Genomic DNA, 288358 nt, shown 5'->3' with positions numbered 1-288358 from the left:
TGTGTAGTGCAGATAATAAATTTATAGGAGTTCCACATCAGCCTTTATTTTAAAAGAAGTTTTTTCTATAAAACTTCTATAGATCCTATAGATTTTGTGTTCTGAACCATTCAAGAATTAAACAGGGTTCAAATTTTATTTAAGATACTGATATTTTAACAAAATAACATCAGATTATTTAAAGTAACATTGTACTGGGGTGTCCGGATGGCTCAGTCAGTGGAGCACTTGCCTCTTGATCTTGGGATTGGTTGGTTCAAACTCCACATTGGGCATAGAGCTTGCCTGATTAAAAAAAAAAAAAATTAACACTGTATTGTTTTGATAAATAAAATGTGGTATACTTAATGCATTCCAAGGGCAATGAAAATGAACTATTATTACATGTATCAATGTGGATAAATCTGAAAATCATAGCTCTAAGTAAGAAGGAGCACTTGTGGAATATATACCAGATATTAGAGAGAGAGAGAGTTTAGGATATACAATAACTGATATATTAGTTAGGGATATATCAAGATTGGAAAACATAGAAATGGTAGGCATAAAATCAGAAGAATGGTTATCCTTGGGAGGAAGAGAGTATAATTCAGAAAAGAGTCCAAGACTTATGTATAATAATTATTTATTTCCTAATCTAGTGGTGGGTACATGGTTGCTCATTTTTATAATTAGGTGCTATATTCTTTTGTATTCATCAAAGACCTTATAATAATTTTGTTGTGGTAAAATACATATAAAACAAAATTTAGCATTTTAATCATTTTTAAAGTGTACAATTCAGTGGCTTTAAGCACATTTGCATTGTTGCACAACTACCCACCACTATCTATTCCAGAACTTTTTTTAGTAGTTTATGTTTTAAAACATCTTTAGGTCCACAGCAAAATTGAGTGGACAATATGGAAAGATCTCTGTAGTTCTTTCCCCTACACATATGTACCTCTCCCCATTATCAATAACCCCCACCCAAACAGTACATTTGTTTTCATTGATGAACCTACATTGGGTCCTTATTTTACATTAGGGTTCACTCTTGGTGTTATACGTTCTGTGGGTTTGGACAAATGTGTAATCACATGTGTCCACCATGATAGTATTACAGAGACTAGATTCACTGCCCTAAAAATTCTCCTGCACTCTGTTTGTAACAGTGTATTTTTTTTTTTTTTTTATGATAGGAACACAGTGAGAGAGAGAGAGGCAGAGACACAGGCAGAGGGAGAAGCAGGCTCCATGCACCGGGAGCCTGATGTGGGATTCGATCCCGGATCTCCAGGATCGCGCCCTGGGCCAAAGGCAGGCGCCAAACCATTGCGCCACCCAGGGATCCAGTAACAGTGTATTTTAAACAAAATTTTATCAAATCAAACCCAACAGTATGTAAAATGGATAATACCTCATGACCATGTGGGGTTTATCCTAGGAATGCAAAGCTGATTTGACATTTGAAAATCAAACAAACTGCACAAGAATAACTGTATGATCACCCCCAATAAATGCAGAAAGAGATTTGACAAAATCCAACATCCATTCCTGATCAAGACTCTCAGAAAACTAGGAATAGAAGGGAAATTCCTCAAACTGATAAAGGCACCTTTGAAAAACCTATAACTAGTATCATACTTAATGGTGAAAGACTGAAAGCCTCAAGGACAGACAAGGAACTGTCACCTCTTCTATTCAACATTCTGCTGGAGATTCCAACCTGTGCAATCAAACAAGAAAGAAAAATAACAGACACCCATGTTGGAAAGGAATAAACGAAACTGTCTTTATTCCACAGAGTATATACTCATATATGAAGAAAATCTAATGGAACCTACAAACAGCTAGGAAAAGTGAATTCAGCAAAGTGGCTGCTTTCAAGAATTAATATACAAAAATCTATTGTATTTCTATATATTATCAACAAACAATCAAAAATTAAAATTAGGCAATATTATTTATAATAACATAAAAATATGAAATACTTAGAAATAAATTTGGCAATAGATTTGAAAGATGTGCGTACTGAGAATACACAACATTGCTTAGAGAAATTGAAGAGAATATATATTTTTTAAGATTTTATTTATTTATTCATGAGAGACACAGAGAGAGAGAGGGGCAGAGACACAGGCAGAGGAAGAAGCAGGCTCCACACAGGGAGCCCAATATGGGACTCGATCCCGGGACCACAGGATCACGCCCTGAGTCAAGGGCAGACGCTCAATTGCTGAGCCACCCAGGCAGCCCAAATTGAAGAGAATCTAAGTAAATAAAGAGATAAATCACACTCATAGGTCAGAAGACTCAATATTGGTGTAATAATAAATAGATCAATAGAACAGAACAGAGAGTCCAGAGTCCAGACACATACATACATGAACAATTGATATTTTACTACAGTGCAAAGGCAATTCAGTGGAGAAAATATAGTTTTTTCAACAAATTGAAAATTCATATGCAAAATAATGAACTCCATCCATACTTATATACAAAAAAATTAACTCAAAATGGACCTCAGACTTAAATGTAAAACATAAAATTATAAAACTTCTAGGAAAAATCATAAAATCTTTGTGACCTTGAATTAGTCAAAGATTTCTTAAGTAAAATATGAAGAACTCTCTCAAAAATGGGCAAAAGTATTAAATAGCAATCTCTCTCTTAAAAAAAATAGGCAAAAGTATTAGTCACCTCACCAAAGAAAATATATGGATGGCAAATAATCACATGAAAAAATACTCCTCATTAGCGATTAGAGAAATGAAAACTAAAACCAGAATGAAAAAAAAAAATGCTCAACAAAATATTAGTCAACTGAATCCAACAATACATTAAAATAATCATCACAATCAAGTGAGATTTATTCTAGGGATACAAGGGTAGTTCAATATTCACAAATCAATCAGTATGATATATCAACAGGAGAAAGGATAAAAACCATATGATCTTTCAATAGATACAGGAAAAGCATTCAAAAAGTATAACATCCATTCATGAGAAAAACCCTCAACAAAATAAGTTTAGAGGAAACCTACTTCAACATAATGAAGATCATATATGAACATCATACTCAGTGGTGTAAGACTGAAAAATTTCAACCCTAAGATCAGGAACAAAATGAGGATGTCCACTCTCACCATTTTTATTCAACATAGTACTGGAAGTCCCAGCCCCAGCAATCAGACAACAAAAATAAATATGCATCCAAATTGGTAAGGAAGAAGTAAAACTTTCAGTATTTGCAGATGATGTAATACTACATAAAGAAAACCCAAAGACTCCACCAAAAAACTACTAGAATTGATAAATGAATTCAGTAAGTTTGCAAGATACAAGATCAGTATAAAGAAATCCATTGCATTTCTATGCACTAATGAAGTAACAGAAAGAGAAATTAAGAAAACAATCCACTTAAAATTGCACCAAAAAATAATAAGATACCTAGGAATAAATCTAACCAAAGAAGAAAGGATCTATATTCTGAGAACTGTAAACACTGATTAAATAATTTGAAGATGACACAAAGAAATGGAAACACATTCCATGCTTATAAGTTGGAAGAACAAATATTAAAATGTACTACCCAAAGCAATCTACACATTTAATGCAATACCTATCAAAATACCAACAGTATTTTTCACAGATCTAGAACAAACAATCCTAAAATTTGTATGAATGGAACCACAACAGATCCCAAATAGTCAAAGCAATCTTGAAAAAGAAGAACAAAACTGGAGGTAACACAATCCCAGATTTCAAGATATACTGCAAAGCTGTAATAATCAAAACAGTATGGTGCTGACACAAAAATCAACACATTGATCAATGGAGCAGATAGAAAGCTCAAATAAACCCACAATTATATGGTCAATTAATCTTCAACAAAGGAGGTAAGAACATCCAACGGGAAAAAGACAGTCTCTTCAACAAATGATGTTGGGAAAACTGGACAGCTATATGCAGAAGAATGAAACTGGACCAGTTTGTTACAGCATACATGAAAATAAACTCAAAATGGATTAAGGACCTATATGTGAGACTTGAAACCATAAAAATCCTGAAAAAAAGAACACAGGCAGTAATTTATCTGACATTGGCCTTAGCAAGATTTTTCTAGGTATGTGTCTTGAGGCAAGGGAAACAAAAGCAAAAATAAACCATTGGGGCTACATCAAAATAAGCAGCTTCTGTGCATCAAAGGAAACAATCAACAAAATGAAAAGACCTACCGAATGGAAGAAGACATTTACAAATGAAAAATCTGATAAAGAGTATCCAAAATACACAAAGAAATTTTACAACTTGGGGCACCTCAGTGGCTCAGTCAATCGAACATCTGACTCTTGCTTTTAACTCAGGTTGTGATCTCAGGGTCATAGGATCAAGCCCTGTGATGGGCTCCAGACTCAGCATGGAATCTGCTTAAGATTCTCTCTCTCTCTCCTCCTGCCCCTGCTTGTGCTCACTCTCTCAATAAAGGAAAGAAAAAAGGAAAGAAGGAAAGAAAGAGAGATAGGAAGAAAGAAAGACTTAAACAGTTCGATACCAAGAAAAACAAATAACCCAATTAAAAAATGGCAGAAGACATGAACAGATATTTCTCCAAAGAAGACTTCCAGATGGCCAACAGACACATGAAAAGATGCTCAGTGTCACTCATCATCAGGGAAATGCAAATTAGAACCACAATGAGCTATCACCTCACACCTGTCAGAATGGCTAAAATTAAAAACACAAGAGACAACAAATACTGGTGAGGATGTGGAGGAAAAGGAGCCCTCACGCACTGTTGGTGGGATTGCAAACTATTGCAGCCGCTACTCTGGAAAACAGTATGGAGTTTCCTCAAAAAATTAAAAATAGAATTACCATATGATCCAATAATTCCACTACTGTGTATTTATCCAAAGAATACCAAAACACTATTTCAAAAAGATGCATGCACCCCTATGTTTGTTGAGGCATTATTGTTGAGGTAAATATGGATGCAACCCAAGCGCCCATTAGTACATGAATAAATAGAAATGAAGTGATATATATGTATATACACACACACGCACACACAATAGAATATTACCCAGCCATAAAAAGATGAAATATTGCTGCTTGCAACAACATGGGTAGATCTAGAGGGTATAATGCTAAGTAAAATAAGTCAGAGAAAGACAAATACCATATGATTTCACTCATATGTGGAATTTAAGAAACAAAACAAAGGAAAAAAGAGACAAACCAAAAAACAGACTCTTAACTATAGAGAACAAATTGATGGTTACCAAAGGGGAGGTGAATGGGGGATGGGTGTAATACATGAAGGGAATTAAGGGTACACTTATTGTGATGACCACTGAGAAATGTATAGAATTCCTGAATCCATATATTGCACATCTGAAACTATATAACACTGTATGTTAACCCTACTGGAATTTAAAAAAAAAAACAATTTAAGTATGCAGTTACTTTAAAAAAAAAAAAAACACCAAAACAGAATGAGAATGTCTAAAATTGAAAAGACTGACAATACCAAATGTTGGTGAGGATGAGGAGCAACTTGAACTCTCAGATTGTAGTGGGAATAGAAGATGGTCCAAATAGAAGAATATTTAGAAAATATTTTGCCAGTCTCTAAAATTTAAACACCCACCTACCATATGAATCAGCTATGACATTCGTAAGTACCCCCAAGGAAAAGAAAATGTCTATACAATGATTTGTACGTGAATGTCTAGTGCAGCTTTACTTGTAATAGTCAAAAACAGGACACAACGCAAACGTCCATCGACACTTGGATGTGAATGGATACACAAAATGCGGTATATCCATATAATGGAATGGCAATAAAAAGGGATAAGCTATTGATACATGCAACAACATGAATGTATCTCAAAATAACTGTGCTAGGGATGAATGAAGCCGGAAAAACAGTATATTACTATGTTGTTCCATTCAAGTAAAACTGTAGAAAATGCAAACTAAACTATAGTGATGGTTGATAAATTGTTATACTGAGCACAGGGTAGGGAGAACTTACAAAGGTAGGGGCACAAGAAAATTCAGGGAGAGTTGTAACTGTGTTCACTATCTTCATAGTAATTGTGATAATTTCACTAGATGGTGTTTATACATATATGTATAAATCATATATATCTCACACACATCAAAAGTTATAAAAATGCAATTTACATGCAATTTATTGTATGTCAGTTATACACCAATGAAACCGCCAAAATTTGTGTAGTTTCTATGACTTTGTGCCCTTAATCATTCCAGTTAACCAAAGTCTCTAATTATGTTTAAAATGCTCACATTTTCATCCCAATGACACTAACCATAATTGGAAAATTGAAAATTCATTAACTGCATTGTGAATTATTTTTAAGTACAGAGCACAAAATGAGCAATCATTTATTAAAATGATGTCCTTAAAAACAGCTCTGAAATTATATATAGCCAGATGATAAAAATATAATAGGAATCACATTATGTGAAATGCAAACTGGAATATAAAATAAAAAATATGTACCTGTCCAAGCAAAAATGTACATTGAGGCTCTGCATAAAATCCCGAAGAGTCTTTTTTCTTGGTGTGGTTCTAACCCTACGATGAAAAATATCTTTTCCTAAAGTGTATAATTACCCTCTATCACTCTTAAATCTCCTCTGGTGTCTAAGCTCGCTTAATAACGGTGAACAGATGAGCAGAAATTAAAAATAAAGGCCTTCTACCAATTTAGCACCCCGCACATAATGTACCTATAATGATAGTTTGATTGCCAGTGCCCATTATTTTGTTGCTGCCTCTTTTATTTTTTTCCCTATTACTGCACCAGAGCCCTGAGTCTCAAAAAGAATGCAGCATCCAGTTGTATAAAACCAGAGCGATTTACATGAACACTGGCTTTCTCCTGTATTAGAAAGATGCATAGAACAAAACAGAAAACATAATGTAATGCCACGTGGACCATTTAATGTTCATTGCACCGTTCACTTAAATATCATATTACATTTTGGTTCATTTATTTTCCAAAAAGAAGAAGTGAAAAGCAGGATTTTTTTTTTTTTGCAGTAGAATGGGGAAGAAAATTGAAGTGTTTATGGATATTAAAATGAATTAGACAAATCTATTGAAATGAGGCGAGCAAATCCCCTACGATAGTTCCTCAGTGCGTATGAAGCAATGAAAAAGAAAAAAGATATTAAAGGAAAAACCAAAAGAGATATAATTCAGCTTTGACCTAGAGTAGAAGAGTCTTGAAATACCTTTAAAATTTGTCTTCTTTTTTGAATCTGAAAAACTCCTGCCTTTAAAGTGTTGTGTTGAATTACACATCCCCAATCACTTAGGACACAGGTTCATATTTATGTTTTTTCCCATGTTCTTATATGATCACAATACCCGCTAGTAAACATTCAGGAGAGCAGCCTCCATGGCCTATAGTTGAGTGATTAGTGAAAGTAGTAAGTTGGTTTTTTTTTTTTTTTATGGCTGAGATGACCTCCCTCACTTTTTAAAACTAAATTGGGCAGTTATTGGGAGGCCTGGGTGGCTCAGTGTTGAGCATCTTCCTTTGGCTCAGCAGTGACCCGGAGGTCCTGGGATCGAGTCTCACGTCAGGCTCCCCGCATGGAGCCTGCTTCTCCCTCTGCCTGTCTCTCTCTCTCTCTGTGTCTCTCACGAATACATAAATAAAATCTGAAAATAAAACAAATTGGTCAGTTATCTAGTAAAAGCTTGACACAGCCTTGAAGAGCCGTGCCTCAGGGCCCCGTCAGGAGGACATGGCTCTCCTGGCTGAGGCACAGGAAGGACTTCAAGGCCTTGGGGGTGTATGTACCGCGTGCCCGGGGCAGACGTGGATGAGGGAGTGAGAACCGTCGTGAGAATTGGGCCCCTTGGAAGCTGGGTGACAAGGTGGGTGTGTGAGGCGACGCTCACCACCGCGCACCAACCTGAAGGGCCTAAGCGGCCCACGGCACTGCTAGGGCCCTGCCAGGCCCGTGAAAGAGCTCCCTCCCCACAGGCTGTGGAAGTGCCCGGGGGTTGGGGACGGTTTTCGGTTACCTTAAAAACATCCCGCGTAGGCCGCTTCTTGTACGTGGACGAGCAGACTGTATGGCTCATTTGTCTCCCTGCGTGCTTGTCCCTGCCCTGCACCTGTACAAGCAAGGCCGGCGCTGGCGCTCCGTGTGAGTATCTGCAATCACTAGAACCTTTTCCTCAGTCACTTCCTTAACTTTATTGCAAGTTTTGCTCCATTTTCCCCTGACACGTTCCGGGGGCTTGGGGAGGAATTTGAGTCCATTCTTCTGGGCTGATCTCTGAGGCCGCTGCTGTGGGGGCCCTTGAGCTACTGCTCAGTGTGCGGGGGGCTCTGAGGGGACGGAGGGCCCTCAGCCCACAGCCCCGTGGCCGGGAGGGAGGCGGCGAGCGCCACTGTACACACTCTCGGTGCCTCTGTGCCCTGGGTCCTGGAGCGAGGCAGCCCTGGACTTCCGCCCCGAACAAGGGCGCATAGACTGGAGCTGGCGGGGGCTTGAGGAGGGCTGTTTCCTTGGGAGGCCCCGCACAGGAGCAGCGTGTGTCTGTGGCGCTGAAGAGACCGTCTCTGGGCTGCCGAGGGCTTCCCTGGGCTCTGTAGGGCGGCTCGGTGTCAGCAAGCTGGAAATCATGCAGAAGAAAAACAGCCGAGAGGAAGGCTCAGGGGAGAGCCTCGCGGGGAGCAGCCCTCTCCTCCCCGGCTGAGTGACAAGCAGTGGGGCATGAGGCCCCGGGCCGGACCCGCTCAGCGCCCGCTCCGAGGAGCCAGGCCTCACCCAAGCAAGCGCCGTGGGCACAGGCCGTGACCCTTCGGAGAAGCCTTCCCCACCCTAACTATGGCCTCGTGTGTCTGTCATAACAAACAGTGAGGAACCCGGCAGGGAAGGGCTGCGCGTCAACCTTCGGAGACCACCCTTCTGAGGACTTCCCCTACGAACAGCTGGTGGGTGGCTGGGAGATGGGACGTCCTGCGGCTGCGTTGTACCTCCCGGGTTTCCTTTCTTGCCTCCTCCTTGGCACTCACAAGCCCAGCAGAGATCAAGAAGCACCCAATAACCTGCTTTCCGGGTGCTGGGTGCCCGGCACAGGCCAGGTTGCTGTCACAGCTATGTCTTCCCGGCCCAGCGGGGAGCCGGCCTACATAGTGGGAAGGATGGTCGAGCTGACCTAATAAATATTTTCCATCCCTAACCTCAGTAATTATTTTCATGTGTCACAGCTCAGCAAGGAATGGCGAAAACTAAAGTTTCCCTGATTAGACGAGACCCGCAGATCACGGAGAGTCGAATCTGAAACCGTTGTGCGCGGCGCTCCAGGAGTCACTCTCCCCGGGATGCCCACGTCGTCGCCCCACCTCAGCTCAGTTACACAAAGTAAGTGACTTTGGTTCTTTCCTGATTACACTGCTATCCTTTGTCATTTCCTACCCCCGCCCCACTCAAAAGTCTACACTGGGGTTTTTCTCTGCTCCCTCCCACATTTGCAAATATACCTTTTTCAATCTGTGAAGTTCAGATAGAATTCTGCTTGCAGCCACAGTGCTGCTCTGTGGGGTGGGATGTGTGGTCAGATGAGTGGTAGGAAAATGCCTTTTGGAAAATTGTTTGATTTGCTACACTCTATTGAGTCCTAGTGGGAAGTCAGCATCCCCTTGCTATTTTGGAAATTTCTCGGAAATTATATGCAAAAAAAAAAAAAATTCAGCAAAACATTTTCCATCCTAATAACTTTTCTAGATTGTCCCAAGGTAAGAAGAGAGGGGCCAGGGGAGGACGTGCTGATGAAATGGGCCTCTCCCCCTCCCCGCGTGGGGCATGGGAAAAGCCATCTCAAAGCAAAGATCCCAATTTAGGGAAGCTTTTGGCCCAGCTGAAGGACATGGTTAGCATAATAAGGCCTCATTTCAACTGTCTGCATTTAATTTCAGTTCAGACCTCCTCATTAGAATTTAGTTGGCAAGGGGATGTTGATAATCCCAGTTTGTTAGGAGGTCAAATGCAAGAGGTGATCAAAAATTCAGTGCTGCATTTGGCAGCTTCAAGAACATAGCCCCACCCCGCGAACAGCTCACTTAAGGTCTTTAGGTTGGTTACCTCAAGTGTAATTACTGCTTTCACCCTTGTCGCTTCTATTAGGATTAAGGATGAATTCTCTTTGAGGGATTATTGCTCAATGAGACCCAACATTGACAAGATCCAGCTACCAGAGAGAAAAAATCTTTTTCCAGAAATCTATTCTAATGTAGTTTTCTGTCAGACTGCTGCCCAGGAATCTGTCTGAGGGGGAAGCGGCCTTCACCTGTGGGAGAACGTTAGAGGCTGCAGTCCGCCTGCTGTCCGGTTGGGGCCGCCAACAAGTTCCGTGATTCAATGTGCTCGTTCTGAGGTCAGTGTGCCCATGATAGAGCCATGAGAAATCTTAGGGACCTCCAGGGACATCCTTCCTGTTTGAGAGGAGAAAAATGAGGCCAAGAGAGAACCAAGGATTTGTTCAAATGTTTTAAGTGAAACTCAGGTGTGCTGATCTTCCTTCTACTGCTCCTTCTCAGGGAACTCGCTCAACCAGCAAAGCATCTCTCCGAACTATGGGCCACATTTTTAGTCTTCGTGCAGGAGACTCTTGTGCTTTATTGTATACATTTTATTGAAATACAACAGAGATGCACACAAAAGGCACAAATCATAAGTTTACAATCAGTGCATTTTCACAAAGGGCTTACACCTGTATGACCAGGTATCCATGTCAAGAAACAAAACGTCTCCACGCTCTCTTCCACAGTTCTGACTTCTAACACCATAAACCCACTTTGCCTTGTTTTGAACTTTGTGAAGGATGGAACATACAGTGTGTACCCTTTGGTATCTGACTTCTTTCATTCAGCATTATGTTCGTGAAACTCCTCTATTGTGTTGTGTGTAGCGATTCCTTCTTGATTTAATTTTTTGGCCTGTCGTATTTCATTGTATGGATATCAAAAGTTACTTATCCATTCCACTGTGGATAGACATCTGAGTTACTTTAAGTTTTTATCTGCTATACCTAAAGGGAACATTTTGTACGTGGTTTTGGTGGACATAGGTATGCCTTCCTATTAGAGATGAATTACCAAGTCAAGGACTATGTGTCATTTACCCTTAGTGGAAACTGATTTTCCAAAGTGACTGCACCAATGTACACCTCTACCGCTGGTATACGAAAGTTCCACTTGTTCCACATCCTGCCAATACTTGCCACTAGTAATGCCTCTCTTAAATGAATTTAGTTACTTTTCTTCCATTTGTAGAAGAGTTGGAGGGAGAGGAAAGAAGAGGACTGGTGTCCCCAGGTTTTATATTTTAGTTAGGTCCGTCCCCTACGGATTTTCCATTTGCCCCAGTATTGCCAGGTAGGTGACTACAAGAGTGTAAGTGAGGTCGGAGAGGGCAGCTCCTGGCAGGCTTCCTGGCCACACACTTGCTAAATAAAATGTTGCAATTGAGGCTGACTATATTGCCTCCTGAAGTCTTTTTTGGCTATTCAAATATGCTCTGTTGAGAAGCAATGGTTATCATCAGTCAACACCATAGGTGACGGTTCTGGGACAACTTGATTGTTAAGAGCCTGACTTTGATTCCCAAGAGAGATGCAAAAAGGGTATCAGGAATAGGGTTGAGGAAGAAGAACACCATCATCTCACCCATGGGCTCAGAGCCAATCTGTATCCTCAACACTGTAAAATTTATTTTTTCCTAGAATATTTACTTGGCCTGTACAAGTACGGTAGAACCAGAGAGAAAGCAAACTGCCAGAGAACTTAACCTTGACATTGATATTTAAAACTCAGAGTAGGTTTCCTTGAAAGCAAACCCTTTAGGTGTTACTAGACCCGGAGTTAAGGTCGTACTCCAAACGGAAGCCAGTTGATCCAGTGTTTATGTGCTATGTGAACAGCACAATCCGGGGAGCAACATGAGCTTACCGAAATCAGTAGCGCTGAGGCTAACACTCTATAAAAATAATCTGATTTATATCTCTATTATCTTGTATAGTTATAAACTCAATTAACTTACATTTGATAATATAAAAGTATTTATTGAGACCTGACCCTGTGTCAATGTCAGTTGCAAAAATAATCTCCTTAAATTCATTACCTCATGGGGTTCTGATAATATCCCTCTGGGAAAATTATGTTGTCCCCATTTTATGCAGCAGGAAACTGAGTTGTGGAGAAATTAAAGACCTTGCCCTGCTATAAGTGGCACAGGGATTCCAGTTAGAGTCTTTCGGATTTCAGGTCTCTGATATTAGCCACTACCCTTCACTGGCCCCGCAGCACATGACAGCAGGGCTACAAGTTGGAAGGACCTCGAAGTTGCCGTATTAGCCCTCTGCTTATCCCCATCTCCTTCTCTCTGTCTCTACGCACCCCTTCCCTAACTCTCTCTCTCTCTCTCTCTCTCTCTCCCTATGTCTCTATGTGTATCTCTATCTCTCTGAGGACCTGGCCACTCACCTAGTTACTTGCCATGGAAGGTGTGCCGAGTACATTTGCTTCTCCTGGTAAATCTCCAGCAGGGAAGGCCTTGCAAACATGCTTCAGTTTGAGCAGACTCTGCCGCGGCACCATCTGCCAGCCCGATAAAGACAATCCTCCTTTAATTAGGAATGTTGAAATGTTGGAAATCCAGGCCAACTTCTAGCATTACAGAGAAAACTTAGGGGATAGAATACTCGGAGGAGAAAACCGAGAGCTGGGCCCAGAATTTCAGGGAAAACACATGGCCTGCCTAAGTTCAGGAGAAACAGGGCCTGTGCTCTGTCTTTAAGCATCCTGCAACCTGCAGGGTGGCCTCTGCGATCACTGCTCCCTGGGGCCAGGTGCACTGGGAAAGGTTTTCGGTTGTGCTCACATGTTTCTAGCTTGTTTTTATTCCTACATATATGTGGGGTTTTCTTTCCTACATGTTGCTTATATTTTTTTGTTGTCATGCTTGTTTTTATTTCTGCATATGTGTGGGGTAATTCCTACACATATGTGAGGTTTTTTTTTTCCTTGGGCTTGGTCAAAACTGAGACCTCTCTTTTTAGAAGTGCAGTTGTTGAGAAGATACTAACCATTTCTTTACCTCTCCCACCAGATTTAAATATTCCAGAAATGCACTTTACCCTGAAGAAGGTCTTACTTCAGACCTGTGATATACTCTTGCTAAAAGGCAGAAATTGAAATTGGCTGTACCTAAGAATGATTGCATACCTGGTACAGATAATGGTTTAATTGGGCGCCTTTTGTGGACTTAAAATGTCTTTTCAGTCATTAAAAGAGAATGTTTACTTGAATGCACTGTGTTCGCTAGAGCCAAATTGAAAATTGTTTTCATTGTGTTGCATAGACTTCAATCTAGTCAAGCCTTGTTGAAGAGAAAATAATTGGGGACATTAAAATGATAGATGTACTTTATTTCAGCTTTTAATATTCCTCAATTGTTAGGGGTTATTTTTAACGTTGTTCCTAAATTTTACCGATCTTTTATTAATTTGGAGAGTAATGTTATCTATTATTATATCTGTCTTATAGAGGAAGTATCTTTTTTAAAGATTTTTATAGCATGATTTGATAGTAAATATTGTTCAGTTCTAAAAAGATGTGTGTCTTGGAATTTTAAAGATAAGGCTATATGCGGTGTTACAATAATCAGAAGGTAAATACATGGCAGGTTTTGCCTTAGGGATATTATGTAATATCTCAGCCCCTAGATGGAATTCTCTAAAAGGAAATCTGACAAGAAGCTTAATATTTCAGTATTGTCACATACGATTATTGCTTAGTATAAGACATAGTCATTCATGTCTCCTTAGCTAAAATCACTGAAGAGCTAGAAGTAAGTTGAACAAACATAATTAATTTCACTTGAACTATAATGTGCAGTGTCACAAACACACTCACAGACACTCTCTCCCGGATGGGCTCAAAAATAGAAGGAACGAGAATATAGTCCTCAACAGATATCATGCAGGTAGTATTAAGTTTAACTAGTCAGTATGTTGAGATAGAATTCTATTGATTTTTTTTTATTTCCCACATGCTGTAGCCACAAGTACAAATGCCAGATCCTAATCCTAAAGGATTCAAATTCATGCTAGAAATAAACCACAGTGAAAGAAAACACCCGTAATGGCATGTCTCCTTAAATTTGAGTCAAGGCTGACATTTTTGTTTCTATGAAAAGTGCTACATTATACATAATGACCAACTAAGACTTTTGACCCTAATTACTTCTTGCTAATAACAGCATACTGTATTCCGTTGTACCTGGTGGAGTCCGTAATTTGCTGAGTTGTCAGTGGCAGGCACTGATGGGAAAACTGAAGTTAGCCAGTTAGTCCCTGTGCTGTACCTCCACGGACCAGTTTGATACCCTTGTTACCAAACTAAATCTGACTTTTAAAAAAATTATTTCATAGCTATGTAAATAAAAACTTTGGCCCGCAAATACATCGTAAACCCTAACGTGTACATCCTTCACAGCAGAGATACTGCGGAAAAACATCCTAGTCCAGTCCACACCATAAGTGTCAAGTTTTTTTTAGATGTGACTCTGTATTACTAGCCCAAGTTATCAGTTGTTAGTGAGGATGAGCTCAGAGTTTTGCACATCCTGTCAAAGATCAATCTTATTGTGACTTGTACCTTTCCCTGCTTCATTCTGTTTATCTCAGTAATCACACACCCTGTCAATTGTACCACATCCATTCCATCTCCAACAGCCTCTATTTGATGACAAACCTTTGCAACAGTATCCAAATATATCTGCATCTCCCCGCCTCCTATGCCTCCTCCAAGCTACAGAGACCATTGTAAACCACAGATCTGATCATGCTAAACTCTTTGGACTGCTGTTGGCCAAGACATAACGTTCACAACCTTACCTTTAATTTTCTAAAAATCAACTATCAGTACCTGATGGAAGAGTCCAGGGCACAGAAAGTACAGTTTCAGCACTGGAATCCTGCAGGCAAAACTTGCTCTCCAGTTGACTAAATGAGAGCCTCAGTGCAAGTGAGAGATGTGACTCTGTGTTTCCTTCATTGAAGGGTTTCCTTGTGCCTTTTGGGGTGGGGGGATGGACCTTTCACCACACTGAATGGGATGACAATGTATATGTATATATACATACATATTTCTTATACAATATGAATTCAAAATTTTAAAAATCTGGTACTCAGCAGGAGAAACAGCTTTCTCTAGGAAGGTGGGAGGAAAGCCTGTCCGGGATGAATTTACTGGGAGATGGCACATGGACACCAAGATGGTACCTTCATAAAAGATTTCAAAGATGATGAAATCTTTGAGATTTTTGCCTTGCCTCTGCCTTTTGACCTTAACACTTGCTTTGCAGCTACGTTGAGCTTCTAGTACAATGCTTTCGAGTTCGCTCCTCTTGGTCTGTCATTCCCTCCTTGCACTCACTGTCTAGCCTTTGTGAACTATTTTTAGTACCCCGCATGGATGCTCTTTTCATATTTCTGTTTGAGTCAATACAAAGCCTGGCATGAAGTAGATGTTTAATAAACATGTGAAAGTGTGGAGAAGACCAATTTTAGCTCTCTTGCTATGTCAATAACTTTTTCTTAGCATTATGATCATTATATGCACGTGCAATTGTAACTAAAAAAAAAAAAACCCACTCATTTGGCACCAAAGCATTACTAATATAATTTAAGGGGGAAATGCCCCTAATTTCTCCAAGAACCATGTGGAGGCCTCATGGGTACAGAGTTCCTGACTGGCCTGAAGGACAACTGTCGTCCCTAAGAAAGAATTCAGTATGGGGGCCGACAGGAATCCTTATACCAGGTACAAATGAGATTTCCCTGACTCTGTTCTTTGTTGTAAAGCTTTCTGCTCCCAGATTAACACAAGCAGAAGCATCTCCATTTCAGAAATACAAGTGCAAACAAACAATCTGTCTGCATAACATTCCTTTAAAGTCAGATGAGTTTATTTAAAGCATGGTAGCCCTGGGAGGGAGTGAAGACTGGCCAACCCTACCACAGAGCCTGCAGAAACCCAGTGGCCTGGCTAACTTTCCACCAAAGTCTGTGTCAAGGTTTGTGGGGGCAGGGTAATGTTTCATACCAAATAACTCAGACAGAGGATTAAACACATTTCTATGCAACTGTGGCAGATTTGGGTTTTATTTTTACCCTACAGTCCTTAAATTACAATACCTCTTTTGATGTGGCATATGCACATTGTGTATTCTTAACTGCTTATTTAGATACATTTGGGACTTTCAGAAGCCTTTTTTTTTTTTCACTGTAGATGCCAATAAATATGTCTTTATGGGGAAGGGGCTAAACTATACTTTTATGTTCCTGGTTTGGGGATCCTAATAAGGTTTTTAAAATTTATAACCTAATAATGAACCATGCCTATGACTACATCATACCAGAAGATTTTTATTTTCCTTAAAAGGAAAGATGTGGGATTTTTTAGTCTAAAAATGACCTGCTATAGTTTCCCATCTAGAAATGCTAACAGCCTTCATTGTCTGGCATTTCCCTATTATCTCTGAAAATTAAAATCATGGGCAAACTTCATGGGATGAGAGTGAGAGAGTCCCAGTTAATATACTTTCCTTTTTCACTAATAGCTAACTTCATCTTAACCCACTATATATATATATCCTTGTCCCTTCTGTCTTTTGACTAGTAGATACCAGAGGCGGGGCAAGATGGCGGAAGAGTAGGGTCCCCAAGTCACCTGTCCCCACCAAATTACCTAGATAACTTTCAAATTATCCTGAAAACCTATGAATTCAGCTTGAGATTGACTAGTACATACCATATTATATTTTGTATTGGACACCTTGGGCATTCATAATGTTTTTGCCATCACAGTTATTCCTGAAAATGCTTTAGAATGAGTGAATAGCCAGAAAGGACAAGGAAACTACCAAGGTGAAGCACAGCTCACAGCATCTTGGAACAGTGCACCTGTCCTGGACAGATGAAGGAAGCACAGAGCTCAGGAGAGCCTGGAACTACTGTACCCGAGCGAGGGGGCCTGAACTCCCTGGCTTCACACCAGGAGCCCTGTGCTCTAAAAGCCTACATCTTAATCATGCTTGCATCCACAGGGTCTGTGATAGAACATAAACAAATGGGTAGGGGGATTGATGCCTATGGTTAGCCAGTGACCAAGGTCCCACCAACTTGTAGTTTAGAATTCTGACCTTTGAGTTCATTGTCTAGTGCTTTTACTTTCTCATTCATTTGGATTCCTACTGTTGTGGAGGCCATTTAAGTTAATCGGTGACACTTTAATGACTTGGCATAATTTTAGCCTCTGGAGTCTTGTGTGCGAGGGCAGAGGAGGGAGATTGGAATTGTGGTTGGACTCTACTGCCAAGCATAGCATTGTGTGTTATCCTGACCTTTTTCTGGAGTTCTTGAGACCCTAACTGAGTAATCCTATTAGTGGTGTATTTTAGGAGAAAATATTGTAGAAGAAAGAACATAATCCTGTTCTTTCTTCATAATCTTGTATGATAAACTTCATATTATAGTAATCTATTGTCAGTCATCATGGAAAGATGATGTATCATGTTGATTTGGAAAACAAATCATTTGAAAGCCTTATTCTTTTCATTTTTTACTATTTGGGATTTTCTAGTTCATGACTTTTAGTCATCCTTTGGATAATGTCAAATTTGAACTTTATTGTTAGAGTTACTGTCTTTGGGGGGGTTCTTTTTAACTGATTTTCTGCTCTCTCTCTCTGATTTTATAGGGATGATAGTAGTAATGGGTGGAGAGATCTTCGTTCGAATCTTATTCGATTCAACTAATTGGTCAGCTCCTGAACAAGAGAGTAACTTTCTGTTGATAACTTCAGGAAAACAATTTGCCTTTTGTTCAAAACCCTTTCACATTTTCTAGACACGTTATGTCTTAATCCTAGAATAAGTAGAAAATTTCAGAAAAATAAAATAGGGGAGTGTATGGATTTATGGAAATAGGAGAGATGCAATTTCCTAATTAAGATTTGAGTGTATTGAATTCCAGAGGAGGAAAGTCTACTTTGAATATTATTGTGTAGACAGAATGATTATATGCAAATTGCCTAGTATATTTCTCTGTTTATATGCATGTATGTGTATGGAATCTGTGGGCTTTTTTGTGTGGGTGGATATGTGGTCACATTATGTGGATGGGCTTGTTTGTTGGGAAGTATGGGGTGTATACAGGAAATTAGGAATTAGAAGCCCTTATGGTTTTACTTTAACAGAGGTAAGGATGGATCGGAGTGGCTTTCATTTTTCATATGAAATCATTTAGGCTGGCATTATTCTCATAATATACATCAAACATAATTCAAACAATTTTAAGAAATGAAATTCTTACAAAGAAGGTAAGCTTACAAAACTACAAAATTAGTAGGCATATTTTTAAAATTGGAACTACCTGACTCAGCATGCAGTCATTTTATTTCTATAAAACTTAACTTCTAGGTCATTGAAGAAACAACTCTTCCACTACACCTTAAGTTCCCAAAAAACAATCTGAATAATTTAGCCCATTTAAGACAAATAGTTATATAGCCATCTGCCTAGATATGCTTTAACCCTAAGCCAATGAGTGTGGTAACAGTGGAGAGCTCCAAAAAGAGTACAGTCTGCACGTAGTGTAGAACTGAAAAAGGACACCAACATCCACAGATGGATTTGCCTACCACATTGAAATCAACATGGCAAAGATGAGAGGAACTGAAAAGTGTTTATTTCCTCAGGAAATCTCATATATTCATTCTGATGGGAACACATCCTTCAACAAACATTTAGTGAGAGCCTACTATGTGCCAGAGCCTGTTCTCAGTGCCAGAGAAGATTCATAAGAGAGTCCCTCCTGGTCTGTAAGGAACACCATGTACATGGTATGCGCTATGACCCACTGGGCAGAAGCAGACTATACCTCCTCAGGGAAGGTGAACCTCACCAGGAAAGGTGACGTTTGGGCTGGGTCCTGAAGGATGAGTAGGAGTTTCCGAGTGGAGTAGGAGGAGGGTGTTCCTGGCAGCAAGATCAATGTGGGAAAGGATTACAAAATACATGGCATATTTGGGGAATGGCAGGAAGTGTAGTGTGGGTGGAGCACAAGGCTAGGTAAGTGGCAAACACTTTCTGGCTCCTACCAAAGAGGTCACAGTCTCAGCTGGCAGACTCTTTTTTTTTTTTTTCTTTTTGGCCCATACAGTGTTTTAAAAATATTTTGAATTAGTTGCCAAGATTTAAAAATTGGAAGATTTCTCATAAAATTCCAGATTTCTGGCTTCTCTTGAAAAAAAAAATCAGAAGATCTGGCAACACTGGGCCTACATTCCCACATGGCAACAAACGACTGGAGCTGGGTAGCAGCTCCTGTGCCCCCTCCCTCTTTGAGAGAGGCGTGTACTTGCCAGTTCACCCCAGTCTCCACCCTGCTGTCTTCTCTCCATGTCATGTGCTGGCCGCCTTTGAACCTGTTGGAAAATGGTGAACAAAACCAGCCATGAGTCTGTGGGTATGGAGCACACAGCAGAAGACTTCCTGGAGAAAAGTGAGAGGAAGGGCCTCGAATGTCTTCCTGAGGAATTAGGGTTTCATTCTTGGGCCCAGAAGGAGACAATAAGTATTCTGAAGGCAGAGATGTGATTAAATCTGTCCTTCGGAACTCTGACAACAGAATGAAAGATGACATAGAAAGGGTCCAGAGCAAGAAAATAAGTAAAAGGCCACATGGTTGTCAAGAGAAGCCCAATCTACAATGATGATTTTATAGACTTAGTGCCATGACCCTAAAAAAAAGCCGTGATCAAATTTTGAACCCATAAAGCATTTTTTTCCAAAGAGAGATCTCATATGACTTCAAATATAGTAAAATATCCATTTAAAAAAAAATACCAGTAAAAAGGAAACTTTATCAGTGGGCCTCCAGACGACACAGTCTCTAGGCAGCCCCACACGTCTGTTCCTATCAATTCATAATTCACAATATACCGCGAGCTAGTCCTGAATGGAAGAATTTATACATTAGACCAAATTGACCCAATTGCAAAGGAAAATTTAAAAACAACAGATGTATTTCTTATCTTTGTTCCAGGTTTTCCTCAACAAGAGAATATATATTCCTTAAATTAGCTACTTATTTAAGAGGCCAGAATTCTGCTCACCTCAGAGACTCTTTAGAACATGACAATGTAATGTAAATGCCAGAAAGACGTGCTCAGGTTCAGTCATATTCTGTGGACCAAGGTTTTGCTTTTTTAGGATTCCATCTATTTGCCTCTACCTGGAGTGTTGTTTTATCATCCTCTTCATTATGTCCTTTTTCTCAGACTTCTCTAGACCAGGGGAGGGGAAGAGAACAGTTAGGAAGGAACAAGGAATATCATGATGCCAATGGATCTCTTACTTTGAAAACTGCGAAGTTTTACACAAATGTACAGTTGTGTAATTAAAAGGAAAAACAGATTGCTGAAGGTCTTCTTATAATAACTAAAAATTCTTCAAATCCCTAATGTTTATACTCCAAGGGATTCATTGTCAAATAAAGCTGCTCACAAATGCCTAAATCCTCCATCCATACTGCCAAGCATCTCTGTCCTTTTCACAGTCTGCAACTTGCTTCTGTCTTTCCTGTCAGGGACTAATACTCAGAAACACACAGGGAGAAGTTCTACGTCTTCCACACAGGTGCGTGGATCCACCTTGGATGCATGAGGTCTCAGAATGCACAGCTGCCCTGAGCTGCAGAGGAAAAATGTCCTGTAAGATGCCTTCTGACATTGTCAACACTCTGGATGTTCTTTTAATAAGATAGTAAGTGCGTAAAGCTTTTTACTGCTGAATCAAAAGTCCTCAACTGACGTAATGAACAACAGGATATGTGGCCAACCAATGATCATATTCTTTTTCCAAACTCTTGTGTGAAAACAATTACATATGATTCTTCAAAGTTTAAACCTAGGTTGTAATAATAGCAAATGCTTACTCTGTGCCAGACATTGGTCTCAGTAATATACCTGTGTCAGTAACTTAAAACTTACAACAACCCTATCAGGTGGGTGTTACTCCTGTTATTCCCATTTAAAAGATGGGAAAACTGAGAAGGAATTTTAAGTTAGTTTTCCAAAATCTCATGGGAAAGCTTAGGTTTAAATTTTTGTAGTTTGCTACTAAGTCTAAACTCAAATACCATACTTCACTTTCACGCTATGTAGGTGTATTGGCTTAAACATTCAAGGATATTGATGATACACAAATGTGAGCCCCCACCCGGCCCCCAAATCTCACAATTTTCCTTAATCCAGAGACAATTTCAAGGCCCCTAACATCTGTCATGTAAAGCTAAGATGCAAGACAGCCAAATTTCTTACAAAGATACAAAATAAAAAATGTTCGTCAAATATATCTGGCATCGCTGCATCTGGTACAATGGGAAATAGCTTTGCAATTAGTTTTACTTAATGTAAAAGATTGTGATCATTAACTTCCCTTTGATTATTCCATGGTCAAAGTTGGTGCTCAATAGGTATTTGCTGGATTTTATTCATAGTCAAGAAATAAAGGAGATTATCTCAAACTAGAGCAAAGTGGAGCGTGGCTTCACAGAAAGATCTGTTATCATGCGGAAAAACCTAGTGGCATTCTCAGCCTAATTATTTGTTTTCATTCATTTTTCCCCCTAAAGCCAGCATGTTATTTTCCTTATCTTTAATGTGGTATCTTGAAATTTCCATATGCACCTTTATAGTTTTATTGAGAATTAAAATACTTTTTAAAAAAACTTGAGGTACTTAAAACATAGCATTGGTAAATCAATTAAAAATAAAATTTAAGAAAAATGACAAGTTGACTTTCAATGAATACCTGCAGTAATAAATATTCATTAGTGAAAAAGAAAAATACTACTTAAAACGAGAGCATGTGATATTTAAGTTTTGTCTCTGATAAATGATAATGCCGCCTAGTATATGCGAAAATAAATACATTTTTTTAAAAGAGAAATCTGGGATGAGATACCATAAATGCTCAGAACATTAATTCTTTTTTTAACTTAAATTCAACTTGCCAACATATAGTATAACACCCAGTGCTCATCACATCACGTGCCTTCCTTAACGCCCATCACCCGGTTATCTCACCCCCCTACCCACCTCCCCTTCAGCAGCCCTCAGTTTGTTTAACTCTGGGAAACAGAATATTAATTTTTGGTGGCATTGAGACAATCAGTGATTCAAATGACTTTGTGGAAGCAGTAAAGTATATTTAAAAAGCAAGGGTTTAGAGCTGCTAGGTTGGTGAACACACAGAAAGTTGATGTATGAAGTTTCCACACTCTTTCCGCATACCATGTTCTATACATCAGTAAGAAGGAAGGAAAGAAAAGAGGAAAAACAAGAAAAGGCAAGGGTTTAGAAATTCAGATCTCTAATCAATTACTCAGTTTTTTTTATATGACAAATGATAATAATGATACCTACCTCATAGAAATGCTTTGGGACTGAAGACACTACAGTGTGCTAAGAAGTCACTGAGTAGAGATGATGACGATGATGATGATGACGATGACGACTATCCTTTTGAACTATCTGAGAAGTGTTTCACTTTGTTTCTAATATGAAATCATTAATTGTGTTAAACTACTCACTAATAATGAGTATTCTGTCTTTGGCTGCCTATTGGGATCATCTAGGAAACTTTAAAACACACTAATACCATGGTCTCTCCCTTTAGAAATTCTGAATTATTTGATCAGGCATTTGAAATTTTTAAAAGTTCCTCAAGTTATTCTAATGTGCAATCAAGATTGAGAATCAGTGCTCTAAAATAATTCAATTAAAAATCAACATAAAGAAATAATTTGTATTTCTACATGCTAACAACAAAATATCTGAAAAAAGAAATAAAACAATGCCACAAATAATAGGATAAAAAACATAAAACAGGAATAAATTTAACTGTTGAGGTGCAAGATCTGTGCACTGAAAACTATAAAACATTGATGAAAGAAATTGAGTAAGACACATATAAATGGAAAGATATCCTGTGTTTATAAATTGAAAGAATTAATATTTTTAAAGTGTTTGTACTACCAAAGCCATCTAGAGATTCAATGTAATCTCCACCAATATTCCAATGGCATTTTTCACAGAAAGAGAGAAAATAATTCTAAAATTTCTATGAGACTGTCAAAGACCCCAAATAGACAAAGCAATCCTGGGAAAGAAGAGCAAAACTGGAGGCATCACACTTGCTGATTTCAAAATGTATTGCAAAGCTACAGTAATCAAAATGTTATGGTATTGGCATAAAAACAGAAGCATAGACCAATGGAACGGACTTAATAGCCCAGGAATAACCATTGCATGTACAATAACTAGTATTCGACAAGGGAGCCAAGATACTCAATAGGAGAAAGGATAATTTCTTCAATAAATGATGCTGGGAAAACTGGATAACCACAAGAAGAAAATGAAATTGAGTTGAGTTGTCTTACACAACTCACAAAAAATAAACTCAAAATAGATTAAAGACTTAAACATTAGATCTGAAACTATAAAACTCCTAGAAGAAAACATAGGGAAAACCTCCATGATATCAGTTTTGGAAGCAATTTCCTACATAAGACACCAAAAGCACAAGCAACAAAAGCAAGGATTTAAAAAGTGGGACTATGTCAAACTAAAAGAATGTGTGCACAGCAAAAGAAATGACCAACAAGATGAAAAGGCAAACTATGGAATGAGAGAATATATTTGTAAGGCATCTATCTATCTCATAAGAGGTTAATATCCAAAATATACAACTCAATGGCAACAAAACAAACAAACCAATTAAAAAATGAGCAGAAGCCCTAAACAGACATTTTCCCAAAGAACATCTGCAAATGGCCAATAGGAACACGAAAAAGTGCTCAACATCACTAATCATGAATGAAATGCAAATCCATACCACAATGAGCTATCACCTCACACCTGTTAGAATGACTATTATCAAAAAGACAAGAGGTAACAAGTGTTGGCAAGGCTGTGGAGAAAAGAGCAACTTTGTGCACCATTGGTGGGAATGGAAATTGGTGCGGCCACTATGGAAAACAGTATGAAAGTTCCTGAATAGATTAAAAAATCACATGATCCAGAAAACCCACTTTTGGTATATATCCAAAAGAAATGAAATCAAGATCTTGAAGAGATTTATATACCTCTGTATTCGTTGCATCGTTATTTACAATAGCCAAGATATAGACCCAACCTACATGTGCATCTATAGGTGAATGGATAAAGATGTGATACACACACATACACACACACACACACACACACACACACAATGGCATATTATTCAGCCATGAGAAAGAAGGAAACTGCTTTTTGTGACAACATGAATGCACCTTAAGGACATTAGACTAAGTGAAATAAGTCAGACAGAGAAAGATAAATACTGTGTGATCTCACATATATGTGGAATTGAAAAAAGCCAAAATCATAGTAACAGAAAGTAGTATGGTGGTTATTTCCAGGGACTAGGGGATGGGGGAAATGAGAGATGTCAAAGGATACAAATTTACATTTATGAGTAAATTCTGGAGATCTGGTGTATAGCATGATGAGTATAGTTTAAAATACAATATTGTATACTTTAAACTTATCAAGAGAGTAAATCTTAAATGTTTCCACTGTACACAAAAAGATAATTATGTGAGATGACGGAAGTGTTAACTAATCCTCTTGTGGTAATCATTTTGCAATATATACATATCAGATCTTCACACTGTGCACCTTAAACTTACACAATGTTGTGTGTCAATTATAGCTCAACAAAATACAATAAAATAACTGAGTGATAGACATTCTTATACAACATCAGATACTGCCATAAACATTCTAGTGACATTGGGGCTTCTGGTTTAAGATAGTATCAACTTAAGCAGCCTCTGGTTCTTGGTCTGCCAACTGTCCTTTTAAAATACCTATTAGGACACCTAAAATTATGAAAACTCACGTTAATTACAAAGGCAAATAAACACAAAAGTCTGTCACACGCCAGGATCTTTATAGAATCTCCACAAATAAGAGTGCTGTGAAGCAAGATTCATAAGCATGATGGTATTCCGACTCTGTACAACTTGAGACAGTGACATCTTTGGTTGATGAGTAGATAGAAAATGCTATTGCTAATCTCTCTTTGGTGATGCAGAAGCTAGTTCAATCAGAAAATGAGGCAGAAACTATATCCTACAACCAAACGTTCTCTTAAAAGACCAAAGCTAAGTTTTACTTCCCCTCCCTCATCAGGAAGGCTCCTTCTACATGTATGCAGACTATTACAGGGATTTGTAGAGAAGGGAAGTGATCAAGTGCATTACTCCCTGAGGAAATGCCTTTGGATAAAGTATCCCAGCAGGGTGAGCAATGGCACATGTTCTAAGACTGTACTGTCCAATATGATGACTTCTAGTCACTAGATTCGAATTAAAATTAGACAAAATTAAAACATCAGTTCCTAGTCATTCTAGCCATATTTCAAACACCCAGTGATAATGCGTGGCTAGTAGCTACTGTGCTCGACAGTGCAGATTATAAACCATTTCCATAATCAGAGGTAGTTCTACATATTATGCTGAGTGAAATAAGTCCATCGGAGAAGGACAAACATTATATGGTCTCATTCATTTGGGGAATATAAAAAATAGTGAAAGGGAATAAAGGGGAAAGGAGAAAAAATGAATGGGAAATATCAGAAAGGGAGACAGAACATGAGAGACTCCTAACTCTGGGAAACGAACAAGGGGTGATGGAAGTGGAGGTGGGTGGGGGGGTGGGGGTGACTGGGTGGCGGGCACTGAGGGGGGCACTTGACGGGATGAGCACTGGGTGTTATGCTATATGTTGGCAAATTGAACTCCAATTGAAAAAATATATGTAAAAAAAAAGTAGTTCTGGACGGTGCTGCTGTAAGATAAAATTCTTTAATAAAATCTGAAATATTTCTGGGAATAGTAATAAATACCTATTTCATAAGATTTGTAGAGCCTACCAAGCAAAGACCACCAGGAGCATATCTGAAACCAATGTTTGTTTAGTTTGGTGCATAAGGAAGAAGGTACACCAGAGGAAGCTTGGCATATTTCGAGAGGGAGTGATTTAAAAGGGTGCTCATCGGGGTGCCTGGGTGGCTCAGATGGTTTAGCATCTGACTTTGGCTCAAGTCACAATCTCAAGGTCCTGGGATTGAGCCCCAAGTGGGGGGAGTCTGCTTCTCCTGCTCCCTCTGCCCCTCTCTCCTGCCTGCATGCCCTCTTTCTCTGCTCCCTCTTTCTCATATAAATAAATAAAATCTTTAAAAAAATAAAAGGATACTTCTAGCAGATGGCAGTTAGCTTAATCAAACAATGGCTTTGACGGGGCTAGTTGCTCAAACAACCCATGGTCTCCAAGTGTGAGTTTGTGCAGTTGGTGCTAGATCACTGTCCATGGTCTTATCTCAGAACATACGGGGCTAAATGAGCTCATGTTACAGAAGTTTGAGCCTAGATATTCTATGATGCTCAAGATGGTTAGGCTTGATGCAGTTTAACTGTTTTGTGTTTTTGAAAGTTGTGCCTTCTGTTTCAGTTCTCAGTAGCTCTTTCCCTCCACTGCAGCCTAATTACCAGGATGGACATTTTTTACTTTCTTGGTGATAGAATATTTTCTTTGGGAAATATGACCAATTTAGTTCTGTACCTTTGTTGAAAGCATAGTACCTAACAAATTCTTAGTTACCAGATGAATAAGTTCTGAGGGTTTTTAAATGTACAGTGTGTTGACTATAGTTAATAATACTGTATTGAAATTTGCTAGGAGGAAGAGAGTAGCTCTTAAGCATTCTCACCAAAAAAAGGTAATTATGTGAAGTGATGGATGTGTTAATTAACTTGACTGTGGTAATCATTTCACGATTTCAAATCATCACATTGTACACTTTAAATATATACAACTTTGTCAATTATATCTCAGTTTTAAAAAAAGAAAATATGACGTTTGAATCTATTTAAGAGGGTTGATTATTTTTAATGGTAGTTGTTTTGATAACTATAGGCATTATACCTTCTGGCTATTTTGGGGAGTGATTATTGATTGAATCCTCTAGTATGGGAATGTTTAGATTCTGGAGATTAGGCATCTGGCAACCATAATGGAGATAAACATGGACACAAGGATTATTTTTAATGATTAAGACACGTCCCAAACGTCCCACAAACTATTTGAATCTTCCTTAAATACCTGTGGGGTTTTTTCTCTTTATTCTGGATATGGGTGTTTAGCTTTGCCAGTCTCTAAAGAACTGGTTCAGTATTTGGAAATTATCAAAGATGAGGGCATTGGCATGAATGAGGGACAAAGATGTCTACTAACAACTTAGAAATGAGAACCAGTAAGAGAGAATGAAAGATAAAGAACAAATGTATAAAAAAGCACAAGACTAGTGGCTTCCGGCATCTGGTTTGCTGGAGAGAGATGTCTTGAATGAAATCTGTCTACTTTATGTGGTCGTCTGCTTGTTCCAATGATCATGGGGTAGTTATCTACTTCCGTAAACTGTCTGGAGAGTCTATAAAAAACTTGAGTTTTATGTTTCCATGGAATATAGTTTTCCAAACATTTGAATGTTGAAGAATGGATGATGTTTTATCTAGAAGACATGGATCATTGGAGTCTTACTGCTATGTTAGATGTTAGTAGTACATGTAAAGGCCTTTTCTGATGAGGTTTAAGTGAAGTCTTTTCTGATGGTGTTTCCAAAATGTCAAATCACTGGGTCTGTTGTCATGTTGAAGTGGATTAGGTGATTGGCAAGGAAGGCTGTTCTTATCTTTTGGTGATAAGAATGAACATATCATGATAATTTATTACATTATGGTACAGTATTTAAATGAAAGATAGAATTCTCCTTTGAAGCATCATACAAAATTGATCTAGAGGGATTGAATCAATGATTGTCCCAGGAAAAAGAACATATTATGAATAGTTAGGGCAGCAATAAATATCTAGGATTTTAATTTATCAAAAAAATATGTACTATGAAAGTCATCAATTGGCATTTCATGTATAAATTTTACAAAATCTTTGTGTAGACTGTTACTATATCTACATGAGTATGTTTTCCTTAACACAATAAACAGAGTACACAATAATCAATATATATTTATAACACATTTATACATAATTAACATAGAAATGCTGTACTTCTCTTTGAATTTGTCAGCTTAAAAACAATGTATCCTAACTAATAAAGAAAAGGTTTCAACTGTTTTTAGTTAATTAAAATTAAAATGGCCAACAAATTGAGTTATGCCTAGTACCCTTTCATTCATAGAGTACAAGAGCAAATCTTCCTGTTACCTATATCCACTTAGAAAACTTAACAGTATTCCAGAGGTAAGAGGTATTAAAAACATTTTTATTATTCTAAATTTATTGTCTAAATTTGAGACACAAAATCAATGAAAAGTGTCATAGGAGACAAGATATGCTTACGGCAAGAAATAGTTACAAGGAATAGGTTTAAAAACAGCAATTAATGGAAGGCATCATTAAGAACTTTAACTTTTTCAAAAGTAAAACCTTTTAAAATTTTTAAAAGTGTGTTAAAACCGAAGAGATTTAACCAAATAATTTTGTTATCTGGGCACAGAATAATTTAGAAACTTAACAGAAAACCCATTCTAGTTCACTGTTTAAAATGTCATTCACGGGGCACCTGCATGGCACAGTTGGTTGAGTGTCTGACTCTTGGTTTCAGCTCAGGTTGTGATCTAGCCCCGAGTCAGGCTCTGCACTCAGCGTGGAGTCTATTTGAGATTTTGTCTCCCTCTCCTTTTGCCCCTCTTACCCCTGCTCTCTCTCTCTAAATAAATGAGAAAATCTTTTTTTAAAAAATGTCATCCATGAACAATTTGCTGATAAATATCTATGTCTTTTTCTCTTTTGAATAAACCATTCAGTTTAAACAACTTGATCAAAATTTTTAACATAGTTTTTTCTAACTCCTTATTTGTAGACATTATAATCCCAAGATAATAAAGTTTACTTTTCAGGAGGGATTTTCTACACTTACAAAATATACCAAAATTTGTCTTTTACTATCGTATTTTTTATTTTGACCAGATTTTTTTTTACTTTAAAATAAAATTATCCTTTTTTTGTATAGTAAACCAAAATATATTCATTGCTGCGCAAAACCATCATCCAACACTACATATTTGTAAAAATATATATTTAAATATTTAAAATATTTTTTTTAAAAAATGAACACATACATTAACATATATTAACATAAACCAAAGGCATTTCTACATCCTTTTAACGTGTTAAAGAACTACTCTAAACTAAATAATGTCATAATGGGGTTCCTGGATGGCTCAGTCAGTTAAGCATCTGACATTTGATTTTGGCTCAGGTCATGATTTCAGGATGAGATTGAGCCCTGCATCAGGCTCTGCACTGGGCATGGAGCCTGCTAGTGATTCTTCCCCTCCTTTTGCCCCTCCCTCTCCCTCTCTAAAAAAAGAATTTTTTAAAATAATAAAAAAATAAATAAAATCATAAATATATTCAAATTATGTGTGCAAGTATCCAAAGATTATTTTTCAGTTAACTCAAAATATTATTTACGATTTTAAACTGGGAGTCCTGACAAATCTTATCGTTTGTACTTTACATAAATGTATCTCTTTTCATAAAGACATTTTGATACAATTTACTCAAACATTCCAGTTTCAATTTTTATAATTTTATACGACTGGCTAACAAATCCAATAAAGGAAATTAGGAAATTCAAATTGGTCTTTTGTATGAAAAATAAAGACTAACATAAACCAGAATGCTATGCTAACTCTGTTTTTAATATGGTGGCAAAATCAGGGGCAGACTTAGAGCAGTTTTAAGCCTGAAATTGTTAAATTAGCCATTTGTCCCAGGAATCGTTTCAATAGGAATGTTACATGAAATTTTAGCAAATACAATTTACAAATGCATGTTTTTGTAAACCTAAATTTTAAACACTATAAATCATATTTAAAAGCTCTTGGCATTTTTCTCCCTCTTATATTGTAACCCACTAACTAAGGCCATGCAGTCTTGGATTTTTTTTTCAATAGCCAACTATGTCAGTGTTGTTTTTAAAAGTCAGTGTTGAAGCAAGAGCTTGTTCCATTAAACTTAATTTCTGATATCTTTTCCTTGTGGTTACATCTCACTATCTGAACTAGATATTCCCTAAGTGACACATAATGACAACATTTTACAATTAATTTATTTCTCAAGTTTCCAAAGAGATGGGGTAGGTGGATATTAAATGAGAAAAAGCTAGCTATAGACCAGCTACAGACAACTATAGAAATTATAATTATAGATTAGGTGAGAGAGAGTCCGAGGGGGTGTTAAAAATCCCCATCACCTAAGTAATGTCCTAACTCCAGACTACAAGCATAGTCAATGTGGTAGGACTTCTCAGTGAAAGTGCAGTGCCTGCATCTCTTATCATTAGAGACAATTCTTCTCATTGGTTTAAGGGGTTCCTTGGAAATTGGGTGCTGAAGTCTTGCTTAGAGCCTCTTCACTGTCCCACAGAGGCTTCTAGTTCTTTTTTTTTATTATTATTTTTAGTAGAGTTCAGGAAGGTCTAGAGTTCAATGTGACCATGATAAGCCTGAACTTTTACACAAACATTTTCTTTAAAATTCTGGTTATTGACAAATCTTTTAAGGAGACAATTTTAGAATCCAAATTGCATTTGGAAGTTTTCCTATGTCAATTAAAACATAAAGACTAAAGGATAGTGAAGATTTTGTTTCCTTTTCTATTTATGTTCAAAGTTCTCCAAAATGGCCACCGTTAATTTCAAATTGTCCTTGGTTAAATCATGCCATTTTGAAAGTTGCACATGAATTAAAAGTATAATTCAAAATGTTTTTAAAAATCAGATGTTTGACCCAGAGACACCATACGTTGAGATTAAAACCACCCCATGGGCACTGCAGGAGTCAGTGAGTGGTGTTGCTACAGTCTCAAGTTTCTGAAATATGAAAAAAGGCCAACCATCACTAATGTGGGACTGACAAACCTGTAGCTCTGGGCAGATAAAGAAGATAATTCTCAGGGAGCACAAAGACAAGACTAAATACTTTAATAAGGTTTTAAAGATGACTCCAGGCAAAGTTTGTTCAAAGGGCACCAACCTGATGAGAACTAAACTCCTCAGTCTTTGGAACAATCTCAAAGACGAATCCACAGGGCCTATGTTTGTGCTAAGTGCTGGGCCTTATTTGGCCCAATCCTAATAAATCAAAGACCTTTCTTTCTGGATAGTTAGAAAAGATCCATTCAGGAAAAAGCAGAGACCAGAGATCAAATTTCTGCTCAGGAATATTGACATTGGAGATTTGCCACCTAGGTTTATACTCTAAATGTCCAATATTTGAATTGCAACGTGACAACAGGGGAGGAATCTATTTGGTCAAAGAGTGAATTATATCCATAAATGGATATAAAAATCAAAGCCTCCACATTTTGCTTTTTGGGCTTCCTGAATAGCAGATACTGTGTCTCCTTGTTTTGAATTTGTCTTTTAGTCTTGGGTGGTGTAAGATTCATTGTGCTTGACATAAGGGAAAAAAGACTTGGAGTGAATCTTAGTACTTCAACCTCAAGATTTGTGGAATAATTATTTTTAGAATCTGAATGATATTGAAATTTACTTTTAGGGGGGTGCCTGGGTGGCATAGTCTGTTAAGCATCCCCTAACTCTTGGTTTTGGCTCTGGTCATGAACTCAGAGTTGTGAGATCCAGCCCCATGTGGGGCTCCAGGCTCAGCGTAGAATCCACTTGAGATTCTCTCCCACTTCTTCTGTCTCTCCTGCTCATACTTCCTCTCTCTCTCTCGCTCTAAAATAAATAAATAAATCTTTTTTTAAAAAAAGAAAAATTTACTCTTGGAAGAGCTGTTTTTGTGTGTAATCTACTTGGACTCTGGGCTGCATGAGCTTTCCTCTCTCTGACTCACACACTGGGGCTGGACACCACTGGCTTCCCAGGGTAGGAATGGGAAGGTTATCTTTTTTTTCTTTTTCTTTTTCTTTTTCTTTTCCTTTTTTTTTTTTTTTTAGATTTTATTTATTTGTTCCTGAGAGACACAGAGAGAAAGGCAGAAACATAGGCAGAGGAAGCAGGCTCCCCATGGGGAGCCTTACTCAGGATTCGATCCCAGGACTCCATAATCACAACCTGAGCCAAAAGCAGACACTCAACCACTGAGCCACCCAGGCATCCCGGAAGTTTCCCTTAAATACTCTCCTAACCTCACACATACTGTGGCCCCAGCCTCTGTCTTTATATATTTTAAGTCTGAGGTGCATTTTGGCCAACTTTAGATTCAAACCAGCACCACCTCTGCACTGCTGTGTGAGGGATTCCAGTCCTCCCTCATTTCCCCTTTACTCCCTGTGACCTTGGAGCTACCAACAGGGAGAGAAAATAACCATCTGCCCTCATTAAGCCCCCACTGAGTAACTGGGTTTCCCAGTTTCCAGCCTAGATAGGCAAATCCTTCACTTGGCTTCTTGGGATATTTAACTGGCAAAAATGAGACCCACTGCCTACATGGCTAGTATTTTTCTGCAAAGGAGGAAACAGAAACAATTGATTAGGAGGTTATTAACCTATTGTCAGAGAGGCTCTTGGGGGGAAAAGAGAGAAATGGAACTGCCAAAAACCAAAGAGCATATCTTGTTCTGAAGCCAGTGGCTCCCACAGTAATCCCCACTGTGGCCCTTGTCCCATGTATAGAAGTGTGGAGACCTATGCTTGGAGGTTAACCTTGGCCGTTCTCCTCTGTGCCATGAAGGAAGAAGCATGGTCTTGTCATGGTAGATGAGGATAGGCCCTCAAGTCAGGGAGCTTGAACTTGGAGCCATCTCCACCTTCTAGGATTTTAGATTAAGTACTTGATCTTTTTTTAAAAAGACTTTATTTATTCATGAGAAACAGAGAGAGAGAGAGGCAGAGACATAGGCAGAGGGAGAAGCAGGCTCCTTGCAGGGAGCCCAATGTGGGACTCAATCCCAGGACCCCAGGATCACGACCTGAGCCAAAAGCAAATGCTCAACCACTAAGCCACCCAGGCATCCCAAGTACTTGATCTTAAAGCCTCCATTCCCCCATCTATAAAATGGGGATAAAAATAGTGTCAAACTCATAGATGTAATCTACGACAGTAATGAAGCAATCCATGTTTCCATCCTTTGCATATAGAAAGTGTTTATCAAAAGTGTTTAGGCTTTCCAGGCCAGATGGTCTCTGTTGCAACTCCCACCTCTGCCCTGGTAGTGTGAAAGCAGCCATCTGTAATACATAAAGGAATGGGTGTGGCTATGTTCTAAGAAAACCTTATTTATGAAAATGCTGTTGGCTGGCTTTGACTGTGGGCTCTCGTATACAGGTCCCTAATCTAGGTCATTCACTACCACATGAGTATTGTAGACTTGCCTGATGTAGAAATATTGAGAGAAGAAAAGGGGTTCCCTAATTTAATGTAGAAATGTAAGTAGGACAGAAATTAGGAATGTGTGGTCATCGGCCTTTAATTCACTAGGACAAAATGAGTGAAAAGAAGGACTAAGGCAACTGTTGACTAAGACAGTCATTCTTTTGTCCCCCTGTTCCTGTGCCCTGCTCCTCATGCAAATTCCATGGGAAGACAACTGGGAAACTCTAGAGGATCTGGCTGGGCCTGCATGAAAGAATGGAGTATTTCACAGCTAATGTCTGTTGTGATATAAAATGTTTTTGGGTCTTCTGGTTATAGGAGAGCATATTAGAAGCTGGATCTGTATAACGTGAAGTTAGGTAGAAAATGGATAATTTGTTTGGTTACCATAATGAACCACATCACATATTATAACTATTCTCTTTTTCCTCCCTTCTTCCTTACTGATGGAGAGCTGATTTTATTGGGGGAAGCAAAGTACCCATACAAATAATAATTTGAATTCCCAGGCTACCCTTACGACTAGAGGGGCCCATGTGAGTTAGTTCTGGCCATTGAAATATAAGCAGGATTCTACTGGCAGAGATTGTAGGAATGCTACGTTTTCCTTGTTAAAAAGGGACAGACTCAGTTGGCATGCACATTGGTGCTAGGTATTTCCTCTCTTCCAGCCAAGAACACATATGATGTCTAGAGATGGAGGGACTATCTCATAATCATGAGAATCCAACACTGTGGGAGATGGAATAGAACATTGAAATGAACCTTAATCTTCGATGACTTTCTTGCATATAGAGCTTTCTTCTGGACTTCTAATTTATTTGAGAAACAGAAAACTTTATTGCTTAAGCCACTGTTGGTGGGTTTCTGTTAAATGTAGCCAAACACAACCCTAATTGGACCAACTGACTTCAAAATTTTCAAAGCCACGAAGATTAGTCCATTGTCAATATTGAAGTACTATCAAGGACAACGTGTAAAATCTTGACTTTGTATAGTATGGACAGTCGAGTTAAAGGCAAGACAGTACTGGATTGATCGATGCTATGGTTCAAGACATGTTCCTCTACATCATCTCATTAGCTGCACTTTCAAGGTTCCTAGTGGCTACTGAGAAAGGCATTTATGATGGTGGATGTGGGTCCATGAAGGAATTTGGTTGGCTAAACACCATCCAGCCTCTACATGTTTAGTATAAACAGTTTCACGAAAATGTGGCCAAAAAGTAGAACATCTCAAGTGTTTGTGACTAGTACATAGCCCCCAAGAGTGTTCCCACATTTTTGCTGTTATCTATGAAGTTCCTTAAGTTAACCATTTTATATAAAAGGCAAACATTGTTTTAAAGTTTTAATTATCTATTCCTGGTCCTCCACCCAGCTTTATAAATAAATTCTATTGAAACCATGTTTATGATGAGTAATTCTTTAAAAATTGTTCTCTTAAAAACCTTTTGCCATTAATATTTCAGTTAATTAAAAATGCATTATGCCTTAATCCTTTGTTAAAGGCACAAAAGAATAAAACAGCATATAATATTGAAGTTGGAAGTTTCTACAGAATTGGGTGGTTGGGCTCACAATTGATGGTTTATTAATGTAAACCTAGTGGGGGGTAAGCCAAAGAACATTTCATGTTCTGATGTTTGCAAAAGAGATCAAATTTACAAGGACATTGTTTTTTTCCTACTGAATTCCTAAACGTTACTATTAAAAGACATAGAATATGTGTAATACAAACATGTGTATCCCAAGGGACAGTTCAAAAAGATTGCTAAACATGGAAAGTTTATGGAAGAATCCAAAGTCAAATTAATATGCCAGAGCATGGATACTAACTTGGATTTTGGAAATGTTTTCCCAGATTAAAAAGGAGTTTTGGTGTGGGGCCCCATATGGAAAACATGCATAATTTATTTAAAAGACCAAAGCAAAAGTGAATTCACAGTTTGAAATCTGGATAATTATGCTATAATTAAAGGACTAGTTTGTTTTTGTTTTAAAATTATTGTCTTCAGAGTTTCCACCCACCCCCGCCCCCCCAGTGCTATTCAGGGATTCAAAAGTTTAGGGAGTACTTTCTTCATAGTCCTGAAAGTTTTTATCTTCTTTTTATGTGCCACATAATACAATGAAATATTTCATATTATCTTCTTACTACAATACAACAATTGGAACCTTTCTATCTTTTCCCTCTACATGACTTTCTACTTTATAGATTATATCTAAATGAGGCCACAATATCAATGATATTGAGTAAACGGGTGTGGTTGGCTACTTATGTAAATGAATCAATTCTATAGGTATTATATAGAATCTTTCATTCAAGAAATATTTCCTGAACCACTTTAAATGTTGGGTCTAGGGACAATGCATTGAGGATCGAATTCCTGACCGCAGGAATTTTATAACCATAGTTATATAAAGATTGCAAAACATTTTATCAATCATTTAACACATGTTAGGAAGCACAGTAGATCTTCAGCAGAGACTAAATCCTCAACCCATCCTCTCCCCATATTTTATTAAATGACAAGCAAACAAAAATGCACTTATATGAAGGAGGAATAGGATTTTTTTCACAATATCTAAAAATTCTGTGTAATAGATTCCAATGAATAAATATATATTTTTAACTTCTTCTACAACCCATAAAGAAATGGAAGTAATTACATATTCAAATTTTAAAACTAGTTTTGAGGATAAAATACCCAAGATGCAAGAAAGTTTAGGACATATACAGTTGTGGTAGCAACTGAATTTTAGTTTCTACACTCCCACACTCCTTTCTCTCTTCTACATATATATGTGTGTATATATATATATATGTACATTGTATAATTACATATGCTCAAATCATACAGTGATTCTTTATCTATGAGACTAGGCACTCTATTAAATGCCCACACAAGTAAATTATACTTAGAAGGAATGGTTTATATATTCTTTGTTTTGACATAAATCCTGGTAGAGTTCATTTTCGGATGATCAAGCCAAGAATATAAAATGTATTATTTTATGCTTACTATTCCTGACATCTATTTGAACTAATGCACTATAGACCAATCTCCCTTTAGTTGTTCAAACTTGAGTACATGAACACAGTACATAAGCAAAAACTGTAATAACTGGGCATGGGAAAATATAGTGGAGAGATGAAACCAAATATAACTTACAAGCAGTGCTAGTCTGACACATATGTGATGGTATCCATAACCATCCTGTTAGATACTAACATACTAATTAGACTTAAATGCATAAGCAGTTCATGTAAAGGATGGTAATTAGTATTATTTTATAAAGTCAAACCCAGCCTTCCTCCCTGAGAATAGGGAGGAAGCAAGGAAACTAAGTGGTGCTGGAGGCTGTCCTGAGGTTCCTTTGAAGACTTCTAGCCAGGCCCCACATAGAGTTCACGTTCTCCCTTCACTTGACTGAGAGCATCCAGGGACACGGTGTTTCCTCCATTGCTCATCTGAAGACTCCATTCTCTCCACCAGGCTAATTACATTGAACCCAAGGTCGGGGGAGATCCCATTCTCTGTATAGATTAAACAGAGAGAGCCTGAGAAACACTCAAAGGACCATGTAGCTATCCTGTATCACCCAGCAGCTCTGCTCTGCTCAGTTCACAGTGGGTAAATTGTTGCTGAAGGTTTGGATGAATGCAGAATTGCCCTCTTTTCATAAAGGAGCAGATCACACTGGACAGCCCAGTGTCATGTTCCAGACAGGAACCTAAGGAGATAAAGGTGGAACAATGAGCCATCCCTCCTCAACCACAAGACAGAGGCCTGATACTGAGACCTCTGTTGCTCCTTTCCCATTCACAATACCCATGCGGAGATTAACAAGGTCATCTCCCAAATTGCTTCATCCTATGGTGTCAAAAAGTCCTCTCACTCAGGGAACAAACCACCTATCTTTAAATCCTAACAAGTGAAGTGGATTGCTGGGTGGTGGGGCTCAGGACTCTTAAATAAGAGCCCTGAATTAGGCTGGGGTTGCAGTAGGGATCAGAACAAAGGCCCTGTCTACGAGAAAAAAACAAGAGTTGGGTGAGGAGCCCATCAAGTTAAGAGGGAGAGGAGGGGTGCCTGGTAGCTCAGTGGTTGAGCATCTGCCTTTGGCTCAGGTCACGATCCCGGAGTCCTGGGATCGAGTCCCATGTCAGGCTCCCTGCAGGGAGTCTGCTTCTCCCTCTGCCTGTCTCTGCTTCTCTCTCTGTGTCTTTCATGAATGAATAAATCTCTCTCTTTTTAAAAAAGAGAGAGAGAGAGGAGAACAAAGGGAAGAGGAAGGAAAATGTAAGAAAGTCAGGAAGGAAGCCAGACAAAGTACAAAAAGGAATGGAGCAAAGAGTGAAAGAATGAATGTGGGGGAGGCATTGAGACAAAGGAAGTGAGATGGGAGCACGGTAAGGGTGAAAATCAGAGAGATACTGAAATATCCCAGTCTTGCATTCTTAGAGTTGCAAGAGGTGTCCTCAGAATATACACTGTAGGTATCTGCTTGAATGAAATTATTATTGCATTTGACTTTATCCCTTTTATATGACTATTGTTTTCTCCCATTATATTACTTTAATAGTATAAAATAATTAAAACTTAAAACATTTTTAAAGCTCATCTTTAACTTCCCTACAAAGTTTTCTGAATGCTATTTCTTTCCTATCAGTTGCAGATTGGATTTTTTTTTTCAAATTCATGAGAGACCCATACAGAGAGAGAGAGGCAGAGAGAGAAGCAGGCTCCATGCAGGGAGCCCGACGTGGGACTCGATCCTGGGTCTCCAGGACCACGCCCTGGGCTGAAGGCAGCGCTAAACCACTGAGCCACCTGGGCTGCCCTGCAGATTGGATTTTAAAAGCCATGTAAACTAGTCATTTAGGTCCTGCCAAAGTTAAACTAAACTAAAAACCCAACCCAAATATTTCACACTTTATGTTGGTAGTTTTTTTTTTTTTAAAGATTTTATTTATTTACTCATGAGAGACCTAGAGAGAGAGGGGCAGAGACACAGGCAGAGGGAAAAGCAGGCTCTATGCAGGGAGCCCAACGTGGGACTCGATCCCGGGTCTCCAGGACCACGCCCTGGGCCGAAGGCAGACACCCAACCGCTGAGCCACCCAGGCATCCCTATGTTGGTAGATCTAATTACATTTCTCAGAAATATGTTTAATAAGTATGTTGATAGAATGAAGTAATTTTTTGCCATTCATCAAGCTTTGCTTAAAAACAACACTGGTGATATTATTCTATAGTATTTATATATAAACGTGGCATCACAAAGCGATTCCAAATTGAAATTAAGAATAAGAAACATTTCATTTTGCACAGCAAAAGAAAACATCGACAGAATGAAAAGGCATCCTACTGAGAGAAAATATTTGTGAATGATATATCTGATAAAAGTTAATATGCAAAACATATAAAGAACATATACAGCTCAACACCAAAAAAATGAATAATCTGATTTAAAAATGGGTAGAGGACCTGAATAGCCATTTTTCCAAATAAGTCATATGGATGGCCAATAGACACATGAAATGATGCTCATGATCAGTAATCATCAGGGAAATGCAAATCAGAACCGCAATGAGATATCACCTTGTACCTGTCAGAATGGCTAAAATTAAAAAGACAAGAAATAGCAAGTGTTGGCAAGGATGTGGAGAAAAGGGAACCCTTGTGCACTGTTGATAGGAATATAAATTGGTGTAGCCATTGTGGAAAATAGTATGGAATTTCCTCAAAAAATCAAAACTAGAACTACCATATAATCCAGTAATTCCACTACTGTGTATTTACCCAAAGAAAATAAAAACACTAATTTGAAAAGAATTGCAGCTTTATAACAGCCATGATAGGGAAGCAACCTTAGTGCCTATGGATAGATGAATGGCTAAAAAAGGTATGAAGTATAGACAGACAGAGAGAGAGAGAGAGATTACTCAACCATAAAATAAAGAATGATATCTTGCCATTTGTGACAATGTGACAATGTAGAGGGATTATACTATGTGAAATAAGTCAGAACAAGACAAGTATAATAATATTTCATTTATATATTGAATTAAAAAAACCAAAACAAATGAACAAACAAAAACAGAGACGGAATCATAAATACAAAGAACAAACAGGTGGTTGCCAGAGAGGAGAGGTTTGGAAGGTTGGGTAAATTAAGGGAAGGGGGGTAGATATACGAACTTCCAGTTATAAAATAAAAAGTCACGGAGATGAAAAGTACATCATAGGGAATTCAAGGAATAATAGTGTAATCATGTTGTATGGTGAAAGATGGTAACTGCACTTACCATGGTGAACATACGTAACATAGAATTGTCTAATCACTATGTTGTACATCTGAAACTGGTTAACATTGTAAGTCAACTATACTTCAATAAAAAGAAAAAAAGGGTATGAGCCCTTTCAGATTGAAATTAGGAAGGATCAAATTGTAAAAGATGAGATGAGTCACTGATAACACAGTCCCAAAACAAATCAGTCAATATTTGATTTAAAAGCATGCAAAGTACAAGCAAGGTGACCACAAAAAGGCAAGATAAAGTATAATTATAACTAAGAAAGATTAAATCAAAATAATTGCATTGCATTCCATCTGAGAATAAGTTAATGTGGCATATTAAAGGGAATTCAGGGAGTCTGAATTAGGCAGTGCACTGAACCCTGTAAATGTCTGTGTCCTAATAAAGGTGAAGTTTCTGCAGAGCTTTCCTGGGAGGTTTCTCTAAACTTCATCAGGCATTTAAAAAATTTTTCATTTGAAGAATATGTTCACAGGTACCATTTCCATTTGGTATTTTAAAGAGATTCAGGCTGGAGATCAGGACGTGGGCTCCAGGCATGTCTCCAGGGACGGAACCTCTATGCATTCTAGACTTCATCTCTCTGTTTGATGAAGATGAACTTCATCTCTCTATTTGATGGAGCTAAAAACACAAAGACAACTTCCAGAGGTGTTGACTCTGCCTCCTTCCTTTTTCTTTTTTGGACTCTTGGAGCTGCCTTCCTTTCTTTACTGCCAACTTTTCTTTTATCCTAGTTATCTGTCTGTTATGAATGCATCTCATTAATTCATAACAAAAGTGGCTGTTGAATATTGGATGAGTACTTGCAGTGTGCCAAGGAGCACTTTATCTGCTCTATTTCATTTAATCTTCCCAATAGACCAATGACATTGTTTCATAGCAATAAATATTCATCTAAATCATTACCTACATTGTATCACAATATTCCATATTCTTAAGTGTCTTAATGTTGTCAGATTAAACTTTTCAGTATTACAGAATTAGGATAGATAATAGCATGTTTGTGTGTTTATTATGTGCTATAATAAACAGTATATATATCATTCATTCATTCATTCATTCAACAAACATTTGTGGTGTGCCTGTTATGTGCCAGGTATTAGAGCTATGAAGGTGAACACTGAAATCCTATTCCTTGGCTTCAAGGAGCTCACAGTGCATTGGAAAATATAAGTAAGTTAACAGGCAATTAAAATACAGAGTGAGTATATAAGGAGTACAAAGGAGGAGAAGTGATCAGGAGAAGCTTTCTGGAGTGGAGTCCTGAAGATAAGAAATATAGGGCCAAGCGTTCCTGGAAAGGAGAAATGGAGGGTTTTACAGAAACCAAAAGACGTGCAGTAGGACTAATACATCTTACAGAGTGCTAGTTGCAACCCATTTAGTCAATGATGAAATCAGTTTTGCTGGTCAAGCCAATATCTCATCTAAAACAGAGGGAGAAGTGCCTGGGTGGCTCAGCTGGTTAAGCATCTGCCTTTGGCTCAGGTCATGATCCCAGGGTCATGGGATCGAGCCCCACTGTCAAGTCCCTCTGCCCCTCCCCCCTGCTTGTGCGTGCGCTCTCTCTCTCTCTCTCTCTCAAATAAATAAAAATAAATAAACAAGCAAACAGAAAGGAAAATACCAGAGTGCACCTCTGTAGAGAGGCTAAATCTTGTTTCAAAAAACTTTTGTTTCATTTTGTGAACCAAGTAAAAAACCATTTGAGAAACACGGAGCTGGAATGCCAAGGGTATGGAGGAAGACGGCCTAGGGAGTGTTAAAGATGAGATCTGAAATGAATTTGTACTATATCTTGAAGACAATAAGAGTCATTGAAGAGTAATTTAGGGAATAATGTGATCAGCTTTGTGTTTTGAAAAGATACCACTAAAGAAAATATTAAAGAAGTGCCAGGATATGGCAGAGGTGGCTATTGTAGTACTGCGTAAGAGAGGAAGATGGTCTGGACTAAGAAAGCAGTGATGGGGATGGAGAGAAGGCCCACTGAAGGCAGGTCCTCGGATAGAGGGGTGCCAACCTGTACTGCTGCGTGGTTCTCTCCCGCGGTGTATGGCGGGGGGGTGTGTAGGGCAGAGAAGGGAGAATGGTTGATCCACACTTGGGGTGTTGACCAATAAGTACAGTAGGATGACACTGAGGCTGGGGACTATTGAGAAAGTAATGGAAGTGTTAGACTGTGTAATCTAATCTGGATTTTAGAAGAAATGAAATCCAGAAATTGATTTAAGTAAAAAAAAAAAAAAAAAACTAATGAAAACAAGGTATCTGCACCAGAATGATTGAAATTAAAAAGACAGGCAAGTCCCAAGCATTGGTGAGGATGTGGAGCGACTGAACCCTCATATACTGTTGGTGGAAGTGAAAATTGGCATAATCACTTTGGAAAATGAGTTGGCAATATCTATAAAAGCTGATCAGATACAAATGTTATGATCCAACTATTCCTCTTCTAGGTACTCTTCTTCTCCAAAGAGAAAAGCATGCACGTGTCCCAAAAGACATGGGCAAGAATGTTCATTACAATATTATCCCTAATAACCAAAAACAGAATAAAGCATTTATCAGTAGTAGAACAAATCAATTGTAGATATATTTATACCATAAAATATTATACTGTCTTTTGCAAAAACATTGGCTAATATTAGAAACGTAATAGAGAATGAAAGCAGACACAAAGAATACATACTGCATGATTCCATTTATAGGAAAGTAAAAAACTGATAAAGCTAATACATGGTGTGAGAAATCAGAATGTCAGTTACCTTTGATGAGGCCAGTAATGGCTTGGTAGGGCTCAAAGGACTTCTGGGAGTTGAAAATACTGAATTTGTTCATCTGGGAGGTGATAACATGAATGTGTTTACTGTGTGAAAAATCATTAGGCTTTATATTTATGATTTTTTTTAGTGTGAAATATGTTGTGCTTCAGGGTTTTTATGCAAAGATTTATTTATTTGGGGGCAGAGGAAGAGGGAGAGAATCCCCAGCGACTCCGCCCCCACACAGTGCTGGATCCCATGACCCTGAGATCACAACCTGACCCAAACCAAGAGTAGTCCACTCAACTGACTGAGCCACCCAGGCACCCTTGTAGTTCGGTTTTTTAAAAAGTAGAAATTCAGCAGAGATTTTAAAATTATTTTCTTATAGTGAATTCTAGCAGAAGTGCAACTGATGGTTCCATAAAGATGCACCTTATCTGCCCAAAGTTGAGTCTCTCCTATATTTCAGTCCATGGCTCAGTAGTCCAGGCAAGACTGCTCTCATATTTTGTTTCATGTTATTTTAATTCTCCTCATTCCTCTTCTTTTTCTCTCCCACATGTCCATCCTAGTGTATTTATTATCTGTCCTTTCAATTCGGTGTCCATTTTCCTACGTAGAAATACATGTATCCTTGAGAAATTTGTGGTGGTGGTGTGTTCGTGTGCTTTTAATATGCATAAATGACACTGTGCTAAAAATCTCATTTTGTTCCCTACATATTAGACTTAAATAATGTGATTTGAGATATATCTATGTATTATGAAAATACAACTAGTTTATTATCACTGCTGCAGGGCATCCCTCTGTATGCACATGTTTACTGACTCGCTGCCCAGGTAATGGACACCTACGTTGCCTCCCACTCCTTGCTGCCACAAACCATACAGGTTTTTTCGCAGATCTGTGGAAGAGCTGATTATACTCATTTTGTAGACTTTACACCTTCATCATCAATTTTTTTTTCAGGAAGTTTCAGCCACATTCCCAAGAGTTTTTATAACTCTTTTTCATTTTTTTCCCAATCTGATAGGTAAAACATTCTCAGCACAGATTTCACTTGCATTTTTAAATAGCTAGTAAGATTAAGCAATTTTTTCATACTTTTTTTATTCATTTGTTTTCTTCTTAGTCAACTGCTTGTCTGTGCCCTTAGTTCACTTTTCTTCTGGGATTTTATTTTTATTCTTTTTTTTTTTTTTAAGATTTATTTATTTGAGAAAGAGAGAGAGCACTCTAGTGGTGGGGTAGGAGAGAGGGAGAAAGAGAACCTCAAGCTAACTCCTCTCTGACTACGGAGCCGGAAACATGGCTTGATCTCATGACCCTGAGATCATGACCTGAGCCAAAATCAAGAATCAGGTGCTCAACTGAGTGAGCCACTCAGGTACCCCAATTATTTTATCCTTAAGAAGCATTCCTGTATTAAAATTCACCTGTGGTCATATTTTGCAGATATTCCCCCTCATTCTATTATTTGTCTTTAATTTTGTTTATTATGGTACTGCTGGTGGCAATAGGGGAGTTGGTTTTGGTTTTTTGTTTGCTGTTTGGTTTGGTTTACTTTTGGCCTTATAGCTATCTTCTTATGGTTTGGCTTTGGAGGTAATGCTTAAGAAGAACAAAAAATCAGAAAAATCCAATTATATGTTAAGAGGTAGGGAAGTGTGGGAAAGGGAGAGTGGGGTTAAGAGGAACGTTAATCATATCAAGGCAACCAGGGAAGAAAGTAACCAACCAAACCAAAGGAAACTGTATTTGTAAGACAAATTTTCATGTTAGAGCATTTCCAAGAAAGACTCTAAAAACATATCGTTTATTTAACTGATCTCTAATTTACAGTTTTCACACTGGAAACATCATGTACTATAACCCCCCTTTTGCCTTTAACCTTCCTATATCAATTATCATTGATATTTCAGTAAATGTGGTCAATTTTTAATACCCAAGGCTTTACCATCTATTGTTTTAAACACACATAATACTTTTATTATATATTTTGCTGATGTTCTATCTTAGATTTGCTCTCTTGATATTTAGGATTTTGCTTGTTTCTTTGTTTGCTTTACTTGATTTGGTGATATTTTATTTTGTAGAGACTGTGAACGTTAATTTCAGTAGCTGAGGGAAAAGACTCCTCCTGTCACTTGTGCTTTTCTTTGGTACAGTAGAAGTAAACAGACAGACAACTACTAAAAACTCACCACTTCATCCTTAACAAAATATTAACAATGTGAATCAGAGCAAAATATAAAAAGGATAATGTATCATAATCAACCAGATTTTATCTCAGGAATGCAAGGCTGGCTTAGCATTCAAAAAATCATTCATTGGGGATCCCTGGGTGGCTCAGCGGTTTAGCACCTGCCTTCGGCCCAGGGCATGATCCTAGAGTCCCGGGATCAAGTCCCCCACTGGGCTCCCTGCATGGAGCCTGCTTTCCCTCTGCCCGTGTCTCTGCCTCTCTCCTCTCTCTCTCTCTCTCTGTCTCCCTCTGTCTCTCATGAATAAATAATAAACCCTTTAAAAAAATCATCCAATAGATTTTACCACATTAACAGAATAAAAGAAAAAAAAACATATTATGATTTCAATAGATTTAGAAAATTCTTGAAACAAAATTCAATGCCTCTTCATAATAAAGGCTCTCAAAAAACTACAGATTGATGAAAATATCCAGGCTCAACTAATATCCTCCTTGTGGCAAAGTACTGTGATGGGGACAGTGAGAAAAACACAAATTTATGATCTCAAAAATTATCATGGAATAGAACACAGAGAGGCACAGAGGAAACTGTTCTTTCATATACTACAATGGCTGATGCATGTCATTACAAATTTGTCCAAACTCAGATAGCATGTCACCACAGTGAACCCTAATGTTAACTATGGACTTTGAGTGATAATGATGTGTCAGTGTAGGTTCATCAATTGCGACAAATTTCCCTCCTGATGAAGATAATGGGGTAGAGTATGCAAATGTGGGGGTAGACAGGGTAGAGGGTATATAGGAAATAACTATCCTTTCTGCTCAGTTTTGTTATGAACCTAAAAAATAAAATCTATTAAAAATAATATTGTATAAATAATATAGAATCATAAGATAAACAATATACTGAGGAAACAGCATGAAAGAAGAATGCCAAACAGAAGTCAAAGCTTAATTTGGTTGTGACTGAGGATGCTTCATTATATTTTAAATGGCTATGAATAAATGGTAAACAGTTCAAAAACTATTAGGGCACACACATTTGTATCGATAAGAACAGACTGGCTGTCCCAACACCACTGATAAATAAGCCGTCTTCCCCCTCACTTATAGCAAATGTCAATTTTATCAGTAACTAAAGCTTTATTTTTTATGTAACCTAAGTAATACTGGACCTTCCATTCTACCTTACAGTTAATTTCAGCACATTATCACCAACAACAAACAAAAACTCAACAAATAATCTCCTCCAAAAGCACTGAAGAGCAGGGTGGATTTGAGGGGATGCTGACCAAGGCATTATACACCTCTGCATAGAGTAAAACTTGCTGAAAATTCTTTTTAACTAACCATTTTGCCCTCTACCAAAGTTTTACTTAAGAATTTCAAACTCCCCACCCCAAGACTACAAGTATAAGTTGATTTTTGACTCTGTCTCATCCTAGTCACCAGAGCACAATTACTTGCTAGTCTTCTTCTAGAAGTGGGTGCTCATGCCCAATGAAGCTTCCCACTGAGAGCAGGCTCCTTCAACAAGTAGCCCGCCCACCTCTTATCTCAATGGTGCAGCCTCCCCAGGAATTCAGGCCTATGAACTTCATATTCTTTACCACCCTCTGCACATCTATGCACCCTTTCTTTTATTACCTTAGTTGTGGATTTTAATCTGATAGGGGTAAGAGCATAGACAATTGAGTCAGACATAGCCAGGTTCAGATACCAGGTCCATTAATCCACTATATGATCATGGGAAAGTTCTTAACCTCTTCCTGTCTCACATTCCCTCCACCTCAAAAAGGCAAAATAGTAGTGTCTACTTCATAGGATTGTTTGAGAGTTAAGTGATGTTCTCTTCGTAGTGTACTTGACACCTCCTAGCGCTAAATATTAACAAGCTGGTTAACTACCAGCTGATAATGGTACAAATAAATTACCGAGCTGGTAATGGTAGGAGTAAGAGGCAGCATTTCAGTATGATTGAGGTAATTTAAATCGTTATCTGAATCTGCTGGAAATGTTTAAGATGAACCAAAATGGGGGTGCCTGCGTGGCTCGGTCGGTTAGCTGTCTGCCTTCAGCTCAAGTCATGATCCCAAGGTTCTGGGATCGAGCTCGGTGTTGGGCTCTCTGCTCAGCAAGGAGAGTCTGCTTCTCCCTCTGCCCCTCCCCCTGCTTGTGCTTTCTCTCTTTCTCTCTCTCTCTCTGTCTCAAATAAATAAAATCTTTTTTAAAAAAGATGAACCAAAATAAATCCATGATGTTGGGTTGACTGTGTCTACCCTCCACTCACCTATATACCACATGATAAAGTCTTAGTTAGGCACTGAAGTCAGGATGGGTTCCAACTACTGTGACTTAGGCCATGGGGCCTGTCACGAGGTGTCAAGCAAGCAGACATGGCAGCCTATCAGCCATGTGGACCAGCTAGCGGTGGTGAGAGCTTCAGACCACCAGGCTGATACCTTCTGAAACGTGTCACACGATGAAGAAAGCAATAGTTGTTCTCTGGTCAGCATAACTGCTAAAGAAATACAGTCACTTCTTCTAGGCACTTTATTTAGCAATGTAAACCATACCTTTTTCCAAAAAGGGATTTGAAATTGCTTTCATGCAAAACCTTAGTGCGAGATGAAAAAAGTAAGTGGAGAAATTGTGGAAAGGGGAAAATTCGAGTAGGACAATAAGCTAAAACTGAGGATAACATTATTACACAAACTACCTATCTAAAAGTTTAGTGTAACTCGTGGAGTAAGGTCAGGAATTCGACTCCACCTCCTAGCATCGAAAGCAAAAAGAAAAAAAAGTGAATCTTTTTCATGAAGGTTGTTCAGGAAAATGATGGTCACTGCTTATGCTGAGCTCTGAGAGGGGTTTCTCCACCGAGTGACCCTACAGGCAATAATACCCCATAACTTAGCTGACAGGGCCCTCAGCAACATGGAAACAGTGAACCATACAAGCCCTCTGTGTCAGCAGCTAAGGGAAGTACTTGATATTTTTATACCCTTTTGATTCTCACGTAGAAAGGGCTGAGAATGTCTCCTCTTTCTTGATTAGCAAATTCTGTTAAAGAAGACAGATGTCATAAAAAAAAAAAAAAAAAAAAAAAAGACAGATGTCATGAATGGCCATAACATGTGGTTCAAGATCCATGAGGCAAATTTCGGTTCCTTTGAATTCCGGTAGTGAAATGTCTGATGTAGTTGGGAGAGCTTGGGTAAGAATTTTGTAGCAGAAAAGGACTTTCAGGTTGAACTCTGTAAAAAAAAAAAAATTATTTGCCGACTTTTTGCTCCTACCCAATACAAACTAGCCTTTTTATAACTCTGCAGGGTACTTAATGAACAATATTTTATTGTAATAGTAATATGAACTACACCGTTGATTTACTACCCACATGACTACTGTTCTCTGGTTTTGTGTGTGTTTTCAAGTACGTAGGTTGAGCAATAAGAATGATGAGGGTAGCTTAGAGGAAAAGACTTAGAAACAAAAGGAAGGAGGTGGCACACGTTTTTATGGTCTCTGATTTGGGTCCCGGTGCTCTTACACACACAAAAGTGGAGCAAATGCATGCTTTATGGAACACAATCAGCCCGGGCAGAGACCGTCCCTGTATTTGGAATTAGTTTTGGAAGCAGAACAGAGGTGTGTTTTTCATTATGCCACATTGGATTTTCGCATTCGAGAGTATAATTACCAAACCCAGCCCTCAAACCACTGCAAAAACATCACATGCTTCTTACACACATTTTTTCCCTTCAAACTAGCACTCAAGCGCCCACCAAGGGCCCTGCCCACAGTAGGGTTAGCTTAAAATTCTTTTCCAACACAGTTGTAACGTGGCTCTCATCCACAAAACAAGTATTATCAGCAGCTAAATCACAGGATTATTCTCACATTACAGATAACTAGGTGCATTTCATGTATAGTAGTTATTATAGGAAGACCCTGGGTCAGACTCCCTGTGTGTAAAACTGCTCTCCAGGAAGGAGTCAGGCTCTCAGCAGCGTGCCGGTGTCTCTTTCAAGCCTATAATGAGCCCATGCTACAAAACTTGAAGTCTAGAAGGCCAATTCAGTTTGGAGTTTAACTTCTATTAAATGTAAAGTTTGGAAATGTTATGAAGGAGAAACAAAGACCAAAAGTGGTAGACATGTGATGCTTCTTCTCTGCCCAAAAGCCCATTTGGGGTCAGTCAATAAGAAATTCTAAGTGCTAGATCTTACATCTCTGCTTCCTCCCTACAGACCCCATGATTCTCCTGCTCATCCCTGCAGGCTGGGGCGGGGGTGGGGCAGTGACTGAGGCTTCCTGGGCAGAAGCAGTTTCTTACTCAATTGTATTTTATCAGCTTAAAAAATTTAATGCACTTCTTAAAGAACATCAGTCAGGAGGAGTAGCCGTGGAGGGAAGGGCATAATTGATCACCTGGGCTAGTATAGAATATACAACACTAATATTACACAAGATGATTTTAGACGACACGTCAACGCATTTATCATTTTAATAGTTATGTGTTTATAATAATAACTCACATTTAAGTAACATTTACTGTGTGCTAGACACTGTTCTCAGTGCCTTATACATATTAACCCATTTGTTGTCCTAGCAACTCCTGGAAGATGGTAGGTCAGGCTATCATCTCCTGTTACAGATGAGAAAACTAAGGCACAGAGAGACCAGGTGATTTGTCCTTGGTTGTTTAGGAAGTTACTGTTACCATTTGGAGGTAACAATCATACAAGCCAGCAATTGCACCGTTAGGCATTTATTCCAGGAAAATTAAACCTATTCACACAGAAACCCACATACAAATATTCCAAAAACTGGAGATAATCCAAATGTTCTTCCACAGGTGAGTGGTGCAACAAATAATGGCAAATATATACCATGAAATACTACTCAACAGTAAAAGGAACAATCTATTGACACATGCAGCAACTTGGATGGATTTTGAGGGAATTACACTTAGTGAAAAAAGCCTATCCCCAAAAGTTCCCTGGTTTTATTTCTATAACATTCTCAAAATGACAAAATTATAGAGAAATAGAACAGATAAATGGGTGCCAAGATTTAGGGGGGTGGCAGAGAAAGGTATCTGTGCCTATAAACAGGTAGCTTGGGAGATCTGTGTGATGGAACTGTTCTGGTTTTTGATGTGATGTCATCACCTGAATCTACACATGTGATTAAACTTACATAGGACTAAATATACACAAAAATGAGTGCATGCAGGGGTGCCTGGGTGTCTCAGTCGATTAGGTGTCCATCTTCAGTTCAGGTCATGATCTCAGGATCCTGGGATAGAGCCCCAAGTCAGGCTCCTTGCTCAGTGAGGAGTCTGCTTCTGCCTCTGCTTCTACCCTTCCCAGCCCCGCACCCCTGCTAGTGCTCTCTCTCTCACTCTGCTCTCTCTTTCTCTCTCTCAAATAAATAAATAGTCTTAAAAAATGATTGCATACAAACTGATAGGTGATGCCAATGTCAGTTTTCTGTTTGTGATGCTATTCTATGGATATGCAAGATGTTATTATTGGGGAAAACTGGGTGAAGGGATATATAAGATTTCTCGTGACTGCATGTATAGCCCTTTAAATTAAAAATACAACAGATAAATTTATTTTAAAAATTGATAGAAGGAATAGAGTATATTCTGAAAAAATCTACAGAAGCAGTACACAAAGAGATACAAAATAAGAGAAAAGAGAACTATATAATCAATATGAGTGGGGAGTGGCTATCATTATGTGGTTTCTTTTTGGGGTGGTGAAAATGTTCTAAACTTAGTTTATGGTGATGGTTGTGCAATTCTGCGAACATGCTAAAAAAAACTATTTCATTTGCACACTTTTTTATTTGCACACTTTAAATGGGTGAATTGTAGGTGTACAATGATTAAGAAAAACAAGAAGGAAGAAAAAAATCAATCCAGGAGTGCTAAAAACACCTAACTAATAGAAGTACAAAGAAGAACATGAAAAACACTGGAGAGGATCTTTTCAAAGAAATATTTCAAGAAAATTTCCTAGAATTGAAAGATATGCACCTATAGATTTAAAAGACCTAGATATGGCATAGAACAGTAAGGACAATACACATACCAGTGAAGAGTCATGTAACATTCTACGATGTCTGGGACGAAGAGAAAATTCTAAAAGCCCTCCCCGCCCCCACCAAAAAAACTCATGTACAAGGATGGAGAATAAAAATGTTACCAGGTTCGTTTAACTTTATTTTTAAATTTACACAGAGCACAGTTGGCTGGTTGGGGTACATAGTTCAGTGAGTGTTGTCAAATGCAGAGTCATCTAACCACCACCACAAATGAGATACAGACCGGTTCTTTCCCTCCCAAATCCCCTGTGCCGCCTCACTGTAGTCACACCCTACTTCACCAATATCCTCTCACAATCGCCGATGGCTCCCGCGTCCCTATGATTTTGCCTCTCCCAGGGTGTTCAGTAGATGAAATAATGCAGGACTTAGCCTCTTGATTCTCAGCCGGGCTGTCGCATGTAGCAAAAGTCCATTCCTTTTGGTGGCTGAGTAGTGTTCTGTTATACAGACGCATCCGTTTGCTTATCCATTCAGCAGGTGAAGGACATATGGGTTCTGTATGAACAAACCTGCTCAACTCATTTACATGTGGGCTCGTGCAAGAATATAAGTTTGCATTTCTCTTGAAATGAGTAAATGCCTACAAGTGGGATTCCTGGGTTCTGTGGTAAATGATGGGTGACTGACAGACCGTTTTCCAAAGTGGTATCGGGTGGTATTTCTCCCAGTAATGTAAGAGAGTTCCAGTTGTTTCACAACAACTCCATCACGTGTTGTTCTCTCTCTGTTTTGTTAATTTCGTCATTCCAGAAGGTACTGGTTTCTTCTGGAGTGGTTTTATTTTGCAATTCCCTAATGACTAATGATGATGAGCATCCTTTCATATGTTTATTTGCCATCTTTATGTCTTCTTTGAGGAAATGTCTCTGAAAGTACTGCTCAGTTTTTTACTGTTTTTTTTTTCTTATGATCGAACATTAAGAGTTCTTTATACATTCTGGGCACAAATTCTCTGTCAGATAAGTGATTTGCAAATATTTCCTTCCAGTCAAGGAGTTGTCTTTTCGTTCTTTTGCATATAGTACAAAGTAAGGATGCAAGTGTTTGTTTTGCTCGCGGAGCTTCAATTGTCTCTGCACAGTGTATTCAAAAGACTTTACCTCTCCATGCCACTGTTTCAGCAACTTTGTTGAAAATCAACTGATCATAAGTGTAAGCTTTTATTTCTAGACTTTTTATTTCATCCCATTGATCTGTAATTTTATCATTATGCACTATCTTGAATATTATGGCCTTACAGTAAGTTTTAAAATTAGGTAGTGTACACCCTGCAACTTCATTCCTTTTCAAAATTGTTTTGGTTACTTCAAGTTTTGCATTTCAAGTAAATTATGGGATCAGCTTCTCAATTCCTAAAAAAAGAAGAAAAAAAAAGACCTCTTGGGATTTTTATAGGGATTATGTTGAATCTACACATCAATTTGGGAAGAGTTGACATCTTAACAGGGAACATCTCTCCAATTATTCAAACCTTGTTTCACATCCCTCAGCAAAGTTTTGTAGTTTTCAGTGTACATATCTTACACCTTGTTAAACTTATTCCTAAGTTTGATGCCTTTGTGAATGAAATGGTTTTCTTATTTTCAATTTATACTGTTTGTTGATAGCATGTAGAAACATTTATACTAATCTTGTCATGACCTTGCTGGTCTTGTTTATTAATTGTAATAGTTTTTGTAGATTCTCCAGAATTTTTCTATACAAAGGATCATATTGTCTGTGAGTGAGAATGATTTTTCTTCTTTCATCTACATACCTTTAATTTCTTTTTTCTATCTTCCTATATTGTCTAGAACCAATATAGGAAGAATATCAAATCGAGGCAGTGCGATTGGAAATCCCTGCCTTATTCTTGACATCAGGACAAAGCTTTTCCCCAGTCAATATAATGTTAACTGTAGGTTTTTTATAGATGCCTTTTATCTGATTGAGGACATTTCCTTCTAGTCTCTGTCTGCTTATAATTAAGAGAGCTCTGTGTATGAGAACTCTTCTCCCTCTCTCTCCTGTATTCAGCCGCTTTTTCCTGCCTGCCGTCCTTTACCCTCAGTGGCTCACCTGAATTCAGCCTGAAGTGCAAAATCCAAAGAAACAGTCATTTTCACTCCCTACACTGTGGGCTACGTGAGCTTCCAAAGCAAGCACAATCTGTTGTTCTGCAGCTTATATTTTAAAAGTAAGAATTAGCTTATATGCTATTAGAGTAATTAGCGTATAACACAGAAGTTGTGTTCACTTAAATGTGACCTTTCCAAACATTTTGACATTTTGTGCCATTGAGTAACAGCAACAGAAAGTAAAGCCCCTCATACAACTGGAGACCACGAAGTCACAGGTGGGAGTACAGTTCCCAAAATGAGCCTCCCTTTGTGTCCATTTGTGTGATTGGCTGCTTCTGCTCATCACTGTGTATTTTGCATTTTTTGCCATAGTTCAGCAATTTCACTCTTCCTTTCAGCTCTGTTCATTTATTTCTTGCTCTGTAACAAGCCACCCCAAAACTTAGTGGTTTAAAACAACATAAATATTTAATTTGCTCATGTGCTGGCAATTTTGGCAAGGCTTGGAAGGGACATCGCTCTGCTTCCCTGCACCTGGGGCCTCATGTAGAACAACCACAGTGTACTGGGTCCTGTAGCTTGGGGCTGGCTGAGTCACTCTGTCTCTCTGTCTCTTTCAATCTATCTCTCTGTGTCTCTGCCCCTGCTTCTATCTCTCCCCTCTCACGTGAATAGCTCAGGCTTTCTCACAGCATGCTGATCCCAAAGGTTGGACTTCTTACACAGCAGCAGACTTCTCTAAATGCCAGCATTCCCAGAGTCTATGGTGGAAGCTTCACACGTTCTAACGATCCGACTCAGAATTCCTAGCACGTTACTTTTGCTACATTCTGTTGGCCAAGGAAGTCACTAGAGCTAGCTCAGATTCAAAAAGAGGGAACTCCACTCTGCTTCTCAATTGAAGGAATAGTGGAAAAAATTGTAGCCATCTTTTATCTATCAGAAGGCCCTTTCAACAAAATAATTTGATTTTTAAGCTTAAATTCCATATTTAGTACAGTACTTTTTATTGGGAATTTATCATATCGTTTTAAATTGTGCTGGTATTTCATCTTAAATCGTGCTACTTGTTGATTTAAGTGGTGCTCTAATTATTAAGTTCCATAGATTTTTAATGGTTTGGGCCATCCCAGCTATATTTTCTCCATAAGCTTTACTGTTTTGAATTGAAGATGTCACAGAACTCAATATTTTCAGGATGACTTCATAGCATATATACCATCACAGCAAGAAATATCTGTAAATGCATATGCTTCACTTAGGAAAGAGTGGAGGCTCCACTAAAATCTCTGTTGTTATGGTCTTAGAGGCTGCATTCTCTATTGTAAGCTTTGGTGTTTAAATTAGCAACAGGGATGGTGGGGCTTGAGTTCTTGTTACTTGGAGGTAGGATCTATCAACACGAATAACACATGCACATAAGGCACACAACTCACAAGTCAAGTCATCTCCTGGCATTCAGTTGTCATTTGAAGGTAAAATTCCTTTACGTTTCCATCCCATCGGTCAAATGGAAGGATCCAGGGGCTCATTGGTTCTCTTCCACTGTTTTCCTTTATGAGCAGGAGCTAACAGAAGTCACTGCTCTGTGTTCAAAGAAACATTTCTAGCAAAGGGGAGACACAGTTTTAAAATGTTACCATTAGGGCAGCCCGGGTGGCTTAGCGGTTTAGCAGCGCCTTTGGCCCAGTGCAGGATCCTGGACACCCGGGATTGAGTCCCACGTTGGGCTCCCTGCATGGGGCCTCCTTCTGCCTGTGTCTCTGCCTCTCTCTCTCTGTCTCTCATGAATAGATAAATGAAATCTTTTTAAAAAATAAAATAAAATAAAATGTTACCATTAAAAAATAAATAAAATAAAATGTCACCATTAAATTTGAAAAAAAAAAAAAAAACAGAGGGTCTTCACTGAATGTTCCAGGCCTCTGTTTAGACCCAGTATTTCTTAAGGAGGCCCAGTCTTTTATTTTACTCCTTGATCCCAACACAGAAGTACATTGTTACATCAAACAATGCTCATTCTTCAAGCAGAAGCTACCACAGAGGCAGTAATAAAATTGATCTTCTGTGATGAAGATGGAGATTGATTTCTCTTTTTTTTTCTTTCAAGATTTTATTTATTTATTTGAGATTGGAGAGAGCGCTCCAGCAGGGGGGAGAGAGAGAAGCAGATGCCCTGCTGAGCAGGAAGCCTCAGGTGGGGCTCCATCCTAGGACCCCAGGATCATGAGCTGAGCCAAAGGCAGACGCTTAACTGACTGAGCCACCCAGGCGTCCTGGAGATTGATTTCTAGGTGAAATCAGAAAAGTGGTTTTCTTAGATTATCGTTGTGTCTGTTTTAATAATTCAGCACATTGCTACACATGTGGCCTGACGGAGAACCGCATGTAAGGTCAGCTGAAGACATGGAAGGCATTTCAGTTGGCCTAAGGCCCAGAGGAAGTGGGGTGTGAGAGACAGAGAGGTGGAGTAGGGGGAGAGAGGCTGTTCTGTCATTCAGAGGCTCTGCTGAATTCTTCCCATGCCTACTTTGTAACCTCATCATCCCTTTGTTAAGTACTTTCCAAAACAGAAGAGCACTATAAAGAAACCAAATACCTTTCTTTTACAACCGAAGCTAAGGTATTGACTTTTCTTCTGGCCGCATTCTCTGAAAATAAACACACCCACATGCACACACACAGAGTTTAGTACTCGGAACTTGAGTGCCATCACTGGAGGGTGGGTCCCAGCACCAGATTTCAGGCTTAGAATTCCAGCTCAGGATAAGATCATTCATAAAAATACTATATAAGACTGATACTATATAAGATTGACTAAATTAGTAGCACCAGTGGGGCGCCTGGGTGGCTTCTTTGGTTACATGTTCCAACTCTTGATCTTGGCTCAGGTCTTGATCTCAGGGTCATGAGTTCAAGCCCTGTGTTGGGTTCCACACTGGGTATGGGGCTTATTTAAAAAAAAAAAAAAAAGTAGCACTGTTAAAATGAAAGTCATGACAACCTCTAGTTGCAGAGCATATTTCAGCAAGTATTTCTTGACAAGCTGCTATATACTCAGCACCATGTGAGGAGGATGTATGAAAGAACTAAGATAATTCACTTCCTAGCCCTTAGTTGCTTGAGCCAAAAACCTAAACTCTGAACACTTTGGCTCCTCTTTTTCCAAGCCCTCAGTAACTGCTGTAGAATCCATTATCCTAAACGTGTCTGTTCCAGACCCTCCCCATCACCTCCGGGGCCCCCCTTTGGTCCTGGCCACTCTCTTCCATGGACTATAGCAGCAGCCCTCTAATTGTCCTCCCTCCTCTACTCATCCCCAACCCATCCTGTCTGTTCCACACAGCAGCCAGGATGACTTTTCTAAAAACTAAATCAGATCAATTTCCCCATCAACACTCAGAATAAAATCCAAAGGCTCCAACTCCTCTCTCATCTTCTGTGCTCTCCTCTCTCCCTCTTGCTCACTCCTGTCCAGCCACGCCAACTTGCTCAATACATTTTGAACACACCTTGTTCATTCCCAGCCAGGGCCTTTGCACTAGCTGTTTCTTGTGCTCATTCTCATCCTCCCCTTGCCCTGACTCCTGACCCCAGGTAGCCACTTGATTTGGTTCTCTGTTCAAATGTCACTTCCTGGGGCACCTGGGTGGCTCAGTGGTTGAGCCTCTGCCCTTGGCTCAGGCTGTGATCCCAGGGTCCCAGGATCGAGTCCCTCAGCAGGCTCCTCGTAGGAAGCCTGCTTCTTCCTCTGCTTGTGTCTTTGCCTCTCTCTATGTGTCTCTCATGAATAAAAAAAAAAAAAAATTCAAATGTCACTTCCTCACAGTGGCCCTCCTTGGCCTCAAATATCTTGCTAAAGTAGCAGAGGCTCCCAACTCTTCACTCTGCCCTTACCCTAATTATTTATTTTAATCTTCATAGCCCTTTTCACTATTCATCTTTGTTTTTGTTTTTCTTCCCCACTAAAATGAAACTCTGAGAGCTTTGTCCGTCTTGTTAACTGTTAGAATCCCGTTCCTAGAACAGTGCCCGTCACACAGTAAATACTTAATAAATATTTGTGGAATGAAGGACTGAAACCTGTCCTGGAAGAGCTCTGATCTATATCGGAAGGCAACCCTGGAGACAGCCGTCGTGCTGTGAGAGACACAAGGCGTGGGGAAGGCACAGCCGATGGAGTCATTGATTCTGCGTAGGGAGGGAAGGAGAGGAGTTTTCGCAGCTGGTCCTTGAAGGATGAGTAGGAGTTTGCCAAATGGAGAAATCCACAGAGGACATTTCAAGCAGAGAAATAGTGTGTGGCTGTGAAAACCCAGGGCCCGGGGGAAGCAGGTCACTGTGCTGTGCCCAGAGAGCAGGAGGCGCACCACAGTACAGAGGGAGACAGAGGGGAAAGGGTGGCAGGACGAGCTGCTCAGCCCAGAGACTGAAATGACTTTCTGGGGATCTTGGAAGAACCATTGAATTTGAAGAAGGTGAACCAATTATCAGGGTTTCAAAAGATTTTACTGGTCACATGCAGTCAACAGTTTGAGGCAAGAAGTTTTCACTGTTCTCCTGGCTAGAAGGTCATCGCAGAAAGAATGGAGAGACTGTGAGGGACAGGAGGTACATTTTGAGAGAGGGTTGGGAGGGCTTGGTGACCTAGGTGTGGGGGACCGTGGAATGGGAGGAACAGGCCAGCATATTTTTAAACTTGGATGGCCTGATGACATTTAACTAGTCAGGAGCGCAGAAGGAACCAAGTCCAGGGAGGAAGGAAGAGGAATTGCTGTCCTCTCTCTGTTTGGTGTCCCTATCCAAGCCCCTGAGTGGCTGTTTCCTACTTTCCAGCCATCAGGTAATGGGGGAGCCCACCTGTCCATGTTCTGCAGTACATAGTACTTGGTGGGGCTCACAACTGCTCCTCCCTTCCGCTCACTGAGTCTCGGCTATTAGGCCACACATATGAGCCTGTCTCTCTCTTCCTCCGGGATGAAATGTCTCCCAGGGGGCTCTTTGTTTGCCTTGAAAATAGATTCCTCAGGACGCTAAACCCCCCTGGACCTACCTTAATCCCATGTATAATATTATTGGATTTTGTTACTATTTGTAATTTTTAAATTATTCAACTCATATGTGAGTACTTTCCCGTTATAAAAAAAATGCAAACAATACAGACATACACAGTGTCTTGAGAGGCTCCTTTTCATACCCCTTCATTGAAAAGTAAAAAAAGTCCACTCCCCCTCCTACAAATAAGAAGTATCTCCTTTAAGTCCTTTGGTGTATGCATTTGCACGTGCACGTGCACATACACACACACACAGAGAAACAATTTGTGGTTTTATGCATTGTCTTTGGACTCAGATTATTATGAAATCTTTTTTTCCCTTAAAAATCTGTCTTCAAAGGTTTTCACATCATTAAAAATAAATCCACTTCTTTCTTTTTGAACTACTGAATAGTCTTCCATGACAAAGATGTATGTTTGTCATTTAATCATTCCCCTTCTGAAGGATACTTGGGTCTCTTCCAAATTCCCAAGACTATAGAAAGTGAATACCTCTGTACGCTCTTTTCTGTATACGTTTGCAAATGTTTCTCTAGGGTAGATCCCTAAAAGTAGAAATGAGGGGGGGCAGTCATAAGGGTATTCCATTTTTGCTATAGACTTCCAGCTTTTCTATTCCATCTTACTCTGTGCATCCAGCTGTTGGTATCGAAACAAAAAAATTTTCCTGAAATTGTAAAGTCAGTTGAATCTGGACAAGATCCTTACTAAGGATCAATCCTTAGTAAGGATCCTTACCATCAATCCAAGGACAAGCCCAGTACTCAGTGCTGGTAATTGTGTTGTGCCCCGGAAGGCTAGGAACAGTTGGCCAACAGGCATGATTCTGAGGGCTCTCTAGCTTTCTTGGGGCCTACTGAAAGGTTTAAGATCTGACAAAAATGCTTGTTTTCATATATGAAAAGAAAACTAGAACATCGAAATTAACACAGATTTATTAAATAATTATAAAGTATGGCATGTGTCAACTTCATTGATATTAGATTCAGTACTCATAAATGTTCTGTTATTGAACAACCCAGAATTCTCCTGAATCCCTGAATCTCTAACTCCTAGGGTCATGGACCAACACCAGCCCTCTTGGTTGTCCTCCTCACGTTCAAGGCAGAGATTCACTCAGAAAATAATTTCAGGGCTTCTCTTTCCCCCTTCCCTCCTGTGGGTTTCTTTCCAAGGGGATGGATTCCTTACTGCTCCTATTCAGGAATGGGACAAGTTGAATTCCGAAAGCCTTTGGGGAGAGAGCTCCTTTCTCCAGGAGGGGGCAGTATTGGGGAAGAAACTGCATTAGTCAGGTGGCAGATGCTGGGGAAAAATTCTCTTTGGTCATCTGGAGGAGAGAAAAGGCAGTGGGAGCCTGGAAGGAACAGCCCTAAAGTCCTCGGTGGGGAAGTGGGGCAGTGGGGCAGGGGCTCTGGGTCACAGGCTGTCATGGGGGTGAGGCATAGGTGATTGATGGGATCTCCCTCTGCCTCACCTTTTTAGTCTGAATACCGAGTTCTTTTCAATCTCTTTATTTTCCTCCAGTGCTTAATTCCTAGTGTGGCAATGACATTACACCCCACTATTTTTCCCTGGAAGGGTATCTTATTTCAGCAGCACTGTGAGTCAAACAGTCCTTTTGGGATAGGCTGAGGCTCTAATCAACAGCAACGTTTCTATGGGATGCATGGGAAAATGTATTCAGGTTGCCAAAAGGGGACTTACACATGAACTTTTGTGCACAATCCTTTCCTGATGGAGCTCTGTTCACATGAACCACAGATGAGATGACAAGACATTTCTGTTTTCCAAAAAAGTTCCATTTTGTGATTCCCTGGAAGATGTCCCAGGCCAAGGAGCTTTTTGGTTCAGGTTCCTCTGTAACAAGCTACAAAGTACTGCGTGGGATGCTTTATGGATTGGCCTGGCTATTTTATACTGTTTTTAAGCTGGTAATTTTGTAGTTTATAAAATGATCTGTAAAGTTTGGCAACTTGCAGGGACTGAAGGCTTGAGATGCTTTTCTAAGAGCACAGACATCTTATCCTGCCACTTGGGTTGTAAACCCCACAGATTCCCCTGCCCAAGGACTGCTGGATCTTCCTTTCCTCTGACTCCTTCTTCCCCACAGCCAGTGTGGGGTTCTGTGTGGGCTCTTTAAAGATGAAGGGGACTAAGCTCTGTTGAAATTGTAGCAATCGTCCAACTACTCCACACCCTCTGCCCCATGACAAGTACCCGATTATAAAAATCTCTTGATAGATTATTCAAGGCCTGGCAACCTTAGTTCCCTCCTTTGTCAGACAACAAAGACTGAATTGTGGTCTTCACCCTGGAGTTCCTACCCACACACGCTCAAGAAAGCTCTAGGTAGGCATGAAGCTCCACCAGTGGAGTTGAGTGTTTAAGAAAGCCTCCCAAATGTTTACTTATCTGAAATAAAGCTGCACAGGAAAATGAAAACATCAAATGTCTTTTGCTTTTGGCTGAAATTGTATAAACTCACCAGTTGAGACATTGGCCATACGGAGATGAGGAAGAGATGGTCCTATTTTCAGAGTTTTCGCTGTCTAGCAGGATCCTTGGTAAGTACTCAACACATGCTTGTTGAATTAAATTGAGAGCCAAGAAACACTGGAGGTGATTACATTCATGAACTCTGCTGTCCTTAAATCATCAGAACCCCCAGTTATCCCTTGTCTTGGCCGCTGCACTGGATAGGCCTGGCACTACTCAAATGAGGCAGGTAGCCACCCACGCCTTTTGTTTTGAGGTAACCTGCGAGGATGCCCCATAACCCCAGCACATCTGCTACTCTCTCTCCACAACTGACCTGAAATTCTCACCTTAGCAACATGCTTTTAGGCTAAGCCACTGTTCTCATTCAAATGCCTAAGTTACTAGGAAGAGAGGAAGGAAACTGCTGGTTCAAGCGTGTGTATAAGGGTGTGTGTGTGTGTGTGTGTGTGTGTGTGTGTGTGAGAGAGAGAGAGAGAAAAAAAATAAAATAAAAAAAAAAAAAAAAAAAAAAAAGAGAGAGAGAGAGAGAGAGAGAGACAGAGACAGAGACAGAGACAGAGAGACATGTGGTGTTTATTAAAGGAAAAGGAAGAGTAGAGAGGCTGGACGCTTCTAATTTCCTCTAATTACCATTGAGCCAGATAGTTTCCATCAGGTTCTTTATTGGTATACTTGTGAGCCTTAGAAACTTGGCTTTGAGGATATAGGAAATGAAATGGCACTGGGTGATACACTTTAGTGCTACGCTCTCTAATCCGATACCACCAGCCACATGTGGCTCTTGAGCCCTTGGAATTTGGCCAGTCCAAATTGAGAAGGGCCATAAATATAAAATACTCCCTGGTATTCAAAGACTTATCATGAAAAAAAGTACATAAGACAGATGTCATTAGGAAATTTTTATATTGATTACATGTGGAAATGAAAACATTTTGGATCTATTGGGATAAATAAAATCTATTATTAAAATTATTATACCTATTTCTCTGTATTTTTTTAAGATGGCTACTGGAAAAAAATTTAATTACATAGATGCCACTGTCTTGCTATCTTGGACAGCACTACTCTAGTGGTTAGGAGGACAGACCCCACCCTGCAGGGTGCTGTATTCCAGTACATGGGCAGAGGGGCCAAAGGAAGGAGACTACAAAGGCAGCAATGTCACCAGAAGAAAAGGGTAACTTCAATGCAGGGGGAGTAGTAAGGACAGTGTATCTGCGTGGCAGCCTGGCTAAGCACCCAGGAACCCCCACCCTCTCTTCCCATCCCAGATACTTTGAGTCAGTTGATTAAATTCCCTCCTGTTGACTCCCATGGTGGAGGAATGGAGTAGGGACCAAGTGCAGATCTCTATGGCTCTGATGAGATTTGGCTTGGGGTTAGCTTCTGGGGTGATCCTTGCACCTTCCGCAACCAGGCTGTACATGCAGAATGTACATGTTAAGTTACTGACCATGTTTGAGACAAGCTCGATGTCCCTCTCAGGCTTGGGAAGTCTAAGAATTCTATCAATTTAGTTGATTTTAAAATTTCAGATAATACATTTTATTTGTAGGAATTTGCTTTATTGTTTTTCTAAACGGACTTTGCAGATCACTGCATAGGCATTGATCTCAAAGCAGGAGTAACTGGATTTTGCATAGTAGTTTACAGTTTTCAATGTCCTTTTCAGCAAATTATCACTTTTTATTGTCACAACATCTTGTGAGGCAGGCGAAGCATGTATAGATTTTCATCCATATGTTACAGCTAAAAAACCAAAAAAAAAAAAAAAAGTTGCCTTGACCAGCATTTGAAAGCTGTTAAATGACAGAATTAGGGATGGATCATGAACAATCTAATTGGCCACCATGGCTCCCAGTCTTTGGTGGCTTCTCCTGGTATACAGAGGGGTCACCCAAGTGGGCCAGAGCATGAGTGGCTCACAGCTTCCTGAATCCAAACAACTCTGCCCCCTTAAAGATCAGGAAAATAATATATGGGCCCAGATGTCAAGATTTGGAAGCCTGCCATTTGGGCATCCAGGGAAGGAGAAAAATTGGAGCGCTGCCTTCCACTCGGCAGGAATGCATCTGAAGTTAGTCCCCCAGCTTAATTTACTCAGGCGACCTCCGTGGTCTGAGAGGCCCAGCCAGTAGCCTCCATGCAGAGACCTTCCGAGCTGCAGACAGCCCCAGGGGAGGGCGCTGAGAGCCCACTGCTTCAGGGTGGTGGACTGGGGCCAGAACACACCCCCTTGTAGAGGTTGGCCAGTGGAAGAGGGGGAACGCCAAGGAAGCAAGAGCTTTCCTAGCAGTAGAGTGATGACCATGATGATGTGAACGAAAGCCAAGATACACGTGGTGGGTATGGCGTCATTTGGAAATGTTAGAAGATCTAGGACAAGGCCTCAGTTTCCACCATGTGTCTGTATTAAGGCTGTTAGTTGTGAGGTGGCAGCCAAATGTGAGGCTGAGAAGGGAGGGAACAAGCGGGCTGGGGGGAAATAGTAGCCATGATCTCTGGGGTCAGTACCACAACGTATTTTGTTGCACTTGACCATGCTTTGGTGATATATTAACAGATGGCCATGATCGTGGACATGGTACATACTGGAAACCTAGTTTCTGTCACTTACCTAGATCCCAGCAAATCATTGCACAGCCAAACTTCGAGCCATAATCATTTAACAGAGTGATGGAATTCAAGGAGGCTCAACCGATAGTCAATGCCTCTGTTTTATAATTAAGGAAAGTGAGATCCAGAGATGGAAAATTCTTTGTCAAATGTCACATAGCTAGTAGTGGCCTCATATAAGAGCTAAAGACATGGTCAGGAATACAGGTGATGGAATGAGGTTTGGCTTCAAATCTGGGCTCTAACAATTTGTTCTGTGACTTCAGGCAAGTTATTTAACTTACCTGATCTCAGTTTCCTTGTTGGATAAAAATGTATGTATCTCAAGGGTATTAAGTCAGATAATAAGTGTGAGCATTCGCATAGTGTCTACTCATTAGAAACATCCTGTGAGCATTCAATAAATGAAAACTGATGTGATTATTAGAATTCAGCTTTTCTGACCTTCCATCCAGAATTCATTCTTTATCCTATGAACCCTCCCCCAGTCCTCCTCAGGCTTTTTGCATTCATGCCTGTGCCATTCCATCTTTTTCCATTCTATTGTGATATCCTCATGGAAGATTGTATGAATGGTCTTAAGGGAGTTATTTGACTTCGCAATTGCCTTACCAATGAGATAGGATAGCTCAAGCTGGGCTCCAGGCTGGCGAATATAACAGAATGACTCCTGAGTAGAGTGGCTTAAGCAAGATAGGAGCTTGTTTTTCTTTTATGTAACAGACCAGAGGTAGGCAATGCAGGACTAGCAGGACAGTCTGCTATCCTCAACGTGCGATCTCATATCTGGCTTCCAAGTGACTTCTCCAGTTTTTATATTTTCTCAGGCAGACAAATGGGACCAGAAGGTACATACCAGATCCTTTCTAAATTAAGACCAAGAGTAGGGATCCCTGGGTGGCTCAGCGGTTTAGCACCTGCCTTTGGTCCAGGGTGTGATCCTGGAGTCCTGGGATCGAGGCCCACGTCGGGCTCCCTGCGTGGAGCCTGCTTCTCCCTCTGCCTGTGTCTCTGCCTCTCTCTCTGTGTCTCTCATGAATAAATAAATAAAATCTTTAAAAAAAAAAAAAGACCCCAAGAATAGCCCCCATCACTTCTCTCCTTTAACTGGTCAAGAGTCAGTCACATGGTCACACCTAGCACCAAGGGGAGCTGGGAAACGTAGGCTTTAGCTGAGCAGGCATGTGACAGAGGAAATTGAACGATATTAGATGAAAACCTGAGGTTTGCCACAAGCTCTTTAGTGTACTATCTAAAGAAGTTAATATAAGCTCTAATATTTCTGAAAATTTATCCATCTCACTTTTTACAGAAGACCCTAGAAAAGTCTCTACTGTCAAAAGAGTTTGGTTCTTGGTTTGTGATTCAAAAATCATTTAGAGGGATGCATGGGTGGCTCATTCGGTTGAGCATCTGCCTTCAGCCCTGATCATGATGCTGAGGTCCTGGGATGGAGTCCTGCATCGGGCTCCCTGCTCTGCAGGGAGGCTGCTTCTCCTTCTCCCGCTGCCTGCCCTTCCCCCTGCTTGTGCCCTTTGTCAAATAAATAAATAAAATATTTTTTAAAAAGTCATTTAGGGATCCCTGGGTGGCGCAGCGGTTTGGCGCCTGCCTTTGGCCCAGGGCGCGATCCTGGAGACCCGGGATCGAATCCCACGTCCGGCTCCGGAGCATGGAGCCTGCTTCTCCCTCTGCCTGTGTCTCTGCCTCTCTCTCTCTCTCTGTGACTATCATAAATAAATAAAAATTAAAAAAAAAGTCATTTAGAGGTAAGGCAGTTGCTGGTGGTTATAGAAAGAGTGATAAAGGATGCCAGATGTAAAGCAGAGCCAGAAAATGAGTGGAAAACCATGGAAGCAACTGAGAAAGTGATTGCTATTGGAGAGAAAGAGAAAACAAACAAGGAAGTGGTGTGCTGCATTATGAAATATAGATGTTTCTTTGACTGTTTGGAGGTTATATCTCCTTCTCCAAAGCAGATGCCCATCTAGCACATGGCTCACCTGGAGCCCTCTACACCTGCTCAATCTGAAGAAGGCCTCAGGAGGTCAGTCCAAGAGTCTGAATTCATAAAATAATTTCTGAAAAGCTGGGAAATAGTTTCCAGTGTCTTCTCAAGAGGATATTAATTTCTAGAATGTTAGCACTCTCTTGGCCTTTGGGACCACCTAACTAGGATCAGACCATTTTGTGAGATGCTAGGTAATCCAGGCTCTGGAAGGAAATGATTGAGATGGGAAAAATCCAGGCAAAGACTCCAGTGATGATGCCCTGTGATCTGGGGCTCCTCTGGAAAGCTTCTCAGATTCAGTCTTTTCTCCCCATTCCTACTACTACTGCTCTGGACTTGGCCCTCAAGATTCTATGACAGGCTTGTTATTCTGCTACCCTTCTAATTTGTCTCCTTGCTATACATCTTTTGTTCCTCAAAGCCATCCTGCATATTGTTGTCATGATAATTCTCCAAAATCCTCTTCATTGTGAGCCTTCTTTTACCTCAGAATTTACCAAGTGAAATTATGATGATCGTTTTCTATTTCTTTTTTTTTTTTCCTTTCTTTTCTGTTGTTGTTGGGTTGAGCTGTAGTTTTTCTTAAATTTACTTTTAAATATGTACACAATAAATATGTATGATTTTTATAATAATGAAAAGATAGAGTCAGTTTCCAATGTCTCAGAAGGTGAAGGGGCAATTGGGAGTGCTGTGGCTCTCATTTCTTCTTCACCAAGTCTCTTTCCTTTGGGGTAATGTATGAGACCTCCAAAAATTGTCCTACTTTAGCTACCAAACATAATTTCCTTTGATTCTCCTATGGAAGCTGTTATAGCTTCCTTATGGTAGCCAGCTTCTGCTACTGTCACACCCCATGCCCCCAGCCCACTTAAGTTTTAGCGATCTTTCCAGATTTAGTTAACATGTCACCTTACTGGACTACTTTAATTCTTAAACTTATCTATCATTTCTGTGACATTTTATTTTGTCCATACCTCACTCCTTATGATTCCCTTTTAGTTGTTGCCAACTCTTTTACCTGAGTGAATCTTGTCTCTTAAATGAATTCCAAGTTCTTGGAGCACAAGGGTACTCTTACAAATTCTTTGCTTTCCTCATACCATCTGGCGTAGTTCTAAACATATAATACATAATCCATTGATATATTTTTGAGAACTTTATTCACATCTTAGCTGAATGATTTAACATGTGTCAGACCATAGTGCTACCCTTCCTACAAAATATTTGAAGAAGGATTTCATAGGGAAGGTAATCATGATACAAAGGAACAGAAATCTAATGAGGGGATCTGGGTATCAGTAACATGCTGACTGTGTGACCTGAGAAAACACTACCTTTGCCCTGATTTGCCAATCACTTTCCATGGGACTCTTGTTGGCTGTTCTGACTACTACCCTGGGGAGACCATCTTATGTCCTTAGTAGATTTTATACCTCATTGTCTATACCAATTTGCTCCCCCCCACCACCACCACTGTGGACAACTCTGTTGCTTTGCCCTAATTCCTTAGCATCAGAGATACCCCTTTCTCTAAGAAGCAGGCCATAAATATGGTCAGTGAAGTAGTCATCACTTCTTCTCTAAGCCTGGGTATCTAAATAGGCTTTGCCTCTGTAGTTGTCACTCTAACATATGAACTTGTGTCACTGTATATTTGGCTATAAAATCTGATTGCTTACCCTTGTCTCCACCATCTATGTGGAGTGTTGGTGGCATCTTCCCTTAATGTTAAGTAGATGATATAACCAGATGGGAAGTCTGAGTAGCTCAGATCTACTAGTCAAACCCCACTCTTAATTAGCAATGTGATCTTGTACCAATAACCTTTGAACTCACTTTTGGAAATGAAATGTGGATGATAATAGTGCATATCTCTGAGTTAAATGAGATAGCCCATGTAAGGTGCCTAGTAACATCCCTGGCTATTATTATAATTGTTTTCATTAATCCTTGAAATAGAAAGATAGCTGAGCAAAAGAATGTATGAACTGGTAGCTTGTCTGTGTATTTGTTGAATTGAAGTGGTTCAGTGATCTGTGTTTGGGGGTTTATGATGTGCACAGAAGCCTGAGCCCTTCAACCAATCCAGTTTGGTGGCTATTAGCCATATTCAACCCTCTTTTCTATTCTCCCTTTCCCAGGGCTGATGCTGTCTACAGAAAACATAAAAACAAACGGCTGTTTGCAAGAAGGGAGGGAAAGAGAAAGTTAACACTTCAGGCTCCATAGGTCAGCTTTAGTTTATAATAACCCAACCCAATCCAAAGAGCCTGAGGGTTTTTGTCTTGGGAGGAGGGTTACCAGAGTGTTGGTGGCATCCTCCCTTAAGCTGCAGTAGAGAATTGATTGGTAAAAAGCAGTCAGTTTATGTTTGGTTTGTGGGAGTGAACACGGTCTGGAAGGTCATTGAAATTTTATTGTATGAATGTTTCAAACTGATGTAAATAACGAGGCTGAGCTCATAAGGGATAAAACATGGGATCAAAAGAGAGAATCAGAACAGCATCTTGGGGGTTTTCCTTCTGACATTCTCTTCCTGGGCCTCATGACTCTACATTTGAATACCTACATCTTAAATCAAAGGCAGTAGTAGGCCAGGTGTAGAAGGAGCCTGCCTAAAAAAGTGAATTTGGCTCAGTGTGTGGACTTCGAGAAACCCTCAAAAAAAAAAAAAAAAAAAAAAGAGAGAGACACAAAGCCACAAGGAGAAAGTGGGTCTTTGACAGTAACTCATACCATCTGCTCTGCTTTTTCTAAAACTGGAGAAGCAGTTGCTTTGAGGCTTGAAGTGTAATTCCCCTGTTTTCGCATTTGGTCTTGCAGGTAAATGAAGAGAATGGGTTGGCATTGCTGTTCCAGAATGCTCTGCTTTTTCACTGCCCCCTTCTAGGGCTGCTCATGCTCTCACTGTAGCTAAGAGAACATAGTCCAGATAGAAATCTGACTGCAAAGAGTACAGCATAGGTACGTGTACGCTGGATGGAGAACACTGCCCAACCTAGCAAGGTAGAACCATTGTCTTTCATAAAATGATTGTAACAAGGAAATGGCAATATTCCCTTGGTCATTGCCAAATAAAACAATATGGGTCCCTGGACAAATTCAGTGCAGAGGGGTGAGAGAGATGTTTCTCAGAGTCAGCCTAAAAGGTTCTCTCCATTTGGTAGGACACCATGTGTCCCTGCAGCAGCAAACAAAGACCAGAGGACATGGTCTCTGAGTCTCTTTTCCTGTACCCTGAGCCAACATAATGTCACACCTCAGGGATAGTATGATGAAAAGTTCCACCTGCCTAAGCATAGCCCTGTATGGAAGACTTGGGAATGACCTCTGGGCAAGATAGTCTTCATAATATCTGCCCCCCTTGCCCAGACCAGGAGCCTCTGCTGTAGGGATGGACAGAGTGCTGATGAAAATGTTCTCGAGAAATGCTTACTAAAATTCAGAAAAAAACTTTCATTGGTTATGAAGTAATATAAGGTTCCCTGTGTTATCTTTTTTTTCTTTTAAGATTTTATTTATTTACTCATGAGAGACACAAAGAGAGGCAGAGACACAGGCAGAGGGAGAAGCAGGCTCCCAGTGAGGAGCCCAACGTGGGACTCGATCCCATGACCCTGGGATCACGACCTGAGCCTAAGGCAGACACTCAACCACTGAGCCACCCAGGTGCCCACCCTGAGTTATTTTGTCTTAAGAAATGGATCTAGGGATCCCTGGGTGGCGCAGCGGTTTGGCGCCTGCCTTTGGCCCAGGGCGCGATCCTGGAGACCCGGGATCGAGTCCCACATCGGGCTCCCGGTGCATGGAGCCTGCTTCTCCCTCTGCCTGTGTCTCTGCCTCTCTCTCTCTCTCTGTGACTATCATAAATAAATTAAAAAAAATTGTTTAAAAAAAAAAAAAGCATCTTTAAAAAAAAAAAAAGAAAAAAAGAAATGGATCTAGGAGAATAATGTGATTCAAGCTTCAACTCCTCGTTCCCATTCAGTGATCTGCAATATGAATTGAGAGAGAGAGCCAATTGGATCAGCAATTCTAACATAATATAGTGAACATTTTTCAAGTTGTTCAGTTGTTGCAGGAACTGTCTTAAGCAACTTACATGTAGTATTTCATTTACTCCTCAGTTTTATGGGATGGCTGTTGCTATTATGCCCATTTGGCAGATAGGGAAAATGAAGTTCAGAGAGGTGAGTTAACCTCCTCCAGGTTTCACTGCTAGTAAGTGACAAAGGCAGAATTGACTTACCATGTAGGCTTAAAGCTCTGAAGCACACTACTTCACCTCCCTTCCCCAATATTTACAGATTTTTAAGAATTTTTTATGGTTATTAAACTTACGACTGCAAGAAGATGAATACTATTGTTTAAATATATTTATGTATTTATTTTTAAAAGCATTTTCTGCACCAGGTCCAAGCACACACTGGCTTAACCTCCTTAAAAGTCGTCATGGTTCTACTTTTCTCTCCATCATACTCCCACACCCAACATCTCCTTGACACCAGCCTTCTCCGAGGATCAGCTTTGGGGGGGGGGGGGATGAGTAGAGTGAAATGAACCAGGTGTGCTTGAAGCACACCCCTCTTCTGGAGTGGTGAGCAAGAGAAACTCGCTCCACCCTATCCTTCCTCCTACTCCCATGGGCACAAACCAAAGTCAACTCACCTTAACCAGCAGGGATTTCCTGGATGGTGGTGCTAAACCCAGAGGATTGAGCTAAAGGAAGAGAAAGCTCTGGAAGGCAAAGATGTTCCATTTTTCTTAAAGCAGGGGGAAGGAACAGGAAAGACAAAGTAGCTAATATGCAGCCGTGTTTAGGATGCATTAGAGTAAATCTTCGCTGTTACTCAATGCAGCTCGCCCCTAGGGAATGCCAGGGGAGAGGAAGTCTGAGGTTTGTTTTTATTCATTTATTTTCAGCTTTGCTGTAGATACTGTTGTGTGTGGTAATTCCTAGGCAGATGTTACAATGTAGAGTTTCTCCAGGCGATTGCATTGGCATTTTTAACAGGACTCAGAGTAAAAGTCTTTCTCCTCAAAAATCTATTCAGTGATTAAGGCTGAAAGAAGCCTGGCTTTGAAATCCTCTCCTAAGAAACCAAAGACACTCAGAGCAGCCTTACTCTCTTTATCGTCCTGGGTTGGCTGTAGGCTCTGTAACCCATCACAGGTGTAGGCCACAGGAAGGCCGCTCCTGGGTGGGAGGTCACTCCAGCCCACAGACCACCGAGACCCCTGGTGAGATCCGCATCGAGTGCCAGTCTTCAGGAACACTGCCAAGCTGTCAGGGCCCTGGAGCAGGATTTATGGGGTTGCCTTTGGAAGCAAATGTGCCTATTCTGTTTCCTGCCTCGCCCCAGCCTCCTTTTTTTCCTCCTGATCCCATTGTTGTGTATAGGCTAGCTGAAAACTTGGTCTTTTTTGACTTCTATAAGGTTGAAATCGGACGGGCAAATACAGTGACAGGATGGGGGAGAAGTAGGTTGATCAACTGCGTGGCCTCCACGTCATTCCTTTAGGAATTTCTGTAAGCAGTGCTTCTCAATTGTCAATTTTATCAACCAAATAAATTTTCGCGTGTGTATGATAGTATAAGTAATGCACATTTCAGCCAACCTATGTTTTTCCTTCTCCCCAATTCCCAGTGGACTTTGAAGAAGGGAAATCAATAAATCAATTGGTACCTTGTCCAATACCCATTTCAATGACATCACAGCGCCATTTGCTAAAGATCAGACATTAGTTACGGAAAGAGACTGAGACATTTCCATTTGATAATGTATGTCTTTGCCCTTTTGAACCAGGTACAAAAAAGGAATAGTGGAGTGTCCTTGTAAATGACAATTTTTGTGTTGACCTTATCAAAAAATAAAGTAGTTGTGGAGAAAATGATAGAATATCATTTATACCTCAGGGTTTATTAGACACACAGTGGAGTGTTTTCTTATAGGTTTATCCTATAATATTTTATTCAAAAAATTTTCCCCCACTGTGGCTAACTCGACTTTTTAGAAATTAGATTAATCTGATTTTAGAAATGTATATATTATTTGTCTTTGGTCCTTAAAAATGGCATCAGAATTCAATACTTTAAAAACCTATAAACAAAAAAAACCCCCTATAAACAAATGCTTATATGCACTAAAATAGCTCTGATTTTTGGAGAAAAACCACACAACTTAGAAGAATGCCTTTAAAAAATAAAGAATGCTTTATAATACCAACGATCCTGGGTTTTTTGTACTGTTTTGTTCATTTATTCATATATTTGCATATATTGCATGTTCTTAAATTGGGATAAAACAATACAACCACTTTTGTTTAGTCTCTCCCCCAAATGCTTCAATGCTATATGCAACTTCACTTCCAAAATTCAGCGTCCCTTGAACCAACTGTAATATTCTTTTCACACAGACCTTGCAGATTTTGCTATTGTTGCAATATTATGAAAGAAGTATGTCTTACTAAGCACTCTAAACTATGTGGAAATATATTCGTAATTACCGGGATAGCGACAACAGTAAAATGCATTTCTGGTGTCCTGCGGTCCAAACAGTCCTGGACTGGGGGTCAAAAGAGGAGAGTTAGAGGCTCAACTCCGCATTCAGGGATTTTCTCACCTGGAGTGTGAATCTGCCTCCCGTCTACTGAGCTCAAGCTCCTCACCAGTAAACCACAACCATTAGACTAAGTGGTCTTTAAGTTTCCTTCCAAGTGTGAAATTCTTTGCTTATGCAATTCTCTCTGAAGAGCTCTTGATGACTTGGCCTTACGAGAGCTCTTCTGCGCTGTGGATTCCTGCGGGAAGGATGGCTTTTTGCAGAAGGGGAGCTTGCAGGTTTTATCTCCGGAGTATCCTCCAGGAATTCTCTGGCCCCTCGAGCTCAGGTGTTCGGCCACACGGGGCACAGTAGAGTGATCTGTGGGTTCACAGTGTGGCTGACTTCTTTCCCCTTCACCCTGAATTTGGGTTGTTCTCTGAACATTGGTCATATCCTAAAATGAAAGCTTCTGAACCGTTCCTAAAGCATAAGGAATCAGAAGGGAGAGAATCCGTGGATGAGGTTACTGCAGGAGGGCCAGCAGGTCTCTTCTGAGCTGCTGCTTGGTCCTGGGGCCAGCTAAATCAGCTGCTCGGGCAACTTGGAGACGCAATGAGAAGGGATTAATTAGATCACTTAGAATTCTTAAAATGAGGCTCAGAATGTGTGGAACCAAGAGCAGTTCTTAGCCACCGAAAGTGCTATTTTTTTCGTCCCGTTGGCTATGTATGAGCTCACCTACAAATTTCCCTACCTATATTTGGACCTCAAGGATGCACTTCGGTCGTGTCTGTCTTCTCTGCGGTGCAGCAGCCGGGGATGGGGGCAGGCTCGGCGCGGGGCTCCCTTCCCCGCTGGCAGCGCTCCCCCACGGGCAGGTGGAGAGGCGGCCGCGCGGGCTGCGAGGCCGAGCCGGGAGGCCGGGACCCGGGCTGGCCCCGCGCCCGGGGAGGCTCCCCCTACCGGGAGTCCGGAGCAGCGCTGGGGCCGGGCCTGGGCCGCTGCGCCGCCGGTTCCTTCGGGGCTTCGCGGGTGGGATCAGCGCGAGGCGGAAGCGCTCGGCCCGGGGAACGAGCATTTTCCTGCAAAAGCAATTAGCTGCGAATAAACATCTGCCACGGCGGCTCCGCCACCCGAGCGCCCGCCGCGCGTCTCTAACGGGCGGGGCGGGGTGGTGGTGGGGGTGGGGGGCAGGATGGTGAGATTCGAGGCCCGGGAAGGAAGGGGTGGGGGACTGTGCAGGGAGGTGCTCCCCGAGTTCAGAGGCGCTTCTTAAGTTACCAACAAAGTCAGGGCCGATCCCGGGAGAGGCAACCGGGCGTCCGGTTACGCGGCGCCCTTTCCCCGCCTGGGACCTGCGCGCTGCAGGTAGTCAGGACCGTGTAGGTGTAGCCCGACTCCAGATGCCCTTGGAGACCCGGACCCCGGGAGCGAGCGCCTCTGCGGGGCGCAGCCACTGTGCCCCCAGCGGCCCCCATACAACCGGTAGTTAAACTGGGGCCTTCGAGTGTCTCAAGTCAAGGTGAGCAGAGGAGTCGTCCAGCCTCCGGCCCGCGTCTCCGGAACTTGGGGCCCGGGGCCTTGGGTCCCAGGAGAGACTCGAAGACAAAGCCGTTTGTGGTGACAGACGCGGGGCGAATTGGGGTCGAAGTGGGAGGATGCTTGCACGTGCACAGGGACGCCCGCTGGTTTCGGGGTGCGCGCCGCCCAGAGCTCGAGCGCGCGGGGTTGGGGCGACGGGGACTCTCCTGGGCCCTAACAGCCACCAGTCCTGCCCAGGTGGGCTCTGTCCCCGGTGCTTGTGGGCGGAGAGTGCGTAGGGAGCTGACCACCCAAGGGCTAAGAGCGGTCCCCCAGGAGGCCAAATCTGCAAAGTCTCGTCCAACCCTCGGGGCGTTTTTACGTAGACTAAGCTTTGGAAGAGAGCAGTCGTACACCCATCTAACAAAGATAATAAGGACATGACGGGGGAAAAAAAGGACTATGCAGTGGTGAAGGTTTGACCCGTCACGGAGCATCCCTGCTTTGCCTTCCGCGCAGGCCAAGGGCGGTCCTGGAGGTAGCACGAGGTGCAGTGGGGGTCACCCCAGCCCCTTGGTCCTCTGAGGTCCTGACCCACCCCTGACCCAGGCGGACACCCACAGGCTTGGTGCAGCCTGAGGCCCCTGGGCCCAGTCTTCGCATCCACAGCCGGACCTAATCTAGGGGCCCCTGTGGGTGTCCTGCTCCGGCCTCATCTCAGACCGGATCCCAAGGGGTCCGGGGAAAGGAGGGAGAGGAGGGCGACGCAGGCTGCTTCCCTTGGGCCTTGGGTGCAGGGGTTGCCACCTGTGCGGGGAGAAGGTGACTTCGGCTGCGACCTCAGCTGCCTCCGCTGTGTGGTGCCCCCGCGGGTCAGGGGCACCCACGGGAGACCGAAACCACCCTTTCGAGCCGTTGGCGCTTCCTTGCCCGCGGGGACTGAGCAGGAGCAGAGGGAGCTGACGTCTGTTCAGCACCCCGTGGGTTCCCAGTCGGGGCGAATTGGGCTGGGGGCGCTGGGAGGGCAAGGGAGGGAGGTGAGGGATGGAGGGATTCGTTTCCGACCTGCTTCTGTCTTCTGTTTTCCATTCCAGAAAATACCAGTGCTTTGGCAGTTGGGCTCTTACAAAGGTGGATTTATAACCAGTCCCCCCTCCTCCCAGATTTTTCTTAAAGGTGTTGCAGTATCCCCCACCCACTCACCTTTCTCTAACCTGCTCCTCCTCCCACTTTCCCCGAAAATGTGAGTGATCATGTGTGAGAAGCAGCTTAGCCCAGTGTCTGCAGCAGAGCCACAAGTTGAGTGAGAGGTGAGGAGGCTTCCCTGGACGTTTTGGTGTTTCTCAAGTTACTGGGGTCCCCGTAGCAAAAGTAGCTGGGCTTGGTGGCCAGCAAGACGGGGAGCCCCGGAGCACCCAGGCTGTGTGCACCGCACCCCCGCCAGGAAGCGCTGGCCTCCCAGTTTGTGGGCTCGAGGCCCTTCGGATGAGCCAGGGGCCAGGATCAGGCTCCTAAAGCAGCAGAAAAAGCAGACACGTAATTTCACTCCTTTATCCTACCTCGCCTCCACCACCACTTTTCTTTTTTCCTTTTGGGAGACGGACTGTGTAATAGGCAGGTAGCCCGGAAGCTGGAGCTGCGCTGTAGGAGTTGGGAGCGATCCCGAGCTGGCACTGCCCTTCTGGATTTGGGAACCGTCTGGGGGAGGAGGAGGGTCAAAGGGGCATCCGCTTCTTTTGAACGAGGGCGCGGTTTACTTCCCGCAGACAGCGGGCGGGGACAGCTCAGAGCGGAGGGCTCCGTGGGATGTCTCTTGGAGCAGGTAATTTCCGCGGCGGGTCGAGAGCTGGTGACTGACACTCTCGGTGACAGCGACCAGGCCGGGCAGCGCCCTTTCCCGATTATCTAGATGATTAACCCCTGGGCCTGGCCACGGTGGGATCTCCACTCTCCCCTCACCTTTTCTCCCACGGGGATTAGGGGGCGCTCCTTTCCAAAGAGGACCCGAGGGCCTTGGCCCTTCCTGGGCTCCGTGTGGCCTTGCATCTGATTAGGGCCGGGGGAAGAGGGGGCGGCCCGCAGATCCGTCCCTCCTGGTCGCCCACCTAGCCGAGCCGGGTTCACCGGGCCGGTCCCCCCGCGGTCCCCCGGGTCCCCTCCCCCCCGCAACCACTTGTCTGAAACTTACCAGATTCCAACCTTAAGGCAGGAAAAAAAGTGTTTCATATACAAACCGATCAGGGTATTTGCAGATAATTGCGAATGTCAAATACTGGGGCGTGATGACAAAGTGCAGAGATTGCCAGGACCCGAGCTCCGCCTGAGGGGCGGGGGCTCCTGGCGGGGCTCCCGGGCCACCTCGCGCCGCGTGGTGGTGGGGGGGGCAGTCAGCCGAGCTGCCTGCAGCCCCTTGGGTGGAGATGCCTGTTTCTTGGACCCCTCTGCTCTGCAGCTGGTTCAGGATTCATCCGCGGCGTGCACGCTGAGCCCCGAGCGGGAAGGCGCGGCCGCCCGGCTCTCCCCACACCCCCACGCGCGCACAAACACCCCAGGCAGGATGCACGCACCATGGGGGTTCCTGGGCCTCAGTTGGACGCCGAGGCCCAAAGCCCTGCCAGGAGGCGTCACCAGAGCTGATGCCAGACTGTCACCCGGGGCTGCCGGACACAGCGGGGGAGGGGCGACTCAGAGGCTACTCTGAGGCCAGTTGCTGCACCCATCTAGAACCGGGAGGAGTCCTTTACAGACGTAAACGCAGACTTTAAAAAAGGCCCCTAAAAGGCCACCCTCGGACCTAATCCTCCTGCCGGGCTTGCGGGAGGCCAAGGAGGGGGTTTTCCCTGGGAGCCCTAGCGCATACAGCCCGGCAAAGTTGACCCCTCGAACCCTGGAACCCTCGGCGACTGCTCCCAGCAGCTCTCAGGACAACGCCTATGAGACGCCCCCTGCCCCCCAGACGTGCTCAGAGTGTTTTAAGCCCCCCCAATCCTATCTATCTACTGGTTACCCTTGTTGGATCCCAAATCTACTGAAAACCGGGGGATCGATTATAGATGGTATGATGAAGTTAGTGGCAGGTCCGCAGCCTTCGGGGGGTCAGAACCGCAGGGGTGGCAGGAACGCGGGGTCCAGCATCGCTGGGGGCTGGACTTAGCCACTGGAGAGCAGCAGAAGAGGCGCACACACCCCATACAGGCTCATGAGTCCTACCACAAGCAACCCAGGGCTCTGGCCCCTGAGTCCTGGGTAGCTGGACAACGTCAGAGGAGGGGAGGAGGCTGAGCGACCTTTGACACTCTGGCCCCCTTTCCGTTTTGAGGGCTGATGATGTGGCGGGATATTCCGGAGAGGGGGATGTTCGGGTGGGGGTAGAAGGAAGGAGAGAGGAGGGAAGGGTGGATCACTGCTCAGGGTAGTGCGGTCAGGCTGCAGAGGGAGGAAAGCTCAGGAGAGCAACTTGGGACGTCTGTCCCAAGTCCCTGTCCCCGATTCTCAGCGCCCCCCTCCAACCCCTTCTATTGTACGCCTGCAGCCCTCATATCTTTGGAAGCCCTTACAGTTTTACACTCCAATTGTCTGAGGTTTCTGATGATGACAAATTAGAAAAAGGCTTCTGCAGCAGCCCAGCACCTAGGTCAGAGAGCTGGGGGGAGGGTAGGATACTGGACAGAGGACAGGGTAAAGGAAAGTCTTGCCTCCCAGGCTTTCTCTGCAGGGTTGGGGCGAGGGCGGGGAGGACTGGGGCCTGGGGCTGGGGAGTGCTTTGGTAGCCTGGAAGTGAGATCCACAGAAGTCCAGCCCCTGGCTCCTCAGTTAAAGGGCATCAGGAGTGCTCTGGGCAGAAGCCTTTCTTGCCCTGACCAGGAAGGCCTTGGTCTTGCCGGAAGACTCAACTGGGGATCATGGGGACAAGCAGGGTGACAGGCTTTGTGGGAGAGACCCATTCAGGTCCAGTGAGGCCGGAGTAGATGACAGCAGTGTCTATCTCCAGCCTGAGCGGCCAACCGGGGCCCCACAAGTGTAAGATGTGATTCTATTTGACTTTCCAAATCAAAATGCATTGATTGGGGCCCGAAGAGTTCACGGCACATAACCGTCTTAATTAAACCTGCTGTAAACAGACAAATCACTTCTCCTCTGGCACATAGGGCCCTGGGACATGGCACAGGGGCTGGCATAAGCTAGGCTTGAGGATGCTCTTTAAAGAAAGGAGTGTAAATGAGGCAAAGAAAAAAAGTGGAGCTTCCACGACTGACTGACCGTAGAAAACAGCTTAACCAAAACCCAAACTCTAAACAACCAGAAGGTATGGGATGGGAGGGAGAACCTTAAAAGCCAGAGGAGAACCTGGTTGATGGAGCAGCTCTGTGGGGACCCGCAGACCAGGGTGGGAGGGAAGGGGAGCCCCCAGGTTGTCTGGGGAGGCTGAGGCTCTGAGTTACCCCCACTCAGCTCTGCCCTTTCCTTCCCAATCCTTCCATCTTTCTCTGCCACTCTTCTCGACTTCTGGCACCCGGAGGACAGCGCCGAGAGACACGTCCTCCCTTAACCTGGGCAGCGAGGGGGACCAGGGCCACCGCGGTGAGTGCCCTTAGCGCGCAGCCAGGATGTGGGACGCTGGGCGCCTGGCGGGGCGACACTGGAGGGCATGGGTGGGCCCCGGGCCAGAGCAGGAGCAGATGGGAAGGGAAGTTGGCTGTCACCCTCTTGGGAAGCGGGGAAATGGGGCGTATACACCGTAGCTCAAGGTTCACTCCCTCTTCAGCCAAGTGCCGACACCTTGGCGTGATCTGCAGAAGCTGGAAGAGGCTCAGGGGTTCTGGTGCCACCGGCCGAGGGTGCGGGGAGAGCTGGGGGCAGTGGCCCCGGGGCAGGGCCCGCAAGACGCCCTACTGGGCCCCGTGCCCAGGGCTGGGTCTGTCTCCCAGTCACTCTGGGCCTCCTGGACTCGGCACAAAGCAACCGTCAAGCTGACTCGGGGTCTCACAGCCTAAAACAAGACGACGAACTAAGGGGGAGTTTGTGGATTTTCTAACTAAAAGTGAAAAGGAGAAGTTCTCCATAATATGTAAACACTGAAGCTCTGAGCGCACAGCACAGGTTTGGGTGTGTTGCTGGGAACTTGGGGAGCTGCCTCCTCCACCCTCCATGGTTTGCAAACTTGGATTCTCATTGCTTTTCATTGACTAGCTTCTGACCCCAACAGTAATCTGATTCAGAAATACTCTTCATTTCGTTAGGCTGACGTTGGCAGGCACTAGTTATGTTGTATCTGGTGGGGAATTTAAGTTCAGTTAAATTTTAGCATAATGCTTTTTGAAAAAGTCTTTTAAAAGATTTTTTTACTTCCATACAGAAAATGAAAACACATATATATATATGTATATATACATATATATGTGATTGGAGAGAAACATGCTTAGATTGCCTTTAGATTTTTGAGATTTTGCATAGGCGCCAACAATTCCGTGGACACAAACGAATGGGCTATTTGCCGTTATTATTCATGAAAGGTCTTTTATATTTTTAAGTTGAGGCATGGTTCCCAGGTGGAAAAATTCTTTATGACTAAGAACATGCTTTCAAAAAGATTAGAACATTCAAGCAAAAATTTAGAGCGCATGATGGTAGAGAAGTCTTTACTGAAAAAAAAACAGATAACACTACCATCCAGGAGTTGAAGTCAAAATGTAGTAAAAGTTAATTAAAATGCAAACTATTAGGGAAGCATTGCAAATGTCTTTGTCACATCCAAAGGGAAAAAATCTTGAGAAACCTCCCTCCCTCGTTTTAGACTTGTGTTGTGAGGCTTGAATTGTTGTCCACATTTTGCTCTTCCGAAATAACAGCAGTTCACCTTTCAAAACTCTTCACCACCTATCGACAATGACCATTGTTCTCCAGCTAAGAAGGACTTTTGAAACCAACAACTTCTCTCACAGACTCACACTTGCACACTCCACACAAACGCACACACAGTTGCCGGTTTTTTTTTTTTTTTTTTAACGTTGCTTCTGAATGAGAGAGAGAGAGAGAGAGACAAGGAGAGACAGACTAGGAAACTCGAGCTTAGGTAACCAACGAACCCAATTACTAGGCTTTATTGATACTAAAAGGAAAAGTTCCCCTCGTAAAATTTCTCTGAGCTTATTAGTTATTTAAATCAGCCTCGGGGCTGGACGAGCGACGCCGCGGGCACCGCTGCCGGCTCCTGGAGGTGAGCACTCGGCGTCCGCGTCCCGACCCGCCGCCCCGCGCGCAGGCCCCGGGCCCGGGCCCGGGGCAGGGGCAGGCGCCGCGCGCCGAGGTGAGCCACTTGGCACGTGCGGGGCCTGGCGCGCTTGGGGACGGCCCGCGCGGCCCGCGGGCACTAGAACTTGGAAGCCCGCAGGTCAGGGCCCAGGCTGGGGGCGGCGAGCAGGCCGGGCGGACAACGGGCGCCACAGGGCTCCGCGCGGCCACGGCCTGCTCCGCCGCCAGGCCCGCGCCCTGCGGGGTGGGACCGGCGGCCGCCCGCGTGAGCGCCCAGGCCGAGCCTCGGTTCCGCGTGGGGCGAGGAGTTCTGTGCTTGGGTGGGCACCAGGCGGATCCACACCTCCCTGGGTCGTTGTCCCTGCCCGCGGCGGACGGTGCCCAGTGTGTGCGTGCGCGCGTGTCAACAGTCGCATTTATCAAAGGGAAGCCCCGGCCGGCCCACGGAGGTCCGAGCCCGAGCCCGAGCCCGACGCGGGGCTCGCGAGGGTGACGCCGCGCCGGGCCAGCTCCAGGTGAGGCCCGGGTGCGGGGGCTTGGCGGCGGGGCCCCAGGCGCGCGGGGCGGGGAGAAGCGACCCCCCGGGGTCCGGCTGTCACGGGCCGGGAAGGTGTCCGGGGGCTTCGTGAGCCGGCCCAGGTCACCCTCGGGGCTCCCAGCGCTCCACAGGGGCCTGCGCCGCCCGGGCCGGGGCACCGCTGCGGGGGCCGCGGGGGCCGCGGGGGCTGCGGGGGCCGCGGGGGCCGCGGGGGCCGGGCCGCCTCGGCGCGGCGGCGGGTGCGCGGACTTCGGCGCGGGCGGCCCTGCCCGCCGCGTGGGCTTCGGCCTGGACCTGCCCGGGGGTCGGGCCGCCGCCGAGGTCCTGCTCGCCCCGCGGGCTTTGGCGTAGGGTGGTCCGGGGTGAGCCGGCCCGCACCTGCCCATCCCCCGCCGCGCCCTGCGCCCGCGACCAGGCGACGCCGAGGGGCCGCTCCGGGGCGCCGCGGGCTTCGGTCGCAGCCCACGCGGTGGCGCTGTCGGGAGCGGACGGCTCGTCTCCGGTCGGGGGACCCGGGCAGTGACCCGCGCTCCAGGCGGCGGGGCCGTAAGGGCGAGTCGAGGGCGCGGGGCTCCTCGCCGCTCCCGGGCCCGGGCCGAGGGTGGGGCGGGCCCGGGCCTCCTTGCTCGCGGCCTCCAAGACGGCAGACGCAGCGGGTCGGGAGCGGACTCCGCGCTCAGAGCCCCGCAGCCCGGGAGGGGGCAGGGAGGCGGCGGCGGCGGCTCCTTGGGCGTTTCGTTTTCTGTCCCCCACGGCCCGGTCACCGGTCGTTCAAAGTCGATTTCTATTCCAAAAAACAAAACAAAACAAAAACAGAAAAGCAACAGAAAGCACACACACTAGTTTGGCAGGGCGGCCCTCCTCTCCCCGCGGTGCAGCGGGAGACCCGGCTCCATTAGCTCCAGACTCTGCAAAGGCGTGGAAGGATCCAGGAGCCGGGGGGCGTTGTCATGCGTGGTCGCGAGTGCTGCCCGGCCCGCAGGCCCTCCGCCTTCCCGGGCTTCCCGGTGCGGGGCCGCGCGCGGGGCCAGCACCTCCACCCGGCCCGCCCGGGGCGCCCCCACCTTCGGGCCGTGTCCCTCGGCTTCCTGCACCCGGGGCAGGCGCCCTCTCCCAGCCCCCGCACCCGGGACCCCGGGGCGCAGGGCTCCGCGCCGCCGCCGGAGGCAGCTCCTGGGCCGACCTCCGCGGGCCCCCTCCCGCCCTCGGGGCGTCGGGCCCGCGACCCCGCGACCTCCGGGGCGCGCAGCTCGCTCCGGCCGGGCCACCGCCTCCCCGGGACGCCTCTCTCCGTCGGGGCCGCGGCAGGATGGGAGCGGGACCTCCGGCCGCCCTGCCCTAGGGGCCCGACGGCCTCCCCGCGCTCCGCCCCCGCCAGGCCCCCGGGGCTGCCGCGCGAGCCCGCCTGCGAGGGCTTTGCCGGGCGCGGGCTGGGACCCGACGGGCTCCGACGCCCACGAGGAAGGCGCGCGGACAGCGCAGTAAGTGTCCCCGGACGCCCCGGAGCAGCCGCCGAGGCGCTGGAGCCCGCCCCGCGGGCCGGCGAGGCGGGCGCGCGCCCCTCGGGGCCCTGGGCACGTGCGGCTGCCGCCCCCGAGCCTGCGGCAAGTTATGCGGCGGTGGACACGCTGCTCGCCTGACTCTCCCCGGACAGTCCGCGGCGGAAATTGGCTTCAGAAGCGGTGCGGGCTTCATTGGAGGGAAAGGATTCCCGCCCGCCCTCCCCTCGCCCCCAGCAGAGCGGGCCCCGGGCGCTGGCGGGGGGGCGGGGGCGCGGGAGGGGGAGAGGCCGGCCTGCGTGGGTCCTAGGAGCCGCCCGAGGCTTCCGACGCCCGCGGTGCCCGCAGAGCAGAGCGCTCCTGCGTGTGCCAGAGCGCGGGGGAAAGGCCGCGCGGCTCCCGTGCTCCCTGAGAGGCAGCGCACCTCCGGGAGGGCCTCTCCGCCCCGGCGGCCGCACCTGGGATCCAGGGAGCCCGGGGATGGATGCTGGAGCCCTAGGGGTCGGGGCGGCCCGGCCCGGGCTCCCAGCCCCCTCCGCCCGGGGCGGTCGGGCCTAGGCCGCCCTGCGCGCTCCTCGCGGAAGGAAGGTTGGCCACGCGTTAGGGGCCAGCACAGCAGAGACCTCGGTGTCCAGGGCGAGAAATCAAGAAATGTTGCCATTAGAAGTGCAGGCCATAAAAGGAGAAGAAAGGCCTGACGAGAGATGGAGAGAAAAGGGGAGAACATGAAAATAAGAAAAAACATGCATATTTAAGCCCAGCGCGTAAAGATCCGTTGATTTTTAAAATAACAAATCTCAGTGTGATTATGAAAGACAGGCGACCTTTGACTAAATGACATATGAAAAAAAAAATTGAGGGTGGGGGAGGAGAGGGAGGAAAAAGTCTTAGTAGATTCCCGACTGAAACGTCAGTGAGAAGCAAGTTGAAGGATTAAAATGTCCCCCAGTGTGAACTTTATGCTTTGAGCACTGGAGCAAACTATCTGTATAAAAAAATGCGTTTGGGATCAAATTATTTTTAAAGAAGAAAAAAACCCAACAACAACAAACGTAATTAAAACCAATTCTTTTCTTGAGTGTGATTTTGTTTTAAAAATGTTTGGAAATGAACCACTTGAGGAATATAAAACGAAACCAAACAGAACTTTTGAATCAGAATTTATTTACGGTTTTAAAAAGTAGAAAATCTCAGCAAAAGATAAAAATGCTATTTGAAATTTCTTATTGTCAAAATTGAGCATGCCGAAAATAATTGCTTACTTCAGTTGAAATAAGGTCAATACAAAAATCATGCAGTAGAAAGCTTATGTAATTTGAAACAGAAAAGGCCTTTATTAGGGACAAAACTCAAGGGGGGTAAAAAAAAAAAAAAAAAAAAAAAAAGAAAGAAAACCCACACCGGGCACGTATCACAAAACTTCCTAGAATTCTCCCTTTTTAAAATCGAAAGAAATTTGTAAAATGTGTAAGTAAACATAAATCTGCAAATATTCAAAACACATTTTTGGTAATAACTCAGAGCTTTCGATGTTTTCCTTTATGCCCAGTTCACCTTTACCTATTTTGAGTTCTTTTGCCCCAAATGATAGTTTTGTTCACTGTCAAAAACGGAAAAGAAGAAACTCTAATAATGAGAAAATCCATTAATCTTCAAAAGGGTGCAGAATCTGAACACAAACTGGCCACAAAGTACATTTAATTGTACTTAAATTGTATACTTTATTTAAATCACCCATCTCAGGGGTTTAATAATTTAGAATCAATAGCTCCCTTCAAAACATAATAAAATATTTACACTTTATAAAATATTAACCCATTAACAATACCGCTGTGTTGTTTATGAGAGTGTGACTGCAGTCCCATAATCATGCTGTTGACACAAGCATGTGAGGTTAGCGAAGTGATCCTTCGCAAAATGTAAATGAAGATCTTCAGACAGTGGTGTTTATAAAATAGCTCATTAATGACTTAAGATTGAATCGCTCCAACCATTCGCATCATCAGATATAATAATAGTGACGAATCAGACAGGAAAGATCCTGGCTAAACCATTTGCATTTTTTTTTTTTTTCCAGAAGTACTGAAGTCCTAATAGCACCATTTCTTCTAAGTTCCTGGACACTGATCCGGAGGAGGATTCTGCAGTTCAACACCAAGGTAAGGAAAGAAACAGCATTATTATCTTTTTTTTTTTTTTTTTTAAGATTAAGATTATTTGTTAAGAATTGCGGCTCTCCCCATCTTGGAAACGGGCTCAAACTTTGACAGTGGTAGTTGCTTTTTTTGCAAAACCCCCTTCCCATTCCGACGTGAAAGTACAGATTAAAAAAAAAAAAAGTTTGTTGATCAAACTTACAGTTTGGTTCTTTGCAGCCAAAAACCTTTTAGCTACCCCCACGAGTTGGTTTACTCGAGCCACTTTGTTCTCACCGCCTTCGAACTGTGCATTTTCTCTAACCCGTCCGTTCAGGTTGGAGGGAGAGATGGGGTTTGGGGGATAAAAGCACAGGGAAGAGAACGTGCAGCCCAGAGCTCGCAGGGTGGCTCCCCGAAGGTTCTCTACCGAGCTGGCTTCCTTTCCCGGCGGGGCTCCGACCGCCTCCCGGGGCGCCTGGGGCTCCCTTGGACCTTGGTGGGCGGCGCCTGGGTGCGGGCTGCTCCGGGAGCGGGGCGCGGAGCCTTAGGCCGGGGCAGGTTTAGTTTCTGGGACCCTTTCCCTTCCAGAGGCTCCTCCGCCTCCCAGGCCTGGGCTCTGGAGGGGGCGGCTGCGCGCGCGCCGCCCACCGGGTAGGTGCGGCGAGGGGGCCGGCGGCCTACCTCCGGGCGCGCTCGGCGGCCGCGGCTCCCCGCTGTCGGTCCACGGCCCAAGCTTTCCAGAATTACTCTAGGAGCGCGTTTCCCCAAACCGAATGGAGTTTGGCCCTCTGGCGCCGCCGTACAGCCAGTACTTCTTAAGGGGGACCGGCGGCGCAGGCGGCGCGATGGTGGGGAGTCCTCCGGGTGCGGGGGTTTAGGGGAGAGACACCCGGTGCGCGGTGGGGACTGGAGGTGCCGCCAGCAGAGGGGCTTCGCCGGCCTCCAGGCGCGCGGGGACGCGGCCTCATTTTCCCGCCACAGGTCAGGACCGCGAGTGTGAGCCGGCGCCCCGGGCGCCTCGCGGGGGCCGCGGCCCCTGCCCACGTGCTTTTCTTTAAGGAGGTCCGGCGCCCTAGCGGGGACCTCAGGGACAAAAGCGCGGCCGCAGCTCGGCCTGCTCGGCTGGTGCCCGCGCCACCTTAAATGAGCACCGCGGCTGGAGTCGGGCTGCGGGCGGCTGCGGCCGCGGGAGTCGGCAAAAGTTTGTGGCTCAGTCGCACCTTCGCGGGACCTGCTGTGGACGCCCCCGCGCGGCCTCCCCCGGGACGGGGGCACCGGGCCGTCCCCGCGCACGCCGCGCGTCCTCGGAGCCCAGCGCCTGAGCCGCCGGGGCGGGGCGGGGGGGCGTCCCGGGAGTCCCAGCCCCGCAGCTGCAGGACGGGCGAGCCCCGCCGCCCTCCCCGCCTCCGCGCCACGGCCTCCGGGCGGAGCCGCTCGGGATGCCCGCGGCGCAGCGAGCGCTCCGGGGCCGCCGCCCGGGGAGGCCCCCCGCCCCCCGCCCCCCCCGCGGCCCGCTCGCCCGTCCGCGCCGCGGCACCCCTGCCCCCCGGGGCGCGCGGGCCATTGTTCCGGACCCGCGGGCGGCGGCCTTCCCTGCGCGGGCTGCGGCGCGGCGGGCCCGGACGGCCGGCTCCGCGCGGAGGGGGAGCTCCCGGGCGCCGGGAAAAGTTGCTCGGAGGGGCGGAGGCGGTGGGTGGTGGGCGGAGGCGGTGGGTGGGGGAGGCGATAGCCCTCCTATCTCCAAAGTCGAAAGTACTCGGCGCAGTTAGCAGAACCGGGAGCCGAGGCAGCCGCGCTCGCCAGCCGCGCGTCGGGCTGCGCCTCCGCGGGGAGCCGGGGGAGCCCGGGGAGACCAGGCAGCCGCGCCCGCCGCGCCGCCGCCGCCGCCGCCGCCGCCCCCGCGCCGGGACCAGTGCGCCTCGGGGCCGGGCGAGGCGGCCGCGCCCCGGACCCGCCGCGAGGAGGAGGAGCGGACCCGAGCCCCGGCGGCGCCCGGGCGCACCCGCACCCACCCGCACCCACCCGCACCCACCCGCCGGCCCGGCCGCCGCCCGCGCGGCACTCGCGCCTCTGCCATCGCTCTCGCCGCCCCACGCGCGCGGTCCTCGCCCCGCGGCTGCGCTGCCGCCGACTCCCCGCTTCCTCCTCCGCCCTCCTCCCTGCTTCCCACCCGCCCCTCGCCAGCCCCTCTGCCTCCTCCGCAGCCCCGCCGCTGTTTGGGTCGCCGGGCTCACAGCGATTGATTGATTGATGTTTAATTTCCTGCCAGGCGGGGCCCCCCTCCCCCCGCAACCTCCCCAGCCCTCCTCCCCGCCCCCCACCCGCCTCCTCCGCTGCGGTGGACCAGTCTGGCTCGGGTTTAGAGCTTCCCCCCCCAACCCCCATCCCGAAATAACCCAGAGACTTCCCCTACCCCCACCCCAAATTATTATTTTGAAGGCGCTAGATCTGGGGACGGAAAGGGGGAGGGGGAGAAATCGGAAACCGAGGACAACCCAAAAGGACTCACTTTGCCTGATGACTCAACGCAACTAATAATCATCTCCCTCTCAGTGCATCTCTCTCCGCGGCTGGTCGGGGAGTCCGGCTCCGGCTGCTGGCGGCGGCGGCCGAGAGGGGAGAGGCTGGAGGTGACGGCTCGGGCGGCCGCCGCGCCTGCTCCCGCGCGCGGTCCCGGGTCCCCGTGCGGCCCCGGCTCTCGGTGACACCGGCCCAGAGGGAGGCTCCGGCCGCGCCTGCCTGCCCGGCAGCAGACCTGCGGAGCGGCAGCCCGGCCCGCCTCCGCCGCCTCCCCGTCCTCAGCCCTTTCTCTCCAGAACGGGGCTCCTTCCCGAAGGTGTGAAAAGGCTTTTTCAGCCTCCTTTTCTCTCTTCCCCTCCTCCGCCGTCTCCTCCCCCGCTCGCTCGGGTGCCCCTTTGGAGGAATCCTCCTTTCCCTCTCCTCCTCCTCCTCCCCCCGCCCCCCTCCCATCATCATCATCATCATCATCATCATCATCATCATCATCACAACCATCTCTGCACTAGAAGACACCCTGACCCAGGACCTTAAACGTTAGGACCTGGGAAAGAGGACAAGGGGAAGGAGGAGAGAAGACTAGGAGAGCGCTGCAAGGCAAAGCTCCAGAAACTTTCCACCCTGGATTCTCTACTTTTGCTCCATGGACAGAGCCTCAGCCAGCCAAGTTACAGACAGACCGTGAGCAGTAAGTACGGGGCGAGGACTCCCACCGCAGGCTCGGGGGGCCGGGGAAGCCCGCGCCGGCCGAGCCCCCTCCGCGGCCCGGGCGGTGCGGGGAGCCTCCGCCCGCCGCCCTCCCGTGGGCGCGCGCGCCCCTCGGCCGACCCCCACCTTGCCTCCGGGACGCGCGGCTTCTCCGGGGCGAGCGCGCCCGCCGGGGTTCCCAGCGCACTTGGCTGCGCGGGTTCCTGCTTCTCGGGGATGTCAGTGACAGTGTGAGCGCCGTGTCATCAGGTGTTTCCTCCGCCGCCGCCGCCGCCGCCCCCCAAAACCCGGGGGGGGGCGGTTTGCCGAGGACCCCTGCGGGTTCCTGGAGCGCGCGTGCCAGCCTTAGGACACCCAGAGGAAAACTTTTTGGAGGAATTTTTAAATTGGGCTTGATGAAGGCTGCTCCTTCACCTAACCATTTAAGTGCTTTTTTTTTTTTTTTTTTGCTTTTGTGTGTGGCACTGAAGAGCTTTTACAAATAAGGATGGGAGGAACAGAAGAACGTTCCAAAATAATAACGACGGTAGCTCCCCCCCGCCCCCCGCGCCCGCCCTGGGGATGCAGGTTATCCTGGAGAGCGCTGCGAGGAGGAGGAGTACCTCCGGGTGCTCATCGATGAGGACCTGGGGCTGCGGTTGTGCGCAGCGAGTCTTGTCTGCAGACCGGCCCTGCAGGGGGGCGGGAGGGGGAGCGGGGGGCTCGGGGGGTCCCCACGCCGGGCCTTTGGCGCCGGCCCCGCCGCTCAGCGCACGTGCATCCTGTGGCCGATCGGGGTTCTCGCGGACTGTGTGCATCACCCCCCAGCCCCTGCTCGGGCCGGGACGCGGCCTTCGGATGAAGTTCACCGCTCCCGTGCGGGGAGGCCGTGTCCCCCGAGCAGCGCCGCCGCCGGCCGCGCCCCCGGGAGCCGGGCGCCTCGCCGGGAGCTGCCCCCTGCAGAGCGGCCGCGCCGCGGGGCTCGGGGCCTCGGGCGGCGGGAGGACGCCCGGGGGGCTGCGCGGTGCCGCGCTCCGCCACTGGCCTGAACGTCTATCACGTGTGTGAGCGGTTTTCCCTCTTTTTTCTCCCTCCCCTCCCCGCCCTCCCTCCCCCTCCCTCCCCTCCCTCCCCCCGCCCCCTCCCTAGGTCCCTGCGCGTTTTATTGCGACCTGCCGGTGGGAACTTTGTCTCCGAGTCGGAGCAGCATGGAGCGGCGGAGCGAGAGCCCGTGTCTGCGGGACAGCCCCGACCGGCGGAGCGGCAGCCCCGACGTCAAGGGGCCTCCCCCGGTGAAGGTGGCCCGGCTGGAGCAGAACGGCAGCCCCATGGGAGCCCGCGGGAGGCCCAACGGCGCCGTGGCCAAGGCCGTGGGAGGTAACAGCCCGCAGCGGGGAGGCGCGCGGCCCGGCCCGGCCCGGCCCGGCCCGGCCCGGCGGGAAGGGCCCGGGTGGCGGGGTCCAGGTGGCCCGGGCGCCGCCGCGGTGTAGGGTTACAGGAAGTCCCCTCCGGGCGGCCAGATAAGGCCCCCGCCGCCTCGCCTCTGCAACCGGGAGCCTCCTCCGGAGTTGCAAACAAGAAAGCGGTTTACCCAGAGGGTGGCATTTTTTGGGCACCTTGCCACTGTGTGCCGAGGTGTTGGCAGGTTTATGTCACAGCCAGCTAACTGTTTCTAGATTTTCCTAGAGAGCTTTTTAGCGATTTAACTCTTTTTGCCTTGCCTCGGAGTTATCAGTTTTGCAGAGATGAAGTTGTAAGGTGCGATCGCTTTGGTGGACTAGTTTCTTTCTTTCTTTTTTTAACGCTCAGGAGCAAAGAGTGCTGGTGTTACTTTGTAGTTAGGACAGTGCTTCGAGAGAATTTAGTAACAAACCGGGAATATCCTGCCACATTTCAAGTGGGAGATAAAGAATCATGAGCCGAATGTGTCAGGCCCGCAGAGGCTTGAAGGTCACCGTTTTCTGTAAAGTTTAAGGTCCTGTGCGTTTGTGACTTGGCGGTGGGTGATGGGGCACGACAGGTAAAAACAGCAGAGTGGTCTTCAGGGCCGCATGCTGTTTACCTCTTCCAGGATGTTGATGTTATTTAAAGAAAAGCTTTGGTAGATTTTTATCACTTAACCACTTTCTTTTAAAGTGGTTAGGGGGAGAGCTTTTACAAAGTAAAGATACATAAGAAGTTAAAACATTATTAAAAGGTTTTGAGGCTTATGCCACTGGCTTAGTCGTTTTCTACATGTAAAATAACACAACTCAACATGGCATGCAGCTTTTTTTTGTGTCTTTGGGATCCATCATTCATTACTTTAAATCTTTTTTGCTTCCAGAGGTTTTTCTCCTCCCCCCACCTCTCCATACTTTCAGCAGTAGCTTATTTGACATAATTCTTTATATTAGCCTGCCTGAAATGGTGCAAAACCGTGGCAAAACTTAATGATAAGCTCCAACCCCATGTTCTCAAGAGCCATAGTATGTATTTCAAAGGAAAGACTTAAGTCTAAATGTCCGTGCCCTTTTAAAGAGTTAAAACAGACATTTTATAAAATAACACGTTTCTATTTTTACTTGGTTTGCTATTATTATTTCTTCATGGTAGACATTCAGGATGGTTTGCCTTAGTTCCTTATATTAATCGTCTCCCCTGGGAAGCACTCATTCTCACAGTGTTTAAAGGTTTAAAAAATTATTTGGCTATACATTGTAGCTTACATATCTTTTATTGTAGGGACTTAAAGATACACCTTAATGAGGCAAAAGAAAACTTGATAGCTTTGCGAGCCACTTTTTAAAAGTGGCGTTTATTTATATGTTAACTTAGACCAGAACAATAACTTCAGACTTCTTACAGTATCTTTTAGTGTATGCATATAAGAAAGGGAAATACAGCAAATACGACAAAACCAAGTGTAAGATGATACAAGTGCTGATGCTATTTGATTGAAAAACTGGGAAATCCTTAGAGGAGATGTGTTCTCAAAGTGGCCTTATGCACATAGAAAAAACTTGGACTTGAAATTCTGGTTTCTTTCTGAAGACCTACTAAAATTCACTAAATTTAAAGAAGTCTCTAAACATTTTAGAACATAATTGTTAACAGTTGTGATTCCTTAAAACAAGTGTGGTTTTTATTTCTACAGCATATTAATTTCGTTGACCGGGGATACCTTTAGTGTAAAACAGTGGTTGCGTTTCTTATTTTCTGAGACTATAATTTACATTTGACCAGTTATCATAAATTTGATGTAAGGAAAAAATGAAGTCTTCAGGAGGAGTAATATGATTTGTTTCAATGAGCTGCTTTAGTCATTTTTTTCTAAGCTTTAATTTAGTAATATCACAGGTCTTACTAGTTGTTTTTCAAACTGAAAATAGATGGCTTTAGTTTGTCTTAATAACTACTACATATAATACTTAACAGTAAAGTGATAAAGAAGAGTTTTAAACCCGCATATGGTGGGTTTGAAAATTTTTTTTTATAGAAAGATTTTGTTCTATACAGCATAACAGATTATTTGGAAAGATTTTAGTTTAGAAAGCTTTAGAATACAACAACTTAGAACATAAAATTTTGACAGTGTGAAGTTTCTCATTGAATGTTAATATTGGTTTTGGGGTGTAAATTTATATACTTTCCTAATGTACACTGAGATGGTAGTAATTTCATTTCTTTGTGACTTTTAATCATGTGCATAGATTGGAGAAAAGCAAAGCCTTTAAAAAAAAATACAGTTTTTAAATTTTAAAAAATGCTTAAAATACATTTCTAGTTAGCAGTTCTTCGTAATTGAAATACTCATTTTGGAACATAGAGTAAATATAGAATAGATTATATTTCTATCACCCTGCCTTCCTTTGTTTAAATTTCCTTTATGAAGCAATATAATAAGTACAGACAACTACAAAATATTTATAGCTCTATCATTTATTGCCATTTTCAGGTATATTACAGTCTTGTCAGTGTTGTAAAGATGGTTATAATAATTTATGTTTTAAAAATAGAGCTCAAAATTTGGGAGGATGTGTTTGTTAATCTTTAGTGTTCACTAATCTTTAGTGATCTTTCTTAAAAGCTTTCCCCCTAAAAATAGGGGAGATCATTAAGTTAATTGGTTGCCCAATAACATGGCAGTTATCTGACTACTTTTGATAAACAGTGAGGTGAATAAATGTTTCTGAATGCATTGGTTGCAATAGTAAATTCTGTTGCCATGATTCCACATTTTCAGAGAGAGAGAGAGAGTTTGGTATGTTTTTTTGATGAGAACGTGTTTGTTTAATAAAAAAAAAGAAGAAATTATATTAGTGTCTAGATTTAACTAGTTGAGGGGGTAGATACACTATCACAGTCTTCAAGGTTGTGTTTTAATAGGGGACTTAAAAGTTAGTGTGTTGTTTACAATGTGGTTAGCTTTAGAAGACTATTAGAAAGTAGATCAGTTTTGCTTTGTCTTTACAACACTTTCTAGGATGTTTTTGTTCTTATCTAAGCACTGTGTTTTAAAGCATGTATATAATAAAATAAGTGCTCCGATGTGTATGACAGTCAGCTTTTATAGAAGGTCCCCAGGAAAAAAAAAAAAAAAAAAGGCTAATATCTCTTTAAAAAACATATGAAGGCTGGGAGAGAGTTTAGAGCAAGCAAGAGCACCGTGGTGTTGACAGCTTTATATCCCTGCTGGGTAACATTCACTTACTAGAATTGGCGTCCCCTCTCAGCTAGTAATTCACTCCATAAGGATTTTGAAAAAGGATGATTAATGGTGGGGAAATTTATATTTGTGAAATTGTTGATTAAAACTTACAGATCTATTTGAAGATTTCAAAAAAGAAAAGATTATTAGGGATGACGAAAATAAGAATCAGATGATCCTTTTTACCACCATTAACATAAGTACCTAAAATGTTCTGCTGTATGTAATGCTTCAGCCACGAAACGTACAGCATAAAATGAAAGTGATGCCAATCAAGTTTGCAGAGGAAGCAAGGCGTTCTTTTCCTCCTGGACTGCTGAAAGGCGCTGGCCAGTTGTGCTTTAATAGCAATAAATTATTGTGCTTCATTCATTGTTAACACAGGCATTTTCATTTTTAAATGTTTGGCTTAAAGAAGAACTTTTAGACAGCTTTATTTAAACTGAATGAACAGCGCTTGAGTATACCAGATGGTGTATTTGCTGATAGGAGGCATTAAACATCAGAAATCTTTTTGATATTTTTTCATTTTCCTATGAGTTTTGATAATTTTTTTTTTTGTGTGTTAAATGTTCTAGATTTTAGGGTAAAATGTTTGAACACTGGGAGTATCTTTCAGGGATATTTGAAAGAAATTTTTTTGAAAGAAATTTGCTTTTTTTTTTCTTTGAAAAGAATTTGTTTTTAAAATAATGGTTTAATTTTGTTGAGGAAATGCCTGTTATCTTATAAACTAGTTGACCCAAAGTAGGCCTATTATTCTTGCTAATAGTCAGCCCTTTGAAGAACATAACTGTCTTGTTACAAGGGGAAAAAAATCATTATGCAATACACACTGATGTATTCAAATAGGGAAGCAAATGTGATCACGATTGTTGGGCAGGGCCTCATTTAGTGCTGAACATTGTCTACAACAACAGTTAGTTTAATTGTCTACATGTGGAACATTTCCCTTTAGATGAAAAGAAATGTAGTTCAGGTCAGGTGCAGTCACCATATTAGCAGTTGTAGGGAGACATTTTACTTTTTGAAAGGAGTGCGGATATGAAAGAGTATAGATATTGACACATTAAAAATGTATAAAATACTTGGAAATTTAGAAACATGTTGTCAACCTGGGTAAAATGACAAAAACTCATTAAATTCATTTTAGCTAAAGGATGAGCACTATTATGCTTGTAGGGAGGCCCCATGTTATTATTTCAAAAGACAAAAGATTGTATTTCCCTCTTACATCTACTTTTTTTTTTTTTTTTTTTTTTAAAGGGTCTAAGATCTTTTTAAATAGAATGAACTTAGGCTTTGGGGTCATCCAACAATCTAGCATGTCCTCTGTAGTTTTGCTGAGGTAGAAAAATAGCCCTTCTCTAAAGTGTTTTTAGTCCTTGGCCTGTTATTAAAATAAAGACATACTTGGTTAAAAAAAAATATATGCAATGGAACATACACATTAAACAGAACATAGGGTATCCGCCCCTCAAAGTCCTGAGCATAATTTGATGTTTCAAGTAATTTTGGAAGCCTTGTGTTCCATCAACAGAAACCCACTGACCATTATATATTCAAGATCATCTGCAATGAAATGTGTGTGTATGTGTGTTGGAACTACATAGATGTCCCCTAAGGCATCTGTTTTTTAACCCCTGTAGAAAATAAGCAATATAATCCATTCCCAGGGGGTTGTGACTAGTAGAATCAGTCTGTACATCTTAGATATCTTGAATATATATTATATTTATGTATATGTAAACAGACTTACCGTCATTTATTAGAGATTTAGGAATACGAATTTGAATTATTTTAATCTGAATTATTTTAAAAATATGGAAATCAGCTTTATTCCAGGCAAGACAGGGTAATTGTTTAGTATATCTGGCAAGGTATATTTGGTAGGCAGTCAGTTTTGGTGGTTCTTCTTTATTTTTCCTTTTTTAAAAAGAGAATTCAGTGTGGGGACTTTATATGCATACATTAAAAAGGCATTAACAGGGCTAGATAAATTCCGAATTGTATTATTTTTTAGGTCTTTTTAGAGTGTTTAGGTTTCTGTTGAGATAAAAGTGACCCAATTTTTCACCATTAAAAAAGTTTCTTATAACTAATAATCTCACATTAGGTGTGTAAAATATGTTCACAATTTGTCTTATTTCAGGAAGCCAAACTTTATCCTACATAGCATGTGAATTAACAAAAAATTCTTTATATATTCTTTTATCTAATAAGTAGGCTTTAAAAAAAAACTTATGTAACTAATGTGTAGTAACAGTACTTTCTGCTATCTTCCTTATATGAATGCTGAGGTACAATGGCATTTTGGAACATATTTAAAGATGGAGCATTTGACAAAAGTTGTATGTGTAACAGTTTGTCAGTGAAAAGTGACAAGTGGGAAATGACAAATGAAATGTTGGCATCATCACTCTTTATTTTGATAAAAATGTCTCAATTTGCAGTGATATAATACTGTTTCATATTATTTCATGAGTTGTGTGAGATGCATAAGGGGAATTTAGATTTTGTGAACGGAAAATTAGCAGCCCAAACTCTCTTTTCAGAAGCTTTGGCAGCACGTCCCCCCCCCCCCCCCAACTCCCCAAGAATAAGAACAGCAGTGAAATATTGGATCTAACCCATACATTTTAACTCATTATTTAGAAAGAAAGAAGAAAGAAAGAAGGAAAGAAAGAAGGAAAGAAAGGAAGAAAGGGTTTCAAGTAGAAGACCTTTATGCTTAGCTCGAAAAATGAAGAGTTTGCCTTTTAGCTTCCATTCTTTTCTTTATAGTGATTTTAAAATGAGTGATTTCCCTCTGCTGACTTTGATTATATGGGGCCTTTCTCACTTCCAATCACCACTGCTCTCTAGCATTAATTTAGGGTGCCAGTAAAGAGAGTTGTGAATTCCTTTTATTTTAAAGTGCAATAGAGGTTTGAAAATGTCTATGTGTTAAAAATGGATTTTTATATACAAAGGATTCATCATCCTACTACTTACGGGTAATGCGATAGATATTTCAAAGTCCAAGTAGACGGCCCTGAGTGGAATTGAGGTATGAGTTAAAACAAAAGCCAGTTGAGTACTTACAGATTTCCAAAAAAGCACAAATGTAGCCTCTATAGTGTCTTCTTTTCCATTTTCTGAAGTCACATTGGTTCCCTTATTGTCAGTGATCAGCCAAACATTTATTTTCTTCTTTTACATGAAACGAGCTCTGCAAGCACCTCATGCTACACAGTGTTTATGTAAAAATGTTCCATGCTGGAGTTTCCAAAAGCACGGAACTCTTTCTATATAATTTTTTTGGTTTCAATTAGCAGAATTGTTTTCGTGTTTAATAGCAAGTGATTTAAAAATTATGGCAAAATCAGTATAATGAAGTGAAAAGACTACACCAGAAATGGTCTTCTACAACTTGTGTCTTTTTCCTCTCATTTGAAAAGTTTTACTTATTACAGATTTTTAAAAAACTAGGTAAAAATGACCTGAAATGGAATAAATGTGCCTTAAGTATGTAATTATGGCAGTAGGGTTTATGGGATGTATTTTCTCCATTTTTCACTGATGTGTGTGTATCTTTAAAACTTAAAAATAAACTTAGTGAATATTATAGTTATTAGTTTGGCAAATGCTTAAAATGAAGAAAAGAGCATTAATAGAAATTTCAGGAATCTAAACCTTGCGCTAAAGTTATCAGCCAATTATGGCAGCCGTAATGTAGATTTGTGGTTATGATACATGAGGACAGTAAGACTCTGGGAAGAAGTAGATTTCCCTTTTAGTTGCTCACAGTCTAAGGCAAATTTGGATCTTCTCTTAACTAGTTGTCTTATCATTGGAATGGAGTTCTGTCTTAGCACAGTGGGTCATGAAATGATAGCATTTAACATGACAACAGAAATTAAAAAGTTCAGAGGAAATAATGCAAGCTACTACTTATAAACAGTGACTATTTGGTGCCCACTGATGGTTGCACAGTTACTGAAATGTGCCCGGCATGCTGCTCAGTGACTTTATTTGTTGAAGTGTTGGACCGATACGGAAAAAAAAAAAAAAAAAAAATTAATAGAGACTCCAGTGAGAGCAAATGTTTTCCAAACCACCAAGATCTGACAGAGATGATTTGCATTTTTTGTAGAAACAATTTTAATTTCATCATGTTAAGCAGAGATATCTTTTTCTTTCTTTAAAACAATTTTTTTTTTTACTTGCTTTTGTATTTGGCTGGAAGGCAAGTGTATCAGTTCTTTTATGACTGAATATGATTGATTTTCCAATTTCCTGATTATTCCCTATATTAAGATTGCATATTTTTTTTATTGCATTTGTTCCAATTCTTTATATGTATAAGGAAAGGCAAAATTGATCGCTTATTAGGAAAAAGCATTCATATCAAAACTCTTTAAATGGCAGTGTTTTCAAAACATTCTATTTTTTTGGTTAACAGAACAAGAACTTTCTTTTATCATAATCCAAAGATGCTAACAGAGCAGCATGATAAATGTCTCTTTAAGTGTCGTAGTAAAAGAAAATGACTTGCCTTCTGAGGCAGTGGAGAGTTTATGTTGTTTTGGACCTATTTCCCAAGCAGTGATCGAAAACAGATTACAATAACAATTATACAGTCAGAAGATGCAATATCCATTTCTGCTTTAATTGAGTGAAAGAATAATAAAAACATCATTAAGAAAAATGAGGTGGACCTGTCACACAGTGTACACATTTTTAGTCTTGAAGAGGATGCAGAATTACTGAAATGCTTTTCACTTACTTTGTTGTGTTTATTAGCTAAAATCTGTCTTGGGGAGAGACCCTTTGGTGTTTGAGCCCCCCTAGAAAGTTCAGAAAGGAGCCCCTGGGAGGTGGTTGCTCAGGAGACAATTGAAGGTGGCCACTGATTTTGTCTTCGTAAGTTTGAGAAAGGAAATCACATTGTCTTAAAGTCTACCTGAGGTATAACTACCTCCTCTTTTTGTTTTTGTTTTTATTTTTGTTTTTGAGCCTGTGTAAATGGAGGACGAAAGTAGTGAGGACTTCCCCTACTCCAAAGCTGCCTCCTAGGAGAGGTTGGGTGTGATCCCTGGGCCTGCGGTTCTCCTTCCTCTGGTCAGAACCAGGCTGAGGTGGGGAGAGAGACTTGAGCGTGAACCCTGAGCGCCCTTATTTCTTCCCAGCCCACGTGGGGTGGTCGGGGACCCTGAGTTTCCACGTATGCGCATCACTGACATCCACTCCAGCCACAGAGACCGTCACTTGAGATGCCTGGGCTCTGGCCTCCGCTGGCAACCACCGGAGCCATTATTAAATCCATAATCCTTCACGTTGCTCAGCCTCCAGGCCTCATTCCCCAGAGTGGAGCTTTCAGCAACTTGGAGCGAGCTGGCCGGCGGCAGCCAAAGTCAGTGGCTCGTTTCAGCCCGGGCTATATTTCTTACTCTGTTCCTAGAAACTGTGAACTCCTGGCAGCTTTGATGATGACAGTGGAGGTAGCCAGACAGTGGAGTTAACCCCTGCTCGTCGTGGGGGCCCTAAAGCTACAATGTTGGCCCTCAGAGCGTCTGGAACCCACGGTTGGACTCTGTTAACACAGTTAGGGGAGAATATTTCTTTGATCTGTAGCTAAGAATTTTCTTGGGTTCAATATTTAAAAACCTTTCTGAGGATGGTAAAGCGAAAGGAATAAGATAGGGTTGGTCTCATAATCCCAGAACTGTCCCAAGTGTAATCTCCTTTAGAGTGGAATTCATATCAAACAGCTCAAAAGGCTTTTTTTTTTTTTTAATCAGTTCAGAGAGTCTACTTAATAGCACCTTCATTAAAATACTTTTGTCAGCAAAGGGTTTTTCAGTTTTAACATTTACATAACCTAACAGCGGTGACGAATGCCACGAGCTTTAAGGGTCTATTAGTGGTTCCGTTTTTTCTGGACTTTATAATTTAAACCTAAACATTAATTCTGGGTGGAACTTGGCATAATATATTTTTGCCTTGGAGGGAATTTTTGTTGTACAATTAAAAAAAGTTTTCTTTTTTTTCCCTTTTTTGTACAGTCACCTTCTCCATGTCTCCCCTTCCCCAAGTAAATAACAGTTAAATAGTCAAGGTCCTAAAAGGGCTTATTTAAATTGGGCAGGGGGGAAAGAGATTGATTATTTTAGGTGAATTTAACCATTTTCCATTAGTTCACATTGTAAACTAGTGCTTTTGTTATTGATGAAACCTGTGAGGCCGATAATGCAATGAAAATACTTTTCCAATCTCTCTCTCTCTCATGTATGAAACTCATGTGGTAAAATTTTAAATGAAATCAAATGTGATGACCCTTGAGACTTATAAATCAGTTCCTTATCTTCTTTATTAGGAGGTGAGAGACAAAAAATTCTTTATGTCAGCTGAAATTATAACATTGACTAAAAGGGAAGAGGTTGGAATCTAGCTATTAGATAATAAAGTGACAGACACATCCCAGCAGTTAAGTATTTTGGAAAATTTAAAAAAAAATCTTTTCTGTATGTTAATACTACGTTGAAGTTGAAATAATACAGGGATCTGATTACAAGGTAATTGTGAAATTAAAAACAAGTGAGGACACCAACCCTTGCCCACCCTTCGTCAGCGAATGACGACTTGTCACCCTCTGAAAACCAAATAAATCACTGTAGGCTTTGGTGACACTTTTCAAAGACCGTTGAAAGGGGAATAACATTCCCTGTGTGGCTGGGTGATACCCCTTGGATAGCATCCGAACGCTGGTGAAGGTGGATGCTGCGAGGAGAGTGCTCCTGGAGCAGAGTGGGGCAAAGCCAGGGTCCTCCTGACGCTTGCGCAGAGTCTAGCTTCCAAGGCTCCATTCAGACAAGATGTTGTGCTATAGCTGTGGCAAGTGTGGTGTCAGGACTAAACTCCCTTTATTATTGAGGGGGGATAAGAGGAGCAAATTATTCTCTGAAAGTAAGTTTTACATATTTAAGACCTAAGTAAATAAAGACTCTTTACAAGAGTAACTAAGGTAATCCTGATTTTTTTTTTCCCTTCTCAGATGAATCTCCAAGTAACATTCAGCAAGACTCACTCTATTTACAGTCCTGTTCCTGTAGTAAGTTTGAGCCTTAAGCACATTTTTATAGCTGACTTATAACCCCCCCCCCCCAAAAAAAAAACTAGAGCTTACCACTGAAGGCCTGCCAATGCTGTCACAAATGGCCATTAGTTACCAAGAGACTTTGAGGAGAATAAAAGCCACACAAAGAGCCGTGACTTTGGCGAGAACTGTTCTGTTGCATGTGTATTTTTTTGCCACCATGGCAAAACTGTCAGCGGCGGGAGGCGACCTGCACGTTCAGGATTGATATGCACGCTCTCCCATGGAAATGTATAGGATTCCAATTAGCACAGGGTCAGAGTATAAATGTACCTCTTTTCACACTGTTCCAAGTGGTTAGTGGAAAACAAGCTGCAAAGTAATTCCCTTGGCCCCCCAATAAAAAGATTTATAGCAAAATAATTCCCAGCCCCATAATGGGACTGTTGTAGGTTTGTGTTTGATATTTATAAAACTGAAATACAGTCCGTGTACCCAAACTAAGCATTTATTGTAAACAAGTTAACTGCCAAGAGCTTATAGTCTGTCAAACATAATTATATTGAAGATTGATGTATAGCTTGAAAGCGAGTTCAAGGGAGACAGTTCTCTACCCAGGGAGAGCCTCTGAGGTGCAAGTGTCTTGTCCCTTTGATAGAACTCTCGGAGCCCTCCTTCTGGCTGCCAGCCTCTCGGGCATAGAGTAAACACAGGCTCGCTCTTGGAAAACAGATCACTTTGGCGATCCTGCTTCTGTTAACGAAATAAAGAGATGCGTTTCTGTCCGCGGAAACTGTTAGGTATCGTTTCTTTCATCGTCTTCATGTCTTCATCGTCTTCATGCTGCGGGTAGCGATGGTGCGAAGAGCAAGTGGCTCCTCTCCGCACCAGGGGTAGGGCACCCTGGGCACCCTGGCCACCCCGGCGCTCGCCTCGGCTCACCCCAGAAGGAACCCCTTTCTCCTTTAACGCAGAGTTTGAAAAATAGTCCTAGACTTGTCTTTTCTGTTATTTGGTGGTGGATTTATGAGATTATATCTTTTGGAACTGGCCCTTTGGGGGTGAAACTACATAAATACGCTTGATTTTGTGGCTCAGAAGTTATTCGAGAGTTCAAGAAATTAGGAATCCAGGGAATCCAGAAGTGGAATCTTGGAGATTGAGATGTTTCGTATCTGGGATTACCCCAGATTTAAAAAGGTGCGGGATTCTTTCAGGGTCTTTTGCTTTAATGAACGTAGAAACTTGTACTATCTATTCAATGGAGATTTACCATCCTTCTTCCCCCACCCTACGCCAGGGGTGGGGGCCCATGTAAATCACTTTAGGCTTTGGTGACACTTTTCAAAGACAGTTTAAAGCGGAATAACATTCCTCCTGTGGCTGGATGATACCCTTTGGATAACATTAAAGATGAAAATAAGATTTTCAGTGAATTTGTATGTTGTAGCTGAAGGGATGTCTTTAGTTGTTTTTAAATATTAAATGTAATATTCTCTCTTGGAAATTATGTACATCACAAAGGGGATGTCTTAGAATCATAGAGTGAAAAATATATGAGTTTTCTCTGTTCTCTTTTTCTTATTTAAGTAATTGGTGTAAATTGCACAGGTACCTATATACTTAAAATGTCTTGTCTGGGAAGTATTCCATCAGTGGGGACCTGAGCCTCCCCAGTCCGTATGCTGGGTTTTATTAACTTCATCTCAGTCACAATAATAATATCCTATGTATTGCGATCCAGAGATCTTGGTGTACCCTTAGGGAACTGCAGAATGCACACTATGATTTTGACTTTCTTGCTCCCTCCTTGTTCTTTTTCTTCTCCTTGTGTCAGCCCTTTCAAGGGCTTGCTTGCTATCACCTATCTGTGGAGGCATTTGTTGGGTACGAGAATGAGGGTGGCTTTTAGTGGTGCTGGCTGCCCGGCTAAGCTTGGCTTTGTGCAATCTGCATTCACTTCACCGTGATGATTTTTACCCATCTATTAGACGCCCCTACGTGTTTTGCTGTTTTATCCCTAAACATAGAGAGTAGGATTTCCTTTTGTAAGGAGAAAGCCTTTTATTTTTTACTATAAAAACTTCACCTTTTCAGGTTTTTATTTGATAAAAATCTCTCCACTCTAGTATGATTTCCTTTGGGGCTTTGCACCAGTGTTTGATCTCAATTTTTAATAATTTTGGTGAGTTAAACTCCCCAAAGAAAACATGCTTGTGCTATGAAATATTCCCTCTAGAAATCTGGGTAGTCTTGTCTTATTGAGAGCCGAGTGCTTGATTCCTTTATTAATTTCTTGCTAGTGAACCTCAATACAGTTAACCTTTCCTTAACACTACACTGGAGAAATCAATCAAAGATTTTTTTATTTTAATTGTTAAATTAGGTAGAATAACATTTAGGCAAAGCTCAAAACCTGAGGTGATAAAGCAAATGTTAGTATAAAGACAATTTTTATTGACTCTCTTCCTGACTTTTGGGACTCTACGTTCCAAATAGCTTTTCCAGGGAGGATAATGAGAATGAGGGGAGCAGCACATACATCTCCACCTAAATGCTATCTGAAAAATTATCTTCTCAGACACCTCTAGAATAAAATTTTATATTACGAGGGACAGAAATCTGAGTATTAGTAAATTATGGTATACTTATTTTAACATACCATTGAGTCTCAAGACTCTATTAATATATGCATTTATAACCCACTATGAAAAGAACCTCAAAAATTTAGTTTTGAACTAAGGGATACTTAATGTTTGAACTCCTCTGAGATAATCAAACTTACATATTCTACTTTTTTCTTAATTTTTTTTTTTTTTTTTAAATTTCGGGGTCAGTAAACATTTTGTCGCTCTGATTTAGAAAAGATGTTGCAGCCCTTCAGTGTAGGATCTATAGGACTGCAGATCAGATCTCCAGGGTTTCAGGATGTGTACAGTCACAGAGCACAGTGCTGCTAGCCACTTGAGTCTTAACACCCAATAGACTGCGATGCCTTCCTTGAGTCTTACACCAATAGACTGATAAGCCAACAATTTCTGTCAGTAGTGGTCACACACAGCCCTGGAGAACATGGAGTGAGGTCCTAAGTCCACTTGTGTGGATTGTTTCTTAGAAAGCCTTTCTTGTGTGCAGATGCTGAATGCAATGCAGTGCAAATCTTTTCTTATATGCTGATGTGATGGGTTCACCTGGGAAGTAACAGGGTAAAAAAGCAGAACTGACATTGCCTACTAATGGTGGTTATTATTAATGTCTAGCTAGAATAGCATTTTGTTAAACTGAACCAAGATTTGTTTTGGACTTGCTATCAGTCAGGCTCAGGGATGGAGCAGGGAGTGAGAGAGTGAAGAAGACTTATCTAAGTCCAGCCCATGTTGGAGAAGGAAAAGGCAGGCTTCTCATTCACTCTAACTGGACGTTCCTGACATCAGGGAATTGAGTTCCGTGGGATCAGGCTTGCTATGGCCCAGTTCCCAGGTGTAGCTCAGGCTTTTTTGTTTAGATAAGTAGCCACACTGTGCCTCCTGTGTGCCTGTGAAATCCTGTTTTGCAAACTGCCCGGCCAACTTGATCCTGCTAACACACTTCTGTAAATGAGGAGCATTGAGAGACGAGGAGTTGATCCTGCAGCCTTCAGATCTGACTTCAGGTTGAATTGTGATCTCTCAATCTGGGGACAGGCTTGGAAGACCAGAACCCATCTCCTTCCCCTACCACTTTAAGCTCAGTTTGAGCCTTTAGGGTGATAATAAGAGAGGACTAGAGTTCACCAGGCTGCCCCACCCCTGGCCTATTTTTGTTCTTATCTTCCAAAGTTAAGATCTGCCTCAGGGGCTGCTTGGTAGTGTCTGGTTTTACTAGACAGGATTCTGAGAATAAAGTATTTCTTGATAATCTTACCTCCCCACCCCACTTCCTAAAGGGAGAGAGGCATCAAGGAGCTTTATTGTTGAAACTTTATTTGGAGATTTAACCTTGAGTTACAAATAACTGGGTCATGGATGAACGTGAAATAAAATTTCTGCATATATGACTTAATATGCCCTTAGAGTAATTATTAAGCAAATTTTACCTTCTCCATCATTGGAGGATTAACTGTGTTCCTCCACCTTTGAACAACACAGCTTGCCCCACCTCTTGCCAGCTCTTGCTTCCTCTTCAGTGAGACTTAAAAAGAAAGCCAACAACAAAGACAAATGAATTAATCCTTTAGAGAATCTTTGTTCACAAGCAAGGGTCAGAGAGAAATTTTGGAAAGTGGGGCAGCTTAGAGGAGCCTAGAGGACCTCTAGTCTACCTGTGGATAGCTCCCTGGCTCCCAGATATTTTTGCTCCCCCACCACGCCAAGACTGGTGAAAACATTTTTTTTTTTTTTTTATTGCATTGCCTGAAATTCCATTAGAAGTTAATGTGGGATACAATGAGTTTCTTTTACAATGAAAATATATCTATCTGGGATGCCTGGGTGGCTCAGCAATTGAATGTCTGCCTTCAGCTCAGGTCCTGATCCCAGGTCTGGGGATTGAGTCCTGCGTTGGGCTCCCTGAGAGGAGCCTGCTTCTCCTTCTGCCTATGTTTGCCTCTCTCTCTGTCTCTCATGAATAAATAAAAAATAAAAAATCTTACAAATATATATCTATCTAAGGAGATTAAAGGGCTGCTAAACCATTCAAACAGCAAAGTGTAGCATCTTTTTATCTATTAATCTCTTTGGAATTTTTGAGCTCAGACCCTGGGGGAATGGGAGGCTGGAGTGGAATGGTGGAATGTGGAGCCTCTGGTTACTATAGCTCAAGAGGCTGGGTGCCTGGGAGAGGACAGCAGGGGTAGAAAAGAGAATAAGAAAGACATACTTGATCCATCTTGAAATTTTGCTTGGGACCCGAAGAAGGAGGCAAGGGGCACCGTGTTCTTCCTTTCTGTTACTTGCTGCAGTTTTGGTGCTCAGACTTGCCTTTGTTGTTTTAGGGTGGGAGGAAGCGTGTAGAGGCTAATACTAAAGGTTAATACTGAAGTTACTTCTTGTCTGTGAATGGGGGGGAGGGGTGTGTGTGTGTGTGTGTGTGTGTGTGTGTGAAGAGATGGAGAGAGAGAGATGGGGGAGGGGAGGGAGAATGAGGTTTTAGAACAGGTAAATTGTTTTGTTTTTCTAATAAATTTGCAATTAGAAAAGATAGTTGCCACCCCTCGCTCCTTCCTCTCCCAGCCCTCTGGTAGACCCCATGCTCACTCAGTTTACACGGTAGAATTTGTTTCAGTGTTTTAGGGTTCTGTGATTTATTGATTGTGGTGGTTGCTAAGTGTGGTGCTTTACTCCACGCCGAGTTTTATACGGAGAGCAGATATGAGAGGCTCTGCCCTAAAGCCTTTGTAATCTTCAATTAGCCCTGGGACCTTCTCAGGTGATAGAACCAGATATACTGCCAGCTTCAGGGAAGGGAGTGGGCCCTGTGGCTGCCTTCCTTCTGAAAATAGACTGTTTCAGGAGCCCTTGGGAAGAGAGGAGGATAAAGGTTGGCCTCCTATCATCTCACACTGGCTACTGTCCTTCAGGGGGCAGGTCTAAGAATGAGGGTGGGCCCAGGAGACAAAGGGGTTGGGCTGGAGGCTGGAGCCCACTCTCACCTACACTAGAGGGTGACTCATTATTTGAGCCTTTCCAGAGTGACTGAAGGGCAGGGACTCCTGTGTGCCTAGCTCAGTGCCTCACATGTCAAAAGGTGAATTTACTTCTAAGCAATGCATGTCACTTTTTGGACTTTGCAAGCAGTGAAGGGGCCTTTACTAAAAGGCCAAGCCCTTCGATTTTTATGGGTGTGGGATTCCAAGTGTAGTTATTCATCCCCAAGAAAGCAGCGTGCTTGGGGTTTAGATTGGCTAACCTCAACAGTTCTACTTGTGCCTCGCTCGGTTTCTTTGAGCATGTTTGTTTCCTCATTTACTGGGTGAGAAGAATAATACCCTCTCATAGGGTAGAGGTGGGGAGAAAGATAAAGGTATGGGTGTATGTTAGAGTACGTAGCGAGTTAGCAGGTGTTATGCGAGTGCCAGGTTGTTTTGTGTGACTTGTGGAAAGCAGTATAATCCTATCTTCTAGACCCTCGCTGCTGCTGGACTTTCTTTCATCTTTCAGTTGTTGAGGTGAGGTATCCAGAGCATTACAGGTCACTTAGGTCACTTTCATGTCGGTGTTGTGGCATTTCCTGAAAGCTGAAATTGTTCTTTAAAATGAAGGGAAGGGAAAAAAAAAAATCAAAAACCTTTGCCTTATTAAAGAAGTTGGATTAATATAGTTAGAAATAAAACAATGGCCTGCACTTTGCCTGATGATGCAGAGAAGATGTCATGTTAGATTTTGGAGTTTAACCAACAGTACATCTGTCCTCAAGTCTCCTAAGATCTGGAACACAGAAGAAAGATAACTGAGGGGCATCCAAGAAATGCTCAAGACAATTGCACAATTGTCTTAGTTATCAGTTTGTGATGACTTTATCCTGTGTCAGAAAAACCATTGTATATGTTGGTGTTGGCAGATTGCTTGGTGGAGCAGCTCTCATAGAAATATAATGAGCCACATGTATGATTTAAAATTTTCTAGTAGCTTCATTTAAAAGAAGTTAAACATGAAATTAATTTTGATATTATATTTTACTTAGTGCATCCAAAATATTTTTACTTGCAGGTGATTTTTAAAAATTATTCATGATATATTTACTTTATTTATATTTTGCTATTACATAATTGAAATCAAGTGTGTATTTTACATTTATAGCACATCTCAGTTGAGGACTGGTCACATTTCATGCATTTAGTTGCCACATGTGGCTAGTTACTACCGTGTTGGGCAAGCAGTTTCAGAGTATAAAATATGTTTTTAAAAGTTTCACCCCTTTGCTTGGGGCACATGGAGCTGAAGAACAGCTTTTTAGTAAATTTCATGAGCACTGATTATGGACCCTGAAAAAAGTTACCAGTTTCTTATTTTCCTCTGTATTAATGGTATTAATTTATGGTAATAATGGTATTAATTGACAGTATCAATACTGATTTTGAAAAAAGAAAAACAAATAGATTGCACTGTTTGACAGCTGCCAGACAGCGTAACTATTTCACAGTGCTTAATCCTCACAACAACTCTGTGATGTAGATACTATTATTTGTGTCTTAGCTGGGAGGAATTTGAGCCCCAGAGAGGTCAAACAAATTATCAAGGTCCTGTAATAGGTAAAGGATGACAGCGCCAGGATTTGATCCAGGAGTTGCCTGCTTCCTAACACAGAGCTAGTCACCACCACATTTGACCATCTCGCATTTGTCTCTGTTCCCCTGGCTACTGTGGTGAAGATTAGGTTCCTTTATAATCATACGCACTTCAGAAATAATGTCACAATGAGAATGACAATTTGAGCATTGGAACTAATGACAGTTGGGAAAATGCATTTTTCTAGTGGAAAGAATATCCTGCTTATTTTGCCTCTGTGACAACAGAATTTACCACTCATCTCAATTGTCAGAACAATTCATCTTTAGCAAATGGCTGGGACTGTGTGCCTGTCCTTTAGACGAAACTACCTGCTTAACCTGCCACAATTGTAAAAGGCTTAGCGAGGTTTATAATCAAAGGTTCAAAGTTCACTACTTGATCATCTGGAAATGGGTCTGTGCTACAATAAAAGAAAAATAATGCCATAAGTTCCAGATTCAGGGCTAGAAAAAGAGTTTCTTTTTTCTTGATCATTTCTAAATTTTGTTTAAATACATTTTAGTTTTATATTGTTATTCTTTTATTGGAACTTTTTAATTCTTCCCATTCTTAATTGATTTTTTTGAATTGCTTTTCAAATACTCTCCCTATCTTTTCATTCACTGTCACTTTTGTCTCTTCTTTTTTCTCTCTTTGGTCTGGAGAGAGTGAGGGGGAGCAGCCGGGACTAAATGGAATGTCTTTTTTTTTTTTTTTTTTGACGTATATTTCTACTCATCCTTTTATAGTTTTTTTTCCAGGGATTTGCTGATTTTAAGTTTTTAAAACCTATGCCTTAATTTTCTTCCTCACGCTTGACCCCAACTGTACTGTTTTACCATTTTTCATTTCTCTTGCTATTATTACTAGTAATCACACTTATTTTTCCTCTTCTTTTGTAAAAAGTGTTTCATTGAAAAAAAGTCACAATTGCTTAGATCTATGAAATTCTAGTGAAAAGGTACATTTTTCTTTATATAACGTCTTTATTTTTTAGTAGCTCATTTATGTGCTTTCAGACTAACTTTAAATTCTGTCATCATACACTTGTGGTTAATATTGTTTTATTTTATAAATGACCTCAAAGTCTTTTATTTATTTATTTTTTCTTCTTTCTTTCTTTAAAAATAGGTGATGCCTGTGAAGGATGGGTGTTTGCTTTTTGACTGGAAGGAGTTATTGCTCTCATGTCGGATAACAATATTTCTTTAATTACTGAACTAAAATGTTTAGGAAATATTTTGGTAACTGACTCTTTCAAAACATAAGTTCTTGAATAGCATAGACCCCTTTAAATTTTTATCTATTTATGATAGTCACACACAGAGAGAGAGAGAGAGAGAGAGGCAGAGACATAGGCAGAGGGAGAAGCAGGCTCCATACACCGGGAGCCACATAGACCCCTTTAATGCCGTATTTCGTATCTCAATCCTTGAACATTTTAATTTTAAAAATTAATAGGGTCTTTGGTTTTTTTTTCAGTTGACCACAGACTTGAGAAAGATTTATGGTTCCTAAGTAATGGATACATGATCACTTATGGAGGCAACTAGATTCATTGAAAGGCCTTATCTGTGATTCCCAGATGTGTGACACTCAGATGTTGACATTAGGAACTGCACATGGATTTTCAGCATTGAAACTTATGTACACATAGGTATTAGTGGTGAGGTAGCTTATGGCACCACTGACTACATGGCCCTATGTGTGCATACACTGAAATCATTAAAAGTAGAAATCAACCTGCTTCCTTGGACAAAGATCATATACCAGTATGTAAGAGTTAAAAGGTCTAATTAGGGGTTATTCTCTGCTGGTAAGGACTGATGGATAGGTCCTATAAAATGCCATTATGCTTGCTTGGGAAGATTTTTACAACACCTTCAACAGCATTGAGGGCAGGACCCACATCATACTTGCTCTTACGTGTATCTCTGAAACCACAGGGGATACCTGGCACACAGTAGGTGTTTGGGAAATAAAAAATGGATAAATGAATGAGCACAAAGATAATTTGGAGGCAATCTAATTTATGTTATTCATTTCATGTCTTACATACATTTGGGAATAAATTGGGCATAAATAAGCAAGCATGCCGGTACTGGTCACAATTAAAAAAAATATTTTATAAGGCATCACGTGGCCAGGCAGGCTAAATTACCTCGTTTGTCTAAAACAATCAGTCTGCCTCCACCCTTATTTCCTATTTTCCATAAATCCATACCACAGATAGTATATTTGGCTACCAACCATGATGCTGCCGTATTGTTCTTAAGAGTGAGTACAGAGTCAGTAGTTGTCCCGGGGAATGGTATGGTGTGACTTGTTAGACTGTTGTGCTGGCTTAATAATAATTACCATGATCCTTAATGATAACAATTCTTAATAAGTATTATTATTGTTAATAATGATTATATTTAATAATTACACCCTATACTTATTATCTTTAATAATAATAATTAGCACATGGGAACCAGTTGCACCATTGTATTATCTTTAGAACAAAAACCTACATCTGTGACCTGGTAGTTTGCAGAGTGTCTGCTCCCACCGTCAGCTTTCCAGATCAGAGTGACTCAGGAGGCTTCTAGGGTCTAGGCAGAGGGGAGGGGCTTTTAGAAGAACTCCCTTGCAGCCTCTGTGTCACAGGCAGAAGCCCATATGCCATTTTCACAGAGCTCTTATTTTTATTGTAAAGTGCCTTCAGCAGTGACCAACTAATTGTCCACCTCCCCCTCATCTCTCCGCTGGCCCGGCCCACCTGTCCTTTATAACTTCTGGTTTTCTTGCACGAAGAGAGAAGACCCAGAACAGATCTTATTCCATAACATACTAATTTGTGTGAATTACATGGGGCAGAGTCCATGTTTATTACTCGTATGTTGGTAAAACTTTGATCTTCTTATGCCTTGGCTATGTTTAGATTTAAATGCCTGTATGACTTTTTTAAAAATAAAAAACAGTTTATAAAAAAATCTTCGGCGAATTAAACATTTTTTAGCTTTTCACACTTTGATACAAAGCAGAGAAATATTTCAGTGACAACAGATTTCAACAGATTTTCAACTAGACTAATTTGCTTTATTCTTTAGGGTAGTTTACTTCTTTTCTCTGAAAACACAAGAGGAGACAATTCCCTTGATAGTGGTAACTGGTGGTGATATGTAAAATAATAATTTAAAAAAAGGACAAATTTTACATTTGGATGTGTATTTTGACAGAAGTTAAATGTCAGTTAAGATTTTTGTGAGCACGGTATTTCCAGGCTAATTGATGACCTATTTACCAGGATTTAGAAGGATTAAAAGATGTAAGAGTGACTTTTTAAAAATTCCTATTGACTTTCTTAGACATATTCACATGATAGCTTAGGCCCTGAAATCAAATATGCCTCTCTACTAGATATCTTACATTTCCAGACAAAAGCAGATCTGATCTGGAAATACTAGTCCTAATTAACAGTTAGTGCTAAAACCGTAGACGTGAAGGATGTACAGGTCTAGAAGGTCACCTCGACCTCAGCTATGTGCCAGCTGTGGAGTGAGGGTCTCAGTCAGGACACCTCTGATCGGCAAACTCCACACTTTAGTGGCTGGAATCCGAGGGCTTCTGCCCTCGGATTGTGCAGGGCAATTCTGCTGCAGTTCTGATAGTAATAAGGAAGGTCGGGGGGCGTCCACCTAAGAGGCTTGCTTGATCTAAAGCATTGTCGATCACAGATGAGTAACTTTATAACTGCCTCTTCCCTTCTCATCACGGTGACTGAGATTCGCTTTGTAATGTTTGTGTTTTGCTCTTGAATTTTGTTTCTGCAGGTTTGATGATTCCTGTCTTTTGTGTGGTGGAGCAGTTGGATGGCTCTCTTGAATATGACAACAGAGAAGAACACGCAGAGTTCGTCCTGGTTCGAAAAGATGTGCTTTTCAGCCAGCTGGTGGAGACGGCGCTCCTGGCCCTGGGGTACTCCCACAGCTCCGCAGCTCAGGCACAAGGTATTAATGTGTGTCCCCTCTCCTCCCCTCGCCTCTGTGTGTCCTGATTTGAGGAAGAATATGTTTCCTGAAATAATTCTCCAAACAAGGGTTGGAGGAGAATGATCACGCTTAACATCTTTTCCAGACAATGAATAGCAGAATGTTTCTTGCAGCATCTTGTTTTCTGGTTGCTTTGGCAAGCATTTGACCAGCACCTCTAGGCCCACCAAAAGAAACATGCATTTTAAAAAGCAGTAATCATCATAGGTTCGTTGGTGTTGATGGTTCAGTTATTTTCTCTAAGTAGTTGAAGTAGTGTTCTCAGAGTATGGAGATATTTGATCCTAACTATCCAAACTTTAATACGTGATTTATAAGCTTTCATTTTTCTACCTTTATTTATTGCTTTGGGCCCGCAGCTTCTGCACTTTACACTCAGCTTTTAATTAAGCAGAAGAAAATGGATGTATTTTACCAAACTTTTGTATCTTTGATAATTGCTCTAATTTCAGGGTAGTCCAGTCAGTAAAATTAAGAAAAAAAAATAAAAAGAAGCAAAACAAAACAACAACAAAAATCTCAGTGTCTTTGTGATCAATTCATTTTATCTATTTAATTAAATATTGTGTCATTATTCTGTGTGAATTTTACAGTACTGGGGAGCCCATTGTTATTTCACTCTGAAGCATTAGCCATTGTTCTTTCATGGCAAGGAGTTGACAAAACAAATATCCCCCAAACCTTGAAAAATGAAAAAAAAATTTTGACCCAGTGGAATGATTATTATTGGATTTTAGCTGAAGTGATTGAATTGTATAGTTTATGATAATGATTATAACCAAGGGAGGGAAATATGTGACTTCCTGGTCTTGTTTTATCTATTAATTTTCTATATTACTATTCTTATTTAACATTTGTATATGTACCACAGATTTTTGCAATGTTTTTTATAAGTCCCTCATTATATAAATCCTGTCAGTCAGAGCCTCCATTTATTCAGATAAGAAAACTGTGAGAGATTAAGCAATAAATACAAAGTTACAAATATGGCGACCAAAGACATGGAATTTAATATCCAAGCCCTTGACTCTGATTCTGTAAGCAGTTCATCACCATCTTAAAAAGGTTTTAAGTTTTTTAATCAGATTTTAATTCCACCGAGAGAGCAACCCATCTGAAACCAGGGGTTGGGAATGTTTTCCCAGGGCAGGTAGTACACCATGGATCATTATGAGTCCAAGCGGGGTCTGAATCCGAGCGCTTGGCCTGTCGGGTGCAGTAATAACAGCTGAACTGTTAAGTCCACTGCTTTCAAAGTAGTGTGATAAAGGATGATTCATTTCCTTTCTCTGATGACTTTCTTGTGTAAGGGATTCAAGATTTGATCCCGAGCAAATTGCATACTGGGCACCATTGCTTTTATTTTATGCTATGTGCCTAGATGAAATAAAAGAAACCCCCCCCTTCCCCCCATAAACTTTTCATGCCATTTTAGGGATATTTTTTCCTGAATGTAAAGGTCATTGTATCCCACTGCTTGCATCCTGGTGTGCCAGCTTCCTGTTTGACAGGGCTATCCATCTCAGTTAGCACGGCTGCTCAACGCGCCGTGAGCTCACATGTGGAGCACAGAGCACTAAGTGGCCAAGATTTGATTCTTGGCACATGCTCAGGGAAGGGGCTCTCAGGAAATTTGCACTAGGGAGCCACACTGTTTCATTCAGTGGTGTGGACTGAGAGCTCTACCCACCAAGGTGAGATAGATACACTAGCAAGGGATATGGTCTATAGTGGAGGATTAGACAGGAGAAAAGTCACAAGCAAATATTTGCTTCCCCAAAGTTTTTGAAAACTGTGGTTAGAAAATACTGAATATTACACTTGAAAAAGTTGAATCGACATTCTGAAGGTACTCTAGCTCACAGTTAATATTTTATTTTGTAGGTAAACAAAGGTTTTAGCACTAGGTCCTGTACTATAATTTCAGAGGGGGAAAAATTGTAGTTTGTTTAGTTTTAAATTAGGCTGATCTCTGTTTTGGGTAAATGGAAAAACTTGGAATTGTTTGTATTGAAATGAACGTGTTAGATCTTTGTTGTCATTTGGATCATCAAATATAGGCAATTCGCTGCGTGTTTATTACAGACCAAACAATGCATGATAAGACTGGTCATTTGTGTGCTGGGCAAGCATCAGAGTGCGAGATTCTCTTCTCTTCTCTTCTCTTCTCTTCTCTTCTCTTCTCTTCTCTTCTCTTCTCTTCTCTTCTCTTCTCTTCTCTTCTCTTCTCTTCTCTTCTCTTCTCTTCTCTTCTCTTCTCTTCTCTTCTCTTCTCTTCTCTTCTCTTCTCTTCTCTTCTCTTCTCTTCTCTTCTCTTCTCTTCTCTTCTCTTCTCTTCTCTTCTCTTCTCTTCTCTTCTCTTCTCTTCTCTTCTCTTCTCTTCTCTTCTCTTCTCTTCTCTTCTCTTCTCTTCTCTTCTCTTCTCTTCTCTTCTCTTCTCTTCTCTTCTCTTCTCTTCTCTTCTCTTCTCTTCTCTTCTCTTCTCTTCTCTTCTCTTCTCTTCTCTTCTCTTCTCTTCTCTTCTCTTCTCTTCTCTTCTCTTCTCTTCTCTTCTCTTCTCTTCTCTTCTCTTCTCTTCTCTTCTCTTCTCTTCTCTTCTCTTCTCTTCTCTTCTCTTCTCTTCTCTTCTCTTCTCTTCTCTTCTCTTCTCTTCTCTTCTCTTCTCTTCTCTTCTCTTCTCTTCTCTTCTCTTCTCTTCTCTTCTCTTCTCTTCTCTTCTCTTCTCTTCTCTTCTCTTCTCTTCTCTTCTCTTCTCTTCTCTTCTCTTCTCTTCTCTTCTCTTCTCTTCTCTTCTCTTCTCTTCTCTTCTCTTCTCTTCTCTTCTCTTCTCTTCTCTTCTCTTCTCTTCTCTTCTCTTCTCTTCTCTTCTCTTCTCTTCTCTTCTCTTCTCTTCTCTTCTCTTCTCTTCTCTTCTCTTCTCTTCTCTTCTCTTCTCTTCTCTTCTCTTCTCTTCTCTTCTCTTCTCTTCTCTTCTCTTCTCTTCTCTTCTCTTCTCTTCTCTTCTCTTCTCTTCTCTTCTCTTCTCTTCTCTTCTCTTCTCTTCTCTTCTCTTCTCTTCTCTTCTCTTCTCTTCTCTTCTCTTCTCTTCTCTTCTCTTCTCTTCTCTTCTCTTCTCTTCTCTTCTCTTCTCTTCTCTTCTCTTCTCTTCTCTTCTCTTCTCTTCTCTTCTCTTCTCTTCTCTTCTCTTCTCTTCTCTTCTCTTCTCTTCTCTTCTCTTCTCTTCTCTTCTCTTCTCTTCTCTTCTCTTCTCTTCTCTTCTCTTCTCTTCTCTTCTCTTCTCTTCTCTTCTCTTCTCTTCTCTTCTCTTCTCTTCTCTTCTCTTCTCTTCTCTTCTCTTCTCTTCTCTTCTCTTCTCTTCTCTTCTCTTCTCTTCTCTTCTCTTCTCTTCTCTTCTCTTCTCTTCTCTTCTCTTCTCTTCTCTTCTCTTCTCTTCTCTTCTCTTCTCTTCTCTTCTCTTCTCTTCTCTTCTCTTCTCTTCTCTTCTCTTCTCTTCTCTTCTCTTCTCTTCTCTTCTCTTCTCTTCTCTTCTCTTCTCTTCTCTTCTCTTCTCTTCTCTTCTCTTCTCTTCTCTTCTCTTCTCTTCTCTTCTCTTCTCTTCTCTTCTCTTCTCTTCTCTTCTCTTCTCTTCTCTTCTCTTCTCTTCTCTTCTCTTCTCTTCTCTTCTCTTCTCTTCTCTTCTCTTCTCTTCTCTTCTCTTCTCTTCTCTTCTCTTCTCTTCTCTTCTCTTCTCTTCTCTTCTCTTCTCTTCTCTTCTCTTCTCTTCTCTTCTCTTCTCTTCTCTTCTCTTCTCTTCTCTTCTCTTCTCTTCTCTTCTCTTCTCTTCTCTTCTCTTCTCTTCTCTTCTCTTCTCTTCTCTTCTCTTCTCTTCTCTTCTCTTCTCTTCTCTTCTCTTCTCTTCTCTTCTCTTCTCTTCTCTTCTCTTCTCTTCTCTTCTCTTCTCTTCTCTTCTCTTCTCTTCTCTTCTCTTCTCTTCTCTTCTCTTCTCTTCTCTTCTCTTCTCTTCTCTTCTCTTCTCTTCTCTTCTCTTCTCTTCTCTTCTCTTCTCTTCTCTTCTCTTCTCTTCTCTTCTCTTCTCTTCTCTTCTCTTCTCTTCTCTTCTCTTCTCTTCTCTTCTCTTCTCTTCTCTTCTCTTCTCTTCTCTTCTCATCAGAGTGCGAGAAAGCTAGAAAAGGAGGTAGAACAAAATATGACTGCACATTCAAAGTCTGGAGTTTGTATGGGTCTAGTTTTGTTTCGTTTCGTTTTGTTTTGATTTTGTTTGTTCATTATTTAGGTAATTCTCCCAAAATGAGAATGTCATTGGGTGACCTTGCAAATCCATTTGCAGCAGAGAAACAGCATTTCTGAACCCTCTTCTTCCTGTGTTGGAAAAGTTGGGCAGAACTAAACTGCAAGGAGAGTGGGTTGCTTGAGCCTATTTTATTTATTTTTTTAAAAACATTTATTTATTATTTTAGAGAGAGAGAGAGAGAGAGAGAGAGAGCGCGCGCAAGCATGCGAGAGTGGGGTGGCGGGGAGGGGCAGAGGAAGAGGGAAGGAGAGAATCCTGAGCAGGCTCCGTGCTCAGTGTGGAACCCCATGTGGGGCTCCATCTCTCAACCCTGAGATCATAACCTGAGCTAAAATCAAGAGTTGGGCATTTAACTGATCGAGCCACCCCGGCACCTTAGCCTATTTTAAAAATTGAGGCTCTTGAAACATGATTTTTTTATCTTGACGTGACATAAAAAGTTTCAATAATTGAATTGGATGGTACTCAAATTGCCCCAGAAATAGAAAATATATTAGCAATGTCATTATTTTGAAGTGATACTCAGGTCCTGATGACAAGGTATGGCCCTCGTGCTTTTCTGAGTGTGGAGTAGTCCCTTCCTTTTTTGAGAGGGCATTCCCTTCCAGTGAGCTTAAGAGACTTCAGTAAGAGAATATTTGTTTCTAAAGGATGTTAGAAATTCCACTAAAATGGAGTTCAGTGATTTCCAACAGCACCCCCCCCCCCCCCACTTTACAATAACCTGTATTTGAAGCCACATACTGGGACTCAAAAGAAGATAAGGGCAAAAGATAAATTGATAGGCACAGTGCTTCTAACTGACCCAAACCCTCCATTTCCCAGTACATATACCATTAACTCTCTGATTCTCAAGGATGAGATCCAGGATACATTTGACCTGCTGTTTTGCATATGCATTAAAGTCAAAAGATGGCAGGCTTTTTGCTTTTCCTGGAGTAGGTAGCCTAAAAGCTAATGAATAGCAAGCACATTTTGTGGTGGACTTTGAGTCCGTATCCCTGAATCAAAAGTGTTCTAGTTTTGGAAGAGTGTTAACCTAGGGAACTGCTATGTAGTAACCCTCCTCACTCCCTCAAATAAAACTTGGTCATTCCCTTTCTTCTTTCCTTTTCATCCTTTCAGTTCTGCCCCATAAAGCTTTTGGTAATAGCTAGGTATCACTCCACATCATGGAGAGAATTCTTTATCCTACCAAGTGTTCGTAATTGCTAACGTGCGTGGTGGATTTGGGGAGATGGGGGTGGCAGCAACATGATTCCTCACTGTGCACATTTGATTGAATTTGTAACTGGACAAGGTTACAAGGTTATCTTACCTCCCTTCTGCTTCCTGTAAATTTTAAAAAAACTTTTAGAATTTTATTTATATATATTTTTATTGAGGTATAATTGACATAAACATACTAGTTTTAGGTATATAACATAATGATTTGATATTTGTGTATATTGTGAAATAATCACCCCAATGAGTCTGGTTAACATCCATCACCAACATATAGTCACAGAATTTTTTTTCCTTATCATGAGAACTTTAAAGATTTACTCTCTTAACTTTCAGATATACAATACAGTATTATTAACTGTAGTCACCATAGTGTACATTATATCCCCAGGACTTACTTATTTTATAAATGGAAGCTTGTACCTTTTGACTCCCTCACCACTTTTGCCCACCTTACCCACACCTCTGGCAACCACCAATCTGTTCTCTGTATCTATAAAGCTTGTTTTTTTGAATTAAAAAAATTTTTTAGGATCCACTTAGAAGTGAGATCATATGGTATTTGTCTTTCTCTGAGTTATTTCACTTAGCATAATCCCCTCAAGTTCCAACCATGCTGTCACAAATGACAAAATTTCTTTCTTTTTTATGGCTCAGTAATATTTGTATGTGTGTACACCACATTTTCTTTATCCATTCATTCACTGATAGCCACATACATAGTTTCCCTCTCTTGGCTTTATGAATAATGCTGCAGTGAACATGGCTGTGCATATATCTTTTCAAGTTAGTTTTCTTTTCCTCTCCTCTCCTCTCCTCTCCTCTCCTCTCCTCCCTTCTCCTCTCCTCTCCTCTCCTCTTCTCTCCTTTCTCTTCTCTTTCTTCTCTTCTCTCTCTTCTCTTCTCTTCTCTTCTCCTTTTTTCTTTTCTTCTTTTTTCTTTTCTTTTCTTTTCTTTTCTTTTCTTTTCTTTTCTTTTCTTTTCTTTTCTTTTCTTTTCTTTTCTTTTCTTTTCCTTTCCTTTCTTTTCTTTTTTCTTTCTTTTCTCATTACTGTTTTCTTTATTTGGATAACTACCCAGGAGTGGAATTTCTGGGTCATATGTTAATTCTATTTTTAATTTGTTGAGGAGCCTCCATACTGTTTTCCTTAGTGGCTGCACCAATATACATTCCCACCAACAGTGCACAAGTGTTCCCTTTTCTCCGCATCCTTGCCAATACTTGTTATTTCTTGTCTTTTTGATAACATCGATTCTAACAGGTGTCAGGTGGTATCTTACTGTGGTTTTGATTTACGTTTCCCTGATAAGTAGTGGTATTGAGCATTTTTTTTATGTACCTGTTGCCCATCTGTATGTCTTTGGAAAAATGCATGTTTAGATTCTCTGTTCATTTTTTAATTAGTTTTTTTTTTTTTGTTTTTTGGTTTTTTTTTTTTTTTGCTATTAAGTAGTATGAGTTCTTTATGTATTTTGGATATTATCCCCTTATCAGATATATGATTTGTAAATTTTTTTTCCTCATTTAGTAGGTTGCCTTTTCATTTTGTTAGTGGTTTCCTTTGCTGTGCAGAAGCTTGTTAGTTTGATGTAACCCCACTCATTTATTTTTGCTTTTATTGCCTTTGCTTTTGGTGTCAGATCCAAAAAAATCATCTCCAAAACCTATGTCAGGGAGCTTACTACATGTGTTTTCTTCTAGGAGTTTTATGGTTTCAAGTTTTATACTCAAGTATTTAATCCATTTTGAGTTCATTTTTGTGTGTGGTTTGTTAGTGGTCCAGTTTCATTCTTTTGCATGTAGCTGTCCAGTTTTCCCAATACCATTTGTTAAAGAGACTGTTCTTTTTCCATGTATATTCTTAGCTTCTCTTTTGTAAATTAACCATTTACACATGGGTTTATTTTTGGTGTTTCTATTCTTTTTTATTGATCTGTGTGTCTGTTTTCTTTTCTTTTTTTTTTTTTTTACTTTGAAGTGTGTCTGTTTTCTATGGCAATGCCATTCTGTTTACTATAGCTTTGTACTATAATTTGAGATTAGGACCATGATGTCTCCAGTTTTGTTCTTGTTTCTTAAGATTGTAAAATTTGTTCTTGACCAGAAAATTTTATTTAAAAATAAACATACTGAGCAATAAATAAGCAAAAATTCTTTCTGGCTGGCTATTTTTGGGTTCATGAGTATATAAAAATTATAGGTTCAAGAGAAGGTATATTAGTTACCATTTTTTCTTGTTTAAGTTGGAATAATTACATTTATACAGTTATTTAAAATGATATTTTAAAAAAGTGACACAAAAATGCACTTAATACCATGTTATGTAAATCAAGCAGAGTGCCGAATTCAGTCTCAATTATATAAAATTATGCATATATGCACAGAAAAAAGACAAAGGAAATCTATTAATGTTGTCAGTGGGGGCAGTGGGATTATATAGTAATGGATTGTCTTCTTTTTTTAATCAGAAAGAATATATAAGTATGAAATTCTACTTTCTCCGTGAGTTCTCTTAATAAGTGGGAGTTTATTTCTACCTTATTACCCAATTTTGATAAGCAGTTCACTTTATGAATCCATAAGTGTGAAAACTTGTCCATGACATAGATGTATTTCTGTGTTGTTGTTGTTTTTTTCAGTTTAAGATGAAAAATAGAGTAAGACAGTGATGAGTCCTGTCATGTATAAATAAACCAAGGGATTTCTTAGAGTTTCAAAAGTGGTAGGTAAAATTAATTGAGCTGCTACAGGGTGCCGGACACTATTCTAAGAGATTTACATGTACTGGCTCATTTAAATATCACAACAGCTTTTTGAAGTAAGCTATATGTTCCCCCATTTCACAGATGAGAAAACTGAGACAAACAAGGGAAGTAACTTTCCTGGACACACAGGGCTATGGCTGGAAAGCTGAGATCTGAAGCCCAAGGATCTAACTCCAGAGTCCGAGTTCTTAACCACAGGGCTGTTCTGTGTTAGACCTCATCAGTGAGAGTATTGAGCTGGGATAGGAGTCCATTCTTATTTAATGCTTGCTCCTTAGTCTTTGACATAAGCCTTCAAAGGTGGGACTTTTAGATTGGGTGCTTACTGAATCCAGAAGGTCCCTTCCTCCCTCCCTCCCTCCCTCCCTCCCTCCCTTCCTTCCTTCCTTCCTTCCTTCCTTCCTTCCTTCCTTCCTTCCTTCCTGTGAGCCCTGTGAGCCGGTAGGGCTGGGGTGGGGGTGGGGGGATGGCAGGTGGGGGTGGGGTGGTTGCAGAAGGAGAGGGAGAAAGAATTCCAATCCCAGTCTACTCGGGGCCCTATCTCAGCACCTGAGATCATGACCTGAGCTGAAGTCAATCAGAGGCTCAACTGACTGAGCCACCTAGTCGCCCCAAGATTACATTTATTTGATAATGATTATATATATATATATATTCAATAATGATAGATTATACATAGAGATACTTTTTCAATGCAGGTGAGACAGCCTTCATTAAAAAAAAAAAAAAAAAAAAAAACAAACCTCACAGAGATGGTATCTACTGAAGCCAGTTCCTAAGACTAAATAGAAGGCCTGTAGTAGGTTGAGTAATTCAAATATACTGTACCTACTTATGAAGCCTAAATGATTCTTGATATGAAAATAAAGCATATTCCTCAGCAATTCTGATTTTTAAATTAATTAATTAAGCAGTATTAAATGCCAACCGTGTTCCTGTCATTATTCTAGGCTCTAGGTATAAAGAACTGAGAAAAAAATCTTGCTTTCATGGAGGTTTTTTTTTGCTAGTTTAGTAATACAAGTAAAGTTTAGTATGTAGATTTAGTTGATTTTTTATCCTCTGAGCTCAGAAATATTGACTACTGAGGTTCAGAGAATAGAAATACGTATAAAATCCGTTTGCAAAAAAAATAAATAAAATAAAATCTGTTTACAAGTGTAGTGCTAACTTATAAATAAATGTTCATTTTATCTTGAAAAATACTCAAGAATTACTCTTAGTTTTTAGAAGTAGGTGACCAGATGGAAAATATGGGTTAACATTTTCAGGAAATCCTTGCTTTGCCTCATTAAAGGAAAGCTATTTATTTGCCACTTCTATCTACAGTTTTCTCATTTTTTAAAAAGGCTTGTTCACTTTTTTTATTGGTGCAACTCTGGGGTTCTCAGAGGCCCATGTTTTTAGAACACAAGGGTAGCACTTGTGGTAGGCATTTAGTCAGTGTTGGAAATTTGAACAAATGGATTGAAAGTATTATTTATTAACCTGGAGAAATATATGCAGTTCTAAAAAGTGCCAGTTTGTTGTCTTCAATAATTATTATATTTGGACTCATGAGCTAGAAACTGGTTCCCTTAAAACAGAGGGATACAAAGCACAGTGTGAAGTGTATAGGAATTCAGTAAATGTTTGTTGACAACAAAATCGGGTATTTTTAAGGTTCATTTCTATTAAACTTTATCCATGAAAACTTTTTTTCCTTGTGTATCACTGTGAAGTTGGCTCCCATTCATGAATTAGCTATTTTTATCAGAAATAAAATACAATTTGACTCTTTAGTGATCAGCTTCACCATTTCCATGGTGAATTATTCCATGTCATCATCGCTTGGGCAGTGATGTTTTGGCTGCATTCATGATGGCAAAACACTCCCAATAATAACTTTTAGACTCAAAGAGCTTCTTAATTCGAAAGATACTTACGCGATTGCTGGGATCCAAATTCTTCAGATCAAAACTTAGAGGTCAGTGTCTATGTAGACCTTATCTTTTTGAAGGCATTGTATATAGGAGAATAATTTCAGTCTGTGAACTAGAAATAGCGGTAAGGATAAATAGAATAGGACTTAAAAACAAAATAATGAGGATATTTTTTTAAAGGAATGGCTTTTTATTATTTATTGATTATTTTATATATTATTCATTTATTGTATACTTTTCAGGGAACTAGCTTTTTACAACATACTATTGGGAAGAACTTTACGAAGAAGCTATTTTGAGAGTAAATTTTATCATTAGAAATGAATATATTCCCTTTTAGATTGTTCAGTGCCTGAAATGCTCTGTTATTTAATTCTCTAAAGTGTTTATTCTGGGAACATGCAACATATACAAAATAGAGAGATTAGTGTGCTAAATACTCATGAATTTATCATGTAGCATCAACAATTAGCAATTCATGGTCAGTCTTGCTTCATCTCTGCCCTTCCCACATCTTATTTCTCTCCTACTGGATTATTTAAAAGCATATCTTAAGCCTCATATTTTGTCCATAAATATATACTAAGTATCTCTTAAAGACTACCTTAAAAACATAACCACAATACCAGCATGATTCTTAAAAAACAGGTAATTCCTGAATGTCATGGAATATCCAGTCAATGTTAAAAAATTTCCCATTTTGTAATTTTCTTTTTAGTATACACACACACACACACACACACACACACACACACACATTTTGTTGTTGTTCAAATCAGGAGCCATACAAAAAAACAAAAACAAAAACAAAAAAAACCAAAAAAACAAATCAGGAGCCATACAGACCTATATATTGTACTTGGTTGATGTGTTTCTTACATCCTCTTACATTTTAAAAAATTCTTTTTTTTTTTAATTTTTATTTATTTATGATAGTCACACAGAGAGAGAGAGAGGCAGAGACACAGGCAGAGGGAGAAGCAGGCTCCATGCACCGGGAGCCCGATGTGGAATTCGATCCCGGGTCTCCAGGATTGCGCCCTGGGCCAAAGGCAGGCGCTAAACCGCTGCGCCACCCAGGGTTCCCTAAAAATTCTTTTCTAGGGGCATCTGGATGCCTCAATGCTGGACCCGGAGCCTGCTTAAAAAAAAATTATTTTCTAAAACTAATGTTTGCCATTTAAATTCAGAATTATTTTTGTTGATAAATTTTGCTGAACTTAATGAAAATCTTAACCCTATAAATGGCTGCAAATATGATGATTTTAAATAAATAATTAGTAAGCCCAATCATAACCTTGTAATGGAATTCAGAAAAATCACACTTCTTTTATTTTTTTGTTTTTGGGGGAGGATGCTTAAAAGACATATGTTGTCTGGAGCTGAAAGGTTTTTATGCTCTGAAAATATAATATTTTCCCTATTGAAAAATGTTTAAAATGATCTCTTGCCTTGTATTGCTTTCTTGGTTTCTTTCTTTGGCTCTTTCTCTCTTCTCCCCCCCACTCCCCACTTTTCCTTCTTTAATTAAACTCTCATGTTTGGGAGACTCTCTCAGCAGTTTTTTCTTTATAAGGGCAATGTTGAAAAAAGGTGCATATTTAGAAATTTTAGGCCTTGGAGCAATCTTTTAACAAACAAACTGCTTTTTAAAAAATTCTGTGGCTCTCAAAAGAGAGCTAAAAAAGCTGTCCAAAATTGCTGTTAACCATGTCTCAACCCTCATTAGAGCTGGATGGGCCAAAATATAAAACACTGGCTGTGCTGATACAAATCTCTAACAGCCCTGCTATACTCTTCCCTCCTCTACTACATAAAATTAAATATTCATATATGCATGTGTACATATGCTTATTCACCTGCACAGAGCAAAGCCTGAAATATTACTTCTAAATGCCAAAGGAAGAATAATGATATTTTATTTCCTTGTCCAATATATATTTAGGAATGAGGGGCACTTTGTAGGCGCAATTGGTTAAGTGTTTGATTCTTCTTTTTGGCACAGGTCGTGATCTTGGGGTTGTGAAATCAAGCCCCTATGGGGCTCCTTGTTAAGCAGAGTCTGCTTGACACTCTCTCCTCTGCCTCTCCCCCAACTCATGGGCATACTCTTAAAAAAATCTTAAAAAAAAAATGAATATCTAATGTAACTGTTTATAGTTCTGTATTCTTTATATTTGTTTATACTGACACAAATATGTTATTTAAAATATATAAATATGGTTCACATAAAGGTCAGTTGATTGAATTATTGTCTCTGTAAATTTGTAGAGGATCAAGACCCTATCCAATTTGATATGCAGGTTGCCTAGCGGTTGCATCGGAAATACTTGATAAAACTGTTAAGGACAGTGAATTAAAACAAAAAATTAGTCTGATCTCACTTTACTTCTGACCTTGCAATTTCTATTTGAATGCTCATTTAAAAAAATTCATTAAAAAAAACTAGCTCATTTATTTCTTCTATGATGAGGGAAGTGTGCTTAGCAGTATTGTTTGGGGCAATTGCCCATGGTGGCTTTGGTGAATTTTAAAAATTGCTTAAAATCCCTCTTTTTGAAATTTAGGTGTGAATGTCCATGAGCTAGAGGGACTGATCATCTGGGTTCTATGTTCTGGTATTCGTGTAAAATGATCTAGGTTAAATAGCTTGATCCACAGTGATATACAGCTTTTATTTAATAATTAAAGGATATCTCATTAAAGATATATAGCTTTGAGGAGTTATGAGTAGGAAACCAACAACCTAAAATTGGTGATACTGTGGTACAATTTATATTGTGATTAATTTTTTATTTTATCCTTCTAAAGTATAACTGACTTTTACTAAATATAGATTTTAAATGTAAGGTAGTCATTTACTGAAATCTCAGGTCTCTCTGTGCTTTAAGAAGAAGAAATTCCATTCAAGAAATAATTCATTTAATAAAAAGCGTATTTATTGAAACATTTATAAGTGCTACAATAGATAGTGCTATGCTATTACCTTTTGGGTAGATTTTTTATGTTTAAAGTTCTCCAAAGATACAACTTTCAGTCTTGGTGCTACATCATCATATTTCAACTCTAGGAATCTTAGAGTCTGTTTTGATATTCATGATAGACAACAAAAAAATTTTGGCCATAGAGCATTTTGTAGTATTAAAATGCTTTTTAAAAATTCCCTGCTGCCTTTTTTCTTTTTTTAAGTGGATATGAACTCTGTCATCAAAATCTTATAATTTCACTTAATTCTTTGCAAAATTATGAAATACCAGAATTATAGGTCTTTCACTTCTTACATTAGTATACATTTTACATTTGTACTTAGGATGGCCAAATTTTCTCAGATACAATATTATTATACTCTTAAATTATTATGGCATTTCACTTCATAATTCATTCATCTGCATAGTATCAGTTAGTGGGCAGTTTATTTATCATTTATTTAGGTAGTTTGGCACACAGAGTGGTATCCTGAAATGTTAGGGGCATCTTTTATCTGCAGCGTGACCAGAGGACAAGCTCAGTGGTGGTCATGGGAGGCAGGGATGAAATACATCCTGCTGGTCATTTGGTCACTCATGGGTGACTTGGTTTGGTTTCCAAGATGCTAGATAGATTTCACTTGATTGTGATGAGCTTTTAAAACCCATCGCTTTGAAACTCAATGGATTATTTTTTTATATGGTAGCTTCGAGAGCTCTAGAGTGAGTGCCATTTGCTCACTCAAAAACCGTAATTGGCAAAATTATTTGTGTGTCAATGAAAAGAAACACAAAGGTTTTTTCCTTTCCCTTTCTGGTTTGAGGAAATATCACCCAGGACAGAACACCAAATCTGCGCTCCTGTTTTACAAGCTCTTTACTTGGGTTTGAAAAGATCGCTGCAGGCTATATGCAAATAGACAGTGCCCGAGGTTCCTTTCAGCTTCTCGGGGCGCATTCAGCAGAGAAATACACCCGACATATTCTTTCTGTCAGTTTTGTAAATCAGAGAATGAGATGCTGGAAAACTCAGAGTACAGGCAAACCTCTGCCCTCAATGATTTGGCCCTACAAAGTCTAATAATCTCCCTGATAAAAATTGGGCCTACCATCCTGCGTGCAGATTAAGAAGGCAGTCTGTTCTTGATCAAAAGCTCTGAGCGGTTTTACCAACTTCAGATGGTGCTTCTTGAGGATATATACTGCAGAGCCACAGCAATAAATAACAATTTTAAATGTTTTGTTTTATTATGAATACATTGGATTCCTTGTGAGGTGGAGAAGAGACTTATTTGAAAGAGGGCCTGCTTTAGACACTCTGCAATGGAAAATATATCAGAATTATTTGGAAAAAAAAAGCTGTTTATTAAGATCTTTAGTCTCGTGGGCACCAGAGACACATCTTAATTCACTTGCACAGTATCATGCTGTTCATTCATTGAACAAATATTTTGTGCATTGTTCTAAGTGTTGGGGACACAGCAAAGAGCCAAACATAATGCCCTGGTCCTCAAGGTACATTCCAGTAGGAGACATAAGAAATAAACCAGAAATACATATAATGTTAGGTAGGACCTGGCATTATATTATGCTATGTTAACCTTATTCTCCCCATCTTGTCCATAAAGGAGTTTGGCAAATTTAGGCTTCTCCTTAGCCAGAACTAAATTGAAGAGCTTGAATAGGATTTGAGGATTAAAAATAAAATGATGGTAGGCACTTAAAAGGTTAAGTCTCAGTTTTCTGAAAACTATTCTTGTGTGGACCCTTTCATTTTTAGAATAGGATAAATGCAATATTGTCAGAATGAGCTTATATTAAGCCATGGTTTAATTTTTTTTAAGTGAAACTGAAATTTTTACAAAATAGACATGTTATAAATATATTTAATAAAATTGGTATTATTTAATATTATACACCAGTATTTAGTAATTTTTATGTACCAGACACTGTTCTAGGTGCTTTACATATATTTACTCGTTCAATCCTTATAATTCCACAAAGTACATAATATTATTGTCCACATTTTGCCAATAAGGAAACTGCACGCTGAGGTAAATTTACCTCAGAGTGGGAAGAAGCTTGGCTGACACCAAAAACTGGCTCCAGAGAATGTGTACTTAACCAATATCCCATTCAGTGGCATTATATTTCCAGTCTGTGAATTTAGTCTATAATTCAAACTGATAGTAACTATATTTTACAGGCATGAACCAAAGATTGACATTTTGGAATTGGTAACTGAACATATCTATTTTTATGTTGAGTTGGGGAGCTTATTTTGAGTCTAAATAACAAAATTGAACTTGCTGTCTTGGGATGGCATTTTATGAGAACTTATTTTATGAGACCCCATTTTTGTATATCTAAAGCTCTTTATAAACTTACAAATTAAAAAAAATCTTTTTCTAATAGTAAACTAATGCTTGTTAGTTATAAAAAAAAAACAACTAAAAAATACAGAAAAAGTAGAAAGAAGACAAAATCACCCAAGGGATCGACCTCCTAGAGATAAATGTAGATTACACTTTCAGGAATTCCTGTTTAGTTTTGGTTCAAGGCATTCTTTTACAGAATTGAGGTTGGATATGTGCAATCTTTTCACCTGTGGTTTTTTACTCACTATTATCCTGTATAATTTACATATTTCTTTTTATTTTTAATACTACAAAATAGTGAAGCTTTTGGTTTTCAAATCAAATGTGAAACATTAGCTTTTTTTTGGATTATCTAGAAGGATTTAGGAGTAGTCAGTAAATTAGGAGATGTTAAGTATAGACAGTGTCCCTAGTTCATGCTAGACGATCAGAGTGACTTATTCCAACATTTAGATGAGAATAGAGTTATCCTTTGAAAATGAATATTTTCTTATTTGGCTCATCACAGGTGAAAGGCCAGTTACTTAAGAAGAAATTGGCATTGACCTGCTTTCTTTCTACCTTTGCCTTATGGTAAAGAGTTGAGTTTTTTAATATGGTGGAAGATTAAGAAAGTACAACATTGTGTCATTCAGAAAACTTTAGTTAATTGATTTCGTGTTTTGTTTTTATAATAGTCTTGTTCTTACCCACATTTTGATCTTTCTCCTCTTTGAAAAAACACATACACAGCATTGTGTGGGTTAGTTACTGAGTGCTTACTACTTTTACAGTGACAGTCCTGTGTTAAAGATGTCCCTTGGCCCAGGAATTTTTTTTTACAATTTATTTATTTATTCATGAGAGACGGAGAGGCAGAGACACGGGCAGAGGGAGAAGCAGGCTCCATGCAGGGAGCCGGACGGGTGACTCGATCCTAGACCCCAGGATCATGACTTGAGCTGAAGGCTCAGCCGCTGAGCCACCCAGGTGTCCCTGGCCCAGGAATTAATAACTGACGACAGTTTGTCTATTTTTTGGCCTCTGTATTTTGCCATGTACAGTAGGATGGAGATTTTATTTAAGAGTCATTGTGGGAAACTCTTAGGGAAGATTTTTCCTGTACTTGAATTGATTGAGCACAGCCCACTCTTGGAGGTAGGGAATTTGTCAAACAAATCACGAAAGCTCTCATACTTGCAGGAGCAGTGGGTTGTGATCCCTCATGGTGATTTGTTTCTAGGACCTTGGAGGACCTTGGATCCTGCTGGGCATGGAAAAAAGATGAGCAGCTTCTGGCTCCCTTCTATATTTTATAGTTCTAAGATTGACCCAATTTCTTTTCATAGTCTTCCTTATAGTTTAGCAGGTGTGAAATAGTCTAGTTAGAATTCAGATGTGTTTGGGCACCTACCCTGCACCCCTTCCCAATAGTATCACTGGCACCATTCTTATCAGCTTCTTTCTATGTGCTTTTCTGTTGTCTTTCAGCCCACACTGAGGTCTGTCCTCAGAGGCAGGGGTCTTTCTCTTCCTATGTGGTTTACAGTGGTGGCCCTTGGATAGAGAGATGTTATTTGCTTTCAATAAATATTTAGGTGCGTATTATAATAGACATAGCAAGGATTGATGTAACTCAGATTATCAATTGAAATGTACTCATGTGGCCAAAATACCACGTTCCATGAAAGAGTTTTAATTATGAAGCCAGTGTCTCATTATGACAAAAGTGTATAAGTCAAAGATACTTTATGTAGCACATTAGGTTATAATTTGCTGCTATATTTCTTTTTCACTTGTGACCCCTAATGGATATTAAAATGCACCCATTTGTAGTTGAAATTAATGCAGTTAGCATCAACAATTCTTACTATTAAGGGGAAATTTCCTGTTGTGAGTAATGATAAGATAATATAAATTATCTTATCTTATTATCTTATCTTATTATATTATCTTATATAAGATAATATAAATTATCTTATATAAGATAATATAAATTATCATTTTTATTTATAAAAATGATAATGATAATGAATTTGTCTGAAGTCTCTCAGCAGATATTAAATTTACCCAGGTAAATTAAAAAGAACAGGCGTCACCTGACTGGCCTAGTCAGTAGAGCATGCCACTCTTGATCTTGGGGTCATGAGTTTGAGCCCCATGTTGGGTGTAAAGATTACTTAAGAAAGAATATGTCCAATTCTGCTGTAAATCAGGGGGATTAAAACACTTGTGGGGATGGTGAGTTCTTCCAGGAGACTGAGGTGCCCCTTAATCCTTAACAAGGGATCTCGGCTACATTGTCTCAGAGGTTTACTAAAATAACTAATTTATCACCGAAATAAGGGCCCACCAGTAGGACATGTTTTTCTGGTCTCTCATTGGAATGGCCGAGTATTGGTCAGTAGGACATACTCTTGTTATGTTTTTATGGTGTTTAGTCCTTTAAAAATAGAGTGAGACGCATATTGTTGCTAATTATAACGCTAGCAAATGCAGAGCTTACTATGTGCCAGGCGTTATTCTAAGTATGTTACATATGTAAATTCATTTAATGCTCACAAATGATGTGTGACATAGGTACAGTTAGCTACATCTCACAGCTGAGGAGATTGATGCACAGAGAGGTTAGCTGAATTACCCCAGGGTACACAGCAAGTTAAGTGAGGGAGCCAACATTCAAATGTTCAAATCCAGGCATTCTGCTTCTTGAGGGATTGGCTTAGCCACCACACACTTCCTCTCTATGGCATGATTAGGTATTGTTACAATAGTGAACATAAGTAAAAGCTTCTACAGGCCTGACCTGATATGACTAGACTCATTAAAATGCTACATATTTTCCCCCGCTTTTCCTTTATATGTTTGTTTTTTTTTTCTTCTTGTAGTAGATTGGGAGTTGAGAACTTTAAAGACATTACAAGTGCATTCTACTTAATCTGAAATATTTTGATGCTTCTGGAAAAGTGAGATGATTTAATTTCATATATAATTGCATGAGGAATTATAAATTATGTTTTCTAAAATACCTACGACACTAAACCACAAAATGAACAGATAAAACTGATTTGTTCTCTGACAAATCAAGATATATGGCAGTGTTTTCATTACAAGTGCCGTTTGTGGGGATGGAGCAGCTGAGTATGCCACAATATGACACAAACCGTTCCCAGGCTGCACTGCCTTCACGTGGGCATCCAGAGCTGATTTACAACACACACTAAAATATGTTTTTTAAAACATGATGTCAAGCACAGCCCAGGTTGAACTTCTAAAGTCATGGAATGCAGATCTATCTTTTTAATTGACCTTCTTTAGCATTAACTTACTCTCCAGAAATAGTTTTTTTTTTTTTTTTTTTTTTTTTTTAATCCTATGGAGAGAATGGACCATTTTCAGGGCATTGGGGGTGGCATTTAGAAAATTCTTTCTTAAGTGCATTTAATAGTTTCCTGGAAGGTATGTGTTGACAACTTCTGGAGGGTAATTTATTCATAGTAAGATTGAGTAGGAATTTTTTTTTTCCATGGGACTAAAAACAGAGAGTGTTGTTGTAGGTCCCTGTGGTGGTGGAAGGCTAAAACTCAACATTTGGATGTTGTAAGTTTAAGCACTTCTCAAAGAACCTGTGTCCCCAAGCTACCACAGTCATTTGTTTGTCCTGAATTTAAAAAAAGGCTTTGAAATATGTGGAACCAAAATAGTTCTGTTTGTAGTACTAGGGATTCTGGGGGAAATAAGAGTGTCATCTTCTGTGTGGGAGAGATGGATACAAGCTGATTGCTGGTGGTACTGGATTTTGTTGGACAGAGATGGATTTTTCACTAAGTCTGCTGGAATCACTCACCTGGTCTCCTTTGTGATGGGTGAGAGCTGATCTGTGATCTGTGGGCAGGAATTAGGGTGGAGACCAGATCTTTGGGCCAAAGATAAAAACAACCCTGTTTAAGGCCAAACATGGTCAAATTTTTTATCAGATTTCAGCCCAATGAATTCAGACCATAGGAGATACTATTCTGTGTAAGTGGGATTTGTATTAGAATCTTGATGTAATTTTTTTCTAGGTATATTTTCCATTATGTGTAACAAAAAGGTGGTTGAAAATGGTTATTCAAATTAAATGTCTATTAAACTTTATTAAACAAACCAAATAAAATGACCAATAGTAAGTATTGTATAACATTGTGAGAATGAAGAAGTAAATCAGGTCAAGATTTGAAAGTAAAAGTCACCAATAAAATTTCACAATTGTACATTCGGGTTTTTCTTTTTAATTTAATTTCCAGCCTAATGAACATAAATGGTTAAAAGCATATTGACTTGCTAGTTTCTTTTCTCTAGGCAGTTAGGAATTGGTCACGGTGGAGAGTTGATCCTGTGGGCTCAGCTCATCTAACTGAGAGATCCGCTGAGAGCTGTCTGACACGGTGATCACAGAGGCTTGGGCCTGGGATTCTCTGTCTTCTACAATCTTACTCTCATTGAGGACAGGATAGTAGAGTGTGGCGGCTGGGTGTCACGGGGTTGGACTGCTGGGCTTTTAGACTCGGTGCTACTGCTTCCCAGTTCTCATCCCCTCATCTGTAATCTAAGATGAGGTGTAATAACAATACTTCCCTTGTAGGCTCCTAGGAAGATTAAATGAAAAACTAATGTGCTTTAGACAGGGTGAGGGCTGGGTACATGTTAGTTGCTATTACAATTACTATTGTTGCTGTTTGACAATGCAAAGTGAGATACGATATGTTAATTTCTTTTGTTTTCTGTCCCTTCCATTTATAAAGCCTATCATTCAGAGATATTGGATGTGGATTACTGATACTTCCTTTATCCTTTTGATTTTCATAGAGTATAGGAAGAATAGGTCCTCGTCTAGTCATGTGTTTGGATCAGCAGAACACTATTCCATGGCTTTTCACTAACTTGGGAAAGAGTTGATTTCTTTTTTGTGGATAAGGCATTCTGCACTACATTGCTTCTTTCCAGTTTTTTTTTCCCAAAGCATTTTATATATTTTTTTTTCTTGTATATTTTTCTTTTTTCTTTTTTTTAAAGATTTTATTTATTCATGAGAGACAGAGAGAGAGAGAGAGAGAGAGAGACAGAGGCAGAGGCAGAGGGAGAAGCACGCTCCATGCAGGGAGCCCGATGCGGACTCGATCCCGTGTCTCCAGGGTCACGCCCTGGGCTAAAATCGGCACTAAACCCCGGGCTGCCCTGTATATTTTTTCAAAACATTTAATATATATTTTACAGATGCTGGTAATATAACAAAACTTATCATTTGGTTAAAATTGTGTATTTTTAAAAATGAAATAGCTTTTATTGATGACAAATGGAATTTAAATGGTCACTGATGGCTTTGTAATCAAATGAGTCAGGCTTTTAGTTAGGTAACAAATAATTTTGCATGTGTTCAATTTCTCCTCCTTCTATGGAGTCCCCAATATTGCATTACCTGAGTACAAATGCATCTTAACTAACTGTGAGGCCATTTTATTTAGCCCAACTTTTTCCGCAGTTGTGTTGAAAACCTGACTATTTTCCCTTCTCTTCCTCCTCCCAAACAGTAGCTCTTATCTTTTCTGATGCGGCCCCACTTGTGGAGCTGCCTCAAAGCAAATCTGGGACTGTGTGGAGCGGAAGGAATGTAAATGTTTTCCCCTGGGGACCTTTTGTCAGTAGGTATTTGTGTCCTGGGAAATTTGAATGCAATGTCACCTTCCATCAGGCCTCCTCCTTTTCATCCCCCTTCTCCAGCCTCTTACAGGAGACAGCTTCGTGGCGAATCCCGTTACTTTGGTGCTCTTTCACCTGGGCCGAATGACTGTGGCTTAAAAAACAAACAAACAAACAAACAAACAAAAAGCCCAAAAAACTAAATAGTCATATTTGTGTGACTGAAAAGCCTAACCAGATAAAGATAGGTTGTGTTATATTCAGTTATGTTCCAGCATAATGCAATTAGCTAGTAAACAGAGCAACGAGACCTAAAAGGATGGTGAACTCCAAAGCAGCAGTTTTCATTTATTCTGATATATTGGCTTCCTTCACCTCACGTCTGTAGTCTTCTTCCATTTGCACTGTTTCTCTCCCTTTTCTTAGTATTTAACATATTCCTGTCTCCCCCACCCCACTGCCCTGCCCTGTTTTGAGCAATTCTATTCTTAAAAAGAAAAAAAAGTGGTATGAATTACCTGTGGGAAAACAGCATTTAAAGACCTCTGTCCTGCCAGCTAGTAGATGTGTGGTCCCACTGTGTTTTGGTGTGTATTTATTTTAATATTAGAATTACCAACTGAAAGCTAATAATACTCTAAGAAAAGTATAATTACGAAGGTAAATCTGTATCAAAAATTGCATGGTGTACCTCATAGTCAAATATAATTATTAGTGGATAGTCTCGTATTTGATAATTATCCATTCATAGATTTGTATATAAAGTAGTGTTTTGAAAAAAAATAAAGTAGCGTTTTGAAAATGGTGCATTTTAAAAATTCATTCTATTTCCCACAAAGTATAATCTACTAGATCTTAGACAAAATAACCCACTTTGGTATAATAGAACCACACCTATATGGAAATAACTGAAACACACTGAAATAGAAATATAACATTCCTTTTGCCAAATATTATAATGTAAGTGTTGCCAACACTTTTTTTTTCCTGGTGCCCACTCCTTCTGGATCCAGTTTGTTTCTATTTTTAATTTTCCCCAGTACTCACTCCTGCCCCAGCCTGTGCACATGGCCACTCCCCCTTACCCCGTGGCATCTGCAGTGGCGGTGAGGGCAGTGGTGGTGCTACAGTTTGGCAGAGGGGCTTGGTGGGGGCTGGTGCAGCCCCACAGAGAAGGTCAGCTCGCAGGGAGGGGTGCTGGGCCAGGAGGCTGCCCTCAGAGGCCTTGGAGACTAGGGTGGAGGATCATGTCAGGAAGGAGAAGGGCTGTCCCGAGAAGGGCACAGCGCAGGCACCACAGGTCGATTTCTAATTATAAAGGTTATGTGACCACAGCCAACCCTCGTGGGGAGGCATCAGAGAGGCAATGGGCCACTGAGCACCCAGCAAGCACAATCTCCTGGGGGGAGTGAGGGATTAATTCATTTGATCTAATTTCTCATAAATGAAGTATTCACCTTCACATCAAATTAAATAACTCATTTATAGCATTGTAATGCAACTTCAGCATCCATATACATTATCTTACTATTGTTTGCTCAGTTACTTTTGAATCAGAGTGTATCATTAGTATTAAATGCTTGTTAAAGCAGTATCATTTTTAATTATAGTGTACATAGTAGCTAATAAGTTAGAGCACTTGCAGTGATTCATGTGGGCAATTATTAACAACTTTTCTTGGAGATTTATAACATTAATGACTGAGTCTCCATTTCAAGTAATTGTGTATATAGCAGTTACTTGGCTTTAGCTTATTTTGAACGACTATTTATTTGAGACCTTGGCTAGTGGGCAGATGACAAACTTAGAACTATTGTGTCATTGAGGATAACATTTTCTTTTGGGACTTTCAGGTACAGAACTAGTTCAGTTTAACTCTCCTGTGAAGGACAGCATGTTTCTCACTTCAGGCCCTGTATTTGAATATGTAAATTTTATGCCTCTCATTCTTATTTGAGTTATTTTGTTTTTTAGATTGTATTCAAATTGCACAGTCTCTCATCCTGTAGATTTTTCCTTCTTTTATTATTCCCAACTTTTTGCAGTCTGAACTGAATGCTTCCTCGGTGTTGCTCTGGGGTAGCCTTTACTTAACAGGAAGACCGCTGCTCTGTCCTTGGGACTGGTTGCCTTGCCACAGTGTCCTGCTCCTTTACCCCTCTCTTGCACACATGCCAGTGATCATTTCTGGAAGGACAGGTGTATGTTGACGGATGCCATTGAGGCCCTGAACCTGCTGGAATTACTCTATTTTATCTGTGATCCACGGGGAGAGGAGTGACCGGCTAGAGGCTTTTCTTAAGCAGAAGCCACATGGTGTTTCACATGGAAAGCCTTTTCGAGGAGGAGGGGGTGGTGGGTAGGGGCTTGTGACAGGCAGGAGAAACTGGCGCAGGAGTCTTGAGTGAGCGCTTTGACACACCGAGTAACAGCCCATTATCACTTGAGCTGGTGTCAAAACAATACAGCAGTTTGAACTGCAGCTCAGCTTACTCCTGCTGTCACAAATGCTCCCTCATAAGTCATTAGAGTGTTGGCGTGGACTCTTTCCGGGATCAGTCAGAGATGCATTAGGAGAGGGGGAGGTGTTTATTAATTCCATTTCAGAAGTGATTATTAATCATCTGCTATGTGTCAGGCACTTTGCCGGGGCTGGGGGGTAAGGTTTCCGTACTAGAATGATAAGGTCCTGCCCTCAAGGTACCTCTTGCCTGGGGGAGGACACAAGTTCAATGGCTGTCATGAAGAGTAACGTAGGAGAGGGGCAAACAGATTGCTTTGAGAGTTCAAAAGTGGGAGAAATCTCACCAGGTTGGAGGGATCCGTTGAGACCGATGAGGAAGATGATGTGTGAGAGGGGCCTTGACAAGGCTGTAGGATTTTGATGGGCAGAGACGAGGTGAGAGAGACAGTTGGCAGGGAGTTCTGTTTGGCTGGTGTGCAGGATATGTTTAGGAGGTATTGGGACTCAAGAATCTATTGTAAAGAGCTTTGGATGCCGGGCTAAGGAGTTCGTGTAGTTAGTGGTCTTCCTGCTGGAGACTGCCCCTCGTGTCAGGTTAGGAATGTGTCCGTGCACGGCTAAGATGTTCATTTAGGTACTAGTCAGTTAATGTTGCAAGTGACTCCATGTAGCAGAAACCCTCCAACAGGGGATCCCTGGGTGGCACAGCGGTTCGGCGCCTGCCTTTGGCCCAGGGCGCGATCCTGGAGACCCAGGATCGAATCCCACATCGGGCTCCCGGTGCATGGAGCCTGCTTCTCCCTCTGCCTGTGTCTCTGCCTCTCTCTCTCTCTCTCTCTCTCTCTCTCTCTGTGACTATCGTAAATAAATAATAATTTTAAAAAAATACATTAAAAAAAAAAAAAAAGAAACCCTCCAACATTGCTTAACTAAATAGGGGTTTTATTTCCTCCCACAGGTGACAAATCTAGGCTAATACAACGTTTCCCAGTGCTGCCAGGGACATGGACTCTGCCTCTTTTCCTATAGTTGCCAAATGGTTGTTGTCCTTACAGACATGCACTTGAGAGTCCAGGCAGGAAGAGGGTGGGGAAAAGGGGGAAAAAGATGACATGTTTCTTCTCATGAAGCTCTGTCTTTATTATTCCAGAAGGAACATCTTCCCCTAGGAGTTTGTCATTTATCTCAGTTTTGGGTCTAGCTTGGGAAATCATGCCTTTTATTTGACACAATGCTGCTCAGAAAAAAAAAAAAGAAAGAAAGAAACATTGGGATTCTTTAGGAAGAAAGAAGGGGAGAGTGGATATTGTGTAGATAAGCAGCGGTGTTGGCCGCAGCTTATTTGGGAATCTACCATGGGAAATCAGGAAGATGGAGAGCAGAGGGGCAGAAAGCTGACCATGCCAGCGAGGACTTTTGATTGGATTCAGAGACAATAACTTCAGAGTTGGTTTCAATGTTAGGTTTGTTTAGTGAAAGACTATGGGACAACAAGTTAGGGAAACTAGGCTTTCAGTCTGGCATCACTGTTCAGCATGCATGTGTTTGAAGAAGTCATTTCTCTGAACCTGAGTTTTCTTATCTGTGAAATTGACTGAGGCCAGATCTATGAAGCTAAGAAATGATTGCATATGTGCTTTTGAATACTGTTTTCAGATTAAATACTGGGAGAGTTATAAAGATAAACATACAGATTATGAAAAGACACAGATTAAAAAAAAATTTTTCTCCTAATTTGAGAAACCAAAGAACTAGCAAAGTGTTCCATGTATTAATTTTTAAAATATCTTTTTGCAACCATACTCTGTAATATTCCATGGTACTGGCATTTTCTGCTATCAGCTATACTTGTATTTAGTTACTGTAGAAGTATGAGATAACAGATTCACTCACTTCTGAGCCCCTGCTCTAACAGGATTATTTATAATGTGACAATTTATTACACGGTCTTTTCCTGATAAATAGCTCAATTACATTCTCCATGTATTTTACAGTTCCATCTGGGGCAGCTCTTGCCATATAAAGCGAAGATACAGTTTCTATTTTTCATCTGTGACTTGTCCCCGTTAGGAGAGGTATTGTCTCGTGCTCTGTCCCTGATTTCTTCCTCAACCCACCGTGATGAGGCATATAGGACCAACTCAGATGTGTCCACATTGTGTCAGGTATGGAGGGAGATATAAAACAATATAAAATTTGACACCTAGTATCAGGGGACTTATTCCAGCTCTGGGAAGAGAATACAAAGACCCATAGAGCTATTTAGAGAACAGCACAAAAGCTGAAATAATGACCTCTGAAGCAGGCACTGTCTTCATGTGTTGCCCAGGTTAGTAAGGGGGTGCAGCTCTATGAGGGGTCCCCTCCCTGCCTTGTGCTGTTCTTGTTCCCTCCCAGCTCACTCAACCATGGATGGTCACCTTTTCAGGACCTTTCTTCATCATTTGTTTCTGGAGTTCCTGTGTCTTTGACTTCTCCCTTTTTTTTGGCTCCTTGTGTCTGGTCTACAAAAATGCTCGATCAAGACTGTCCAAACGGAAAGAGAAATTCTCCATATTTATTCCCTGACTCAGGCCACCACATATTTTATTCATTCCTGTTAAATTTCAGAGCTTGCACCGCACTCCATCCTTACAAACTAGCACTCATCCGTCTCACTCTCAGATCGGCAATGCTTTCTTGTTCACCACATTTAGGGGCCGCACAGTCTGTCTTGTCTTCTTTGTAATCTGCTTCCAACCATGTTGCTGCTTGCGTCGCCCTCCTCATTCAGAGCTGAGTTGCTCATTGTTCTTCAGATGCACCATATTTCATGAATCTCTGTCCTTATGTACTTTCTGAAATGCTTGCTCCTTCTGCAGTTTACCTGGAGCACATAAGACACGTTATAATTATCCTAGGAGGAGCATCCTCCCATCGTCCCATGCCTGTCAGTGGAATAACATTAGTTGCTTCCTTCTCTATGCTCCTATAGCACTTATCTTGGCAACAGCAGTTAGCACAATTGATTATAGTTTATCTGTTTACTTATCTATTCTCCTCTCATCTGTGATTGATTATAGTTTATCTGTTTACTTCTATTCTCTCATCTGTGAGTTACTCTAGGGACCATGTCCTATCCATACCTACTGGATATGGACATGCCATGTTATTCATTCTACAGGATAACCCCTCTAGAGGCTAAAGTGCTGGTTTTGGAGTCGCGCCACAGGAGTTCGTATATTGACTGTACCACTTGTTTGCTTTGTGACATTAGATAAGTGTGTACCTCCATGAACTTTAGCTTATTTGTAGATAAAAATAGTACCTACCCTCATAATGTTGTGAAGATAAAATTGTCTAAAACAGGGTAGTATTCATGCTAAAAGATTATTTAAAAATATATTAATAAATGGAACAATATTCATTTGGTGGTAATACCATCTCCCCCTTCTTTCACATCTTGTTTGATGTAAATATAAGCAAGGAAAAATAAAGGGAGTCCTCATGCAATTATATACTTGGTGAGCTGCAGGACCATAAACTCCACTCAGTAAGGATACAGTCAAGTTTTAAGTGAGGGTGGAATGACATAGATGAGAAGAAAAAAAATTGTTTTCTAGACATAAAGAGTTACTTGGAAGGAAGCCTTGTCAGACATGGCAAAGGAAGCTTTGTTAGAGAATGAAAAGGGAATGTATGTGGTGGAGGAGAGTAGGTAATTCAGTGTGATTTGAATTTGATACGTAGTAAAGTGGCCCAAATGAGATCTCTATCATGAGAAGAAAGAAACTACCCAAGATTAAGAAATGCTATTTATTAGCAATTACTATTTGGGCTTCTTTAATTAGAACAACAGTCTCCAGGCATCTAAGATCACTAATGGAGCTTTAGAAATAAGAGGCAAAAAGGGCTTGTATGGCTTTTTTAAAAACTTTTTATTTTTGTATTTACAAAGGTGAATGTAAATGTTTTACCAGACCATAGTGTATGTTTTGATCTACTTTTACACTAATTAACTGCTTAGTTATAGTAGGAAAATTCATCATAGGTTTTAACACTTGCTTTTATGATAGCCTTATGATGTCATTCCTGTGTAGCACATTGCATTAAAAAGTAGAGTGACCACCCTGAGCAGTTGGTTAAAATAATGGAGCATTCATTTTTCTTGAACTGCAGCCTAAAATATTCCACAGTTAAAGTTACAGCAACATGCGCTGGGAGGTCAATTTCTCAGTTGTAATCTCGCTTCAAGATTGGAGATTGGTAAAGATGGTAATTCCCAACATTCTTTGTCCAATTCTTCGGGAAGAAGCAGAGTTTACAGATGATACTGGAAAATGAGTTCTGAAACAGTGAGGCATTAATACGGTCTTATTCTGATTGTTGAGTTATCTGCATTGAGGAATGAGTGATTGATAATAGCAGTTTAACTCAAATACTGATTGATATGAGGATACTCCACCCTTGGAACAATGACTCAGTTTGCAACAGGACCATGAAATGCAGCAGTCTACCCCAGCTGCCTCAAATATCATTAAACTAATCTCAGATCCTATGATTAGGTTTGGCTGACCAAGTGTCCTCTCAGGGCAGAGTTCAAGGCATCCTAGTTAAGTTTCAGGGAGCAAGTAAAACAACCTGCTCTTGACTTTTTTTTTTAAAAAAACTTTTTTTTTAAAACAAAGGTTTCTGTTCTTATTGTTCTTAAAGTACTTTTAAAACCCTCAAATAGCCTTAATTGCTACACTAACACACACAAAGAAAGGGCAGTTCATAATCTCTGTAATAGTCTTACGAATGACTCTGGGCTATCGAGTGTGTACAAACCAAAAAAAAAAAAAAAAGTCAGTAAAGGAAGAAGGGTGGTGGTGATGGAGGGAGAGGGAGCCATGCTGACAGACTTCCTCCCTCCTTCATCCTTTGCACACTTGTAATTAAATCCAGACTGAGCAGCGGTATCATTATATTGTAAAGATGAGCTAGTGACTCTTTTGAAGTTGGATTTCTTGACATTGCCCCCTGCAGTAGAAAGGGCATCTGCACTGTGACCCATCTTTAAAAACAAAACAATGCTAAACAGCATGCTTGTTCCCAGCAAAGGTTCCTCCTGCGTGAAAAGTTGACATTCGTTGCAAGTGGTGTTATGACACAATGGCATCGAAAACTCTAATCTTGATTTTTAGAGTAAGGTACTGAAAATATAAAGTAGGCACAGTTGTAGGGCACAGATTAATTTAGCCATGGTAAATATGTTAATTCACCATCTTGTCCGTGCAAAAAGCTTTTCTTCTGGGAAATAGTTTTAACTATGCAATGTCTATATCTCTCTGTAAAGTGTTGGAAGTTTACATAAGATCTAAATTCAGCTTTCAAAAAAAATAAATTTAACTTTCTATTCAGTGCCTTTTGTACAATAATAAATCTACTGTAAATTCCCTCCCCTTCGGTGCAGTTTTGATCACCATTAAAATAACATAGCTGAGTAAGGTATAGGACTGACCATGGAAAGGGAAAAACTGGAATGGACTGTTGGGATTATAGTTGGGTCAAACGATGTCATCTCTTCCTGTCCCCCACCACGGTCAAGGATCTATCTCCTCTACAACTTCTTCAGCAGAATATTACCTAGCTTGCTCTTGGGACAGAGAGATCACTTCTTTGTGGGCTGTAGATGTCCACTACCAGGTGCTCTAGTTCTATCATTCCAGAACATTGTAAAAGAAATAGTGTCCAGATGAAGTGTACTAATTCTCCTTCCTTTGCTTGTAGGGCAACTCGGATATTTGGACAATAAAAATGCCCTCTCCAAGACTTCCTTTTTTGTAAGCTGTACAACCACAGACATCTACATGTACATTTGGTCCAGTGTCTGCCCTTCCACTCTTCTGTATCGCCCTTGTATCTGGCCCTCTGAAGCTAACTCATCTCATCACCTCACATGAGATCTTGATTCTCTCAGCACATTAATTACGTACAGCAGATATTCACAACAATGGCTCATATGAGTCAGCTTAATGTAATCAAGTTTGGTTTTTGTTTTTCACATGAATTTAGGTACAATAAAAAATTACGTATTTATATATATATATACTATATTAGCATATTCATTCTTGTGTAAATTTCATTTTGTTTTATCTAGTCAAGTGTTAGTAGCCCATTGAATTAACTATATTGGCTTCATGCATTCCACATATTTTAGATGCATCTTCATCCAAATCATTGGCACAGTGTTGGATCTGCAGGGCCAAAGGCAGAACACTGACTGGGTCATAACTCTGAAAAGCACTGATAAGGCTGTTTATTCTGAGACTAGTTATTTCAGGAAGGCACTGTCTATCATGTTTATAAGGTGTGATGAAAGGTTTTCTCAAATATTTCTGCCATTCCTCTACCCTTGGCCAAAAGACATGATTTTAAAAATTTGTTTGCTTATTTAAGACACAATTTCAGTTTGACATTACACTTTCTTTGTGGACTGAACTTTTTTATGTTTTAAATTTTGAACTGTGAGTTAAAATTTGACTTGTTTTGGAGTTCTGTTTCTTTATGACTTTACTTATTTAATTATTTATTTTTACCATCAGGTACCACTTCTACAAATTCTAAATGCCCGGGGATATGAATTCTTTGGTCTAGAAGACTTACACTTATTTACAACAGTCTGATGTTCTTTTATGGCTTTATTTCCTGTATTAGCTTTCAGGGCTTTCCTAGCCATTATTCTAGCATTTCTAGTACAAGCTTCTTTTGCTTTAGCATATAAATGGAGATAGGGCAGTGATTGGGTAGTTCTACCTCCAGTCTTCATCTTTTTAACATGCGGTGGTCTGAAATCATCATTTGGTCCCTGAATTCATTTAAAAACTTTGTTAGGGATCCCTGGGTGGCGCAGCGGTTTGGCGCCTGCCTTTGGCCGAGGGCGCGATCCTGGAGACCCGGGATCGAATCCCACATCAGGCTCCCGGGGAATGGAGCCTGCTTCTCCCTCCGCCTGTGTCTCTGCCTCTCTCTCTCTCTCTGTGACTATCATAAATAAATAAAAAATTAAAAAAAAAAAAAAAAGAGCTTCCCTATTAAAAAAAAAAAATAATAAAAAAATAAAAATAAAAACTTTGTTAAAGTTAGCAAGTTTCTGTCTCTTCCTAGGTCTTTCTGAGCTGTGACCTCTTCGATAAAATTCTTAAAGATTCCTGCTTATTTCTCTGCTCCACTTCCCACAATTTTTATGGAGCTTAAAACTTTAAGCTCATGGGAAAATTTCCTAAGCAGTCACACAGAAGGATTTTTTAGGATAGTGTTAAGAGCCTGGGCTCATTCCTCACTAGGGCATCTGACCTTGGGAGAGTTACTTAGTTTTTCTATGTTTCATCTGTAAAATGGGTTAAGAGCCCTCCTTACTTTAGTATTGTTTTAAGGATTAAGTGAGATACTATTTTAATGACCAAAAATCGACATTGTGTATTCAGTGAATTTTACCATTATTACTGTTATTTCTCATGATGATGCCTACTCATATTCTTTCACATTTTTATGATTATATGAGTGTTTTTGCAGCCTCACAACTCTTGTTTTTAAATTTTATCTTAAGTAATCTCTCCACCCAACATAGGGCTCAAACTCATGACCCCAAGATCAAGTTACCACATGCTCTACCAACTGAGCGAGCCAAGCACCCCAATCTCATGACTCTTTTGAGCCATCTCTTAAAACAACTCTAGCCATAGAAACATACCCATTATTCACTTTCATCTTTTTGGTGTCTGCTTTTCTAGACTATAGAATACATATCTCTTAAGAACACCATTGCTTAAACTATATTGTCAGCATCAAGAGAAGCCAGTTTTGTACCTCTGAGATACTGTGTCTTCATATCTCTCAAGTCTACTCCGATTTAAGCCCGGCATAGTTTACTTTCATAGAGGTGTTCATGGCAGGTCCCATCCCATGAGCCAGATGACTTGGGCAAGCATCCTACAGCTCTCAAGATACTAAAAGCTCTCAGAAGGTTCTGTGAGAAGCAATCTTCTTGGGATGGGGGTGGGGAGGGGGTAGATTGTCAGCTGAAGATTTTGGTATTTCCTGAGGCTTTTTCACAAAGGACTGCATGTTGTGATAACCAAACATATTATTAGCATATAGGGCTTGGAATTTAATGGGCTTAGGGAAAAAGTAAGTGAGAATTGTGGAGTCATAATCAAGAAAATGTAGGGTTTCACTGTGTTTACATTTTAACTTTCTATCTTGTTAGGTGTGTAAAGAGTCTGTGTGTGTGTGTGTGTTTTACCTGCAGTATGCAGAGAATAACTAATAGTAGTTACTGTGGACTACACAATATTCACATAGTTAAACATTCCTAAATTTTTTGAATTCCTAAGTGAGAATGGATTTGACAGTGTTTGGCCCTCAGAGCTTTCTTTTCTTTTTTTGTTTCCCTTTCTAAGAATATTTATATAAGTGTGTGTATTTATGTCTGCATATGTGTGTGTGTGTATATATATATATATATATATGTATACACCTATATATGTATGTAAAACTAGAAATAAGTTCAATTAGTGGGGAATTCGATTTCTTTACCATGAAAGAGTATACTAAAATATTTCTAGGACATGTTCTAAGTTTACAGTTATATGTCTGAAGGTTCAGGGAATATTTTTGAGGAAACTTCTTTCCTTTTTCCTGAAAAATTGACAGTGATGGAATACTAAAAAAAAAAACAAACAAAAAAAAACCCAACCAAACAAACAAAACTAGCTCCTCTTTCTGCACCCTTCATTTGTGTTCCCCCCCTTGCCTTCTTAGGGGGACATACCCTATTCTAATATTTCCCTGAGAGGCCTGCTTGCTTTGGGATGCTTAATGTAAGTGCAGGTTTCCTGGGCTCATTCTAGCCTCATGCATCTGGTCCCTGGTGGCAGATCCCAGGAACTTCATTTTCATAAGTTCTTTTTGAGGGGAGGGCCTCGTGTCCCCAGATTTGGAGAACCATCTCTCTAGTCCAATTGTCACTGGCTTCTATTATGTCAGATGAAACCAGTGTTATGCAGTGTTCCTTCTGAAGTGCTTTGTTGTTTAAGAACAGGCTGCTGGTGGGCCAGAACAGATTGTCACCATGTAAATGGGGAGTCAAGGGACATAATTTTATAGGCTCACACCTATCTCTCAGCCAAAGACATTTCAGGTTAGTTGTGTGCTTGCACTGGTAAAGGAATATAGTCTCATTTGAACTGGGACAACCCTAGTTCTGGGTACATTCTGTGGTATTATATTTGCCAACTCACATTCAGCCCATGCATTTATAATTACTCAACTGTTTCCATGCATTGAGTCATTGCAGAAAAGCCGCTTCTTTGTAGAACCTCATTAAGATTTCAGCTGCTAACAGATTTTATTTTACAGTTCCAGCTTTCATGATATTAAGATATGGAGATTTGGGTTTCTGGGAGGGGCTATTTACAAGTGTAAAGCTCTTAGCTATGGGAGCATCACAGTTATTTTAAGGGCATAACCAAAAGGGGAAAAGAATGGGTGGTCCGGTATTCTAATTGACTGGAAACAAACAAACAAACAAAAAAGAATGCCAAAGTACTTCTTTAAAAAAAATTACTTGTTTGAGATTTGTGTGATTTTATTTAAAATGTCATTTAATTTAAAGCCGTGTTTTTATAAATGTTACTTATTTGAGGGACCTGAAAAGACACATAGTGTTAAAACAATACAGTATTCTTATTTTTTAAATGAATATACTTTCTTTATGATTAAATATACATGGTAAATTAATAATTTCCGGCCTAAATGACATATGTCTTTCTTTTGTGGTTGTACCCCAGATTATACTAAGCTATTTTATATCCTGTCTTGCTCTTTATGATTGTATTTTAAAACTTTTTTCTAAATAATGTGCACTATTTTAATTAAGGTAAGTAACCATTAACTGAGAGTTATTGGTTATGTCAATTACAACTGCCACTTATATTTTGTCTTCTATCTGTTAACATAATAATTATTCCTTAGCCCATAAAGGGGGACGTGAGCTCAATCAGAGCGAGCAGGTCCCTATCAGGTCCCTATCAGGAGCAGGTCCCTCTGCCTTCCCTGGGCACTTGCATGGGGATCATTTACTTGCTGGTTTGTCCCTGGTGTCTTGTATTACCTGCTCTTTCTCCAGCCAGGTGATAGGAAACCCCTGTTGACAGAGATTGCCTTCTGTTTTCCTGTATCTGCCTGTGGTGTGGTACCCTGTCTTCTCAGAAGGCTCTGTGTAGAAGTTAGCCAAATAGGTGATAAAGAGTAGGAGAGGACTTAATTTCTGCTAACTCACCAGATTGATTTAATTTAGTGATGTTCCTATCCAGCCACTTTGAAAATCGGGGCTTTCTTGCTTAATATCCTTTTTGACAACATCAGAACTGTTCATATTTCTATCTAAGGGTTTCTAAGTTGGAGGGTTTCTTATCTGAAAACACCCAAGAATTTATGAAAAAACAGAGATTTCTGAATGCAAATAACTTCTTTTTGGTGTGTAGGTTGCTTTGCTTAATAATTTGCAAGGAAAGCACAGTGATCTAAGAGTAATAAATGTACTCGTCGTAGAAAATTTGAAAAAATACAAAACAGTATGAAGGATAAAGTAAGATTCCCATTTGATGTCATATATGGTCCAAGATATTTATCTTAACTAATAGTCTTTCCCAGATCCCTCATAATCTCTTTTTTCTTATCTCTCATAGGCACAGATCTATATATAACATTTTTTAACTTAATATAGCAAACATTTCCCATGGCATGATTTTTAATGACTTCCTCATGGTTAATGGTATGGGTATAGCGTAATTTCCTTAACCATCCATTTGTTTTAGGCATTTAGATTTTTTTAAGTTTTTTTTTTTTTTTGCTTTTTTATTAAAACTTTTATTAATTGACAATATCAAATTTTTAAAAAGATTTTTACTTTTAGGTAATCTCTACACCTAATATGGGGCTTGAACCCTGAGATCAAGTCACATGCTCCACAGACTGCACCAGCCAGGTGCCCCACTAATTCTTTAATAAATATCTTTGCATTTGGATGTCATTCTTTGTTTATGACTAATTGGTAACGGACAGTATATTTTTAAGAATTCTAGATTATATTCCCAATTGAGAAATTAACAATTTTCACCAATATTTAAGTGTTTAAAACTTTAGGCATGAAATTTAACATACGGCTCTTGTTATTACAGTTAACCTGGGATTAGAAAATATCTGTTTCATTAGAATTTGGGCTGATGCAGAGCTTTATTGTCCTGATTTAAAGGTCAGACCAAAGAATTCATAGAGAATGCCTAAAATTACTAGAGTACTATCTATATCTGAGTATTTTAGGATATAGCAATGATATAAAACTCATAGCACTAGTAATCTAAATATTTCATTATTAAATATGCCATGTTTACATGAGTAACATACATGTTTAATGTTGAGGAATAAACCATAAAACATAAGAATAAACTCTTGTACTCACTACCCTGCTTAGGAAATAGAAGGAACATCTCCAGAACCTTTGAAACTCCTTCATGGTCTCCTCCCTCAATGTGTGTGTGTGTGTGTGTGTGTGTGTGTGTGTGTATGTTTTAATGGCACAGAGCTCAATGATTTTGGATTGGGAAGATTTGGAAATGTCTAACTTGTTCCATTTCCACTGCTTCCCCTAGTCCAGTTTGGCATCCCTTCTCACCTAACGCACCACAACAGCGTCTGACCTGGCTCCATCCTTGCTCAAATTCACCCACCCATCCTCTGTAGCCTGAGTGGTGGTGGCTTAAATACAATGGAACAATGCCGGTTACCTTCCTAAAACCCTTCTCTGATTTTCTGTGTAATTCAGAGTAAAATCCAAATACTTGCCGTGACCTGCAAAGATCTTTCTAATCTGTCCTCATCCTTTGCCACTTCCTCCCCCCATTCCTGCTTCCAGTCTCACTGTCCTTCATTAACTCAGCCTAGGCAAGCTTCCCTTCTTCATGACCATCGTCCATTCTTTCCCCCACTTTGGAGTGGCACCCCCTTTTCACTACTCTCATTGCAAGGCAGGTTCCTTTTCATCCCTTGGGCCATTTTCCCTGACTACTTGATTATTCTTTCTCATAGCATCCTATTATTTTCATGCCTAGCACTTGTTAAATTTTTAATTATGTCTTTGCTTGTTGGTTAAACCTAGTAGACTCTAAGTCTCATGAGTGTAGGCACCAGGCAGATCTTGTTCACCACCGTGTACTTGTAGTATCAGGGTAAACACTCCATAAATGTTAAAAACGAATGGGTGAAAAAACTTAATGATACATTTGAAAGACAGTATTACACAGCTCTTTGTGTTCAAAAGCGATATATGGTATTTTGGGTCTGACAAAATACAACTGATTCAGTTCATTAAATCAGGCTACACTCCTGGGCCTCCTTTTGCCTGCACATAATGTTATTTTAAATTCTGATGACCCATTTATTAAATGTGACCAATTTAGATTTAAATAATCTATTAGAGATTTATTTTATCTCAAGGGTTTATCTCAGGTATTTAAAATAGAAAGATTTAGGCAACATAGTAGAAAGGATCTTGATATAGTAGAAAGAATGTGGGCTTTGGAGTCATAAAAACTTGAATATAAATAGTAGTTGCACTGTTTGTTAGCTGTGTAACTTGAGAAACTACTTAACCTTTTTGTCCTCTGGTATTATCATCTGCAAAATGTGATGATAACATCTACCTCGTTAGTTTGTTGTGAAGATCAAAGGAGATACTATAGGTTAAATCCTAGTGTTGTGCTTGACACAAAATAAACACTTAATTTCTGGAATTATTATCATTATTATAAGCTATGCATCTATATAGTAAGTTGCTTAATCTTTTTTCTGCTACTACTCCTTAATCTTTAAAATAGAGATAATTCTTACTTTATAGAAATAATTTGAGGATTAAATAAGTGTATTTGTCTAAGACACTTAGAACAACTCTATTATGACTCCTAGTTTACCCTCAATAAATGAATAAGGGCAATTAATAAAAGTAATAGCATGAAAGAGTTGGTATCAAGTTACTTAATGGCAATTTGGAGTCTTTAAATTCTGTTGACTCATTCATTACATATTTATTGGATGCCTATTTTATGCCAGGTGCTCAGTTTAGTGCTAGAGCTATAAGGATGACTAAAAGGAAGCTCCATTGAGTAGCCTGCAGTTTAATGGGGAAAGGAGATTTCACATGAACTGTCATTATTTGCTTCATGAATAAATACATTTGCAGTGAGATTAATTCTTGGTAGTAGTTGGGTGGGGGGTATGGATAGGAAGAGTGCTATTCCTGCTGGAGGTATTGTGCGAGTTGGATCTCAGAGGTTAATTGGAGTTCTCCAAAAAATAAGAGGTGCCATGATGTGGGGGTGGGAAGGTGGGAATATAGTCTTTGGAGTCAAGTGAACCTGGCTTCTAGTATCTGCCATATAACATTTTTGTGACCTTAAGCAAGTTATCTAGCCTAATCTAAAGCAGAAACACTCATATTTATATCTCAGGATTTTTGTGAAAATTAACATAAGGAGAAAGTGTCCAGCTTATAGTAAGAACTTAAAAATGTGGATTCTTTGCAGTCACTGGAATTTTGTCCTTTGTTTCCATATAGGGAGTGACAAAATAACCTCCATTCTTAAGAGTCCATAATTATATGTCCTTTCCTGGTCAAATATGAATTTTTTTTTTAACTTGGTTAAATCTTATCTATATCCTTGTCTTTAAAAGTTCAAAGATTGGCCCGTTCATCACCACTCAAGCTGTAGAACATTTACTTAGCTCTTGAGGAATTTTACTCTTACTGTCAGAAAATAAAGTCCTCCTGACTCTAAGATTCTAAACCCAAAATCAGTCATTTGAAACTCGGTCATTGTGTTGACTCTTTATAATGTCAACAACACTGACAGCTTACTTTTGGCCAGCAGTTTAGAATTTACAGAGAACCTGAATTCCTGTTACCTCATATCATGCCTTTAGCAGTCCTTAAGATGGAGACCATTGTGAGCTGATTTTCCAGGGAGGAAACTGAGAGGTAGGTGACTTGGTCTTCTGATTCTAATCTAGTATTTTTCACTTGATAGCATCCCTGCCTGTCTGTCTCGCCTGTCTTCACATTGTGTGGTTCCTTCCACGGTGGCCAGCAAACACCCTCTCTTCAATCCAGCGCCACAGTAGTTCAGTTCCTCTATGGTCCAGGTTATGCAGTAGTCTCTCCTATGACCTAGATTCTGTAGCTCAAGAAAAGCTAGTACCTGCCTTTTGTTGGTACTGGTAGACTGATATCTCTCAATCATTTCTTAATGTTCTACAATGGCTTCTTATTTCCCTGTGAAGCAACTTCAAGATCCCCTTATCTTTCTCCCTTAAAACCACCTGGCATTCCCTTTTTTTGACCTTAATGACCTTAATACTTAAGATAAAGATACGGCTTCAGTGAGGTGGAACCTTTTTCTTGTAACATCCTTGTGCTCCCTAGCATCCTGCTAAACACTTTCTATATGTCTTTCTAAAGCAACAGAGACCAAATTCTATCATGGCTCTCTTTTGAGACTTCAATGTCCACATTAACCCCATTTAAAAAAAATTGTCTGTTACATTTACCTTTGTGCGTGTATTCTTCTCCAGATTTTGTGTGGCTTGCATTATCCACCATTCATTATTGCTGAAAGTTATTTCTCAGATTCACCCAGTCTTGAATGGGAATGACTTTGATGATAAATTCCTAGGATATAAAGAGCACTGTCACTTTAAATTATCCTATGAGCAGCAGAAACCAGTGTTGAGATGATAATGGTGATACTTAATATAACATTTTTCTCTATTAGACAGATCATAGGTTTACAAATAATTATTAGTCTTGGAATTTCTGTTAGCTTGTTTCCCAAATTCAGAGCACATTTCCATTTAGCATGTCTTTACAAAATAAAAGAACACTGAATTCAAATTCAAACTGATTTAAAATTATACTATGGAGGATTGTGAAGATCTATTACAAGATATAAGACTTTTTTCTTTTCTTCTTTTCTTTTCTTTCTTTCTTTCTTTTTTTTTTTTTTTGCAGCATTTGTGATCCCTGCCTACTCCTTTTCCTAGCACCTTTTATTTTGTTATCTTGGTTTCAGTAAATAGCCATTCAGGAACATGGTTTGTACAAAAAGAATGAAAATCAAGGCATGAAGGAAAATGTATGCACTACCATCTTCTTGTCTCTCCCTCTGAGATTTTATGTATGCTCGGCTTCAAAAACCAGTTTAAAAATAAAAAAGATGAGGGCGGTTGCAATCTGCTTCATTTTATGCAGATTAGGTATGGCCCTCAGGCACCTGCCAAATTGCTAATATGGCCTTCCGTTGGGTCTGATGAGTGTGAACCCAGATCTTCTTTTCCATTAAAACAGAAATGTATTTGCCGGGAGTAAGTTAACAATAGAGGTGATATTTTCACTAACAACCATGGGTCAGGTTACACTTGGGCAGTGTCTCAGGGTAGATGAAGCAAACTAGCCTGGCATTTATGATTTTCTCCATTCTCACTTGGCTTCTTCTCCCTGAGGACCTTGGGCTTTCCTGAGACTGGCGAGACTATGTCTTCCCTTTGTGCTGTGGTGACTTTGAAAGGTCATTTTTCTCTCTAGATGCAAAATATTATTGTCTTTTTTTGGTAAAACGAATCTGTAGGACTTACATTTGCAAAAGCAAATACCTTAAATTGTCCAGAATGAATGTTTATATAAGGATACCCACTCTGGGCAATTGAATTTTTGGATTATTGCAACAGTTACTTTGAATGCCCTGGGGTGAAACAGTAATTGTCTTCCAAAAAGATAATAGAGACAGCAAATATGGAAATCTCAAGCATGTCTTATGACTCTATTAGAGCAGATCTTGAGAAAATATTTTGATACTAAAGCGGCATTTTGTGAGAAAAGAATAAAAGGTTCTGTGAACCAAGCAGGAGCTGGAAATTCAAGAAGACAAAAATTGGGGCTTTATCTCCAGGTTTGGGTGCATAAAGAGTTAGAGAAAACTGAGTTCTGTTTGTCAGTTGTCTAAATCAAGCTCATACTGAAAATTGCTGGATATTTAACATAGCTAATAACTTATGTGAAGTCATTTTGTAACCCAAATTATTTCTTGCCAGTAGAGGGGCAAGAAACATTAAACAGTTTGAGATAGTCTACATCATTGTGACTAGGCCAGAGAAAGAAATCGCTGTGCCTCAAATACAGTACCATAACAACTTGTTTACGTGGGTTTGCTTGACATGGCTTGCTTTACGGATGAATAAAAGATTTCTTTTTAGAAGTCTTATTATGGTTTATTAAAAGCATTATTACATGTATCACCCCAATCCAATATTTTGTGTCATCAAGTAATTCAGTAGCAAGAAGCAAAGCTGTTGCTTCTAATTTCTTTATTTTACTTGACAAAATACATTTTTTTAAAAGATTTTATTCATTTATTCATAGACACACAGAGAGAGGCAGAGACACAGGCAGAGGGAGAGGGAGAAGCAGGCTCCTGCAGGGAGCCCGACACTGGGACTCGATCCCCGGTCTCCAGGATCACACCCCAGGCTGCAGGTGACGCCAAACCGCTGCGCCACCGGGGCTGCCCGACAAAATACAAATTAAATGCTAAAGCTATATGTCATATAGATGTGGTTGGGGAGAAAATTTGCAATCATTATTGGATTCATAGTTCTTAGAACATAATCATGTTTCGATAATATAAGGCAAGCATTTTTTTTTTTTTTAGCCTCTACTAAGTGTCAGTCATCAGACTAGGGCATTCAGATGAATGAGATAGTCCCTGACTGATTATGACTGACTGGTTTGGAGATGTTTCCAAATGTATAAAAACCACAAACTGATAAATAAATGTCTGTGACCATTTAACTAAAGTAAGTTTAACTTACTATGAATCATACTGAGAAGTGTTATGTCAGAACTTAAAAGCTGATAACTTATTTGTTTCGGTGTGAGTTAAGTTTAATTAATTAATTAATTAATTAATTAATTAATTTATTTTTAAAGATTTTATTTATTTATTCATGAGAGACACAGGCAGAGGAAGAAGCAGGCTCCATGCAGGGAGCCCGATGCGGGACTCGATCCCAGGACCCCAGGATCACGCCCTGAGCCAAAGGCAGACGCTCAACCACTGAGCCACCCAGGGATCCCGTGAATTAAGTTTAATGTGATAACTTGGTTCATCATTTAATTAGATAACTTGGGTTAGTTACTTTCTTCTAGTGTAGTGACGTAGCAATCCCATGATAAGCATAAAAGAAACATCCAGTTTTTTGATGGCTAGTTATAAAGTGAATATAATAACACCCTATGGAACTGCAAGCTGCCCCACGATCACCAGGGTCAACAACCATCGCATTTACAATTGTTCCTTACCCAGATAGCCAGTCTGTTTTTCACTTTCAGTACAGTGTTCAATAAATTACATGGACATTCAATATTATTATAAAATAGGTTTTGCGTTAGGTAATTTTGCCCAACTGCAGGCTAACTAAGCGTTCTGAGTGTATTTCTGGTAGGCTAGGTTAAGCTATGATGTTTGGTAGGGTAGGGTATGTTTAGATGCATTTTCAACTTAAGGTATTTTCAACTTAGGATACATTCATTCATCAAGACATCACCGCACTGTAAATTGAGGGAGATCTGTACAAATGTATATTTAAGGAGAGAAAATTACTTATTTGTCTAGGCATATAAACAATTTATTTCTTCTCTTTGGTGCTATGGAAGTGTAACATTCATCTGAGAGTATCTTGTGCTAACAATTGTGTTATTGTTTTTCATTAACAAAAGAATCCCTGGGGAGGTTACTCTTAATAATTTTAACGTAAAGAAGTAATGAACATAATTCTATTTATTCAAGTAGTTCATTAATAGTCTTTAGGCAGTATCTTTGTTATTTTAATAAGAAGTACATTTGGCAAAATGATACTCAGTTTGAAAAAATCCTGATTGAGCCACGTTCCCTTTCTTGGTTGATATGAAAGCCATTGTTGTTTTGTTCACCAACTGGCAGACCTTCAGTTATCCTGAATTTAGAAGTTGTTTACTATACTTTGAAAGTTTGAAAATGAGCCCTTCCTGAGACACAAAAAGCTGGGTGCTTGCCATTTTTTTAATAGAAAAGTAGAATTTTAATGAAAGAAAAATCAACCCACCAATTCAATGTTGAGTTCATTTTCACAGTTTTGAAGGCTTATTGTGTGGTTAAAATGACAGTTATCAAAGTCACCATAACTGGGCCCCAAAGATTTGGGTAGTGCTTTGATTTAGAACGTCAGAGCTATAAGGAGGAATATCGTCAATAAGTCTCTGGGGTGGCTTGAATTCCATGAGAAAGTTTGATTTGAGGATTTTAGCCCCTCAGGCCTTTCTTTGTACCTTCAGCAGCTGTCTAGAATATCTTTTGTGCTGGTCTTCCTGGACATCCAAGGTGCTAAGAGTGGAGGAGCTCCATTGTCTGCTTGTTGGGGGTTAGCAGGATGCTGGGGACAGTATTGGTAGGGAACATTGGGTGAGTCTGCAAAGAAAGATAGTGCTGTCCGTGGGTTATGGCAGAGTGGGTCATTCTCCTTCCCTTCTTCCTTCCCTCCTCCATCTGTCTTCCTTCCTGGCTTCCTTGCTTCCTACCTACCTACCTACCCAACTACCTTTCATCTATTTCATCTATACATCCATCCATCTCTGGTATGCTTTGCAGTAGTAGGCAGGTGGTAAGATGCAGTTCCTAAACACCTCCCAGATTGCAGTCTTTCCTAAAGATGGTAAAATGGAGGATCAGAGAGATTAAGTGACTTGCCCCAGATTCTTTTGATTACGTCAGATGACTTGCCATGTTAGCCAGTGACATTTTAGAAGATTCATGTTTTTGTTTAAATAACGGAAACTTTCCCTTAAAAGCATTCTAAAAAAATGCAAAGCTTACCTCTTTTATGTTAACTAACAATTCATGAATACCAGCATGTGTTCATACAGTGCTTTATAATTCTCAGTGTTTAGCTCATGTTTTATTATAGTTATCATTTTGTGAGTCAGGCAGGGGAATTTTTTGTTATTTGTGGTGGTGTTTTAATTCCGTTTTTGCTTTTAAATCCCCATGTTATGGAAGAGAATAAAAGGGCCCAGAGAAGTTAAATGGGTTGCCCATAGGTGCAGAGCTACAGCTGACGGGGTGGATCTAAGACCAACCCTGGATATCCTGATTCTCAGTCTACTGGTCTTCCAGACAGTGTGGTTTTCTTGTTACATGATTGTCATATACACACTGTAGTTTAGTTCTTCTTATGCATATGGGGCTGTAGCTAGAGTTGTAGAAAACAGTTAATGACATGGCCCTTGCTTTCTGGTAGTTTATAGTCTAAGTAAAGAGATTTGGATTTCATGCATATATGAACCAGTTTTTTCTGTTTTTACCTATTCAGTATATGCCAAATCCTGCAAAATTAAAAAGGAATAGTTACAATGCACTCCTGACCCCATTTTTCTTCTCACATACCATAACTTTCTAATTTTTCTTAACTTTACTTGAAAAATATGAAAACATTTGCTAGTGAATTGGAAAAAAGAAATCTGGGAATATTGTGGTGTCTTTGTGCTTTTCTTAAAAGTCAGAGAATTGATTTTATCCCTACTTCAGGTAGATGTCATTTTTTACTGGACATCTTGGGCAGTGCTTCTCAAATTTGGTTCATCCTCAGCATCTCCTGGAATCTGTCCCTGGAGCTTTATGTTCCAGAAGTCAGGGTGGGGCCCATGACTCCTCTAGGGCTGAACTTGGAACCCATTCACTTCATCTGACCTCTCTCAACAGCACAGTTGTCACTAAACTGCAAAGCCCTGGAAATGGGGCGGGGGGCAGGGGGCGGGGAGAATAACCCATTCCTGACCTTCATCTATCTACCAGATCATCTCCAGCTGTTTGGCCCAGCTACCATGGGATAACTATACATCTCATCAGGAATGATTGATAGGTGTCTATCACATTCAGTTACCCAATGATTCTTATGGCATTTTTCTAACATGGCTGAGTATTTTGGGGGGCCCAGAGAGACTGTTGTCATTATTCATCACCATGTATATTGTGGCTACAGATCTACCATTGTTTCACTTCAAATAACATTTGCCTAATGAGCAAGCACCTATGTGTTAGACACTTGGCTTCTGTAGCAGAGCCATTAAAATGATAGTGCCATATTTAAAATGTGGTTTGCTGTTTTGAGATAGTACATTTCCCCCCCAAAAAAGGAAATAAGGAATTTTCAGAACTCTTTTGAATGGGAGCTCTCTGAAACCTGTTAACCATGTACATTATTAGATATAATGGTAAGTCTGTATAAAGATGTATTGAAAGCAAAAATTATTAAAATGTTCTTAAAGGAACCCCAAACAAAACAAAAGAAACAGAAACAAAACAAAATGCCTCCAAACCAAAAGCAGTTGCCATTTTGTAATAGTTACAGCCATATTTGCTTCCATGTCTTGCAGTTTCTTAACAAATTACTATGAAATCAGATTAGTTGGCACATGAATAAAAATGTACAACATAAATGACTATACTTTTTGTCTGCATATTATATGGCAACATTTTCTTTGATAATCAACATGCCATCATAATATTGCCCTTAGGATCAGATATTATGTAACCTTAAATTATAGGAAACAGAATATGCCTGAGGGACAATTCTGGAATATATAATTGGGAGCATGCAGTTGATAGGGTTTCCGAGGGTCTTGAGCCCAGTGATGGAGTAGGTACCTGGAAAGCTAGGTCATCAGGAAAACACTGCAACATTGGAGCTCCAGACTAAAAGAATACATGTAATTAATTAGGATGGGAAATATGTGCAGCAACTGTATTTTTAGATCTTCGGTGGATACTTCTTACCCCAGAGGATGCAGAAACACTGGCTAAACATAAGTTATGAATAGCATCTGCTAGAATGTAGCAAAGTGTGTTTAAAAAAGTATACTTTTTCCCTTGTGTCTTTGATTATTGAAGATATTTTAAGGGGACAAATGCTGGAGGGAAATCTCTTTATGCAAATATATTTGTGACTAGAAAGGAGGAAAAAAAAAGAAGTATGTGTTACCTGCCAAAATTAATCCTTTAATTTGAAACTCTTTTAGATAGTGATTAAACTGAGAACAATAATAAGAAAATATATACCAGATGAAATAATTTTTAACCAGTGTCAGAAGCTTAGAACTGATCCCAAATAATTTCTCATAACAGTTTTCTTTCTCATTTGTCCTCTTTCCCCATGTAATAGTTTTGAATGGCACTCTTATGAAACAAATAACTAAATGCCAACCATATTTTTTTCATATCCTGACCAATATTTTGGCTGTTTTTCAGAAGAATTGGAATTTTGAAAATTAAATAAAGGTTTTTAAAATACCAACTTCAGAAAGTTTTATTTAATTTGTGGAATAATTTTGTTCTCTCTCTCTCTTTCTGCTTTTTTTTTTTAATAGAGTCTTTATTAATTTAGTCTAGTTACTTAGTGCTTATATTAAATAATCTAATAAAAGTCAGGGTTATAACATAACGTTTCCCAAATGTGAAGCAGCGTCTATTACATGAGACAAAATCTTTATGCTGCAAAATGTAAAAACCATGTATAGAATTACAAGGCACGAAATGGTACTGCATATAGTTTTTTAGTAGAATGTTTCTGTAGCACAAGGAGGTGATCAGCTCCAGAAAAGATTAGTAGACAGCAGTATCTCATCATAGTTTATTCAGAAAGTGCTCTGAAATTCATATTTCAGGTTTTCTTAAAAGTAAACTTTACTCCCAACATGAGGCTCAAACACACAGCTCTGAGATCAAGAGTCACATGCTTTATCGACTGAGCCAGCCAGGTGCCCCATGTTTTATTTTTTTAATGCTCATAATGTTCCTGATACAGATAGTATTTAAGAATAAAAGTTAATGTTCTTAAAGAATAAAAAAAAATTATGTGTTTGTCATAAATACCTGAATTGTTGCAGGCAGAGCGTTTGGTGTGTGTGTCATGTATCTATTGATTTTAGATAAATTTATATAACAGTATGGCTTCAACATTTATTCTGAATCATTGAATTATTTATTTTTGTCTGTTGATTTCTTTTGTATTGTTACAAACACAGGATTAAGTGTATTGTAGGTTCCTAGACAAGTGCATTTTGAGGTTTCGATAATTCGAGGAAGTTATAATGGCACCTGAATAATGTAAAATGCTAGAATGCTATTTCACTTTTCATTTACTTTTGCCCCAATGCAAAACTTTTGAAATAGAGCTAGTCTTTAAAAATCAAAGCAGAAGGCGTAGAAGAGTCCTGCTAAGTTTTATTGGGGTATGGGTAAGCTATGCATTAAGGACGATGTGTATACTTAAGAAATCATGTTTGTTTTGCCTCTTTTCTCTTTCCTCATCGAGAAGTCATTCCCACCACAGGTTTAACAATAATAACTGTAATTTATGCATTTATGCTGCTACAATTTGATGATATACCACAGTCATGCCCAGGTTAGAAACCCAGGCTGAGTTATTATGTACTGCTGGGTAGTGGTTTCATGTGTACTGATTTATGGATAAATAATTCTGTGTTCTTATTATATGGGACAGACAGTTTTTAATTTCTTTAACAAAGCATAGCTGAACAACAGAAAATTATATGCTATACCATAGGGACACGGCCACTGAGGAGGATAAACTGATGCAATCAGCGTCATGAGTTCTCTCGTTTTTACAAGGGGCTCCATCAGCAGTTGCTGTATTGCGGAAATAATACCGTGAACCAGAAGCCCCAAGGCTTAGTTCTGAGGTTGGAGTTTTTTTTTATTGATACTCCTTTGCTCCGATCTTTTGCAGGGAGTTATGAGGTATATAGACCCCAGCCTTTGTCTCTTTTGTTTGTGTTTCTTTTCCCCGGCTGAGTTTTTACTTTGCTTTGAAAATTAATGTTAAGATGCACCTGGAATAAAAAAAAAATATTTATTGAGCTGTATAATAAGAGTACTGCTGATATCTTGCTAGCTTCCTTTATCTGTCTCTCAGATTGATTTGTGGGCTTTATTCTGCAATACACCCAATATGTACTGATTTTATCAGCCTATATGTATATGCCACAGCAAACCGTGAGAATTATTCTCATGTACTTCCAGGCAATCTGTTGCAGGCCTTTATGAAGTAAATGTTTCTCATTTTTGAAGCACAGGGGGTAAATGCTGTCACTTTGGTTTCTTTTAAGAGTGGTTTCACTTAGCTATGTATATAGTAGTAATAAGCTTCTCTACTCATTTGTGAGCTCCATAATTCTAGGGATAGTGTGTATAAGGGTTATGTTTGCATCTTAGTGCATTGTGCTAGAGAAACAGAAGAAAAATTTGTTGAATGGATGGATGATTAGTGCTTAATACAACCTTTCTATTGTATAGATTATATTGTATTATCACCACATTTTATTTTATCCCCAGAAGTGACTGACTTTCTAAGAACTTCAATCAAATATTGATATGTTCTACTGTGTATTATCTATCACCTCTCTTCTTTTCATATAGTTAGAGGTAAATAATACTAATGATATGAATGATGATGTATCTACCGAGAAGAATATTTGATTTCTTTGAGATAGGTTACATACTGATAACAAACATGAACAAAGATCACTTTTTTGAAATTTCGTTTTTTTATGATGTGTCAACTCTGACTCTGATAGAGCACTGCTTTGAGAGAGTAGAAATGGTTTCCATTACTGCAACTTTTTAATTTTAGACAAAAATTGCCTCCATTCCCAACCTAATTTTATGTCAGTAATGAGAGATTTACCTACAATTGCATTTTGTTATTTGGTCTGAAGGCATTATACAAAGAGTGCATATAGGTCCTTTGTATTTTAGTGAACAGATTTGTCTGGATATTATGAACAGTATTTATATTGTGCTTGATTCAGTCACATTAACATTTTTATGAATTTAAAGCCCCAAATAAAAAGTCCCATAATTTGTGACTCAAAGAGTTTGACACTGCATCTGTAGCAGTCCTCAGCAGCAGGTATTTTGTAAATGTTTGCAAGATGATAAATTCCTTGGGAATAAGAAAGACAGTTTAGGAAATGTTGATGTCCGAAATGGCACTGTTGTGGGAGATTGTTTTTTCTAGAGAAGTTTCAGTCTTTTGGGCTTGTCACCCGTTTGCTCATTGGTCTCATATATTCTGTTGTTTAACATTAAATATCAAGACCCTATCTGACGTGTGACTGTAGACAAGCTGTGACCAGGCTCTCCGGAGGCCCATCGTGTGGTTGAGCATTGGCACATGAGCAGAGCTGAGAAGAAAGGTTTTTGGTCCAGTAGCTGCAAAACTTGTCAGATGAAGCCCAGACCTAGACCTGGCTGTCATCAACTGATGTGTTTGAAAAGTCGCTCTTCAGCTCACTTCCAGGTATAATACTGACCCCTTGCTGTCCTCATGAGGATGAACTAATGCTTTGGAAAAAGAAAAAACAAAAAAACAAAAAACACTTCACAAACTGTAAAGTAGTATAAAAGGTGTGATAAAGTAAGTTCTTTATGAGATACACAGGCTGACCAGGAATATTTACTACATGGCTACTTAGACAAAAGGCTGGGATGATCCGGGTTAGAATTATTTTCAGGGAGAATTTGAAGAATGTGTACTGTTTCTAGAAGTGAACGATAGAAATCAGTACTTCACAGTGAGAGTGTGAAGTGTATTCAGGGAAGAAATGGGAATTGTCATTTATTGGGCATTTTTTGTGTGCCTGGCTGGGCCTGAGGTGTGGGTATGTGCATGCATATAGTCCCATTTAATGTAATCATTGATTTTTCACTTTTCAGATTTGTAAAGCCTACTCATACAGTGTGAGGGTTGAAAATTCTATTCGTATACCAGCTGTTTCTATTGAGGCTTCTCTAGCACTGCAAGCCAGATATCACCAGCAGGCCCATAGCCTCTTCTGTAACATTTGGTAGAGTCTGTATCCCTAAGTGGAGGGAGGGAGGAAGGGGCTGTTCATGGTTATATTTAGACACACCTGTCTGAATTTTTCAGCTCTTTACCCCGCTCCCCCCACCTCCTTAGAATATCGCCTTCTTTTAATCCACCTGCATTCACTATAGATTAATCTTCCTATCACTTGGCTTTGGTGGTGTTACATCCACACTAAAAAACTCCCAGGGATCTACTTCTCCCTTGATGTTTACCGAGCATTCATTGTGGGTCAGTCCCAGTGCTGAATTCTCATTCTCATTTAAAGCCTTGTGACACCTCTCAAGGGTAGGCATTGTTTTTATCCCCATTTTACTGATAACAGAAACAAAGTCTTGGAGAGACAACACTAGCCTTCTCTCCCAAAGTCTCACAGCTGACAAGCAGAGGAGGCTGCACACTGACTCCAGGCCTCGCCCCTGACCTCTGACCCACAGGGTGTGCTTCTCAGTTGGGCATTTTAGGGCGTTCCAAAGTTGGAACCAAACTTGTTTCTATTCTTCTGTGTTTCGCACTCGAACCACTGTGACTTACAGAATGCTAAGAAGAGTGGCAGTGTGGTATTTAGATCAAATCTGGGTTTAGTTATTACCTTGGTCATACCACTCAAGGCAACCCTTCTGAGCCTCCATTTCCTCTTGGAAAGCATTGAAAATAGATAGCTAGGCAGTGGAGGTACCATGAAGAGTTGGACATGCACTTCTGGGACATCTGGTGGTGCAAAAAAATGAGAGACTGAAGAGAAGGAGACTGTTGTCATGTTTTTGTTACTTTTAAAGTAAGGGAACTCTGAACCTGTTTCTAGGTGAAGGGAAAGAAGGCACGGAGGGGCAAGGATGGAAGAGATGAATGGGAAATAGGCAGTGGGGCAGTGGGAGAAGAGGGAGGGGCATCACTGATGTGCAGTCCTCCTTTTTGATTTAAAATAATGAGGGCCTTTAACAGGCACATGACCCAATTAAAGATGGAAAGATAATGAAGTCATAAAAACAACCTTGAGTCATAAGTTGACTATCTTTTTTTAAGAAGCATTAAAAATGTCTAAATAATTGCTGTAAACAGCTAATTGTTGAGATTAATTATATTCAGGCTCTGTACTAAGGGCTTTACATTTAATCTGCACAATATTCCAATGAGGTCAGTACTTTTATTCCATTTTATAGAGAGAGAGGATTGAAGTATGGAGAAATTAAATAACTTTCTGGGATTACATAGTATGGGGAGGGGCCAGGGTGTGAACAGAGGCCATTTCACTTGGAAGCCTGCGTTCTTAGTCACTGTGTTATACTGCTTCCCAGTTTGATTTCCTCAATTAACATTTAACTTCTAACCCAAGTAATATCTTTGTCTATTTTATACTAGGGAAGGAAGACTGTATCTAAGGGATGTATTTAATTTTTTTTTAAAAGATTTTATTTATTTATTCATGAGAGACAGAGAGAGAGACAGAGACAAGGCAGAGGGAGAAGCAGGCTCCATGCAGGAGGCCCGATGTGGGACTCCATTTCAGATCCTGGGTTCATGCCTGAGCCCGAGGCAGATGCTCAACTGCTAAGGTACCCAAGCGTCCTCAAGGGATGTATTTCAAAAGACGGTTCATACATCAGACAAAGACTTTGTTTCAAGGAAGGGCTTATTATTAAAAAGAGTTACTCCAAGTCCCTGTTGCCTGGCTAGAGGAGAGCAGCTTCTAGACATAGCTATCTTAGCAGATCTTGCACCTGAAAACCCTGGTAGATGGTAGAGCCAAGAAAGTGACTTCTAGGACCAGGTTATACAATATGGTGTGAAAAAGAAAAAGCACATGCCACTTCCCATCGCCTGAAAATAGCATGTGTCAATTAGCTCTCTTCCAAGATGTAGAGACCAACCTGTAGCAGCTGCTCTCTGTGGAGGTATTAAGTGTTGTGAAGACACCTGTGTGTGTCTCATTCCAGCCCAGACAAGTCCCCTTCCAGCTCATCAAGGTGGAGAATTTACCTAAATGGAGTATTACTATTTCCAGTAGAGTGATTTGTCTATCATTTCCTGCAGAGATCCCTCCCCCAATCCTCTTCTTGTACTGAGCTACAGTATACATACGGTACGATGTATGCAGAGTATGTGTTGCAGCTGATGAACTTGACAGTTTTTATACCCATGCAATCACCAGCCAAACCAAGAAAATCCCTTTATGTTTCTTTCCAGCCAGTTGCCCCTGCTGTCCAGAGGTGACCTCTTTCTGACTTCAGTCCTCACAGATTGGTCCTGTAGTCTTGCTTGTTTTTGCATTTTATGTACATGAAATCATACAGAGGTATTCCATTGTGCCTGATTGCATTGTGGTATATCCGTCCTGTGGAACACTATTCAGCAGTAAAGAGGAAGAAGCAGTGACATAGAGCAGCGTGCAAGTACCCTCGCTAGAGTTGTGCGTGGCAGTTTGCGGGAGGCATCCTGTGCTTCATATTACCTTTGTATTCTTAGTCACCAAAATGACCCACAAAATCGGCTGCTTCTACTCATCTGGCATAGGGTACAGTTGCTGACTTCATCTTTTCCTTCTTCTAGTTTCTTAAAATGAAATACCATGTCTTTAGAATATGGTCAGTTTAGCCTCCAGTTATGGACTATCATGATAATGATTTTTTTTAAGGAATTTAAAATTATATAGTGCTTTTTTAAAAAAGGAAATATGTTAGACATGTTATATGTTATCTTTTTTAGTATCTTCAAATGTCAGGAGGAGTAAAAGGAGCAAGGAAGCAGACCCAGCCTCTCATGAGCGGCTGTCCAGTGGGCCCTGGATGTTCATTTCACGACTACTTTATGTTGCGTTGCTGTGCACTTTTCATTGTCATGAGAGAGAATGTTAGGAAAACTATCCCCACAAGAAAACAGCTTTTCTTGGCAAGTGAAATGTGACTTAAGGAGCCAGAACTGGAGACATACGGTACTATGAATGAGAGCTGTGTTACTTTATTGGATCTGAGTCCAGGCACTATTTATACTGCAGCATATTCAGCACCAGATTGTTAAATCTTAATACTGAAACAGTGCATCATTTTAATATTTTTGTTCTGTTTATTCCCTGTTTTCAAGCATTATGTCAAGCATTGCGCATTCATTTATTTCATCTTGGACAGGACGTGCCCTGACCAGAAAGTTCACTTCCTATTATTGGAATTTTACTCCATAGCTATAAAGCGTTGTTTTGTGAAGCTTTTAAAAGTTCACTTGGGTATACAGGTGTTCTCTCTCTTTGATGATAAAAAATATTTTGAAAGAACAGTGTAGTTGGACTCACCTGTATTGCCAAAAAAAAAAAAAATCTGTTCCTTTTCTTTCACTAAAACAGCTGTTTCTGATCTGCGACAATTTCTGACATCTTGGGGAACCATTGGATTTTTCATAGCATACAAAATAAAATTTTTGTTACACTGTGTTTTCAAATGGAATTTTTTTCATCAACATTATATGTGCCCTCTGCACCAGATAAGATGGGTCCATTTATGAATAGGTTAGCATTATCACGTGTTGCTGAAACTGTCCCATGAATCTTCTTGTCACAAGGGTACTCCTAAAATCACTGCTTTATATAGCTTAAGTTTGATCAGGATCTTTATTGTCTCTCCATTGTCATGATTTTTACCATATGCAGCAGGAAACCCACAGGGAAATGGTACCATTGTCATTCTAAAAAGAGCAGAGGAATAAAATTTTTTTTAAAAAAAGGGAAATTGAAGACATCTCTGCTATTTCTGACCTGTGGTCAATCATTGTGCTGTTGGAAATAACCCCTTTGCCTGGTGAAACACTAATCTGGAAGTGAACTCGAACTGCTTCATCAGCTCCAAATGCTGTTTGCACTGGGGATCACACCACATCAGGATGTGACTGTGTGTGTGCTGAGCCCACACACAGGAATTTTCTTGTACAATTCAAAACCAAATCTTCTATTTACTTAGGCTTGCTTTTTTTTTTTTTTTTTTTGTCTGTGAAATCAGCAGTCCGGTATATTTAGCATCAGTCTTAAGTTAGAATGTGAAACAAGACTTTGGGGGAAGGAAGTATCCGTATGGTTTTCTAAGTAATTTAAGAAACAGGAAAACATAAAAGAACTGATTGTCCGTGATTAAACCTCATCCTTTCATTCCCATCTTCCTGTATAGTTAACTCAGCTGTCAGCCAGAAAGAAATAGGTTATTGCACTGGGTTGTAAAATATCTCTGAGTGGGCCTTGAATGTTGACTATTGAATGACCTTCTTAACACTGAGCAAACAATGAGAAGGTTTAATAAATAGCAGAAATGTGTTTACTGTGTTTTTCTTCTCTTTGCAGGAATAATCAAGCTGGGGAGGTGGAATCCTCTCCCCCTCAGCTATGTGACAGATGCACCCGACGCAACAGTGGCCGACATGCTGCAGGATGTCTATCATGTTGTGACGTTGAAAATCCAATTACAAAGGTGCGTGTCTCTGAACATCTGCCCTTCCTTACTCATGGAGCTGCTCGTGGGTCAGAGAGTCGCTGCTGAGACTAGCATGTCCTGTCTTTGTTAATTTCTACACACTGGATGAAATGCAAAACAAAAAAGGGAATGAGAGGAGGGAAGGAGGGACACTTCACCAGGCATCTTTATAGTCCACATTCCAACTGTTTTATGTTTTGTTTTCAGAAGCAGTGAAGTGGTAACCTAAGGGAAGCTTGATAAATCATTAAAAATCTATGGCCCTTAGAGGGGAACTTTCCACAGCCCCTAATTTAATGGGTTCTCTGTTTAAATGCTTAGCACATACTATTTGAAGAATAAACACTTCTACTGTTTTCAGGTTTGTGTTTTGAAGGCTGAGTTCTGTTCCTGTGTAGCAGGCTTACCAGGAAGGTGCTGGCACTGGGCATCTTTTTCTTCCTTTTGTGGTGACTGCCTTAAGAGAAGCATACTCTGTGGCCTGCAGAGGTTCTGGAAATTTTTTTTTTTTTTCCTCTAAAGCATCAGTTCTCTGCAGAGTCTTGTAAAGTGCCTGTAAATAATGATTTAAGAAATGTTGTCCTTTAGTGAATTTGCTCATTTTGGAGATTTTGTATGTTAATAGAGACCAAACATTCCCATCCTTGTCTAGGAATGCTTTAATGTCCTCTCTTAAAAGTTATTTTTGGTCAGGGAAACAACATCTCTGAATTGTTCCAGGAGAGTGAAGAGTGGACCTTCTTCACAGCCTCGAATTCGATGGAACATTTGTCTGCATTTAACCTTAGGGGTGTCCAATAATTAAACTTGTATTGTGGAAGTTTATAATCACATTGCCATGCTGTTTTCACCAACAAACTGGAAAAACCACACTTTAAAGTATTAATAATTCCTCATATCTAAAGTGACTATTTTTCTCAGGCCAATATGAAAACAAAGACACCGCATACGGCTCTGTCCAAGTCCTAGAGAAGCAGTCTTGCTCCCCTTCCCTCTTTCAGGGCCCATGCTGGATGCTGATCTTGAGCAGTTTTCCCCCACTGGTAGAGGACCCAGGAGTGACTGTCACAATCTGTCAAGGACCCTCTGCAGCCAGGGTCCTTTGTTGAGGTTTGCCATTCATTCTTGCTCTGTTTCCCAGTTGTTCGAAGTTGGAAGACTTGCCTGCGGAGCAGTGGAACCATGCCACAGTCCGCAATGCCTTAAAGGAACTGCTCAAAGAGATGAACCAGAGCACATTAGCCAAAGAATGCCCTCTCTCCCAGGTCAGTATATCCAGGTGGGGTTCTGGGAAACCTAGAGGGCCGCCAGTGGACCACGTGGTGGGAGGGGGCACTCCTGCTCAGACAGCTGTCTTCTATTAGCATAGTTACTGTACACTGCAGGTGGAAGATACGCAGAGGTTGTGGCGCTTCCTGTCTTCAAGTAGAAGTTACCACTTTTTGAGAGCTTTGATGTGATGGGTGTGTATTAAAACATTTCACACTTACAGTCTTTAACTTCTCATGTGTATCCTAGGAGGTGGGTAGCAGTGTCTCCCATTTTATAGATCAAGAAATCAAGACTCAGAGAGGTGCTTTACCTTCTTAAGCATACTCAGTAGGCTAAGTGGGAAGTTGCGATCCTAATCCATATCAATCACCCCTGCAAAGCCTCCGGCTCTGGAATCTTCCTTTATTTAGTTAATAGAATGAATCAACCATGTCAGTCCCATCTTAACTAACTTTTACTTATTTGTTTTCCCTGGCTAGCAAAGAGCGATGATCTTTATATCATATACATTTGTATAAATTTTGCAGTGGATTTGCCATGTGAAAATGCATCATGAGAAGAAGTGATACTCCATTTTTAGTGAACTGATGAGAAACTAAAATAAGCCACAAAAATAAGAGATAGAATAAAGGAAGGAACAGAGTAAAGGGCTGCCTTTTCCATATGATGGATCTTTCTCTAATGATGAGGTAATATTTTGGTGGCTAGGGTTAGTGGCTTAGGACTGCTATGACATGAACTCAGGTTGACATTGTTTAAAGCTATGAATGGAAATCCATTTCCTGTGTGAGTTACTACACTTGATTTAAGACAATGGACTAATTACATGTCTGTCAAGTTCAAGGGAAGGTGACAAGAACCATAGAAACTTGATGTGCCCTGAGCTGCATTCTCGGATAATAGAGTCTTTGGGGGAAGCAGGAAGCCTGGTGGTTAAGAGCATGCATTCTGAAATCAGTTAGATCTGGATTTGTGTCCTGGTTTATAGGCCTTTCTTTGTAAGTAAAACCAGGAGACTAATAGTTGTAAGTCCTATAATGAGGAGTAAATGCGATAAATCATATAAATTCTTGGCCTGGTGCCTGGCATACAATGGTGCTCCATTAATAGTATCAGCTATTATTATCGAGATACAATGTTGTTGGTGTGAACTCAGTATTTTTTGTGTGTGTCGTGGAGCATGTTTTGGACTTTAAATCCTCTGAGATAAAGCATGCTGCAAATATTTTTGCTTCCAAATACTCAAGAAGGCATGCACCTGAGTAGTAGTAGCTGTATAGAAAGGAACATTCGTATTTCATGACCATCGGTTATGTTCCTGCTCTTGGCCATTTCAGTACGTATGTGTAGGTATGTAGGTGCTAACACTTGTTGCTAGGACTTTTATTTATTTATTTCAGTGTGATTGCTTATGAAGTTATAGAAATAAGAATTTTAAGTTATTCCGATCATATACAAGGATTGATAAGGAACAGTTTATGGAAAAAAATTCAGTCATTTGTCCTGAATTTCACAGTTAGTCACAATTCTTTGTCTCTTGGATTTACGTGGAAGTCAAAATGGGCTTTGCTTGGAAGTGGACAAGCACCTAACTTAATATCAACAATTCAGAATTTTATGCAGGGCTCTTACAGCCAATGGAAATTTGGTCACAACTGATCCAGAGTGATTATCAGGTTTAGTTGTAACTGTAAAATGTGACTAGAGAGATGACATGAGAGGAAAGAACCCAGATCAGGAGCCGAGAGCCTTCATATCTGAAATCTTCCTCCTTCGTGCCATTGCCCTGTTTAGACTTAACTGCCTTGTAACCTTTCTCCTGTCTCCTGCTTTTCCAGCACTGAGATCTTGCCATTTCCTTGTCTGTGAGCCTCCAGTGACTGCTTGTGCCCAGCCTGAAGGAGGTGCAGACTGTGTGACATAGCCTTTAAGAATTGTTACAGTGGCCCTGTCCAGCTGATTTCTCACCAGAGCTGCCACCTTCCTCCTTTTACCTGCATCCTCTTTGTGCTCCAAACACATGGAATTAATTATTTTGGAACATTTGCCATTGCTCAAATGTCAACAGAATATTCCTGAGGGCTGGAGCAACCTAACTAGTACCCTTGCATTACAAGTCTAGCAGCAACTTTTTGTGCTATTTTTAAAAAGGATGCAAAATTTATATTCTACTCCATGTACCTGTGTCTTTGATATTTTAAAAAATGTCCTAAAAATCATTTTCTCTGTTAAATTCTCCTTCTGTCCACGTGAGATTGGCCTTCTGGGGAGATGCACCATGTTAATCTCAGGCTTTGGTAGTTCCAGAGTCCTTCAGTTTGACGCTTGCTTTTGCATATGTGATTTCTCCTGGTTAGCATGTGGTGCTGTCCTCTGCTTGATGAAGTCATCTTTCAGATTCCACCTGGAAAGTCACTGCTGGCGAAGTACCCTGGCCTCCGGGTTGAAGCAGTCGCTTCTTTTGCTCTTGGTAGCCTCTTGTACAGACCCTTGTCGCAGGGCTTATCACAGCCTGTTATTGGTGCCGTGTCCCAGTTCTTGTCACTTGATGGACTGCCCATCTCTTATTCATCTTCACTTCCTCAGCATTCAGCACGATACATGTCTTGCAGGTAGTCGTTATTCTGATGCATTCTCAGCTTGGCCCTGTTTATCTTTTGGGTGAATAACTCTTTGTGGTGGGGGCTGTCCTGTCTATTGTAGGGTGTGTAGCAGCATCCCTGGCCTCTACCCAATAGATGCCAGTAGCATGCCACCATCCCCCTCCCCCAGTTGTGACAACCCTAATGTCTCCAGACATTGCCAAATATCCTATGAGGGGAGTAAATCACTCTTGGTTGCGAACCACTGCTATAATGTGTTTAATGAATTAAGTATAAAATGTTTTAGAAAGTGCTATAAACTGTAAAGTTTTATTATTTTTATGGTGTTCTTGGCAGCTCTAAAATGTTTTGAACTAGAAACAGTGAATACAGTAATTTGGTGGTCCATGCCCAGTACATTTTCAGTCAAACAGGGCTGAGTTCTATTCAATTTGGGGAGATTTGATTTAGGCTTCTGTGTGCTATGTGATTATGGAAAATCTTACTGGGGTCGTCCTCAGTAAGCATGGACATGTGATATGGGCCCCAGCATTAATCCCTACCACTATTACCCTTAACACATTCCAGATTATTCACCTCACTTGTGTAACTGGATTGCATTTCAGTGTGGGGATAAGCTCACTTATTTTGTTTGTGGTTGTCATAGAACAGGTGCATGCATTTTTTTAAGGTTCAACCTATGTAATGTGCATTTTTGTTCACATTAATTCAACAGTGTATTCCAGCAACATTACTGGAGTCCCAATTAGGAGTAAGGCACTTTGCCGTGGGCTGGGGATGCAGTAGTGAAGGTGAGAGAGGAACACAGCTTTCAACCTAGGAAGAAGAGTACTACTTACTTCAGGGGGAAAGTAGCTTACTGGGCTATGTAAGATAGACTCAGTTCATGAGTAAAAAAAAAATGACTAGGGTTTTTTGTTTTGGTTTGGTTTTTGTTTTTTAAAAGACCTTTTTTGAACCAATTCTTCTTTATTACCCCTAAACCAAATCATCTTAGGTATTTCTTCACTCAAGTGTGGTGATTGCATAAAGGAATGACGTTTCAGTGGCCAGTATGTATTTTCTTCCAACATCCCAGTGTTCGGCAGGTCAAAAGAGCAGTTTTTGAAGGCAGAAGAAAAGTTGGAAAGTCCATAAAAGGGCAACAATTGCAAGCTGAGGCATATATATTTATTTAAAGGGAGAGAGGTCATGATTTTGCTATTTTCTGTCTGGCCAGGTGCTTGGAAAGTATAGGTTGTATTTGTGTGTCCATGTGTTTATTTTTGATTTCACCTTTCCAAATGTGTTTCAGTGCTGACAGCCTCTTCCTTTTCCTCCGAAGTCGCCCTGAATCACCACTTCCAGCCTCTCCCTTCAGTCATACAGTCTGCGCTGAGCATCCTAACTTACCATACCTTATGCATAGGTCTCTTATTAAATAGTCTTCTCTAACTAACTGTTCCAATTTGGAAACATTATGACCACCTCTTTCTGTGGCCTACTTCTCTTTACTCAAGGAAGAATTAAAAGATGAAATCCCAGGTCCTCTGGGTTTTGATCCATTAAAATAAGTAAAGCTAATAGTACCTTCCTTGTCCACCTCATAGGTTGTTATGATGATCAAATGGAAGGACCAAGAGACCATGTTTTCTGTGACTCTAGATATGTTTTCTTAAATTTGTTTTTTGGGGTAAAAATACATAACATGAAGTTTATCATTTTCATCATGTTTAAGTTTATAATTCGGTGGCATTAATTACATTCACGATGTTGTGCAACCATCACCCCTATTTCCAAAATTCTTTATCACCCCAAACAGAAAGTCGATAGCCATTACATAATAACTCTCCATTCCCTTCCCCACATCCCTAACTCTAGGTGACTTCCTTTCTGTTCTCTGACTGAGTTTACTTGTTCTAGATACCTCAAAAGTAGAATCATAGAATATTTGTCTTTTTATCTGGCTTATTTCATTTAGCATATAGGTATGTTTTTAAAGCAGCTCTGTCCCATGCCCGTAGCTGAGGTTTTCTTGCCAAATGTTTGAGGAACAAAAAGACTGGCAGAAATTACTGAACCATGAAATGTTACTGGATTTCCAGTATGATGGCGATACGGTGTTTATATAGTCTTTTTTAAGACATAGACTGTAGGGTAATTATTCCTGTCATCCTGAGCAAGCCTTGCTCATTTGGGGATCATTAAAGGACCAACTTAAATGTACAATATGCTAAAATAATCGGACGGTGAACTCAAGCAGCCAGTTGGGTTGGGAGGAAAAAAACAAATTGACCATGTGTTTATCTATAGACAAGAGGCTGATCAATTGTGTGGACCAGTATTGTCTTAACTAGTTGCCAACTGTCTGTTTCATTTAGTCTTAATTTCATGTATGTAGTGGGGATGTATCATGTCTTGTGTTAACCAGTTGCCAGCTGTCCCTTTCAGTTATTTTCATGTGAGTTTGTTTTAGTTCGAGGCCCAACCTCATGACTCTTGTTGAAGGAGGCTTACAAATGACAGCTTGGAAAGATTCCCTAACTGGGTAATTGCCATGAACATATGAAATGATTGCGTGGAGGGGAGAGAGCTGAACTCATTGACTCTGCATCTTGTGCCAGGCCTTTTACACAGATCATCTCTCTGAATCTTTACAGCTCTCTTAGGCAGGTACCAACATCCCACTTTCACAGATGAGGGTGCCACCAGCAGCACCTTAGCGGAGGAGCTCTCAGATGGACTACTGTCGTACTGCAAAGCCCAGAGGAAGTGTTTCCTTCAATTAGAATGGCAAAGTTTTCAATTCTGATAGTATAGCTCAGAAATGGGGATAGTAAGGGAGAGCAGAAGGCTGCCAAATAACATTAACTGAATTTTTCATGACAAAGTAATTTCTCCAGATCAGTTTTTTCCCTTTACTATAGTTGATGGACATATCATTATAATCTCATGTTTAATATGTAATTTAGCATACCGCAAAGCAGAATAAAAAAGGCTGAAAATGAGCAAAAATTGCATATATTATTCATTGCCTGCATCATACTCTCTCCCGCATGTAGACGTGGAAAAGGAGGCTACAAGATGCCAGCTTCTCTCCCTACTCTGACACTCTTCTTGCTGAGACAGGGCATTCCTACTGACAGAACGTGTAACCGTTCACTTGGTTTTAAAATGTTCTTTTTTAAAGCAAGTGTATTATCGGTCTGCAGCTTAGCTACTCTTAGTATAACACTGCTATTCAAACAAATAAGTCTCACTAAGCCAAGGAGACTATGGTAAAGGATATCTAATTATTTTATCTTTCTTTTCTTAGGGAGGGAAAGCGGGTGCTCAGATCTCTGTCTTTTAAAGACAAATCATTTTAACTGGTGTATATTGTTTTGCTTTTCAAACTGTTAAGTTTTAAATTGTCATTGGGTTCCTTAGTTTTCTCTGATTCTAAGCTCCTTAACTCCTATAAGGGGCCCGAGGTCACAACTTGATGTTTTGCTTTTGTCACACTTCATGTCTTCTTTGTCTGAAGAATTGGTTGCATTATCTGCTGTTGAGTACCAGTTGATGGAGGTGGTGGTGAATATTTCCTTTCTTTCATTAACTAGGTTCCCTTCTTAAGAGACTCATGAAATAATGTGGCCTGGTAGTAGTGTCTTTTTATGGTGCTTTCCACTGCTATTTGACTTTGGACAAGATGCTTCTTCATTTTGAGCTTCTTGGCCCTCATTTTGGAAAATGGAGCCATGTAACAGGTGACATCTATAATCTGAGCTAGTCAAAAACAAACAAGTTTAAAATTTATCTCAGGAGCCTAAAAGAAAATTTATTTTTAGATAAGGCAATCTAGTTAAGTATAGTAAGTATCAAAACAATATATTTTAGTGTTTAAACAATGTATATTTAAAACAGTACGATATTCTCTTGCAATTTGTCTTGGTGCAAGTTCAAGTCAGCTAGTAAACTTTGAAATAACTGATGCTGCTGTATTTTAAATCCTCAAATATCTTATTACTACTATTTTTATTACTATTTTAAATAACTTTCAAAGAAAACTGGCATAAACTGTGTGTCAGAGTGACTGCAAATGACAAACCTGGATTTTATTCCTCATTTAATATCTTCATATTTAAGATTTCATGGTTAGTTACAAAGAAGTCTAAAACTTTTCCAAAAGCTTCTGTAATTGGGAAGACATTTTAAACCTTCCTATTGATTTTAACACATAATATTTTTCATAGCATAGCTTTGTCTATGATTACTAATCATGTGTTTGTGGCTGTGACTGAGTACCTCTGGGAGCTCCCTGATTGGCCCAGTGCATGTGTGGCCCTCCCCTTTCCTTATCACAGCCACTACCATGCCAGTAAGCTTGCTTAGTAAGTGCAAAGTCATTTTAATATGACCTTCAGTAAAATATAATTCCTTTAAGTGTTATAAATTACAACAGGCATCTCTTTTGGGTCATTTGTATCAGCATTGCATTATACAATAAGGATGCTCAGGAGTTGGTTGCATTCTGGCTTGAAAACGTTTACTCAAATCTTTGTTCATTTTCAAAAAGATGTGGAGATCCTCAAAGCCCAATTGTGTGGTTGCTCTAGAATTACTGGAAAACATAAAAGAGCAATACAAAGTACAAAACTATATAGATACTTTAAAAAAGCAGTAAATGGAAATTAGGGTTTTTTTCTTTTTCTTTTTTTTTTGGTAGAGTGACTGGTGGGAGAGATTTTAATCATTACTCATCCTATTTTTGCAGCAACTATATCTCATCAGGTCTAAGATGCTTTTGATTGTAAGATGCATTCCAATTTCAATGACATTAAAGTATATTTTAAAAATGTGACTGTAGAATGGATGAAATGTGGTAAATGCAGATTCTTGTGCTCCAGGACCTCTGGAAAACTTTATTCCATGTCGAGTCAGTATGTGCTGAGTCTGTGTTAGCTCTTTTCAATTTTGTTTATAGTGAAGTAGGTTTTGATTTTTTAAAAACAAACTGACACTAACATTTAGATGACTTCATGTGTGTGTCCAGAGTATTCTAGTGAGGCCTAGTGGTTCAAACTCAGGCTATGAGAATGTAACCATCTAATTTAGGGTTAGAGAATATTCATTTTTGAAACTAGAATAATAAGACATAACATGACCTTTCATCCAAAGTATGCCCCAGATGTACCTCTTCTGTTTTTAAAACTCTCTGAAGATGAATTATGAAAATTCTTATGAGTAGAACTAGTTTGAGTGTCAACCAGATGTAAAGACCTGCAGGGAATTAATATGAATAAAATGTGCCACAAATTCAAAAGACTTTAGAGTGACTAAAGATTCTCATCATCTAGGAAACTTTATTTGCTACCTACTTCCTTTGCTCAACTCATAGTTTAAATTTATTCCCACCTCACTCCACCCTCTTCGTGGTCAGTAGAGATAGAAACTCATTTATAATTGGGGAAGAGAACAAATCTGGTTGAGTCTCTGGGTAGCCAACTTCTTTTTTAAATGAGTTGTGTGAACCTGACTCTAGTACAGGATTTGGTGATGGAGACCATGGAGCCCAGGTATTAACTTCCTTGCCACATAGATTGACACTGGCCGTATGCAGTGTCAGTGAAGACACATCTGGAGCAAGGACAAAATAGGGACGCTAGAGAGTGACGGAAATGTGGATTATTTGGGGCCACAGTGATGCGGATTGGTGGCCTGGTCTTATGGTCTAGGAAGAATTGATGGACAGCTCCCAGTAGTAATTGAGACACTTAGCATTTTAGTTCATCTCCCAGACCATCCTTGCAATAGGAGTTTAATTTCAGTTTCCTGTCATGGCTATGTATCCTGTGCCTCTTTAGAGGATAACATTCATGCAAACAACATATAGAGATGACAAGTACATTTGCAATTATTCGTATACACCAGTATGGCTGGTGCATCTATTATTAGGCCGCTTTCATGTTAAAATGTTCATTATTATGACATTTCAGTTTGGCATTTTAAAATTTCATCTCTGTCCCTTTTCATCTGTTACATTTCAGTGACTCAGATGTCCCACATCAGAAGTGTGTTAGACATGAGGGGGGAAAAATGCAACAGACACAGTCACTGTCCTCAAGGGTTTCACAGATTAAGACAAAAAGAAAAACTCAGCCTGGAAAGGGAACTAGCCCAGCTAGCCAAAAGACTTCTTTCTTTACTCTTTTGTTAGTAACACACAAAGCAGAACCCTGCCTCAGGAAGATTAGGATTCCACTGTTCTTCTAAGGCAGGAGGTAAGGCTCTAGAAGTTCTGTGATACACTCAGGTGATACTGGCTCTTTGTGTTCCCGGGGCTGTGTTCAGATCCTCAGATTAAAAAGGTTCTTCTCACTATCTCTCCTTAGAGAACAGAATTATCATTTAGAGATCAGCAACTGGGGGGAGGTTAGCCATCTACTATGTAGGAAGGGCCAAAGAGGTTTCTTTGAATTGAATTAGGATTCCCCTCCCCCACTCCCCCACTGGCACTGCATAGTGTTGTTGTTGTTTTTTTTTTGGTTTTTTTTAAAGATTTTGTTTATTTATTCATGAGATAGACACAGGCAGAGGGAGAAGCAGGCTCCCCACCAGGAGCCTGATGTGGGACTCGAATCCGGGACCCTGGGATTGCGACCTGAGCCAAACCAGATGCCCACATAGTGATTTTTGAAAAAGAGGAACTCTGTGGGCTCAGTGAGGGAACTGTTTTAAATAGGAGTCTGTGTAGTACTGTTTGCTGTTTGAACCCCCTGGTAAATAACTTGCCGTTGCCTTGATTTACTGTTATCCTTTTTATCTTGACTGCTTTGGAAAAATACCATTAGTTCTAAGTTTTGAGATTTTGCATAGCTGCTCCATCCATATGTGGAGATACCTTCTTGAAGAAAGATGAGGTTTCAAGGCAAGATATAAAACCTTACCAAAGTCCTTTGGAATCTCTCGAGTTTACGTCCATTTGTTTTTAGACGGAATTTGCTGAAGTAAAAGTCTCTGTGTAAATCTGTGGCTGTATTATCACAGTCAATTCAGGTATCTGTTAATATGTGTTAATATCTGTTACAAATGTTGGTCCAAACATGCCATATTGACTGAAAACATACCTGTAGGAAATTTCATTCAAGGTATGCAATGATAATTTAGTTTTTTAGTGGTAAGTCAAGCTATGCTCTTCTCTTTCCTTTTCATCCTAATTATAAACAAATTGGCTAAAGGGTAGAGCTGAGGAAGGAGAAGGGGTGAAGAGGAAGAAAGAATCATGTACTTAAGCACCCAGAAAGTTTTAGCTTTGATTCATTTTTGGTTGAAACACAGTACAAGTGTTATGTTTAGTTTCCCCTGCTCTAAAATAGCACTGTTAATTTTTTCATTTGATGAATTTTCACACAAGTGCTAATCACACGTTTCTATAAATTATATTAATTTAACTTATTTCCCTAAATGTTGTTCTGCAGTGTGTAGCACGGATGTTCTCAGATTCTTGGCTGTGTAAGCTTGTTGCAGTTGGAAGCAGAACAGAAACATCTGAAAGGCATTATTTGAATTACCGATGCTGGAGCATCTGATCTCACCTTTTACTCTGGTTCCTAAATCACAACTGTTCTTTCCCTTTGTATTTAATCTGTATGTCCTGCCTCCTCCATCTTTGACATTGCCCCAAGGTTGGTTTTTTGGAAAAAGCTTTGTCATTATACAGTAGAAGTTAAAAAAAAGAGTAAATTTAGCTAGTCATATTTGACATTTAATAGTTTAGTTTGCAGGAGGGTGACTACTTCAGATTTAAAAGACAATGAAGTTCGGTATGGTCTGTAATTCTTATCCCTAAAAAGGAGTACTAGTTTATGAAAAATATAGCTATTATGTTTTTTTTTTTCTTTTCAGAGTATGATTTCATCCATTGTAAATAGCACATATTATGCCAACGTGTCAGCAACCAAGTGCCAGGAGTTTGGGAGATGGTATAAGAAGTACAAGAAGATTAAAGGTAAACTGAATTTTTTGTCTTTAAAGCCTATTTTTAGTTTCTTAGGTCAATGAATTGTTGGTTATTTGGAGTTTATGCTAATTTTAGGTATAAATTTTTATTTAATTATATGTAACTTTTGCAAAGGTAAGATTCTTAATATTTCCATCAGGATATCCTAATTAGCTCACTTTAGAACTAAACTAAAATTCATAGCATAATGGTTAAAGTTTGTCATTTTCACAAGAGATGCATGTGAAGGCCAAGACTTTTAGAAATCTTTGAAATGGTTTATTTCAGATAGGCCTGTCTATTTGAAAGGCTCAATCAATAAATCATTTCCATTAACATATTAATGGAAAATTAAAAGCAGTCATTGTAGGTTAAATCAGCACTTATAATTTAAGTACCAATTAACAAATTGGAATGACTGCTTGTTGTGGTATCAGGAAACCTTCGTTTAGAAGTGGAGTTTTGATGTGTTTATTTGGTGACAGTTCCAGACCAGCATATGAATTAAAGGGACCCTGCAGTAAAAAGCAGACTTGTGTTCAAATCTCTGTCCTCCATTTGCTAGTGTGTGTTTGAACAAATTTAACTTCACCAAGATTCAGTCTCTTCATCTGAAAATTTAAACAATAAAAAAAAATAATAATAAACAATAAAACTACCTAAATCACTCACTAACTGTGAGGACTAAATAAATTAATGCTGACATAAAGAAACCTCTTAATAAATAAGAGCTATCATGCTATAATAATAATTAGTAGTAACGGTAGTTCTAGCAGTAATATAAGAAATGTAGGATTGTATCTGAAAATGCAGTCTCTTGTATAATAAATGCCATGCTTATTTAGACCATCCAACCCTTTAAATATTTTTCCTTTACAAATATGTTAGGGTTGGAAACATTCTAGTGTTCTTACCCAATTTACATGCTTTTCAAATTCAAATGATACCAGCCCCTGAAGGGATTTGGGGGAGTTTTTGGTAACATAATAGCTTGATGTTGGAGGGTCCCTTCCAGTCTATATTTTTGCATGATCATGACATCATCCATCATGCTTTATTATAGGTATTCATAGCCTTGCTGACAGTTAACTACCCCGATCTGAGGTTCAAATGACAATTTCTGGTGGGTAGGCAAAAGTAAAAGATGAATTTATTTGTTTTACTACCTGCAGGTTTCCTCCAGGGAAAGGAGATTGAAATAATACATGTTGGTTGTTTAATATTTGGGAGCTCGTTTACAGTTACCTTTTGAGGAAATGAACTTTACAGGCATTGGCAGCACGTCTCTGATTACAAAAGACAGAGAGCATTTTATGCTAAATATCCAAGTTGTAAGGAAAGTCAAGATGTTGAACTACCCAGGAGAAATTAAAGTGCACTGCACATTGAATTAAGATCCATTTCTCTTCAGCGTATTCTAAAATTCTCAGAAGCATTTAAATTCCAGTTTGGGCACTTGCTTTATAATATTATTAATATTAACTCTTATACAGGATAAGATGAATAACTCCTTCTCATTCTAAGACATGATTGTGTAGTTCAGAAGGGTTTCTTTTCTCTAAGTGTTGTCACCAAGTTTTTCTTTTAAAATAAAATTGTTGAAGTGTTTGAACATATCCTCTTTGGCTAAAAATCAAAAGAATCATGCAGCTTCAAGGTCATTTGTTAGATCCCATTTACTTGCTGTTAGAAGAGAAAAGGAAGAAAGAGTCCTCTTTTAATAGGCTAGCGTATAATTCCAGATTCAGAAACTCTCCACTGTAGTGTTTTCAGAATTGCCACTACAGACTGTGTGTGTGTGTGTGAGTGCGTGTGTCTGCTCACACACATGCGCGCACACACGAACACTTATATCTCCTCCTTTTTTTCTTAGATTCAATTCTTTAAGCTCTATTTTTTTTTTCAAGATAGTAAATGCACAGTTAAATCTTAAGTGTCATAAAAGCAGACTGAGACCTTGATTTCAATCAGGAGGGTCAAGGATCCACACCTGAAGAGGCTGCCAGACACTGTGTACACATGCTATTCAAAGAGATGGAGCTAGTCATTGCTGTTGAACAGTGTGTGTGTGTGCATGTGTGTGTGTCAGTAGGAGGAGAAAAGGGAAGGTTAAGGTATGTGTGAAGTAAACACAAGCTGCCGTAAAACAGTTCAAGTGGTGTTGATTCATCAACCAAGGGAGTGGGAGGAAAAACAAAGAATTCGTGGCAGGTATAATGGTGTACAGAAAATAAACACTCAGAGAAGTATATTTTATTAACTTTCGACCCTCAGAGAAAAGGAAGTGTCGGACCTGATATACAGGCACATTTCATCTGATAGAAGCTTTGTGCTATGAATAGATGTCACTGTGGGAGTTCCTATCTAGTAGAATCCACTTCTCACGGGAAAGGAATGATAGTGTTTGTAAAATTTGTTTGTGTCCATCCATTTTCAAAATGAGAAAAAAGAAGTAATGAGTCTGAAATCTGGAAATTAGTAGATAGCAAAATCAGAATTCTACCTTAGGGCTCTTCCTGAGAACCTGGAAGTCAGAGTTCTGTGTCCTTCCTTGCCCCCCTACCCACTCCTTTCCACCCCCAAATTACCAATTTACATGTATCCTGGCTGATATAATGTATAAAAGAAAATCTCTTGCTAACTTACTAATGTCCCAAACTAAATGCAGCTACATTGTTAAATATGTTTCCTATTATCTGCTAATGTCTGTTTTAATAAAACAGTGGGAACTAAATGGTTGCTTCTTAATCAAAACCATGATTTCCTAACATAAGCTATGTGATTCTGTTACAAATTGCCACATATAGATCTCCTAGGTCAAAATTTTTTTCTCTTCTCATAGAAATAAATAAACAGTAAAATAATTATATACTCTGAAAGATCAAAGTAAATATGGCTAAAACCTGGCAAAAATAAAAGTCTACTGAGAGGATTAAAAAAAAAGGGTCAGATTGCAAATTCTATAGTTAATGCTTAAATAAATATGAGAAAAGTGAACAATCAATAATTTGATATCATTAAAAACAGATGTAAAAACTATATACAAATGGAATTGTCTGAATTTTGAAGTAAACATTTTAATGTGCATTTTTTGAATTTGTTGTTATTATAGCTAAACTATTTACACTTATTCTATAAAATGTCCTAAGTTAGTTTGGCTTAGCATGTTAACTTTATTTTCCCCAGTGATCACAGCAAAGTACATTCTGTTTACCTTCTTTCTTTAATTTCAAAGACAATCATGGTTGACATAGACATATTTGAGTTAACATTAGTGTTAATTTAGGATGAATGGGGAGAGACTTTGCATACTCTGGTTTTAGGGTCCAGAACTATGAACCTGCTTCCCAGGAATTTTTGATATTGAATAAAATGGACTGGGTAGGGTGGTAGGTTGGTTTAGACAGCATTTTTTATTGCTGTGCATCTTGTACTGTAATTGCTTCTGGCCTAGACTTTGCAGTGTAGAGCTTGTAAGCTCCCAAGTATAAGAAAAAAAATGTACATTACTGTATAAAAGCAGGAAAAAAAAGATCAATATTAACAGTTGTTTAATGTGTAGGAGTTTTAATGTTGGACACAAGAATAATCCACAGGGACCTGGAAATGTTCATGCTGTTACAAAATTATTTTCAAGAATTCTTAGGATTATGTGAAATTTACCCCATCAATTTTTCTTTCATAAGTTCTACACATTTTAATGAAACACTTATTTTTTTTTAAGCCTAACCCTTTTCTATTAACTGTCTAGATGAAAACTTGCCTCATCATTTTTATGAAACTAAGTGGCAATTATATATGCAGTACCATCAGAAATTATACTCTGTGGCAATCTACTTTTGCAGGGGATCTTATAGGAATTAAAAAGTACCTTCACAATGAAGGACTCATATATTTTAAATGCTTCCTAATTAAAAATTAATAAAGTTAAAATAATATTATATCTAGTGTGTTTTTCATCTGATACCAAAGCAAAATGAAGTGTCATCTTTGGTCAGGCCAATCTCAACTATTTAATATGTCACAAGGATGAAGGGGTCATTGCAAGTTCACACAAATATAGTGGATATTGTAAAATTATTTGTGTCATAAAATAATACCAGTAGAATGAATGGACCTAACCAAACCCCATATTTTGGCCAGAAAGCAAAATTATCCTCATCACTTTTCTTTTCTCAATCATTGCTCAAGAACCCCCTGATTGTTAGTTGTCTTAATTTTATTTATTTGAACTTATTTTGCAAAATATTAAAAGGCTGGGAGAAATGAGGATTTTAAAAACCAGTGTTACTTTTCCAAGCCTGGTTTATTCTAGTAATCAGTATTTTATCTGACCCTGTCTGATCTAGTCTTGCAAGATCAAACGTCCAGGCCAGCAAGCAGACAGTAAACAAAGCCCGTGAAGGGTTTCAGTAAACACAAAGATTAGATGTTGAATGAAAATTAAACTCCTTGAACTAGTCGTCTGTACTAAAGTGGTTAAGTGGGTTGTGATTAAAAGAAATAAGTAATTATGATCATTATAGCTGAAATGATATAATGTTACCACATTTAAAGCACCTCTTGTACCCAAAAATGATTGTGTCATTTACAAAGTGGTGCCTCAGAGTTGAATAGAGAAATCAGTGTCCCCTGACCTGGTTCCATAAGGCAGCCCCTGCTTAGCCATGGTGGTATCGGTGGTCAGGACAATGCCTTTAATCAACTGCCGGTACTTCTTCTGCTGTTGTTTAGCTCTGATGAGGTAAAAGCAACTTTTGTCTACCTAATTTTTCTGGGTCATGAAAGAAATTTGCTTTCAGCTTGGGATCTAAATAAAGGTGTTCGGCAAGGAAATTTGTCCCTCTGCCTGTACTGTACCAACATCAACTCCTTGGCTTTTATGTAAGTCCTTGAACTTATATGAATTTTCTATAAATATTCATGGAAATCAAAACATCACTTCCATAACCACGCACTTTCCATCTTACTGGATGAACAGCCTTGTGCTTTTTTTACTGTGACAGTCACTGATGTGCATTCATCAATCACTTTAGCCTGTTTGGCCCTCTGATTAGAAGCTTGTTGAAAGTGTCAGCAAGTGGAAGAATGGTGTGCGGAAAATTTCACGGACCCTAAACTCAGGGGTGGGCCAGTTCCTTACTTGGATCTTAAGAAGCTTATTCTGGCTATAACAATAGCTGCTTCTTTGGCCTGAACTTTGTTTGTTCATAAATGTGAATAAATGTTAAAACATAAGACAATCATTTGTCAACAATATGGTTTGTAGATTAAAAGAAACAAACTTGCTATCTGCTTATATTTATACTTTTTATAATGCCATTTTAAACATATGTTTAAAAAGGATGCAAAGGGAAAAATGATGTTTTTCTCTTACTCATCTATCCATCCATTCATCTATCATATATAATTACTATTTGAAAGAAGTTTAAGACACAGTTCTTGGTTTCAAAAAGCCGGCATCTATAAAGTTTGAGCATCAACTTTATATACCTGTCAGGATTCTAAGTGGGGAACATTACATAGTCCCTCCTTGCAAGACACACAGTTACAGAACTAATTTTAGTTAAATAAATGCTTAGTGAGTGCTTCTACTACTAAGAAGGCCATTTTTAGTGCTAAAAGCAGTGAGAAATAACCAGAAACACATAAGATGTGATTCCTACTTCTTGTTGGGTTGCTGTCAACCTAGCAGGGGAGGCAGCCCTCTATCTGGCAAATATATGGCAGTGGTATAAACTTATGCCATGGTAGCACAGAGAATGGGCCATAAGTTTTACCTGATAAGTCTTAGGTTGGAGAGGAAGGTAATTTAAAAAATAGCCCTTTTAGTTATACCTGAAGGACAGTAGAGTTTTGCAAGGAGAGAAAAAGAAGGAAGAGCACTTCAGGCAACTGCAAGTTCCATAGGTATATGAACATAGGTATAGATGCACAGGTGCAAAAGAGCAAGAATATTTAGAAAATCATGGGTGGTTGTCTGGTATGTCTAGAATGACTGGACATTTATCACGACACTATCATGTAAGAGATGCCCAGAATGGCTAAAGTTTTGACTGGTGAAAAGGAAAAGATAGAGCATGGGTAGGTGCAGGGTTGATGATGGCATCAAACATTGGCAAACGAGCAGAGATTTTTGGAGGGATCTGGCTGTGGGTAATGTTTGTATTATAATAATGAACAATAAGGTTACCTTGGGGAACTCCGAAAGTTCAGTTGAGATGTATTGAGAATCGGTGAAAGTTTTTCAGTAGGGAGTGATATGATGAAAATGATGGTTTAAAAAAAATTTCACTAGAAGTCCTCTAAAACTACATGTGGGGGAGAGTGTGTATGGCAGGACCAGAGGCAGGTGGCAGTGATAAGGGATGTGCACCTGGGAGGAAATAGACAAAATGGAATGTATTGCAGTCATCTATGCAAGTAAAGATAGGAAAGTGAGGCCTTGGCTTTTGGTGGCAGCAGGGAAAAAGAAGTGACCAACGCAATATGTGTGTGGGAAAGAGAAAAAAAAAATCAAAGTAGAATCCAAGGTTTTGAGCTTACATGGCTCTTTATGGTTTTGACAGAAGTGGGACAATATAAATTGATCTATTACTTACACTTCATTGGGAGTTGGTGACCTAGGTAGAGATACCCATTGGGCCATTTGAGATAGAGAACCAGCTGACCTATGGACAGGACTAGAGGATACATTTGGGAGCCACTGTTTTTGGCATGATAGTTCAAAATACCACCAAAAGAGCATTCTCTATAAAAGAGGATAAGAACAGGGTGGGATTGAAAGCTTTGAGAGAAAAGGGGCCATGAGTTAGTTAATAATGTGATGAGGGAGAAAGTGAAATTTCATGGAAGCCAAGGCAAGGTAGGTGACTAGCAGAGAAATATCATCAAGGGTGCCAGGGAGGGAAGAAGGAGAAGAGGTATTTGGAGGTTCTTAGCTTTGCCAAAAGGGGACCATAATGACAGTGGAGGGAGCTATTTCTTTGTAGTGTGACAACAGAGGGAATGTATGTGCATCTAAGGAGGGGAAGGGGGTGTGGAACTGAGGCTACCAGGTACTGGCTTAGTAAGGAGAGAATATCAACGCAGTTAACTGCAGCATTAGGAATGAGTTTATTTTATTTTATTTTTTTTTATTAGGAATGAGTTTAACACACACTCCCCACCCCATCTCCCGTACTCAGGAGAAAGAGAATGGAGCCAGTGGAGGCAAGGGTTCTGGAGAGGAAGAAGGGTGATGAGCAAGAGTTCACAAATTAGGAAAGGATGGGGTCTAAGGCACAGATGATGCTTTGCCTTTGAAGGAAAAAGAAATAGGCATGTCTTCTTTAGAACCTGGAGGAAAGGAAAGGAGATGGACAAGGAGATGGGTTTTGGAGATGGCAGAAGGGGTAAACAATTGAGGTATCTTATACCAGGGGGGACTATTGTGATTATCTAGCAGTAAAAGAGAGAATGGCTGGGATGGGGAATGGGGATTGATGAGGAGAATGCCTGAAATAGGTTATGGACTGACCGTATTTGGGCAACAGTGGGAGCATAGGGAGTCGAAAGATGTGACACAGTTAGGGGTTTCCAGTGGTTCAGGTCTCTTTAATTCTTACCGTTTTCTTACGGTGTGCGTTAGAGTTCTCAGAGTTTCAGATTTCCATTTGTCCTGCCCAGAAACAAAATTAGAAACTAAAAAACAAAGAGATCTGGTGGTGCCTGATGAAGAATCTACAGAGCTGTAAAATGAATTTTTTTGTATGTAGATCAGGAATTGTGCAGCTTATTAAAAATCTGATATGATTATGGTGACACCTTATTTTGTGAAAAATCGATGGATTAGAATCAGAGAATTCTCTTGCTTTCTTGATCAATTAAATAAAAATTTATTTGGCTGTTGGGTTTTTTGTTTGTTTTTGATGATTACATAGTTAAAAGCTGAAAAGCAGTTAAATTCACAAGCTGATCAAAGCTAAGTACAAGTGCCATGCTAGGATTAACATGATAATTGCCTTGCTAGACGTTGTTTAACTAGCCATTCACGTGACTGATGATAGGACTTCATTCATTTCACCTTTTGCTGAATTTGAGATTATCTGATTTAGGAATCCTGAACTCCCAAGAGATGAATCTAGACCCATATAGAATGTAAGTCAGGCGATGAGTTCTAACATTGGGCCTTTTAAGCTGTCACCTATAAGTTCCATGTTCTGTAGTAATTTTGACTTATTTATTTATTTTTATTTTTTCATGAGAGACACACAGAGAGAGGCAGAGACAGGCTGCAGGAGAAGCAGGCTCCCTGTGGGGAGCCCAATGCAGAACTTGATCCCAGGACCCTGGGATCACACCCTGAGCTGAAAGCAGACACTCAACCACTGAGATACCCAGGCGTCCCAACTTTTTTTTTTTTTTTTTTTTAAGATTTATTTATTTATTTGAGAGTGAGAGAGCATGGGGAGGGGGTGCAGAGGGAGAGGGACAATCTCAAGCAGACTGCCCACTGAGTGTAGGGCCCACATGGGGCTCCATTCCACGACCCTGAGATCACGACCTGAGCTGGAACCAACAGCTGGACATTTCACCAACTGAGCCACCTTGGCACCCCTTACTTACTTTTGAATAATCCCCCTACTAGACTGAAAGTTTTTTAAAAGACCATCTCAGGGGCACATCCATTTTGTCCCCTCTTCAGACCTCTATGAATTGGGAACATTGCAGGTAGTTATTTTAATAAATAGTAATAGAACTGAATTGAGTTGATGAACTCATTTGAACATATGCATTTTAAGCACTTTTATTTTTGCACATGTGATATTGTGACTAATCTTATTTGCTATCATGTCTCAATTGAGAGAAAAAAGACAATCTTTGTCTGTTTAATTCATATTACAAATGTCCTTAGCAAATTAGTAAGGGTTATAATCATTCTTTTTTTTTTCTACTAATTAGTTATTGAGCTAAAGATTTAGCAATAGTCAATTCCACTGGAAGAGACAGTAACACCTTTGTTAAGAAAAAATTAGGCAACATATATGTAGCCTACAAAAAGCATCCCTTTGAGGTTTTTCCAGCTAGTTTATTGAATATTTTCCTTAAAATAATGGCCTTAAACATTGAAGTCCTATAAAACCAGAGAGAATGAGCAATGGAAAAGAAAGAATTGTGGGTTTATTGTTTCTTTGATTAACTTTTCTTTAATAGGTTGAATTAAAGAATTAATACACATAGAATCCTACCTGGTGAAGTTAGAATGCTCCTAAATAATAATGTTAAGTTTCTGAAATGCTATTTTTTTTCTATTTTGCTGAACTCACCTCTGAAATTAGTTTCAGATTAAAATAAAGCATGAAAAATAAAAGATAAAGCAAGGAATACAAGTAAAGATATTATTAGATATAATTTGCTGTAGCCTGTACCTAAAGTTACAGTAATACTTGAAATGGTCAATGTTATCAAACTACGATAAAGTGTTGTTTGAAACCAAAAGGGACAGTAGTGTTCAGATGGGGAGAGTTGAGATTATATTAAGGGTAGAGGTGGATAATACTCACTTTTTCCATGGAACATAATAGGTCCTATGAGCTTTTTTTGTGAAAGCACAGAGGTATCCAGCTTCAAGTGCTATATGGTAGATATATATGTTTTTGTGGATCTTATATGATGGAAAAAGGAAGTTGATAATAAGGGGAAAATACACCTAAGAAAACCAGTCATATGGTATTATCACAGTGCCGGCTGGTACACTTCGCTTATGGGGCTGGAAGCATTTTCCTTCCAAGCCTTGTTTTATTAGGAGTTAACAAGTTGGCTCTGAATATCTTGCTCTAGGCAGAGACTTTGCAAGCAAGTTCTCAACCCAGAGACAGATTCTCTTTAACAAATTTAGAGAAAAACAAATCTTTAACTTTCGTAGTCCTAAAAGACTTAGCTTTTTGTTTTGTTTTTTTTTCCTTTTGCCCTTCAGCCCTTTCAGACTCCTAATATTTTTCTTTAATTATATTTAGTGAGTTCTACTGGTAAGAGTTTTTTTTTTTTTTAATGGTGTGGGATTTATATTTGATATATATGTAATATTAGCTTTAGCTCTTAAATCATGTCTGTCTGTGTTAACAGAAAATGGATTTTATATAACAAATTGACTTTGTACCTCAATTATTGACTAGGACAGAATAAATCAGAAATATTTTCAGTGATTGGGCATATTAAGTGTTAGCATATGCGATGCTGTTATGATTTGTCAGTGAGGTTAGTGTTATGCCTTTTTAAAAGAATTTAACTCAGGGAAATGCTTTGGGTGGACAGTATGTTGTTTAGTAATAATATGTAACCTAGTTCAGAGAGAAGAGTTAAAGTAAATATCAGGTTGAACCATATGAAATTGTCATTTTTGTAGATTAAAATTATGTAACCCTAATTTCATATAGTTTAATCATATAGGAATTTATACTTATTACCTTATGATGTGACTGTACATACCCCTTTTTGTTTCCTATTGTTTACATGTTTCAAAGAAACACTTCATATTTATAGAATTTGTAGAGTACCTGCCAGAGTTCTCCATTGTGTGATTCATGTCTTTAATCAGTTAGGTGGGAGTCTATGCTGATGACACTCATTTTGGGACATCGCTTTTTGGGTGCAAGAAAAGTAGAAGAATGGGGGTGATTCATGAAAATAAATGTAATGAGTGTGAATTTATATTATACAAGACTAGAATAAATTGCTAATAATCAACAGAATTGGGATGAAAGGAACTATGTTTTATCATCATATAGAAATGCATTTTATTTTGTTTTAAGATTTATTTATTTATTCATGAGAGACATAGAGAGAGGCAGAGACAAAAATAGAGGGAGAAGGGAGAAGCAGGATCCCCATGGGAGTGTGATGCAGAACTTGATTCCAGGACCTTGAGATCATGACTTAAGCCAAAGGCAGATGCTCAACTGCTGAGCAACCCAGGTTGCCCTCAAAATGCATTTTAAATTATAGGCTGATATTACAGGCCCATCTATGTGTAGCAAACAGTTAAAATGTCTGAAGCAAATCAGAGTGGAATATTTTTTTTTAAAGATTTTATTTATTTGTTCATGAGAGACATAGAGAGAGAAGCAGAGACACAGGCAGAGGGAGAAGCAGGCTCCATGCAGGGAGCCCGACGTGGGACTCGATCCCCGGTCTCCAGGATCACGCCCTGGGCTGAAGGCAGCACTAAATCGCTGAGCCACCCAGACTGCCCAGAGTGGAGTATTTTATTTTTTTTTAATATTTATTTATTCACGATAGAGAGAGAGAGAAGCAGAGACACAGGCAAAGGGAGAAACAGGCTCCATGGCGGGAGCCCAACACAGGACTCGATTCCGGGACTCCAGGATCATGCCCTGGGCCAAAGGCAGGCGCTAAACCACTGAGCCACCCAGGGATCCCCGAGTGGAATATTTTAAACTAATACTCTTCAGTACTGTATCTCTAGGGGTTGGCATCATTTCTGGCACATAATAGTTGATTAATAAATAGTTGCCATAGGAATTAAAACAATAAACAAATGTGAAGGATCCTGCTTTAGTGATTAGCCACTTCCATTGTTGAGGAATCATTGATTTCATCACTTTTTAGAACTGACCAGCTTTTTCAATCTATCATATCAGAAAAGTTTACAAGGCATATGGTGGAGGCATCAGGTTGCACCCTCCCTGTTCAGATAACCCATCTGTCTTCATGTCACTGAGGGGTGTACATGTGTCATGCATGCATGCATGCACATAAAATAGAAGGCAGGACTTTTCTGTAGGAGAGTAGATTAGTCCTGACTCAAATACTAAAATTAATAATAACCACATTCCCTAAATTGAGCATTTTAGCATTAATAATAACCACATTCCCTAAATTGAGCATTTTTGCCTTTTTGGAATAAAGGCTATAAGGTCCTAAAAATGTAGGTTTAAATGTGATTTTTCCTTTAATAGGTATGTGACATTATTTTTTTCTGAGCTTCTGCTTCTTCAATAAAGTGGCCATAATAAAATCTATGTCTTGCTATTTTGAGAGTTCAATGACAATGATACGGGCAGGGTTTAGCTCCATGTCTCAACTACAGTATAAATGGCAGGGTTTCATGTTAACCAGAAACGCCAATATGTTTTAAAAGAGGTATATGAGCAAGACAGTTATGAGAATTTCTGCACTTACAAAAAGCATTTTTCTCTAAAGAAGATCCATTAAGTATTTGTGACATATGTGTAGGCCCTGAAAAGTTAACTTTGGGAAATGGAGAGAAAGAGAAAAAAAACTAGTTTTTACTGGTCATGCGGTTTATTTGTTATGCTTATGATGCTTAGTGCCAGCAGCCCTAATCAATTCGAATATTCCTAAATATTTATCTACATTTGGACAACTATTTGACCTTGAACAAATTATCAGATTTCTCTGGTAGCAGATGGGATCATTGTCTTTAACATTGGGCTCCCAAATTTTTGGTGCTAAGGGTTGGGGAGCAAGGAATTCAGGTGAAGATCTGAAAATCCAAGGCAATGATATCACGAATATCTTTTTGTCTATCCTCGAAGGTTTGGGTACCCATTCGAAATTACCAGTTTGATTGGCAACTTTCCTAAGAGTGCCAGAGGCAAACCTGTATCATACCTTTGTAGAATCACTTCCAGAGTATTTTTTGAGTTTAAGGAGTCACACAGAGAAACTCTGCTATCTTCTGCTCCCCAGCTTTGGCTTATATTCTCTTATCCAGGGTTTCCAAGAGAGGTTCTAGGGAATACTAGAGTGTTATCTTATTAAGGAATCCATTAGCACTCATTCATGCTAATCCATTTACATTTGCATAAGCATCTTAATGGTTTAAGGAAAAATCCAGGCCAGAAATTCCAGAAATTTCTTATTGCAAAGCCTTTTACCCAATTCATTGCTTTCCACAGCTTTCTAAGTATGGACAGACCCTAGGGGTTATTTCACAAAAGCAACTGTGTTAAGGTTTGCATTAAAACACTAGATTTATAGTCTTGGAAAATTTGTCAGTCTTTTAAGCCTATTGCTAGGTAAACCTGCAAGAACAATATTACATCTACTGTGAGTGTTCCTACATAAACTATTATTTTTGTTGCAGTGGGGAGTTTTGCAAAGAGAGATGTCTTAGGAAAGTCTTAAATTCTTGACAAAGAATCAAGAAGCAGAAGTAGATATTTTGAGAAAGGAAATTGTTTTTGAAAATCCAAGCAGCAATACTCTTTAATAAAGATACTATTAAAAGTATCTTGGAAGGTTGCTTTAAAACCAATTTACAATCCTCCCTGTTTTACAGTTAATTCCAAAATCACCCAGGAGGTTAGGACCCCAGCCCTTAAAAGTCCTAGTTGGCTCTTTCTACCTACCCTATGCCATCTTACTGCGATTGGCGGGCATCTGATGTGTGCCAATTAGACACTTCTCCTTTTGCACTTAAATTCTCCTCAGAAAGTATATTTTGGGGCATTGGAGTATATTTTGAGTATTGAAATTTTAGTAGGTTTATTTTACATAGCATCTACAGCAAATACATTAAAACATAATAAAAACAATGAAATCCAATTGAGAAAAGCATTAAAGAGGAAAAATTATGTTGGTCTTTTTTTTTTAAGTGTGGACATTTTGATGCCTACTCCTTCAAAAATAAGACATTAAACATTTGCTTTTTAAAAAAAAATGTAGGATATCTCCCTTGTTTTTTTTTGGTTGATATAAATGTATACACTTAAAGCTTATTTTATTCCTTAAGGGATTTTTGTTTCTATTTTTATTCATAATAACTTTTGAAACTTAAAGCTGGATTTGTGTGACATTTTTATAAATTTAATTTCAAGAGTTGTGAGATTATATCATTTTATTTCACATCTATTCTGTGTCTTAATTTGAAGGTTGGAATGTGAACAACTAAGTCTCATTTGGAGAAACTGAATAACAACATATCCCTGTATATATCATGAGGCATGTGATTCTCTATTGATAATGAGTTCTTTGAAAGTATAGGATTTATTTTTAAAAGTGATATGATGTAACATGGCATAGTTACTTGAAAAAAGAAAAAGATTGCAGTTCTTTAGGTGACCTTTGAGAGAAATAGCAGACATTTGTCAGAGTGTCTTAATCAGGAAGTTTTGAAACGGGGAAGCCTATTCTGTTAATCATAATTATACAGATATTTTCTGAAATTTATAATAGCGCTTTGACAAAGATCTTTCACATAGATACTAATCATCTAACCTTCACTCATACAATTCTGAGATAATAATATTTTCCCTAGGGTAAGACTGAGGGCTAGAGGATCTCCAACTTGCCCAAGGAGGCCTCACGACTAATAAGAGGTACAGTGCAGATTCGAGTACTGTTTTCTAGTATCAGATCCAATCAATGCTCCTTCACTATAATGTGATCATCAACAAAAACTAAAAATTTATCACATACGTTTTTAAATGCTTTTACATCTATAACATAGTGAATGTTAAGATTAGAGAAAAACAGCAGAAACTGGCTTTGACAGTTAATGTGTCTGATAATAGTCTCAAAAGACAGCAATGTAAGAGGGTCTGGGTGGTTCAGTTGATTGAGTGCCTGACTCTGGATTGCAGCTCAGGGGCCTGATCTCAAGTTTGTGAAATCCAGCCCCACGTTGGGTTCATGCTCACTCAGCAGGAAGTCTGCTTTACAGTCCCCCTCAGCTCCTCTTTCTGCTTGTGTACATGTGTATGTGAGCAAGTGTTTGCATGTGCGCTCTCTCTCTTTCTCTCTATTACATAAATAAATCTTAAAAACAACATAAAAGCAAAGAAAATATAGAACAGTGATTCTCAAACTTTAGTGTACATAAAAATTACCTGATATCTATCTGTAGAATTTCAAAAGACAATCAATAAAAACAAAGATGATGCTCAAACTTTAGTGTACATCAAAATCATTGGAATCTTAGTGTACATAAGAACTCTAAGGGGGGGCACCTGCGTGGCTCAGTCGGTTAAGTGTCTGCTTTCAGCTCAGGTCATGATCCCAGGGTCCTGGGATCCAGCCCCGCATAGGGCTCCCTGCTCCGTGGGGAGTCTGCTTCTCCTGCTCCCTGCTGCTCCTGCTTGTGTTCTTTTTCTCTGTCAAATAAAGAAATAAAATCTTTAACAAAAATAAGAAAGAAAGAACTCTAAGAGATTCTGATTTTGAGCTAATGAACTTATGTTTCTAATAGTCTTCCAGGTGATAGGAATTTTGATGGTTCAAGGACTGTACTCTATCTGACATAGCACAGACCTGAAATGTACAATATGCATATAAGTATATAGCAGGAATTTGTGATAATTAAGATAAATACTTGACTTCCTGGATGTACTGTAAAATTGCCTGAAATAAAATGAGATTTTTGCACCAAATATCTTTTAATTATATGCAGATTGATCCCTGGGGAGGAGTGTGACTTTCTTGTCTATGAGCAACCAACCATAACCAGCAATCATGGCCACTAAATAGCTAATGGTCATAGGGTGCTCTGTGAACTCACGAAGGCTTTAGGAGCCCCCTGCAATTCTAAAGCAGGGGTACAAAGGCCTCTCTTACTTTAGAGTTAAATACAATTTCAGAAGCTCAGAGAGTGGTTAAATAATAGTTTCCCATTTCCTGAAGTTTTCACTCATTCCCGGAAAGTTCAGAGGAATCTGTAAGATAGCCTAGACCTCTTGAGTTCCTCAGAAACATGAGTAGACTCCAGATCTGAACTCACCTGCAAGTCCCCTGGACTAAGATCCTTTCCCAGACCTTAGAAAAGCTACAGAAAGCCTCAGCTACTAGGCATAAAAATATTTCAGCCCCACTTGTCCTGATGGTTCCTTAAACCACATCCCATTTGGAAACTTGAACTTGAAGCTGGAGACATCATTCCTTCCCAACCCCACAAGTCGCCTTCAGGACTTTATCAACAGTAGAATCAAATTCATTGTGAATTAAATTGTAGCTCTGATTCAAAGCCCTGGAAATTATGTTTTTTATGTCTCTTTGATAAGTAAGCATTTTGGCTTTATTAAGATTTTTTTGGTTGTGAATATGACCATTGCTTTCATCATTAGAGGTAGGGCTACCATATATTCTTCACTTTTTTCAGGATTTCTTTTTCATGGCTGAATATTGCTGGATTCTCAGAGTCAAGGTGTGGTCTTTGGATTTGATTTAGTTTAAGACAGACTTACTATTACGTTTTCTGTTAGAATGAAAAAGCAAAACACAATATCAGGCACTACTGTTAGGTCTACATTTCAGCCATTTTGATCACTTTCAAATGAATTTACAAAGAAAGAAAGAGAAGTAGGAAGGGGAGAAAGAAGGAAAGAAAGAAAAGAAAAAAGAAATAATGAACATACAAGCTCAATTTTTAGATGGAGTCTAGTACACTGTGATGCTTCTCTCTCTCTCTCTCTCTCTCTCTCTTTTTAAAAGCATTTGTCTTTTACCTGCTGTGACTTTAGAGTCTAAACTATTATTCTGATATCATTATGAGAGTGGTAGCAGAAAAAAAAAGGAAAAAGATTTTCAAGTTTGGCAAAATCTGTTCAAATTGTTACTGAAACCATGTACTGCTTTGGTTGGTGGAAATGCAGCCTATTTATGAGCATTTGATTTTTAGGCATTCTTAAAAGTCAGGATGATGATTTTTTTCTTTCTTCATTTTTAGGAAGTCAAGAATTTGGCTTTTATTGGTAGAGCTGTCAGGCACTGAAAAACAGTGACAAAGAATCTTCATTTGACCAAACTTTAGTCAGGCTTCTAAATTTTCTCCATGGTTCATCTCTGCACTTCTTGTAAAACTCAGTCAATTAACCTGAACAGCCCCCCCCCCCCCCCACCGCTGCCACCATATCTGATCGCCCCTCAATTATCCGATTAGGTTCTTCAACTTCCACCATCCCCCCAGGTGATGTTTGATCACTCTGTCCTGTCTTCAGCAAAGAATCCTGTTAGGTCAGGTAGCCAGACACCACCCCGCCCCCGCCCCGACCTGGGCCCGATGTTTCCTCTTAGTGATTAGTGGAAAATCATACCGACCCCTACCTTGCTCTTTGGCTGTAAATTCCCATGAATTCATGTTGTATCTGGAGTTGAGTACAATCTCTCCCCCAACCATAAAATCCCATTACAGGGGTCTCTATACCTATTGCGATGGTCCCGGATAAGGTCTGCCTTAACCATCTTTAAAGAAAATTGTTGAATATTTTCTTCTTTAACAACTTAAGGGATATCTTTAGTCCTATAGATAGCCTATACACAGTATCTGGTTTTCAGATATGTTTTGTTTGTGGTGTTTGTTGTGTTTTGCAAATGGAATTAGTTGCCAATACTTGAAAAACTGGTACTATCATATAATAATCCAGATTTTCCATTTTCTTGAAAAAACATCTGAAGAAATGACAATATGAGAAAGAAACAGCCTGGCCGAGGCAAGGTAGTGGCTGCTTCTTTTGGGCTGGCAGGCTTTCTCTTACTCTCCTATCTCTTCAGCTGGTTTTGCTGGCTTTTGCTCTCTTCCTAGAGGTCTGGCATTTGCCTTTGCAATTCCTTCATTATGGCTTTCTAAGTAGTTAGTACTTCTTGGTGTTACTATATGTTCTTAAGGATGCTTCCACAGCCCCTATTTTTAAGTATATGAATTTATAAGGGTCTGAGAACTAAGAACATACTATGTATAAATCTTAAAGGAATATGGAGTGATCTTATTCTGATTCTTACTGCACCAATTCATACAGATTTCTTGGAGCTCTGACGTTAATGCTTAATTGTGTGCAAAATTATGACTAGATCTATGAATAGAAATCTTTATTAATGATGTGATTTAGATACATTTCTTTTTTTAAAGATTTATTTGGGGGGCAGGGGGAAAAACAGACTCCCTGGTGAGCAGGGAGCCCGATGCAGGGCTTAATCCCAGGACCCTGAGATCATGACCTGAGCTGAAGGCAGATACTTAACCGATTGAGCCACCCAGGTGCCCTATTTCAAGGAAGTATTTCAAGGAAATGACTCACTCAAAGTATAGTAAAACCACTGAAAAATGAAAATACCAACATTTTGGAAAATTAGCTTTTAATCAAAGGATGCATGCTATAAAAAGATGGTTCTATATTTTTTTAAGTAGAAAAAGAAATGGATAAAACTTTTATGTCTTAAGTGTTTGAATATGCTTTTATTTTGGCTGAATTAAAAAGGAATTAAACAAATAAAAGTGGACCAAGTGTCTAGTAAGTGCCAAGTATTCCTGTCTATAAAGTACAACTTTACTCCAGATGCAGCATGCAGCTCCTCTACTTCTCTCAGTCGGGGAATCATAATAGTCATTCCTGTTGTATTGAAACTGTGTTATGTAGCCTTTTGAAGGCTCTCCATTTGCTTGGTGTGATTGTAAGATTGTATACCTTAAATTTGATTAATACAATGACTGAAAAATGTTTGCATTGAGAGGATAAGATTAAAATAATTTGCTCTCCTTGAACCTTGTGAAAGAAAGGTAAATACAACTAAATGAATTACATTGAAAGGATTAAGTTAGAAATTGAGCCTTTCAAGAAATCTGAGGTAAACTTATTTGGGGGTTCATGGGAAAGTTAAGCATTCATTTTGTTTTCTAAGCAAAGCAGAAATACTAGATATGTCTGAATATAAAGTGATCCCAGGACACTAATGTTTATCTATTTTCCCAGTGAGAAATATATAAAACTATAAGACATATGGATAAAATGGTCAAATATTTACTTACATTTTAATTAACAATGAATTAACTTCCATGTATATATTTTAATATCACATATTACATAAAATGTTAATTAGAAATGCTATTTTTCTCCACTTTTAAAGTTCTTTTGATTGATTTTATCAAAATTCCTCACGTATGATTTGGCACTTGTGTCTTTGCATTATAAAACCCTGTATTTGGAGTCACTTAACCCAGTTTTCTAGGACACACTGTTTCTGCTTAAGTTTTTTTTTTGAGACTTCAAACTTTTCTGTTACAAATATGATCCTGCCATTGTAAACCTTGTGCCAAACTACAGCATCATTTGCATAATAGTGGGACAGTTATTTTTAAAATTTGTCATATGGGTGACTACTTTTGATCTCTTGATCTTTAAAGTTATTTTAATAGGCTTTTGCATGAACATATACAACATTTGCAATTTTAAGAAATAATTACTAAGTCTGTTTGGAATTTTTGCTTTAAAAAACAGATTTTGTTGGAGCACCTGGGTGGCTCAGTTGGTTAAGTGTCCTACTTTTGATTTCAGCTCAGGTCATGATCTCAGGGTCATGAGATCAAGCCCAGCATCCAGCATCGGACTCTGCACTCACTCAGAGTTTGCTTAAGATTCTCTTTCTCTCTCTCTCTCTTGCTACTCCCCCTGCCCCACAGATAAGTAAATAATTCTTTTTTAAAAGCCCATATTTTGTTAAATTACATCTGTAAGGGCTTAAAACTAGGAATAATAGTGGTTGTTTCAGCCTAACATGTTTTCTCCAAAGCAACCATTGTTTTACATCATAACATGATACAGAGATTTAGATAAGGATTTGACTCTGAGGTGATTTACTCTTTTCTGGGAAATATTCTTGGAGGAGGTAAAAATTTCTCCTTATGTTTGAACGTATATGATACTTTCTTTTTCCTCTGCCAAGGCTAGTCCTTAAATCTTTACTAGTAGGGATCCCTGGGTGGCGCAGCGGTTTGGCGCCTGCCTTTGGCCCGGGGCGCAATCCTGGAGACCTAGGATCGAATCCCACATCGAGCTCCCTGCATGGAGCCTGCTTCTCCCTCTGCCTGTGTCTCTGCCTCTCTCTCTCTCTCTCTCTCTGTGACTATCATGAATAAATAAATAAAATCTTAAAAAAAAATCTTTACTAGTAAAGTACAGTAAAATGTAATAAGGTAGATATCTAGGGGAGAGGCATCTTATTTAATGGAAAGTCAAGGCAATATTTTTCGTATTGTGAGATTTTTTTTTTCTTATCCTAGTGCACATCGCAATTATTAACTTTTCCATTTCTTAAAGAAATAGTCTGATAACAAAGATAACAGGTGAGTAGATAAAAGATATGCTACATGGTACACATTTTCTATGATTGTTCCCATAGTTGTATAATACTTATTGTGTGAGATTTTTGTTAGGAGGTAGCAGTTAATTTGGCAGGAGATGTTGTCCTTGTCATTTCCTGATAACCATGAACTACACCATTAACCACAAACTACAGAAGATGAGAACAGCTGGTGTTTTTATAACAGAGGGTGATGAGGGAGATGAGAGAGCTTGGGAGTATGAGAGGATTTAGAATTTATCATGCTTAGTGGTTTCTGTCTTGGTTATTCAATAAAATCCCAACCTTTAAGAATTTAAGAAAAATGAAGTAGTAAATATTATTACTTTCATATTACCTATAAAAAATTGAGTTGTAACATTTTGTAGTTTTACTTTTACTCTGGGGCTTCCAACTTTGTAGGAAAAAACCTTATGTCATTAATATACCAAAAATATGATAATTCAGTACTACATATATTAGCAACAAATTATGCCAATGAAAATAATGATGAATTATCATTTTTATCTCTTAACAGTGGAAAGAGTGGAACGAGAAAACCTTTCAGACTATTGTGTTCTGGGCCAGCGTCCAATGCATTTACCAAATATGAACCAGCTGGCATCCTTGGGGAAAACCAACGAACAGTCTCCTCATAGCCAAATCCACCACAGTACTCCAATCCGAAACCAAGTGCCCGCATTACAGCCCATCATGAGCCCTGGTCTTCTTTCTCCCCAGCTCAGTCCACAACTTGTTAGGCAACAAATTGCCATGGCCCATCTGATAAACCAACAGATTGCTGTTAGCCGCCTCCTGGCTCACCAGCACCCTCAAGCCATCAACCAGCAGTTCCTGAACCATCCGCCCATTCCCAGAGCAGTCAAGCCAGAGCCAACCAACTCTTCTGTAGAAGTCTCTCCAGATATCTACCAGCAAGTCAGAGATGAGCTGAAGAGGGCCAGTGTGTCCCAAGCTGTCTTTGCAAGAGTGGCATTCAACCGCACACAGGTATGATTAGCATTGAACATGATAATTAGTGGTTTAGAATAATATTAAGGACAGAATTGTGACATCTTTTTTATTCCTTTAAAGAATTTTTATGACTCTCAGAGCATACAGAATTAACTAATAATCCTTATTTCTGGAAATACTGTCATCAATGATCCATATATAGCCATAATTAATTAATTCCAGTAAGGTAATGAACATCTGTGAACCTACCACCCAGCTCAGGACCCCAAATGTTACCAATGACTTGAGCCTGTGTGTTCTTCTCTTCTCCCATCTTCTCTATCTGCTTTTCCCCAAGTATAACCCTAATCTTGAATTTTGTGGTTATCATTCACTTGTTTTTTAAAAAATAGTTCTAAAACTATTTATCCATGTATAATCTATTATTTATCTTGTTTTTGAACTTTATGAAGAGTTTCATTGTATGTCATAATGTCTATGATTTTTTTTTTTTTTAGAAATCTTTGAATATATAGAAGTTAGATTTAAGTTATGGATAAATTGGTAGTAGTTAGCTTACTCATTTTTTAATGTTTTGGGGTAATTGCATGCCAATATAATACTAAATGATAAGAAGATAAACAATTTATTGATGTAGATCTTGTCTTATTGAGGCCCTCATCTCAGAGTTTTTGATTCCATAGTCTGGGTTGTGACCTAGAAATGTGCATTTGTAACAAGGTTCCAGGTGATTCTGATGCTTCTAGACTGGGAACCATACTTTCATAACAGCTAATCTAGTGCTTATAGGAGTAACAAAAAGATAAAAGTGCTAATCTCAAGGAGCTAATGATATGGTAGTTAAAACAAATGTATTCATATAACGAAAGTAAAATGAGAAGTAAGGTGGATAGTGTGAGAGAATAACCATGGTTTTAGTGGATTGGAGCTCCGTGAGGAGCTGGGGATAAGAAATACTTACAGTAGGATGAATATAGGGTCTTTAAGAGGACAGTAGGTTTAAGTTTGGCCACATTACTAAATGCAAGGCAGGAAGCTAAGCTCTCTGCAGATGCAATGATGAACAAGATCATGGGCCAGCACATATGTAAACACTTGACTTGAATATTAAGTTGCTGGGGAGTTAGGCCTTGAAAGATAAGTAGAATTGAATAGGCAAAGATGGAGAAGAAAGGTATTTTTGGCCAAAGGAATTAATGAGAAAAGTGCTGAGTTAGGCAAGTGCGGGAATAGTTGGTAGTTGATAGCAAAGCTAGATAATAAAACTTGAAAGGGAGGAAATAGTCCAAAAAAGGTCTTAGGGCCCTGCTAGGACCTTTGAACTTTAATAGGCCCTGGAAGCCACTTTGAAGGTCTTACGTAGGAATATGCTATGATCCAATAGTCAGAATTGGTTCTTAGGAAAATCCCGCCCCCCCACTTCATGTTAGCAAGAGGGTAGGAATGTCATTTAGAGAGCAGCCATTGGTGTCCAGCTAGAATGTGTAGAAGTTTTGAACTAGGCTGTGGTGGTGGTGGAGTAGAGGGCGCAGAGTAGAGAAGCACCATGGAGGTAAAGTTGACGGAAAGTGTAAACACTTGAATGGATGAGAGTAAATATAATGCCGAGATTTGAGCCTTGTGGGTAAGAGTACATCTGTAGTTATTTAGAGTATCAAGGAGAACTGACTGGTTGGAGTAAGGTTAAAGTGATTATTTTGGATTAGGCTGTTGTGACTCTGCAGTGCTGGGAGATTTCTTAAGTGAAGGTATGCAGAGCCATTGAAAATACAAGTCTGGTGCTAAAAAAAGTTTTCAGGGTTAGAAAATAGTTAAAGAAAGGATCTAAAGAGTTGGGGGAAGGAGAGGGAAAAACCATTACCACTGCTCTCAGCAGGAGAAGAGACAGAAGAAATGCCAGTAGAGATGGGAGCAGGTGGAGATGGAAGAAAAGGGAGGCAGTAGTGAGAGTACAGAGAACACGAGTAGAGAGTTTCCAGAAGGAGATGTGTCCATGTGTGCAAAACTAAGATGCCTGGGAGCAAGAAGCTTGAAACTACGCCATGAAATTTAGTGATTGGTTGGGAGAGACCTTTGGCAAACTAAGAGTATAATTTCATTAGACTGGAGAAGGCAGGAGCCAGAACTTAGGAATTAAGGAGTGACAAACTATTGAGAATATAGAAGCAGGAGCTGCAAATTCCTCTTTCCAGAATTTGGTGTTGAAAAGGAGGCCAGAAATGTGTTGACAGTTTGAATGGGGTAGGAAGTCAATCTGAGATAGAAGGAATTGTGAAGTAGTTTGGGATCTCAGCTGAAGTTAACAGGCGTGAACTAGGGATGGAACCAAGCACTGTGGTTTGGGAACAGTCTTCAGGAATGCCGGAACCAGGGGTGTGGGAGCAGGGAAGAAGCATGGGGGATTGTTTGAGGTTTAGTGCTGACAGATTAGGTATGGCAGGAGACCAACAGGGTGAAATCTCTTGCTCCTTTGACTCTTAGCTAATTTTTATATTCTATTATTGACAGACTCAGTTTACATCATTTAAAAGTGAGTTTGAAGATTCACAGAGGTCTGCACACGTTCCGGATATCACTCTGTGACTTCTTTTTGGACTCAGGGCACTCAAGCAGCATTTGTGTGCCCACAGATATATGAACTAGGGTTATGAAAAACTCTGGTCCTTTGGAGCAAGTCTACTGCATGTTCCCGCTACATGCAAAGTGGAAGGATGCATCTTTTAGCCTTTATTTTGCAGTTGTATGTGTGTGTTTTCTTTCATCTATCATCCATGTGCATGAATAGGCATTTCATAGCTAGCCAACATTTTATTGCCTGGTTATATATATATAGTTCCTTTGGCTAAGGATAAAATTGAAAGCATGGTTGGATTTTAGAATCAAATACAATATACATTTTATCCAAATAGCATGAAGCCTTAGAGAGGACTCACAGAGAGGCCAGACAAAAGACAGACCATGTTAGTGTGAGGGAATGCTGGGCCATGGCCCTAGGATCCTGGAGGTCTGTCTTCTCCTGCACAATCCTTTTTGTCTATTTTTATGGATTAATGATTTTTCTTTGGCATTGCCATCGTTCAAGTGCCAAGTTATAAAAGGTCTAATTGAAGCATGGAACACATTTTATTATTTTCCTCCTGCCATTAAATTTGTAAGATGGCTACACCCAGAAAGGAACATTCACTTTCAATCAACATGAGTTTGAGTTCATGGGCCAGCCTTGAGGATATCAAATGGAAACTGCATAGGAATGTATGAGTATTTCCTTTTAAAATTCTGCTTTTAATTTGGGAAAGCTTTTCATCCCTCTGGGATCATAACCTGTTGTGTATAAAGCCCAACCTAATCAAGGTAGATGGTATTGACAGAATGACATAGTTTGAACTTAAGCCGGAGGTCAGCAGGCAGATTGTTTTTGCTGTATATACTGTAGTCACTAACAGCAGGGTTGGACAGCTGGGTTTCACCAGCAGAATCATTAAATGGAAAATATGGTGTACTATGCCCCATGAAACCAACCATGGATTTTCCAAATGTTAGGCTTTTTTGAGTGGAATCAGACATTTATGGGTGATACAGTGATTTGCCAGCTATAATAAACAAAAATTAACTTTATAGATAATAACATAAATGAATTGTTAATCTTTGGATAGAAAAGAATCAACATTTTTTTTTTCCCTCAAAGCAAGAAGGATTAGGACTACTTATTTTTGATGGGTACCTAAAGCCAGTATCAATCTTGTACTTAGTTGCTTTATTGATATGTAACATACTTCAGTCCACTGAATTTTTTTTAAAGATTTTGTTTATTTATTTGAGACCGAGAGAGAGACAGTGTGTGCACGCACCCACACACGGCGGGGGGTGGGGGGGGGTAGAGGCAGAAGGAGAAGCAGACTCGCTGCTGAGCAGGGAGCCCGGCTGAGGCGGCTTGATTCCAGGACCCCGAGATCATGACCTGAGCTGAAGGCAGATATGTAACTGATTGAGTCTCTTTATGATCTCTATTATTCATTTATTATCAAATTCAATAAAAAGCAACTTGATTTGTCACCCTAAAGTTTGTGTTCCTGGATTTGTGCTTGATGATTGGACCAGTAACAACTAGTAATTAGGGAGGGAGGGTGTGTGTATAGGACAAAATCACGTGTATAATATTCATAAATGAAGCTAAAACTGAAAATAAAAAAGGGCATCAGCCTAGTTTGTGGTGTTTAAAACTTCCAGATGAACAACTCAAATTCATAATAAGCAGCATTTGAAAATGCCACTTCTCTAAAGAGAAACTATTAATTACTTTGTATTTCTGATCCTTTGCCACTGTAAGCATATCATTTGGTGACACAAAATAACGCAATTGAGGGAATAGAGCCATATTTCCAGGAGCTTACTTTTAATACACTTTTATGTTAATCAGTGTGTCTTGAGATCATGCAATGCTAGAATATCAAATCTTTAGCATGGGCACGAGAATAATGTTCTAGGTACAGGGCATAGCAGAATGTCCTATCCCATCTGTGCCATCAGGATGATAGCAGCCTGTTTTTGTCATTATGACCTTACACACAATATATTCTGAAGGAGATAACATGCCTGGTCTGTTTTTGGTGTTCTAATTCTCTCTCACCCCTTCCTCCCCCTACTTTTACTTCTAGAAGCTAGCAACTGCTAGTCAGCTTTTCATTCAAAGGACTTTCCTCAGGCTAGTGGGTTTTGCTTTATTCACACTGGCAGAGAGCTGGAAATACTTAACCAATGTCTGATAGGGACAGGAGGCTGAAAGCCCAGCTCCCCTGCCTCCAGTAGCAGGGACAGCTCTGAAGTGTGACTCCTACTCCAAAGCTCTCTGCAGATGAGGCTAAGGCAGGGACTGCTTGGGCTTCTTCCCTTCCCTGCCCTGCCTCCCCCACTTCCTCACCAGTTTCCCTCAAAAGCACCTCCTTAATAAATCACTTACACAGGAATCTTTTATCTCAGGATGTGCTTTTCGTCTCAAATGATAGATCAGTGCCACTGCTGGTCTAAAGTGGCTCTTGGTTATATCATGGGATAGTACAGGGAGTAAAACTTACCTTCAATTTTATGCCTACTACCTTCCAAATCTAAAGTAAGATGTCACTATGGGAATAGTCTAGATATTTTTTTACTGTACTACTTTCTCTTGAAAATGTTATCCAGTTTGAATTCAATGGACTGATAGTGACATTGTCTGGATTTACTTATGGATAGCAAATGTAAGGGAGAGAAAATGAAAGAAAAAGGGAATGAGACAGAAGCGGACAATGAATTTGAAGCTCTGTGAGATCTTCCAAACCTGACTTAAATGAAAACCATCTTCCCTGAGTCTGAAAAGTGAATTATGTAATTCATGTGAGTTTCAGAGTCGCTTTGCTCCTTTGCCCTGCGCTGTCTCCAGGGCTCTGTCAGGGTGTTTGTAGGACTAATAATTTCAAGAAATAACAGGACCAGTGCCCTGTCTAGTTTCTTTTTTCTTTTCTTTCTTCCCCCTTCCCTCCTTCTCTCCCTCCTTTCTTCTTTCCGTTTTTTTTTTTTTTTTTAAGATTTTTACCTTCATTTCTTTTGCAATTTATTTTCTCTTGCTTATATCCTGAATTTATTTAGCGTTGACATACTTTCACTTACTAGGCCTGTGGACATTAAATAAGTTGCTTGCCTATTTGCAGTGTTTACATCTATGCTTTTTGACAGTTTGATTATGAATTCTAACCACTAGTATTCTTTTGTCCCATGTCACTTGATGGACTTAAAAAAATCAGAGGCTTGTGACACTGAAAAGTCACAAGTATGATAGTATCTTAAAAGTCTTAATATTAGCAAGGAATGGTTGTGGGATGCCCACTGACCTATAATAAGGATGGTTTCATAAAATATGTACGGTGAATCTTCCTTAATAGATAAACTATTCTCTAATTTATTTAAAAATCCAACGACCTACATATTCATATGTTCAGAAATCCCCCATTTACTAACATTGTTTCTCCTCTGAGACCTTCCAGCTGAGCAAATCTGTTAAATGAAGTAGAGGAAGCTTTGATCCAAACTAGGCTAAATCCATTGGAACGGATGCCCTGCCACGTGTGAATGGGAGCATTGGAATGCCAGAAAAGGGAAATTAGGTGTGATCCACGTCCGCTCTCTGCACCACCATCCCCTTATCTTGATGATAGGGTTCAGGAAACACTCTTACACAAGGAATCAGCAATAAGAAGTTTCTACAGTTTGAAAATGAACTTTTGCCACATTCATTATTTATATAAAAGAATTATTTTTCTTTTTCCTCTAGTGGATTACATCATAACTCAGAAAGTTCAGGTCCATTTTCTGTTTCAGGTAGTTCTCCTGAGCCAATTCTTGGAAACATGTTTTCAGTGAAGCACAGATGTGCTTCACAAAATGTGCTATTCTGTAACAGTAGGCCTCTAATTTGGTATCTTGCTCCTTCTTCAGTTTGATGCAAAAGTCACCAACTTACACAATTTGCAACCTTTTCGTCAGACACCTTGCTTGAGAAAGTTGTTCGTCATCGTCTTATCTGACAGAGAAAAGGATTTTAGAAATTTCACAATTCCTTTGGGAAATCATTTGCTTGACCTGTCCTTATTTGACTACTTTTTATTTTTTATGAGACTTTGCAAAGAATCTGCTGTTTACTCATCAAAGCCACATCATTTTAAGAAACTTAAGGCCAGGGTCATAAATGCAGTTTTATGAAGTGACTCAGCAACTGGAGAATGTTTTCAACAGATTGGAAAATTAGATTGAATGATGTATCAGGAGAGTTGGCAGTAAGGTCAAGGGCTAGAAATGTACATGTCTGTATGAAATGACATGGATTTTACTTTTATGCTTTATTGGCACCATGTATCTAGTATTTACACCTATGTTATTAAGGCTAAAAATGTCTAAAGACTTGCTAAACATTATATTTTGAAGTGGCACGGTTAGGAAGAGATAATGTAGCAACAACGTGAACATTTTAGCAACCAAAATATTTGGAAATCTGAACTTACGTGCGTTACCAGTCAGTTTTGGGGGAGAAGAAAGTCTTGTGTTTGATTTATACATATTGTTAGCCAAAGATGGGCTTGATTTAATTACACATACAGTTTACGTTTGTAGAAAACTTGACCCCCAAGATATTCAGAATTATTTCTCGGCCAGCCTTTGGTCCCAGCCATCATTATTTTTTACTATGCGATGGAGATATGGGCGCTCACCAAGTCATACAGGAATAGAACACAATGTAAACCCAGGGGTCTTGACTCCATGGTCCAGTGAGCTGGTTATAAAATGACAAGGAAACCTGTGAGAAAAAGGAAGTCCATCCACTGAAAGATGGCCTGTAAATATGAAATGCTGCAGATCAGCCATGAACATGTTATTGGGTTTTGAAGCAAATAATACACCCTCTTTTGATTTCAACATTAAATTAATAAAGTAGGAAAAGATGGCCCTGCTTGCTTCATAAAATAGGCAATCTTTCATTTCAGAACCACTGGCTTGAATTCATAGATTTGAAGATTATAATAATATTAATATCTATCAGGATAGCAGTGTCTCAGAGTTATTAGATGGCTTAAGGATGGCCTCTAGCTAGTGGTCTCACTTCAGTTTCTCTTGTACATATAAAAACTATCATTAATTAGCACCTTTTGGGCAATTCCAGCCAAAAAGGATGGAGGAGATACTGGCTTTGTGCTCTGGGTAGACAGATGGTTGACTCAGTAGCTGTCAAACATATATAACCCTCTCCTCATTCCCAAATCTACTTGGAATAGAAAGTTTTGTGAAGGAGAATATATAAAGACTCCCCCCCCCCTTCACAAAACTGGCACCAAAGAATCAGAGGAAAACAAAGATGATAGTACACCATTCTGCTTGTTCCTATCCCTTACCAGTGTGCAAAGTTCTTAAAAATTAGAATGGATTAATTTTAGAAAATTCCAGTTTCTCCATTTCAGCTTAAAAAGGCTGCTTCTGGGGATGGTTTTCTAAGTTTCTGTCACTATTTTCTGACAAGGAGTGATCAACTCATTTCACACAGATAAGGTATCTCTCTCTTCAATAAGGATATTCCTTTACCTTCAGTGAGTGTGGCTCAGTATAGATCTGTATTTTGTATGAAGGCCTGTTTTAATATTTAACTAGTCTCCTCTGATTCTGGCTGATGTTTACAATTAAAGTAGAATTTTTATAGAAGGAATACAAGGAACACTAGCTTTAGATCCCATTATTTATATACTTTTTCACCACTGCTTATTTAAAGTAATAAAAAAAAATACACAAGGGGTGTTCCTTTCATGGCCATTGATTGAGATGATGACCATTTGGCCTGGGGTTAAGTGCATGTTTGTTCAAATAAAGTGAATTAAGTGTAAAAGCCAGAAATGCGGTGAGAAAAATATAACCGAATCAATTTGAAGTCAGTTGGAGATTGCGAGGTTGTTTACATTCTGTCTACAAGTTTTGTACCTAAAATTATCATTGTAGATGACAGCATTTACTTTCAAATTCTCTTACTGTAAAACCCAGGGAGAAAAACTTTTTACGTCATGAGCTATTACACATACTTGCACATGTGGCCATATGTATGTGTGTCTATCTGGAGCTCCATCTCATTTCCTTTTTTTAAAAAGATTTTTATTTATTTGTTCATGAGAGAGAGAGAGAAAGAGAGAGGGAAGCAGAGATACAGGCAGAGGGAGAAGCAGGCTCCATGCAGGGAGCCTACGTGAGACTCGATCCCGGGTCTCCAGGATCAGGCCCTGGGCTGAAGGCAGCGCTAAACCGCTGAGCCACCTGGGCTGCCCTCCATCTCATTTCCATCGTAATTTTATCTATCCATATATTTCTATGGTCCTTCATGAAAGGCAGAAAAAAAAGTCTTCATCAAATAATACTTATACCATGTATGAAGTACTCTGGTAATTTCCAATCTATTTAATTGCATTTCATTATTAAAAAAATAGTTACGATGTACTGAAATACTTCTACCATGTGCTAAGAATTCTGACCCATATTTAAATAAGAATGCAAATTAAGGCTTTTTTTTTTTTTTTTAAATGACTACAGAGTTACTTAGGGAAGAAAAGTTTACTTTTGAATATCTTGGTTTAGTGACATGCTGGATATCCATATGGTCATTCCACTTAACATAATTAATTAAATTTTTCTTTACATTATCCTCTATCCCAAATAATTTTAGTTACTCCGCTTCCTAAAATGTATTCTTTACATTTTCTGCCTTCTGTATGGGAAGATGTTTAGCAAATTATAAGTGGAGGGCCTTGAAAATTTGAAACTACAAATTTAAAATAAGAATTGTACTTTGGTATTAGTTCTGTATTTATTAATTCATTCACTTAACTAATATTTTTTAAGCATTCAGAGACTATGGTAGGCATTATAATGAAAGCTAACAACATTTATTGAACACATGTATTAGGTACAGTTACAAGCTCTGGGGAATCCTGTGTGGGAAGTATATACTTATTAAGTCAGTTTTACAGGTGAGAAAACTGTGCCATAGGGAGATTAATTAATCTTTATCCAATTGAAGCCCAATTTGGAACCCAGCAATTTTGACTTCAGAACTCACATTCACAACCACTTTAGTCTCAATTACTTTTGTTATCATAGAGCAGATGATGGAAGACACAATCCCTTCTTCAAGTAGGTACAAGGGGTAAACAGGCTTTCAAACCAGTAATCCCATTGTGGTATAATAAGTACTATGATGTGTTGCATGTACTGTTTGAGAAAAGATGTTCTTGACCTTAGAGGTGATTGAAGTTAATGTAGAAATATTTCAGCAGGAAAAAAATAATGTTTTTTTTAACTGTTTTAGGACAAAGTCAACTCCTATGTTACCAGACTGCTTTACTTTTTATATCTAAATGCATTTGATACATTTGAGATATAAATATTCACTAAATGTATGTTTTTGGTTTGTTTTGTTTTGTTTTTGGAAAGTGCTATTTTTGCCAATGTTTTGACAAAGTAGCCAAAGCTAGTAAATTTGGGGGGCAGTTTGCCAACAGTTGTTTCACACAATACACATAGAAACTAGAAATAACCAGGGGCCCAGAGCTTTGTGAATGCAGCAGTCATGTGCCAGGTACTTGAGGTGTTAGTAGATACCACGTATGTGCCCAGAGCTGAGAACACCATTGGCAAAGGTTTCCAAAGGGAACCTGTTCAATTCTCTATTTGCTTTTGCTTTGGGTACTAATATGTTTAAAACTTTTGACTTAGATTGTGCATAGCTCCCCATTCCAGTACCTAAGACTTTCTAAAGACATAAAGGGAAGGGATAAAGAGGAGAAAAAACTGCACATCTAATTGCATCTATCTTTGCATTAAGTAGGTAGATAAAAATAATAAAGTTGCTAAGTTCCCCATTGTATGTGCTCAAGAGTGGCTTGGACAAGGGGAAAGCAGTTAAGAGGGATGGTTTTGGTGTCAAGAATGTTTTTGTTGGACCCCTTCACTTTGTATTGCATGCTTACTGTATTCTGATATGTCAGATGGCACAAGTGAAGTTTTATTATGTACATTTGAAAGAAGGCTGTCTTTGAGGGAAGTATTTTAATTAATAAATTGCAGATTTGGGGTACATGAAATATCTGTTCTAGAGTCTGCATGGCCCACCATTTTGATTTCCATTATCTTTGTGTTTATAATAGTTTGAATGAAAAGATCTTGAGTGTCATATGTGGTGCATCAGGGCCTGTTGCTGGGTGTTCAGAAAATGAAAAAAAATGCATTTGATACATTCTGAGAGCCTGTATATTCGCAACTAACCACTAAGCACAAAGTATACAGATTCTGCTCCCAAAGAATTTACTGTATGATAGGAAGAAGAGGTTTTATAGTAGCACAATGTAAAAGATGGTTAAGTGTCATAAATGGGAGATAGAACTAGTGCCATATCAGTTCAGAGGAGGGAGAAACTATTGCCAACTGCAGTATATATATATACATATATATAATGTATATATATATATACACACACACACACACACACACACGTTTTAGTACATTACAGAATACATTTCTACAGAAACAACATTTGTCTGCAAATGTTACTTTTGTATATGCACTTATATTTGCAGAGTACATTAATTCCCTGTAGATGCTCAATTCTATCCACCCCCATCCTACAAAAATGCTACATGCATAGACTGTCTTTCCTAATAAAGAAATATTGTAATAAAGAGAGGTTTTATTAAACTAATGCAATAACGACATTTTCTTTGAGGATTTAACACATCATTTTTAATAATAAAAATCAAATTGTCATTGTTGTGCCCTGTATACCTTTTATTCAAATCAGCCTAAGTACTCTGGCTTCATGGCTAAGCAGTACTCTGGGGGGTGAAGAGGGGGGTGAGTATTTTTAGCATTACACAGATGAATTTCAGCTTTCAGGTTCATAGTGGGGGTGTAGATTATGAATATGGAACCCAGGGAAACCTGTTTATATTCGTGAGCAGAGGGGAAAATGCCTCTCAGGAGCACCTAAAAGGAAATGAGATTGGAGATTAGGAAAGAGCCAGTTCTGTTAGGTCAGCTTTCAGATGCTGGGATGTCAGTACTTTCTACAGCCCCACAGTTGATTTCACACCTTCGATAACTGCATTAACCACTGAGATATAAGAGCTCACTTTGTATGATTAGGCTAGGAATTTGGTACTACCTGGTTTTCACAAAAGAATACCAATTTTTGGCTCTCACATCAGCTGAAACCAGACATTTCAGAATTGTGTGAAAAGTAAGGCTAACAAAATAAGCATGCAAATGTGAAGAGTGAAGACACGAAGAGTAAGATGTGAAGAGTATATTTGGAGGGTACTAGAGTTTTTTTGTTTTTTGTTTGTTTGTATTTCAAGGAAAGTATGTGATAGATTGTGCTCAGAGCAGGATGAGGTGTTGGCTGATACGTGATAAGGCCCCTTGTACCTTCCATCCTCTATAATTTTAATCTGTAAAATGGGGGACATATATGTGTCTTTGAACCTTGCTGATTGGTTATGACATCATTTGTTTAAAGCAATATATAAATATGAACTAATTATACTTTCAGACTCATTACCACGTAATACATATGTTTCAACTCATACATCCTTTAAGAGTTGTAAATTGATTTCTGAAGATCATCATTAAATAGCTTACATGCTTTGTTAATACATCCAACAATAAGTAAAATACATTATTAGGGGACAGGGTTTATGTTCTCAAAAATCTATCTTTGCTCAGACTGGAACTCAACACTTTCAAACTATTTGCTTGTATGATAAATGAGTATTTTTTGGTTGGGTTACTTCAAAGGTATATGTTACAATAAATATATGAACATTGCAGGTTACCCTTTATACCTCCCACTTCAACTGCCACAAACAGAAATGTAATTTACAGAAATGAAAACAGTCTCCAGCTAGCTTGAGGCTTTTTCCAAGAGGGAGCACTGGGGTTTGCTGGGCCAGTTTCCTCAGTACACACCTGGTGTATATCACTTTAAAAAATAAATTATGCCTCATTAAATTACAATTAAATGGAATCATGATCATTTGTTTTTCTGGAAGGAAGATGTTTTGCATATTGAAAGCCTAATTTGTTGCAGGTGACAAAAAGGCTGAACAGATTATCTAATATCACTTCATTTTGGGGGGTAATGTTTGCTGGTTATTTTGTATATACTCCAGTAGTTCAGAATTATATTAATGTGGCCTGTAGTATTTTTCACTTCAAAATGTCTTCTGCTTTATCAGTTTTTGCACCTTTTTTTTAAGCTTTTAAAGAAACAGAAACGTCTCTTGGCATCCTGGATAAGTCATGCTCTTTCTTTTTCTAACAATGTTTTAATGCTGGCCAGTCCCTCACTTGCCTATCCCCCCTTGGCCGGTCTCATCATTATCTCTATATCCATGTACTATGTGTATTTCAGATCTCAGCCAAGTCAAGTCCTACTTTTTCCAAAATGTTTTCCCTGAGTCCTGCAGCTTGCAATTCATTCTATCTGGAATTTGTGACACTTGTCATCTTTTACATTGTGTTTCTATAAACCATCATATAGTGAACTCCTTGGCAGCAGAATGTGTCATCTTAATATTTTCATCCCTTTCTGAACTTCATACCACCTCATAACTAAGAAATGAATTAATAGGCTTTTCTTTCATTTTTTGGTAATAGGTGCATTGAGTTTGGGGGGTTCCCTAGGTAATCGGTGGGAGATATTGCCTACAGAATTACCAAAAGTCTGGGAGATGTGAAGAATGAATGTCTGTTAAAATCTAGACAGTAGTGACCTCCACTGTTGCTGTCAAGCCTTGAGAAGGTCTGAGGGGCTTGGGCTCAGTGTTCCTAGAACCTAGTCCAGGTTATATTTCTCTTCTTGCTCTATTAAGGAATAAGGGGCCCATCATAAACAATTTATCATCCGTCTCAGACAAGGCCTCAAAGGCTAGTGCAGAAAGTTAGAACTAAATTTTATAGAGCCAGTCATGGTAATGTTTCCCAAAGCATTTCTTGAGTATCAACATGTATTTTACACACTAACAATTTGGGGCAAACTATATAAATTGTTGAAGAAATATGGAAGTTGTAATAATGTAAACAAGAAAGCTCATCAGAAATTGCAGATTCAGAAACTATAGACATCTCATTTGTCCCAAAGAAATATTTAAAATATTAGATAGAATAAGTACATTAATTTTTCATTTTAAAAATTAGCCTAAATTCTTTCTTTTGTTTGTGGAGATAGCCTATATTAGCAACCAAGCTAGATGGCATTATATTATCTCTTGTGCTTTTAATTATTTTGTTTTTATTGAGTTTTCTGCCAATGTTATATATTCTCTATGGGTACTGGAAATAATATAAAGCTTGCAAAATCCCCCTTTAAAAGGCTAAGGAGAAGGCCAATTTGAGGTTCTTTTTGCCTGCCTCTGTTCTTTTTTCAGTGGCTTATAACCCAAGAGCTATTGTGCAAGGTGTCTTTCTTCCCTGTGCAGATGTTCCCTCTATTCCTTTTCAGTCAACATGTTTCCTGGTCTTACATAACCTCAGCTAACACCGTGCTGGGAATAGTTATAATCCTTCCCTTGAGAAGGCTCTGTTGCCTACAATGAGGAAAATTCTTAATGACCACTTTACTCAATACTTGCAATATGTTTTAATATGATTACTGATATGAAAGTTTAATAAGCAATATCCTGGTTAATTTATTAATTTCCCTCAATTTTCACGTTCTCAATATTCATGACCTTTCTATTCATAAAAGTACTTTTCTTTTTTTTCAGTGCCCAGGTGCCATGGCACATTCTCTGTATCTCGGGCTGCATAATGGGAATGTTCAAGTGACACCTCCTGCCTGGCTGGCTGATAATTAAAATGCCAGACAACATAGTGGCAAGGGCTTTAGAAATATTTATGTGAGATAAATTATTAATTTATATTCTATTCAAGACAGTTTCAATATGATAAACATTTACTTATCTTGATAATTAGATAAGGTTGTCTGTCGTGTAAATTATGCCATAGGTTTTCTTCTGATTTTTTCCCCCCATGAGATTTTCAGCTAACTGAATAAATTCACTCTACATGTAAGAGCCTGCGGAATTTGGACCATATTTTTAAAAATTCCAGTTTAAATAGTGAAGAGCACATAAATAACCAAAATGAAAAAGACTCAACAAAACAGCTAAAACTCTTTTTGTGCTCACCAGTTAGCCACTTGTTATTGAAAATGTCTGAGGTAAAAAGAATCTGCTTTGGGACTATGGCTACACAGATGAGACTTTAAGTAAATAATTGAGAACAGTGTTCTCATTCTCTGGGGCAATACGTGGAGGCAGCACTGGCCACCTTGTTGGTTTGAGACTTTATCTTCACTTAGGCAAATGAAACAGAGGCAATAGTATATTTCACCAGCCCCTTAAAATACAAACATTGTGTCTCATTCACTTCAGAAATGATGCTGATGAGCAGTCATTTACAAAGATGCTTTGTCTTGATTTTTCTTAGAGGTGGATTCATTTCCCTGTAAGTTTGTCCAACATGTAAAAAAATGTAGGGGAAGGAACTCCACAATTTCTGTGTGGGGAAAAAATAAAGTCAACCAAGCCAAACAAGAGATAAGTAAAAGACCTCTATGCTTTGGAAGAATTTTTTTTATTGATTAGGAATGAACAACTTACTATTTTGAACCTGGTCCATTAGAACAATAGTTTTTGTTATGTAAGATCCTTACACTATTTTTGCATGTAAGATCCTTACTATAATGTACTTCACTTGGAAAAATAATTTCACAGAAGAATACTTTTACTAATTTTGCCTTTGAGATACTGTAAGTATAATTATAGTAGCCAGCATAAAGAATATATCCATGCAGACCCTAAAATCCCTCCAAATTTGGTAGTCTGAGAGTTATTAAAATGCTAAAGTTGCTTATGCTAGAGAGAAGAAAGGAGAGAAGGGGTGTGTGTATGGGGGGGGGGGGACCACCTTATCCTGTATGTGCAGAGTTTGTTATTAAAGAAAGCTCAGGAAACATCACTCTTAGTGTCTTATTGGTATTGATTTTAAATCCACTTCCATCTTGCTTTTTATACATATTAATTTGGAGATTTTAGGACAAATTCATTATTAACATTTCAAGTTGCTTAATGCAAGTGGAAAGTAGGATAACGTAAGGCAGAACTGACTTTTAATTTCAAAAAGAGAATCTGTACCTAGATTGTATAACATTTTCTGGAAGACAAATGTCTCTTGCTTCTAAAAGCCTGATAAGAAATCTGGATTTTCTTACATTCATTTTACCAATATAGTATTTTCACATACATGTTCTACCGTTTTCTTTCTTTGGGCATGCGTGCCCACAGACACTTACTAGCATTTCTTTTAGCTTCATTGTATGGCATGTTTTATTCTTATTTGCAAAGACTTCTCTAATCCAAGCAGCATGACACCCATGTTGCAGAACTATCATGTGGCATACTACTCATAGATTTCTTATAAATTGTCTTATGTGATATTTTATTTTATTTTAAGATTTTATTTATTTATTCATGAAAGACACAGAGAGAGGCAGAGACACAGGCAGAGGGAGAAGCAGGCTCTATGCAGGGAGCCCGATGTGGGACTCGATCCCGGGACTCCAGGATCATGCGCCGGGCCGAAGGCAGGCGGTAAACCACTGAACCACCTAGGGATCCCCTTATGTGATATTTTAAGTGGTGATTACCTCCTTGGAGTGCTGATAGTTGTGTGATGCACATTCTTGTGACATTTGCTTCACTACATTATAATGTAATTACTTATTTTTTTAAATTGCCTACCTTACCCTGAAGATTTCTGGCCAACCAGAGACTGTGTATTCTTCTTCCATCCAACACCTCTTTATATTTAAGTTATATTTAACAAATCTGAGTGTGTTCTTTGCATTAATATTCCTCTCAGTGGAAATGTGGAGCCAGTGTATTCCAGGTTAAGTTGGGGGATCAGAACGTGGAAACTAAACAGCTTCTTAGTGCAAGTTATGAATTTCAGAGGGAGTTTACACAAGGAGTAAAGCCTGACTGGACCATTGCACGGATTGAACACTCAAAGTTATTAGAATGATCCTTCTTGGAAAAATCAGCTTATTGGACTTCTGGCAATTACTATGAAAAATTAAGGAAAGTGATTTTTGGATGAGTTGATCTTCACTTAGTCAAGTCTGTGGCTTACTTTTGTATTATTTTGAAATATTCCTTGTAGTATACTGGCATGATACAATAAAGCATTTTCCACAGATTGTTATTACCTTCTATAAAAGAGATCAAAGTAAAAAAAAACTGCAACAGCTCAAAAAAAAAAAAAATTTTGGCATCTACTTTTTACCATTTTGGGTTGCCCTAGGTATTCTAAGACACAGAGGTTAACAGAGCTAGAATTAGCTCTTCCTGGATGATAATCCCAGACTCTGGTTTCATACTACCTTGAGAAGAGATGCCCTGAGTCAGAAGTGTAAAGTGATGTCTCTGTGTGATAATCTAACAAGAGTGCAGAATTGAAATGGTTTAGCTTTTACCCAAAGTACTTACGTGTTCCAGCCCTTTTCTTGAGTAGATACTACTTTTCTCTAGACTCGTCAACATTTTCCTTTTCCTTGTGAGTTCTCTACCATCAGAGCACATGAAAACACTAACTTCCTATTTAAAGCTTTCTATATGGATGAGTCACATATTCAAAAATTATCTGAGCCTATACATGGCATTCTCTGATGTGTGCTCTGATCACTCACCAGATGTGACTCTATTTCCATTGCTTTCAATGGTAGGATTAGAGCTTCCACCAGAAGGGCATCTCAGAAAAAAGGTTTGGGTGCCCTCAGGACCATCAGAGGGTTAACACAAGTTATAGCCATTTGCTTTGTGTCTTTCTCCCCCCCCCCCCTTTTTTTCCTTTTCCTCTTTTTTTTTTTTTTTTTTTTTTTTACCATGAGAAACATCTATATTGAAAACAGTGGCCGGTCACACAGAAATTCAGCCAAACTTTTTTTTTTTTTTTAAGTCGATGTAAATCTCCCATGCTGTTTAAATGTCGGAACTAAATTTACCAAACTTGGCAGATTTGTAAAGCTGAGCAGGACTGCCAAGTGTTCCCAGTTTCAAGCAGAGAGAGTTCTAACAGTTCCTGAAATACTTGTAGGAGGCACCTGGTGGTAACTGCAGTTTCACAAGCCTTCCGAGCGCCTACCTTGCTAGCTGGCATCTCTGTATGCTGACGATTATTACAGTGATGATAAAGTGTCAGAATAGAACAGTCCAGAATAAGGCACAGCCCTGGAAGGCAAGCACATTCCCACAAAATCTTCCTGCTGGAGAACCCTCAGCAATTAGACTGAGGTTCTTGACATCACAGCCAGCTGGTACACTAAACAAAGGGGGAGGGGGAGAGATGATGGAAACCATACACATACCTGCAGATATGACTTGGCCTGTTTTTGTTTTTTTCTTGTTTTTTTTTTTTTTTCCATTTAATCAGGGATTGTTGTCTGAGATTTTGCGTAAGGAAGAAGACCCTCGGACAGCCTCTCAGTCTCTTTTAGTAAACCTGAGGGCCATGCAGAATTTCCTCAATCTGCCAGAAGTGGAGCGGGATCGCATATACCAGGACGAGAGAGAGCGGAGCATGAACCCCAATGTGAGCATGGTCTCGTCAGCCTCTAGCAGTCCCAGCTCCTCCCGAACCCCTCAGGTGAGATATTTGCTCCACTGACTTTTCACTCTTGGCCTTGGAAACCTCTTGCCTTTATTGATACTGTATTTCTCTCAAAAACTAAGAGATGTAACTCAAAGATTCCTTTATTCACTGATCATATTGGTCAGAGAATGTAAAGCTCTGACCGTGTAATAGTTGTTATCCTTTACTGTGTCATACAGTATTTCTGTCCCTTTAGAAAAATACCATTCTTTCTCATAGAAAGGGCGGGAGTGGGTGGATGAATAGGCCCTAGAATGTTTACACACATCTGCTTAGTTATCTAAGACAGGGTCAGGGGATTTGAGTTGAAACTGAGTTTGCATAGTAAGAACACTGCTTTTCCTTAAACTGTATATTTATTTGGATACTGGGTGAAGGTTGGGGGCAGGGGACAAATAGAGTAATCCAAGCTCTTCTTTATGCAATCTGAAAAAGACAAAATGGGGAAGAAATCTGTGCGTGGTAGAAGCATTCACGTGCAGTGGCTGGATGAGATTTGTTCGGGAGATCATTCAGTGATCCTTCAGAACACAGACGTGGAAAGTAGGCCTTAATGATTTTCCTTCCTAGGGTGATCCTTCCTGCAGAACGCGATGACTCAGCTTTCCTTCCCTCCTTTTTCCACTCTTTAAAAGCATTCAGATCTGGTCTTCCTGCAATGCACACATCTAGTGATGCCATGTGCTTCAGAGGTCCTAACTAAAGGGTCAAGGCCTCGAGTCAGCTAAGCGACTTTTCTAGTTCACATCTGAGCCCATTCATTTGTAGCCTACTTTCTATTTCCCCCAAACTTTTACTAGTCAGTAGATTTATGATAAAGCCATCTCATTCACTTTTGCTAGGATGGCTGCAAGTTATGTCTCAAAACAAATATTTAATAAGGTACACATTTGTACAATTTCAAAAAATAGGTACTTTGAAATCAAAGGGTTCTGTTGAATTTTTTTTTGTTTTTGTTTTTTTGTTTTTTTGCATAGATATGATTTTGGTATTATGAGTGTTTTCTGGTAACTTCCAAGGAACTGATTAAACATAGAAGCAGAATTTTATTCTAGTAGAAATATTTGAGCTTTTTCAAGTATATCCATTTTTTTCAGACACCATAACTTTTTTCTTTTCTTTTCTTTTTTTTTTTTTGCTCTGCAGTAGATTTTTAATTGAAGATCATTTTCTGTCATGCAGTGCCAAATTGTGATACTTACACTCTAGTCTTTGGTGAATTATGGGTTTTAGTTACTGTTAAACCAAAAATAAGTCTCTTGACTGCTTACTTTGGATGAGTGTAACCAAGCTTTTTTCTTTTTATTTATTTTTTTAAAAATCTTGAGTCATACATATTGAGCTATTGAGCTGGACAAGTTGTTAATTTGCACTAATATTTACTTCTATTAAATTCACCAATATTTTTGCCACTTTTGAAGCCCATTAAATCATTACAGAGTCCAGCCATGCTTCATGGCTGTTTAACCAACTCTTCTCAGAAAGTCACTTTTGCTTGTTAGAAAATAACTCAAGTCTGGGTGGTGAATTTTCTGCTTCTTTGTAATATTTTTCTAGTGTGATTATTTCTTAGACACCTTTTTTCAAGACATGATAGCTTTCAGAGCCAGACTAATTTACCAGGCAAAACAATCAGAGTCAGTATTTTGCTTTATGGAATAGCAAAAAAAATCTCATCTAGAAAATTCCTAGGGAGAAGTGCCCTTTATGGACAAGAATAACAGGGAAATTGATCATTTAATTTCACAATTTTGAGATTTCTGAAAATAAATCCTTTTCTCAAAATATATTTGAGAATACAGTCATGGAAGTGGCATGTGTACATCGTCTGGAACTTTCTTTTTCTCTTAGTTAAACATTGAGAAAAGGAAGCTATTAAAGTTTTTAAAAGCATTTTCGGATTATCTATGACTCAAACTTCTTTACATACATATCTTAGTAGTAAAGATCTTTAGTAAAGCTTTCATTGTGAGAACAAATGTTAGAGGAGTACCCACTGATAAGGCTTTTAGTTGGAGTCAGCATTCTAGAACACCCAGGCAGCCTCCTGTTGGTTAGAGAATATTTCCCAGACCCCATCAACAATCTATTATTGGTTCAAAACAAATGGAAGAAATTTAAAATGTTAAATTAAACCTTCAGAGTCCCTTCTCATATTCTTTGAGTTGGCCAGCATTTCTTGATGTACTTAATAAAACAACAGTATAAAGATAAGAATGATAATTTATTGAGCACTTACTGTGTATCAGGTATTGTAAGCATTTTGCATGAATTCAATCATCACCATTTTGTGTTGTTATTCCCATTTTATAGATAAGAAAACGGGTTTTTAGTGAGTTAAATAATTTGTGTGGGTTCGCACAACTGAGTGATAAAGCTAGGATTTGAACTCTGGTTGTTTCAGTCACAAGGCATGGGCTCCTGACCATATATAATGGTGCCCTGAGGGGTTTTGTTTTAGCCCTGGGGGTTCTAGAGAAGATTTGGCTAGTCAAATAAGATGAAACAGTCAATGAGGCTAATGAAGAAATTTCAATTGAGAAAGGCAGAAGTGATATGCTAAAATATGCACTTACCAGAAAAAGCACTGTGGATTAACTAGAAATTTTGAGAAGAAAAAGGAGTTTCTTGAAAAAAGAAAAGAAAAGAAAGAAAGAAAGAAAAAGAAATAAAATTGAATTATTATGGGAAGACCCCAAACTAGAAGGCAAGAAGGTACTTGTAAAAACAGCACCCAGCCTAAAGTAGAGATTTTGGAGGTAGGATAGCACAGTGCCCCAAACCCAATGCTCTGGGGCTGGAAACACTTGAGTTCAGATCATGGTTCCTTCACCTGCTGCTGCATGTTCTTCCAGCAAGTTAAGTATCCTCTTTTCAGTTGTCTTCTTCAGTAAAATGAAAATAATAAAGTCTGATTTATTGGGTTCCTTAAAGAATTAAATAACAAAAGTAAAACACTTACTGGAGTGCCTGGCAAATAAAAAAGTATACTGCATACATTGTAGTTATTATTATTTTTTAGTAATTAGAAAATAGTGGGAGACATGAGAGAGGAGAATGCAAAAGTCAGTGAGCACTCTTAGGAATTAAAGCCTTCATAGAAACTTATGATGCTAATGCCAGCTTCAGGATGCTACTGAGCATGATCCCAGTGTCCAGACTACATGCTGTCTTTCTCCAAGTCTGAATGCTGCTTGATTCAGGGCATCCGTAGAAGGAAAGTAATGATTTGGTGACCACTGCCTTGGTTTGGGATTCTAGGGTAAGTGGAGACCAGAAAATACCCAGTTTAGTTCAAATCAGCCAGGTGCTCAGGAACCAAAAATCGGTGGCTTCTCCTGGAGTCCTGCTGCCAGGCGCTCTGAGAAGACTTCCCACCAGAGTAAATGCTGCTGAGAGTCTTTTGGATCCTGGAGACGCAAGTGTTTTTGGGTTTATCTTAACCCAAGAAGTACAGACACCTTCTATATTGTCCTTCATTTGTCTCTGAAGCTGATGGGAAATCATTCAATTAAAACGAGCACAGCAGAATACATAAAACCACAATATGAGTTTAAGGAAATGAAAACGGCACATCAAAGGCATTCTGAAGCCTAGTTTTATGAAATGAAATTTTGTTTCATTTCCACTGATTTCCTAGGTGAAATTAGGTGACTGTCTGGGTAGCATAATGATGATAATGATGGGAAACCATACATACTCAAATGACATATGTAAAGCTTTAATAAAGAATGAGAGAGACTCAGGGGAGTGCATTAAATTGAGTAATAATTTATTATTTAGAGACCTCTACCCATTTACTCATTTTTTCTGGAAGAATTGGCTCTTCCTCCAAGGTGTGCCATTTTTAGAAAGAAAAAGGTAACTGTGTGTTCTGCATGCTCGTTTTACAGTTAGGTGATCTCTTACAGTTTGGTGCCTAGAGCTGCCATCCTACCTGTGAACTGTCTAGGATACTGTGAAGAAAAGCACACAGGGTTGACAGGACTCTGCATGTCCTATAGGAATGCACTGCAATTATTTCCAATCACAATTAACCCGATTAGAATAATGGACAGGAAGTGTCCCTTTGTAGCTAATGCAGTTTGGCATCAGCTGACTGAAATCCTTTGATAATTTCTGCACAGATGGCTGGGCTGAATGCAGCACTTTTTAAATTATTATTTTCATGGTCTCTTGGTAGGCCAAAACCTCGACACCGACAACAGACCTCCCCATTAAGGTGGACGGCGCCAACGTCAACATCACAGCTGCCATTTATGATGAGATCCAACAGGAGATGAAAAGGGCCAAGGTGTCTCAAGCCCTGTTTGCCAAAGTGGCTGCAAATAAAAGTCAGGTGAGTGGTTTTTTAAAAGAGCGAAAGCGAGGGCTGGAATTAGACCATTCTCCTCCTCCCACCAATAAAAATACATCTGTTCCTATAATAATAATAACAATAATAATCCCTAGGGAACCTGTCGTGTTCTGCCTTTTGCTCTACGGTTTGCTTTTATTCCCATTGGAGTTCAAAATACAGACTAAGTTGAAACCCAGATTTTTTTTCTTTTAGGGAATTTTTTTTTTCTAGAAGGAATCAGCCTTGAATGGTTTCTCTCATAATTCTAAGCACTGCTATGTATCCCCTTTCTTTCTTTCCCCCTCTCTCTTTTTCATATTTGAGCAAAACTTAGCATGTACAAAATAGCATCTTCCTGAGACCCAGTTGGAATCTTGTCTTATCCCCTCTCATATTCCCACCAGGGGAACTGCTGACTTTGTTATAATAACCTCTTTTCACCAGCCCCAGAGACACCTTGCCATGTCAGGTGTTTCTTTTATGTGTAAAATACAGTTGTTTTTTCCAGGAGAAAATACATGTGGGGGAGGGGGTCCCAGAATGAGTGCTAAAATTGATAACAGAAAAACATAGAAGCTTATCCAGTACAGTTTCTCAGTGCCGGGATTGTGGGGAATGGAATGCTCCAGGGAAAAGGGTAAGCAGATGCTTCGGTTTTTTATTTCTGAAAGCAGCAACAGTTGATGGGAGCCACTATCTGTCTCAATTCGTTTAAAGGGATAACTACTACCCTATCCTAGAATGCGTTAGGTTGAGGTGCTGACTTATTTATCCCTAGGATGAATAATTATCCAGTGCAGGGTGGAGGAAACAAAAGTTAGCTGAAGCATAATTTTGAGAGTCCTTTGATTCGGAGCTTGATTTCCTCTGTGGCCTTGCATGACAAATGTTTCCATCCCACATATGTAAATGGTAAAATGGTCCAGCATCTCCTTAACAGATCTTCTGTTGTGTGCTGAAAAGAAAGGGAGTTACTGAATATTGTATTTCTATTAAGCAGGAAGGGTTTTCTTTTTTTTTTTTTTTTTTTCTTTTTTTTTTTTAGGAAGGGTTTTCAATGAAAATTAAATTATCATTTTAAAAATGGTAGATAGCTAAATATTGTTTTTAGACTAATTACATTGTTTTGGGAATAGCCTTTTTTACCTATAGTTTTGCAGGAACCTTACTTATTTTTCAGATGTTGATAAACAGAAAGGAGTAGAATATCAAGGAATTTTGAAGAAAATCGGAATATTCATCTCCCTTTCAGTGTAGTAATTTTTCCTGGTTATTCTTACTCTTTGCTCATCAATGAAATCATTGAAATACAGTTTGCTAAGATACGATGTCCAACCATCGTATGAAATACATGAAAAGAAAACACCGTAGAGCCTTCTTAAACTGTTAAATGCATAAAATCCCATGTACCACATGGCAAAATATAATGAGAGTTGGAGCTGTTAAACGAATAAAGCTGTTAAATGCATAATGCCACTTGGCAAAACTACTGTGCATTTAATGGTTTTCCACTGTGTAATAAAGGACATATGTGGTAAATGTGCAGTGAGTATAAAGCTACACAATTGATTTTGCAAACCTACCCCTTGGTCGTGACTTGACGTAAATATCAAAGTTTCACTCACTTCTTTCATAAGCAGCTTTAAAGAAAACCTGAAGCCCATAGTCTAAGAGCTTGATTCAGACTGCCTGTAATCTTTCTGTTGACTTGGCACTATGGCTTTTGGAAATGGTGATGCCTCCAGCCTCCCAAAATAATTCAGGTGGCTGATTGAAAGCTGTATCTGCCAGTTGGCATAAGTTTGGCTCGCCAAATTTTTGATGCCTCCTGAAGAAGTAGCCTCGATTTCATGGAATCTGGAGGAAAATGTAGTTCTGAGAATTAATAAGTTGAAGGGTAAGATTGAGCCTTAGTTGGGGTAAGGTGCTTTGAGGTTTTACCTTTTTTCATTGGGACAGTGATCTCATTTTCATTTATGAGTGGGGGGCCTTCTTGTAGATAGATAGCTGACTGGACTGGCAAATCAAGTGGGGAGATTTTAAGAAATGGTACCCCCAAACAAAGTGAACCTACCTGATAGTTTCAAAGGCAGTTTAACATAAGATATTCACTCCCTCATGAATGTACCAGCATTTACCTCATAAAGAGTATATTTTGTGAAATTAGTTGCATGATTTGGTACCTTGCATATGTATTTGGAATGTATCCATAAGGTGTGTGTGTGAGTGTGACTAGTCATGGAACTTTGGCCAAAATACTTAGCCTCTCCAAGCTGCAGTGGGAAGTGTCTGCACCCTCTTTATTGGATTATGAAGACAGAGAATATGAAGATTTTCCCTCCTTTCCTGCATTGCCTTTCTTCCCTCTCTCTGGGTTTTTTTTGGAGGAAGCAGAAGTTCTTGTGAGTGAGGCAGAAGAATAGCAAGGGCTCTCTGTTCTCTTGGATGTGAAATCAGAAGAACATTTAATTAGGAACTGTTGTGACCTGGGGTAGGTTGGGCATCTTGAAGACCCAGTTCAGATATGCATAGCAGCCCCTGCGCTTCCATTTTAAATTTCTTTTAAAATAGAAACAAGCCTTCCATTAAACTCCTCCACTCTTTGGTGTGAATCGCTGCCATCAGCTATTAAGAATAATACCTAAAACTTTGTGTTAGGCAAGCTTCGAATGGGAGTTAGAAGGAAAAAAGAAAGGAAAATTTTAGAAAGATTAGGGTGGTGGGTCAGGATGGTCCTTGTGACCTGTAAGCGTTTAGGGACACGGTGGGAGGAGAGCTTCAGACAAGGAGTCGAGAGGATGACAACTTTGTGCGAGTTTCGTCTCTGGTCCCATTGGTGATGGTATATTGCTGGAATGTGTGTGTGTGTGTGTGTGTGTGTGTGTGTGTGTTTCCATAGTGTGTAAGTCAGTTACATCAGGACGCATTTATAGCCCTCTGTCCAGTGCAGCTCTAGCTCCTTCCTTATGCACGGCCAGTCTCTCATCCCGGTGCACTGCACGTCTCCTATCTGCCCTTGCCTTTTTCTCCCATGAAGAGAAGGAGCCAAAGAAGGAAAAGCAGAAGGCAAGAATACGAGGAAAAGGTATGCTTATGCATATCTGTTTGTTTCACCTTTCACATTCCCTTCATTTCAGTTTAGGATCAGTGTGTATGTGTGTGTGTTGTGTATGCGTGTGAATTCTGAGGATAATCTTTTTTTTTTTCTCTCTCTCTCTTCAGAATATTCAGATTGTTGATGGTCTTCATAGGAGAGAATACACCATAGTTGGTGATTGTTATGTGAACTAGAAGTCTTTAGTTGGTGGGTCCTTAGCAGGAGCCATAATTTAAAGTCATACAGGACATTTTTTTTTTAAGATTTTATTTATTTATTTGTGATAGACATAGAGAGAGAGAGAGGCAGAGACACGGGAGGAGGAGGAGGGAGAAGCAGGCTCCATGCAGGGAGCCCAACGTGGGACTCGATCCCGGGACTCCAGGATCGCGCCCTGGGCCAAAGGCAGGCGCCAAACCGCTCGCTGAGCCACCCAGGGATCCCCCATACAGGACATTTTCTACATCACTTCAGTATGACCCTTACCTACAAAGGGCCACCAGGGAATGGACGCCCCAGAGTGCAGACTGAGAGGCTTAGGGACTCCTTGTTCCTCCACAGCTTCTCATCATCTCTGTTCCCCTTAGCCTCTATGGGGTTGCTTTCCCCCTTCCTCCCCTACTGTGGCTTATCACACGGAATCTGGGAGATGGAAATCCAGAGAGAGGAAGCACAGTGGCCTGCTGCACTCCTCCAGGACTGGCCGTGTGCTTTGTGAAGCATCTTCAGCCACATTTCTTCCTCTTGACACCCTTTTCCTTCCCCCAGAAACGAATTCATTGTTTCTCTCATATGCTGACCTCTTCTTGTTTTTACAGTCTACAGTACTTCACATCATAGAATGCTGATGATGATCTAAAGTTGGTGGGCTTTTTTGCAAGGAGAGTACATCTATCCTTATTATTTATGTACCCAAAGCCCCAACCCTAAATAAGTGACTGCCTTCTTTTACTCTGTTTGGGTGAGAATAGAGTAGGTAAACAGGAAGGGGCTTATTTCAATTTCTGTTCTCCCTTGTCCCCATTTAAAAAAATAAAACAAAAGCCGACAAATGAACAAAAACTCTAAAAGGGCACTGGGTTTGTTTCCCCTTTTTTTGGTGGTGGTGATGGGGGGAGTGCTTTCTGTATTTAGAAAAGTAGAGGAAGGCTGACACATTGCAAAAAGAAGAGATCTGTAGCCTGATTTTAAAATCTCAGATGCTGGTGATGACAGGGCCAACCCCAGAGGAAGTCATCTGGGAATAGATAGGGACCCGGGGGCTCTTTGGTGAGATGACATAGCATGTCCTTATCTCCACCAAGATTTAAAGACTCTGGAGTTCCCCTCCTTGCCACACACTTTCCCAATGCCACAAGCTGCAGGAGCTAGCACTAGAATCAGGGGTAAGAGAGTCCTTATTCCTCCTGCACAAAGAAATTTGAGAGGGAGCCATAATTATGATCCCACTGCAGCTGGGGAAGATGAGTTTCTGGGCTCCAGTACACAATTCTGAAATCCTTTTCCCCATCAAAGCTGTGTTCTCCATGGTGATTGGGTTTCAGTGTGTTCTACGCTTCATGTACATTAGGATTAAGTAGATTTTGTGTTCTGACCTTTATTCCTTCCTTATCACTTATGTTTACATAAAAAAAAATGTATTCCATGTTTCTACGGACTTAATAAATTGTATTCCTAAGTAGAAGGGTACCTATGCTTTAGATGTAGATTGCAAACTCAGATTTTATGAACTTCCTTCCCTATCATAAAATCTTTTCTTATAGATGCTCTGATTTGTTTAACAGGCTGAATGATTTAAAATATGCAGCTCTTCATGGCAGGTCCTTTTAAGATAAAGTGGAAACAAAGGAAAGACAGACAACTTTATATAAAGAAAAATAATGGATATATTATTTGGTTTGTTTCTTTTATTGCTCTTTGCTTTTGGAGGTTTTTTTTTTTTTTAAGATTTTTATTTATTTAGTCATGAGAGACACAGAGAGAGAGAGAGAGAGAGAGAGAGAGAGAGAGAGGCAAAGACACAGGCAGAGGGAGAAGCAGGCTCCATGTAGGGAGCCTGACATGGGACTTGATCCCGGTCTCCAGGATCGGGCCCTGGACTGAAGGCGGCGCTAAACCGCTGAGCCACCCAGGCTGCCCTGGAGTTTTTAATCACATTCAGTATATGTGCTAACAAGTTTCCTTCATTTGGTCATGGGTTACCACATTAATCTTTACTTTTGTGTCTCTTAAAAATGCCCCAGGCAGAATTTAGTTGTACATACTTCTTTTTTTAAAGAAGTAACCTGTATTTTTTGGTTATTACTTAAATAACCAAGTAATTTTCATTTTTGAAAATTTAGGAAATGAAGAAAAGTTTAAAGGTAAAAACATTAATCACCTGTAAATCTACAGTGCAGAGATAGTTACTGTTCACATTTTAGAGTCCTTCTAACACGTAGTGTGTGTGTATGGATGTGCACGTGTGTTTATATCCTAATTGAAATCATAGTGCACAACACATAATTATAAGACAAGCTAAAACTATTTTTTTATGGCCAACTTTTCATGTAGGAAAGTAAATTTACAAAGTATAAAATATTGCCTTTTATCTCATTATTAGTTTCTTAGCCTTTGGAAAATATCACACAAAGATCAAGGTTTTGCCACTTTGCTCAAAAAGATGTCTGACATTTATCTTATATTATTATGTTCCCTTTATGGAAATGGCTCTATTAGAACTGGGATAGCTCAGGCTATTGGAAGTCGATATTTGGCTGCCCCATCTCCCTGGTATAAGAAGTGACAGGCAGCAGTAACTATGTGATACTGTGTGTAAGATGAGTCGGGTGGTCTCAGTCCCAACTGAGATGATTTTGCGTTTGCTCTCATGTTCAGCAGGTAAGGCCAGCTAATGAGGCATGCAGCCTTGCCTGAGTAGCTGCCTCTTCCTGCTGGGCAGGTTTCTTTATAATGGCATCATATTGACAGCCTATCAAGGAGCAGTTTCTACTTTTGTCAATTGGGACATGTTTACTACAAGTTCAGGGCTAGCCACTAAATTCAAGTGAAAAAAATTAATATATGTACACTACAATTACCCTTTGAAAAAAGTTATCATGCCAAGTAGTGAAGAAATTAGATTTTTCAACATCCCCAAATGCCAGACTAAAGTAGGCAGTCGACACGATGTTTAAGCATCAAATTGAGCCCTTCATTCTCTGCCTTTTTTTTTCTCAGCATCATCTCGAAAGATTACATTCTGTTGAGAGATTATCAGCAGAAATTCCCTCAAGGTCTCAGTTTTTATATCAACCTTATAGTGAGAAATTGGGTTCTTTTTACTGTCCCTACAATTAATTATGTTAATGTTTCATGCCCTAAAACTAGCGTTTAAGAGAGCCCTTAATTAGATATGGATGAAGATTAATCACAGAGTTCTATGCAGTTTTTAAAATGTCAAATACCTTTACCTATACCTCAAGTTTTTGTATTGGCTTTAAGCACATTTTTATATCCACCGCAGAGATCCTCGAGTTACATTATTTACCAGTTGGTGACATGGCACCTTTGGAAACTTACATGTGAAGCAAATGAGTTTGACATAGTAAAACTATTTCTCCAAGCCCTCCCAGCCTCTTATAAAGAGCACATTGGGTTAAACAGGGTTCTTATAGGTGGAGAATGTTGGTACCCATGAAGAGTTCCTATCACTTTGCTGTGGAAACTGTTGGATTATCTTCCTTTCACAGAGCAGAGACCAGGGTGAAGGAAGCTGGTGCAAATTTTAAGAAGGCAGAAGCTCTGAGAGCCACAATCCTTAAATTTTGCACATTAGTTGGTTGCTTGCCTCACTTGGGTCCCAGCTCTGATCTTTTTTTAAAAAAAAAGTCTCGTTCATAGTTTCCTGCTGTGTCTGGGTTTTTCCCCCCCCTGCACTTCTAAGTTCTTGAGGCAGTTTGTGAAATATATAGCATTATGTCACAGGTATGTGGAATTTGGACCTGAAGTCAGGAACTGGAAATATTTGGTTGTTCTCTGCTTGATGTTTCAGCCTAGCACATTTTGCTGTGAATACGTTTCTAGTATTTAAGTGGAGAAGTATAGGATTTGAGATTCATTCATCTTTTTGATAAACATGGATGGCTTTTTCAGCTGCATGTTCCCACTTATGCATGTATGTATCTGTGTATATATTTGTATAAAATCATACCAGATCTCCACATTATTATGTAGCTATGTTTATCCCATATATCTTTGGAAAGAAGGGCAACAAGATTTTATGAAATCCCCTCTTGTCTTGAGCTATCCATAACAGAAGTTAAGGAGTTGTTCTGAAATAAAATTTTCATTACACTCAATTACAGATTCAATCTTTACAAACACATCCATAGAAATGTGAGAGACATGCCCAGAGACAGCTGAAAATTGGTCCCCGTGAAAATAGTTTAGAACTTAGTGTATAGTCTTGAAAAAATACAAAAAGAAGCAGATCATTTTTACTTAACACGTTCAAGGTATAAAATAATTAACCTTGAACTGTAACCAAATGCTTAGCACAGACCCTTTTCAGGTTTAGATGACCTCCTTGTCAGAGTCACTGAAGCCCTTGACAAGTCTCCCTTGCAGTTAGCGTTTTATCCATTTCAGTTTTCTTGATTAGGTTATCTTGAATCATTAGGGGGTTTATTTATTTTAATAGACACTTATTGGATTCATGAAAAGAGAATTTGGTGACTAAGAAACAAGAGCTGAATATTATCTGGCTCATTTCACACTTCAGAAGAGTCTCAACCAGCTGAAGAGAAATCCTTTCACAGTTACAAAAGTTTGTTTGGGGACTTTATGTGCTTCCATTTAGAAAGCGACTGTCTGTGGTTAATAATATGAATTTTCTTTTGAGACACTCAGAAAACATTTCCTTTTGGTTACATATGCTGACATTTTCTGTATTGAGGATGTGGGTGAGTAAATGGCCTTTTACATTTCTGTGCAAGAAGCTTTGAGTCATTCTCCTGAAGAACTGTTCATTTGCTGACTGATTCATTCATTGGAGTTCCTAGAGGGGCAAAGGGGGTGGAGGTTACTTACTATTTGTAGATTGAATTCACTTATCAGCTCCGTGTTAGGCACATTGAGAAGCACATTACAACATAACGACTGAGAAGGCCCGGCCTTCAAGGCAAGTAAACCTTACCTAACAGGAACGGTTATTTATTCTGTCTCTCTCTTTGTAGCTCAGACTAGGCTATAAACTTGTTTATTGCTAAGCAAATCTTGGTTTTTATTTATTCTGAAATATTATAGAAACTAGGAAATTTGTGACCGACATAGAACTTAATATTTTATTATTTTATTTTATTTTATTTTATTTTATTTTATTTTATTTTATTTTATTTTATTTTATTTATTTATTTAGTTAGTTAGTTAGTTAGTTAGTTATTTTTAAAGGAGAAAAACATGGGGCCTGGGAGAAGTTGGCGTCATTACCAGTGTCCTGGGGTAGGAAAACAAGTAACTTAGCACGCAGTGACATTTCAGTACCACGGACAGGAACTCTTGCCTTCCCATTTGCTTCCCCTCCCCCATCACTTAAGGGTAAGGTTTGGAGCTTATGGGATTCAAAGTCATCTCTACTGGGGTTCAAACTCAAACTCTGGTCGTATTATCATTTTGTGAAAGACCTCCCTGGTTATTTGGGAAGTTATTTGGAGTCTGAGAATGCTCAGCCTTTGGTATGTAGTTTGGAGAATATCGCTCAGCTATTGTCTACTTGAAAATTTTAAACCTTTAAAATTTCTATAACTGAAATAATAATACTGCCCTTTCTGAATCATTTTTAATCCAGGAAAGCTATAAAAAAATCTCATATGAATAACAACAACACACACAGAGAGAAAAGAAAATGGTTAAAATGATGAGAACAGATTTTTTAAAAAAAGAGATTGGGGTTTACAATACATGTCATTTTATTTGTTAGAGTGAAAACTCCTATTGGGTGAACATATGAGGTATGTACTTTACCATTACCAGGCCATTGTGGGTCCTGATATGCTGTGAAAGAAAAAAAAAATGTGTGTGTGTGTGTGTGTATAGGCTAGGATAAGTGGTGTTCTTGACTTTATCATAGTCTTTTCCCTAAGGACTTCTTGTTAGGAAGGAATGAGGGAAGAAGGAAGAGAAAGCAAAGCAAAGCAAAAAGAAGGCAAAGTTAATTCTTTGTTATATCACTTAAAAGTCTTCTATAGCTCCCAAGGCCCATAGGATTAAGATGAAATTTCTTTGCATATTATTCTTTCTAACCTGAGCCCACCTCTTTCTAGACTGTATTAGCTAACAAAGTTGTTTCTCATTCCTAAATAATTCCAATTATTTATGATAATTTTCTAAATCTCTGCATTTGCTGATAATATTATCTCTGCTTGGAACATGCTTCTGATCACATCCCTTCCCTACATGGTGAAATCCATCTTTATGTTTCAAGATCCACCTTATATATCATTCTCTATTGTGATATTTTTCCTGAGCTTCATTGTCAGAATACTCACTTCCATGCTGGTGATCTCAATTAACCTGGTTAGTAAAAATAATCAAGACAAATGATATATGTAACATACCAGCACATTGCATGGCACATAATAGATGAGTGCTGTATACAAGATTACAAACTGAATTAATGTTCTGACAGACTTATCACTATTTTTTATATATTATATATAATGCATGAATATATAATGTAAATTAGATCACTCCATTTTTTAAAAAAAAATCATATTTGTGCATTAGAGATGGGAAAACAAGCCTCAGAACATTGACAGGGTTCCTTCTGAGAAACAGTTCCCCTCTTCAACTATAACTCTGAATTTGAGGCTGCAAAACATTCCAGTAGGCTCATTTTTATGTACTCAGATAATTTCAGTTAAATCTAATGAACATTTATTTAGGATCTTTTGTGTGTAAGGAACTGCAGCACTGTGACAATGTTGAAACGAGTAAGAAACGAACCCTTTCTTTCCACCCTCATCAAGAACCAACCATTCCAATGGGGATGCATACATGCCCCCGTGTAATAATAATCATCATCAAATCACAGAAGAGCATAAGCAAACTGCTTTGGAGTCATGCAGGAGTGAGCAAACAGTTCTTTCAGATCAGGTGAGACCATGTCAGCTGAGCTTTGGAATATAGCTTCTCAGGGGGGACAGAAGGTTGTGTATGAGACATTTCAGCCAAGGGAGTAAGTAACATGAGCAATATTAGTTGTGCTCAAACACTTGTTACTCACTTAGCTTCAGTTCTCCCGCTCTAAAATAGTTAAACTGACCTTTGGTTAAAACTAAAGAGAAATCACAGATGGGTAGGTACATACCGCACAGTTCATGAATGGAGATGGGAATACCAACCAAATTCAGGGTCTGTAACTCAAAATGGCTGGAGCACAAAGTCAGTAGAGGAATTGATGAGAGACAAAACCATGAAAGAAAAACAGGAGCAAATTGTTCTTATTATGCCTTTTTAATGCTTTTGAATTGGGAATGAGGAGTATCTTATTTAGGTAAATCTTTAATAAAACTGTCAACTTACTAGAAGATCAAGGTTATCATTCATCTTTTGAAAAGAAATAATGGCACATTTCTTCAAGTCATAAAGAGTCCTAATACATTTGCAACATGATTTGCTTTGTAAATTTAGATTGACATGCAACTTTTCAGGAACACATGGATTGTGTGAGTGTTGCTTCACCTGCATAGTTGGAAAGTGTGGTCAGAATTGTTTTTTCATCTGAAGGAAACATATTTGTTTAAGGGGCTGATTAGATGATTAGAATGAGATATTTTTAGATATTATTTACTTACACACTTAATGCTTGGGAACACTTTAACCATTGATTGCAAGAATGCAGCCTTTAAACTTATATTCCCTCTCTAGGTTCAGAGGTTGAAGGCAAAAGAGTTTCAATCAATAATTCCCTGTCATCATTACACTTAGACTCCGTGTATATTTTCTTCGATGTAAGTTTAGATGTTCTTTGTATTTTTTTTTAACATTTTTTATTTTTAACAAATTTCAGACTCCCAGAAATGTTGCAAAATAGTACAGTGTCTGTATATCCCTTACTTAACTTTCTCTCACCTTATATCACCACAGTGCGGTTATCAAGACCAGCAAATTAACATTGTTTTAATACGCTAACTAAACTAAAAAGTTTCTTCTAATCTCAGTAGTCTTTCCACTATTGACCATTTTCTGTGCCAAGGTCCCATCCAGAGACCCCACTGCAGTTAGTGATTATTTCTCTTTACTTTTCTGCAGTCTGTGACTGGGTCTTTCTTCCTCCTCCTCCTCCTTCTCCTCCTCTGTCTCCTCCTTTTTTTTTTTTTGGCTGGTATCATAAATTTATTTTTTATTGGTGTTCAATTTGTCAATATACAGAATAACACCCAGTGCTCATCCTGTCAAGTGCCCACCTCAGTGCACCCAGTCACGTCTCCTCCTTTTTTTAAATGACAATGCCACTTTTGAAGAACACTGTTATGCGGGGATCCCTGGGTGGCTTGGAGGTTGGGTGCCTGCCTTCAGCCCAGGGCGTGATCCTGGAGTCCTGGGATTGAGTCCCACATGGAGCTCCCCACATGGAGCCTGCTTCTCCCTCTGTCTGCATCTCTGCCTCTCTCTCTCTGTGTCTCTCATGAATAAATAAATAAAATCTTAAAAAAAAAAAAAGAATACCGATACGCTATTTTGTTGAACATCTCTCAATTTGGGTTTGTCGTGATTCAACTGAGGTTATGCATTTTTGGCAAGACTGCCACAGAGACTGGGCTGTGTTCGTTCTTTGCAGCGCCTGAAACCACAGGGTTCATGATGTGCATATGTTATCACTGGTGATGTTGCCCTCAATCCCTTGGTCAAGGTGGTTTCTTTGTACTTTAACCCTGATGGGTAATTATCATCTGCTATTTCTGACAAATAACAAGGTAAACAGACCGTGGAATGTGGAGCTAGAAAGAGAACTTGGAAACCATCTTTTGTAAACCCTTCCTTTAACGGTTATATTCCAGAAGCTGTAAGAAGGGAACCACTTGCCCAAAGGTAACCCAGTCACTTAATGTCAGAGCAGGAACTTAGCAGTTAGGTTTCAAGGCTCCGTGTTGAATACCCTCTGAGCTTCCTGGCTGTAACTCATTAGCCTCAGTTTTACCATACTGGAAAGGCTAAACTGACTATATGAAGATTCAGCTAACCTTTGATCGAAACTTACAGCCAGACTAAAAGAGCAGTCGCAGAGAGGTATATACCCCATGCTTCATGGCGTCTGCTCACAGAGCTGACCAAGGTTGGAAATCAGATAAACTTCTGTATCAGCATTTCTGAAATGAAAATAATTCTCCTGGAATTCTCCACATAACACGCAGGGAACAACAACAAAAAACCTACTTGAGATTTTTAACAGAAAAAGGAGATTTGTTTATTAATAATTCATGAGTTCCCATTGAACATGCACGACAGAAACAGTGCTATTCAATAGAGAATACTGTCATCTGTCACTGTTTTATTTGACATTTACACTTTTTTTTTCCTGATACTGCAAAACTTTCTTGGACGGCATGCAAAAATTATATAAATGAAAAAAATCCCAATGTGGGGACTCTCTATCTCTTCTGTGGTGGGTTCACTGACATACATGTGTGTTCATGCAGCAACATGGCACTTTCTCACACATTCATTAGCCCCCAAACAAGCTAATAAGAGATCCCATTGAGAAAACAGATAAGCATCCCAAATGGGCTGGTGGAAGGACCCTGTGAATAAAAAGATGGAGGGTGAGAGGGGAAGTGGGGTAAAAGAATAGATTTCTGGAAGGTAAGCATACAAATACGTGGAATGAGCAGTGAGAGCAAAAGGAAAGTAAATTATAGCTGTCATGAAGAAAACCAACAAACATACATTGCCATGTGAAATGCAAAATAAATATTTATAAATGGCATCGCGGGAGCACCACTGGTAGGGAATATCGACATTTAGTGGAAGAGCAAGTTAGAGTTCGGAGCACCTTGCAATTTTGTGCTACTGTAAGGCTCTTGACAATCTTTCTGCTCTGTAGGTTAGTTATTATTTATAAAAATCACAGAACCAGCTGATACATTCATAAGCTAATTATTGAAGCAGCTGGGTACACATGGTGCAATATGTCCAAGGCTGTGAAGTATCACAGATTTCTTGGGGCCTGCTGTGGTGGGGGTGCACTGTTGAAGGCTCCATCCCTTAATCTGATCAGCCAAGCAAACACTTTGTGGGGAAACTAGATTAATAACCCTCTAAATACCATGAATGTGCTTCATCTTCAAAACCGGGTTCCCTTAAACATGCTATTAGCTCAGCTCCATCAGGGATTTGAGGAAGTTCTCTGGTGCCCTAAGAACAGGGTCTTGTTGGCTACCTCCCTGTGCCAGAAATTAATTTGGTTTGCTTATGTCTGCACACATGATCACACTTGTGTCTAATCTGCTCCCTAATAGCTTCAAGGTCAGGACCTTGCATGTCAGTGGGCAAATTGAGCACCACACTTCTTAAAGACTGAATGGCAGACAGCACCCAGTCCATAACGAGGCCTGTAGTTTGTTCTAAGTGATTGTAATGAGTGCAGATTATAACAGCGCATATAAATCAAACGCGGCAATGGATGTTGTGCGAGACATTCCGGGTATCATAAGTGGAGATACCACTCAGCTGTCACCTGCCTCCTTTCAAGCTGCAGCTTCCCACAATGCAGTTCACTCCTCGAGCGGAACAGCAGGTGCTGTCCTCCTGAAGGTCTGGGCATCTCAGAACTTCATCTTTTAACAGACATAGGTTTTTGTTTTTATTTTCTGTTAAGTGATTGGTCTCTCTGCTTTAGCTTCCCCCAGGAGATGTTAAATATACCTGTTTGAAACATTTGAAAGAGTTCAGTTGGAGACTTATTCAGATCTGTGCAGAGAAAGAGGAGCTTATTTTTCCACAGCTGGTTTATTTTCCATCTCAAGAAGTCTTCCTTTGTACAAAGAAACCCTTGAGGAAACACTTTGGGACGGGGAGATTTTTTAAAAAAATATCATTTATTTTCTGATGAGGCTAAAAAATGTGATTGTCTTCAGTTTTCATATAGGTTGCACCTTGAAAAGCAGCATTTACCTATCTCTCAGTTGACTTGAAAAAAAGTCTATGAAAATGCTTGGAAAAAACATTTCCAAGCAAATGATTCGATATCTTGTTTTCATTCTTCCTAACCCTCTAACTCTCCCCAGCTCCCAGTTTATTGCAAGAAAAGATCAGGTCTGCGCAAATGTGGCCTCTCACTTGTAAAAACAAGGCAGTGTTGTGTTACAGATTAGTTTATAAATCCCCAGTGGCTTCACAGTTCAGTGCCTACAGCTGCTGCAGATGGGCCTGGGTTTTTGTCTCTTCGCGGTGCTGCAGCCGGCAGTTGAAGGAGAAAATGGAATGATCAGGTTATTAACATGGAGGCCGCGAGGAAGAGGCTGCACAATGAGAACAGCTGGTGTTGCTGTCTTGGCTGATGCAGCGGAGATAATCAAATCTTGCCTTTTTTTGGGTAAAGGCAGAAGACACAGTGGAGAGTTAGACAAACAACAGCTTATGATATTATATGGGGTTTTCATAATGCATGTCAGGAACTTTCATTGGCTTACAAGTTAGGATCTAAAATTCGTTGAGAGTTGGGGATTTAATTTTTACAAAGTTATTTGTATTTATTTATGCACCTTTTTAGAAAAATTCTTACTCCTTTGCAAGACGTGTGATGTGGGACAGTTCTTGTTTTTAAAATTAGCGATGTAGCTTGGAAGTGATGGGTTAGAAAGCTACTGGGTAAAATATTTTGACATGAGTCAGTGAGCGATGTTGACAGCATCCTCTGTATTATTTTCATATAATCCATCATTATTTGCATTACATTTTCTTTCTCGTGCAGTTTCAAGCGAGAGAACATCCGGATGCCAGAGTTGGGAGGCACATTTGCAGGTGTGACCCGGCCAACTGCCTACCTTCCTGCAGGTGTGGCCGTGGTGGGAAAGGGATGGTTAACAGGGCCTAAAGCCCAAGGCATAAAGAGATGGAGCAAATATACAACATTTTCATGATAGCTAAGGTGGTGGTTTTTATTTTGTGAAGTTACTAATAATTCTAAGACTATCTCCTTTCTAGAGAGTTCAATGTTGTTTACACTCAGACATTTTCCTCCTTTAGAATTCACTATGTTGTAATACATATTTGTTCATTTTCAGTCTTCTCTTTGGATGGAAACCATCCAACTGGGTAATTTTAAAAAATTGTAGCTGAGCAACATAGTTTACTTTTTTTTTTCCAGAGAATTGGATAACTGTCATCTTGCTTGAGTATCTTTTACAAAGGGACCTGTAAATTCATTGAGAATGTGTTCAGTAGGGAGGATAAGGTCATTAACAAGCGTGAAAACTCTTGGGCATTGGTGTAACCACTTCTGTGGTCACTGGTTGGTTTTCAGAGTTGCCAGGCTATTGCAGTATCTTCTTGGGTTGGTAGGAATAATTCTGACAGAAAAATAGGCAACCCTGGGATGACAATGGACTTCAGCCCAGCCATGCTCTGCTGCCCCGAATCCTACAGATTAACCCAGGTGACCTTGTCTCTCTCTCTCTCTCTCTCTCTCTCTAGGGCTGGTTGTGTGAACTGCTCCGCTGGAAGGAGAACCCCAGCCCAGAGAACCGCACCCTCTGGGAGAACCTCTGTACCATCCGTCGCTTCCTAAACCTTCCCCAGCATGAGAGGGATGTGATCTATGAGGAAGAGTCAAGACATCACCATAGCGAGCGCATGCAACATGTGGTCCAGCTTCCCCCTGAGCCAGTGCAGGTCAGCGTCCCCTTCCTCCCCTAACCTGAGCACAGCTTTTGATGCCAGAAACTGTCAAGGGTCAGAGGGGCACACCACACCACCTCCCATTGAAAGGTGTCTCATGCCATGTCTTCAACGACAGCGGACCCTGTTCTCACTGTGGGCACATCATGTGTGTGCATGAGTGTGTGTGTGTGTATTTGCACACACGTGCACATGTTCACTTGGAGAAAAATGAGTGAGTCAAATCCAAAGGCAGCTGCTTTCCTGAGTGTCTTACTTGTGGGATTGTGAAACCAGAGCACTTGTGGAGGATTAAATCTTCCAATCAGAAAACATAGTTCATAGTTTCCATCATTTTCTACAGAAAAAAACTCTGAAGTCGCTAATAAATTAATCTAAAATCCCTGAAGGAATGTTTGATTTGGCTGAGGAAAAGAAATATCCACAGGAGCTAGAGAATACCATTGAACTAAACTGAATCTTTGAGATACATTACGATAGGTTCTTAGAATTTTAAGATGAGTGCTTGCTGGTTTTGGTTTCCTGTCTTTTAGAAATCTGTGTTCATTTGGGTTGCATGTTTTGTTTGGTTAGTGTTTTCTCTCATTGAGAGAAGTAATATTTTTCTGAAAGCAATTGAGTTTAGCTTCTGGGTTTTGTATTAGTCTAAAATCAGTGACTTTCAGGAAGAAATATTAACTAGGTTAATATCCCAAATTTTGACCTCTGAGAGTTTGCCCTCAAATTTTTTGATAGGTTTTGAGATTTGTCACACTGTCCAATACCAGCAGTCCCAGCTACCACCAAAGAGGACCCTGCAGGGCTTCTGTCTGAACCTCCTTTTGTGTAGCAAGAAGGGAGCAGGAATGCATGCATGTGTGCATGTGTGTGAAGAATAGAAGAGAAGATGAGGAGAATGAAGGAAAGGTCGGGTGCATTTCTTGATCAAGATATCAAAGGAGAGGTAGTGAAGGACTTGGCAAAATGTTCTTCCCTGAGGTTTCCTTGTCTCCTTTCACTTCCATCTCATCCCACATGCCTGGGGGAGAAGCCAGAAGTCAACGGGTCCATTATATCACTTATCATCCAAATACTGACATCTCAGTCAGTGCTTTCATGCTGTCATTGGTCAGTTTCCAAAGTCACAGAGTGAATTGCCCAAATGATTAGACTCATGAAATCATACAGCTAGAAGCAATCTTTTAACATGGTCACAGTGAACTCAGTGGATGGGTGATAAGAGTACACAGCTAAGCAGTGGAGCCCACTGTCCTGGTCCTGGACTTGTGGTAAGGGCAACTCCTTTCCCAGAGGTGAGCCCCAGGACTTACCCTTCATAGCCCACCTTCCTGCTTCCCTCTCCTGTCCTTTCCTGGCTGGGGCCTCATCCAAACACAAGGGCCCCTCCTACAGATAATTAGACAAACATGCTAAGTCACAAAGAGCAGTGTTTTTAGATTTTGAAATTTAGTAGAAATTAGTAGAATTAGTAGAATTTAAAGAGGGAGCTAGTACAGATTTGTCAAGTTTCTCTTTCTTTCTTTTTTTTTTTATAAGACAAAACCTTCCTCTCCTTATGTTCTGTTTTTTTTTTTTTTTTAAAAAGATTATTTATTTATTTATTTATGAGAGACACACACACAGAGAGAGAGAGAGAGAGAGAGAGGCAGGCAGAGACAGAGACAGAGGGAGAAGCAGGCTCCATGCAGGGAGCCCGATGTGGGACTCAGTCCCTGGACTGCAGGATCGCGCCCTGAGCTGAAGGCAGATGCTCAACCGCTGAGCCACCCAGGCGTCCCACATCAAGCTTTTCTTTTGGAGAAAACATTGATTTGAAAAATTTAAGGGGAGCTCCAAGTTACTATCCATATCATTTCCTAAAATAAAATACTTTTTAATATCAACAAATTAATGAAAAGGATAGGCTCAGACAAAAGATCTTATAAACTATATAAATTCACTCAGAAGAAAAACTCACTGTCACCCTTGTTTTTCTTGTTTTGATGTGAACTAGTCAAAACCTCTGTGTTGAACCAGTACAGGCCAACGACTGCCTTCAGCGAACCACCAACTTTGTGTGGACCTTGCATTCATGGTCCATCTTAATTCACCTAGGTGAAGTGGAAATAGAACAGGAATGAAAAACTGATTTATTGTAGACATTTAGAGCATCCAAATTTTATCATAAGATGGTGACAAAGTTGGAAATTTAGAGAAGTTTGAGATAAAAATACTAAAACCATTATAACTGAGGACCATCCTTCATTTGGATGATGGTCCTATACATTTCTTTCTCCATTCTTTGTTTAGAACTTCTCATCTCTATGAGGTCCCTATATGTAGGAAGCTAAGAGGATTTTTAATATATAATATTCTAACTGACCAGTTTGAGTAAAGTAAATCTTAGAGGCAGACTGCCAATTGATTTATGAGTTTTATTATCTTTTATGTTAGTATGTCTAAACAGGAGTATGTGCTAACAATATTTAATGGCTAAGAAAGAGTCTGCCTATAATTTTCCTTTTCAGTTTTAAGTACCTCTTGGCTTTTAACATTCACTTCTGATATCACTGAGAGAATTCACTTATTTTATAAAAGGTTATCCCTATCACTCTGATCTTAGCCAAAGAGTTTACAAATAAGGTGATTTTCTCTACATTGGCTTTGCCTTGGCCATTGACCTTGATCCTATAACTACTGTGAAATTCTTCAATCTGTTACCTTTCTTTCTTTCTTTTTTTTTTTTTTTTTACATCGTGCCTGTCTCAGTGACACTGCTTTGAAATGCTGCATTTGTCAGCAAAAAGCTTTGAATTAATTTTATATTACAGTCATGATATAAGAAATGAAGAAAAATAAATGGATTGTTGTCAGAACTCTTGAGATTGGAGAATACAGTTGGCACAGCCTCTGCCACTTAGGAACGACTGTATTTTAATAAAAAATCCCAAACTACCAAGAAGTGTCTGTAATTGTGCGAAAGTTAAGCCACTGAACTCAGGGTTAAGATTCGTTTGTGCCCTTATATCAACTAAAATTTTAGGGAGATACAATTATTTACATGTTGTAGAGATTTTACGTAGGGTAATACTAGTTTGATATTGTGACGTTTTGCCTAGTTAGGCAGAAAATGCACCATTTTTATAAAGTTGCTAAATATAGGTGAAATCAGTGATTATGAAGAGCTGCTGATGTATGCAGCATGTTGAAAAGCATGCAGAAGTCCACTCCACTTGTGGTTAATGGAGGGTCCTATTTAAATTTCTTTAAGTAGTTAGGGTATACTATTCCTCAGTTTTTCTGAAATGTTAAAGATATGAACCATTGTGCATAACTATGCAGCAGATTAATCTGTTGAATTCAAAGTCTGCATCGATGTACTACATAGAGGAAGGAGCTTCATAATCACCCCGGCCCATTCAGTGTTTTCTGTGATCTGAGAAGTCCCTTAGAATCTGTACCTCTTTCCTTAAGGAAGAGAGGAAAGTTTTCTTGCCTTTTGTTTGCAAATAGTTTATATATTGTTACATTGCCTGCAGTTGTGTTTCTTTATTTTTAAAGCTGCAAAGCGTTTTAAAAATTTAAGCCCTTAAACTTAAAAAATGAAGCCCTTCCTTTAAAAATGAAGCCCACCCTTCATAATCAGAAAATTTGACATGAAACCCCAATTTTGTGTAACAATGCAGAAAATCAGATCTGACCCACTCCCATGGCCAGAGCTGATACACAGTACTCCCATCCCGCTGCAAGACACCCGTTGCCCAGCCTGTTTTTGTGCACACACATCCAGTCCACTTCATTCGTTCAGACCTTGTCATGTCACTCTGCCCCTGGAAGGCTGCCTTGCACATGTGACTCCAGCTCTACACCCAAAGGTGCCAAACCAAAGCTGCAGGTGCCTTTGCCTCCTATGGTTCTGATTTCCTCCATGGTAGTCCTATATGCCATTTATTTTGATAATTCTGACACCGAACAGAATGCTTTGCATGCTTACCAAGAAATGCACGTTTGATGGAAGTTCCCTTCAGATATGAAGCTAGGTTATGGTTGAGACCAAGTTGGGTTTTGGGCCACTGAGAGGTGCTGGTAGCCCCAAGACACTGTGGTCCTGGAAGAATGGAGTGTTTCCTCCTTAGGGATCCAGACGTCTCCAGGTGAGGTCCAGCTTTGATGTCATTGAGGTACCTGCTTTCTCCAGTTTTCTTTCTGGTATTCTAAATCTCTTTAGAAACTCTCATTTAAATCTCTGCTGTGTCAGGATGCCTGGTGGGCTCAGTCTGGAGCATGTGACTCCTGATCTCAGGATCATGAGTTCAAGCCCCACAGTTGGTGTAGAGATTATTCCAAACAAACAAAAATCCCTGCTGTGTAGAAAGTGACTTTCAAGACTGAACACACGTTAAAATGAGATGCATCTTTACCATGACCCTCAGTGGGGGTAATATTGCCTTTAGGGAGTGAAAATGGATTCTTGAGGAGCATAGATTGCTTTACAATGGTTTGTGGCCTTCCAAAGGGACACAGTATGTGAAGAGATATTCAGTATTTCTGGAATTAAAATTTCATGAAGCAGGGGAGATAATTAGGGGGAAAATGCCTAAAAAATTTCCTTCAGAGGTTAAGTATGAAAAAAAAAACCACTGATAAACATAATGTTTTTGGTCCTTGTATAGATAGCACAAAGAAGAACAATAGAGGTGAGATGACGTGGGAAACTAAAACATTCCGTGAAAAGGATGATATAAATTCTACTTGTTCATGCCAGAAGGTCAGAAACCAAATTATTTCTCATGGTTATAATGATTTTCCCGCTAGTGGTTATTATGACCTGAGGCCCAATGGTGAATGGATATCCTCAACTTAGAATCAAACACTAGTTAGGTCAGGGTATTCATTATTACCAACTCCATTTTACAGTTGGAAAGACTGGAGCAGAGACATTGAGCCTTGCTTGAAGCCAGAATCGCCAGCTGAATGAAAACACAGGCATGTTTGGCGTCCAGTCTTTCCTCTGACCGCACTCCCCTTTTAATGCAGAGAGAAAAAAGGACATTGCTCATGTTATGACTAGGTCACTGAGTGGGGTTGATTGGGGAGCATTTGCCAAATTGTTCATGTCTGTGTCGTTTGCGCTTTATTGCTTTATTATATTTCCACCACAGCGTTTCCATGGCTTATTTTGTAAGTTCAGGAATTCTGAGCTTGCTGCTGTGTGGTTTCCTGACAAGTACTTGTTTTAAAATTCCATGCTGTACACTGAGTAAGAATGTGAGACCTGGTGGGTGACAGCTGACACCAGCATTGTACCTCTGCTCATCTGGATTGCTGCCCACTCAAGGGAATTCTCAGCATTTTCGAAGCCAGCGGTTCCTTGTCACTGGTATCAAACAGTAGTTCTCAACCAGGGGTGACTTTGCCCTTCATGGGATATTTGGCAGCGTCTGGAGACATTTTCAGTTACTATAGCTTGGAGATGCTACTCGTATCTACTGGGTGGGGCCAGAATCCTGCCATATACCCTGTAATGCACAAGACAGCCCCCTAAAAAGAAAAAAAAAGAAAGAAAGAAAGACCTGTCTGTCAAAACTGTCAGAAGAACTGAAGTGGAGACACTCTGGAATACATATGCCATTAACTGTTTAACGGCATAAGACTAAAAAAGATAAAAGTACATGTGAGGCTGATTCTGTTTTTCCGATATAAAATTTGGGAATAATAATAACAACGAGGGGATCCCTGGGTAGAGCAGCAGTTTAGCACCTGCCTTTGGCCCAGGGCGCGATCCTGGAGACCCGGGATCGAATCCCACGTCGGGCTCCCGGTGCATGGAGCCTGCTTCTCCCTCTGCCTGTGTCTCTGCCTCTCTCTCTCTCTCTCTGTGTGACTATCATAAGAAATAATAATAATAATAATAATAATAACAACAACGAGAACAATGATGGTGTTGGTGATGATTCTTCTTCCTTGGCAGCAGTTAGTCTTTTGGGGTGTGAGGTTCTCAAAATGTGAGATTTTTTTTTTTTTTTTATGTGTCTTGCCTTCTTTAAACCTTATGAAAAACCAAATGGGAGGGTGGTTTTTATCTACTCTCACCATGTGAAGAACTGAAGCCAGAGACGTAACCTGCTCAAAGTGATACCTTAAATCCACACTTGTCTACCTTTAGAGTCTGACTTTTCTCTGTGTGCTGGACAGAACTGCCAACCAACGTGCAGAAGCCAGCGTTCCCCGAACGCTTACTAGTAGCTGTCCGATGCTATGCGAAGAGGTTGACATGCATCATTTAACTTTTAGTCATTCCATCAGATAGATTTAGTTTTGTGAGCTTTCTTCTTTACTGGAAATTTATTTATTTATTTATTTATTTATTTATTTATTTATTTATTTATTTATTTATGATAGTCACAGAGAGAGAGAGAGAGAGGCAGAGACACAGGCAGAGGGAGAAGCAGGCTCCATGCACCGGGAGCCCGATGTGGGATTCGATCCCGGGTCTCCAGGATCGCGCCCTGGGCCAAAGGCAGGCGCTAAACCACTGCACCACCCAGGGATCCCCTTTACTGGAAACTTAAACACAGTGAAACCTATCACTCGGGGTTTGATGTCAAAGAACAGAGGTGACTGAACTTGCCACATTTCGTCCAGCTTTTTTTTTTTTTTTTAAGATTTTATTTATTTATTCATGAGAGACACAGAGAGAGGCAGAGACACAGGCAGAGGGAGAAGCAGGCTCCATGCAAGGAGCCCCATGTGGGACCCGATCCCGGGTCTCCAGGATCACGCCCTGGGCTGAAGCCGGCGCTAAACTGCTGAGCCACCCGGGCTGCCCTCGTCCAGCTTTTTTGAGACACTGTAGGATGGGATTCTGACTGCTAATGTCTAAGTGTACTTGAAATCTCTCTTTAAGCTGTGCGGTTTCCGTCCTGCCTTTCTACTCTGTCTATGTGGGCTGTACTTGCTTTCTGAATTTGTTTCCAAAAGAACAACTTGTAAGAAAAAAATGAAATAGGCTAATTAATTCATCAGTTAAGGATGTTTGCAAATCTCTAACCAGGTTACTAGAATTTCTCCCCTCTTGGCTTGGGTTCGTTACAAGCTCTCATTCAAAGTGTGCTAAGGTCGCTCCAGAGTGTTGAAACCCTTTTCCAGTCCCGAGGAAAGAGGCAAATGAACACTTCACCATTTTTAATAACATATCGTGGCAGTTAGTTTATAAGCAGGTCCTCACGTGGGAAAACCCTGAGTCCCTGACCATCCACGAGGAGCCACACTAGCTTTTTTTCTTATTAACATTATGGGATCCTGCATATATTTATTCAACTTGAAGAGTATTATTCATTTCCAATGTTATCAGTTAGCTTTTCACCATGTTCAAAGTTTTCAATTTGTTATTCAGGAATATAAAGAGAATATAAAGAGATTTGGAGGTCATTTGCAACCATCTCTTTTTTAAATTGTAGACAAAGGGGTATTTCCATTTTGGGACCATTTTCTACAAAATATAATGAACAGGGTTTTTTTTTCAGTGATGATGTCAGAAAGTTGAAGGAGCTTCTTAGAGCTGGTAGCTAACCTAGTAGATTAGATGTTAGCTGTGGCTTTGTTCTTTTCTAGAGATTTAGACAAGTTGCTTGCCTGCTTTTTTATAAAGTTCTTAAAGTTTTGGGGTTTTGTTTTTTGTTGTTGTTGTTGTTTTGTTTTGATATTGCAAGACAGGAATTCCAGCTTAATAATCAGAGATATATTAAGGGAAGTTGAGAGTGATAGAACTTCCTAAAAAATTCAAATGTAGGACCATGAATATGGTTAGGTTTCTCTAAACCTGGGAATTCAGCATTCATAGAAATTCACGGGTTCATCCTCTCCTTTGCTAACCTCATTGTAAGATACCTCTTCCATCTGATTCCTTCTGTTAGCAAGCTTTTCTTCCCATCATCATCTGATTTATCATGTTTATCTTTGTCAATCGTATAACTTAGATTTACTACTCATAGTTTCTCTGAATTATAATTCTTCCTCTTAAAACCTTGGCGTGCTCATGACTTCTACTCTGCTTCACGGCTTTTTTCTATGCCTTTACGAAATCCAGCTTCTTTGCCCACTCTATATTTACTACTACTTTAAATTTTCATAACAGGGAAATTGACTGGTTCACCTTATTCTCATGAAGGCAGATTGTCTTGACATTTAATTTCCAAACAGTACTGTGAATGCTTAATTTAGAAGGCATTGCCTTTTAAAGGAAGAGATCTGTTGGGGGAAAATGTTAGAATGAACTCAAGAAGAATGGAAAGTAGAAAGGTAACTGGGAATAGACCATCTGCAGGTAACTTGTGAGTGGGCTGCCCTTGGGCCAGGAAGTTAGAGCCTTTTAGTAGATCATGGCTCCTATGACCCTGCATTTATCAAGAATGATTAACAAGTCTCATATAAAATTCTCTTATCAAGGGAGAGTTATATGACTTTTTAAATGTGAAATGCTATAAACATGTAAGGAGTAGGAAACAAATGCCCAAGATTGATTTTAAGTTCTCTATATATCCAAAGTATTAAGCCTTTTTGTTGCAGTTTTTCTTACATTTATCATGTACTTCTTCCGTGTGTGTTCAGGCACTGTGCTATAGATACGGATAGAAATTAAACTTAGAATTTTATAGTAATCTGGGTCTGCCTATTTCTTTCTTTAAAGTGGCTTCAACAATTTACCAGGCTTATGATTTTAATAATTGGAGTTAGCCTACTGCTTCTCATTCTTCATTGGGTTGTTTCTAGTGTTTTTGCCAAGCAGAGCTCTCCCTATGAGTGGCTGAACTTTAATAACACACCACCTTCCAAATTAAACGTCCAAGGTTAGCTATTGGTTGGAAGTGAGCTTTCAAACAGCTGGGTTCCACTTCTTCCAGTCTTTTCCTGTCCTGTGGGAACATAGAGAACCTTGGTTTCTTTAGTAGCTTGCTCTTCTATAATTGCAACGTTTCTTTAAATAATAGCCTAATTTTGATATTTTGTATTTTTGAGAGGCAACACAGTCCCTTCAGTCCATGCTGTTGGTTACTGATACACTCCTCATTTTTTTAGATCCTAAAACTGAATAGAAGGCACTTTGCCTAGCTTTACTCAATAGGTAGAAGGAAGAAAAGGCATAAGCTGTGTCGTTGCCATTGGTACAAATGCTTCTCATTGATACAAGTGTCTGCAGAGTCCAGGACTCCCAAATCGCTCAAAGCACTACTATAAATTATCTTCTTTTGTGTCTGTTTTTTAAAGTTTGGGGATAGAAGGATTCTCCTTGTACTCATTGTCATAGTCCTTTTCTTCTACTGATAAAAATGAAACCAGATGTAAGACAAAACCTTTAGTACCTTGGCCTTTTGTTGATGTTCTGATAGGAAAATAAGACTAAAATATAATACTTTTGAACATAAAGCTTAGTTGTCTTTTTTTTAAATATTGCTATGGGATCTGTTAGGGGATGTTCTTGCTATTCATCTACTAGCCAACTCAATGTGGCGATTTTCTTTCTTTCTCCTCTCTTTCTTCCTACCCTCCTTTTTTTCTTTTCAGTAATCTGAAACACTTTTTTTTTTTTTTTTAATCTGAAAGAACAGGGGGCAATGGCTAACTTTGTGAAGGGGTAAACTGGTTAAATATGACCAATGTGGAGCAAATTGAGAAAGAAGGAGACAATATAAATAGACAAAGATAGTGCATTAGAATGCGTCTTCCCTTCCCCCACCCACAAAAAACAACAACAAACTTAAGCTGAAATTAAGGCATTTGTGGATATTGATGTGTGATTATTCTAATCAAGGGCCTCATTGCACTTCCTCTGTGAGAAGGAAAATACATTTCTTTATATTTGTATAGATACCTAGTCAAGTCTGGCTTTTGGTGAAGATGATTAAAATTGATTAATAAAACGGTTTTCAGGCCTCAAGTTATAGACATGATTGAGAAGGCTATTTTTATTCTCATCTTTTTACTTACTTATTTAACAAATATTTGTTTAGCTCCTTCAGCATGCCAGGTATTAATTCTAGGTACCACATGTGCAACAGTGAATAAAACATAAAAGATTCATGCATATATTGAACAGTTTTGTCCTTCACTCAGAGTTGCATTTTTTTAAACAGATTTCATTTTGCCTTTGGCTATTTACCTTAATCTAGAATTCAGACTATGTTGTAGTGGAATCCATAGGTTCTATTTCTTTCTCTGATGCTGACTTTGGGTGCCATCTCTTTGATTTTTTCTAGCTGTTTCCCAGATGTACTGGATAATATCTTTAAAACATGTTGAGCTTCTCAAAGATGATACTACTTTAAAATGGTTTTTTGAAAGTATCAAAACAGACTTTCCTGAAATTATTCTCTAGAGTCTGAAGTGATCTACATAGTTCTAGAAAGAATTACATATGCAGATTACTGATTGAGTGCCATTTTAAAATGTGGTTTTGGTGGAAAACAAATGGATAATAAGTGTGTCCACTCCACCTTAATTTCTCCCCGACCACACACAGACACTTGTTTTTTTTGCCCTGGTCATGTTCATTCTCTCTACCGAGGGTGACTTCTCCAAGTAGCAACCCTATTACTTGGTAGTGGGGTATGGGCTACTTCATTGTTAGTACTTGAACCGAGCCCTTCAGTAAACCACCTGGCTCACTGGGCATGTGTTGATAAAGCTGTGGTCCTTGGAGGGTCAGGTGTTTCTTAACAATGAGCTATTGGTACAGAAAAACACATGCTGTTCTAGGACCATGAAAGCCTGCTTCCCATTTTCTCCTTAAATTTTTTACCAGATTATTTCTCATTCATAGGTAATTGTTGGTTTGAAAGGTATTCATCATCTTTTCAGAAGAAACAGGTATGAACATCTACAGAGAGGGACCTCCCCTGTGGATGAAATTCTCATTTTTTATCATTTGACTAGTCGAAGCAGGGGTGTTAATTTCACATACTTGGATTTGGGCCTAATCACTTAAACAGTTTATAAATCTGGGAGATGGTTGCAGCTGAAACAGGGTATGAGGGTGGCTTGGAAAGCCCAGTCGCAGTTGCCTTTTTTTTTTTCTTTTTAAGATTTTATTTATTTATTCATGAGAGACAGAGAGGCAGAGACATAGGCTGGGGGGAGGCAGGCGCCCTGTGGGGAACCTGATTTAAGACTTGATTCCTGGACTCCAGGATCACGACCTGAGCCAAAGGCAGACACTCAGCCACTGAGCAACCCAGGCGAGCCCCCCCACCACTACTAGTTGCCTTTTTAAGAGGTAAGAGGCTGCATGCTGGGAAGTGGGTGGAACTGACACACTTGACCCACAGATACACACTAATGTAGCCATTTTTATAACTGCCTGCTTAAAGAATATTTCAATAGAAAGTAAAATATCCAAATGAAAGATTTCTTTTAGCTTCTTTTTCTTCCTTTTTTTAAGCATAAGTGATACAAATTGTCATGTTGCTTATTCAAGTCCTTCGAAATGATAGCTGTGCCAGTAGCTTCAAGAGCATAGACAAAGAGGAGGGGCATTTGATCTTCAGAAGATCTGGGTGTGAATTCCAGGGCCACCACTGGAATTGGAGCTCCCTGGTCCTGCAGAGGCCACTTAAGGTTTATGTAAACAGTGATAATCCCAAATCTTTAGGATTATTTGAGGTTTACATGAGAAAGTGATTGCATGGAAGGCACCCGAGAAATAATAATGGTACCTGAGCTTTATTAGTATGAATACTACTACTCAGTGAAATAATTCTACTCAGAAGAGTAGTGACTAAGGGAATAATTCTATTCCGAAGTGTTCAGAGTTAAACCAGGATGGCGTCAGCACATAATTCTACAGGAGGACACGAGTGTGTGCCTTGCCTCTATTGTGTGCATGTTGTCCAATTCTTCTGAGACAGATTGAGAAGCTCTGAGCTGTGTGGTTTTATCTGATCTTGATACATTTCCAAGCTCTTCTAAAAGTTATTATAGAGGAGTAGCTGTGTCGGCCTCTACCCACTGGAGCCGGGGTGGGAGGATGGCCCAAGGTGCCATGAGGGATGCCGCCTTGGAAGGGCAGAGGCTGAAGCATCTCATGCTTGCTATGCATCAAAGATTATTAAAACAGCAATAACAAAAACAACAATATAACAACAACAAAACGTCATTATAAGTTACTTGACAGTAAGTGAGACCTTTTCTTCTTAGCTCCAAATAAAATCCCTTTAGGGCATAAAAATATGCCATTGGATATTACAAAAGTAGATTGGTACTTTTTTTTTAAAGCTTAAAAAAGCAAAAAGATCACTTATACCTTCTGCATAATCTCTGCGAGTCCTCTCCTTGCAACACATCAGAATCCACAAAGTCGTGAAGATACCGTGCAGTGACGATGTTGGAATTTCTTTGGTGTAGTGTTAAGTAGGCATCTGCCACACCAGCAGCTCTGTACTGGTCTCCAATGGACTCACACAGGGGGAAATAAATGTCTTCTGATCTTGAATTGCTTAGAGGCCTTGCAGGGAAATGGATATTGACTGTGTAGCAATATGTTGAGCAAAGTCACAAAATTCGCTAAGATCTTAGCACACTCTTCAATGGGTCCTTCATAGTGATAGTGATAACGGGTGATTTTCATGTAAGTGACTCAGTTTCTGGCATCACTATCTGGACTTCGACCTCTTTCCCTCATATGCAAGCAAACAAGAGTGCAAATATGTATGAATAGCATCATTGTAGAAGGAATACAGAATCAGCTCTAATTTACCAAAAACAAAAGACAAAAAGTAAAACACTTGAAAATATTTGCTGTTGATGGCAACAGATTATTTGAAGTGCAGGTCACACGACAAATGCATAAGTGATGGCTCTGTGATTGAAAGCCACACAGGGTTAAGAACTTGATAATAAGTACAACCAGTTGATTTTAATTTTGGAAGATTGTGGTGTCTTGCTTACATAATGGTAGAAACAAACATAAATGCTTTTTTTGAAAGTAGGGCCTTCTGGGTATAATTTTTTAAAACACATTTAAAAATAGATGATTGGGACTTGCTTACATCCAAGTGTAGTATGACATTAACATAGAAAGTTCTCAAGTACTTAACAATTTTACTCTGTGTTTGTTACCCTCCTCCCTGAGACTCTCTTCACTGTTTCAGGAGCTAGAACATCTTGTAAAGAATAAATGACTACTTTTTATCTCTATTTTCAAAGAACCATTTTGATAAAGTGAGAAAAAAGATTATATCGTAAAGAAAAGGGTCCTGAAAGTGACATAGCCTCTAGTCACTAGGACTGAGTTTGTGACTTTGGATGACGGGTGTGATCCCTTAGTTTCCTTCTACTGTTTTGTAAACTGTTACAACATGGGTTAGATGATCCCAAAGACCCTTTCTATCTGAAACATTCATTCTGTGAGTTGGTTTATTTCTGATTTCCATTTGAGAATTTTAATGAAAATGTAAAAAACAAACAAAAGCAAAACCACATTGCTTCCGGGAGGTTCAAATGGATTTTGGAAAAACAAATTAGTGACAAAATAACAGATGATGAACACCTTATATCGGCTCAGAAAGATCCAGCTGATTTTCTTATGATTCATAGTTATGACAATTGCAAGAGAAATCCAGCCACTGAGTTAAACTATTGTAACCAAACCTACCTACTGCGGCTTCTCAGCTGTTTCTGTTTAGTGTGGAAATCTAATGTGGCTGAAAACTACCGCTGATTTTTATTAAGTTGAAGTCTGGAACTTCCCCTTGTAATGATAGAAAAGCACACTTTCAATTAAAGGAAAACTGCCAAAGTTCTGAAATTCATTTATTTTATTATTACTCAGTTTAACCCTAGAAATGGGAGATCAAGCAAACTGGATAGATTTGACAGTTCTAAGGTCATAAGTTCAATTTCCTCACAAGTTGTTTCTAGATCTAATTCACTGCAAGTCATATAACCCTTCACCTTTTGATATGGAGTCTTTTATCGAATTGTGTATCACACGAGGGTCATCCTAATCACTTAGGGGCTAAGAAAATGACAGGTAAGTCAGGCCGGGCAAAGGAATTCCAGAAGAGGGATGGGTATCACTTTCTATAGCAGACTCAGGGTGTGCTGGAGTAAGTGTAAGCTGTATAGCAGGCACTGATTGTTAAATTTTCAGGAATTTTGAAAGGCAGCCGTTACACCCTTAGTAGAATGGAACTGGCCATGGTGGGATTATTCACACTATGAAAATTGGCAAATGATCCAACTGGGGCTTTTTTTCTCTAGAGAGCCAGTTGCTACACATTTACCAGCACAACACTGAATAGACTCCAATTAACTTCTTTTTTTAAAAAGCCCTGTGGATATCCATGTATTTATAAGAAAGGTGTTTCCAGAACTGAATGGCTGATTGGTAGTATACAGTTCACTTGATACCCAGATATAAAAAATAGTTTATTTAAACAGTCATTGTTTCTACTTTCCTCTCCATACTCTCCTTTAGTTTAAATCTATTTTTTTTTGTATTCAAGGAAGTTTGTATTTCTTTGTATTTATAATATGCAAGGCTAACTTGAATATCTGGTTAGACTTATTTTGCAAAATCAGAACCCTATAGCATGATGTGTCCCTAGTCTGATTTCCTAGTGCTGAACACCCAACACATTTGAGGTAGAAAAAAGGACAAGTTACTTTATTTTTTTTTTTATTTTTTTTTTTATTTTTTTTTTACAAGTTACTTTAATACAGTTACTTTCTCAGATATGATAAACTGAACCCTTTATTGCACAATGAGAAGTCATTTTTTTAAAAGGTATGCTAATCTTCTAAAAGGTATGAAATCTATGCTGTGAATTCATAAAGAAATATAGGTGGATATGGAAAGATCTCATTTCTGTTGTGATCTATATGAACAGAATATGCTAAAGCAAGCATATCCTATACAAGTACAATATCTAAATGCAGATAGTTTTTTAAATATAGTTTCCCTCATTTCAGTTTTTGGACAGTTCATGTCGATGGTATACTCAAAAGTGTGGTAATAGAATAGTATAAAGGAATTATGGTGAACAAATGTCAAATATTTCCTTGGAAGGCATAATTTAGGGATATACTTTTGAGAGAAATCCTTATTTGAGCTTGTGCATCATGTGAAACGAAAGCCTTCCAAAGAGATAGAGCTAAAATAGTTAAACAGGTGTGCTGGAAGTTAATACAGTCACTTAGTAATGAGAGAAGAGAAGCAAATTGATGAATTCTTTGGCTTGTAAAACATAATCTGGATCAAATGCATCGGTACATTCTATCAGTTGATGACTCTGATGTATTTTCATATGAGAACTACTGATGTACCGGGGAGAAGAAGCTTTCTTGTCATTTTATTTGCAAGAAATCAACCGATTTATTTTGAGCTCCTAGAACAGACATATTAGAGAGGGCATGCTGTTCGTCGATGATCTCTACACACTTGTGTATATGAAGCAGAGTTGTACAGTACACTATGTGAACATGTACTGTCATCTGTGTTCTGGGTTGCCATTACTCACATATAGAATGTGTATGTAATCAGTTCCTATTTTATGTCATATTCATCTGCATTTGCAGCATTTCAAAGACTAGTCTGAAACATCTTGGCACAGATGGGAAAAGCAGAGTTGCTTTATAAGTTCCAGAACTACAAAGACACAGATCTAACATATGATATTAATAAATAGCTTGGATTGGGGGGGCGGGGATTAAAAATTAGATTATTTATTTAGAAAGTTGAAAGTCTTCATTTGTGATCATTACTCTGTTCTTGAAAGGAAATAGGTGCTGGGTTTTGTGTTTTGTTTTTTTCTCCCATCTTCACATTTCCCTTCTCCCCCTTCCTCATGTTTTGAATTAAAATCTAAAGACGGACCGAAAGAGTGTATATATAACTGCAAGAAGGATGTGGTAAATCATGGCAGTAGTTTGTGATCTCACAGACACGGTGGTGTCAGGAACTAAAGACCAAAGGCGAATCCTCAGCTTCCAATGGATTTACTTGGAATCCCTCACCCTTGTAGCATATCATGGATAATAGCATATCATGGATAATTACATTTTTACAAACGGTAGAGAAAATCATTTTGACACACACATAGTATTTTCCAGCCAGACCAGCTTTTCAATCTTTTACAGCTTTCATGCATTAAAGCTCATATTTTCTTTGTTTATTTTTAAAATATTATCATTAATAATAGGTTTGTTCTGTGGTCAGCCTCTGAATAGAAGACACTGAGGAAGACCCCTTTTTCCCTCTTGCCCCAAGTCAAACATTTGATACCTTTTCCTTTGTAGAAGTTTGTGCTACTCATGTTTTTCATTAAGAAAGTTATGGCAACCAAATTTTCATGGAGATTTTTAGGAGCTTTGGTCATTTTTCAGCTTATTGCTATGTGTAATAGAATGAATTATATTTAGTGGCGAATCACTGGAAAGAAAAAAAAAAACAAAACAGAAAACAGTCATAGAAGAAATACCGTCATCGATTTCTTTGCCACTGCTATGCAGTGGAGTGAATTCTGACTGGATAAACCTGGAAAAGGTCATCCCCATGAGCCACTCCGCTGCATCACAATTCCAGAGCACAGAAAAAATTGGGGACATATTTTCTTTTCTTAACCCTTTCTGATCAAATGTGGTATTTCATTTTGAAAATGAAATTAATTCCCCTGAGGCCTTTGAAACTTTAATAATACACAATAAATAAAATCATATCTAATAACTCAATGGTTTCATTTGGCACCATCATCATCTTCTAGATGTACTGCAACTGCGGAAACATAAATACTTGCAGGCCTCGAGCGCCCAGCTTCTATTTGCTAAATAAACTTGGCTTGCTTTAAATTCCTCTGTGTGCAGTCATTAATACAATCCACTTTGACAGCATTTAATTAAAGTGCTTTTCTCTATTAAATTCATTAAAAGCCCCCCTCCCCCGTCCCTGTGTATAACTGCTTTCCAGATGCTGAGTGGCAGGGACCTATGAGCCTCACTTTAAATAACTTCTCATTTCTCTTTGTAAAGTGTTTATTACATTCAATTTAGAAACTGTTAAATATGGCTTAGAAAGAAAGTCAGATTCCAGGACATGTTCACCATCCCTTTAGCAATTCTTTGAAAAACAAATGTTAGTTTAACTCATCTGAATGAGCATTTATTATCTGAATATTTTTCTTATAATCTGTCAACGCTCCCAGGCATTTAAGCTGGGAGGTAATAAAGATATGATTTTCCTATCAGCGTTGGGGAATTTGCATTAGTTCTAAGCAGGTACTTGGCTTGAAAATCTCTGCCTGCAGTTTCGGGGGGAGTGAGCGTAACACTCCAGTATTAATAGATTATTGACAGTTTAATGTCTTGGCACCTACTTAGCCCATGCAGTATAATAACCAGGAAGCTGTCTGATATGAAAGCAGTCAATAGCATTTTCAATCAAAACCTTTCAGTTAATTGCTGGTTGACCTTAGAGATTTCCTTTAGGCAATGCCGTCTGCAGTTTGGACCAAAAGGAACATATTGATTTGTAGAGTTTATTCAGAGATGACTATTTAATACCCATTGCTCCAGTATATGTGGTAAATTTTGCCTTTTCTGTGTCTACCAAATGAATTGTCTTTTTGGCAGTGCTTTTCACAAATATTCCCTTTACCAGCTCTACTTTGAAAATACCTCATTAAATCTGTTCTCTTCTCAGAAATAGGAAGTTGGGAATCTTGAGAGTACACGTGATCAAGTGTTTTAATATGATAATAGAATTTTCATACAATTTTTTGTTCAGTCTGGCATTACAGTTCCAACAGAGCCTGACAAAGCTAAGGATACTTTTAGTAAGAGTGGTCATGTAATACCTTATCCACACACAATACACCTGGAAACAAAAGCATTCTCTGATGCCACATGCTTGTTGGTCTCCATGAGTGTCAGTGTGATGGCTTATATTTAGCTTCTAGATTTTCTGTACTTCTATGATTTATTTAGTTTTAGTTGAATATTTTTAAAAACAAATTATAACAAAATCTAAATAAGCTACCAAGGCAGGCAGGAAACAGCAATGGCAGTTTCTGGCCCCAACTTTAAACCATTTTGCCTCATTTTGGTTGTGTGGTGTTGGAACTATAGAGATTGAATCAAAGTGGGGAGAAAAATATAGACTTTGAATTATTTGTGTTACTTTTGTTGTTGTTGTTGTTGTTGTTGGTTCTTCACACATGGGTTAATGTCATTCATTATACGCCAAAGATAATCATTCTTGATGTTTAGTATTTGTTTTTAGAAAAGACCTAGAGTGCTTTCCATGGCTTTTGGTAGATGGGCAACATTCTTTCACATGTCACTCCTTTGGGAGCCATTTTGTCTCAGGCTTTTCTTGTGATACAGATGATCCATTTTAAAGCAAATGTATCTAGTTTTTGTATATTCTTTTTTGAAGGTTCCCTTTTTTTGTCTTATATGGATTTTGTCATTGTTGTTTGCTGTTTTGCTATTTTGTCTCTAGCAACTTTTTTTTGTCATAGAAACTGCTGTAGGCCTTTTGAGCTCTGTTGAGAGTAGAAGTATTTTTACAGTTTGGAGAGGTTTCAATTAGATGATTTGGGGGAAATTAAAGAACTGCATGAACCACTGTATGAATTTAACACATTACTGCAAACTTATAATTCAACTCTTGTCAGTAATAAGTGTATTTTTAAATGAGTGCCTATATGAACTTGCTGTGCTTTTCCCCTTTGCTTGCTTTTCCTCCCCTTAGAGGTATTAGACGTGTTCTAAGACTTTTGGCTTGTATAACGTGGCTACTACCACTACAGAAGAATTCTGGAAATGTTAGGATCCATTTTAGGTTTCAGCTGCTCACTCAAAACATAGTGCCTGACCCTGTGCTGTGTGGAGATGAATATAACACAGAATCTACCCCTAAGGAGCACACAGGTTTGTGGAGAAACAGGTCCAAGGACAGATGACATAATACAGTACTCTGTAAGTACAGAGAAAGGAAAGCACAAAAGAGTGACGCGTTTGCCCATAGCCTGGTGAACCAGGGGGACTCAGAAAGTAGTGCTGCTCAGTGTCTCTTATAGAGCTCCTGCTTAGAGGAGCTTTCTGGGTAAAGGAGACAGCAGAAGTGGAGGCGCGGAGGTCAGGGGAACAAAAGAGCATGAGGGTGGAGCTAGATCTTTAGAGCACTGCCCAAAAGGCAGGGGTTGAGGATCATGGACAGAAACAGACAAAAGCTACAGTGGGGTCTCAGAACTCTGTTGGATATGCAGGAGGCCTTGAGCCATCTTAAGGCCACTGAAGGCCTTTGGCAAGATGCTCTGTTGGCCATGGCAGGAGGCCTGTTGGGAGGAAGTTACAGTAATTCAGACGAGGGATCATAAAGGACAGAATAACAGTCATGGGGGACATGGGACAAGGGAAAACTGGTCCAAGAACTGTTTCAAAGCAATTATCAGGAACACATGGGATTGACTAGATGCGGAGTTTCAGAAGACGGGGAAGAGTCAGCAAGAACTCTCAGATGGTGGGGCAAGTTGGGTTGAAGAGGTGTTAGGGCACCAGCTGAGAATGTTAATGATTAAATGATTAATTCCCTGTTACTGTCATTTGTAAGTATGCTTTGTACTAGGTTTTCAGCTATTAAGTAAGCCCCCCTCCCCAACCGCCATGCAAATTCACATTTGAAAGTATAATGACAGGACAGTTCTAGGATCTGAGGACTTACACATGGTAAGCAAATCCACTTAGAAAAGCCGAGGTGATGAGGCACAGAGAACAAGACTGGGCTTGCTTCGTGAATCTGGATAGATGAGAATGACTGGCCTCCTGGATATAGAATGGTTCATCCACAGCTTAGAGACTGGAATCTTCCTTGTGCAAAAAGGAATGGCCAATCTAGTTACTCCTTCCCTGGGCGTTAGGAAGTGAGATTTCTCTTTCCAGTGACCATCTTTGGTACTGTGGGAGCAGATTTATTTCTTGAGGAAACCACTGTCTAAACAAGAGTGCCTGGTCCCATCTGCTTTCTACCTCTCACCCCATGCACTTACCACAAAGTTTAGAAGCAAAGGTTTCCCCATACCTGGTTTCAGTTAGATCATTAATGTGGAGGTTGTAAAACTGGGGTCCGAGTAATGAATTATAAGTGGTTTAGAATTTAAAAGGATACTCTAGAATCAACCTTCAGGAAGTCTTACCTCACATCATTTAATTTTCCCATATTCTTTTTCTCTTGAAAGAAAATAGTACCAAGAAAAACCAGTCTCTGGTGAAATTAAATGATTGTGTTTGATAAGCTCTCACTTGACACCTTTTCATTGGTAAACCACAAGGAATCTTACCTAGAGATCAATGGCCTCAACCTCATCCTCTGAGGAGAAAACCCCTCTTTGATCATTTGACTTTGTTTACCCAGTTTGGACTTCAGGGTAGAATAAACCATAATATGTCAGTGGTGTGGTAATGCTAGATATTTTGTCTTTTACCAGAATGGTTGATTATAATGCACTGCTTAAGATTTGCTTTCTATAAAAGGAATATTTGTACTTTTATGTGTTTGATTCACACAGTACAGTTTTTCTCAAGTCCTGTTATTAAGTGGTTACATCCAGAAAGCGAAAAATATGCTGAGGTAGTTATTTTATTGGCGAACATCTAATATTTTCACTAACCATAACTGTCAGATTGTTCTGACTTCTAAGTGCCCCAACTGTAAAAATTATACAGAAAATGTGGCCTATCATGGGATCTGAGTAGCCCATGTGAGGCCTCAAGCACATGGATTACCTTCTGTCTTCTTTTCCCCCAAGTAAAGGATGGAATCCACACATCCTTAAACACTCTTCTTCAGGGAACTGGAAAACAGTATAACTGCAGTGTCACTAGTTGTGTTAACACATAAATGCCATCACAATGATGGGGATTTTTTTTTATCTTAAACTGAGTCTTGGCTGAACTTTATCAGGAAGAGGATCTCTTTTTTATACCAGCAAATTTTGACAGGATTGGGTATATGCTTTTTAAAAATGGTACACAAAGATAGAAAAAGGAAAAATCCCTTTATAACCCACTTAAAATTAACATTTAGGAGAGGAACTTCTCCATAATGTATTCTAATTTTTCCTGACTTCTTTGTCTTCACTTTATTTTTTTTTTTTTTTCTTTGTCTTCACTTTAAACTCTACACTTGAAACATTGAATTAGTATCCTTTGCCATTCGGAGTGTCATTTTTATATTTTAATTAGATGTTTATTCACACTGACACAAATTTGTGTTAAAACTTACATTTAAACAGAACATATTTTTGTATTTTTCTCCATTTATCAGCCAGACAGCAGTGAGCATGTTTGTTCCATGTTAGTCTCAGGGGTGTGGGATTTGGGGTCAGAGCTCAATTTCGTATGTCCATTTCCCCCTCTGAATCACAAATGCAATGGCAGCCCTTGGTGTTGTGAGATTAGTTTTTTGTTGTTTTTAAGAAGCAAGAAGTCCAAAAGATAGGAAGCACTTTAACGATATCCTAATTATAGGATTTTAAATAATTAGAGGAATTTGACATAGGACTACCAAGTCACATTATATAATCTTGTGTAAATCAGGGCAAGTAAGAATTTATTCCAGTGCTTTGGAAGTAGCTTGAATTCACTCTCCTGCTTTACTGTAGGAATCATTACATAGTCCTTGGCTGGCTACATGATGTCCACAAAATGTATCTGTTCTCTACCTCCATTTAACATAACGTGTTTTCACTTAAAAGGAATCAAAGTTCTGCTTTGGTTAAATTATTGGATGATATTTATTTATCAGAAATAGTTGCTGTGTTCTTTTAAGCTTACCTTGAATTTCTTTAAAAAAAATCAAATTTCAGATCTCCCTGGATCATGTATTACTGGCATTTGTTGAAGTTATTTTCACACACATTCTACTGGGCCCCATTTTACTTCACCTGAGACTTATTTAGTTAACTGGGTTAACTGTTTAATAATTCTAATGGTGGTTTTTATTTTGAACCCTTTACATATCTTTTTATCTTGGCTGTTTGCCATTGATATTATGAATTTGTGTCTCTAAGTTGAATTAAGAGCTTTTCTTTCATTCATGCTGATGCAAAAGCCACTCTTTTCTTGATTGTACCAATGAGACAAATCATGGCATTCATTTAAAAGTCACAATCCCAGAGGTAACTGCCATATCTGATCACGTCCATGTTACTCTTATCTCATTTTAACTCAAATATAAAGTCTCTAAAGACGTTTTAATAATACCTGTATCTTGAATCTGGTCTTCAAATGATAGGTCTTCTCTGTAAATTTTTAGGCTGAGTTTTGTGATTTGAGAAGACCTTGTAAAAGGTGGTGGAGGTGTATGGGAACACTGAGAAAATTAATGCTATGGGTGTCAAGCAAATGAGATTGGGGTGGGTGGGCTGGGAGATGGTTTCTCCCAGGCAGAAGGGCACATGGTCGTGGCCTGGACCATCCTGAAGAGTTTCTTCTTCCCCGAATCTCTCATGGTTTATGTCTGTCACATTTGTGGAATGGTTTTGGTCATGTTAGGCCCTAGATGGTCATATAAATTAATTTAATGGATGATGCTGTTGGAGGGAAAGGTGTAATTGTCATTAGGTTCAATATATGTCCGTGTTTTACCTTTCTTAGATGCTGACAGGAGAGATGATTGTTTTTTATGTGGTGTGGTATCCATTTGAATGACATATGGTCATCTCGAGCCTGCTTAATTTACTGTCTGTCCGCTCATCTCCTTATATTGAAAAAGTGGCTCACCCACCCACCTCTTTAGTGTTTGCAGATCTAGCCACTCCCAATAGTCAGATTAATGACTGCAACATTCCTCTTTTTTTCTCCTCCGAACTATACCGAAGTTGTTGGTATAGTTGTTCTCAATTTGTTACCAAAAAGGAAATGATATAAGCCAAAGGCTGTTTTAAGAACTATACTTCCTCCATCCCCTAAGTTTATTTTAACAGATTATTGTGTCACAGTGTTTTTATGCTTTTATCTTTGACCAAAGTGTTTATTTTGAGAAACAATTATTAAACTGCATTAAAAACATACACGATGTTCCAATACCATCTTGGTTACAATATTAAAGGAAACTCAGACTAAGGCTGGATGAAATTGAACACATATTTCCATGTCAGACTTCCTACCATTTTGCTTGTTTGTATTGATTTCTCCTGACATGCTCTTCTTTTATTGAGCACCACTCTTTTTTTTTTTTTTCTTATTTTCTCTCTCTCTTTTTTTTTCTTTTAAATCCCTTTCCTAGAGCTGTATGTGCTAAGAGCAATTGTAAAAGGAGACCAACTTATATTAAACCTGCCTGGAGTCAAAATGTAATCTAACACCTGTAGTCTGTAATTTGTCATCACTTCATGGATACTTGTGTTTTGTGTGTGTGTGTGTGTGTGTGTGTGTGTGTGTGTGTTTAATAACAGATTTCCTGAGTTTTGACCTTAGGATACTGTATAATCCAAAACAACAAAACTAAACCATGGTTTTTAATAAGTCTTATAATAGTGTTAGGATGTGAAATTACAACCATAAGAGTCAACTCAAGTAACATCGTTCAAAGTTAGAAATAGTGCTGAGTTGTATATCTAGGAGAATGTTTTGCCTTCCAAAATGTCTTGTAGCGATAAAGTCAAGAGACAGATCATAATGCATGTGTAATTTCTCTTACACTTATTTATTCTCCAGGACCTTCCTTGGTGACTTGGTACAGGTAAGGATTTTTTTGACTGAAGGGGACATTCTGCATTTTATATTAAATGTTTTGTTTTCATTAGGAGAAAGACAGGGCTATATGTTGAGTGTGATTCATGTAGTAGAGTTTTCAGACGTTTTAGTCTCACGGTCCTCTTTCTCTCTTTACTATTGAGGACTCCAGTAATAATATATCTATCAATATTTGACACATTAGAAATTAATTCTGAGATAGTTTTAAATATTTATTAATTTAAAAAATAATTGTAAATAATATATGTGCATATATGTAATGGTACATTTTTATGAAAAATAACTGTATTTCCAAAACAAAAAAATGAGAAGACTACCATTGTTTATATATATATATATATATATTGCAAATATTTTAAATGTCTGGCTTAATGGAAGACAACTGGATTCTCATAATCGCTTCTGCATTTAATCTAATACAATATGTGGCTTTGGTTGCAGTAAAAGAAAATCAAGCCTCACACAGACAAGGGATTGGAAAAGGGAGGAGTAATTTAATAGCCTTTCCAGGTCATTGTGATATTTTTCTTTGTTACTACAGGAAAACCTTGCAAATGGTAGTTTCGTAAAAGTTAGTTGCAAAGTGCGATCTAAAGACATTGATAAACCTTCATACTTACATATTTTATAATTCATTGCTCGGCCTTGTACTTTGAATGGATCTTTTACCTATACATAATTTTGTAATATCATGCATTGGTCATTTGGAAAATATCAATTAACTGAGTGATGCAGATCTTCCAAATGCTAACACATTTCATTGTATGACTGACTGACTGATTGATTTAAAAGATTTATTTATTTGAAAAGGAGAGACTATGAGTGGAGGGAGGGGTACAGGGAGAGGAAGAGAGAGAATCTCGAGCAAACTCTGTGCTGAGCACAGAGCCTGACATGGAGCTTGATCCCAGGACCCTGAGATCATGACCTGAGCTGAAATCAAGAGTTGGACATTCAACCCTCTAAGTCACCCAGGCACCGCCCCCTCCCCCATTGTATAACATATTTAAAATTTTTGGTTAAATTACCACCAATATCATTAGGAGGGTCTACTAGGGAGCTAATTACATGTTTTCCAAAATTTTAATTTTTGCTTGAAAGGTCAAATTTTATCATTGGCAGAAATACTGTCAGATTATTTTCTTTGAAGTGGTAGGCTCACTTCATTTTTAAGAAAATGTCTGTCAGATACCCAAGTCTGAGTAACTGTATTTTGTCTGTTAGTTGTTCTTTCAAGTAAAAATGCTATTCCGTGACGAAGGCAGCTAGAACAGCTCACAAATCTCACACAAGCAGTCTTTCTCATGACAGCCATCCTCCTACAGTATTCTATACAAGTCCTTTCTGTGTACTTCCCATTTCCTCACAGACTTTTAAAAAGAGGATATACTCAAGGGTTGAGTTTATTATAATTAACAATATATTACTGCATCATCAAGGACATTCTTAAATGAAAATGGAATTTTTATGGTGTGCACGTGGTAGTGAAGAATACATCTACCAGCGCAGTTTGATGCCATTGACTTAATTTATTTTCACAGGCTAGCAGTTTTCCCACCATTGCTTTTGTACCACTGGTATAAATTTCAGCATGGCCAAAAAGGCAAATAATGTCTTAGTTTTGCCACAGAGATAGTTTTGATATTCTAGGCTTCTTGACAGGGAATCAGGATTTCCCCAGGGGTCCCTGGACCACATTTTGAGAACTGATGAAGTATGTGTTCCTAAAAGAATCCCCAGGCTGTGCAAATAGAAGGTGTCACCTTGAACGGGTCTATGGCTATGAGATATAATTCCATGTGACAGATGCTTTAAAAGGCAACTTCCATGCGTGAGGTGCCATGTTAAAAAACAAAGATGTGTGTAGTATATGAGTGAAAGGGATAGGGAAACTCCTGGTGGACATGCCCATTTGTAGATCTGTAGATCTTTGGAGTGAAAAGGACAAACAGATCTCTGAATTTGTTGCTAATTTTTATAATAAGCATAATCGATAGGAAAAATACACGAGGCATTATACTACTGTTTAAGTCCTCCTCTCATTTTTTTCATAGTAGTTATTACTTACGGAAGTCTTGCTTATGCCAAGAACTCTAAGTACTTAGCTTGCATTATCTCAGTGAATCCCCCTAACACTAGAAGGAAGATTTTATAGATTAACAAGCACCGTGGCTCAGAGAAAGTGACTTGCTCAGAATTGCAAGACTAGCAAGCCCATGTGCTTTTCAGGGTAAGGATTGGATTCAAAGCCAAAACTCTGTGACCCCAAAACTCCTCTTCACAGTTTATATACCATGCCAGTATACAGGTCATACAATGCCCTGCAGTTTTTTGTTTTTTTTTTTAAATAAGAAATAATTAAAATATGTGTCATATTTGCTTTCAGATACCCACTAGATAGGAATTCTTATAATGAGTGGCAGTTTACTTACTTCTTAAACATAGTTTTGCTAAAATGGAATAATAAGAAAAAAATAAGTTATGCAAAACAAGAATAATAACTGGTCTGAAAATAAAGAAGAAAGAATATGGAATTAATCCAGTACAGGAGAACAAAGACATACTGACCACTTACTGTGCGCCAGACATATGGTGTGCCAATATGTAGCTCACAGTCCAATAAGTGAGATAGATATATAATGGTTACATTAATATTTATATTAGTTAGCAATCATTAATACTAAGTTCTTCCCAGTGAATTTTGAGCCAAAATTAATTGTCTTAAGTGCTGATTTGGGGGAAAAGGGAATATTAGGGGGGTAGAGCTAGATTGTTGAAACTTAAGACAAATATCTCAGTTACATGATACTTTACGTAGATTTTAAACAGCACCATTCACTCATTTATTTATTTAACAAATTCTAATCAAGTTATGCACAGGGGCTTTCCAACTGTTCGAAACAATTGTTCTCATTGCCTGTTAAATATATTTTCTCAGGACTTTTAGTGGAAGAATGCTTTCCTTTTGGGGATCAACTATTTTACATTCTGTTGTTATAGGTGAGATAAATTAAATAAAAATAATTTTGGTATTAACACAAAATAAATATAGACAAAAGTCATCTTGTCCATGTTCTCATCTCCTACTAATGAGCATTACCATTTAGGACCTGAAGTTCTGGATGAAGCTTGGCCCTCAGGGTAAGGCTTGTCACAGAGATGCGCAAGCATCCACCTGGGAAACTTTTGTTTTAACCTATTCCCACACTGAATCAGCCACCCTCTACAGTCACCTTTCTAATAATTTCTCATTTTGTCTATGTAAGAAAGACCACAAAGTCTTGGCTTATTATAAGTAATCCAGTTCACCCCATAATGATACAGTGAATTATATACTTTCCTGAACTTAATCATTCAAGATCTCACTTCCTTCCCTGCAGGCAAAAACCATTATATTTTACACATGGCTCCCAGCTGGTTTTCATTGAGGCCTTCAAAATCTATTTGAACACTGAGAGGTTTAAGAAGAGCTGCTTTATCTCTCTTAGTCGACTTTTGTCATGGTACCATTTTGTCCTTGTGTTTTCAAAATTTTCAGTTTTGAAGGCAGAGAAACAACATGTGCCGGTATCATGGTTGTGCTTTGTCACTGGGCAAGGAAGTTTGGGGTTTTATTTTGAAGTTGATGTCTCTTTTGAATGTATTTACAACTTCTATTTCTTCATCACTATCTTTATGTCCATTTATATACGTGTATATCATATTTCAGCCCAAAGAGATTTCAGCAATAAGGAATTTATTATTAGACTTTTAACTTTCTATTTGTTTATATCCTATCCATAACTTATTCATCAACATTTAATTGTTAGAGATAGGACTACATATTAGAAAGTTTTGTAAATTAATAGGTTCAATTATGATAGACACCCCATAAGTATTTGATAAACCAACACTTTATTTATTTATTTATTTATTTACTCTCTTAAGCTGTGGTTGTCTTCATCATAATTCCTTCCAGACATGATAAAAGCACCTCTGATAAAGAAGGCAGCCATCAGTTAAATGTAAATTAACTGTTCTCTTGAGGATAGAAATACCAGTGCATTCTTCTGGTTGTTGTTATGATAGTGTTGCCATTTGGGATACTCTGTTTAAAGTCCAGTGATGTACTAGGAACTGAGTTTTTCTTATTGAGTATGTGACTATATGAACATCTCTCTTTTCTCTACTAATAGTGGCAGTTTCAAGCCCTCCTATATTTCTGGCTAAATCAGATTATGAGTGCAGTCCCACTGTGAGGGCTTTTCATCACATTGATACTCGAATGCCAGGGCCCAACATACTCTGGCTTTGGCAACCTCACAGTTGTCATTTCTCTTGAGCATAGAGCTGTTCAACACTACTTTCTGTGATGGTGGAAGTGCACTGCCCCGTATGGTATTGCACAATGTGATAATCAAGCATGTGAAATGTGACTAATATAACTGAGGAACTAAGTTTTGTTTCTAGTTTTAATTAATCTAACAAACTGTAAATAGCACCTGGGTGGCTCAGCCAGCTAAGCCTCTGCATTTGCCTCAAGTGATGATCCCGGGGTCTTGGGATTGAGCCTTTCATCAGACTCCCTGCTTAGCAGGAGTCTGCTTCTCCCTCTCTATCTGCCTTTCCCCCAGCTCATGCTCTCTCTCTCTCTCTCTCTCTCTCTCTCTCTCATAAATAAATAAATAAATAAATAAATAAATAAATAAATAAATAAAATCTTAAAAAAAAAATTAGAAAAACCCCTTTAAATAGCCACATGTAGCTAGTGGCTGCTGTCCTGGGTGGTGCAGCTCTAACATGCTGCCTGCCTTGATGTTCTTGAAATATACCAAATATATTCCTCCCTACTATGTTTTTGCTTGCTGTTTCCTTTGCCTGGAATGCTCTTCTTCATGGCTTGTTCCTCACTTCCTTCAGACCTCTGCTCAAGTGCTGCCTCCTTCAGGAGCCTTCCTTGAGTGACTGCATCTAAACCCCAGTTCTCCTTTTGCATTTCTCAATTTTCTTTTGCTTATAATATTTGTTACTACCTGATATTTTATTTGATTCATCTACTTAACCAACAAGGAATTTTGAGCATCTCTGAGAAATTCAAACAGGAAAACTAAAGTTCAGTTAAGTGGGAATTCAGAACCCTATCCTATGAAGACGAGGCTAGAAGAATTGACGTTATTTACTTAAGATGTAAGAAAATGAAGAAAAGTTCCTGCCATCTAGATGGGAAGATCTTAAGACCAGGTTGTATTGATCGCCCTGCTCTGTCTCCAAAAGACCACCCGTAAGCATCTTAGGCTCTACTTTTGTTCAGCTGGAAGGGAGCACTGGGAGACATTAAGAATTCCTTAATTATCATGATACTAAGCCAATGCACAATTGGTTGTGAGGAAATCTATGTAGTGGTTTCATTGTTTTTTCTTTCTAAAAATTGTCTAGAGACAATAAACTTTCTGCCTGGAGTAATTAGAACATTTGGGGGAGAACGCAGATCCTTGGACAGAACTTGGGGAGTCTTTTTGTCTCAGGTCTTTTGCATATTGTGGTTGGAAGGGAATCGCAGCCACTGTGGCCGTGTGGCTGAGAAACCTCAGGCAGGCCCTTTGGTACCTTGGAAGGCCGTTGCACTTTAGAGCTGCTCCTTTGGTCATTCTCTATTTTGACTGCGCTCTCCTTACCTGCTCTGAGATGCTCAAAATGTCACCTAACCTTCTTCCTGGAGATATTGTCACGCCACCCAACTCACCATATAGAGCACTGTCTGACCAGAAATAAACATTTCTCTTTGTAGGATATTTCATTTGCTGTTACTTCTCTGAGAAACATCTGTTCTCCAGTGACGGGCAGTAACATTACCGTTGTCCCTTGGAAGACCTACTTTCTCCCACTGAAACAGCTCCCTATTTGTTTATTTATTTTTTTAAAGATTTTATTGATTTTTTTTTTTTTTTTTTTTTTAAGATTTTATTGATTTATTAGAGACAAGAGAAGCAGAGACACAGGCAGAGGGAGAAGCAGGCTCCATGCAGGGAGCCCGACGTGGGACTCGATCCCGGGCCTCCAGGATCAGGCCTGGGCTGAAGGCGGCGCTAAACTGCTGAGCCGCCGGGGCTGCCCCTGCTCCTTGTTTAATAATCTCCAATGTAAAGGGCTTTCCCGAGGCAGTGCCTATTTCCAGGCTATTCTTGATCCAAATAGTACCTTCCTGAGCAACCATGAGGACTAAGTAGGCTCATTCGTGTGGAGCTGTCAGCGCTGCCTGGCCCAGCGTCCGGCAAGCGGCAGCTCTTCCTGTCCTCGCCCTGCCCCTGCCGGGTGACGGGGGGCTTCCCTGTTGGCATGTGTCAGCACTGCCAGAGTCTGTGCAAGAGGGGCCAAGTCAGCCATCTGGTTGGACCTAGGAGAAGAACAAACCCTATCATGCAGAAAGATTATAGTAACTTCAAAGTATAGTTTTGGAAAATCTCTTTAAATCTAACCAGTGCAAAATGGAAAACCCCTAAAGAACCAATCTAATTATTTAACTAAATGGAACCATTATGCTGACTTTTACTACAGAAGGCAAGCATAATTTAGAAAATGGGGCATTTTAATTCTCTTTTGTTTTCCAATTAACGCAATTGCTCTAATAGGAGGTACTCGTGCTTGAGTGTGTATTCTTTGCGTACATATTTCATATATAATGTCAGTGTCTCGCTCTGTCCCTCTCTTTCTCACCAAAAAGCAAAATTCTCACCTGTTGCCACAGTGGCTCATTTATTACAATGGTCAGGCTGCCCAGACGACGACCTCAGAGCAAATCTCTTCTGCCGTCAAAGCGCCCTGAACGGGCCCGCAGCGCAGATCTACATTCCCTTCCGGCTATAATTAGGATGTTGAAGTAACAGAGCTCTCAATTTTTTGCTGATGCCAGCTTACCACAGCAGACCACATGAATTTACTCTTAGTTGAAAGTAGTAAAGAAAATGCCAAGAACATTCATTTTAATTGGTCAACATTATATGGACCTTTAGTGCCACCGTTTTATGGTCCTGCATTTTAGATTTCTTTCTGCCACCAGCCGTCAGCTTATTATGATGGATATTCTTATTTGCATTTGATTATCTTTTGATTATTATTTTGATTGTGATGTGATTGCCAATTATTGTTTTGAATAGTTTCATCCTCTTCAGCTTGTTACCTTGCTCAGGTAACAATTGCATGTGCGCTAATATTTAGTAAATTCCATCTAAAAGACTGACATTTTCACATTGGTAAGAAATTGTTTTTTCATCAGATGGTCCCTGGGAGTGGACTCTAGATGGTGGATTCTTTTTTCTTAAATGCTTGCTTTGATGTTGATATTTCATAGCCAAGAAAAGAAAATGGGTCATATGGGTAGTGTGTGGTAATGGTAGTAATGGTAGTGAGGATGGTGGTACCATGGATTCTTTAAGATAACTAGACCTATTTTCTTCTGCACTGATTGCATTGATTTCCCCCTGGACTCTGGAAAATGTTTAATTTGTTGCTCTAACATGAAAGAGACTGCATGAAATAGGAGGGAATGGTAAAAGAGAAATGTATGTTTTTTAATATGTGAACTCACTATTCTTAAAAGCTTTGGGAGGATCCAGAAAGTCAGGCACTGATCTGAGTATAGGGAATGTGGTCTTTGTCTTTGGAGCTGACATAACGCTTTTTACTGTGGACCATCACAGCAGCCTTTTAATTGTCGTAATATTGCTGCTGGTTTTTGTAAGGTGTGAGTAGTGGCAGAGGCTCCTCTGCAGGATCCAGCGATCCTCCCCCCTTGCCATGAAGTCCATGTCACACAGGCCTATGATGGGAACAGGGAGGAGCAAGTTTCTATGGCAGTCTCCTCTGTATAGCTTGCTTTTTTGGGTCACGTTGAAGAGGTTCATAAATAAATGTTAAAATGGGAAATTATTTCATGCAGAGAGATGATATTGAAGAAGCAGTTATGAAGATCAAGAATAAGCTTGCCTAACTAGTGTCGAATGACACAACCAAAACAATATAGTTTTCCTTTATTCAGGGAAAACAATCCAGGAGTTGGGGAACTGTGGTACCTCACAAACAGTGGAGCACCCTCTCTGTGGGATTTTGGGCAAGATCAAATTTTATACATCGTAAGACATGGCAACACAAACAGGGCATGATTGTCTGGGGTTGCAGATCTGACTGTATTTAGAAAGATCAAAGAACCAGAAAATAAGTGTAGAGCCCAGAGTTGGCTTGGCATTTGGGGATTGGCAGACTGGATGCACTATGGAAGTTCAGTCTGCTGATGTAGCACCACAGCTAAGGGCAGCTCCATCTTGGGTCTAGAAATTTAAACACTAGACATTTATTTTTGTTTTTTCATTTTTTAACGAGTGGGGAATATGTAGAGATAAAGGAGAAATTGTAAATTAATTACAACAACTAGAAAATCTTAATTAAGGATTAAAAAACAAATTAGGGAGTGTATGCAAAACAGAGTATTAATAGTTTATAGTGATATTGAAGTCCATTTATGTGACTGTAGATTAGTCATTTAAAATTCCTCATTTAAGAAGGATGTTATATCTTTCAATTAGTTTGGAAGTTTTTGTATTTTTAAAACCATTACTTAAGGATCATTATCAGGGCTGAAAGAAAATAAAAGTTCTTCCTAATTCTATGAAGTCTTGATTTTTCTGGCCGAAATACCAACTATTTCTGGCTGCAGTACTAACTCTATTACACTCTTAAGCGTAATTATGAGGCTGATGATAATAATTACTATCATGTATCGAATGTTTGCCCTTAGCTTGAGAGGGACAGACTACGGCCCATGACCAAATCTGATCTGCCACCTGTTTTTGTAAATAAAGAGTTCTTAGTACACAGCCACACTCGTTTGCTTACGTAGTACTTAAGGCTGCTTTCACACTACAAAGGTAGAGTTGAGTCATTTCGACAGAGACTGTGTGGCCCTGCAGAGCCTACAATATTTACTATCTGGCTCTTTACTGAAAAAGTTTGTCAACCTCTGATGTAAGGTAAGCACGATTCTTTACATACATTATGTTGCTTAATTCTTACAACATCTGTAGGAAGTCAGTGTCTGATCCTTCTTTTATAGATAATGAAATGGAGGCTAAAAGCTGTTACTGACTTGTACAGGGTCACCCAACTAAGTAGAAGAGTCTGAACTTGAACCCATGAGGTCTGACTGTAGAACCTGCGGTTTCTTCTCACTGAGTCCAATTTCTTTGCCATTCGGCTTTAGAGAGGTGGCATCTCATGCTGGTTGACAGCAGGGAAGGCTCTGGAGCCAGATTGTTTGAGTGCAAATGACCTTGGGCAACAAAGGACTTTACTTCTTTGTGCCTCGGAATATAAATGTTAGCAGACTTTACTATTATCACCCCCTTGTTCTATATGAGATTCTAAATCTCCAGAAATTCTTTTCAGTTTGCAGAAAGACCCAGATTTACAAATGGCTACAGCAGTACTCCAAAGGTAGATAGATAGACAACACTTCGGAGGAATGATGGCTTTTGAAAGGTGAAATCCTGAGTCAAATGTTAAATTTTTTTTCTTTTTTTTTAATTATCAGGTCCTTCATAGACAGCAGTCTCAGCCAGCCAAGGAGAGTTCCCCTCCCAGAGAAGAAGCTCCTCCCCCACCTCCTCCAACTGAAGACAGTTGTGCCAAAAAGCCCCGGTCTCGCACAAAGATCTCCCTGGAAGCCCTGGGGATCCTCCAAAGCTTTATTCATGATGTGGGCCTGTATCCCGATCAGGAAGCTATCCACACGCTTTCTGCTCAGCTGGATCTCCCCAAACACACCATCATCAAGTTCTTCCAGAACCAGCGGTATCATGTGAAGCATCATGGGAAGCTCAAGGAACACCTGGGCTCCGCGGTGGACGTGGCCGAGTATAAGGACGAGGAGCTGCTGACGGAGTCCGAGGAGAACGACAGCGAGGAAGGCTCTGAGGAGATGTACAAAGTGGAGGCCGAGGAGGAAAATGCGGAAAAAAGCAAGGCCGCGCCTGCTGAGATTGACCAGAGATAATGTGAACTCCTACCAGGCAAAGCAATACATCGGTCCAAGGATTTTCTGTTTTAATTTCTTTAAAAACTTTTTTTTTTTACTTTATTTTATTTTATTTTGGTCTTTTTTTTTTTTTTTTTTGGTCTGTTTTGTTTTTCTTACGTTTTTTGACATTTCTTTGTTGCACAGGATACACCTATAGACTGAATAAGTTCAGTATTTCCGAATCAGACATCGCCTTGGCAAAGACACTAAAAGTGTTACACTTTTACAATTGACTGGATCATAGTAATTATAATCACAGGAGACTCTGCCTTCATTATCCTTGCACTTACGGAAGAGACATCAGGCAAGTTCCAGGATGAAAAGATCTACGAAATAAATGAAGGAAGCTACAAGTGTGTGTGTATATGTATATGTATATATCTATATATTTACATATATATATTAAATTGCATGGGACAGAGAACTTTACAATCCGAAAGAATAGACTGTGAAATGAGTTCTTAAAGAAGAGACTTGTTTATGTATTAAAAAAAAAGAAAAAAACCACTTCACAGTGAGTCGCTTTGGCTTTTTGATAAACTGCGGCCTGCTCTCAGGGTGGGGTGACTATTTTTGAATTCCTATTTATTTTCTGTGTTTGTCCCTGATTTTTTTTTTTTTTTAATTCTATGGCTTCCTATCTGGCAGCTTGATGGGTAATTTTTGAGGTATGTATTTAACAAAATAAATCAACACTGCCAAAAAGAAAGAAGAAAGTAAAGTGGAAAAAAAATCAGGGCACCTTAAAATGATACAAGTCAAATTGCTCTTAAGACACAATGCACACTTAAAAATGACTCGATATGTTCCGTTATTCAACTTGTCATTCCTGTAGTGAACAGATGCATTTCCGTGGAATTCCAAATGAATAAAACTGTAATTCAGTACAGAGAAAACTTGTCCTTTAAGTGCAGTCTTGATAAAATGACATTTTGATGTTGGACGTACGGAATTCATAGTATGAGCCACATTTTATTGTGAAACTTACTTACTGTTTGTGGCTTCAAACCTTACAATTAATAAGCCTGCTCATTTAAAAGTTGTTTGTTGTTGCTGTTTTCTCTTTTTTCTTTCTTTCTTTTCTTTTTTTTTTTTTTAATAGAAAATAGTTCAATGTAATGTTAAGTTTAGAAAAGAAGTTGCTGCCCAGTTAAAGGGGTTCCCTGTCGAATAAATCTCCATCCTTCCGTCTCCCAAAAGATGTTTCTTATTTCTGTTTCACTTGGGGCTTCCTCTTCTTCGTACACATTCCATCCACCTAACCAAATGTCTGTGGTCCCTGCCCTCCCATGCCTCATCCCTTCCCTGGTATGGCAGCCTGAACAAGAATCTGATTTTGAATCATTGCGCAGCTCCAGGCAATAGAGTAAGCGAAGCGATTTCAGTGGAATCACCTACTCGTCATAAATGGAAACATCTTCTCAGTTACCTACAGAGCAATTACCTTACGTAAAGCAGAACTAATGCCGACTGGCTGTTTAGTGGAGTGAGCATTAAAGCTGCAATCTACTATAGCTCTCCAAACCTCCTGTAGCTTCCTATCAGAAGCACCAGTAGCATTACTTCCCACTTCTTACTTACAGTAATTGCAAGAGGTGACCTCACCTTCAGGACCTAATCCATGCCTCGGCGTGGCCATCAAACAGTCCCACATGGTTGGATTTTTTTGGAGTTGTGCTCTCATGCAACCTTGTCAAAGACCTCATGCAATATCACTTTGAAAGTTATTTTCTGTTTACTACACAAACATTGTAATATAACTGTTAATACTATTTATATATTTGAAAGGTATAAAAGGTAGGAGTTAAAAAAAAAAACCTCTATGTGTAGATATTAACTCAGAACTTACAATATACAGGGAGAAGACATGTTGCAATACAAGCTAATCTAGCTGCTCAGTAACCTCTGGAGTTTTTAAAGGGACATTTTCCTGTACTTTTTCAAATAACGATGTTGAAAAAATTCTCTTGACACGAGCGTCACATACCTTTGCAAAAGGATGGTGGTTTGCAGTTAGGCCCTGAGCCCGTCCTTCTGCTTCTGTAGTATGCTGCAGCTTTAATCCGAAAGTCCACGCTTGCTGCTTCCTGATCTCCGAGTTACTCTTTCCAAATTGTCTTCTTACACTGTTGCTGAAGGTCACTCTGTACATGTAATGGAAACTGATTTTTGCCAAGCTCTTACAAGGTGGTTCATCTATCGATGGCATCCGCATTTGGTATCTTTTACACTTCAACCAAAAATTTATTAGGTATTTTTCAATGCTAAGTCTTGCCTTTTATTTTTTAATTTCACTGCCAAGTTTGCAGTGATTCTAAGTGAATCTGTGGGCATTTTAGCCTGTGGTCTTGCCAGATCTTTGCGAATTACAATGCATATATGTCTATTTATTCAATATCTGTCATATAATATCTATTTGGAAGAAGAAACTTTCTCTTGTAGTGCCTCTTGACAAAGCACAATTTCCCGCCTTTTTTTTTTTTTTTTTGTGAAATGAAAAAACAAATTGTGTTTTATTGCGGTATCAACAATGTGAATAAGGATTAACATATTGTAAATGTTCTTTTTTCCATGTAAATCAACTATCTTTGTTATCACTAAGTGATAATTAATTTTTAACTTATGTGCATTGTTAGGCTGTTAGAATTTTTTGGTTGTTAAAATAAAACGCATTCAATAAATATGACTTCGTTTGTCAAGTATTTTACTGGGCATTGCCTTCTTTCCGTTTTAATTTTTCATGTGGAGTGAGACCTGGTGTCAGAAAAATCTGCTCCCTTCTTTGAGAAATTAGGCGGCGGCACCCGCAATTACAGATGTTTGAATCCTGCACGATGCATGGAGTTAATGGTACATGTGAATGTATGTACATCTCTGTGTGTTTATAAACGCACGCATGCTCACATTCTGGAGCTGGCAACGGGGAGAGCCATTGAGCCAAACGTTTTGTCGTATACAAACAAAACTCAAATGTATAAAGATATATTTATGGGCTTGCTTCTTTATTTTTCTAGTGAATATTTTCTGTTTATAATTAAAAACCCACAAATGACTGCGTGTCAGGAAACTTTTGGAGCACATATGTCCATGGTTAATGGACATAATAAAAGTCTTTTATATTTAGAGCTGGGGTACCATAATGTGTGCATAGAGGAATGCCGGAAGGATTGATGTATCTGAGAAATGTGTGAAAATGATTTTTTAGAAAGTGCTTACAATGGAAAAAATTGCTCAAAAGACTAAAGTTAATAAGGAAGGAGCAAGTGCTTAGCTTCAGAACTGGCAAAGAGAAAGTCAATTAAAAAGTGATTCTATTTTCTTTTGATATTGTAAATTGTCGTGTGTGTGTGTGTGTGTGTGTGTGTGTGTGTGTTACATTTGGTTGACACAGATGTGAGTTTTCTTTCCTTCCTTAGTTTCACTTGCCTTTTTTTTTCTCCGTGATAGTTAACAGCTCACAGGCCATGTAGATAGGTTTTACGGACAGTGTGTGGATACTGGATATTTGCAGAAAAGCAGACAGGCCCAAAGCACAGAACTCTAAAGGTTTTTAAAGAAATAGAAGAGGCTCAATACAAAGCAAAGCACGTTATTTATGCAAATGTAAATGAATTCTGTGCTTGTGCTAAAGACTTGGAAGGAAAGCATGTGTGAGATAATCTGATTTTTAGCACAAGTAACTTCTACGTGCATGAGGTTGTGTTTTTAGGGGTTAAACTTCATCATAGGTGACAAACTCAAGAGTGAGACGCTCTGCCCACTGATGGATTGGCTCCTGCCAGAAGGCGGTCTCTGTTTCCAAGAAAGAGTAAGAGGTTTCTTGACAAAATATGTTAAGTCATTGCTTCTTGGGTTGAGTTTGTCTTTTTAATAAAAATTTTTCTTAGAGGAGATTTTTTTCCTGTACATTGTTAATTCCTTTTCTGTAAAGGTTTAAGCAAAGATTTAGAAGTCCCTATGTTTTTTCTAAAGGTCCATCATGGCACAATGAGACCGTAAACATTTATTAAACACACACTCTATGTCAGATAATTTACTAGGAACTGAGGTGAGAAGGGAAACTATATGACTTGGTGCTCTCCTCTCAAGGAGCTTGTAACTTGCTGGAGAGGTTTAATGTAAGTCCAGGGAAAGTGTAATAGTCATACAATGGTTGTCTCCAGAGATTTGGGTGTTTAGTGAGTGGTACAAACAAGTGCTATGAGTTTGGAGAAGGAAATGATGATTATCTGTGAGCCGGAATGGTGTCGAGAGGTGGATCTCTTAAGATTGGCTGCATATAATGGGGGAAAAAGTAATTATGATTACCTGTTTTTACATGTTTCTTACAAGAAAGAAATTGCTGAGGTAAGCCAGGCCTTATTTTTATTGGTGTTACCATGTTCCTCATTTCCTCATGGTCCAAAAAGATTGCTAGAGCTCTCACCATCACACCCACCTTTCAGACATCAGAGATGGAAGGAGGAGTAAAGAACCGCATACTCCCTTTCTTTCGTGGAGACTTCTTTAAGCCCTGCCCTGCCCCTGAATGCAAGGGAGACGTGTTTCTAGCTGTTCTATTAATTCCAGAAATAAGGAGGGATGTGGCTACTGGCTATCTGCCACAGAGGGTATCGGGGTAGATGCTGAACATAATTGATAAGAAGATAAGTGAAAGGCCCACTTGCTCTGCTGTTTCTCCCCATACCTTGCACCTCTTCCTCCTCCTCACCCCACAGAGTTCTTTCCCTGGCCAGATTTATGGATCACCCCAAGCATCACTTCCTCCAGGAAGCTCTTCTTGATCTGCTGTGCCAGTGTGCTTATCCTCCCATGCTCACATGGCTCCCACGTCACAGGACTGTCACAGGACTTGTGCCTCATTGTGGCTGCTGTAGTGGCTCAGCGGGAAGGTGTGGAGTCTTTCTTTGCATTTGTCCACACAGGACAGGGGTGGGCAGGGGGAGGCGACACAGGCCCTCTGGAGAGAGGTGTGACAGTGTTTCTCTGGATGGTCCCCAGGACTGGCGTGTTGAGTCAGAGACAGAAGTGAGGAATGACACGTGCAATGAGGGACAGGTGATTTCAGACGCTGCTGATCCAGGGTTGCTAGGACGCAGCGGAGCCGGCATGGAAAGCCAGGTCTTGTGTGCCTCCATGACTGGCATTTTCACCCTGGTATCACACCACCTTTTTTTTTTTTTTAATGTCCTAGAATGTCCTAGAAAGGCTGTGTGAACTAAACATCAATTTATTGGCCAGCACACTTTATATGAGATGATCTTGTGACTTCTCTTAACACACTTGTCTGAGTATGACATCCCTGATGGAATTTTATTCTGAAAGGCCTATTTTTTAAAAACACTGTGCTCTGCTAGTAAAACTGTCCCAGAAGAATCTAGAAGTAGCTCCTTCAGTGACAATTTAAAAGGCTTAAAGTGTTACCTTCACATATGGAGAAATAATTACAAAAATATTCCATTAACACTGTAATAAATAGTGCAGAGCAATGATTAATTAAAGAGAACTATAATTTATTCACTATCCCTTAACGGGCATAATCCTATTTTAACATAAAACAGCAGAGAGCAAAGGAATTCTGGGAGGCTCAGTGGCAGCCTTGGGCTGAGCATTCCCAGGCACCCTCGCTCTGCTTAAGGAAGAGGGAAGGGGAAAATTCTTTAGGATTTTAGTCTGATTGGGGGGCGGGTGTCAGGGGACCGGCCCAGGACCTCTTTCTTCTCGGTTTTGAGGCTAAAGTCATTCTTCGAGGCCCCTCCCTCTGTGGAGAATGAAGCTCATGATTCACAGATCTCGAAATTGTTCTTGTTAAATGGGAAGAAGCATCTAGAACAGCTTCTTCCTCGCTTCCCTCCATCTAAGAGAGAAAGAGCAGTGGGAGATGATAAAATGTTGTGAATGACTTCAAATAATTCAGAGGAGTTTAAAGTAGGATCAGGTCTGATGTTTCTTTTTTTTTTAAGGTTTTATTTATTTATTCATGAGAGACACAGAGGGAGAGAGGCAGAGCCACAGGCGGAGGGAGGAGCAGGCCCCAAGCGGGGAGCCCCTGACCTGGGAACTCGACCGGGACCCCTGGTCACGCCCTGGGCCCAAGGCGGCGCTAAGCCCCCCCCCAGCCCCACCCCCACCTCCTCCGCCTCTGATGTTTTGGAGCCGCCACCTGCTTCCGGGCCTCCGGGGCCTGGGGGGCTCAGGGAGCTGGGGTGCAGCCCCCCACCCCCGCTCAGGAGCCGGGCCGGGGCTCCGCCCTGGGGCGGCAGAGGAGGGTCCTGCCCCGCGCCCAGGTGCGCCCTCCGCCGAGCCTCTTCGCTCTGCAGAGCCTCCAGGCCTGGGGCGGGGTGGGGATCCCTGGGCCCGCCGCCTCCCTGGCTCGCCGTCCACTCCGCCTCCCCCAGCCGGCGGCCCGCGCCCCCCTTGCTGGGCCCGAGCCTGGGCGCACTCTCTGCTGCGTTCCCCTGACGCACGGCCTTCAGGTCAGCAGCGTCCCCTTGGGTCCCCTTGGGCCCCTTCCCGGCATACCGGGCCCTGCGGCTCTGGGCTCCCCTCCTGCGGGGTCCCCCCCGCCCCCGCCGCGGCCAGGCCCACCCCACCCTCGCTCGCCCCCCCCCTCCCCGGTGCGCAGGGCGCGGCTGCGGGGTCCCCCCCAGGTCACCCCCCAGGGACCCCAGCTTCCCGCGCAGGGCTCCTTCCCCGGCACCGCCACGGGTTCCCCCCAGGCCACCCCCAGGTCACCCTCCAGTGACCCCAGCTTCCTGAGCAGGGCTCCTTCCCCGGCACCGCCGCGGGGTCCCCCCCAAGTCCCCCCCAGGCCACACCCAGGTCACCCCCCAGGGACCGCAGCTTCCCGAGCAGGGCTCCTTCCCCGGCACCGCCGCGGGCTCCCCCCAGGCCACCCCCAGGCCACCCCCAGGTCACCCCCCAGGGATCCAGCTTCCCGACAGTTGCTGGGGCGCCTGCTTCGGCCCAGGGCATGACCTGGGCTCCCCGCGAGGAGCCTGCCTCTCCCTGCCCGTGTCTCTGCCCCCCTCCGCCCCCCTCTGTCTCATGAATGGATAAATAAAATCTCAAAAAAAAAAAAAAAAAAAGAGGGGATCCCTGGGTGGTTCAGTGGTTTGGCCCCCGCCTTCCGCCCGAGGCCTGATCCTGGAGACCCGGGATCGAGTCCCGCGTCGGGCTCCCTGCGTGGAGCCTGCTTCTCCCTCCGCCTGTGTCTCTGTGTCTCTCATGAATAAATAAATAAAATTAAAAAAAAAAAAAAAGGTGAAGTGTAGATAATTTTTTTTAATCTTAAAAAAAAGGAAAAAGAAAAAGAAAATTCCACACCACCCCCACACCCTGCTCTTGGATCCCTTTTATCTTATGCTACTTCAATTCTTTTCGGAGCTTTCGGCATAAAGTAGAGGCCACTTCTCTTCCATGTTTCTGACGTCGCTCTCCGCCGGGGGCACGAGGCCCCTGTGCTAGGAACGGCGGGGACGGCGGCACCTGTCGGCACCTGTCGCGGTCTCCGTAGCCGCGTCCCCGCCCAAGGACCGAGCAGGCCCGGCGCCTCCCGGGGCGCTCAGGGCAGGGGACGGGGCGGGGCTGGAGCGGCTTCGGGGACGAGCACCCCGAGGAGCTCCTTGACGCAGCCCCACGGCACCTGCGCCCCGGGACCGGGGAGGCCGCCGGCCACAGCCCACGCGTGGGTAAGTGATTCTGCACCTGCTGAGCCTCAGCCCGTGCTGCGGGGCACACCCTCTACTCACACGGAAACCCCTTGGGGGGCTCCGCTGGAGGCCCGTTGCACCCTTGCTGGCAGCTGCCCTTCCAGTGAGCCCCTGACGGCCGGAGCCCCCCCGGAGTGAAAGCCCCCGGGCTCCCCGGTTCCTCGTATTAACGTGTGAGGCAGGTAGACGGGAAGCTCGCACCTGTACAGGTGCGGGGCGCTGGGGTGGAGGGGAGCGCTCATCCCACCGCCGGGCACCAGTCGGGCCGCCCTGTGTTACTCCCACTCCCAGCTCTGGGCCATGTGTTTTGGAAAAGCTCTTGGTAAACTGATGCGTGTTCAGAACGCACAAAGTAACCGGGTGGCGAAGGACCTCGGAGGCTTATTTTCTATTAGTTTATTCTATTCTGAGGTTTCCTTATTCATCAACAAACAGACCAAATTTATGGACTATCATACGGAAGTCACTGCGAGGGAAACAAAGTCAGGATCTTTAGTTGACAACAACAGAACTAACTTGAGCCACATAAGCGGGAGAAGGAATTTGCTAGAAGACATCAGAGTGCTCAGAGAATTCCAGGGCAAGTCAGGAAAATCAGAGTTAGAGGTTAGAGTCCGTGTCTCCGACTACTCTGGTGGACACCACGCCGCGTCTCCATGGGGCACAGATGTCCTAAGTTGGTCCCTGATCTTGAGCATGGGTACCACCTGTGGAAGCTCCACCTCTCGAGCCTCTGAAGTCCGGGGGGCTCTACCACTGCCCTTACCAGGATGGAATCCACATGGCATGCTTTTTGTCGCTCCACTTCCTCCCAAATCAAAGTGTCAAGCACATGTGACTGATTGAGGTCTAAGTGGCGCGCAGGGAAGGTTGGACACGTGGATTGCTGTCTTCCTCCTCGGGAAGCGTGGATTCAGAGGTGGGAAATTCGCCAAACACAGGAGACGTAGTCAGAGGTACTCAGGGCTGAAAAGCACCCGGAATGGGATCACTAGGTGTGCGCTCCTTGGGGAAGGACAGATACTGTGTCTTATTGGAACAACATGGTGTTTGGTTTGAAATCAGGAAGATCTGATATGAATCCTGACTACTCCACTTCTTAGCTTTCTTTGACTTTGGGCTATTATTTAACCTGGATCTCAGTTTTCACATCAATAAAAAGATGAAATAATACCTACCACGCAGTATTTTTGTGTAGGAGAATCATGGCTAAGCCATCTAAAGCACAGAGCCCGCCTGTAAATGATGGGTTTCTCTCAGCCCCATGCTAGCCCTATGACCGAGGTTGGTGCTGGTATAGTGTTCAATTTTTTAAAATGTGGGAATGTTTATGGAAGTCATGGTGTTTGCCTTCAAGAAAGATGTCAGTGCCTAGGTAATGTGTAAACCTAAAACCCAAGGTGGAACAACCTAGCTCCCCTGTGGGTGGGAAAGTCAGTGTCCTCCCAGGTGCCGATGCTTGTTTTTATTAGTAGAAACTAGGAGCGGCCTCAAGTTACACTCAGTCCTGATATTTTACTCCATGTGGCTGAGTTGGTAAAATCATATCCATCAATCACTCTTCTTCATTTTTCTGTATTCAATTGGATATTACAATTTCCCAGTTGCAGGCCAACTCATTAGATTATCTGGGAACACATTTGATGACTAATTCCAGGGTGGGCAAGCATCAAGTTTGGGTGCTGGAACATCAGAAGGATCATCAAAACACAAGGGAACTTTCTCTACGTCGAAGACAGCTCACGCATAACACTACTTTGAAAGCCTCCAGACTCAAAAAAAAAAAAAGAAAAAAGAAAGCCTCCAGACTCAAACCGGACAACAAAGGAGTTTCAACCAATTATGGGTCAAAATACTCACATGTAATCAAAGTTGCTTCCTGTAGGAGGTCTTGAGGCCCAGTTCTAATGGCCGTGAGGAGCCCTGTTGCAGCGGGAACAACTCTGCAGTCGCAGTACCAGCGTAGAACTGGAGCACTTTTGCCAAACCTTCATTATCAAGTATGCCTCTCAGCTATCTGCTGTTTTGGAAAATGCTGTTTGGGGAAGATGGTCCATGGTGTCATTGCCAGACATTAGGACTTCTTGGACCAGTAATATCCAGCTGTGCAAGACTTGGGGGCCAGTAGAGAGTTGTCAAGTTCTACATTGGCAAATAGAACATCCAACAAACATAAGTATAAAATGGCACCTGCTCCGTCACCATTACATCAGAGAAAGGACTTTTAATCCCTGCCAAAGTTGGGAGGGTGTAATCTTAGAATTAAGCTTGAGGAAAGTTAACCAATTTGCAATGAAATGTATGTGTCCTGGTCTTCTTTTCCTGCTTTGTCTGGGGAGCAGTGAAAACTCTGTCACAGCCCGGAAGTTGACTGCAGACGGCATTTGAGAGCTGCTGGTCTGAGGAATGTCCTGGGTGTTTACCTCCCCAGATCCTGAGTAAGTCGGACACTGGAGCATCCACGCTGAAACCAAAATGAGCTCAGCCTACGAGAGTGGACTCAAGTGCGCTTTGCTGGTATCAAGGTTTGTTATAAGAAGCCACTGCTCTGGGGACCTTACCATTGCTTTTGCTGTTAAACTGATGATGCGGCTGTTGCCTATAATGTCTGTCCCTGGCTCCCAAGTGAAATTCCACTTGAGCAATTTCTTTTAGAGTTGGAAGTAAAAAAAAAGATTATCGTCTCTCCAATGGAACAGGTGTGCTATTTTCTTTTTTCTTTTTTTTTTTCTTTTCTTTTGCTGATAAGGAGAACAGTTGAACTTTTCGAGTTGCCTTTTTCACCCTAGCTACTAGGAAGCTCAGAGTCAACTCTAATGTTACTCACAGCGACTCAATTAACCCTGTACTTAACTAGGAAACAGGTGACACCTGAAATTACCCGGAAAACCGAGCTTAGTACAGAGCTTTTAGTAGCAAGTACTTAACAAATTAAACCCAATAAATCTATCTGTCTGAAGAGGCCGAAGAACTCCCCAAGTTCCTATTCAGGACCACCTTGTGATTGTGTGGGTGGTTCACAGCACAGGTGTGCGGTGTCCAGGTGAAGAGGCAGTGGAAGCTCAGCAAATCGTGTGCCTCGGTGTGGGGTCCGCTTCTGTTCGGAGAAAGAAGCCCTTTTTTCTAATTAGCCCCGCGGTGCGGAATGTGCCTCTGCCCACGCTCCCACACAGATCCATTCATTTGTGCGTATCCCATGTTCCTATGTCAGCATTTGCTCCTGACACCTAAAGATCTTACGATCTGTGAACGCGGGGAGCTCTCCCAGTCTGTCCTGGGCTGCGCCAGGGTGTGAGGCCAAGCTGCGTCTCCGCTTCCGTGGACTTTGGGCATCAACAGAGCTTTGCCTCAGTAGAATCTCCATCGTTTTTTCTGCCTCTAAGCTTTCGTAGGGAGGCCAAGACAAGAAACAAGAGAGCTACCGAAAGCAACAAAAAATTGTTAGTCAGAACTTTTGACTGATTGGTGCCTCCAATTTGCCCCAACATGCCAGATGTACAGCTTTTTACTGTATGTAGTTACATATGTGTCCTTTGCATAAAGCCTCTCTGGCTAAACCTCAATCCCTAACTATTATATATTCTGAATAAAAGTGAAACATCTCAGCATTTGCAAAAATTCAAGATTTATCAACATATTGAGCTTTTACTAAGTCATGAATTCTTGATTTGTATTCACAGTGCTTTTACATATTCATAGCCCTCTTTAGCCAAAGATCTTCAATATTCATTTACTATGGAGTGGTAAGTATATATTATTCAACTCCATTTACCAATGGGTAAACTGATGCCCAACTGAAGGCCTGATCAGAGAAGCCGAATAAAGAGCAAGATGCTCTTAGCCCCTCAGAGAGAGATTGCTCCAGCTGTCTCCCTCCAGAAATAAAGGCCCAAGGCCTGCTTGTGATTCTCACTTCTCAAGCATCAGGGGAATCAGAATTTTTCCTTCTGGATTTGTTGGAGTGTCTTGGATAGAGTTTTCTCTTAAAGTGCATGGGACACAAGAATAGCCCAGGCGAGTGAAAAATAGCCTTCTTCCAAATTGCTTCAAATCCATGGTGGCAAAGGTTAATTGAGCAGATTAGTTCCTCTGAAACTTGGGGGAGAACAGGTAAAGAGAATCATTCATTTGCTCCAATAACCAATTAATGGCATTGATTGGGTGAGAAAGATCCCGTCTCTCCTACTTTTATTAGAGAAACAGAGGTCAATTTTCTTAATACCTTCCTTTAATACAACCTATTTCTTTATTTTCTAAATAATTTATCGAGGATTCTAACAACATATATACCAGGTGCTGATTGTAGGGGAATTTAAAACATAAGAAAAAGTATTTCTATCCGGATTTAGAAAATTATAAGGGAAGAGATTGGGATGATCTCACAGAAGCAACCAAGCCTCTAACACTCCACAAGGGAATGTCAAGATTTATGATTATTTTGGAAACTATACAAATAATGTTACTATTTGAACTATACAAATATAGTTCTACATTTGTAACTATTCAAATTTTCAAATTACACAAATAATCTCTATACATTTCTGTATGGAGATATAGCATTCTGCAATAAAAATTTTTTAAAAGAACGTCTTGTGTGATATTCAAAGGAAGACAATCTCAAAGGGTTAATTTGGGGGGGGGGGAAATGACTATCCTGCTCCCTAAAATGTTCACTTGAAGCTAGTGGTCAACAGGCTCAGTCTCTATTTTACTCCAAAACAAATAAAGTAAATGTGATTATTCAAGATTTTAACTACATGAATGTCTGCTTTTATCAAAGTGTGTTGCTCTTCGGATGTCAAGAGGATGATGCGTAGCATTATTGTTGATTTTTATGAATAGGTGCATAATGTAAACTGAGCTCATAATAATCTAGAACAAAAGTCCCCGGTGATAGAAATGTTCTACATCTGTGTTGTCTAATGTGTGGCCCCTCACACGTGTGTAGAGGTGCCAGATTTAGCAAAAACAAAAGAAAAATTTTAAAAAACAGGATACATAGTTAAATCTTAATTTCAGGCAAACAGTTCTTAATATATATATATGCAATATTTGCCTACCATAAAATATTTGGATCAATAAATGTTAGCTATTATTATTATTGAAAATTATTACCAATTCATTTTATTTGTGTCTGGCTAGAAAGGAGTCCATAGATATAAAATACAAAAGGCAGCAAAAGAAATTTCTTTGAGGTAATAATGGAAAACCATGAAATCAAAGTCCTATAATGTGGAATACAATGGATCCTGATTTCTTCTGGACTCTGTAGGCCTTCACCATGTAGTAGCCAAAAACTATGGCTGGAGACCAAGATGCGTCTTTAAACATTCTTTTCTTTAGCATTGAGCTACAATCTGAATTTCCAGGTAACCTCAATTTATGCAACAAGTGTGTCTCCTGAAAAGTTGCCTTAACTTTTCAGTTTTACTTGAATCAAATAACTCAGGATTTGCGCTCTGTTTAAAGGAATACTGAGACGGGAAAATATGTATATCTATGTGTATACACACACACGCACACACACACACACGCACATAAATGACAAGTTATCATATATAACAAATCATCAGCCCCATCATTTAAAACATTTTTGATATGCATATCTAATTTCTTTGAAGTATGGTGTTTCCATGAATATCTGGGCAGGGAACAGATGGCACATGCAAAGTGTTTAACTAAAACGAGGGTAATGAAGGGCCTGTTTATAGAGGTGTGGTTAGTGTTCAAGGAACCAGGAAGGGATGCTGGGCACCAGAGGGCTGAGCAACGGGGAAGCTGTTACCACGTGTAGGTATTAAGAGGCTGGGAGGTGGAAGGTTAAGAGGGGCTGTGTGGTTGGATCTCTGGCCTCAGACATTGACACGGGGGGGAGGGGACAGGGGACATAAAATCCTTGTTCCTCTTCTGTGGTTTGGTTCTTCCCATTGACCCAAACCAACTGGAAGCCAGTGGCCAAAGGGTCCTGCATGATGGAAACAATAGAGGTCATGCTCCCGGCACAGAGCAGGGCAACAGAGGGTGAGGGAGGGATCTGAGGGGAAGAGAGAGAATCACTCCGGTGGATAGAACACATACTTTATCTTTTTGTTTTGAGACTCAGATCACATGTGCGTGAATATTACGGAAATAGACAAACTAAGTCCCTGTTCTTCTGGCGGACGAGTGTTTATCACTGAGTTAGTTCGGAAAATTTTATGCAAAATTAAGTCAGTCTTAGGATGTCTAGTCAGTTGGGTACATATCAGGAGAGTTGAATGTTGGAGTCAAATTATTTATATGGAACACAGACAAGAATTTTGCCCTAAAGTTGTGTTGTGTGTGATATGAGTATCAACCACACTAAAAGCAATTATTTTCACATGTTACGATGTATCAAGATAACAACAGTACTCTGGCTTGTTCTCAGGCTCACATGCATACACCCTCTATTCAGAAGAACCACATGGTTAAAATGAAGATAATTCTCACAGTAATTGGTGGTTTCTTCTAAGATTTTATTTGGGGGTAAAGGAATATCTAATTTGTTTATGGAAGTTTATATTACTCCATGCTGCCATCTTTCTCATGTATGGTAAGGGAGTATTCTAAAAAATTAACAAACAATTCTTCCCTTTGTGAGGAACCACTATAGATAGTAGACTAAAAAAGAAAGGGGCCATGCACCATGCTTTTCAAAATTCGAGCCACTAAAAAAATTTACCTTGAAAAAATAGGACATTTCTTTCATGTATCTGCTCCCAGAGACACACTTTTTGTTTTATCACATTTTCCTTTAGAAATCATAGTCCAAATAGTACTAAAAAGACTCTTCCGAAATGGAAATGTTATGTTTATTTATTCAGCGGGCAATTGTTAAATGCAAAGAGGCCAGGGTGTGGGACCTTCAGCAATTTATTCTACCTCCCAGTGCACTCATTTACTCATCTTTGAAATGGTCTGGTCATAGTATCAATCTCATTGAGTTCTAAGGATTTAGCAAGTTAATATATTCCTGGCACATAGTATATGCTCAATAAATGTTAGCTATTATTATTGAATATCATTATTCATTTATTTCATTTGTGTTTGGGTAGAAAGGAGCTTACAGGTATGAAGTACAAAGGGCAACAGAATGAGGTGGTAATGGCAAACTCTTGAGTTCCACACTTGAGTGGATGGATTTTAAGAGATTACCTACTCTGGCCACTAAAGGCAAAGAAGTTCAGCAGTTCACCTACTGTCTCTTACTTAAAATCTAGGGCCCCACTTACTGCAATGCTTGTTCCAGTCCTCCTGCATGCTGCCTTTCAAAAGCGTGCTTGATGGAGCCTACTCAAGCCAACTTAGTGGCTATGATATTTTTTGGAATATTGTGAGCTAATGGCTAAACATAGCCATTATTAAAAATTAAATTATATAAACTTAAAATTAAAAGAATTTTATTAAAATTAAGGTTATATACTCAAAACTTATCACTACGTAATTATTTTCCAGCATTACTTAGGCTCTTGAGTCATTTCCATCCGTGTATGGTGGAAATACTACATGATGCTGTGCTGCTTGCATCCCTCCCCAACTCTGCATTTGGTGATGTCATATTGCTAATTTGAAATTGGCCTTGGATGGTGGCAGTATTTATACCATACAAACTTGCAAATGCTACAAATCAGCACCCCCCCCCTTTTTTTTAGAGTTGGTTTTTAAACATTTACCACTACATCATAGGCTAGACATTGCTGCTTTTTATTAGTGCAAAAGTGGGATAGTAGGATCACATTGAACCAAACTTATTAGAAAGCTATACTGGACAGATGATTTCAGGGCAGTAGAAGGCACAGAATGGGAAATTGATTTTAGCTGTTAATGAATTCTAATGAACAGCAATGCTGGAATACTGATCTTCTGATGTAAATTGATCCCTCATAAAGGTCTGTTTAGATCAATGGGTGAGGTACTGATGAGAAATCAAGTGGTTTTTGCCAGAGCTCTCCCTGACAGGAGCCTGTACCAGGGACAGGTGACGAGGATGGTTCAGAGTGACCACAGAGGAGTTCCTCAACACCATTCACTCCACTCTAGTTCCCATGGAGAACAATTCATAGAAAGCATAGGCCATCCACAAGGAGAGAAGCTAGGAAACCCCATTTTTGCTGAAGCCACTGGGTCTATAGTTTCTCATCCTCACCAGGGGCCTCTTCCTGAAGAAGAGTGTCTTCCCTTTCACCACGGAGAGGAGATCAGGCTTTAATTAACCAGGAACATTGAGACCCTTAATTCACTGCTATGTCAAATTAATTACCTTGTTTGTCTTTATTCACATTCTGTTATTTCTGGTCCCAGGAAAGCTGTGACTGAACAGCCTCTTCAAACTTCTGGTCATCACCCTTGGTAGGACAGGATCTCTGAACACCATCCACAGACTTTGTTACGTGGGTGTGTTACATGGCTATATATGCTTCTGTTAATGTATATTTTTTGTTGGTCGACAATTCATCTTTCAAATGTCTTTTGTCAAATTTTCTGTCTGTAACTTGAGTGAGGTCAGGGTGAGAATCCTGAAACATTAATCTGGGGTGTGAGACAGATCAGGGGACAGATGTGCCTGGTGGATGGATCTAGAAAGGCTGGTGACTTAAGATGATCAAAAGGCTCCAGGACCATCCACTGAGGAACTGTGCGGGGGCGGGGGGGGGGGGGTGTTGTGAGAATTAATTGACGTAATACATGTACTTTTGAAAGTAATTGGTGGCTATTGTAATTATTATTATTTGCTACTTAATGGGCGTCATGTTAGGCCTTTCATATACAGGATGACATCAGTTTTCTCAAGTCTTTTTTTTTTTTAAGATTTTATTTATTTATTTGAGAGATAGAGTGCATGTGAGCAGCAGGGAGAGGAGGAGGGAGAGGGAGGAGCAGACTCATACTCAGCAGGGAGCCCTATGTTGGACTCCATCCCAGGATGGAGATCATGATTGAGCTGAAGGCAGATGCTTTGCTGACTGAGTCCATGAGGGGCCCCTCAGTTTCCTCAACAGTCTTATGAATTAAGAAATGTATTTAACTCCAATATGTAAAGAACTTGGAGTCATCACAATAAGAAAAAATGCTGAACAAACTAAAAACCAATGACTTTTTTAGATTCCTCGGAGAACTGAGGTCACAGGGCAAACTGCCACCCCAAAACACTAGAAAGAGAGAACGTGGAAAATTCCTGCTCAGCTGACCTTACTGGGAACGGAAGCAATCAGAGCCAGTAACTGACAGGAACATGTTAATGGCAATTGATGAATTGCTGGAGACTGAATGTGGATTGAGATTTAGAAACCCCTGGAGGCCCAGAGTGGGGGAGAGAGGATACGCCTTTGTGGGTTTTACATCCAAAACTCCACCAGGTTCTCAGGGTGAAGCCCGTAGAAAAATATCCCCTAGTTTCCAGCAGAGGGAGGGGAAATAAACCTTTTGAAATATCCCCAGAGCATTCTCCATGACAAAGGCCTGCCACTCAAGGGAAACTACTTTACTAGAGCCTGATTTGACCTTATCTGACGGGGAAGAACAGTTAGACAACTCCAGCCTCCAATAACTTTCCTATTTTACATCATGGAAGAGAAAAATAAGACTAAGAAATTCTTCTGAATGTCTCAGCTCCAGAACTCAGGCCCACTAAGAAACTTGAGATTTAATCATAGAATAATAGGATGCTTCTCCTCTTTGACACCTTATCACCTGATCAAGAGGGCTGTGGTATGATAACAATGATTCCAACTGAGCTACAAGACACAGACTCTAAGAAAGAGTTTTTTAGGGAAACATGAGAGACAACAGAGGAGAGGGAGACAACAAAGAAGTCAAAGGAAACTGAAGCCGCTGGCACCGCTTGCACTGTGGCAAACATTAGCAGCCAGCCACTAGCCAGATTAACATAAAACCCTACACTAAAAGCCTGATTACCTCAGTTCTTATTACCAGATACGTTATGTCTTGCTTTCAACAAAAAATGACAAAGTACATTAAAGGAAAGGAAAAGAAAAAACAGTCTGAAAAATGAGAACATCCATCAAAACCAGACTCAGATATAACATTGGTTTGGGAATTATCAGGCAATTTAAAACACCTATGATTAGAATGTTAGTGTTCTAATGGAAAAAGTAGACAACATACACAAGCATATAGGTAATGTAAACCAAGACATGGTAACTCTACTAAGAGAGAACCAAAAGAAATGCCAGAAATTGAAGAACTGTTAGAAATGAAGAATGCCTGTGATGAGCCCTTCAGTAGACAATATGGGCCCTATGGGGAAAAAAGATCAATGAGCTTGAAGATAGGCCAACAGCAACTTTGCAAAGTAAAATACAAAGAGCCAAAAGAAGGGAAAGAATGGAAGAGAATATCAAGAACTATGAGACAATCACAAGAGGTTTAATACACTTATAATGGGAATACCATAAAGAGAAGAAAGAGCGAAAGGCAGAAAAGAAATATCTGAAGGCTGAGAATTTTCAAAAATTATTGAGAAACGTGAAACCACAGATCCAGGGAATCAGAGAATACCAAGCAAGATAAATACCAAAATTTCTATCATATTCAAATTGCAAAACAATAAAGATAAAATCTTGAAAGAAGGGAGACAATTGAAACCACCCTTATCTATAGAGGATTAGGAGTAAGAATTATATCAGACTTGCTATGCAAGCAAAAAAGATGATGAGAAATATTTAAAGTGTTCAAAGAAAAAAAATCAAATAAAAATTCTGTGTTTAATGGAATTATCCTTCAAAAGTAAAAGAGATACACATGAAACAAACATAAGAGTGCATGTCAGTTATACTCCAGTAAAAGAAGTAAGGAAGAAATAGAGATTTTCTGAGAAAAACTGAAGAAATTTTCTCACTAGTATGGCCACCCTATAAGAAATGCTAGAAGAAGCTCTTCGGGGAGAAGAGAAATGGTATAGATGAGAAACTCAGACCTACAAAAAGAAAGAAAGAATAAATGAAGGTAAAATAAAATCCATTATTATTCTAAATTACTTGAGCAGATGATTGTTCAAAATAAAAGCAGCAGCAATGCTTTGGGTAATTATAGCTAATAGAGAAAGGTGATGAATGGCAGCAATGACAAGGGATGGAAGGGGAGTTGGGGACAGTACAATATAAGGTGCTTACACTAACTGGTAAGCCAAGTGTTACTTCAATGTGAATTTAGATTAGTTATAAATGTATACAGCAAATTTTGGGGTGGCCACTAACCTTTTTTAAAGAAATATAATTGATATGCTAAGAGAGGAGAGAAAGGGAATCATATAAAATGTTCAAGTAAAAACCATGTAGACAGAGGGAAAAATAAAAAAGAAACAAAAGCAACAAATATAAAACAGAAATATAGTAGGTATTAGTCCAAGTATATCAGTAATCCCTTAAATGTGAATGGCCTAAATATAGGAATTAAAAGACAGGTCATAGAAAAGATCAATGAAACTAAGAGCTGTTTTTTTGAAACAAGTAAACCAGGTTGACAAACCTTTAGCTAGACTCACCAAGTAAAAGGAGAGAGGACTCAAAAAAAAAAAAAAATCAGAAATGAAAGAGGAGACCTTGTAACCAATACCATGGAATTCCAAAGGATCATAGGAGAGTACGAACAATTAAATGACAGCAAATTGGACAGGTTAGAAATGGACAAATTCGTAGAAACATACTATTTACCAAGAGTGAATTATGAAGAACTATAAAATCTGAACAGACCAGTTACTAGTAAGGATTGGAATTGGTAATCAAAAACTACCAATAACCGAAAGTTCGGGACCGGATGACTTCACTGGTGAATTCTACCAAACATTTAAAAAGAGTTAATAACCATATTTTCCCCCTTAAACTCTTCCAAAAAATAGAAGAGGAGGGAACACTTTCCAACTCATTTTACAAGGCCAGCATCACTGATAACAGAACCAGACAAGGAAACCACAAGAAAAGAAAACCATAGGCCAGCATCTCTTATGAACATGGAAACAATTGCTTAATTGTAACAAATGCACCGCACTAAAGCAAGATGATAATACGAAGGGACTGTGTGTACGGGGGACGGTATATAGCAACACTCCGTACTATGTGCTCAGTTTTTCTGTAAGTCTAAAACTGCCCTAAAAAAGCAGTCTGTTAAATTTTGGTTGTTGTTGTTTAAAGAAATGTATCCATTTCATAGATGAGAAATCTGAGGCTCTGGGCCCAGAGAAGTTAGGGAGCTT

The 288358-nt window shown here is 39.9% G+C and overlaps 2 protein-coding genes across 4 annotated transcripts; one reads left to right on the top strand and one right to left on the bottom strand.

Annotated features, from left to right (window-relative positions):
- Window positions 1-79657: 79657 nt before the first annotated feature.
- SATB2 (SATB homeobox 2) lies at window positions 79658-271116 on the top strand. 3 transcript variants are annotated; one of them, XM_041737694.1, is made up of 12 exons: window positions 79658-80088; window positions 83688-83769; window positions 88102-88329; window positions 109783-109959; window positions 163042-163168; window positions 164313-164436; window positions 174913-175015; window positions 195618-196090; window positions 214103-214315; window positions 218505-218660; window positions 234433-234630; window positions 267929-271116. In XM_041737694.1, exons 3-12 carry the CDS (start codon window positions 88161-88163, stop codon window positions 268388-268390), a joined length of 2202 nt encoding a protein of 733 aa, XP_041593628.1. In that variant the 5' UTR covers window positions 79658-80088; window positions 83688-83769; window positions 88102-88160; the 3' UTR covers window positions 268391-271116. The 3 variants fall into 3 exon arrangements, with proteins under 3 accessions (XP_041593628.1, XP_041593627.1, XP_041593629.1); XM_041737693.1 differs by lacking the exons at window positions 79658-80088; window positions 83688-83769 and adding exons at window positions 86462-86584; window positions 86807-86953; XM_041737695.1 differs by lacking the exons at window positions 79658-80088; window positions 83688-83769; window positions 88102-88329; window positions 109783-109959 and adding exons at window positions 157230-157276; window positions 157951-158153.
- On the bottom strand, window positions 82763-85825 carry LOC121480824 (basic salivary proline-rich protein 2-like). Its single transcript, XM_041737740.1, has 3 exons — window positions 85667-85825; window positions 83969-85482; window positions 82763-83751 (listed from the first exon to the last, which is right to left on the bottom strand). The coding sequence occupies exons 1-2, from the start codon at window positions 85823-85825 to the stop codon at window positions 84172-84174; spliced, it is 1470 nt and encodes a 489-aa protein (XP_041593674.1). The 3' UTR covers window positions 82763-83751; window positions 83969-84171.
- Window positions 271117-288358: the final 17242 nt, after the last annotated feature.

This window comes from Vulpes lagopus, chromosome 22, assembly GCF_018345385.1.
Source record: "Vulpes lagopus strain Blue_001 chromosome 22, ASM1834538v1, whole genome shotgun sequence".
Lineage (NCBI taxonomy): Eukaryota > Metazoa > Chordata > Mammalia > Carnivora > Canidae > Vulpes > Vulpes lagopus.
This window is presented reverse-complemented; position numbering and strand designations above follow the sequence as displayed.

Excerpts from the sequence above, each read along its gene's own strand:
- LOC121480824 (XM_041737740.1), bottom strand. The coding sequence starts at position 85,825 with ATGGCAGAGGCGCGAGTGCCGCGCGGGCGGCGGCCGGGCCGGCGGGTG. Across the intron at positions 85,483-85,666 it reads CCGCCTCGCCCGGCCCCGAG|GAGGGCTATCGCCTCCCCCA; the intron begins GCGCACTGGTCC and ends CTTTGGAGATAG.
- SATB2 (XM_041737694.1), top strand. The coding sequence starts at position 88,161 with ATGGAGCGGCGGAGCGAGAGCCCGTGTCTGCGGGACAGCCCCGACCGG. Across the intron at positions 88,330-109,782 it reads CGTGGCCAAGGCCGTGGGAG|GTTTGATGATTCCTGTCTTT; the intron begins GTAACAGCCCGC and ends TTGTTTCTGCAG. Across the intron at positions 218,661-234,432 it reads TGGCTGCAAATAAAAGTCAG|GGCTGGTTGTGTGAACTGCT; the intron begins GTGAGTGGTTTT and ends CTCTCTCTCTAG.